Here is a 282,912-nt window from a genome sequence, read left to right on the forward strand (position 1 = left end):
CAATAAGAGGGGATTTAAAGATACAGCCATGTACTCAGTCATACCAGATAAGATATAAAGTAGTAGATATAAAGTAGTAAAGTTATATATAAATGATAAGATGCAAGAAGTACAACATATTTTAGAAAGACATAAATGTCACAACTGTGTGTGCCACATTGTGTCTTTGTTCGGTATCCTAAAGTTTAGCTGACTGCATGTCCTCAAAGACAGCAAAACGCGTCATCTCCTTGACATTTTGCATCATACACAGTGTGAAGGGAAGCTTTAACTTTACTATTAATTCTAACTTTTTACAGGTAAACGTTTTTCTTTTTTTTCATTACCGATGCAACATGTTTTGAGGACATCCAAGAGAAAAGAGAAAATCTACATGTCTGGCCATTTCAAGCAGGACCCAGCCAGAACCGGTCATGTGGGCTACCGAAGGACTGTAAGTTCAAGTACCTTCCCTTTATATATACAGTGTTACTCGTCTATCATCTATCGTATATACTATTCTACGCTATCATACACGTATGATAATATCACATCCCTCTCATCCAGCATACCTCAGAGGATCTTTTTTGCAACCCTTCATCGTTTACACCTGATGACACACATCTGCCCAGCTGTCTTGACCCCATAGTTACCACAGATATAGTTAAATGACTATCCAGTCCATCAAAAACTTTTCCCACACGTCTTTTTAAGGAGGGGGGGATTTTAAAATTGCCATCAACTAAATTGATTTTCAAGTCTGAATTCTAACATTACTTGTTCTTGTTAGTCGAAGGCCTGGAAAAGATGTATGCTCAGTTCTGTTTGTTTGTGTAATGCACGTGTTCACGGTTGTTCAACATTGGATTTATAAAAAAAAAAAAAAAAAGTTGAAACAAGTGTTAAGTCTCACATTTCAATCTTGAATAACCTTAATCTAAACTAAACATCTGCAGACAAACAGACGCATAATATATGTCTATTAAACATATTTTCACCATCAAATTGCTCGGTGGGTTGTCTTGATACATTTACTAAAAAACAGTTGGAGTATGACTTATTGTTGTAGGATAAACTAACACATAATTAGAAGGAATTAAGGAAAATGGTGGTCACCTTGCTGTGTGGTATACCAATGCCAGAGTTTTACATGTGCAGCAGCTCAGAGGGTTGAATGTCTAACATTAGTAATCTAGAAGGTACTGCAAATTCATTCATTTGGATTTTCTTTTAGTGATATTAGTTCCAGATCTGGTAACATTTTCATTTAAAAGAGAATAATCAAATGTTGCCCTGCTTATGCATGTTGTTGGGGTATTTTTTGCACCTACTGATTTGTGTAAAGTATAGGTACCGAGAAATTTTACTTAATTGTACAACATTTGCTTGAGTAAATGTCCTCATTTGCTATTGTTCATAGCAATCAGGCTGCTGAGTGATGAGGCAGAAAGCTGTCATGACTGTACTGCAGTTCCTTGAATGGTGACTGGGATAGATGAAAGTCATGACTATGGGTGATCCTAATTGTTCCGTAGGAAACCAAAGCTATTCAACCTCAATAATATACTGTAATTTAAAATAAATCCAGGTTACAAGACACTGGATGATAATTTGACTTTTATATTCACTATCATCACACACACACGACAGGTTTCACATCAGTTCCTGCTGTTTTTCGTTAGACATATGTTTTGTCCCTGTCCAACTCCTTTCTGTCGCTATAATTAATTGATTCCAAGCTGTTCGTTTGATTGAGTAATTTATTCCGTCTTAATTAAAATTCCTGAATGAAGACAATTGTTAATTGACTTTCCGAATGATGGGTTGTTAAGCGGTCTGCTTCTGATCTTTCTAGTATTTTTGTAATAAAGAAATGTCTTGTGTGTTCGCTGGTCCGCAAGGTTTCAACTGGAGTTTAAAGCATTTTCTGACAAAACTGCCAGAACAGAGACTCATTTTAAAGAAGATTTATTTTGTTTTTGAGGATATAAAAACAGAGATGGTTAATCCTCTGACTTCATTTATTCACTTAATTTTAATTTGAGAATTATCTGTTACTCCCAGAGGTGCAAAAGAGAAATAAAAAAAACAATAGGAGAAACAAAAAGTTGCCTCACATACATAGTCATACCATATTATAGTGATTCCCTCTCATCATATATTCAAATTACAGTGATCTTAATCTATTACCAGTGGTGAAAGAAGACCTTTTACTAAAGTAAAAGTAGCAATACCACAGGGTATGGATCTTTCAATTAACAGTCATGCTCTCAAAATTTTACTCAAGTAAAAGTACAAGTGTTAGCATCAATATATACTTAGTTACAATCTCAAAGATCTCTGTTCGTTCTCTTTAGCGGCACCTATGGCGATAAGCGGTAATTGCTGGTCTTTTGGATCTTACTTCCCAGAGATCACCTCTTGTGATTTTTCCAGGGAATGTCGTCACAGACAGCCAGTTAGTAATACTGCAAATCCAAAGGCTCTCATCAGTGGGCCATAGACTCAGTCACTATTCTGTTACCTCATTCAGCGATAGATAATGACTTAACACAGTGGTTTTCAAAGTGGGGTCAGGGGATCCCCAGGGGTCCTTGAGGGGGTTCCAGGAAGACCCCAGCAAAAAGGGGAAAATGTATTAACACTATAATTCCATCCATAAGTAACACAATGACAGAATGTATGACTATTTTGATCTTGGGTTTCAAACATTTTCTGTAATAAAACATCTAACAGCAAAAATGATGGGGGATTCTGTAACAAAATCTTATCAATTGGGGGTCTGTGGTCTTTGAAAAGGTTTGGGAACCACTGACTTAACAGACATTTATTTAAATGAAAATCTTCCAGATTATTACTTTACCAAAAATAAAAGTACTCATTATGCAGAATGGTCCATTTCAGAATAATAATATTGAATTATAATTATTGATGAACTAATGTGTAAACATCATTGTGATGATGCAGCTGGTAAAAGTGGGGCAAATGTTGATCATTAATTCAAACTTATTTCAGACACACAAGAGGGTCCATAGCAATAAAAGAAAAAGAAACAAAAAACATACAAGATAAGACCACAGCAGTTCATCATTCAATTCATATGTAGGCTAAATCAAAGATATTCCATGTTTAAAGTGATCAGCTTGTTTAAGGTGAGACAGCTCAGTCTGTGTTCAACTTTAATGATATATTTAGTTGTAACAGTTTGACTCTGATCAATACATGTCAGGTTGTCCTGTATAATGTTAATAATGAATATCAGTGAGGTGTTTCTTCAGCTGATAATCATAATTCAGATTCATACTCTCTGATCAGCATCACTGTGTTCAATTACAGTTTTTCTCAATTGTTTACACACAAATACTGGTACTTGACACACAATGACCACAACATGTAACTCATGCACCAACCCCCTGAACCAATTCTGCTAAACTACAAGCACAATTCCTGCTTTACACTCAAATTGCAGTTCTAAAACACACTTTTTTCAAAACACTGCACACAATTCTCTGCATTTGGCACAATTTTCATGAAGAAAATCTCGTTTTCACAAGGAACACACTGTCATTCAAAATTATAAAGTCAATTGCCCTACTATGCACACTGACTCGTCACATGGGCAAACACCTGTCACACAGTGTTACAATTAGCAATCAGTTGATGCTTTTCATGGCTGGATTTGACATGCTAAGCGATATTTCCCCCGCTGCTTGGCCAGGGCAAACATTGCTTGTGATGTGGATGAGGTGCTGTGGCCAGACTGAAACAGAAGAGAGGATGCAGCATAGTTTTTTTTTTCATTTTTTTTTACTGTAACTGTATACAGTAAATTCTTCTGTTGTTTTGTATGTAGACCACTGTATGTGCAACTTTGTGTTGGTTGGGATGTACACTGTGTACATTGTTTTTGTGGGGAAAATAAAATATATTTGTTACCGTGTATTTGTGTGTTCTGAGTATAAAAACAATATTCTAAAATATTTTACAACACACTTATGTATGTACTGTCTGTAGTAAGTGTAACACTGAACAAAAAAAAGGCCTAAGTCATCATGATGAATGGAGAAGAAGTGTTTTCCATTCATCATAGTGTTTTACATTGAGCACATCAGTGTTCAACTGGTTCTTATAAATGTCTATTCATATGATGGTTTGTGTGTGTCATTTGAAAACAAAATACCATTTTGAGAAGAAATAACATTGTTTTGAGTGTAAAGTTTCATTTTGCAGGAGAATTGAGGGGTTTTGCCCATTGTGTGTGTGTGTTTTGATTTGTGTGTAGAGTTCTGAGAGTATGAGGCATGCTTTCAGAAAATGTGTGTAAACAATCGAGAAAAACTGTAAATGTACTGGGTTAGGCTACTTTCAATTACTGTCTTATTCCTCACTTTGCTGGGGGACCTCTTTACAGTTTTTCTCGATTGTTTACACACATTTTCTGAAAGCATGCCTCATACTCTCAGAACTCTACACACAAATCCAAAAACACACACACAATGGGCAAAACCCCTCAATTCTCCTGCAAAATGAAACTTTACATTCAAAACAATGTTATTTCTTCTCAAAATGGTATTTTGTTTTCAAATGACACACACACACCATCATATGAATAGACATTTATAAGAACCAGTTGAACACTGATGTGCTCAATGTAAAACACTATGATGAATGGAAAACACTTCTTCTCTATTCATCATAATGACTCAGGTCTTTTTTTTGTTCGGTGTTACACTTACTACAGACAGTACATACATAAGTGTGTTGTAAAATATTTTAGAATATTGTTTTTATACTCAGAACACACAAATACACGGTAACAAATATATTTTATTTTCCCCACAAAAACAATGTACACAGTGTACATCCCAACCAACACAAAGTTGCACATACAGTGGTCTACATACAAAACAACAGAAGAATTTACTGTATACAGTTACAGTAAAAAAAATGAAAAAAAAACTATGCTGCATCCTCTCTTCTGTTTCGGTCTGGCCACAGCACCTCATCCACATCACAAGCAATGTTTTCCCTGGCCAAGCAGTGGGGGAAATATCGCTTAGCATGTCGAATCCAGCCATGAAAAGCATCAACTGATTGCTAATTGTAACACTGTGTGACAGGTGTTTGCCCATGTGATGAGTCAGTGTGCATAGTAGGGCAATTGACTTTAGAATTTTGAATAACAGTGTGTTCCTTTTGAAAACGAGATTTTCTTCATGAAAATTGTGCCAAATGCAGAGAATTGTGTGTAGTGTTTTGAAAAATGTGTGTTTTAGAACTGCAATTTGAGTGTAAAGCAGGAATTGTGCTTGTAGTTTAGCAGAATTGGTTCAGGGGGTTGGTGCATGAGTTACATGTTGTGGTCATTGTGTGTCAAGTACCAGTATTTGTGTGTAAACAATTGAGAAAAACTGTAATAAAAAGGCCCCTTTCTGGGTCCCCGGACCCTAGCTTGGGATACCCTACCCGGAAGTTGGTGGTGGAGTCACCGTCACCCAAACTGGTCACACCACCGTCGACATAGCCTACTGCCTGCTGGGATGAAGCTCGACACCGGAGAACTACAGAGATTGTTACAAATCTGAGATCACTCGCACCCAAATCTCAGCGATAAAACGCGTCTCAACGAGCCGAAATCAGCACTTCATTACCGGGGAGACGGGAGGAGAGAGAGAGGCGCGCTGCCAACATGATGGAAGAAATAGACAGATTTCAAGTGCCGAGCGCCGTGCAGGAGGCGGAGATGCAGGCTGAGATGCAGCCGCTGGTAAGTCACATTTGTAGGCTTGTTATCTATTAGAGATAATCCATGTTTTACCTTTTGTTTTCTAGTTTAACGTCGTTGTTATTCCAGGATGTTTGAGGCCTTCCATTCATAATGTTATGCGCTCTGGGATCCATCACATCCATCACCTTGCCATGCGTAATATTGGCTATACCATTTAGCCAAATGGCAAGTTGTTTTTTTTTTTGCTACAGTAACATTTTAAAATGAGTGTAAACGTGTCAGGGAATAATTGATTTGCTCATTTTCTAGTTTCTATGTGTGTAATGCAAGCAGCGTCCGGTGGTCTGCTGCGTAGTGAGCAGCATCCGTCATGTCTGGTGGCGAAAACAAGCATCCCATCCTCCTAATGCTGCTGCTGCTGCTGCTGCTACATCCTCAGCATCAGCATCCATGCAGCAAGTTGCTCCCACCAAACGCCACTTGTGTCGTCTTGGTGTGATTAGTGCGCTGTCCTTTAATCGCAAATATGTGCTTGCATGTGTCTTTTAATAAAACAAATCAGTGTAAATGATTTGGCGGTGCGCTCCGTGGCCCGCAGCGGGGCTCTGGGTTACTGCAGCCTGCAGGGCGGCCTCTTCTGGCGGCCTCTTCTGCCCACCACGGCCGGGGCTGCTAGAGAGCCAGACTATAGACCCAAAGTATTTTTTATTTATTTATTTAACCAGGAGGTCCCTTGAGATTAAAATATCTTTTTTCGAGGGAGACCTGGCCAAGATGGCACACCATTACAAAGTTACAACAATTATACAGTGGAGCATGTTAAAAAAGACAACAGATGCATAATACCAAATGCAGTTTAGGAATAGCAATTGCATTCAAAAGTAGTCTGACTTTTCTGTCTCCAGCCGTCCCCTATACCTGCATTCATTCATCCATCCCCTGTGCATCATGTGGGGGTCACTGAGGGGTCCTTACTTTTGTTCTGTAGATATAAGATGTGATTAGTATTTTTTTTTTTTTTTTTTGGAAATGTTTCCCAAGCTTGGATAATAAAGGGACTTCCAGGAGTCCTCCAAAGGGTCAACCTGAACAAATCACTTTAACTCAATATTTAGCATTCACTTCAAATGTGTTCAAATGAGTTAGTGTAATAGCTATTTTAAGTCAGCATTTCAATCTCTACATTATCAGTTGGAGGTAGCTATGACAAAATCTAGTTTGATTATAAAGGAATACTTTATCCAGGTCTCGAGAAGTACAGTAGATAGATAGATACTAGATAGTAACTTTATTGATCCCGAGGGAAATTCAAGTGTCCAGCATCACAGTTCCGTAGCGCAAAACATGTTAGTAAAAAGGCAGTAAAAAAGTTAGTAGTGCAAAGTACAAAAGAATATACCAGATATAAAACTACAAGGAAATGAGTCTAAATAGAATAAGCTATCGGTATAACGCTTTATACATTCATTAGATAGATGGGGACTCCTTCTCACTCGTTTTATCTATTTATGAACGGTTTTATTCACATTGTCTGGGCATAGTAGGGTGTATTATGCATGACAAAAAGACATTAATTATTCATTAATGCCTCAGTAATGCACATTTCTGCTCATCTTGCCGTCCTCCCGTTTGTCTCTCCAGGACCCAGCCTCGTCCACGGCCTCAGAGGCGGACTCGGACCACAGAGAGGGGGAACCTGTCACTATCAACTACAAGCCCTCGCCCCTTCAGATGAAAATAGGTGAGTGAGAGCTACAGTATTTGTAGGCCATCATATCCTGTAATCAACTAAAGTCCTGGAAAGAGAAACCTAGTGTTATGTGCTGATGTGGCATCATCTCTAGACAATAAATAGACTGTGTTGCAGCATTTTGTTACCTAGAATGATGGTATCTGAACAGTGAGGATCAATTTTCAGAGAACCTTCAAAAGCAAACGAAGGATGTGGTGATATGTTGTGTTTTAATCATCCTTGTTATGCTGCTAGACTCTTGGTAAAAAGTAGCATATTTATCCATTTTAGGATATCTATATATGGAAAACACCTGTCACCAAGTTCCCAGAGCTCACGGTTATGCCCTCAAATTGCCCCTCAAAATCTTCACATTTTATAAGCTGGAACTAGCAAAGGTTTGGCATTTTTGCTTGAAAAGTAACTTAAACAATGAATCGATTCTCACAGTTGACTAATCAATTAATAAAAGACTAGTTGTTCCAGCTTTAATCCATTTTATTGTTTGGCCTGTTTAATGTTTGGAAATTTGAGTGTCTAGTGTTTATAAAAGCCACAGTCCTTAAAGGCTCATTTCAGCACCTTGGACAGAGTCCAGTGGTGAGCAGCAGCGCCTCTTTCTTTTTTTACTCCTACTGTAACACATCCCTAGCCAAAGCCTTGAAGAACCAAGAATATTCAGAAGGAGTAAACTATGCAGTGACATAAATGCACGAAAAAGGTCTTATTTAAAATGTAACTCTGGCGTCCACGTTATACGTCAGCCGCTGTAGTTAATTTCATTCTACATCAACCCTGTATGATGAAAGTGAGCCCACAATGATGGCTACAATTGCATTTCATATTATTCTGCTTAATTTCATTAGTTGTTCAGCCTTTTTACAACACGTAAACACCGTTATCAAATTTCCTGTCTATAAAATACAATCTGAGCATATTCCTTTCATCACACATGCCTGTTTAACAAGCCACTTTGCCGTAGTGACCTTGAGCTGGAAAAGGCTCTCGTCTACATTTGATGGCCTTTTTAAAACTGTTTTCTGGATTAAAAGTGTAATGCCATTAATTGGTGGCACAATATGAATTAAAAACAACATTTTGTACGGTCACTGGTTTATTCTACTTTAGTTCAGCGCCCTCAGAGTAGACTAATATCATTAGTTTAGTTATTTGTCATCTGATCAGTGACGAGACTCAAAAAAGAGAGAAAGGGGAGGCGACAGCCTGCTGTTTCTGAATGTATTGTCTCATGCTTTGTGGATTTTGTATTGTATTGTATTATGTTAATTAAACAACTCCCTCAGCCCCAACAGCAGTGACTTCCTGTTCAGCTGACCACTGAAGAAAATCCCTCCCTAAAACAGAAACTGATCTGCCCTGATGTCACATCTTGTACTGTGCTGCAAAGCCTATAGTTTGTCATCATGTTCGGAAAGAAGACATTTCTCAGTCAATTCCCCTGCCTGGTCATCACACTTACCGATGACTGTGTGTTTGAATTCCACTGATTTATTCATGTCAAATCTGGGGCCCTGTTTGTCAAGTAAATTTGACAACCTGAGTAGACTTCCAGATCCATCCTATGCCATGCTTTACATCAGCAAATCACAAAAGTTCCCTGGTTTATTTAGGACTCTTATAATAAGTAGATTGCAACATTTCATTGAAGGTGTTTTGTAAGTCTACAAATAGATGACACTGACATTAGCTCAAACTAACTCCATCACTTTTATTGTGCAGTTTGTGTATCATTTGAAGCTAACCTGGTGGGTGCGTGTGTGTTTCTTGTGCAGAGAAACAGAGAGAGCTGGCTAGGAAGGGCTCATTGAAGAACGGCAACGCTGTAGGTAGTCCAGTCAACCAGCAGCCCAAGAAGAACAACGTCATGGCCAGAACACGGTAAGAAGTGAGCGCTGCAGTCTCGGTATAGTATAGAAAAGGAGGTGGTGGCTGGTGTCTCTCTGAGCGATTACAGTCATTAAAATGTCTTTTGTTTTAGTGATAAACTCAATTTAAGCCCTTATTCTGGTGTGCTATTGGACTATATTGATTAACTACCAACAGCAGACCACATACAGGCAGATTTACTAAAATAATGTCAAACTGAAGTTGTTGTCCAAGTCTGTACTAGATGCAGTGCTTCAGGTGGAAAAAAAACAAGTGACAGTACTCCCCTTATTCACGTGTTGGCGTGTGTATCGGCAATCTCTTGCAATTTATTCTTATTTATTCATTGTTTGTTAAAGCATGTTATACTGTGTCAGTCATAATCAGCTATGATTTTATTGCTAAATTATTATACTTGGGCTATGCATCTTTTATAGTAGGTCTATAATATTTCAGCTGACACATTATAGGGTTAAGGTGGTGTGTTTGTAGGCTATATTAACCCATAGTGGGAATACCGTAGTTAAAGTGCTTTCCTGTGTTATTTGTAGCCTATAGTAGGGTATCATTCAGGTTGTAGGAGCAGTGTTAGTCAGGATGCTCCTACATATTATGCAGAAGAATAAAGAGATCCATTCTGAATATCTACAGTGAATAAAAGGTACTAGGAGATATTGTATTTGAGGGTCCTCCCCCAAGAAAATGTGAAGGTTTTTGACTTGAAACTGCATTTTTGCATCATTTGGACCATTATTTTTACTAGGTAAATGGTTATTTTATTATTTATCACAGCCCTCGTCTGAACATTTAATTCTTCTGGAAAGGTTTGTCCTGTAAAACCATATTCTTTAAATCAAAAGAGCAGATTCAGAAAACTTTTAAATAATGTTACATTAATTCTGTTTGTTCACAAATAAAAGAAAAAGACAAAAACAGTTCACTAATTATTTTACAATAAGGACATGGCCATCGTACCAATAAATTACAGCACCCTTGTTCTCACCCACCCTCCCTTGTGCCGTGCGTCCACTAGTCCTGTTGCTCTACACATCGTTTTTTTGTTCTTACGGCTTATGAAGCGCGGTGCAAAAATGCTGGCGCTGCGGCATTTTGAATCACCAGATGAATCTCCCAGAGAACCTGATATGGCAGAAGAGAGTACCGGCAGCTTGAGAGAAGTGCCGGTGCACAAGAAAAAGTCACGGTACGCCAAAGAATCAAATGTAGAAGTACCGGTGAAAACCGGCCCACTTTAAGCACTGACTAGATGTAAGTGTACAAATACTGTTGAGTAAGTAATGATGTATTTTGAGGAGCAACATAAACAAGCCACGAAACTATACAAATTAAAATCAAGTCTATTTTAAATCCAGCATTTGCTTCACACACATACAGTAATCCCCAATAAATTGTCCACTACTTCTATTCAGTGTACATCACAGTGTACTGTATGTGGTAGATTATGTGTGTAAAATCAGAAACGTGTTTTCATGCTTGACAAGATGATTTTATTCTCCATTATCTCTGTCTGTCAGTGGGGCTGGCAAGAGCATAGTTTTATTGATTTAGGGTTTGTAAGATGTACGAGCTACAAATTAGACCTCTTTCAAGCTTCTGCTGTTACTGTAGTTCAGCTGTGATGTCGCCTCCAGGCTTTTCTTTCAGCGTCTCCGTCAGTCTTACTCACCTCTTCCTGTTTGTGAATCTATTTTCCCTCCTCCACCTTTTCCTGTCATATTCTGTTACACCCGTTTTCTGCTCCTCTGATCATTTCTCCTCTGTCCTCTCTCTCTGTTCCCTCCCTGCAGGTTGGTAGTGCCCAATAAAGGCTATTCCTCTTTAGACCAGAGCCCAGATGAGAAGCCCTTGGTGGCCCTAGACACAGACAGGTGAACACACACACACAAACACATTAATACACTTTTTGCCACATAAACACAGAAATGACAAGCTAACTTGTGTTTTTTTGTTTGTTTCAGTGATGACGATTTTGACATGTCTAGATACTCATCGTCGGGATACTCCTCTGCGGAGGTGAGATGCGTGATAGAGCAGACATCTGCTTCTTTGCCTCACATTTACTCTCTCATTCACTCCCTCCCTCTCCTTCCTCCCTCCATTTTCCTATGATTGTCAAGAGGCCAAGAGGCAGGCATTTATAAGCGTGTCTCAAAGCAAACCCATTTATATCCATCCTGCTCATCCATGTTAATTCTGTAGGCGTGTGTGCTCTCGCTACGAGCGCATCATTACATTGCAGACACACCTGCACACAAATGTGCATGAGACACAAAGCGGGAGACAAATGAAATGTCCTCTCCGGGTGTCTGCTCCTGTAAATCCTGTTTTCAACGCTGCTGCCAATTTAAGTGCAAATCACAGACACCTCATTATATTTATTCCCCAGAGGAATCCTCGTTCCAACCCTCTACATCCATTTTCTGTTTGACAAATCAAGGCTTGTGGATATATTGTTATATGAACAAGCCCACAAGTGTTCAGATCTTAAGTCAATGTTGTAACTTGGTTTAGCCATTTTCTCCTCTTTCTTAGTATTAGCTAACAACAGCAAGTTGTGAGCAAGCAATACATCGTGGCAACAGTATGATTGTACTGTAGCTAACAAAGTATGGAATTGTGGTTGTTTATGCAGTACAGTACAGGTTATCTACAGTAGACTAGACAGTTAATACATAAAAAGGTAAATGCTGGGATTTTGAATGAAGACTTTGCTTCTGCTTTGCATGCAAACAAAGGCGTAGTTGCTAAAATAAAATTCACAGCAGGACAGTAGTCATCAAAGCTCCATGTAATGATCCCTACCACCATCTGTGAAAGTGCCCTAATTCAGTTTGCCATGGTTACCACTGTAAATTTAATTTTCTCCAGCTTACGTCACAAGCTCGAAAACACTTGAGATTTGTAAATTGTCTAAATCTGATTAAGTCAGAGGAAACCCCCCGTAAAACGTTGAATTAATACTCCTCTGTTTTTATGGATTAAGCAAAACAAGATATAATGGGTCAATTAGCGCGTTTTAGAGGTGTTGGAAGGGAAAAATGTTTTACCGTTTTTTACCGCCACCGTGACATCATCCCTTGGTTTGTGGACCACGGTTTTGAAGTTCAGCATTTTGGCTGTCACCATCCTGGTTTTTGGTCATCTCTGTCTTGTTTTTTTGCAACCAGAAGTGACACAAGAGGGTGGAGCTAAGTACAACCGAACGCTGAATAAGACATTTTTTGTCGACCAAAAAGGTTATAATTAACTTTAGTGACCTGAAAAACACACTGTGAAAGGGTTAAAGTTCTATGACGAAAACACGGACAACTCCAAGACCGGACAACGCCATTTTCTCATAGACTTCTATACAATTGGACTTAGAAAGGATGCAAGTTTAAGGCACTCACGCTTTGGCTTCACTTTTTAGAACCGGACGCTGCCACCCGGTTATAACAGTAGCTGGAACACACTACTAGAGTTCAGACTTAAAACTGAGAACCAACTTGATTAAACCCGGCTGAGATCCGAATTTGAACTGAAACCCAAATTTGTATTATTAAAGTGGCAGTAGGCAGTATATTTTTGGCATCATTGGGAAAAAATTCCATAATAACCTTTCAGCATATTGTAATTCAAGTGCTGTGAGAGAAATAGACTTCTGCACCTCCTCATGGCTCTGTTATCAGGCTTTAAAAAATCTAGCCCGTGACAGGAGACTTTGGCCAATCACAGGTCATTTCAGAGAGTGAGTGTTCCTATTGTGAAGTCCTGCAGATGCTGTCTGGAGCTCCAGAGGACACTGGAGGACACAGAGGCACATGATATTTTTCAGATTTCCTGTCTCGTGCACTACTGTCAGGATATAGTGACCGTTTCATAAAAAATAACTTTTTTATAACTGACTGCTAGTTAGCTCGCCAGGCTAATTAAAAAAATTAGTGGGCATTGTGTATCTACTTACAGCATATCGCAGACATGGAAGCAGACAATCATTCACAGAGAAATTTCTTAATAAATTTCATTTGAAATTTGAAAATGAGCAAACCCGAACCAAGCCCAAATCTTCATGCAACAAAATGTCTGGACTTATCGGGTTCAGATCTTGCAGAAGAACTCTACACACTACATGCAGGTAGAGTAGCTAATGATGGATTGATTCATATACTGATGATCTACTTTTGAAATCAGTGTTATTGTGGGAGTAACAGGGAGTGGCCCAGTAGCAAATGATGCTCTGTAGCCCGGTACTGAAACGCTGCTCAAACCCATCAACCTCCTCTGTCTGTCCTCCCCTTCTCCAGCAAATCAATCAGGATCTGAACATACAGCTGCTGAAAGATGGTTACCGCCTAGACGAGATCCCGGACGACGAGGACCTGGATCTGATCCCGCCCAAATCAGTCAACCCCACCTGCATGTGCTGCCAGGCAACCTCCTCCACCACCTGTCAAATACAGTAACCCCACCTCTCTGACCTTTTGCCCCTAACCCCTTTCCACACAATATAACCCCCAATCTTCATCTGCTGTGAGTTTACTTCGCCGCCACAGTGGTGACAGTGAAGCATTGGTAGAGTATTGTAATGACAGTTAAGTGCTATGATGATAATGACAATGAGAAATAATCAAATTAATGTATAGAGTATTTGGTTTAACATGTAGGAGAAGGAACACATTTGAAAATATTTAATATGTATTTAAAATATGAGTAAAAGTAGTGGTTTCCTCCTATGGTAGGACGTGCACTTGTGTTTGAGAAACCCCTCTCCTGGTGAACATGACGTAACACGCCGATATTAGTGGACAGAAAACAGAAGGTCAATTGATGCTATAAAGTGAATTACATTTCCCTGAAGAATAAGAACCATCATAACTGCTGACTCAACTGTTCTGCTTACCTTTCTGAATTCCTGGTTGCATTTTTCTAGGTTTTTTTATTATTTGGTAGTTTTTATTTAAATGCTTACTTTTTTAAACTTGAAGGATAAGTATGATTTTATGTGTTGACGTGGGGATATTTTTAGAAGCGTGGACTGCGGTCTTGGTATCCCTTAAATAGATCTGGTACCGTATTCATTGTACTGTACAGGGTTGTAATGTAGCACAGGCCAGGTCGTTGCACTCATTCACACCACCCTCGACACTTTTGCGTTCTTTGCCCTACTGGCTTGAGATGTTCCGGTACAGAGTTTTAGGGATGAATGTATGAACATGAATGGCTGAGGAACAAAATTGCATGAAGAGCACTGGACTGAATAATTAAATGGAAAATAATAAGGAAGTAGCTTGTTGCACATTTGATTTTGTTGCCCTATTTCTATTGTGCAATCACATGCTACTGTTGTGACACTAGCTTGACTTGTATTGTTTTGAATTTGCACATTTTTTATTAGTATTATTTTTTTGGGGCCCATATCTGTGTACTCTTTCCTGCATAGCAGTGACAGTGTCTTATCTGAAATGAACTGTGTCAAAAGGGAAGATTACATATCATTACAATAACCCTCTAACACGTGATCACATGATTTATATATTATCATGGCCAAAGGGACCTTTAGGTAGAGAGGGAGGGGGGGTCTTTAGATAGATTTTCTGTGCCCCCACTATATCTTTTCTCAATCTCTGGACACTCCTTCCTTCACATTTCTGTTTTCACACCACAGATCATCAAGTGGCGAACACACAGGTTCATACAGCAGAAAGATTTACCCTTTCTCGTCTTTCTCACACACACACACACACGCGCGCATATGCATGCATACAGACATATAATGCCAACGAAAAGAGTGAGATGGCATCTTTTTGTCTCTTTTGACTAATGGGTTGGAAATCGTTTTGTAATTGCAACCTTGAGGATCATTGACTAGGAGCACTAATACCCTTCATTTGACTCTCTCCCTCCCTTAAATCAGTTGATAATTTGCAATTAGAGTATGCCTTAAGTACAGAGAAATTTAAAATACGTGTGTATTTATTGCCATGTTGATCATTTAGTTTATTTCAAGAGCATTTGCTGTCTATGAAGTTATGCTTCTTTCTTTTTTTTTTAAATAGACACGGGTGTAATTGTTTTTCTTTGGTTTTCCTTTTTTTTTTTAAATGATTTTCTTGTAATGTAAACACTTCCATTACAGTATTTAACAATGTTATTGTTATGTGCGGTGTATGAAAACAATAAATAAACACGAAGCTAATGGAGCACTCCCTGTTCTACCTTACTGTTTTAGTTGTTACACCTTCTTTACACTATTTCATCAGCAGTAAAGAAGAGCACCTTTTTCATTTATAAAAGGTGTGAAGAACCGTGTGTGTGATGTGGGACAGAAATAATGAGCAAATATTTAGAAAGAAAAAATAATTTTAATGTTAAAACTTTTGAGCAGTAATCATTACACAGCTATGTATATTGCGATAACATGGGGCCTGCGTTGACAGTCCCTGATTACAGTACAGTAGCATCAGAAATAAGAGATTCAACCTGAAAGGCACCGACATCTAATCACAGTTGTCATAATGCCAGAAAAGAAAAACAACATTTCACTTTACAAATGTATGTAGTTTGTGTTCTATTAGCTTAACTCCATCTTATTTTATTGGATGTTTTAATGCATTATGTGGCAAGTATAAAAAGAAAACTAATGACATCAAGAATGTTTCTAGTTCCTGTAGTGGACGGATAAGACCTCTCACCCCATTAGTGATATTATAAAAGATTACCAGACAAATAAAAAAATACATTGTACCAAACAAATGAATACAATCATGCTACATGGAATTCATTGATTCACAATCAAACTAAGCAACAGAGCCTGCTTCAAAATGCTACAACAGAAAATAAAAAAGGTTTTATGACTTTCTGTTGTGAGAATTGTTGTGCTTCCATGTCACCACCAGGGGGTGTAATGATGTTTGAAATGACCATGCATCACATTATTCCCTGATAAAATGCAGTCCAGACACAGAGTAAACAAAAGTTAGTTTCAGTGTATAGCAACTGGCACTGTTGGCATAAGAGACGGTCGTTGATATTCAAAGTATTTTGAATATCAACATAAAGAATCTGAAGATGTTCATTCAGGTAGTAGATTATTTCCGAAGGTTGAAAATGTAGAAATTCATCTCTGCTACAAAACCCTTCAAAAAGGCACAGACCTCCTTGTTTACAGTTTACAAACTTTTAACTAAACATGAATAATTATGGTCTTTGACATTGAATAGTCTGTCAGCTGCAAGTGAAAAAGTAACCTTTTAAAGGCTTTACCCTGTTGTGTTTTTACCCCTGCACTATGGACATAATTCAAGCCTGAAAGAGCAACTGTTATAATGAATTTCCCCCCCGAGGTTTGCTTATTTGTTATTGTCAATTATTTATCACGATGTGATACCATTTATGTTTCAACATAGGAAGCAAACTGTGCGAACACACTATACCTACAAGCTCACAGTATACCTCATTTACTAAGTCCATAGCCAAATATATGCATTTAAATACCCAAGCTCTGTAATTCTAGTATAGCTTTGTCTTTTTACTCTCTAATAACACTTAACTACAGTATACTGAGTATATCATCCATCTGAAAGTTAATCTGTTAATCTATTTACATGATAAATTGCTATACTGTACATTCGCCTTGTCCTGGACTGGAGAGTAATTGTACAAGTATATGAGTGTATATAATATTTACTAAAAAACTATTCCCAAAACTTCTTAACCCACTAAGAATATCTCAGTAATGATTTGTTCTCTTGTTGTCTTCACCTGCAAATTAAGTCTGTGTTGCAAAGTGAACGCATGTAGTGTTAATGACAACTAAATATGTACATGAATGCCTCTTGGATTGCAGATTCTTCCAGGAAAAAAAAAAAAACCTCACACAACACAAAGTAATATAATTACAAATAGCAAAGCAACTAGAACCTGTGTGACAAACCCTAAATAACCCTTAATAAATACCAATCCCCTCAGGGAATAATAGGGGTGTAGTTCTAGTTTGATTACAGTCAGGTTCAAACATACAGTATGTTTCTGTTTTGCTGTTGCACAACGCTACATGCATAGAAAACCTTTTTAAATAGTGGTCTGGCTGGTTGAATTTGATTGATCGGACAGGATTTGTGTAAAGGTGCACACAACCTGTGTGTTTATGTCTACTGCATGTACCTTTCTGTGATATATATACTGTATACAGTAATGTGGGTGTGTCTCACACTCCAACAGGGCTTTGGTCTCCAGAGTCAGATGAGGACACGGACACGGAGCAGCGGCGTCTCTTGGCCGCACTGGAGCCCTGAAGCATGCTGGGATGGAAGCCTGCATGTCGCCGGGCATGTTTGGTCAGGTGGTCGCTCCTGATGAAGCACTTGTCACACATTGGACAGTTGAAGCGCTTCTCGCCTGTGTGTGTGCGGTAGTGACGCGTCAGCTCGTCTGATCTGGAGAACTTCTTGCCACAGTCTGGCCAGGTACACTCGAAGGGACGCTCACCTGAGGACACACACACACGTTTTGGATTACTACCTTTGCCTGCATTTATTTCCAACCTTAAAGGGGATCTGTTATGCTTCTGTGCTTTTTCCCTTTCCTTTAGTGTGTTGTATAGGTTTTTGTGCATGTAAAAGGTCTGAAAAGTTACGAAGCACAAAGTCCACGCCGAAAGCTCAAACAGAGTGTTTCAGACAGAGGGTGAAAAGAGGTGCTTCGGCACAGCCGGTATGAGAAAAGTAAAGCATTTTTTGAACATTAATGCATGTAAACATGTTCTAGTAGAAACCCAAAATACACGTATGCACCTAAAAATAAGCATAATAGGTCCTCTTTAACCCCTGTGGTTTGCTGGTATTGGCTTTTTTTCCCCTCATTGTTTGGGGACCCACAGACCCCACTGCTGGGTGTGTAAAAAGTAATTCATTGCAAAATCAATAATTCATTTTCTTCAAATGTTAATCCATTGTATTTTAACCATGTTTTCACAGCAGGGTCAGAAGTAATGCATCTTTTTTTCTGAAAGTCAGAATGATAAATGTGAATCATGTCATCAGTTCAAAAGTATCAAGGTGGTAAAACAAAACGTTGGGTATGGTTTTCGAGCTGATAAAAAAAGAGTCTGGGGTCTATAGCCTTTACACTAAAACCAGGGGTTGTCAAAGTCAGAGACTGTGTGCTTCTACTCAGACAAAGCTTGGAAAAAGCCTCCAACTTTGAAAACCTCTTCTCTAAACAAATCCTAATTCTCATTTCTATTAAAAAAAACAAAACATCATTTTGATTCTTAATCATTGCAATAAATTAAAAAACCACAGACACTTATACATAATAAATCAAGTGAGATGAGGAGGAGGAGGAGGACAAAGTACAGAGGGCAATTTCACCCAAAAAAAATTGTTTCTCAATTTTTGGGAAGTCCTGAATAAACAAGGTTTTCCAGGAACAATAACAGAACATATTGATTCAGAAATGAGTCATGATAAGAGCCTCGTGAAAAAAAGAAAAGAAAAAAGAAAACAACTATGGCTGCCCCCTTCTTCTCCTCCTCCTCCTCCAACATGTGCTCCATTGAACCACATGTCTGCCCTTGTTTACAACCCGACCTGAGAGGGGGGAGTGGAGGAAGAGGGTGACGTATGAGGAAATAGTGGTGCAGGGAGGTTATATGCGGACAAGAACATGAGGAGGCAACAGTGTCGCAGTGACCTGCATGTGAATCAGAAGCCAAGATGTCGACATATTTAGCTGTTATTCGCCTATTATTATTACAACACTTGTAATAATGCATAGGCTATAAACACACATTAAAAACACATTCATAACAGTGATGATGATTTTGATTTTTTTGGAAAAAAACATCATGTGACATTGTGGTCCAGGATGATTTGTCACACCTGAACAAATCTAGTGTGCTTTCACAGATATGGGCGTGCGGCACGCGGTGTTCCCAAATCGCAATCTGCATGAGTGACACCACGCACGAGCCTCTAACCCTCCTCCTCCTCTCCTCTGTGAGCCAGCCTCTCTGGCCTGCTATGGGCCGGTCAGTCACACACCCCCCCCCCCCCCCCCCCACCAACATGGGGCTAGTTCATGTAGTTCATAGGAACACCTTTTCCTATAATGTGTTATCCATTTGCAGGAACATGTTGTCTTACACTCCCTCTCCTCATGACACATTAGGCTGATAAGGCTACAACATAAGCTATAAGCCTATACAAGTCTACTTTATAATGACATCATTATATTTTTCTCTTACAGTAATTCTACATTGTCATCTATTCCTGCAATCTTGGCTTCATAGAAATAGAGTTTTTTTTAACAGTGATGTCAACATGCGTCTGAAATAAATAAATAAATAACAAATAAAATAAAAAATAATAATAAATAAATAAATAAATAAAAAAGATAGCAGAAGAAGTGACGCAGAGCGGTTTCGCTGTCGTCAACAGAATCGAGCCCACTTTGGCCCACGTTGTGTCAGCGTCAGCCTCCACAGCAGATGATCGAGCCTCTTACCGGTGTGCACCCTCAGGTGGGCTTTGAGGTGGGACGACTTTCCGTACATCTTCCCACAGCCAGTAAAAGGACAGCAGTGTCTCTTCTCGGGAGACTCCTGTGTCCTCGCCTGTCTCGCCGCCGTCGTCTTCTTGCTCCGGGACTGTTTGGGTGCAGCAGAGCCCCGGTTGTCTCCGGCATTCAACCGGCAACTCCCCCTCTGCTGCTGCTCCACCACCTTCTCCTCCTCCTCCTGCTGCTGCTGCTGTCTTCTGCTGTCTCCGGGGCTGATCATAGCGTTATTAGGGTTGTTCAAGTCCAACAAAATCATTGCCACCATCAGTAAAGTCCTGTTCTCCTGGTTCTCTTTCAACATGTCCTCTGTGCATGGTGGTGGTCGGCTGGGGTCACAGTCTGCAGAGACACCAACCTCTGACATCACTACAGCAGATAGTCCGGATGGAGAGAAGAAAAAAAAGAATGTAATGTAGCTATATAGTCAAAAAGAATCCGACAATGTGGATACAAAGTATCACACCGCAGTCATCAAAGGATACATGTGGTTAAGCATCCACACGTGTCGTCTCCAATGTGACTATTACGCACAAAGACTGCGCTTTTCTTGTTGAGGTTTTTTGCAGGGCGGATGAATAAACACCCCTACAGGAAAGATAGCAGCTTGAATCTCTTCTTCCTCTCTCCTTCTCAGGCTATATCCTTTTTTATATATATATATATATATAAATGATCAATAGTGATGAGCTATAGCGTCTGCGTTTATTCCTGCCTGTCTGTGTGCGCTCCCTCTCACAACACATGCGTCAACTTGTCCTATTTCTACTGAGAACTGCACTTCTTCTCTCAACTCCAAGAAACAATTTCGCGGAATCCCACGGTGTCATCACAGAACGGCGCTGTGATTGGCTGAGAGGAAACATGACTCGTTTTTTGGAATTGTCCATTCACAGTGAGTGAGTGACGGAATAGTGGAGCCAATCAGAGGCTTGGGATCGATGAAAAGAGGGCGGGACCAGACTGATGTTGCGTTCAGGGACTTTCAGGTGACTGGGGAAATATGGGAACCAATTGTCCAAAATAGTACTTAGAAATGAGAATACGTCTGTCTAAAACACAAATGGTCTGCAGGACAGATAATAGTGCATACAGTGCACTTTCATAGACTAAGCTACTGGAGTTACCCTGCACTATACTCATTTTTAACAGTCTCTTCTGCACTTTCTAATAGTCCTGTATCACAGCTGTTACTCTGCACTATATTCAGTTTTAACAGTTTTCTTCATCTCCTTGTATTTTTATATCTGGTATAATTTTTTTTGCACTACTAACTTGTTTACTGCCTTTTTACTAACATGTTTTGCACTATGGAACTGGGATGATGGAAACTTGAATTTCCCTCGGGATCAATAAAGTTACTAACTATATCTATCTATCTATCAAATCAAATACATTTAGAAATATTTACTACAAAATCTTATAGAATATATGCGATTATGATTGAAAACTATTATTGAAACTATGCAGCATCAGCATTTTATATGTCTACTGTGCACATTTTGTCCTGTTCATTCTCCCATAGCAACTCAAAGCATATATGTTTGTTGACTCATAGAAACTCCTGTCACCAGTATCGTTCTGCCGTTTTCCTATCAAACATAAACTCATATGTAAGACATAAGCTATGAAGAGGCACTTGAATGCAACATCACAACAGGGTATAGCTGAGTACACGACCTCCTCACGGCACGCCCCCAGGGAGCTGTTTAATGCAAAACGACCTTTTATTTGATATTTTTACAAGTATGCATTTGTCATATTTGTAAAGCAGCTTGCTGGGGGATGAATCAATGGTTTTATATTTATGTTTGATCCAACATAGGCAAGATCATGTTGATTTGCACGAAATGGGCATGCACTGTGTGTGAGAAAAAAAGAAAAAAAGAAACATATTTTTGGTTAAAAAAGTTGTTAAAGAGCAGGTCCACACATGCAGGTCGAGCACCAGTTGCCACAATTTTCATTTTTTCTGAGGAGGATGCATTGCAACATCATAGCACAGGCCACACTGTCTATAAGAGGTATTGTTGCTTAGTATATAGAAACTGCAGCTCGATGTTTGGCTGATAGATTCCTGAAGAAGCCAGTGGTTGCTGGTGTTGTTGAATGTCCCGCCTACAGCTGCAAAACTATTTGCTCTACTGTTATCAATCAGTGAAGGTCAAACCATGCAAGCAGTCTAGAGAAGAGGGAAGGCATACAATAAGGCAGCTGTTACACCAGTCCTTCCATGTATGGTGTTTATTGTTACGTTACCATAGGCTACTGTATGCCTGTATTTGGAAAAAAGGAACTGTGTGGTAAATGTTGATGACAGATCATGCTTGGGTAATATCCACTTATTAGCAGCTGCATTGGCATCTAACCAGAGCTCAGGGGATGACACATAAATCATGTAGTCTAGCCCAGACATTGTGGCCCTTAATGTTATAGCTGTGGACAGGTCTCACATTGTGTCCCAGTTCGACAACCATGGTCTGATCTTAAATTAGTGCAGTCCTCAACTGCCCTCAAGGCTATACGCTTGAACTATTCAATGCCAGTGTAATACTCACTTGACACTGTGCATGAGGTCAGGTTATGCTGTCAGTGTATAATATAGTTTTTGTCTTTCTTGAAAGCTCAACAAGAGAAACAGTTATGAGAAAATCAAATGTAAAATTAGATAACAGTCAGCTGGTATTGTAAGAAATGCCTTCCCCCCATTTCTCTCACAAAGACACACAATGTCAATTTGTGTTTGTGTGAAGTTTCCTGGGTCACACAGTCAAATTAATGTCTAAAATAAGAGTAAATGAAAAATACATTTTATTATTACACGGCTTTGTTGAATACTCGATTCTGGCGATCTACGGTCTGTTATTTCTTTATAGCACACCGTTGCTATGTATAAGAAACTGTTGCTATGGGCACAGTTCTGATGTCGGACTCTGGCGGACAGATTTTGTGTCAAATTATTGCTTTCTTAAGTAAGTAGCTGTGAAATAAGCGGAATAATGTACAGCTAGGTTATTGTTGTAAAATAAACTCCAACAGGGTGATGCGGTGGACACCGACAATGTGGTGGACCCCGACTTACTTAGCACTTTCTACATAATGTGCAAAAATGTAAAATGTAGATACCTGCATAAACACTATCACCTCGTTGTTAGAGGTTTTGGTTAATGCATTATTATGTTTAACAACAACAGTCATAAAGCCTTACAAGTATGAACAGATTATTATAATATCATGTATCACAATTACTGACAGTTGCTCTACCTGTTACGCATGAAAGGTTATGAGGATTTATAAACATCATAGTAGTTTATGTACTGGTGGAAAAAGTGTGGTTAAGGCTTGCCATGGCGCCTTTATGACTGCTCTGTGTCTGCTTCAAGTAAAATAACATGTTTACAAGTTCCGTTTCATAGGATTTAAATATTTAGAAATTGATGTTTGCTTCGTGAAAGATTGCAGATTTTCTTCATGATTTTAGTGTATAGCGACACATCAAAATATCTTCATGGATATACTTTCCATTTTTCATATAGTTTGATTGGAGCAGAAAGGTATGAGGAGTTCTGCAATGTCTCTATAACACTTTTTGTGTTTCGTGTTGTATGATCCATCCAAGCATGCTGGGTTTCTTTATCCTGCCAAGTCAGCATTCCTAGTTTTTAATTAGAGATGTTCTTTCAATAAGTCTGCAGTTTCCTCTCTTCCTCAGCACTTCCAGTCTGGATGGACTTCTGCATTCTCCCTCAAGGTTTTATAGTGGAGTCTGGTGTCAGGACCAACTAATAGTATGATGGTCATATCCTGCTTCTGCCTGCACCTTGTGTTTAGTATAACCTTACTTGACTTAAAGCAGACAGTGTGTTGTGTCAATAAAAAACATAGAATAAGGTCTGCACACTGTAGCTCCTTTTTAAGTGCAATTTATTGGCACATTTTAGTTAGTGACGTTTCGAGTAGATGCTCTTCTTCAGACTTAATAAATCTGCACAGACGCCATCTTAAAAAGGTAAACGCTCTGGTCACATGATAGCCACATGACCCAAATATCCCACATATAATCACAGGGAATGTATATTAAGAAAAACACATACATACATAATATACAACAATATAGACAAAAATACATATACAAACATTTATCAATCAATAGGTAAGTACCTCACAGCTCATAAGATTAACATCATACCCAATGGCTGTCATACTTTCTGTATGGCTGGACATTAATAGAGGCACCTCTATATAAAAAAATAGGATGTACCTCAAACATATAGGAACAGGAACCTCCTGAGCCCATAAAACGGGGGAGGGAACATGGCGTCTCTGTGCAGATTTATTGAGTCTGAAGAAAAGCTGGTGCTCGAAACGTCACTAACTAAGATGTCCCAATAAACTGCACTTAAAGGGAGCTACAGTGTGCAGACCTTCTTCTACTGGTCCAGCACCGGCCTACTACGGTTTTGGACGTGTTGTGTCAAGCCATAACCAAACTGTCCCTTCAATATGGTTACAAGAAACAAATGTGTGCTCATAATAACTTATAGCCTTACATGGTATAACAGGTTCATATAAATAGATACTGTGGATCAACTTTTATGCTGCAGTTGCATGTGTTGTGATGCATTATCGTAGTTTATAATGCATTATACATGTGGGGATTTATAGGAAGTGCTCTTGGTGTTTTATCTGCATTCTTAAAAAAAAAAGTTTGATATGGACATTTGCCAAGGCAGAAATGTCTACAGCTAAAGACACATTGCAGACTAGTGAGAAGTGTTAAGTGTTTTATATATATATACTCTGCAAGAGAGACTATAATGTAGCGGTGTGTAACAAGACCCTCAGTCTCTGCAGCTTTAAAAAAAGAAGGAGGAAAAGAGTGCTTTCAATGCTGTGGGTGGTTCATTCATGGGTAAAGTTCCTAGAATATCACACTGAGCTCTGGGGTTGCTGGGATTGAGCAATGCTGTCTCTGAAAAAATGTTTCCTTGGCATGAACTGTGTAGACATTATTTGGATACATGATCTTCCCTGGGGCTGTTATGATGAGAATAAAGTGACTCAGACAAAGTCATGACAGGCACACACACAGAGGTGTTTTGTTGTACTTGTCCTCATATGCCTCTCTGTGCTCCCCTCAAAGATACATCATGTGGATATGGCTTTATTGTAGCCTATACATGTATATGCATAAACAGTGGGAATGTCACAATGTAGCAACATTTCAAAACAGGAAAAGTGCCACACCTCTCTTCAACAACACCCCTCTTCAGTTGAGGCTAAAACATCCTGTCTGCACTGCAGCAGTGACTCATTGCCTAAAAGCTTAATTTATATGATGTCCAATGCTCGCACGATATGAGAAGCAACATGTGAAGGAGGAAAAGTTCAGGAAGACTGCAGGAGTCATAACACAAAGTCCCTATTTGAGCAACAGCCGATGCTGTGTAACCCTTTTCCCGGGTCGTCCCGTATTGAACTCCGCCTCCACTTTGCTGATTGGCAGAACATCCAGATTTCCAGGAAAAAAATGTGTCCGCCAAAAACTGATTGCCGCTCGCGGGAGCGCGCACAGCCTGTTAAAGCTATATCACCCAGTTTATAAAGGCCACGTCTCTAAAGCTCATTTGATCTGGATCAAACAGTCAGGACGTGCAAATGCACATATGGTAATATCAAAGGTATGTCTTTGTGAAACTTTAACGTTTCTTGTTACCCAATAATCATAATTGTGGCCAAACAAGTGTTTGCAGTTTAGTAATGCATGGCATTTATGTGATGCATGGTTACTAAACTGCAAACACTTGTTTGAGGTTTACTAAACTGCTAAACTAACTAAACTGCAAAACAAGTGTTTGCAGTTTAGTAATCATGCAACACATAAATTTCATGCATGATTACTAAACTGCAAAAACTTGTTACAAGAAACGTTAAAGTTTCACAAAGACATGCCTTTGATATTACCATATGTGCATTTGCACGTCCTGACTGTTTGCATGGCATTTATGCATTTATGTTTCCGACAATATGTGTTTGGTATGTCTATTATCCTTGTTTACTTTCTGAAACTAGACTAAAATGATTTACGGATGTATATGTTATATAGAAATGATCTCTTTTGCATTATGACTGCATTATTTTACCTTCTCTGTGCTGTAGACTATAACCACCCAGTACTTTTTACTAGTTTAAGGCCTACAGTACAACCCATAAAATACAGTTTTCCAGTTGCCAAAAAGTGATTACAGCTCCTACCGTGTGACTGAAAGGCTATTTATGTCTACAAATGACTTGATTTCATTCATGAGGGTTATATATTTGACAGATTTATAGCCCACTTATAGTCGTTTTAACCTGTTGAAATGCCTCTAAAGGGCCAATACAACCCATAAAATTCCATTTTCCACTTGCCAAGAAGTGATTACAGCTCCTACTGTGTCACTGAAAGGTTATTTATGTCTCAAAATGACTTTTGATTTTTTTCATGTTATATTTGACAAATTATAGCATACTCAGCCCTTTTTACCTGTTGAAATACCTTTAAAGGGGCAAAATCCTATAATCTGTCAAATCTGTTCTAACTGTGATATTAGGCTACTTGTTTTTTTATCTTTGAAATTCAACCGCTAGTCTTGACGTACTGTTTACGAGTGCAAACAGCTGCTGACATCAAATTACTATATGTTTAAGAACATTCGCTTGCATTCATCACTAATTTGTTGTATTTCATGTTGTCATATAGATGCACATACAGGACTGTGTTTGTGTGTGTATAACATATATCACTCAATCATATATGCAATATATATGTCAGTGTCACTCTTTGTTTGTATAGTACTTTTCATACAAATATTCATTCACAAACATCTGAGCAAAATATAAAGGATAAAAATAAGTGTTGATATATATATAAATATATATATATATATATTTATATATATAACTTGCAATATATATACATATAAATATATATATACTTATATATAACTTAACACTTCTCACTAGTCTGCTATGTCTTAAACATTATAGGATATAATGCATTACAACACATGCAACTGCACCATACAAGTATACCGTATATACAGATAGATAGATAAATAGATAGATAGATAGATAGTAACTTTATTGATCCTGATGGACATTCAAGTTTCCAGCATCACAGTTCCATAGTGCAAACATGTTAGTAAAAAGGCACAAGTTAGTAGTACAAAGTACAAAAAAATATATCAGATATAAAAATACCAGGAGATGAAGAAAACTGTCAAAACTGAATATAGTGCAGGGTAACAGCTGTGATACAGGACTATTAAAAAAGTGAATATAGTGCAGAAGAAACTGTTAAACTGCATATAGTGCAGGGTAACAACTAAGATACGGGACTATCAAAAATGTGAATATAGTGCAAAAAGTGATATAATGCTGGATAATAAAATATAGGAGATATACAGTAAAGACCAGGGGATTTAGAAATGTCAAATATAATATACTATAATGCGGGATGAGAACTGAGGTAGAGTTTTTTTCTTAAAAAATAGACTAAAGTGCAGAATAAGCTGTACATTATTGGTAGAATACAGTAAAAAACAGTCTAGTATGTATACGGTATGTGTGTGTGTTAAATAAAAAATATAAATGTATGACATCCACACATTCTTGTCACATAATGTCACGTTGTGAACTGAGTTATATAAGTTATCATGAACAATTATGATCATCTGACAGAGAGATCATACAAACAATGACAACAAAACAATGGACAGCTGGTGCAGGTTATAGGGGGCAGCAAGTCTCGCGAGAGCTTTCGCAGCTTGTGGGTTACCTTCTAGACACGACCCCGAGTTGAAATTTCTAACTTCCTTCCTCCAGGTGTGCACTTCACTAAACGTCAATAACAACCATGGTTGACCGTGACAAACTGATGTGTCTTTGGTAAGTCAACATATGGCAGCATATTTTGACACCAATTTACAATCAGATAGTAGCGTTATATTACAGGCAAATATACTTTGCGTTGCCTTTTAGTTGATGATTTACCATTTACACCTGTCCTGTTATAATCTGAGGTAATCAACGCACACCTGTGGATGAGCACTAGCGAAAACGACAATCATACAGACTCACGTTCAACATCAGGAGGTAAGAAAAATATATAATGGTTGACAGCTGATAATAAAACACAATAGTCACAATTAGATTGTAGAGTTTAAGAAACGAATTTATTTAAATAATATAGCTGCTTCCTGTAAATGGCTTATGTGTGTAACTAATAGTAGTTGTAATGTAAGTTACTGCACAGACTTCTAAATCATTCTGTTGATATAAACTCTGAATTTTCTTTTGGGGAAATCTGTGTTTGGTCGATTATTTCTCTGTTGTTACAATTTCTAATTGACATTGTATTTTACATCGTTGGAAAGCCTATTTACCTTCACAATGATGTCCAACTTGTAAGGATCATGTATTTGTGGGGTGAGCAGCACAGCTGATTATGTGGGTAGCGCCCAAGAACAAATTGCCAAAATGCTCTGCCAATGGTAAACAGTGTATTCTCCTGTTGGTGTTGACTCTTGTTTTGAGTTGTTTGGTGGATTGGATGATTGAACTCTTGTTCAGTAACAAGGAACAAACAAGACATATTGGCAATGTTGGTGGATTTTGTTTGCCGAATTACAGGAGATGCTTGGACAGATTCAGGAAAGTTGGTGAATCTAATTTTATCCCTACAGCCACGCTGTTATTTTCTTTATTTTTTTGAAGGGAGTTCTGCTGCTACAGACACCAGCTCAGAGAGATTCATGACCTGCTTCAATCTTCCTTTCAACCTCATTTGCAACCCCATCCTTCTGGTTCACAACAGTTTAATGTTTGACTGCTTGCTCCCACCAGCTATAACTGCCTGCTCCTGTGGGATCCGAATCCTAATGCTGTCCTCGAAAGCAGAGCGCTGCACACACACACTGCCCTGCTGTTGCACATTGACGCAACTCATGGCTCGTATTAAAACACTGTCATTCTTATCGGTACTAAAAAAAATGGGGTATCGTACCCTTTAAATGGCAGGGTATTGTGATAACTTTCTAGTATCTGTATACCATGCAACACTACCATCTGTACTCAGCTGAAAATGGCAACAGTCAAATGACATGATTTTTATATTTGAATGATTGTGTTTGTAATGTGTTTTTTTTTTTTTTTGTGTCTCCGTCCTCCAGAAAATGCTGGAGGAGCAGCTGGAGAACCACAGGGGGGCTCATCAGAAGCAACTCAGCTGCCTCCGAGACGAGATCGATGCTGGACAAACTCAGAGTAAGGAAACCCCAGTAAAGCAAAATAAAATGTGAAAAAAAAATCATGGTATAGTATGTCATAAAAAAGTCATAGTATAACTCTAGTATAATATGTAATAGAAAAATCATAAAAAATATCATAGTATAGTATGCCATAAAAATGTTATAGTTTAATATGCCATAAAATTAATAATATAGTAAGTCATAAAAAATATAGTATGCTGTAAAAAAGTCATAAAAATGTCATAGTATTGTATGTCATGAAAAAGAAGATAAGAATATCAAAGTATGGTATGTCATTAAAAATGTATATAGTATGTTCAAAATGTCATAAAAAGTAAAAAATAATCTAATGCTATGAAAAAGTTATAGTAGTATGCCATAAAAAATGTCATAGCATATATGCCATAAATATACCATAAAAAATGTCATAGTATAATATGCCATAAAAAGTCATATAAAATGTTATGATATAGTATGCCATAAAAATAAAGTAATAAAAAGTCATAGTATAGTATGTCGAAATAAGTCCTAAAAAAGCCATAGTATAGTATGTTGAAAAAAAGTATTTTTCCACAACAGATTTGAAACAGTAAAAACAAAACTGAAGGTGCTTAATTATGCAGATTGATTGTTTATTTTTTTAATCTGTTATGTGCAGTCAAATCTGTCATGCTGAAAGGTTGTGCAGATGTTTATTTTTTTATTTTTATTAATTAAAAATGCAGCATCATTTTCTGAGACCCAACATGGCATGGGGAAGACGAGGACGAATTGAAGAAAATCAGTCGTCTTCAGTTTTGGTCCAGAACTCTGCACTCATCGAGGGAAGAAAAGTAAGACAACATAAAGATTTGCATCACATTCACATACAACTGCTGCAACTAATGCTACTACAGTAGGCTTTCTCAAATACTATGACATTTTCTCATGACATACTTTACTATGACTTTTTCCTTTTTTCGACATACTATACTATGACTTTTCTTTAAGACATTCCATGCTATGCCTTTCTTATTTTTTCGACATACTGTACTAGGATGTTTTTTCTTTTTTCGACATACTATAGTATGACTTTTTTTATTTTTAAGACACTATATATTATGACTTTTTTTTATTTTTAAAAAATATTTTGACTTTTTTTTTGACATACTTATTTATTTTTAACACATACTATATTATGACTTTTTTCCAACATACTATGACTTTTTTATTTTTTTGACATACTGTACTTTGACTTTTTTATTTTTTAGACGTACTATACTGTGACTTATTTTCGACATACTACACTATGACATTTATTGTTTCGACATGATATACTATGACTTTTTTATTTTTAAGACATTCTATACTATTACTTAATTTTTTAGACATACTACTACTTTTTTTCAACATACGACACTGACTTTTTTTTCAATGCACTATGCTGTTACTTTTTGATTGCTATTCTTTCGACATACTATACCATGACTTTTTTTATTTTGAAGACGTACTATTTTTTTTCAACATGCTACACTACTGTTTTCGACACACTATACTAGGACTTTTATTTTTTGTACATACTATTCTACGACTTTTTATTTTTTCGACATGCTACACCATGACTTATTTTTTCAACATACTATGACTTTATTATTTTTTCGACATACTATACTATGACTTTTTTTATATTCAAGAAACATTATACAGATTTTTTTTATTTAAGTCATACTATGACTTTTTTTTTTTTCTAACATTCTATAATATGACTTTTTTTCGACGTACGACCCTGACTTTTTTGTGACATACTATACTATGACATTTTTTAAATTTTTTTTAAATACTATAATGTGACTTTTTTTTCGACATACTACACCATGACTTTTTTATTTTTTCGACATACTATGACTTTGTTTTATTTTTTTGACATACTACACTATGCCTTTTTTACTTTTATTTTTTCAACATAATACACTATGAATCTTTTTAATTTTTTTGACATACTCTGCTATGACTTTTTTTGACAGACTACTATGACCTTTTTTGTTTTTTCAACATACTATATTATGACTTTTTTATTTTTTTTAGAAATACTATGTGCCTTTTTTCAACATACTATGACTTTTTTCAACATACTACACCATGACTTTTATTTTTTCAACATACTATACTATGACTTCTTTTTTTTCGACATCCTATACTATGACTTTTTTTAACTTTTTTATTTCTAAGACAAACTATACTGACATTTTTTTATTTTTAAGACATACTATACTATGACTTTTTTTCGAAATACTATACATAACGTTTTTTCGACATATTATACTTTGACTTGTTTTTCGTCATACTATACTATTACTGTTTGTCAACGTACAGCACTGTCTTTTTTTAACATACTATACTATGACTTTTTTTCAATGTATGACCCTGACTTTTTTGCGACATACTATAATATTACTTTTTTTTTGTCATGGCATACTATGGATTTTTAATTACTTTTTTAGACATACTTTCCCTCTATGGTATGGTGTTGCCGTCAGGCAATACACTACATTTTTGGACCTCACACAATTCCTTAATTTTTTTTTAATTTAAAACAATTTATATAATATAACCTGACAGGTCTGTGTCCAATGAAAGGAGGGGCTGAAGTGGTTATGACCTTTTGTCTGGGGGTGGAGCAGTCCCTTCAGGAGGCAAAGCTGCATGAGACACAGTGCCAACAATTGGTAAGATAAATATCACTTAACATGTAAAGAAGTGTTTGATTATTTCATTTTAAATTACTATATTACAATACTAAAACTGAGTTTTTTTGTTTGTTGCCTCAGGGCAACATTGTACAATTAGACCACTTTTGTTCAGGCAGTATCATGCAAGTGTGGAGATGTGCTCGGATGCGTAACTATGGCCATAGTTAGTGTTTTTACTTTACCACCTACTAATAGTTACAGGTATGGACAGAGGAACATTGTATGGGTGGAAGGAACAGAATCGGGCAGTAAGGGTTGTGCCCTCTGACAGTGTGGACAGTGAACTTCAAGAGAATGGATCCCTGAATCAGGTTTGAGAGACAAAGCACATATTTCCTATTCTGTGTGGAACAGCTTCACTTGTTCCTTCTTTCTCATGTCAGTATCTCCTCAAATGAAGCTGTATACCTTCAAGTCATACATCGCTGAATGCCTATGCCACTGGACCCGCTGCTCCAATGCCATTCTCTGATGTGCGCCTGGATGTCACAGACCACTGGATGATTATGGCTGAAAAGAAGGGGAGATGCAATGTACCAGGTTGCAAATGTACACCAAAAGCCAAGTGCCAAAAATGTGATGTCCCACCCACACAAGCTAACCCCTCCATGCCCACACACACTCACAGACATCTGAATGTTGGTTTACTTGTACACACGTTGGTTTATAGGTCTTAGTCATTTGTAGTAGTTTGTTTATTTGATTCATGTTTTCTAATTGTGATTGGTTGGAACCATTTGTGGTTGATATTTGTTGAAATAAATCTTTTTCTAAATGCATATATTGCTTGTTTTCCTTATTCCACTTATCAAATGTACTATAAAAAAACTTGGTGTTTCAGTACCCTTGTAGCACATGAAAAAATTCATGCCATAGAGGGCTATACTATGACTTTTCTTTCGACAATTTTTTAGGACTTGTTTCGACCTACTATACTATGACTTTTTTGACATGCTATACCATGGGTAAGAAAGTAATATGTTGAAAAGAAGACCATAGTTCAGTATGTAAAAAAAATTCCTGAAAAATGCCATAGTGTAGTATGTCGAAAAGTCAGTATAGCATGTCGAATAAATTAAAAAATTTTTTTTTTATAAAATAGTATGTTGAAAAAAGTCACTAAAAATAAAAACCATAGTATGTTGAAAAAAAAGATAATATAGTATGTAGAAAAAAAGTAATATATTATAGGATTTTCGAAAATTTCATGAAAAAAAATCATAGTATATTATGTGGTAAAATTTTATGAAAAAAAGTCATAGTATAGTATGTTGAAAAATTTCATGAAAAAAGTCATAGGATAGGATGTTGCAAAATTTCATGAAAAAAAGTCATAGTATAGTATGTCGTAAATTTTGATGAAAAAAAGTCATACTATTGTATGTGGAAAAATGTCATTAAAAAATGTCATAATATAGTATGTTGTACACTTTCATGAAAAAAAAGTCATAGTATATTATGTGGAAAGATTTAATGAATAAAGGTCATAGTATGTCAAAAAATGAAATGAAAAAAGTCTTAGTATAGTATGTCGCAAAATGTGATAAAAAAAAAGTCAGTATAGTATGTCGAAAATTTTCATGATAAAAGTCAGAGTAAAGTAATGTCGAAAAATTTTATGAAAAAAGGTCATAGTATAGTATGTGGAAAAATTTCATGAAAAAAAGTCATAATATAGTATACAGAAACATTTGATTAGAAAAAGTCATAGTATAGTATGTCAAAAAATTTCATGAAAAAAAGTAATTGTATAGTATGTCGAACATTTTCATGAAAAAAGTCATAGTATTGTATGTGGAAAAAATGTATTAAAAATGTATGTAAAAGTCATATAGGATTTTAAAAAATGTCATGAAAAAAAGTAATAGTATAGCATGTCGAAATAAAAAAAAAGTAATATATTGTATGTCTAAAGAAAATACTTTTAGTATCAATACAATAGTTTGCTTTACTGGCGTTTCCTTACTCTGATAGGCATCCTCTGCTTGTCTTAGACCTCGTCTCAGAGGCAGCTGAGCTGCTTATTAATGTAAAGCACTTTGTGATTTTGTATCTGTGAAAGGTGCTATACAAATATACTTTACTTACTTACTTCTGAAGAGCTTCCCTGTAGTTTTTTATTTGCTCCTCCAGCGTTTTCTGGAGGATGGAGATGAAAAAAAAACACATTACACACAATCATTCAAATATAAAAATCATGTCATTTGACTTTTGCAGTTTCCAGTTGTGTACAGGCGGTAGCGTTTTTCAGGTCCACCTCTCCTCACTTTGAGGTCTGCTGCTGATCCCCCAACACCTTGTGCATTTTCTCTGAGAACCAACAAAGAAGACAAATGAGCTCCTTCAATGGAGCTGTAATTTTCTGCTTTAGGTATTATGAAGTTCTGGACATCAGAGACAATGATATGCTCAGTTCCAAATGTGTATATATATATATATATATATATATATAAAACTATAATATTAGTGAAAATGCAAAGAAGTTAAACTCCTAATCCAGACTAAAAGCAAGACAGCTGAAGATGGCAAAAGAAAAAATAGCAGATGTGTGAATGCGTGAATTAACAGAATTACTGTGATTTTGCAAAACAGAACCTTTTGTAAAATGAATACACTTACCCATCTTCATAGATCCCCATTATCTTGGTAATCATCTTCAATTTGAAGAATAAAACCTTCAGGCTCTGAAGCTCCGTTATCCTCGTCGCTGCTTTGCAAAACCGCTGACAGTGTTGCCATCTTTCAACACTCTGCTGTGGACTGAATGAAAACTGCAGCTGGTTGGTAGGTCCTTGGTGATTTCCTGAATGTCCATTGGTTAGTTTCTCACAAAATGGAGATGGACAGACGAATCCACCACCCAAGGCCTATGGAAAGGAGGCTGGGTCACGGGCGAACATGGGTCTTGGGGTATGGGGTATAACGCATGCGCGGTGTAACTGAAGCTGCGGTCGTGCGTTGCGATTAAAAAAAGTTATTTTTATAAAACGGTCACTATATCGTGACAGTAGTACATGAAACAGGTAACCTGAAAAAAATCACGTGCCTCTGTGTCCTCCGGTGCTCCAAACGGCATCTGCACGATTTCACATAACGGAGGAAAACAAGCAGTAAGAGCTGATCTGAGGTCCGCTGTCCATCTGCCGTCTATGAGAGCCGGCTGTCAGTCACTCGCAAACTCTGACCAAACGGTCAAACTAGGCAGCGCTGATCAAATATGAATCAATATTATGTTACGCTAATGCCTATTTCTCGCCTCAGATGTTAACAGAATCATCTTGTAGTGCACGGTTTAGCTGTAAAATGAGAAAGTTTGTGACGCTGTCGCCATTGTGAATAATCTGGTGAAGCAACGCCAAACTACCGGTCACATGACCGGAGGACAGCCAATAGGAACGGTCTCTCAATGAAATGACCTGTGATTGGTCAAAGTCTCCCGTCACGGGCTAGATTTCCTAAAGCCTGAAAACAGAGCCTTGAGGAGGTGCAGAAGTCTAGTTTTCTCTCAGAACAATTACAATTACAATATGCTGAAAGGTTAATATGGAATTTTTGCCCAATGATGCCAAAAATATACTGCCTACTGCCACTTTAAAGTTACATAAAGACATGCCCTTATATTACCATGGACATGCAGTTGTGTATTTGCACATCATGACTATGTGATCCTGATAAAAGCAGTTTTAGGGACGTATATAATAGTGATGTGTCGGTCGCGAACGAGCCAGCTCTATAAAATGAATGATAAGAGCCGGCTCCCGTCCGAGAGCCGTTTTTTTTTTTTCAATTAATTCAAGGCAGAATGATGATAGGACGATCTTCTCCGCGCCATGGGTACTCCATGCACTGACTGTGAGTGAATGTTGTGTTAATGACGTCCGTGCGACCAATCAGGTGATGACAGACAAGGATCATACAATCAAGCAGGGAGGGGCGGGGGTGCGCGGCGCGCTGACGGTCTACAGGTACAGAGCAGGAGGAGGAGAGGAGGAGAGAAAGAGAGAGAGGAGTGCGATGCGCGAATAGCAGACAAGATGAGTGACAGTCGGAAACAAAGCAGCATGTAAAATTATGGTATTCTGGAAATTATAAGGTTTAGTATAATTGAATTGAATAATTCAAGTGATATATGCGCACACATACTAATCATAGGTCAAAACAGCTAAAGCTAAATTTGGCTGAATTATAAAAGGCAGAAGTGGTAAAAATGAAGAGCCGTTTGGGAGCCGAAAGAGCCGGCTCTTCTTGGTGAGCTGAGCCAAATGATCTGGCTCACAAAAAAGAGCCCGAATTCCCATCACTAATATATAAACTGGGTGATACAGCTTTAACAGGCAAATCACTTTTTGGCACGACACCGGACACACAGCCTGCAGCCATATCCTCCTCCAGCTCCTCCTCCTCCAGCAGAGCTGTCAACATTTCCCTGGAAGAGGTGGTCCCTCTGGAAGAGGAGGTCTCTCTGGAAGAGGTGGTCCCTCTGGAAGAGGAGGTCTCTCTGGAAGAGGAGGTCCCTCTGGAAGAGGAGGTCCCTCTGCTGCTGCTGCTGCTTCACTCCTCACTAGAGTGCGAGAGTTCATTCAAGGAGTGCACGCCGCCGACGCCACGGCGCATGATGTAGGTCATGTTGTTGACGTGTTGACACGATTGTGTCAAAAGCTGAGGTTGTCATGTTGAGTGCGCGTGCGTGTGATGTAACAGAGAGAGGAAGGAGGGGGGATGCACGTGCAGTACAGGATGTTCCCTTCCACGTGCGGAGTATGTGCTGCTGACGCACCAGCGCTGACCTGCTCCTCCTTTACATGAACACACTCAGTTAGCCCACAGGAGGACGGACTGGTTCAGTTTCCTCCTCTGTCAGTGTCACTGAGTCAGTCTGCTGCTTCATGCAGAGAGGAAGCTGACACAGAGCTGCACACTATGACGACATAACAACCATGCAGCTGCTGCAAAGTCACTGAACAGAAAAAGGCAATAATAAATTAATAGAACAATATAAAACAGTGACTGTCCAGCTTACTTTGAAAAAAGAAGTCCTTGGTATCGGATGGCCATGTCTGGAAAACATCCGAGGATTGTGAATTAAAAGTCCTTTATTATTAAAGGGACTGTTTGTAACTTTTTAAGCGTATAAATGTACCGGGTCGGGATCTCATGCGCGCTCGTATATGCGCGCTTGCGTGTGGCCAGAGTCTCTCCTCCTCTGCCTGCCTGCCTTCACTCACACACCGCCCGTGTTCTTGCATTCTCGCGTTCTTGCTCCACCTCTAGACGTGAACGCGCGCTCACTACACACTGCAGAAGAGTTAGTTTAGCTCTGAGAATATCTAGTTCTAGTACAGCGGACGTTTGTGCAGAAATAAATGCTGCAGCTCCTCCAGACCGACAGAGCTTTCCCGTGTCTTGTGAAGTGGCGGGGCTCCGCAGAGAGAAACGCTATCATCTCCGACCGGGTACCGGTGTCTCCCTGCGAGCACAGTCGGAAGACGATAACGTTTCTCTTCCTGATTCAGCCTCAAAGCAAGAAAAGCCAACACTAAGATCAGCATTGATTCATGGAGAGACCTCCGTCTGGACCGGCTAACATTACTGCCAAGCAGGTGAAATATAGAGTGATATTGTAGTTTTAGCTGACGTGTGTCGCCTCACTGTTTTCAGCGATGCTCGTTCATGTCTATGTAGAACGAGCAAGCGCGAACCCGACACTGACTTTCGTTGACTTAACAGCCACAGGTGTCGCTGTTAACAAGCATTTCTGAAAGTTACAAATAGTCCCTTTAAGACGTGGATCACACCAACAAGTCTTCATCAGGGTGTGTGAGCATAGGTGTTGAAAATGTAATCAAGGGGTCATGTGACCTAAGTCACTATATTGCATTATTTTTTGAGTAGAGTATAGTGTTACACCTGTCCAAACAAGAATACCTTACTAATCAATTAAAACAACATTTTAAACAATGGCCTCAAAAATGACTTTAAACGTGAATCAACATCTTTTTGGCACAGTATCAACAAATCAATGGAGCAGTGTAATCTTTCCAATGGAAATATTCATGACAGAAGCCAGGGCTATTGCACAGATTGTATTGTAATACAGACATGGTACCAGTACAGGTGGTGCTGTTATTGTGTGTCCATAAAGCAGGATGAAACAAACATAAATGCAGAAGTGGTGATTTTCAGTTTGTGCACGTTTTTTCTTCTTTTTTTTTTAATCTAGCAAACTGATGCACAGATGGTTGTTTACTTACTTTAAAAGCCACTCAGCCAGCCAGAGCCATGAAGAAACATAAACTGCAAGAAAGATACAGTATGTGTTGTAAAATGTGACATGTGTATAAACAATCATTTCCAAATGATATACTGGAGTATAAAAAGTGGTAATTGTCTAGAAAAAAACATTTTATATATATGAATTATACAAACTGTTTGTTTTACAACACATCACATAAAGAGTTTTTCTCTTATAGGACTAATTCAAAGCTGTGGTTGTGCCTCATGGCAGCGGGACAAGTTTTAAAAGATGACAGACCACCATGCAGCACCTGTCACACTCATCTCAGCAGCAGTCTGATGTTCTACTGCAGAACAGATTATGTGATGAGTCTCGTTACTCGATGGTTGAGCACACTGTGTGCTTTTGATGTTTTATGAGTTCTATAACGCTGAGGTTGACACCTCTCGGCCGCAGTTTGTAGCTCACATAAAGGGAGTGAAAGAAATGCAGATGTTCCTGATGTTTAGTCCAATACGTTATAAGCAGCACGGTGAGTCTTTTTCTCTTTGCCTCGTCATCTGCTTGTCTTTTTACTGTGACCCAGTAGTTCCCGACCTTTTTTCTTAAGGGACCCCTTTTTCTATTATTGAGCAAACTGATGACCCCTGACTATGTGACATTTTATGGATATTTCATATTATATTCAATGCATAACAATAACAGTACAGAGCAACTGATAAACCGTACAATTAACACAAATAGTGAACACAAAAAAATGCAGGTAGTTTTATGTAAAACGAGAGATTTGGATGAATTTTGAGCAGATTATTTCTGGTGAATATTGCATCAGAGATGAGTTCTCCTGTTATTTTTTAGGAACTTTTAATACAATTCTCTGTATTTTTCTTTATTTTTAGCAATAATCCATACTTAATATGCTTCATTTTTGACAAAGTCAGTGTTTTCTTCTCCCTGACGCTTGGACATTGTTCTATTAGCTCTTCGGTTGTTTTCACGGCGTACTTTCCTAATTTTTAAGTTTATATATTAAATCAGTGGTTCCCAAACCTGTTCTGCAGGACCCCCTTTTGTAGATAAAACAATATTGAATGAAATGCTAAGATATACAGTAGGCTAACTGTATGTTGTTTTTCATCTTTCAGCTGGTCGCGTCATAGGGGTCGCCACAGCGGATCATCTGAGATCTGATTTTATGATCCGCATATTTGATTTGGCATGGGTTTTTATGCCCGATGTATAGACCAACTGTATGTATTTTTTTAAGTTGTCTTACACCCCTTAAAATCCAGAAGGCCTCGTGACCCCCAACGAAGCTTTGGCGACCCCCAGGTTAGGAAACAGTGCTGTAACCTGACATTACTGCACTACACATGCTTATCACTTTACATACATTTCTCACATCTGACCTACACACGATATGCAAGCGTGAGTCTTTTTTATCATCTGATTGGTTAAAGATCCTGGTGAAGTAAAAACAAGCGAGACACGGAGTACCAATCTATTTAATTTTTTATTTAACAATGCATGCCAGACATGATCCTATTCACATTGAAGAATACAGATTTGTATTTGCATCCAAATACTCACTACTTTGATTTCATAGTATAATCTCTCTTTATCTTTCTCTCTGCCAACTTAACAGGTCGTCTCTATACACTCTGAGTGGAAGAACTGCATGCATTTGAAGGACATTAAATAAAGTGTGACCAGCAGGGGGGATAAGTCCCTTTCAGTTGTTGTAGAAGCATATCAGCAATTATTGCAGAAAAAACGTGCGTGAAACTCTCTTTATCGTACGAGTCACAGGTCGTCGTAGGAGGGAAGCAGATCTGTTGATTACCATCATGTGCTCATGAGATACAGTATCGCAAAATATTGAAAAAATACTGTACACTGAGATTCTGTTGGGTTGTGTTGCATGCTTCCCTGTTACTGGTGTCGTCTATATGTCCGGATTCACACGTGTGCTCTCACACACATACACACACACATACGCACACCTCCTATCAGTACCTCCCAGCCTCGTCAACATACCACAAAACCATTTATAGAATCATGTACTCACGAGTTTAGAAGTGCCACGGACACGTATGTTATCTCATATTCCTTACTGTAAGGATAAATAAAATTTATAAAGACTATTTTGATTTCCTATCACAGTAGGTCAAATAGGAGGGCCTAAACTTTCAGTCACAGTCATCTGTTTTCATAGTTAGCCATGCATAACTGAGTTGAGCTGTATGACCTTTGCTTGGTTAACCCCCAGCCTGCCGCAGCTGTGTAGACAGCAGGTCAGTAGAGCACGACTCAGCTCGTTTCCATTTGGTTTGGCAAAGTTTGGTTTGGTTTGTGAGGGATCAACGCCCTCTCTAACTATACGCAGTTCTTGCTGTTAACAACTTAAACTCCTGCGGGTGAACAAAGTCAGTCGATCAAGTATGAAGACATTCATTCATATTGTATTGCCATTTCTGAAGACGTAAGACACAAAAATATATATATAGATGTCCCTACGATCCCCGAAGACTCTGGGTTAGACTTGTAAAGCACAGTGATTATATTGGAAACCTTCTGCTGCAGACAAATCCAAATCCCTCAATAATTCCATCCCTCTTTCGACCATGATAAACTTGCTACCTTCCATCACTGGGGTAACGTCGTCCCTGAGCATCGACTTGGGGTCAACCTTTCCGATCTTAAACATGAACTACATATTTGTTGAGGAAACTGCAAACCTGATCCTTAGTGTGTACCGACGGGCTACAACATCCCATTTGTCATCTTATAGGTATTTTAAGTGTGTTGCTCCCTGATCTGTCCACATGATCCATACTGAGCATGTGTCCACAAAGCAATTTGTGTTGTAACTGCTGGGCTAAAGGGGCACTCCATCATTTTTTACAAGTTAACTGGTCACGCAGGGTACAATTCAGCCACAGTTGTATGTCTTTTGTAGCTCTGGAGGGGGCTTTCTGAAGTCTAAGAAAATAACCCTGATGATGTTATCGGGGGTTGTGATGCCTTCAAATGGGGTCGTGTTTACCGCGTTCACGAAAAGAATCCGTATGAACGCCCCCGTCTTGTGGTATTCACGACCTCGTAAGTGGAAAGTTTCTGAAAGCTCTGAGTTCACGAGGTGTAACGTGTTTGTTGTCGTTGTCAGAAATAATAAGTGAATATATTGTAATTTTAGTTGTATATTGTTTTTCTTTGTAATTTTATAATATGTCTGAGGAAAATGTTGATATTCCCAACGGCCTCATCTTTTTCCTCTGTCATTATGCATTTGCATTTACTGCATTATGTTACCCGCTTGCTAAATTGTGAGCCTCTGTGGCTGCTAGACGCCGTTGTTTAGCAGCGGTGTTCTCACGACTTTACCACTTGAGCACCAAGCATATCGTGTACAGGACTTCTCATGTTGTAAACACAAGATCACGAGTTTCATTTGAAGGCACCATTAGGCTTAAGACTTGAGACAACCTGCGTTGTTAACCGGGGCCAATGGTTTTGAAAGATGAGATGATTTAACAGTCAGTAAAGGTCTATCAAAAGATGTTATTGAGTTGCACCATGGGAACTGTAGGATCCAGAGTTTTTGAAGCTTGATCCATACTGGGGACTAAAATTCTGTCTCTAGAAAGTCCCCCAACTGTAAGCAGGCACAGTACTAAATCACTGGAGTACCCCTTTAATGTTTAGGGTTTGGGTCAGTAGGCGTATGAACAGTTTGGATCATCAACCAGATTGGGTTGTGATACAGAGAGAAGTCAAATTATATAAATCCATGCTATATCCTCACCCTTGTGTCTCAGTTTCATGTGCAAATAGATTTTTTTTTCTTCTTTATATGTGTTTCGGTGGATCTATATGTCCACACAAGCAATGATACAGTCTACCAATAACAACACTCCCCCCACTCTGTACATCAGATGTGTTTAAAGAGAACAACAAAGGTCTATGAGTGTTTGCAAAAGCCACATGTTGAAAATAATCACAGATATTTGGGGCTCTATGATTAGGAAAAAAAAAGAAAAGGAGAAATTTCACAGATTTCTGAATCACTTCAGTCCCCACATACTCCGTCCATGCCCAAAAGGCACCCTAAGTTTGGTATACTGGCAACTGTGTATTGCCGTGTCAACTTTACATTAGAAAATTCTCATAAGCTGCTTGATAAAACATACAATAAAAACTACTTTAAATACTTTAAATATGATTGAAATGTACAGTATATCAGACAGTTCTATATTTAATAAATAATATAATACATCAGCATTTAGTGCATGTCGATGGTCATCTTTTTATTAAATTTAAAAGCTTAATTAGAAAATACTTAAAATTCGACAAAAATATCACTGAGAAGATATAAATATTGATTTCGTAATTCAAACAGGCATTTACTGTAATCATCGATAATGAGCAAGAAAAAATGTCAATAAATAGAACCAATCTCAAAATAAATGCAACATGATTAAACTGAATCGTAATAGTGAGGAAATATAAAACAAACATAAAAAAATCTGTAAGAATTCTATTAATTTCGTCTATCTTATGTTTACAAAGCCATCAGAGGAGGGCATCTTACTCCTCCGAGACTTTTTCCATTAGAATAAAAAAACTTTTTAAAACACTGATCTGGCTTTCATCTTTTAATAATAACCCCATGTCCCCTCCTCCATGTCACTTCTTATATCTCAGCTAGAATGCATATACTTGACAGCTTATTACAAGCTTTTTTTTAAAGATAAATTCATAAAATTGCTCTTTCTTTAGGAACTCTTCTTGACCTGAATATGATTAACAATGGGCTTAGTCATCAGACAATTGCTTTCTATTACAGTCTCCTTTTGCAGTGTCTGGCTTTGAATGCAATCAATAAAATAAAGGAGAAAAGCAAAAATGAATGACAGTTATTATGGAGTACATGAAGGACGGATCCATTAAGTGGAGGTGGATGTAAAAACCATTGCAACATAATGCCACTGTCGAAACCTGAAGGAGCAGGGCTGGGCTACAAGAGAGCAACGGTTTCGTTGAGTGTAAGGATATTTGGTGTCAGGTGCAGGCAGAGAAGGTTCACATCAGGTTCACCCAGCAAGCATTGCTTCTGAAATAGGCTCGCAGCGCCCTCTTGTCCCCATTTATTTTGCAATTGCACTTGTTAAAGCTCTCAGGGATCAGGTCTGAACTAGAGTTTATTTTCACTGACAGTGTGTGGATGTGTCGACATGTAAATATGCACGTGAATGTCAACATGCTCTTGATTACACTCTCTCCTTTCCTTCATTTTCCTGATACAGATTCATCAGTTGTAAAACACTGGATGCTGCTAATCTCAGCCTTCATGTCACATTCTTTCTCACTTTTTCCTGATAACTTTTTTTTACTCTTAATCACGTGGCTAATTAATTTTACTGCAGATACAGACTGCTGACACTTGACAGCCATGACCGGAGACGTGCGATTGAGTAATGACCCTTTTTTGACTGGAGTATGTTCAAACACTGCTTTCTTTTTCTAGCTGGACTGACAAAAGAAAGAGTTTGGTAGATAAATTATGCTACAAAACGTGAGACAACGAAAGGCAAATTTGATATATACCTTTGAAAAAAAATAAGAGATAAATATATTGATTATTTGAAAAGTGTATTTGTGTATCTAGAGGTAAGTTGTTGCTATGTTACAGCAATCATCGCCAGTGCAACCAAGAGAGGAAATAGTTCCCGATGGTTTCCAAAACACTTCACTGATTCCTTTATGAAACAGCTAGAAACGTCAGCTTCTTTCTGTTTGCTAGTGCTGGGGTCTTACAGAGTGGAGTTAGGATTATATGAAGAGAGGATAATGCGTTTAAAGCGAAAGTTTTGCGACTCTATGCTAAGACAAAATGAGGTGGCTGTTTTGTCTTTCTTTCTCCTCTCTGTCTCTCAGACTTGACAGTTTCTACCGTATAATGCAGCTAGGAGTAACAGTATACTTTCTCTGACTTACGTGATTGATATGTGATGTAACACAGTGACATGATGTCTACTTGACGTAAAGGTGGTGGGTGGAAGACATACAGTACAAATACACCTTCCATTGCCATAACACCCCATAGAGAGTTACTTAGCTACAAGAGGAGGTAAAAACTACTCTAGATTCATAGCTCTTTGTTTTTGACTGGTGTACAGTAGGACCCCTACATCTCCCATCCTGTTCCTCCTGACACCCGAGCCAGGGTAAAGTTGCCCCCCAGCACTGACTATGATTAAACTGTTACCACCTTTTCTATTCTAAAACGTAAGTGAAAAAACTGTAGATCTGGTCCAGATCAGCATCTATGGGCAACTTCACCCTGCGTTCACTTTTGCCCTGGGCCCTTTCAGTTTTCCTCCCTGGTCCTATCAGTGTGTGAGAGTGCCGACCAGTGTTCTTGTCACGTGTAGTTTTGTCTATCAAAGCTGCGGAAAGCTGACGGAGTGGCCAGCTTCCTCATGGAGAGGCTGTCAGTCTTGGCTGTGTCAGGCCGTGCTCCAGACTTGCTCCTGAGGAAGGGGTTTCTGGTTCCTGCCAGACCCCGGCCCCCCGGCCCAGGCCCCCTGTCTGCCCCCAGACCCGGTCCCCTCTCCATCCTCTCACTCACCGACAGGCTCTTCCGGTGCGGAGGGGCCAGCGTGAGGGAAGGATGGGAGTCGTCTGAGGAGCAGCTGTTTGCTCGCTCCAGCCTGGAGAAGGGGGAGCAGAGAGGGGCACCACTGGGCCCGCCAAGGCCCCCTAGACGAGGGGTATCAGGGGCAGGAATCAGGTCCTCTGGGTCCTCTGGATCAGACTCTGTGTGGCTAAGCTCTGCCTCTCTCTCTGGGTGAGAGGAAGCAATGTCTGACGGCTTATCAAAGGGGAATGAGGTGGATCCTCCGGGGGAGGAGGAGCGTTCTGCGGGAGTGTATGGAGATGAGACACAGCGTGTATCGATGCAGTCAGTGATGCTGGTGTACTCTGCAGCTTTTACCTGGACTCCTGCCCCCAGTCCGCTGTAGCAGCCTCGTGGTGTGAACATGAGGCTGTGTGACTTGACCAGAGGGGGCTCGTCCAGGAATGATGTGCCTGTTGTAGAAAGGTAGCGGGTGCTCTTGGAGCGCTCGAGCAGCCCTGCTGAGGGAGGTGGGGATGGTTCCATGTCCCAAGGAGGTAACGTGGTGTCTGGTAAGAGGTGGGCTGAGCACAATGACAAATCAGCAGCTGCACTGTCGTCAAACATGGCTCCAGCTGTTCCGCTGCTGCCTACTCCGCCCTCCGAGTGCCTATCGCCCATACCGCTGGTGGCGGCGCTGCCGAAGTCCCGGCCTCCCGGCAGCACCGTCTCCATGATATCTGACTGCAGCGAGCAGTCTCTCTGGAGCGGCGGGACCACTCGGAGAGGATCCAGAAAGACTTCCGCGGGCCCTACCTCCTCAGAAGTTGAGACATAGATATCAATGCATGATGATGGACGGTGTTGCTGGGAGACTGACAGCGTCGCCAGGGGGAGGGGCTTAGACTCCTTGAGGGCGGCACCTGAGGACACTGATTGTGAGCTGTTGGCTCGATGGAGGCTGAGCGAGCGCTCTTTGAAGAAGCTCTCGGCTCGTTCAGCTCCACTTGAACGATCGCCACCGCGACCGACATAGAACGAGTGGCTCCTTGTCCGTGCAGCCATGCTGGTAGGAGACGGAGGGGACATGGAGCCCTCGGCTGTTCCCTCCAGTGCCTCCTGCAGGCGGTAGGCATTCCCTTCTGTGCTGTTAAAGCTGCTTTGACGGAGGATGTATGCTGCGTCTGGGCACTCACCCTGGCGGAGTACGTATGCAGAGTCTGTGCAGTCAGATGAAGTCCGGGAACGTACTTTGTTGACCTCCCCACGCTCAACACCCGTCACCCGCTCCAGTGCTACGGCGATTCTTCCAATCAGCTCCTCCATTTGGGCCAGACGAATGTCAACGGTCTGCAGCGAGGCCTTCATGAAGTGTTCCCTTTCATTGACTTCCTCCAGACGCATTGCCATATTCTCCACCCTGATGGAGTAGAGAAGAAAGAAAAAGACATTAACAGCAGTGGAGAATGGAGGAGGAAAAAGGTGTCATTTCAGCTGTGTTTTTTTATCTTAGTTCTGTTGCAGCATTTGCTTCTGTTTGAAATGTGCACTATAACACCTAAAGGCTAGGTTTCTATTCTTTCACATCCTCTATCTAGCTGGTAGACAGAACACTGGACTTATTTATATACCAATTTTCCATTGGCTGAAAGTTTTAGGTAGCATGCAGGCAGAAGTTTTTGTCCGACCTTTCAGAAGTGACTCTGATCCTCTCATCGTTAGAGGAGTGGAATCGGTCATCTTTCTCTCTGAAGTACTCCTCTATGCATTGCTCCTCAAAGTCATGGACTTTCTTCAGCTCGTCCTCTGTGATGAAAAGTTCTGTGGATGAAAGAGTTTGATGAAAGTTTGATTCGTAGTATAATAATAGCTAAAGTTCAAATCCAATATATATATATAGCACTGTTACAGTGCTAAAAACAGAATATTGAAAATAATGATGTGAAGAAATTCCAACTCTGAAAACATTTCTGTTCACACTGTTTATCAGGCTAGTTAATGTTAATGTCTGCCACTCACTCAGCCCGTAGTCCCTCTCGTCGTCGTCATGCTTTCGCCAGCGACAACACAGATGCTTGAGGACCATCGTTATGTGACTGAAGATGATGAGGGGTGGAGGAAGGACTGGGCGCTCATGGAAGGTCATGATGAGCTGGTAGCGCTGGAACTTCCAAACCTGGTTGGAGATGGACTTCACTTCGAAGAAAGTGTTGCTATTATGACGGACAACGACAGACAGAAACGCCACACCGACCAAGAATTATTACATCCACTGAAACCTAAAATAAACTGAATCAAGTCATCAGTGGCACAACAAAGATCACAACCGCTTCAGATAGTATACAGATCGATTAGTTGATGAACTGACAGGGGTGGATGTAAATTACAACTACTCATGTTGCTGTAATTAAGTTATTTTTTCAGGTACTTGTATTTTTATGAGTATTTTTTTTAAGTCTGTAATTTTACTGTTAAGTTAGTTCATAAGTAATTTACTTCGGTCTTTTTAAAATCATAATTCGCTACTGAGTAGGCCTATAATTTGAATTATTTATATCCAAACGTTGATCTGCATTTTAGGGCTATTCGATCACAAACAAGCCAATGAGTGACTTGGAATTTTACATGTGCTCTGTGGGTTCAAAAGCATTTCTAATATTCTTTGTTTTAACAAAAAACTAATTCCCTTAGTTTGATACCTTTGATCATTTATCAGAGCAGAGAAATTCAAATGTATTTTGTTGAAAGTATATGTTTTCTACATCTCCCCTTTGAGTGCCTGCTATTGATAATACATTAAACAAAAGTAACTAATACTCTGAGTCGTTTTTGGGAAGAATACTTTGTACTTTTACCTAAGTATTTTCTTAGCACCAGTAGTTTTACTTGTAGTTGAGTAATGTTACAGTACTTCTACATGAGTACAGATTTCCAGTACTCTTTCCACCTCTAGTGAACACTAGAGGTGGAAAGAGTACTGGAAATCTGGAAATCTGATTCCTTCACTTAGCATGCTGCTGCACTGCAGGAGCCAAGCTTGGATACAGATACTATATGGAGACACAATAAATGGTCGCTTTAATGTGTAATGAGATTAAACCTTCAATTTAACTATTTTCCCATTGTGCACTTTTTGGTAATAACCCCGACAAACGTGGAGGAGAGGATAATCATTCTTGCTACATGGATTATTCAGAGGCACAATAACAGATCATTAGCATGATAATGTCTCTGCCGACGAAGCACCATCCCATTCTGTTAATACAATTTGCTTACCAGCCTCTAATGAGGGTGGCTTAACAGAAGCCCAAACACAAACTACTGTCTTTTTCTCTCACACATACACACATTAAGCTCAAATAAAGGCTAAAAGGCACTTATGCCATAAATTATTTCTATCATCATGCTGCCATAATGAGTGTGTTTCAGGTCCTGAGGTGCTTTTAAAGCAGAGCGGAGTCTGTAGTTAGTTAAAGGTGGAAAAGCTACTATTAATAGAGAGTTTACGTACTTGAACACAGCTATGAGTAGGTTGACCAGCAGTATGTTGGCCACCAGCAGGTAGCAGGCCATGATGGCTGGGACAATCCAGGCACCCGTCTTACAAGGAGGCAGGGCCACCGACCCCCCATCCTCCGTAGTGATGTTCTGCCCACAGGGGGCTGCACGCCACCACAAAAAAAAATACAAGTTAATACATGGTAAACTGTCTGTATATAGAGACATGAAACCATCATGGATATTTTAGTAGAAAGTTGTAGATGCACAACAAATTAGAGAGACATGCAGACACATGACATAAACAGAAGTCAAATATATAGTAAAAAACACACCTTATAATAAAACCTTAGCAAATTAAAATAAAGAAAACATAAAACATTCAAGCACATCCTGTACACAAGACAACAATAACAAAACAAAGAGACAAGCAGACCTGAAAATACCAAACAAAATGCATAACTACATATTTTGCAAACAAACAAGAAGCATAATGTGTCTTTATGCTTCTTAGCGAGGGGACTGGAAAGAGTGGACACTATAATGATCGGGACTCATGTTCAGAAATGTGCATCTGAAAACAAACAAAAAAAGACATTCATCATGTCTCATCACAATTCGTGTTCCCAATATATTTAAACATGCAGTCGATGTTTAAAATATATTGTCACATATGTGTGCCATAGCTTCATTCAGCAATGGTTGATTGCTTGGAATCGTTTGAGATGTATTTAGGATACATAGTATGTTTTTTCCATCTGTGATGGTTCAGTTGCTGCGGCTTATCTGGGGAACATTCAGCATTTGTTCTTGGTTTGTTTGCCTTTTTTTGAGATTCATTCTAGACATGCTCATCATTGCTTGATGTTCAATTGCTTCACACAATGCAGCCCAAAGACAGAGAACTGAAGTAATTTTTTTTTTTCTATTTTCAAATTTTTACCTTCAAAAAATTTGGATTGAAAACTCTGACAACTGAACCACGTGAAAAAACAGATTACAGATGATGGAAGGTGGCTGATAATTATATTTTGGTGTGGATGTGTGTGTTTTTATGTATGTGCAATGCTTACTTATATTAAATGTTGCCTATATTGGTTGAAATATTTTGGCAATGTTGCAATGGCTCCAGTGAGAAGCTGAGCCGGCGTAAAAAAAGGGATATGGTGATATGGTTTATGTGACAGACGGTGTTAACATGGCAGGGTCACTTCTTCAAATGAAACTAATTGAAAGTCGAGGAACAAAATGAGTGGAGGAAACATCAAGGGAATATCAAACTTTACAACTTTGATAATTTCTCTTGATGTGACAACTGACCAAAAACAAAGAGAGTAAAAATATTAGAACACATTTGAAAAGTGCTACTGCCACGTAACAGTGCCATTTGTCAGGCAGTGCCAAAATTAGTCAGGGTAAAGTTGCTTACAAAATATAGCCTTGGGTCAAGATACTAGTTGGTCAATCAAAGATTTGGAGAAGCTTCATTCAATCACGCTGTCACACACTTTAAATTATCTTAAACAAGCTTCTGTTTAGATACAGTAGCTGACCCAAGATACCAAACACATGAAGGCAACTTTAACCTTACAGCGCGTGGAGCCGCATGCACACTTTAGTCTCAAGTGGCCTCTAGTGGTAGGAGTGGGCATGACATGGTGAGGATGATGAAGGAGAGGTGGGATAGGTAGATGTGATTAAATTGAGGTCTGTATCTATTGATTTACTGGGGGTTTGACTGCACTGGGCATTGTGGGATGGACCACTACTACGCCAGGTTCCGTAAGTTCGCAAGTAATTGTCAGCCAGCCAGAGTTTTCCACTCAGCCTTTGCTGTAACTTCCTACTATGCATATCTGAAACAAAGAATGAAAACATTATTTCAGATCTCTTCTCTTTGGGCCACTCCTGACATTCTGTACACAACCATCATCTATACAACCATACAAAAAGACAACAGAACAGCACACAAACGCTCAGCTCTCACACTCAAGACATTTTCTCACAAACACTTTATTTGAGTCAAATTTCCCTTTGTCTGTGTGATATCAAATAACGTAGAGACAAAAAAGATCAGGACAAGCTGACAGTTAAAAATAATGTCCTCATGTAAGAAGCTGAATAACTTTATGGTGGTGTAAAAGCAAAAATTTGTCAAGAATCTCCTTATTATCAACATGATGCAATCTGTCTTGTTGGTATGTGTTATAAAAGGGTATCTCCCGGTAATATGTTAACCTGTGAAGGAGTGACTGATCATTTAATGATGAGATAGGTGTGTACTCAGTCACATTGCTTTCATCTCTCTTCAGAGTCAGGAACTCCCCCGAATTAACAAAAATTAAGTTTATTCAAAAGCACTGACACTCTGGCCCCGAACTTACGGTCAATCTGGTCGGCAAACACCTCTCCGTAGATCATCCAGTAAGGCATGAAGAAGATGTTCCTAGCTAGCATCCAGGACGCGTCTTCATTAGGGTTGAGGATGGCCTGACGCGCCACCCCAAAACTCATCAGCACCACCAACATGATGATCACAAAATACATCATGTCGATCATCTGACAGGGGGAAGGGGGGTAGAGGAGGATCGCCAGAGAGAGAAGGGAAAGGGTGAGTGGTTTAAGAAGAGAAAAAAATGAGGAGCAGTTGGTAACATTTTTTATAGAAAGGAACGATGATAAAACAAAAAGAAGGAATGGATAAAGTGAAGAAAGCAGTCCACTAGCCTCTGTTTATTTGCTTTTTTTATTTGCGTACTGTGAGCTCGTATGAGTGTGCCAAGTCAGATTCAGCAAACGCGCCTAACTTCAGATAACTAAATGACCCCTATAAACATGATGAATGTCACCTGTGTAAATGAGCACGCGTTCATGAGAATTGTAAATTAGCATAATTATCATAACATCCCCATAACATCCTGCCCCATTCATCTGTCTCTGCCAATTAATCAACAGGCTGTCTAAAGACACGCTCTCTTCCATCTCTTTAAGTCGTTTTGCAGTTTGAGATGCTCATATTGATATTGTGGTGTTATACAATAGCATCAATGGCCAATTTAAATTAATGATGACATCGCTAGGTTTTATGAATACATTTACAATGATATCATAATTCGAATTGCAGAGTCAAACAGGATAATGTCAACATAAGTATGAAGTGTAATGTCTTTATGATTTTCAAACTCAAAATTGCCTCACAGTGATGGAATATACAATCCATTATTGAAAAACGTAGGTTCGGATAACAGCAGACTAATTTGCACGAGTCCTTCGACAGGTCTGGATCACTCGAAAATTGTGTTCGTACCCAAGAGAAAATTAGAAATACGAGAAAATTTGTGAATGCGACAAGTTCTCCTAATCACTCGTACAAGCCACTTAAGGACAAATCTGTTCATACGAGTGGTTCTTGCACGAGGCCCAATGACTTTTTAGAAAGCTGGGACATATCTAAGAAACACATTTGAAGAACAAATTGCAGCTACAGTCATTGTAATCATTATCACTTTGTTAAAATCCCGAGGTGCATACTAATTTGGCAGAAAAAAGCATTATAATGTTTCAGTTTTTTCATAAAGACTTTGTAAAACTGAACTGTGTAACAAATGCTAGTGGAACAGAAGATGGCCTTAAGGCATGGTGGTGCTTCAGCTTTCTGCTGTTATTTACATTGCAGTATTGTTTTTTTTATCACTTCTCTGAATGGCTACAACTTCAAATCTGCTGCAACATCATATATGCAAATTATCTGACTAAGCCATTGAATCCAAATTTAACCCCCTCCCCAGCCACCTCTAACTAATTGCTGATTTTCATATCAAAAAGGCGTTTGTGTCCTCAGAGGTACACAGCCCATGTCAAAGACAGTCGAACATCTGACAGATACAAATTTGAGCCTTTGATCCCCTTCTCTAGTTTTGTCTTCATGTATGAATCAGAGGCTCTGATGTAGTGCTCTTAGAGATCAAACAGTGAGGTTTGGAGGCACAGAAGCTCTATTCGACGCAAGCCTGCACACCACATACAGATTAAACCTCTGTAATCATGGGACTCTGTGAACTCTTGTAATCAGTATGGATCATGCTGAGTAGAAGTCAGAAGGTAGAAAAAGTCAGACATAAATGAAGAATACATAATTGGGGAGAGGGACTATGAGAGATGCTGTAGATAAAAAAGACACACACATACACACGCACACACACACACACGCACGCACACACATCACCACCCCTGCCTCCTCTCACCATCTTGCCAATCATCATCACATAGGGACCCAGGTACTTGTTGACCCCAAAGATGTCCAGGAGCCGGATGTACCAATAGATGATGTTGACGCAATAGATGACGCGCCCGTAGCTCATGAGCGGCGGCTCCTGGAGACGCAGAACCATGCCGACGGAGAATATGAGGATGGCCATGAGGTCTGTGATGTTCCAGTACTCCTGAAGCCACACCTTCACCTTCTGTAACAATTTCCCCGGCTCTGACATCAGGATCTGGAAGAGGGGATGGAGGGAAATCAGTAGAGGAAGATGAGGATGCAGGAATGATGGAAAGATGTGTCCATAAATGCAGTAATTGGAAGGAAACATTTAAATGCAATACATCATGACCACCATGAGAGGGCAGTATGAGTTTGCCAATCAGGGCATCTAGCAGATGTCTGAGGAGCCACTGTTGTGTAGCTGAGAATGATGTGCCATAATGATTAATGCATTTCATACACTTACAGTACAAACACAGCCACAGAGTGATGCTGAACTAGTCTCATAAGGCCACATAACCTGTATTTTCGATTTACTCTTTCTCTTTATTTGTTTTGTTTGTGTCTGGCCTTCATTTCCACCCCCTTTCCTTTCTTTTCCACCTTGACTCTTTCGTTTGCTTCCCCTTTAATAATTGCATCACAGTTTCCCCTATTTATCCTGAGCTGTTTGATGATATGGGCATGATGCTAAACCTCCAGTGCCATAGATGACATTACAGTCAGTCGATTAAAATATTGAATCATGATTAATCACGATTAATAGCAAATGAATCACACATTTTTTTATCTGTTCAAAATGTATCTTAAAAGGGACATATGTCAAGTATTTAATACTCTTATCAACATGGGAGTGGGAAAATATGATTGCTTTATGCAAATTTATGTATATATTTATTATTGGAAATCAATTAACAACAACAGCTGTCAGTGTGTCAGTAGGCTGACTTGACTATGACTTAACCAAAACTGCATGTGATTTTCATAAAGTGGGCATGTCTGTAAAGGGGAGACTCGTGGGTACCATAGAACCCATTTTCATTCACACATCTTGAGGTCAGAGGTCAAGGGACCCCTTTGAAATTGGCCATGCCAGTTTTTCCTCGCCAAAATTTAGCATAGGTTTGGAGTGTTATTTAGCCTCCTTCACGACAACCTAGTATGACATGGTTGGTACCAATGGATTCTTTAGGTTTCCTAGTTTCATACTGTATGATACCACTGTCTTTACTGCTTTAAAACTGAGCCCGCTACAACCTAAAAATTACAAGTTGCATTAATGTAAAATAAAGAAATTAGTGACGTTAAAACAAATTTGCGTTAATGCATTATTATCGCGTTAACTTTGACAGCCCTAGTCTTTAGTTCACTGGGTAGTGGTGAAGCATTGATTATTGTGAGTACAAAATAGTGTGCATGTAGCCACTGCTAGAATCTGTTGTACCTCTCTCATCTTCTCAATGCCGTTGGTGAAGATGTAAGCGATGACGATCCACTCTTGAGTAGAGGGCCACAGGTCCATCTTGACTAGGACAATGTAGTTGAACAACATCAGGTAGCCCACGTATGCCATCTACATAAAAACACCACAGCAGAGGGAAATCAGCAGAGACACATTTATGATTATATGCTAGTGTTTGTGTGCTTTTCCCACAATAGAAAAGCTGCACACCAATAAAGTTCAGACAAACAGAGGGCTTTTGTGTGCAACTGCTCAAATTAAACGGTTTAGTGAATGATTGACCCTCATTACACCTCCCGCTAATGCGTTTTTTCAGATCTGATGACAGAGATTTGATGTCAAGACACTTGATTGCTGTACCTCCACACTTGGCCTGAAAACGTCCATTATATGTCTCCTGTGGCTGTATCTATTTAAATCCATGTCAGCTGCCCACTTTCATTTTTCCTGCACTTATTTGCACACCGTGGCTTATCATGATCCAGACTAGATAAAAATTCCGATCACAACGCAAGCCTAAGCATCTAAAGAAACAGGCCTGGACGACCTGACAAATGTATTCAGAATCCATTTTTATACATTTAACTCATGCACAGGTCCTGACATAACTGGATTTCAATCAGATATTTGACATTTCTCATTCAGCGATTGGTGATCTAGTATCCTCCGAGACCATTTAAACTGCATGAATATATTCGACAGTGATTTGGACAGCTATGCAAAACTGTTTCCACTTTTAAATTACGAACAAAATCTTTGACATATTTAAATTATAGATTAAAGTAACTACAAACAAACTGGAGATGGTGTCTCCTCCAGTCCATGCTTGAATCAAGTATTCCAGTGAAGTACGCGGGTAAAGATATTTTAATAATTCGCGACCGGGACTGTCAATCTCTCCCACATGCACAGTTGGTTTGTGTGATAAGTTTGACTAATATGCCTTTAAACGGGGCAGCCCTCTACAGCGTAATCTAGTAATGAGGTAAATTTTGACCCTGAGAAAACACCCAGCATCTGTTCTACGAGTGCAGCCGCAGTAATGAAATTCACAGTAGAATATTATTCTTTAACCTGAAGGGCGAGGAGGAGAAGTGAAGGGGGGACAAAGAGGAGGGGAGTAAATAGCCAGGGAAGACAAAATGGGATGAAACAAAAGGCAGTCGAAATATTTTCTGAGCATTAATAAACAGTGAAATCCCTGCTGGTGATGTTGAGAGATGTTTTCACTGGGCGAGCAAATTGAAGGAGCCCAAGACGGTGTAGGGGAGACAAAAGATCAGCTTGTATCAAACATTATGCTCACAGGCAGATACTGTAGAAAACACAAGCTGTACCAGACTTCAAAGACGTCTTACAGAATCCAGATGAACAATGCTGTACGGAAAGATGTGAAGACACACATGAAAACACTCTAAAACTTCAAATTAAATAATATTTACTTATTGTAATACTTAATCCAGTGGCAAAATGCCATGGCTGAGAGGTTTCAGTGCATGTTTACACTATTAATACAAAACCTCCTTGTTTGATCCCTTTCACTCCCTCACTCGCCTCACTACTTTTTCTCGCTGTGCTGCTTCCATCTCCCATCTCTCTCGCGCAAAACATTACCACCCCAGTAAAGCTGTGCAATGACAGGGTGGAACAGAAGGATAATGACAATACAGGCACTGTTGCAGTAGAAGCTAACGGCAGGGAACCAGGAATTGATGCTGTTGCAGAAATACAATGAGCTCTGACAGTGCCAACAGGAAGCTGAGCACGTAGGTGGTGTTGCAGAAGCCGACACTGACCGTATGGAACCAGAACTTGACAATTGGAGCGTTGTAGAACTCGTATATCTTGCGTCCCAAGGGGATGAGGCGGTGGCGTTTCTGAACCTCCTCGACATCCTTCTTTCTGGATGTCTCTGTGGTTACTTTACCCAGCATAGCCTGGGGGGAATGCAAACCCCACATGGAGCGAGGGAGGAAGGAGTGAAAGGTGTGAGGGATAAAAGGAATCAAGAGTGTGGGAAGAGGGACGTGTGATGGATTGGAGAGACGGAGGAGGACGAGTGGATGGAGATGAGGACAAGTACGTGGACAGGAAGAGGTGGGATGGGAAGAGTTGAATAACAAAGAAAAAAGGAAGAAGGGGGAGAGGGTTACATTATGGCTACTGCACAGTTTTAATATCATAATCAAAGAAGCAAGCACAGGCAATGTCATCATTCCAAAATGTGAAATGTGTGTTTTTGAGGTGGAGTGTTGGGTGAAGGCTGGTAACACAGTATGACGCAGACACAGACACTCATGGATTGTGTCTCAGACAACAATTAAGAGACAGAAGAGAGACAAGATAAAGACAGAGAGAAGACAGAAAAAAGAAAAAAAGATAAGACATAGATATCTCATTTCAATCTGTGACACATTTCCTTATCCATGAGAGAGGGTTCGGACGGAGCCCACTGTTTTTATGGGTCATGGTCTTAATGTCAAAGCAACACCAGACCTCTGAGGGAGTTCATACATGGGATTGTATTGTATAAGTAAGTAAGTATAAGTAAGTATACAGCCCTACAAAGGCAAAACGCATTAACTACATATTAGGTCAAAATTGAGTTTCAGACTTTCTGACATCTGTTTTACGAGGCTATATACAAATAATATTATGCCATAGAAATGTGCAATTTATCTGTAAACAGCTTTTCAGAATAGCAGAAAAAAAACACAGCATCTGCACTTTGGCTGACGGCTCAAGTAATCGGCCTATGCCACAGCTCACCATAGCTAAAACTAAAGCTAAGTTTAGTTTTTGATTTTCCCTAAGTTGTTATCTGAAAATGAAAAAAATCCTTTTTGATGAACTGACATTTTGGTTATTTGGTTTGTTATTCCACATAATTAAAGCTACAGTGTGTAGGATTTGGTGATATCTAGTGGTGTGGTTGCAGATTGCAACCAACTGAGTACCCCTCACCTCACCCCTCCCTTTCCAAGACTGCGGTAACACGAGCCGACGAGTGCAAAACTGTGGTAATGCCATTCGCCTCACTCAGAGGCCATCCTGACCATAATGACACTACTTTAGGAGCAATGGAAGTCAGACGGCGGCTGGCGGTACTCCCTATGTAGATATGAAGAGCTCATTCTATGCTAATGAAAACACAATTCTTAGTTTCAGGTGATTATACACTAATGAATATTATATTCCATTTCTGCTAACAGATCCCCCCGAAACACACTGTTCCTTTAAACACACTAGTTCAACTGGATAAGAAAGCTGAGAGAACACATGTTGTTGGTAGATACTTCAGTTTCTCTGAGCATCCTGTGAAGAGTGCAGTATCTGTATTTTTTAGGTATTGTGTGGGTTCTATGTCAATATTTTTTGGGGTAAAATGATCAACCTTAAAAGACGTAAAATGAAAGCATTTCAACCTTTCTATGTGTTTCACAGTTTGCTGTCCAGTCTGAAAATGTAAAACCTTTTCTCAATTTCGCTGTTTAGTTACTGCACTCCGCCTTTGTAGGGCAGCTGTAGACCTGGGCGAAGATAAAACGTTTGAAAGTCGGCTAAAATATTTGAACTATACGATGAGGAGTTGGTTTAAGTTCCCAGGCCGCTGCACTGAATAGGTACAATAGTGATAAAGCCATCACTAAGAAATCAAAGATGAAATCACCATCAGTAATTAATCAAGGGATTTCTACTTTTTTCCAAATACGTGAAACATATACAGCTACAAGTTTTGTCCAAGGCACACACAGACAGGGCCTTCAGGGTGAACAGATTCAGATGCCAGTGTGTTAAATCACACCATGCCTTTACTGTACCGAACATGCACATTATCTGATCAGCAAGTGGACACAAGCTACATCACACAAGCTAGAACATTCATCACAGTGTGGTTTATCTAGAGCATCTGAGGATAAAACAATACAATCTCCCTCTGTGGTGTAGCAGTCTGTGTGTCTCTGTATGAATCTTTGTGTGATTCATAAGTATCTGAAGGTGCATTTGTACAGTCAGTAGCCAGGGCAATAGGAAAGGGCTCATTGCAAATGCATCCTCTGGCAGCAGGGTTCTTTGTTTAACACCACAGCGCCTCAAGGACTGCATGAGTAAAATGGCCCATTTGCACTGGCTGGCTGGCTGTGCTCAATGCAGATGGAGAGTATGTACAGTGGTGCTGAGGGGCGTTCGACTGCAGTTCAATCATTTAATGGAACAACCTTAGATCCAGTTTATGTCTTAAAATTGCCTTTTCAAATTCCAGTCTTGCTTTCAACACACAAATAGGATCTTGGTATCGTCTCCAGAATTGATTGGATTGAAATGGAACGCGTCCTAATCCTGCTGTACATCCATGTCTATGCAGATGGACCAACTCTTCCACTGTGAGCCGGGAGAAGGTGCTCAGACTCTGCATGATTTAAGCTCTGCAGCAGCAGGCGGACACGGTTATATAATGCAAAAGCCTGGGCCTCCCATGCTCAGCAGCCGACATGCTGAGTGGTATGCTGCAGCAAGCCATCATCATGATGGGAGAGAGTGAGGGGCAGCAATCGGCTAGCACACAGTACTGTACCTCAATCAGAACTGAGCTTGGAGAGAGGGAGAAAGAGAGAAAGAGCTAGAGAGAGAGAGAGGGAGGGAGCTGAGAGCAAAAGAAATAAAGAAACAAAAGGAGCAAAGAGGGAGAGCTGGGCAGAGAACAAGAGGGACCACAGGAAAGGCAGAGAGAAATAGAGGAGATAGATGGAGAAGGAAACATACACGAGGGAACCCACAAGCGGCGACAGACTGAGACGCTACAACTCCACGACCATGTCTTTGCTGAGACGACGAGAAACAGGAAAGGCCAATTTGGCTGGAAGAGTCCAGTTGGCCAGAATAGGGAAACAGGTATGTGTGTGGAGAATTGTGTGCGTATGTGTGAGTGCGTATCGACATCTCATTGTGGATGGAAACAACATAAAACTGGTCCACGAGAGATATTTACACAGAATCTGGTCTATGTGTTCAATGATGAGTTTTATAATCTGAACAAAGCATGTGTCTAAAGTTTGAATAAGAGTATAGATTCTGAGATGCAGGGCTGAGGTGGGTTCTCTCACCACGGAGTTGTACTGCGCCTCACAGTAAGATCTTACTGTGAACTCCATGTCTTCCTCCTCCTTCTCCTTGACTGGTTTCTCCGGCTCCTCCTCCTCCTTTTCCTGCAGGTAGGTCTCCTGATCCTGGGGCATGTACGACATCTCGTCCTTGTTCTTGAACTCCAGGCTCAGGATGGACGGCGGCAGAAGCAGCCCTAAGATTACCTGGGTGATTAGGAAAACAGGAAGTGGAGGTTGAGGAGGAGGAAAGTTAGGGAGAGGAGCTGGAAGCGACAAAACACAGATGTGATAAAGGTGTTTCATGAGCAGCGCTGCGGAAATTAGGACACACACAGAGTCTGGAACAAACCAACCTTCATAATCGGTCTGCGACAACACACATGTGAAACTCAGATAATAAAGATTTACCCTCGTGAACACCTCGCCATCATGCCCCGGCCTGCGCGCGGCCAAATGACAAAGCTTTGGTATTTACGATAGCCAAGCAAGGGTTCTCATCGTTAAAGTCAATTACAAAAGCATTAGTCCAGACAGGCAGCGAGGGTGCTGCGCTGCCGCGATGGATGAGAGGGACACACAAACAGCAGATAAAGGAGGCAGGCAAGCTGTAAACACTTCAGATACATAGCAGTCAAACAAGAAATGAAAGAGCGAGGCTTATAACACAGTGGGAAGGTGAACGGAAAGAGAAGACGATAGAGAGCAGTGTAATTGAGTGACTGTTTATCTCTGGAAGCAGCTGTCTTTAAATAATGTAAGAGAGAAATTCAGCTTGCATTGCATTGACTATTGACTCAAAATTTCTGAGCTCTGAAAATTGAGACAATTCATGTCACAATTTAATTACAAAGCTGTCAGTGAACTCAGATGACAAAATGAATGAAAGAATATATGAAAAGGATGGTTTCAGGGTGAAGAAATGGGGTTAGTGACCAGTGAGAAATACAATTATAACCACAGCACAGAAAGTGATGTCTCGGCTTCTCTTCTCAACAGTCGTGTCACGGGAGAGGTCAGAAGCAAAGATGTCAGTAGTTTGTCATACTTATTGATGTGTGAAGAAATCAATGTACTCATTTTTGCAATTCATAATCCCTTTGTAGCCTCCAGTAACCATGTTCTGATGTGAGTTAGCATGTCGGAGAGTAGAAGATGACCGCCCTCACAACTACAGCAACTCGGAAATGTGCACACATATTATCTTGACAACATTTTGACAATGTTATTTGCTGTATATCATAAACTCCTGGGGGCACCGAATCTTGTTTGTTCCACTTGTGGTTTCCTTTCTGTCTTTCTGCTCCAATGAGCTTCTTTAGCGGTGCACTCCCTCCCTCCCTCCTGCAAAGGCCAAACCATACTTAAAGCACTAGTAGTCTGCCCTGCTCGGAGAAGCTAGCCACCCAGACCCATCATCCTGTCTCAATCTGTGTATGAATGAGTGTGAACCCAGCCGTCCCCTCAGCAACTCCCAGGGCAACTCTTCATCATAAATAACTCTAACCTCTCTGATCTGAGCAGCTGCGTCATATCACCCACCTGCCAGACGTCTGGAAGACCCACATGAGCAAAATTGCTCAAAATCAACCACCAGTCTTCACTGAAACCTCTCCCCTCGACTCAAAGGGAGGTTTACCACACCAGCCTCCATTTAAAATATGTCGGTCACAATTTCAAGGTTTTTTTGGTAATTAAGGTCAGTTCTTCTGTCCCCTCTGGCTCAAGAGAGTACTCTGTAGGCTTATAAATGAAGCTGTGGTGGAAGTTCAACCAGGAGGGTTACCTCGCCTGACACACTCCTGATGTTTTTCTTTCCTCTGGCAGATCCTCCTCTTCCCTGTCGTCACAAGCGACCTTGACTGGCTTCAGGGTATCACAGTCTGTCTGAAAGTACATCATTTCACCTGCATAAACTCATCTGTAATATTAATATGTTATGTTGAACTGAACGGTGTACCATGTACTGGTTCAAAATACTGCTGCCAGGCTTTTAATGGGAATTAACTGTTCCCATTAATGTTATGTGACTGTTACATTTATGTGCATATGTGTGGTGAAGCATGTGTACAGAGTATGTGTGTGTACACACTTTGCAGTAGATGGCTAATCTGAATTGAAGGACATTCTTTCAGCACTACTGTTGGTGCTTGTGATTCAACAAGGACATGACTATTGTACTGTATATCTACCTTTAATGCTACCCCTAGTTCCCACCACACCATTCTGTATAATTTCTACTTAGACCCTGACTGATACTGGATTTCTGGGGCTGATACTGGTATTCAAGGTACTGGTGTATATTCCAAGAGTTACGACCAAGATATACACTGATTTTACATACTGTATCACGGTTGAAAAAATAGAAAGGTGCACTCAGTAGAGTGCATATCTCCGCCAGGTGTGTCTGCAACGACCACTGCTGCAATGTTTGATTGAATGAATACAACCTAAAATTGTGCTAACCACCCATTTAGACTGCAAGTGTATCCCATGTCCCAACCAACAGATACACTCATTTTAATCTATGCAGATGTCAGCACTCTGTGCAGGTGTGCGTCTCAGCTTTGTAGCTTCATCTCGCGTGTGTAACCACGGCTTGAAGCGTTAAGCGGGTTAAGAGAAGTGAGTAAGGAGCAGTCAACCAATGGCAGTATCAAACAGGCAATAAAAGGGGTTTTAAGAAAGTGTGAGTCACTTCAACCATGAGAGGTCTTTGAGCATGCAGCCATAAATGAGCACCCAAAAAATGATGCAGGTTGGTGCAGCAGTATGCAAGATTAGCCGTGGACAGACACAGACATGCTCTCTAACTCACACACTCGACCAATCTCATTATCTCCTGGCAAAGATAATAAACTTGTCAGTGCCCTCTGATGGGCAAGCCATGCAATGGCAACATTGTTTCTAAATTGCCTACATTTACTGCAATTTGTTGTTACTAATCTGCCAACATACACGACGATACTGTATATGTACTGATACATTTGTAGTAAGCGAATACTGGGTGGCTTCTGCTTCTAATATGGGCTTATTATGTCCAAAGCAATGCACAATTTTTCATAAATGCTCTACAGACAGAACGGTAATCATCAATTCTCTCATCACGCTTCACATCCCTACATTTCCACACATCACACCTGGTAGTTGTCATGTACAACCACTCTCCACTTTTCTGTAAGCCGCTCAGCAGATCCGCAGGAGTGATTTGGGCCACCTCTACGATAGTTTCTCAGGGAGTTGAGAGGGTTTCTCATTACCTTTCCTGCCCAACTTTTCTCAAGCAGTCAGAGGGGATTGAAGCATTTCAATACAACTCTGCCTCTGTAACACCAAAGCCTGAAATCACCGTAAAATGCACAGACGATTTTGTTAATGCTAGTGTACGTTTCTTTACCCCCAGGTTATCCCAAACATCTGGATCCCTTCTATTACCTTCAAGCCTGAGTTCTTGCGCATCCGCAGGCGTCCCATCCACATGTCGGTCAGCAGCATCTGACTGCAGGTGTGAGCGATGAAATCTCGGTGTTTGGCCGCTACCGCCAGCTGCAGGCAGGTGGCGTTGCTCCAGTTCTTCAGCTCGTACGTCAGCAGCTTCATTGCCATCTGCTCGTCCTGTTTATAGGACTGGTCTAGGAGTTCCACTGCCAGCTGGGCAAACTCTCTGGGAAATTATATGCGGGACATATACGGGCACACTGAGACATGAACAGAGACAGTGACACACTTTGTCCAAACATGTAAAAATGTAATTAAACTGGTCAAGGAATCAGTGACCATCTGGCCAAATTCTGAATGAGATTAGATTTGCATACAAACACTTCAACACACACGCCAACACAACATTTTGCATATCAGCACATGGGCATAGTCAAGGACTTACACGACAAGCATATCTAATTTCTTTAGTAGATGCGGACACATGTTTACAGCAAAGAGGGGCCCAAATTCTCACTGGTAATTACGCCTGTATCTTTTCCAAGGTGAAGGGGATTGTTCAGGTTTATAATACTGCATGCTGAACAAGAAATGATGTCATGAATATGGGGCTGTAATATGGCTATCACACACACACACACACACACACACACACACACACACACACACACACACAAACATAGCCTCGAACTAACAGCAAACAAACATAAAGCACCATCCCCTACGCCAGCATTTTAATACGTCTGTTTTCAGACAATAAAAGCATAAATCAATTCTCTGAGATCAAGTTTCACCCTAATTTCAGCCTCTGAAAGGACATTCTTCTACACAGACACACACGCCCAAATACACAGCAAGATATTGCACACTACACTGGAAAGCAATCTGTCCTGTGTATTTTAATGTGTATAAAAAGGCACCATCATGGCTGGGGTTTGGAAGGTTTATAAAACAAGGGCTCACAATGTCATGATGCAGAGCACATGACACAGTTCGACAGTGTTGAATGGATGTTTCTGTTTCTATCAGGGGCTTGTATGATATTTCATGAAATATAAAAGGTGAATATTCCAAATGTATTTACAGTTTGTTTAGAAGTGCCTTGGAAAGTAAAAAGAACTCCCTGCAGAATGTAGTAATTACTGTATGTACTTCCACACAAGTATCCCTTGAGTTTATACTTACACACACAAAAAAGCAATCACAAACACCGCATATGTAAAGATTACATGAAGATATAAAAATGTATGTTGTTAAATGAGCTCTTCGAAGGAAGCCAGCCAAATTCTCTGTGGAAAGCAAACTCAAAATAAGCCAGCTCTAAGGCTGTTCTTTGAAACTGTGTGGGAAAGTGTGTGTGTGTGTTGCGTGGGGGGTTTTGGTTGGTGTGGCTGTGCTTCATTTGTAGTATCTGAACGATTTCCCCCTAATTAAAAGTCTTTTCCATTGCCAGCATTTTCCTCTCTAGGTGGTTACCTTCATCTCAAATGCATATCCTTAAGTAACGAAGATGCATGTTACCAGTTTTCTGTATCTATGTCACTTATGTCCCATAAGAGCCTGGAGTAGTCTGAAACAGGTCAGTTTGCAGGGAAGAAGTTAGTGTATTTGGGTGTGTATCTGCCCATAGGTGTGTTTGAGTGTGAAGGTAGACGTTCCCGTCTAGGCTAGCCACTAAACTTTGTCATTTAGTGCAGAAATGTTGTGAGATAAGTGCTCAGGACTACACAATCACACTGTATTGAAATATCGTGAGAGATGGCTGTATGTGTGCGTGCGCATATGTCGTGTCACCCACCTGGAGTTGTGGTTTAGTTCCTGGGAGATGTCATCCACCATGTCATTCTCGGAGGCTTCGTGTGCCATGGCTTTGCAAAGCTTACATGCTACCAAGGCCTTGGCCATGGCCTCTTCGCCATGCTGCCAAAAGAACAGCGCCATCTTCTGACGTTTCATAAGCACGGCCCACACCATGAGCTCATGGAAGGGGAAAGGGAAGTGGTTGATTTCGGGGTCGTCCAGATCGATGTCCACTTCCTCCTCTCGTTTGCGTGTCGTCTTCTGGCGGCCTCTGCGGATGGGCATGTCATCCTGGTGGAGATCCATAACAAGTGAGTGGGGTGGAAACAGAAAGAGACAGCTATGTAGATACTGTATACATATTTTGGGGTGACTTGTTACGGATTATATTTATTCCCAGGAAAATGTTAGAGTGTTTTAAGATTTTTGATGCTGAACTATTTATGAATGTATTCAGTCAAAGCTTGGGTTCTGAATTATATCATACCCATGACTTTATCTCTGAAGGACTGGCCCTGTGTTTGGCCACATTAGTCACATGTCTAGAGGGGTTGTATCATCCAGCAAACATTTTCATATCGTATTTTATAAAATTGCTCACCCTCCACATGATGAAAGTTAGTTGAATGCAGAAGCAAAATCAGACTTTGGAGGACACAGGTGGAAGGACAAAGTGCTACACACAAAATACATATAACTGGCATGGTCTTATACGCTTAAAATAAAATCTTCTCATAGGATCTTTTACATTTTTTTCTCTCTTTTTTAACCTTTCCCTTCGAGTGAAAAAATAACTCAACCAAAGGTGAGCTCCTCTGTGTCTCCAGGTTGACTCCCTGTCTCTGGAGAGACTGACACTGCCAGTTAGTGTCTAAATGGCATGTCAGCAGGGCGGCATTGATCTCCAATAATTTCACATTTTAAGAGCTGAGGACTTCTGACAGGTGATCAATTACAGGGATCTGAGAAATGACGTTCAGCGGTTCTTCAATTGCTGCTTGTTTTTTTCGACAGATTATCTGGATATGATAATAGTACGGCATTAAATTACACAGTAAAATTAGAAAGTGATATTCAATTTAATAAAAGAGTAAGTTTGTGATTTTATGGATATTTAGAAATGATTGCGTATGGCCGAGTTGCCATACGGATTGAATGATAAACTGGATTAGTAAAAGAGAGCAAGGCATTAAGGTAAAGACTTTGAGAGACACAAACAAAGAGAGAACACACACACTAACTGGGAGACAGATTTCAAACAGGCAGACATACAAAGGAATGGACAGCCATGCACATTAGATATAAATACCTCTGAGACACATGCTGTGATAAAAGCTTTATGATGTGGATACTTCATGGTGTGTACACCATGGATACATGTGAGTACACAAATCCTGTAGTATGTAATCCTGTTAGGTCAGTCATTACCTATTCACCTAAATGTAACTGGGCTGCTCTGACATGTATAATACGAGTTATATACATTTGTACTGTCTGGAGCCAATAAACAGTTATGTAGTCATGTTGTTTAGTTTTTTTTCATTTCGTAAATCTGATAAAAATGTAAATTGTAAATAACTTTGGACAAGGTAGTGTGAAATGTATGAATAATGTCATCTGAGAACAAGCCTTCAACTGGCTCAAACGTGTATACAGATTGCCAGCAAACTAAATTAAATACGCCTCAAGGTCTTCCTTTCAAAGACTGCAGAGCACACAGCACATACTTAACGACTGTTTAGCTGAAAAGATTCTGCAGACTGACTGTACACTCAACACGTTGTGAGGGAGAAGAGTGTGCTTTACACGAGGGAGAGGAACAGTGAAGGAATGACTGAATAACAATCTTGATGGGATCAACACTCACCTCCATCCCCAGCAGTTTCAGGGCTTTGGGCTAGAAAAGCAACAAAAACATAAACAAGCAGAACAAGACCTTGTCGAATGTATTTTATAGAGTAATTTACTCTATAAGCACAACACAGCACAGACTGACAGACAGACTCGCTCACATGAGACCAGAAATCTTCTTTAATATGGTTAAGCCACTCACTTTCAGTTTAATGGTTTTCTTTAAAATTCAAATCTTGTGCCGTTGTGATTCACAGTATGCCATACATACAGCAACAATCTGTTACGGTTGCATGTTTGTATGTATTAAAGCGGAGTGTATTTGTGCATTTGGTACAGTACTGTGTATCTCTATTAAAGCAGGGCATGTATGAATTATGCATTCATGAGCCATCATCTGAGTTGGTAAAAATAGCTCAGGTCTCCTGTGGGGATTTTGATATCTGCATCTATTTCAAGGCTTTGTTCTTAGTTAACATGTTTGTGTGTGTGTGTGCGTGCACGTGACTATGTGATCGCACGTTCATTTCATCTACCAAATCACAGTAAATTGGAACTGACTCTCTCTCTCTCTCTCTCATTTTGCCTCTTTGCTCAGTCTCTGTCCCGTTTCTTTGCTTTCGCTTTATCTGCGTCTTTCCAGCTGCTTTGTTGCTACCACGGCAGACATACAATGAGATAAACAGGCACATGAAGACTCACATACACACACTCACAAACACACACACACACTCAAACATACAAACACAAAGATGCACCATCGAGCAGACATATGGTGTTTCAGACACAGCTGTGTATACTTCTATTTTCATCACACCTGTGGCAGTGTGTGTGAGGTATTGAGGCAGAATGAGAGCGTTATACACCAGAACATGAACATGGACCATATGATGTGCAGTTATGTGTGGTGTAAAACACACAACCGCCAAACACTACAGCAGCACATGATTTCAATGATCAGTTCCTCCACTTTGGCTGGAGGTGTGCTAATCAGTGAGATGAGTCTCTGTAGTGGTTGGAATGAAGTGTGTATATTATTTGGGTTATGATGGCACATGATGAAGAGCCACTGCTATAGATGGAGGATTTGTGTGTCAAGCTAATAATAGCCTGTGTCTACTTGATGTGGAGAAGGAGAATAACGGCAGGACAACTCTTATGTTTGACCTCTGCTGATGAACATCACCTTGATTGTAGGAGATCGCGATTTGTGTGGGTTTAGTGACAATAAATTCTCTAACACCACATTTTTTGGGTGTTGTGTACTCTTGGGCTGTCAGGCTGATATGTAAGGGATAATGTACAGCGAGTCGGTCATTGTTGTGAAAGAAACCCAGACAGAGCGATGACGCACCCCGACGCGGAGCAGTCTCTCATCGCCCTGAAGGGGATTCTTTCACAACAATGACCCGCTAGCTGTACATTATCCCGCTTATTACACGGCTACTTACTTCAGAAATCAATAATTTGACAAAAAAAAAACGTTTTTTTTGCGCCCATAGCAACGGTCTGCTATACATAGCACTATAAAGAAATAGCAGACCGTAGAACGCCGTGATTGACCAATCAGAATCGAGTATTCAGCAACGCCGTGTAATAAAGGAAGATTAATATTCCATCCTAGTACTACATTAGCTAGCAGTTGCTAACCAAAGTAGTGGTCAGTTGATGTCCATTTGTTCCTAGAGAAACAATTTCTGTTCATTGCCATTCATGCCACAATAGCCGTGTTTCCATTCTATCGTCAAGCGAATTTTAAGCAAACTTTTGAAATGTCGCAAAAAAAATGAAATGCGATTTAGGACTGTTTCCATTAACTGGTTTGGGGCAAATAAACTCAGCTACAGTGTAGTGTCATCAGAAGTTATAGGCTATAGGTTACTCATGGCTGTAATCCGACAGTAAACAGATCTTAGAAGAAGTGGAGAAACAAAACAAGTCGGCTTGGCCATCTTACCAACTATGAGAGAATAATGGAGAAAGGTCTTTAGGAATTTGTTTCAATTGGGCAAGTTTTAAATGTTCTTTATATCAGCTAGTATTGGCCATGTTTCATGCTGTCCGGAGACAAAGACAGGCATTCGCACGTTGGGAATATCCAAGAAGAGGGCAACAGCTGATCAGTCATGTGAGTTAAATGTTTTCTCCATCCAAATTTATTGGGCGAAGGCGTTTCCATAATCATTTAGTGCATCAACTCTTTTTCCGACAAAGGCAAAAAACACTTCAAGCGAGTGTAAAAACGTTTTTCCGCAACTGAGGAAGTTTTATCAAATTTTGCCATTTCCATACAGCGATACTTGAAAATGCAAATAAAAACATGTGAATGGAAACACGGCTAATGTCTTGCCATTTCAGTCAAACAGTTTGTTGATATTTATAAAAACTTAATCTTCTAAGCAAAGCAAAGATCAGAATCCACTTGCAGTATTAAAAAACAACACACATTACAGTATGTAGTTAGCTAATTTCTGTCATCCCTGCTCCAAACACCAAGTATCACACTTGCTATGGTCTCAAGTATTTCCTGCTCATTAAATCATGTCACAACTAACGTGCCCATGCTAATTTACTACTTACATCAGCAAGGTAAAGTCTGCCCTTGAGTACACAATCCCTGATTAATATTTCATTATAAAACCTAATTTGCCCGTATTATTCATCTTGTCCTTATCAGGGCTAATTTGATCATGAGGCTCATTTCACTGCTACTGGTCCTTTGATTAATTACATTAAAAACATTAGTGCTGAAATGCATTAAATGGTGGGATGAGAATCATTCACTCACCCTCTTGGGTCCAAAGAGGTTGTGGTACAGAGTCCTGAATCTCTTTCTGGTGTAGTTACACCGATACGCCCCGCCCATGAGGTATTCAATGACCAGTCCAATGTCGATGAGGCTGATGCGGTAGTCCGGGGGCAGGTTTCCCTAGAAAAGCACACAGTGTTAACAGGCAACAACCCACTTGAGCCACCTGATTAATAAACAAGAGGGAAACAAGAGTACAAAACATACACACTCACTTCACAAAATCCATATCAAAGTGTTTTTGGCTATGAAAGAAAACGTGATTATCTGATTCACCTTGAAGTAGATCCAACTGAACCCTGGATATTCTCGCTTGGAAAGAACACACAATGTCAGTGAGCAAGAGCAGGGGAAATGAGACACACAGAAACTCTCAGGCAAGATCTCTCTTCCAGCCTCTTCAATAAATTGTTATCTCAACCAGACTGTGATTCAGTTTTTATTTTTGTATTTTGAATTCTTCGAAAAAAACAATGCAGATCTTGCTTTGAATCTAGAAATCTGGAGCTAATATGATCTCGTAATTAGTTGAACCAAAAACTGGGTACAGTTTCAGTTGTGTTATTACTCCTTAAAGCTCTCTAGAGAGCATGACTCTTTAAAGCCCCAAGCTGTAACCTGTTATATTACAGAGGAGCAGAAAATTAGAAGAAAATGAAAACTCAGGTACAAAGAGAGAATTTAAGGTCTGAGGACAATTACAAAGGACGTTAAAAAAAAGAAATTATGATTTGTCATGATTGGCATTTAGGGAAATAATGAGATCTTCTCAGTGAGGTTCAATGCAGTCTTGAAAAGAGGAAAAGAAAGAGAAAGCGGTAATGTCTCATTAGCCTGGAAGAGAGGGGCAATAGCTTGGAAAGACAGACAGCTATTAACGCTGGAGGCCAGAATCATTATTGAAAAAGGAAGTCCTTTCACGTGAGGACTCTCACTATATCAACTCTCACTGCTCCTCCTCGTGCCCTCAACATCAACCCCATATCCTGCAGCCATTATCCTGACCCCCCACTGTTCCTTTGAGATACACCAATTACCTTTCATTTACACCTTCCTTGATGGTATTTCCTCTCCAATCAGATGTGAGATCCTAGAAATCCTCTCTGTCCTACTCATCCCTATGCCATGTCCTCATATCCAAAGATTCAGGTTCATTGATGGTAAAGCCCGGCAAACCCCTGTAGGCCATCTGATACACTTTGAAGTGAAGAGAGCCAAAGATACTGTTTGTCTTTTCATACATCCGCGGTTCAAAGAGAGCACACAAAGCTTCACCTCCTCATCTTACTGATATATATAGTTCAAAAGCACCAGTCCGCGGTCAGCCGAGCCCTCTGTTAATTCCCTGTGGTGGTGAAGCTCAAGCTAATAACTGTTTGTTTACACCTCGTGTGAATGCACTTTGAGAGCTTAGAGCGCCGCAGTTTTTAATTCTGCAGTGTTAGTTAGTGAACTTTGATTCCTGGTTGACTTATTAATGAGGAAGTTGCTCTCCTGAAAATGTCTTTACACCATAGCCATGACATTAACGGCAACTAGTTAAAGGTGCTCAATACGGAATTCAGAGCATATCTATTGCCTCCACACGGCTCTCCACATGGAAACTGCTGAGATGGCGACTAGCAGCTAACAGGGCTAACAGCATGAACAGTGCAAACAATGGCAACAGTGCTGACAGAGCTAACAGTGTTAACATGGGGGGAACCGGAGGGTGGATGCTATGCTTTTGCGATGACGCCGTAGGTCGGGGCGGCGTTATCAGCGGTAACCGGCGTATAAACGTAGTGCAGAGCGGCGGCCGTTAGATAGCCAGTGGGGCACAACAGAGTGACTCACATTTAACTGTAAAGCGAGGAATCTCTGTCTGTGTGTCCTTCGCATATCTCAAGAACCATTCATCTGACTGACTTCACACTTGGCGGGTGTATTGCTGGGGACCCAAGGACATGCAATGTCGAATTTGGTGCAATTTGGACATGTGACACATTCAATATGAATAAACTTTGAACAAACATGCACACCGTGCTCTGGGCAGCAGTGGGGGCGAGGGTTCAGGGCTCTGCATAATGAGATCAGCATGTCTTCTGCAGCGGGCAGACCGCGGCTCATTGACTGCAGTTCATTTTAGCTGCTGGATCCTGGATATAGCCTGCTGACGTTACACGGATGCCGGATACTGGTAACTTTTCTTCACTTCCCTGGAGTCAACGAGCGGATAGCCTACAAGAACAGCACCACTCTGCCATTGCAACTCAAAGCCCAACAATTTATAACAATACCATAGGCAAATACCTCAACTCATTAAATCCATGCTCTACTTTATAACTGCAGTGGTTATGTCAAAGCAAGCGACTAATACGCCTATTTGGAAATGACCTCCGCTAAGTATATTTCACCGTGTTCACACTACAAATCAACTTTCATTCTACTTTCAATTAGCACAGAAAGCTAACAAGTAAAACCACCCGACCGTTACATTTGGATTTTCTCCTAACCATTCCTGATATCTGAGACACAAGGTGTATTGCTACCAACCTCTGGCCACAAAACTGCATTGTTCATTTACTCTGTAGGAAAACCAATTTCTCCTTTGACAGCTGTAGTCTACAAGCCAATCTCTGTGTTTCTCTGTTTTCTGACTCAGCTTTCACACGATCTAATGAACTAGATTAAACCTGAGAGCAACCTTCACCGGCCCTTACAGCTGTTTTTAGCACAACATCTGCATCTGAATCCAAATAAAACCTGCAAACAGTACGACCGAACAATCCACAGAGAAGAATGAGAAAGAGAGAAAGAAAACAGCAATGACATGGTGACTCAACCCGAGGGATGGCAGTTAGATCTAATTAGCATCATACTATGATACAGCAACTACACACAAGCACTCAGCTACACTATGGAAATTACACACAGCGCTGCAAAATGATGGGGATGTTATGCCATGCACTACGGTGTGTGTGTGTGTGTGTGTGTGTGTGTGTGTGTGTTTGGCATGTGTGCAAAGTGGCGTTGTGGGGTGTCGTGGAATATAAACTGCATATTCTCTCTGCACCAACTTGAGATCAGAGGTGTGTCTAAAGACAGGGAGGAGGTAAAGGAGGAGTGATTACAATATCAAGCCTCTTCAGCGACTCCCAGAGGAGCATGCGGCATTACTGTAATCAGTAACATTTTAATTAATGAACATCTCTCAATGTTGATGGTGGTGTTGCTGACCTCTCAATCATCTCTCAACAGTGGGATCACTCCTAATTGGCCTGCAGACATGTGCTGAATATAAGGTTCTAGCTTGATTGCAGTAATCATCAATGCGCTATAGGGGGTATGCAGCAAAAAACACTCTTTAGCGTTGAAGGTTTTTGGCAGTGGAGCCAAAACCTATAGGAGAGATAGGATTCCACCATTTCATTGCCTTAAACATGTAAATAACACAGTCCTGATGCAAAATAAAGTCTAATTTATGTAAGGGAATGTGCAATATCACTTTTCAAAGAATCAGATGATACTGCATATAAAAAAGGGACACTTAAATTTGAATGGTTAAAAAATCGTCAAATATATAAAACAAATAGTTTTAAAAATCGTAAAAAAATAAGCAGTATTCTCTGCTCTGAAACGCTTAGGGCGTGTCTGCTGAAGGCGCTGAAACCACGCCCAATCACAGGTGAGGGTGGATTACATAAGTACATGACGTGATATCTTCCAAAAGGTTATTCCTAATTTTTTGTATGTTTTTCTACAAATGTCCAGCAACACGTGACGAACGTGTCAATTTCCGCTCCAGTCTTTTCAAAATAATCTTCCGTCTTCACAGGAAACACATTGGTTATGTTTAGGAAACAAAACTACTTGGTTAGGTTTAGGAAAAGATCATGGTTTTGGTTCAAAAAACTGTGTACGTGGTGTAACTTAAGTATGGAAGTTACGTGACGAATAAATCAACGTTGACTTCTGGTTTTAATCGGAGTATGAACAACAGTCTCCTTGGCGAAAGTTCTGTTTTTTTTGACCCAGCCATCCACTCTGTCCTCCTTCCATTTGTCGCTCTTTATACTTGTTGGTTCACAATTACGTGGATTACATACAAATTGATTTCATGTGATATATACAGTACAAATTACGAACGGTGTATGAGAACAGTCCGTACAGTTACAGTATATACGACACTTCTTGTTGGCCATCTTACTGATGCGTGCTACTTTTGCAGAATGTTGCTCTATGGGCAGGACATGCACACCAGAGAGCTAACTTCCGGTTTAGCCCTACACAAACTTTATTGAAGATAAAATAAATCAATCGTGCGGCTCTTCTAGACTTTCCAAATGTTATCGGACTGAATTAATCAAATACTAATAGTGAAACAAGTCATTTTGCGGGGGTTGTGATGCTCAAAACATTTTATCCACCGTGTTATAACCGCAACAGTAGCGACAGAGTAGGCTATGGCGTGCCAATGACGTAAGCACAAGTTAACTAACCTTGTTGTGATTGGTCAGTGAGCCCAGTGAGTGGAACACGCACGCAGCACGTTCTCATGCGCACCCAGAACGTCAGGCACACAGAGGGGGCCAATGAGAGAAAGACGGTACCGGACGGCAGGTAAAAACTTTATGGATTTTTTGACGGCCCACTGGGATTTGATCCAGTATGCCAGATGGCCAGTACACCACTGCTAGCAAACTGTAGGCTCGCGATTGAATGGGAGAACCACTGATGCTATGTGCTTATATAGTGTTAGGGGAGGGGTTATGCTAAGGATGGCTCCAGTGCGTCACCGAGCCATGATTTCAGGCCCACTCAAAAAATCCTTAATGCAAAAATGGAGAAAAACAGTTCAATGGTCTAACTCCACAATTCAGTAGTATAAAATTCACAGTCTTTTCACGCGTTTTCAGCAATTATTTTCAAACAAATCTCAGATTTTACTATACCCGTACTTTAATGGTGTTATTAATAATACAAATAAAAACAGATTAATAAATTGTGAGTGTCTACTGAGTTCTTCCTTCTCAGCCTCACAGCGGTTCCACTGCGGCCTCAGTTTGCTCAAACTCAAGTTCTGTGGATAAAGCAGTGTTTAATAAATGTAGTGTTTGTTTACCGTGGAAGTGTGTGCCTTAGAGAAAGCACAGAGTAAATTGCTAAAAAGTCATGAGAGGGATGAGAGTCGTGCATAGCTCTACACAGCCACTGCAGCCTGCAACTCCAGCTGAAAGAGAAAAGCCGGCCTCTATTTGCAGTAACAGCAGCTAGGGCTAACAAAATGTACACACACTAATTGATGCAAATAGAGTAACAGCACAGAACGCAAAAAAAAAGCAACTGAAACTCTATGTAGTCAAATGTGTCTTCTTTAGTATACACATTCAAGCCAACATTCCCATACAGTGTGCCTGAACAGCCACAGAGCTAAAGGGACGGCGGTGATGGTCATACCTTTTTGACATCTCTGACGAGGTGGTACAGCGTGTTGGACGGTCCATGTCTCTGTTGAAAACAAACAAAGACAACACATACGGATATTTTTACCATCACTGACAGCATCTACAGTTCACTCATTCATCTACATGCCATTCCTATCACAATGTGAAATTAAATGAATAGAAAAGGGATAACAAAAAGAGAACAGAAATGAAAGATAGAGCAACAGAGGTAGTCGACAGAATACATGAGTGATATGTGTAAATAGGGAAAATAATAGGGTGCTGCAGGGATGACGTATTTTTGTAGGCCAACCAGGATGTTAGCATCGCCCTGGGTTCCCTCGGCAAAAAAACAATGGGACTTTCCTTTGGGTTTTTGGATTATTGCAGAAAATGCATTCTGTGGCCAACAAATCTTTATGATACTTCAGCCGGATCACAAATGAAAACCCTTTATATGATTTTTGAAGTGTGAATGCAATCACCAGAAGTAAAAACCTAACACTAGGCTATAAACGAACCACACCACGGATTCATGAGCGCAAGTATACACAACGAGGCTGTAAAGGTGGACGTGTCGGTGTGATGACGTTTTGTAGCCTCATTTAGCCACTTGTTAGCAACCACCTTCTTAAGACATATGAAAGCTTCAATATTCACAAGTGGGATATTTACATAATAAAAACAATCTCTTAAATCTCTTAAGTTTGTGTTAACCACAGACCTTATTTCAGGCATCTAAAACCCCTTCAAAAAACCCATTGACTTCGAGACGAGGGAACCGAAAGTGCAAAAATACTAAATCATTTGCAGGTTTTAGGACTCATTCCTGCATCACTCTATAGGCTAAGCATCTGAGACAGAGATCAGGGAGTGATGCGTGGGCCAAAGAAATCATGCATCTTGACTGCTACACATAAATTATGTAAAACACATTTCTCTGTCACTCTTTCCTACTCCAAACTCCACTTGTTTAGTCTCTGTGGAATGAAATGTTCTTCTTAGGAACGATTCCTCTGATAGTCAATCATATAAATGTACATGAGTTCCAACAGTTCCTTAGGATAAAACTGACCCTGCCTGCTACACTGTTCACTACCAGCACCATGTACTTTTTTTTTTTTGTTGCGCAAGTAACATTTCAATCAACAAACTCATTGAAACTCACTATCACAGTTACTTGAAAAGGAGGCTGTTCCCTGATGTGTTGCATTTATGTGCACTTGTTATTACCGTGTTGTAGAGCTCCTCCAGTCTGGAAAGCGTGAGGAAGCGGTGCATACTGACTCCATTTTCAATCAGCAGCTTGACAAAGTCCACTCTGTCCAGAACTAAGGCATCCAGCATCGCCTGCTCCAAGGAACCGACCTAAAGCACATCAGATGGAGAATACATATACTAACAATACCATTCATACGCTGCATACCACAAACTACGCAGGAACACTGAATGTAAATAAATAAAGATCGAGCACCATCATTTACTAAAACAGGATTATTATGATAGAATAGGATTTCACATAACATGTGAGTTGGTTAATATATATTTGAATACTCATATGTGGTTATTCTTATGATTTACTTGTTATAACTCTCTTCCATAGACCACACATCCAAAATAAAGTTGACATAAATTACACATTTTAAGTCAAACTATACATGAAAACCGCAAGGAATTCATACTTCTCAATTATGTTCACAGATACCAGAAACCATTTGGCAGTTGCTGAACCTTTCATCCACAACTGATCCTGAGCTGCCTCATGCATCCAAATTGCATTTTAAATTTGAAAGCATCCTTTTATCTGACATTTAAGTTATCATCTTTTTCCTTCTCATCACTTTTGAAAGTTATTTTGTGTGAATGTAAAGCATCCTGAACGGCATTTATTGTATGCAATATCAATTGTTATTAATATTATCATCTGTTGAGGACAGTTTCTGTAAACAAATGTCAGGTACGGGACAATTCAAGACTGAGGTACAATGCCAAAGACTGTTTTAGGAGGTGTAGCATACCATAAAGTTAATATCAGTGAGAATGCACCTAGAACAATCAGGCCATGTGAATACACACAACATTTCTGCTTCACTATGCATATTCTTGTTTATGCTGTTTATGGTTCTTTCTTACAGGCCACTGCTGTCCGTAGATGAAGATTTGACTGCGGGCGATGTCCACTCTGTTCCAGGCCAGAGCCAAACTCAGCTGGTCAGGAGCTGAAGCGTTGGCACCTACGAGAGAGGATACAAGTAAGTTGAGAGACGATAAAGATCTGCCTTTAGTGCTTATTTTATATTCTCTTTATGTGCTTATATTGTCATTTCCACCTGCTGGATGCTAAAACTTTTGTTGTTTAAAATTCATAGGTATTGATAAAAGCTTATATTAACAGAGACAGCATATTTTGTGCTAAGTTATACAGTATTTCACAATGATCATCTCTGTATTTATGGTAGACAGAATCAATATAGATTCAATATTCAAGATGGAATACTTTATTACCATTTCAACATAGCTGATAGGAATTTGGTTTGGCGAGCTCACACAAAACAAAAACCTCACATCATATACAGTAACGACCTTGGGGGGACATGAAACCAGCACCACCGCATAAAACAAGCGTTTCCATGGAGATGCTATTAGCACCACAAACCATACCCTTACAGTGTCTTATAGACAGGGATAATAGCAGCACATTGGTGATTTAGGAGTTAAGGGCACAAACTCCCTCTGGGTAACCTGGCTGTCCTGGTTCTAATACTTTGCAGTCTTTTAAAAGATGGGAGGAAGTTATAAATGGTATATGGTGAGCAAGGTGAAAAAAAAGTCTTGGAGAATCTTATGTGCCTTTTTCTATAGTCTAGTGGGACGGTAGCTCCTCGTCAGTGATTTTTGATGCCGTGCGTAACACTTTGTCCTGATGTTTCTTGTCTTGTGCTGAGGCGTTTCCATAGCAAGTTCTGAAGGTGACGATGTATTGATATATAGATAAACCAATACTTCTTTTGTTTTGAAATATACCTCTGGGTGTGTGATATATGATGGTGATTTGGTTGCAGCTTCTCCAATTGTATAGCATTATTTCAAGTCTTGTTCATTCATTGATTTGCAGCTTTTGCTGGTTTTAATCAGATTGCGCTGTAGAGCTGTGGAGCCATTGCTGCCGACTAACAATAGCTAGCTCCTTTGTTGAAGTGCTGGGGTTAAGGGCATCTTTTGTGAGTTGCAGGGGCTTCATCTAACTTCAGTCTTTGTAGATCTTTCCTTTACTTTACAATGTGTCAGCTCTGTAACTGCCTTTTTCTTTGTGTGTTTGTAGAAAGATGTCTTCCCATCCGAGAATGACAGCTTGGTGTATCTGACGTATCGCTTAATTTAACGCTCCACCTCATCCCTGTATAGAATGTGAAATACAACTGTGTTCCTTTGATTTGCCGTGTCCGTGAACATCATTTACAATGATCTGGTCCTCCAGCAACATCAACATGACATAATGAGTAGAATAAGAACTACAGTACATAGACACACACACACACACAAAGAAAAAAGATTAAAACAAAAAAGGACATTGTGGGCAGATCTGATTTGCTTAATGTAATATTAAGATTCAAGGGCACGCTGACAAATACGGATAAATGAAAAGAATGAACGAATGCCTTCTTCATCATATTCCCTCATCTTCACTTCTCTCATCACTGTGATAGCTTTGCTGTATGTCATGGCTGTTTGGTAAAGGACAGATTGTCGGATGTAAATCTGCCGAGATACTCACAATGCAGGGCTGGTGTGTTTGTTTGGTGTTTTACTTTAAAACTTTACTTTTTAACCTGTAATTATGTTTGCACACAACTTTAGTTCAATTTAGACAACCAGCAAATGTGAGAAAATGGCTATGATGGGGTTTATGATCATCTTAGCCTTACACCTCGTTTCCACAGAGTTTTGTGTCCGTAAATCCATATAGTATTACGGTCCCTGGTGTTCAATGCAAGGAAATGCCAAGAAACACCACCGCAGATATGCAGTCTAGATGAGTCACACTTAAAAAAAATGTTCTCAGTGAAAAGTTTGACGGCATATTAAGCAAACATTGGTAGCATGCTAGCTGTGTAACATAGAGTGCATTTAAAGGTTCATATGTCTTTTAACAAAATAGCTCATAAACTGCTAAATATGATGTCCGATTTAAAAAAAAAGTATAAATAGAGCTGTATTACATTCAAGAATTAGTTATTAATTTGCAAAAAGCATGTTATGCTAACTTCCTGTGGCACACAGTGCATAAGGTTTGTCTGTAATCTGCCGCAAAAGTTTAATTTTTTCAAAAGAAAATTTCAATATCACCCCCCCCCCCCAAAAAAAAAACGGAGGACATCGCAAACACATCGGAGATCCCAGAGGTTACCATAGGAATAAATGAACTTCCGGTTGATTTGCATACGTACACAGAGCGATGTGGAAATGAGGCGTAAAGACACTTGAAATGAGGCCCCAGTATGTACAGTAATACCTCCTACTATAGGTATTTGCAAAAGGAGCGTAGACAACAGTGGATACAGTATTTATTGGAGGTGATACGTCTTCAACACACAAAAAACTCAGAGGCAGCATAAAATTAAACAGAGACAGAGAGGGACAGTAACTGTAAAACCAAACGTCTCTTTTCAGAACTGATTAGCTCTGTATGATCCAATATAAAATAGCTTCACTGTAAAAGTGCGATAGAATATGCTGCAAAAAAGTGCTAGTAGCTGTTCCCTGTTTTAGTGGCACTTGACCAATGAGACTGAACACAAAACCGCAGTCTGCTGTTCTCATTAATAATTCACCCGCACACTGGGAGGAGTTAACCGAAATGAGAAAGATAAGGCGACAATTCATCTCAGCCTCTGGAGAAATCCACTGTAATATAAAGCATAATAATAATCCCCTGTGTGTAGACAAGACAGAGTCATTTTTAATAAGCACAGAAGTATCATCACTTTACAACGTGCTCTCTCTCTGTCTTAAAGGCCTGTTCAGCATTACTGGAGCTTAATGGTGTGAGTTCAGACAGAGCCCTGCTAATAAGATGCAGAGCCTACTAATGCCAGCTTTAGTGGAGATATGTGTATGTGTAGAAGCAGGGTGGCCTTGCTTCATCAAAGGCCTGCGGTTTCACTCAGTCTGCCTGCAGGGAATACGAACTGTAGCCAACTGGCTTTATGGACCCAATCTTCAGGATATTGACTACTTCAGACAGCAGACCATCAATTACTCTAAACGTCCCTCTGTTACACCATGTGTCTTTAACTGCAGATTCCTTCCTGTTCCCACTTCTCGAAATCTCTCTCTCTCACACACACTCTCTCCTTTTATGCTTTTTTTCCCTCTTGCTCTTTCTCTGTTCTCCCCTCACCGTGTTTTCCTGACAGTGCTGTGCCTTGTTGAGCTTCAGGCAGTAGCTTAGTTCTTCAGCGAAGGAGTCTAATCCAGTGTTTTAAAAAGCTCTCAGGCAGGATGTGACTGATTTCATTTTACACTAAAAGCCTTAACGCGTCTCATTCACTCAGCCGCAGAATGAGACTTGCATGTAGAATGACCCTCATGCTGTTTATCATAAAGCATTTCCCCCCCTCTTGTGTCAGTGTTCCCCTCTCGTCCTTTCACTTCTATGATCTCCTGCTTTTCATTTCCTTTTTCCTATTTCATCTTTTCTTTCTTTGAATTCAATTCCTCTCTTCACTCATTCATCCGCATGCCATTCCTATCACAATGTGAAATGAAATGAATAGAAACGAAATGAAAGATAGAGCAACAGATGGAGTTGACAGGATACATGAGCGAGACGTGTGTACATAGGGAAAGTGAGAAGATGAGAATGTGATGCATGGGCCACAGAAATCATGCATCTTGACTGCTACACATCAATTATGTAAAACACGTTCCTCTGTCACGCTCTCCCTCTCCAAACTCAACTTGTTTAGTCTCTGTGGAATGAAATGTTCTTCTGAGGAACGATTCCTCTGATAAGTTATTGATATTAATCTGCATGAGTGTGAACCTCATGTGTTCACATGTATAGGTGTGTGTTTGAGAGAGAGAGAGGGCATGCGTGCAAACTTCAGTGGGAGGCGTTAGCGTCAAATCCTTAAAGAGACAAGAGCTACAGTGATCAATATAAGCTACTGAAAAACTAATCGAAAGTATGGATCCTGTTTGTGTGTGTAGCGGGGCGGGGGCATGGGAAACACTGAAGTGGGAAATAGGGTAGAGGATGAGGTGGCTGGGTTTAATTGCTGTGTTTGCACTTGAGGAATTTTCAATTTTGTAACTCAATTTGGTCCAAGTCCTGGCCCTTACTGGTAAATGCATAACAACTAGTTAAAGTGGAAGGATTGCAGCTTGCAGAGGCTGTGTAGCTCTCTCTATATGTTACTGTGTCATGCTTTAGGTCAGTGCTGCTGTTACCATGCTGACTGATTATTCTATGTATTGCAGTGTGATAAGTGGAGGGAGAAACCAAGATAGATACGAGCCTTTAAATCCCTACTTGTTTGTCTGCAGCTACTCTAACGCCCCTTGGTGGCTGTATAACATGACCTGCAACTGCATGTAAAGATCATAAGCTTGAACTTTGGGATGCTGGCCACACTATAAGCATCAGTGTAGTTCTGAGAAATGAGGAGCTGATGTTGCATAATAGCATGTAGTAAGGTCATGTGTCCCTTTCAAAAAGTGATTATTGACCTCAAGGGCAATTCATTTGATAAATGCAAATTAAATTCAACGAAACATATACTTCAAAAGAGATGAATTAAAAGACACAATGCCTTTTACAATTCATTGGTGCCGGTAAGTGTCCTCCTGTAATTACTTGTCTCTGGCCACACAGTTAATGAGCAGCTGTGTTCATGCTAATTGATTATTCTGCAGGTGTTGTTGGGATATCGGGATTTATTAGCATATAAAGTAGGAAAGCTGAGCTCGGTGCGAGCTTGTCTGAGACGGCTTTGATAGCTGGTAGGCCACTAGAGCCACGAACTCCTCAGGTTTAAAGGAATAGTTCGATATTTAGTGAAATACACTGAATAAGATGGCTTTATAATAAATATGCAGCTAGCGCCAGCAAAATCTGCCAAAAAGCACCTCTAAAGTTCACAAACTAAAACATAATATCTTATGTAACCAAAAACTGAGGAAAAAGTTAAACTCCTGCCAAGGGCACCAATTTGGTCAGGGCCAGCACTTGACTTATATTGGACAGGCAGTGGTAAGAGGACCATGCCCATGGCACTCTGTTTCTGCTAAAACTGCAAGAAAGCAGTTGTTTGATAAGCTATTATAACACCAAAACTTAATGCTGCAAGTTTGCTTTGTTGTCTTCCTACCCCGCAGTGCTCAAAAATTGCTTAATGGAGCTTTAAGAGAGAAAAAAATAAGCACAGATGTTTATGTTTTATTCCTGAGCAATGAACTGCAAAACTAAAAACATACTTGTGTGCTTCGAACATACGCCTAAACTGGGACAGTGAGAGGAATGCTTTCTGAAACGATATCATCCTCCTTTTATGTACAGAAACTTCCAAATAACAACATCCCTGGAGGGAGACAAGTGAAATGGAAGCCACTTACTGTACACTCATGCTCCAGCACACACACACATAAATACACACACCCACCTTTGAGTAATGCAGTGAGGATGGCGAGGTCAATGTCCTGATGACCCTCCGACCCCATCCGGAAAACTGTTATCTGAAAGACAATGAGAGAAAGAGAGACAGACACAGAGAGAACGAGTGAGAAAAAAGAGCATTTATTGAAAGTTAACTCTATTACTTCTATTGTTGTTTGATTGAATGCATCAAGGCTTATAGCATCAAAAATCCAGTCACATCTTGAGAGGGCTCTTATTTGCTGGATTAAACAGCTTCACTAAAACCGCTGAGGTGCAGGAGGAGAGGAGAGGAGAGGAGAGGAGAGGAGAGGAGAGGAGAGGAGAGGAATTGCTCTGATGTAATGTACTGTATCTCCTCTCCAGACTCTCTTCATTCCTCTCTTGTCTCTTGTGCAGAGAACAACACAAAACTCTCACATACAGCTTGTTCACTGCACGGAAGGAATGAAGGGATTCGCCGAGAAAGGCAACCGAGGGGAACCAGAGTGAAAACATAACAGAGAGAGATCAAACGAATATATGACCTAATAATGCTCTCTGTTACCAAAGCTCATTTTGTTCTTTTTCTGTTGCTGTGTCAAACATTTTTTTGGATTAGGCTTTCAGGAAAATATTGTACTCTAAGGCTACTTTGGGTCTGCGTCTGTGTCGTCTGGCTTGTCTTTTAGCTGCATTTTTTATATCCTGCGTGAGATGAACTAATGGCGCGATGGATGAGAGCCAAAGTCCGCTGAGAGGGAAATCTGAGAAATGGAGCAGCTTTTCCAGCTTTTTTTTTTTTTCTCTGTGAAATGTAGCAAGCGCGTGTACACATATCCCGCGTTAACGTGTGTGGGCATACATGCTCGCATGTGTGCATGCGTGAAGGGCACCTTGTGGGAGTCGTGTACGGCAGAATGCGTGTTCTGAATGCCCGACGAGCTATTCCTCTAATCCTTCCATCCGCCCATCCATCTCCTCCCACCTCCCTCTCCTCCCTGCAGCCCATCTCCCTTCCCATCTCCCCCCTCTAAATGGCTTCATTTCGTGGAGCTCCGGGAATCTGCGGGCTTTGCTGCTGCTGCTGCTGCTTTCCCTTGGGCGATGCTGCAATGTTGTGGGCTAACCCTCCTCCTTTCTCCCTCTATCTCCCTTTCTCTTTTCACACAAATCTAAATGCACAAAACTAATTCAATCCACGTTGATGATTTACAGTATCTATTATGTCGGCTCATTCATCATTCGTATGATCAATGTATGTTATATGCTGATGACATGCTGGCTCCCTCCTGAGAGAGAAATGCGGAGTGTGATATCATGCATATCCTTAGACCTGAGTCATGCATCGAAACTGTCAACCCTAATAACGGGAGCATCTAAGTGTGTGTGCGCGTATGTGTGTGTGACGGTCACTATCGGCCCGTGCAATCAAAAGGTCTTTCTCCAGGTGAAATGGGAGTGCAATGGGATGTGAAGGTATCGATTGAGGACTTCATGAGCGGGGACACCAATGAGTCCCTGGCCCGGTGTGTTCATGCGCTTCTCTGAGTTAAGTTATAGTGTCTGTGTGTGTGGTTGTGTGTGTGTGTGTGTGTATGTGTGGTTGTGTGTGTGTGTGTGTTTGAATGGTGGCCAGTGGCTAGATTATTATGTGCTAGAATGCATCTTTGCCTTCACTCTAATAGATGTTAACAACACATTTAGAGAGCCATCTGCTGAACACACATGCAATACTGTGATCTAACCAAGTGTGTGTGTGTGTGTGTGTTAAAGAGAGTGAGTTGTCCCATGTGTGCTCTTACGTAGAAAAGGTTAAATTATCACAAGGGTGTGATTTTCTAACAAGATCATAACCGATCTATACATTTTAAGGGCGTGCTCATGTGCGAGCCTAATTATTTCACCTCATTAGTACAGAATCCTAATCTGGCCACTTGTTCATTAAACCCTGTAGTTATCGTTATAGCAGAATAGAGAGTTACACACACACACACACAAAGGTGCAGACACAGGCACAGATGTACATACAGGTCTTGGCTGCCTTCGGGACTGAAGATGGATGACAGTGTGATAAAGGAAAGATGATGTTTATAGAAGACGTTCACCATTGTTTCTATTTTCCCGTCTCTCAAGGCTCTACCTCCACTTCCTTTTTCTTCCACCCATCATCTTTCAGCCCCCCCCACCTGTAACCATTAATCTCACAACAACCTCCCACTAGCATGCTACTCCCCTCCACCACCACCACCCTCATCCTTGCCTGCTTCCTCCTACTTCTTCCTCCCTCGTCCCTTCCCCCAATCACACCTCCAAGGTGACCCTGTGGATATGCGCTACCCGTCATCATGAAGGCTCTACAATACCGAGGCTAAGCAACACGACCTCTATGACAACACAAGGTTTAATCGCGATGATCACACAGAGAGTCGTCAATAAGTGTGTGCAAAGATAAACAGACCGCTTCTCCCTCATCTATTTTCATTGTCTTGTACAAGCAAAGGTGCTCTCAAGTACTTACTGTGAGCAAACAAGTTTATCGAACAGGTAGACCCAGCTTCATTGTATTTTTTTACTCATGGCATAAACCCGTCCATCTGTTGTACATTACGTTTCCGATGTGCTTGGCTAATACTGTATCTCAAAATATCTTAAAATGCTGAATGTATTTTGGCCTCCACACTGACAATCATCACCTCAGGGGTAAACAAGCGAGGGACAGGGCACTGACTCGTGTCTGTCACACTCCATCTCTCTGTTGACAAGAATAGAGGAGAGAGTAAAAGAGCGGGAACGATAAGGAGAGGGAGACGAGTATGGAGGTGGGGGGTCTGGAGGATAGACGTGAGACGGCAGGAAAGCATGTGTAATGCAGAGGAAGACAGAAGGAGGGAGATTTAGTGTTGACAAATTCAAGACGGATATAAGAAATGAAAAAGGACGAGGCAGAGCAATCTGTCTCAGTGTGACTGGGATCTGTCGAAGGATTCCCGCATCTTCAGAGACGCTAAGCTACAAGCTTAGAGGAGGATCAGAAAACTGCACTTCACGCTGCAGTGAGCCAAGCTGATTGGAATACATTCATCTTCATTTAGCAGGCAAGACCCTGCTGATGCTGCTGCATGTGCATACTGTACAAGACACATGGCAAACCTCACACACACACACACACTCATACAGTCCACAGAGGTTTCCGAAGCATCCTCTGCATACCATACATTAACAATGGTTAGCAGTTCAGATCTGACAAAGCTCTGCTAATGGTTTCAACTGTGGGAATTTGAGCATAAAATATTTAGATGCGTATTTATTACTTTCCTGGATAAACCATTAACCAACAGGCTTTTACAACGACAGCCAAAGTAGAGGAAAGAGAGACATAAGTTTCTCTATTCATGAAATTTTAAACTGATAAACTGCCCTGTTGATAATCACCCAAGGAATTGTCGCTCTTCTAGCTCTTTCTTTCTCTGTTTTGTGGCTCAAACTCGCTACTGTACCTCATTTTCACATATTTTCTCCACCCAAGCCACATTTGTTTCCCTTCTTTTACTTCTTCTCTTGTCTCATTTCCTCCCACCTTCCCCCTCTATCCCTCCATCTGTCCCTCCCTCTCTTTCTCTCTCATGGTCCATTTAAGTCACTCTTTCGCTCTCCTCATCTTCCTCCTACTCGCTCTTAGTTTCTCTTGTCAGGGAGGCGGGGGAACATCGCGTATAGGTCGTTCCTCCTCAATATTTAATCCGAATTAAACATATAAGGACTATTCTACACTCAATTATTCATACCAAGCAGGGAGATACCAGGACAATCATCTTGCCACCCCCCACCACCACAGATGAAGAGTGAGGGGCCGAGAGAGAGGGAGGGAAGGTAGAATGAGGCTCCTCTGTTTTAATTAGACCTAGAATTGGATTCACACATTTCTAGCAAGAAAAAAAAAAAAAAAAAAGCGATGTGACAACAGGCCTTGATGATATTTAAAAGCACTGGTTCACAGGCAGCCTGTAGTCTTTTCAGTGTGATTGCTTGCCATTTATATGAAATTGTTCCACCTTTATGTTGAAGAGATAAAAGAAACAAGATAAGTGATGTGAATACTCAAAGAAGATAATTACCCTTATCATCCAGACAAATTGTTACAGATGTGGCCTATGCTTTAGTATTCCCTTTCATTGCACTTGTATAAGACACCATCTATGTACTTTACATCTGTTCCCCCTATGTATAACTCAAGAGCTTACGCATTATTCATTCGCAATTATTTCCCTTCCCTACCCCCCGCCGACTTGGACCCTCTATCATCTATCAGAAGACATTTTTTTCACTGGGAGATGAGCCAGCGCACTCCTAAATTAGACCAAATGAAAGCATAAAGCAGATAAGTGGCACTATTGTTTGTAGCTGCAAAGAGCACTTCTCAGTTTTATAATTTACTGCCTAACCGACTTCACAGCAACATATTCATGATAAAATTCATCACGTGGCCTCTTGAAATGACAATATTAAGGAAAAAATGGCTATGAGGCTTGAATACAACCAGCTGTTCCCCTTTTGGCAAAAACAAAGATCAAAACATAAAACACAGAGGTACAGATGTATGTATACATTTCAGTATGCACGCATAACGATTATTGCCTCTTGATATATCACATAAAGAGCCCCCAGTATGATAAACAAAGCCCAGGCAACAGGGAAATAACTGAAGCACAAAGTGTTTTCATGAATAAACCAACATGCTGAGACACAAGCAAGACACATCCTTTCTTTAGTCTTCCTACTCTTCACTTGCCCTCCTATGCCTACCATACACTTGACGACTATGAAAAGACTGAAGTCTGACACCCTCTTACATCTAAAGACAATGCATCATAAAGTCACATCATAGTCATCATCAGTCATCATAAAGTCACTGAGTTTTTATGCCGTTTTAAGCGACTTTTCAATCGATTTCACTGTGGGAGACAAATTTCCAATTTTGGAATGAAATCATGAAGGTTTTGCTTTAGTTGTGGTTATGCTCCCGAGACGTAGATTGTTTGGTTTAAGGTCGTCATAAAACTCAGTACCGATCTGTTCTATGGTGTGCTCACATCAAACATGAAGCACATTTTTTGCACGGCGCGATTACATACAAAGTCAATGCAAAGACGCAAATTCGCACCAGGCGACGCAAGTGAAGTGTATGACTAGAACTCTGTGACTTATGACACATTGTCTTTAGATGTGAGAGGGTGTCAGACATTATCTTTTCAAATTCTTTTCAAAGTCTTCTAATGTATGAAGGGCAGTTACTCACAGACTATAAGATTTTGCAAAGACTGGGGATCTTGCCGGGTCACCATTTGAAAAATTACTACTAGATTCCTTTTGTGATTATTTCCCATCGTGCTCCAGGTGGAAATTTACAAGAAAAACTGACGAGTCAAGACTGTCGAGAAAAAAGTGGACAGAAAAATGCTTTCCGCAAGGACGGCCGCACGAACATGAGCTGATGTGGATTTGTGACAAGGAAACAGTTGGATCTTTTATACTCCATGCGGATTTCTCCTTGTGGCAAGCAGACATTCTCAAAGCCCCTCAAAGTTCTTCATTTCCTCCACCCATCTTCGTCCACATAGTTAAAAAAAATAGTATCTGCACGGACAGGCAAAAACCTGCCACAGGGAACCCCCGCGAAGGGCCGTTTCTGATGGTGTGACGTCACTTTGGCCATGCGGATACTCGCGACCCTCGCGGATGCGGCAAGCATAAATCACGCTTTAGCCTGCGAGCTAACCGTACATTTCAGATTGATTGCTGGCTTCAATCATATACTAATCGACACACACACACGTGTATGTATGAAAGAAAGGGAGAGAGGGAGCACTGCAGCCAGATTTATATGATAGAAGCTAGCAATATTGTTTGCTGCTGGAGAAATCACACCTATTGGTTGTTGAGAATGTTCATTGGTCATTGAACTTATGATAATATTAAACGTTTGATTTGATTTGATTAAAAGAGTGATTTAAGGCAGCTCAGACTGAGTTTCATGACCACCTTACACCAAACTATCAACTCTAGCAAACCTCTCGTGATTTTATTCCGACATTGGAAATTTGTCTGCGATCACTTGAAATCGTTTGAAAAGTATGTTGGTGTAAGTCCAGCATTAAACAGACACACTCTCCCTGTCTCATACATTATCCAGGCAGTCACCTTTAGTCTGTCTCTTTTCCTCCTACTCTTGGGCTTTCCTGCAGCAGAGCCAGAAAAATTAAAGTGCCAGCCAACTGGCACACAGACAAGCACACACTCTCATTGTCTCTCTCTCACACACACACACTTACCCCCTTACGGACCGCTGCACTGACCCAGGATAAGCCCACATTTGCTGCCAGTGTGAATGATTCAACGCAACAGTTTTGTGACCCTGCTCCTGACCTGGGTGTTAACATGGGGTGACGCTACTTGCCTTTGGTACACAAGGGTAAACACAGGTTTCTATAACTGCTATGGGACTGCATCACTGCATCCCTATAGTCGGTTAGCTGCGACATCTAGAGCCTCTCAAGTCTTAAGTTACACTCTTGTCATCTCTTGAGATACTTGAACATGATTGTAGAATGAGAGTGTTGAATAAACTTTTCATAGGTGACAGAATAAATAAAAGTACTTCACCAATTCTCCTGCAATGTTTGTCTTTTTAAGTCTCCAGTGTAAATATTGAAAATCATCAATCCTGCACAGCTACTGCCAGCACATGTAGGTATGAGTACATACAGCAGTACAACACAGAAGACCATTTACATAGTAGTTAGTTTACCGGTAGATATGAACAGTTTGTTCACCATGCAGAACCATGTTTTGAAGTGGGGGTAACAAACAAGTTTCAAAATTTGGTCCTGCAGAGCCCATATGGTGAATTACTGCAGTGGGAAGGAGCCAGAAAACCCTATGATCACATAATGGGAGATTTGTTTTGGCCTCATCTCAAAAGAGATGTATCACTTTTTAGGGCTGTCCCGAAATAGTTGAACAGCTGAAGCTTCATTCATAACGTTGAAAGTCAAATTCAAAATCAACATTTGAATGTTGCCTAGCTTTTTTCTTTTTGCATGTCTATTCATTCTGTTTAAACCCGGGATTGTTTCTGCACGGTTGCAGATAAAGATCAGGTTACACTAATATTATTATAGTATTATACTAGAATTAAATTCTGGTGGTGGATTGTTTCCGACTTGTGTGATTTAAATATTCCTAATAACTTCAGAGTGGTGTAAAGTCAAACTTTGTTGAAAAAAGAAAGATGCAATCATTTCCAAAAAGCACACCATGTTTTTATCTAAAGAAATATTCTGCTTCCGTTCATATTTGTTGGTTTTTAGCCTTTCAAAAACAACATTTTCACAGCGGTCAAAAAACTGTGCTCTCCTGCTTGCTGCACAAAAAGGGATGCACACACTGACGAGTTATATTCATTAAAGAAACCTGATTTGATTTCTTTTCTCCCTTCCTCCCTTACAGTTACTCCCCTCCAATCACAAATGCATACACACTCCTATCCGTGGCTTTCTGAGTGCGATCAGGAGGGAACCCTGATGCCTATCAGCCTGATAAATAGGAGGCTGGTGAAATTACCTCAGTGAGACAGAGAGAGAGGTGCCAGACTGCACACAGATGACATCTATCTCTCTCTCTTCCTCCAGCCATAATCAACATTAGCTTTTTGAGACTGCATGGTGTATGGGCACTAATGATTGCAGAGAAAAGCCAGAATTGTTTTTGGAAGACATACAAGGAAGAGGAGTGCTTCCAGTGAATACATTACCACAGAGTATGCTATCATAGTTTTATATCATTGGTAAATGTATTATGGCATTGTTAAGGTTATAAGCCACAAATGACTATTTATTTTCATATTCATACATACTATATGAAGTACAGCATCCTGGATATGAACACCTAACCCACTGTTTACCTGCTCCAGCACTCTGTGATCATACAGACATATTAATTAGAGATGTAACTGTATAGCCCTTTTGTCACATGAAGAGTAGTGTAGCCCCAAATGTCTGCATTTGAACTGTGGATGGCATACAGTAAAGAACATTTTCTTTCTTCCTTCCTCAGAAAAATACCTAATTGGCCTGTAAAACACAGGAATATTACCACAGGGGTGAAGCAGGGTTGTGGGACTTTTATAATACTGCCAAAATACACTTTTGGTGCTCCGTTTCAGTTTGGCAGCGTTAACAGTTTTTTTAAGTTCAGAGTGAGGCAGCATCAGATTATCTGGCCTGTACAGCTGCTCCTGCTGAATGATTCACACATTGTTCTGCTCTGGTGTATTGTATTCAGAAGAACCATCAGTGTGAGCATCAGTCAGCCACTGGAACCCCACTGACAACACAATCAATCCACTTACACGCTGCACAACCATGACCAATGCTGGGCTGCCTGCAAAATACTATGTGTGCTATGTGTGTGCATGTTTCTGTGTGTGCGCGCTTCGCTTGTGCACACGCTTTTGATTTTTTTTTTCTGTGACTCAGTGTGTTACAATTGTTATTTAAATTGGGCTGCACGATGTTGGAAAACTGACAGTGCAATATTTTTTTTATCTACAATACATATTGCAATATGAAAAAATACAGGGATTTTCAGCCTTAATTTAGTACAAGTTAAATGCATCAAACTGATGCACTTTGAGAGCAAAATTATGAGGCTAGATAAACAAGTTTGCGCTCTTGTAAACAAATGTGTGCTCTAGTACAAAATTTAATTTTAAACGCATTTGTTTTATAGATATGAATGGCGCTGCCACGGAAAAAAAATCACACCAACAATGGATGGTTAACGAGACAGGGTCCGTGTTTCAAGACAGGTCGGTTGAGTTGCCGACATCGTCGCAGCCCCTCGCACTGGGGACAGTCCGCCCCTGTTGACAGTCATTCCAGGAGCCCCGTCTATCCTTGCAGAAAGATAGGGCGTAGCAAGTCCAAGCCTGGAAAGCAGTGAGGTCCGAGGGGTGCTGTAAAACTCACGGCTGGAGCTGCGAGCCACATTCACCTGGGCCTTAACAAGCTGACCTATTGGAACAGGGAACGGCGCACCGGCATGGAGGAAATGCGCCCGGCGAGGGCTAGCCAGCACCGGGGAAAGGATCCTCTAACACCAAGCGGCTGTCTCTGACCCGCCATATGAAATCCCAGACTGCGCTAACCCCAACCGTTGAGAAGTGTAAAAATATATACGATGCGAGTTTTCCTTTTGTATCAAGCAGCAAAAAAGTTGAAGCATGACATGTTTGAGTTAATTTGCTGACATCTCACGTCCTGGGATGTGACTATAGCGCATGTGCACATTGCAGATGTTGAAACGATATATATCGTGCACGGGTATTATTATAAACAGTGAAGACTATTTAAGGGATAATGTACAGTGAGACGGTCTTTGTTGTGAAATAAACCCCAACAGGGCGATGCAAGACTTAAGAAATCAATAATTTGATACAAAAATGCTCCTCCAGAGTCTGAGGTAAGAACTGCATCCAAAGCAACAGTTTTTTATACATAGCAGCGGCCTGCTATAAAGAAATAACCGACCATAGAACACCATGATCATCTTGTGAATGAGTGTAAGGTTGTCTGTGGGTGTTTGCATGCACTGCTGTGGTGCACACTTTCAATCACAATGTGTGTGCCTGTGGCAAGAAAACATCAAGCCCCCTGCTACTGTGATCAAATGTACCACGATAAACGCATACACACGCAGACATAAATACACACCACCTCTACAGTTATAGCTTTCAACAGCATTAATAAGAGGTTGGTTTCATGTGACTGACAGTGCTCTAAAAGGACTGGGAATTAAACACTGCCAAAGGGGTATAGACTCTCAAGGTGGAGGCCATTTGGTCCCAAACGTCATCTGAATACATTTACATCCACTTAACATTACATGTCATGCATAAAAGATGGGTTAATAATTGCTTCAATAAACGTTTCATGGTGAGCAAGCTCCAACTGACAAATCCATTTGTTCCTCCTTCACATATTTTTCATTTTTGGGCTTCTTTATACAGCAGAGACATGAAAGCTTAAATGAATGGCGATATTACACTGTTATTAGTAGTTTCATGGTGTGTGTGTGTATGTATGTGTGAGCGTCTGTCTATGTGTCAGTGCTTTAATGTTGTGTGTATATACTGCTCATATATTTGCTTTTCCTGCATCTGCAAATATACTCATGCATGTGCAAATATGTACATGTGTGTCAGCTGGCATGTGCATGTGCACATCTATGAAAGTGACACTCACCAGCTCCTTCTTCTTCATGCACTCCATGAGAATGATGAACAGATGTTGGGCCTGCGTGCGGCTGTAGGTGAAAGTCTTCTGGATGGTCACCAGCAACTGGTCTCTTAGAGACTCGTTAATTATGCTGCAGAGGTGTGGAGAGGAAAAAAAAGAGTGTGTCAAGAAGGAGGTCAGCTAGAAGTAAGGAGAATAAAACAGTTAGGGGGGGAAGCAGGAAAAAATTAAATCTGTTTGTCAGAAAGTGAAACCAAGGTTGACTGGGGCTCTCAGCACTACTGTCTCTGTGTCCTTGGTGAGATGTGATTCTGCAGGTTTACCTTCATCTGTAACTGGATATATGAAGCTGTAAAAATAACTCTGAATTCATACGAGGAATATAACCAAAAATGTTCAGTTTTTTTTTTAAGTAACACATCAGCACATTTCAGTAAATGTATACATACTTGCAAGTTCTTGCATCAACTTTACCATATATATACACAGCATAAATGTGCATATGTGAGTGCCTACCCTCCCTCCTCAGAGTATTTGTGTCCGAAGGCCAAGATGTCTGAGGCCCTGCCGCTGCCGTCACACACCACCACCGGGACGGGGGGTGTGTCCCTGAGGTACTCCAGCACGATGGAGATCACATTAGGGCCGCCTTCTACGATCAGAGCCACCACCGGCACGCCCTGACCAATACCTGCACAAGAATGCAGAAATGTGAAGAAGGAAGAGGGAAGTTAAGGATAGAAAAATAAGACTCGGTCAAAAGCAAGTATATGGCTGGACTGTGTATGGTCAGTCTGTGAATCTATGGCTAAATTGTTACATAAATAGTGAGTGGTTATGTTTATAATATTAAATCCAGCACTACACGTCCACCAAGTGAGGCGAGGACACTAGGGGACGCGCTGCTCCACTCAACTGGCTGTTCAATCAGTGACGTACCCTCTCGTGGAATGCACATGATTTGTCCCTGGTTTTCTCCTTGCCGTTTCAAACAGGAAACAACATGGCGGCCTGCTTGTAAACTTTCTGTTATTCCTTCATAACAATCCACCAAAATCTTCTGAAAACATTTTAAGTGAGAAATAGACGATGCCACTGCTGAATCTCGTTTCATTGTAGAACAACATCGCCTAGTTTCACAGCTTGGTCCAAGTTTTGTGAGCCAGATGCGACTTGATGGACGGGCTCATTTGCATAAAGGACTGTTACCTGCCTTTTCATGTGACAGAGCAAAGGCCAACTCATTGGCCGAGCAATCATGTAACTCGTGTAACACTCAGTCGCTCAGTCAGTCAATCACTCACTCAGTGACAGACTTTTGCGTTTGTAGGGCTGGCCCTCTGCGGTCCAGCCAAAAAACAAAAGGATAGTCAATAAATAAGTTTCATTACATCAGCAATACTTGATCTATAAATAGAAAAGCTATATCCAAATGTGTTAAAAAAGGTGCAAATGTGACACCTGTGATGTCTCATGACTCACTGTAAGACTGTCAAGACACTGTACGCTTTCTAATTATGGTAGAAAGGTTTTTAAAAAAAGCACCGGTACCAAAAATAACCAGCCCACTTTGTGCTTTGTGCTCTGTTCCTGTGGCATGGTGTGTGTGTGTGTGTGAATGAGTTTCACTGAAAACCCCCCCACTGTTCCACACAAAAATGTCTCCTTGCCTGCTAATCTCTCTAATCTTTAGAGTAATTATGTATAATTAGCAGTTGTTTTTTTTACACACGGTGAGACGATGTACAGGAGAAGGTACTGTAGATAAGAAAGTTACTGCCAAACTCTCCTCTCTCAACACTTAAATTTGCTTGTAATGCTCTTCTTGTCTCCTTTCTGACTCTATTTCTCATTACTCCAGTGAACATCACCTTTAAGACACCATAAACCCAAGAGTCCTTTTTCTATCTTACCACCCTTAGTTCTTTCCCCCATTTAGAGGTCTCAGTCCAATCCATTTCCTAAACCCTCCTCCCCTCATCCTGCCCTCTGTCTCACTTCCTGTCTCTCCAGTCTTTCTTTCTACAGACCCTCCGTTCTCCTCCTCCTCTCCCTCCCATTCTGTTTCATGAGGTTGTGTTTTCTGCCGGGTGTTTTGACTCTTCTAATTCAAAAGCTGTGTAACTGCCGGATCTTCCCCGCCCTGCACCCTCATCACGGTCTGCATAATTCACAGAGGAGAAAGCATGGTCTGTCTCTCAAACACGCAGGCAGACGAGCGCATACAGATGCGCGCTTCCATACTGTATGCGCATACGCACACACAAGCGCACGCACGCACGCCGAAGCATACCCACCACCATTACGCTTTGCCTCACACAGCCTCGTGCGGCCTTGCAACAGGGACAGTTACATAAGGAGAATATTTTAGGGGCCTTGCCTACTTCAAAGAGGTAAAACGTCACCGTGCCACAACACATCACACGACCATATATCAACAGAGCCGGATGTGAGGGAGACGCAGACTAATAACTTGTATTTTGTATCCGATTCTTCCTTTTCCTTTGGATGTCTATTTTTTGCCGTTACCTGCATGTGTGTGAGCTTGCAGTTGTGTCGGATCAAGCATTGATATTGATGACTACTGAGCTTTGGAGGCAGCGCGACAGTATCTAAAGCAGATTATTGTTCAACTGAAACCCACCAAGGAGCAGATGAGGAGGGGAAAGCACAGCTGTGTCATGGCTAATTGGTAGAACGCACAACACACACACACACACTCACACAAACACACATACAGATAGAGGCACACACACGTAAACAAACCACAAATGAAATAAAATTCTCTTTTGCCTGACTACCCCAAAACAGCGAGCACATTTTAGAATGGCTTTTGACCTCCCATTTACAGTTTTTCTATTTACCAGATGAGGGCTTTGATTACTGTATTTAATCCTGTGGGAACTTCGATGTATGAACATGGCAGCCCATTAATTCAAATTAAAGCTGTCCACCCAGTGCAAACGCCGACAAAGTTTCTCCTGTTTCCACCTAAAAAAATATTTTGATACTACATTATGATTAATTCTCATTGCCTTTCAATTTTACTGAACCTTATAATTGAGATATGCGTAATCTCTCTATGTGGGAAGCCAAGGAAACAGTCTTTTTTAGTTTTACACACATTTGTAGTATAATGTATTAATGGGAAGTTTTTCTGGATCCATAGACATGACCTGAATTTCAATTGGGGTCGCAACTAAATAACTGTCTGGGAATTTAATGCCCTAAACATAGTGTGAACACTCTGCTGCTTCTACTGAACTTGCAATTTTATACTTTTTATATTTTTAATCCTGTGATTGTTAGAAAGCTGAGAGTCCTTTGAATTATTATATCTGTGGAGGCGGATTATGTGGTCTGAATTCTCCCTTTAGGTCAAATGAAATACTAAATAGTTGAACACATGCAGGGTGGGTTACATGAGTCGGCATTTTCAGAAGAATACCCATAGTTCTAGATGGAAATGTGAACCCAAAGCTGGAGAGCTAATCTGTTGGCGTATTTATTGAAGATGCTATATTTCTTACTGGAGTTCATCAAGTGTTTCCTCTGCCAAAGTGCAACACTGTTGTGGACTGTCCATACAGTGTGTTTTCTTCTCCTCATTTCTCCCAATACTTTTACATTCCATCACTGTTTCTTTATGTTTGCTAATCCAGAAGTGAGGTGGTACTCTACAAATGAAGGAGGAACATGTCCTCTAGTGATAAATGCACTTAATTAAAGTGGAACAACTGTTGTATCTTCCAAAAACAGTTGCAGAGGCGTACTCCAGGGTGTGTCAGTACACTATGAATCATTGTTGGGTACAGGTGCACACTTCTGACCACATCCAACTACACCAAGCAGTGATGCTGATTGAACACTTTCAAACAGATACATATTCAATATTTATGCCTAACTGACAGTTACATTGAGAGAAGGATAAACTATTTTTTCCTATTCTTTAAAAAAATATATTTTAAGTCTCTGTGGAAATCAGGATGCGGGTGGTAGGGAGATGCTGTTATTCGTTGTTATGTCTCCCATCTGTTGTTCACCATAAAATGCCATGCAACATAGTGAAAGCCGCGCTCCAACTGTTTCCTGACCTTGAGATTCTCCTTGCCCGTCTGTGTGTTATTTTGGTGCACAGCGCACAGGTGGGAGGAGAGGCGCAAACAGGTGGGAGGTTCATTCAGATGAAACAGTGCAAAGTGAGTTATTGATATTTTGGTGGAAAATGGGTTTAAGACTTTGCGCTGAGAATATTCGTCTCTGAAAGACGTCTCTTTCTGTCCATCTGCTGCCACTTCGGTGATTTATCAACAAGAGCTGTTGGTCTTTGAATTATTTAAACAATCTGTTATGTTATATTAACTGTATTAAGTTTTGAGTCCCAACTTTGGGCTGGAGATAATGATAAATATACTGATTTATACAGTGAAATAGTGTATAGTATATTCTGTGGATACGTGATTTCATAAAATACACACTCTACACAAAATACTAGGTGTGGGAATCACCAGAGGCCCCACGATACGATATCATCACAATACTTAAGTCACGATATTGCGATGTTAAACATTTTATTGCTATATATTGTGATTTATTAACTTTTTTTAACTGCAAATTATTGTATATGTTTTATCTAATAAGATACAGTTTTCTCTCCATTCATCTCAGTGTTTTCATTCATATATCCTGAGGTCAGAGGTCAAGGGATCCCTTTGAAAATGGCAGTGCCAGTTTTTCCTCGCCAAAATTCAGCGTAACTTCGGAGCATTATTTATAACTCTTCTCTCCTGTTAAGAGGTTAATTGTTTATATAATAAAAGATCGATGCTTGACATCCGTGTATCGTTACAATATTGCCACGCAAAATAACGGAAACTTTGCTGTATCGGTTTTATCCCCCGCCCCTACAAAATACCCTACACAGTCTATACTGTCTCCCTCAACACATTCAGCCTTTCCAACCCGTATTCTTGTAATGACTGTATCCATGCACCATTCACACACTCCAACGCATCAGATAACACAATGTGCAAACCCCTACTCTCTCCCTCGTCTCTCTCTGTCTCATACATGGTTTTAACCCAGTGCCCACACCTTATCTCTCAGGAGGAGAAACTACCGTGAAACTGTGTGAAACTGTGTGAAACTGTGTGAAACAGCAGAAGCAGAAGAGAAGGAGAGAGGTGGTCGATGAGACTTCGCGGCCATAACTTTCTATATTTATCCAGCCTGGTAGACGAGGAAGCGACGAGGAGAAGAAGGAATTAGGAGGAAACGAGGAGCGTGTAAGCGAGACACACATAACATGCTTAAATGGTCCTAATTAAGGATCCAGCAATGACTCATCCTTTGCGCGTGTGTGTCTCTGTGCGTGCGTGGGTGTGTGCGAGTGTCTGCGAGTTTGTCCTTGTATGTGTCAAATTAGTATCAGCATGACTGGAGGAGGTGTGCTACAGTATGTGGGTCGTTGTCTTCGCACCCCTCAACACCAGAACCAAAAAAAATAAAACACACACACACACAAACATCATTATCCTGGCAACAACTAAAGCAGACAGGAAACATCCGATCTGTGAAGGCAACATGACTCGACAGGCAACAGAACAAAAGGTCAGGGGGTACATCAAAAGGGCAAAGCCTCTCTCAAACTTTACTTTTTCAGTCGTGTTGTGACATCAACATATCTTGTCATTTTTTTTTTTAACATACTCAAAGGAATTCAGAGTAAATCAGATGGTCTGTGCCACCTTTTAAAAGTCATTTTAGTCGAGTTGTAGTGTTACCAAGAACCGTGAGCCAGAGAGAATCAATCATGAATGGTGTTATTGTTCAGGAAAATACATTTACAACTGGGAAATTGGGGTTAAAGGAATTTTACCCCATTGATTTGTGTGGTGGCGAGTATGTGAGCCTGTATGTGCTTCTTTGAGAGCCCTGTCTATGAAAAAATCATGTATGGAAGCCTTATTTTGTAAGTGCTGAAGCTTACATAGTGTTGTATATGTGTTTGTGGGTTCAAAACTTGTACCGAAGACAATGTATCCTCTCCCAAAGTCAAATCAAGTTTAAATGAAAGTGTATTAAATGTCATCTGGACTTTATTCCGATACAAGACACTTGAAATGACAAGTATAAATAGGGTTTTAGATGATTTGACTTGTCCTTGCCAAAACACTTTAGTATCTGCTCAGACAACTTTGTATCAGCAACTAATGAGATACAATACGTACCTCTACTCTGTACTTTAAATGATCCATAAAAGCAACAGTAAACATGTCATCACGTCACAAGCGCTACAGTCCCCCTCTGAGTAGTCGTAGATATGTCACCTTGTTTTGACTCTCACTCTAGCCTATCAGTGAATTATTGGAAATGCTGGAATGCAGTAACTCAGGTTTCTTGTTTAGCCCATAATCATAGATAAGATGGTGGTTTGTAACACATATGAAGAAACAATTGAATCTTGAAGCTTAGCCAAAGTTCAGTCAGGGAGACTCCTTTTTTCTTATTCATTCACAAATCTCTGTCTATCACTCTCCGACTTCTACTCCATCAGCTGACTATGGTCATTCACTCTAAGTTAACCAATCAGATTTTGTCACGATCTCCCTAAGTCAATCATGTCGTTGCCGTTAAATTCTAAATTATAGACTGTTTCTCCTCTCTGCTGTCAGTGTCATTTTAAAAAGAACAAACCATAGACTGTATATAAAGATGTACGACATGACAGCTCCCCAAAAGTGAAGCCAAAACATTTTGATCGCCCCCTGGTGGCTGGCTGCAGTATAGGTCATAAATCCCACCTCCTCCATGTTAGCGGATGGGGCAAACTAAGAAGTCGAAATACACGTCAAATACGTTTTTTCCCAAAGATGGTCTCTGTCATTTTAGGTAGTTTTTATCATGCTGATATACTCTATGTCCAAGTGTTCATTTTTCTAATGAGTTTGGTTTTAATTGGTTATTTGATGCTATAAAAAAGGGGTGAGACGTCATGATGGACAGCTGTGAGTCTCTAATTACTAACAAGCTACGGCGGTGCTCGGCTCGCGATAGGTTCGGGCAGGTGTTCGATACCACGGCTCCAGCTCCCCGATCACTACTGCGCAGACTCTGGCTCCAAATGACGTCAAAATCTCAAGATGTCAACTCCCGTATCTGAGATATTTTGGTTTCACTTTTGGACGGTGGATGTAAGTGAACATGCGTCATCCATCTACAGTCTAAGTAACGGACGTGACCCTCCTCCACCCCATTCACCTCCAGTCTTCATCACATTCACCACCACTACTAGTGTCTAGACTCCATCTGGGAATCTTCCTTTACGAACCATGGCATCACTACCCCTCTGAATATGTCTTGATGGGGTCTAATTGCCAAAGACTCCCCACAATTTTTAATTTGATTGTTCACCGTGTAATTAATCTATTTGTTCACTCTACATGAAGTCTCTCCTGATTCAACTTTAATTGTTTATTTTTTCCACAGTTCACACTACTGATCATGCAATCAAATTCTTTCCACACCACATAACATGTTGTCATCCATACACTCTGCACATCCTCAACCTGGAACCATACCTGGATCAAGTCTTGCATCCAACCAACACCCTCTACTGGCTTTGTTATCTCTCCACCACAGGGTTGAACACTCTGGCGCTTCATGTTTATCTTTTTGACGTGTTTTTTTGTGTATCCATTCGTGCACGTACACACCTTTCCCCCAATGACTTTTACTGTCCCTATGCTGTCTCTGTACACTTTATTCTCTCACGTGCCCGCAACTATTTTATCTACTGATCCACTCCCACAGAGCCAGCTCAGCAAAGCTCCACTGATTTAACCAGTCATCAATGCAGCACCACCGCTGGGACCAAAACCATCGACTAGAGGGCTCATGAAAAACTAATATCAATTTACACGACTCATAGTATTAATTGTCTCGAGACTTGAATTAACTTGTAAACATCTAAATGGCTTTTGAATATTAATTTTTGCACGGCACAATTTACAAGCTTTAGTACATAATATTTTCCTGCTGGTAGTGCTTTATTGGATACATTCAGCAGAGGGTGACATTTCTAAGCCAGACTCAAACTGTGAAACTGCAGCTGTGTGATATATGTGTCAAAGAACAAGAGCCACCAAGTAATCCAGTTGGTCACACAGTTGGAGAGTGTAAGAAAGGGGCAATATCATAAGCTATATTTGAAAATTCAAGAGTTTGTCCAGGCACTTATAGTGCTTGAAAGAACAGCATTACTACCCTCTTGGCTTCCCATGTACCATAGCTTAGCCATAATCTCTTCTGTATGGACTGCTCCACGGTGGAGGTCACAATGTCACAGCTACAGTAATCTGCAACGCAAGACCTTATGGCTTCTGGATTCAATTACCAGAGCTACTTCATCTTTTACCTATGCCGTGATTAATGAAAGCACTGCTATAGGAGGGTCAGTGAAGGTTACACAGTTGACTCGGAGTTAAAATGCACCCATGCCTACACTGACGCACTCATTCAATATACAAAGTACTTATGTGCCCTTTTTTAATATTCCAAGTAATTTAAGTAAAATGGAAGAGGGTACACTCAAGGTGCCTCATTCATTCTTGCAGACTTTATCTAAACTAGCACAAATTAATAACTTGTCTTTGGGCCTGGCGTGTGCATCCAATTTAATATTTTCACATGTGCAAAAAAGTGTGAGTGACTAAGATGCAGGGTTTTTCTTATTTTTTTCTTGTTCAGAGGAGAGTAAGTAAGAAAACACTCATGAATCAATGTCCTTACTCTTTCTGCCTTTTCACTTCTTTCATCCTGCTTTTTCAGTGAAGACACCTCAAGGTAATATCCCGTCTCACCTCCTGCATCCTCAACAGCTGCATCACACTTTCTTTGTGCTTTATATAATTCTCTCCCCTCTCTGCTCGCCCTCAATCCCTTTTCCGTGTCTTCATTTTCTCACTCTCCTTTCTCCCTCTTTTACTTGTCATCTCTCTGAGGCAGGTGTGTGATTAAAAAAGCATTATAGCCACATGGAGACGTGTCAAAAGAGCTGTGCGGTGGCTGAGTGAGCTGTGCTGAATGGTGCCAATCATTTTATTGATTTTCTTCATCTTTCAGTTTGACAATGTCTGTTACCTTCAGGAGACAGTAAGGAGGAGTTAAAAATGAAATATGTCACTGTGTGTGTGTGTCCTCAAAGTCCATAATTGAGAGTGAGTCAAATCAACAATTTGAATATTATGCAATGTTCGGGATCACTGGTTATAAGCTCTGTCCCTCTGTTTGCATGTGAAGCGTCCTGCGCTGCCTAAGCTGAATCCTTGTCACGGTCATCCAGGCTCATTGGCATCTGCATCTCCGTCCATGTTGTACCAAGCTAGACCACGTCGGGCCGAACAAGTCACGAGAGAGCCATGCATGTACGGTGGGGCACAGTGCTGAGCATTTACTCAAGCGTGTGAATGTGCTGGCTCCAGTCCACTCACCATATTTTACAGCCTCCCAACCCCAGTTGCCTGTCTCAAGCCATTTATTTTGTTTACCCCCAACAAGAGCTGTCCCTTCCATATTCTTGTCCACTTTCCACTGAAGAGGGCACAAAACCACAGGAGGCGACACCTTCCGCAACACCAAACATACAGTAGAGACTGGAGGTATGCAGGGGGAATACACAAGTCTTGTCACCAAGGGTGGTGTTAAGAGGTTTAGGAACTGCCCAACTATCCTCCAATGATGAGTTCTGATAGGTGCCAGTGGTGCTGCCATAACTTGCGATAGAAATGCGCAATGTGCAAAATGACCACAAATATATTTTGGGGACAGGGAATCAAAATGTAACAAGTCAAATTATCGTGACCTAGAAGATTTTTTAAAAACATTGTTTGCAATATCCAAACTATATCTAGAGCGCAGCCAGACCGAAACACACTCCTATTAGTTATATAGAATCGATTCCCATATTTAAAAGTTGTGTTATAATATTGTGGAGCAAATTTGATTGCTACAGCATTTCCGACACTCACATGGTGATAGCCGTTGCATGGAAAATCGCACACAGGCACAGTAGGATTGCCCAGACATCACAAAAAACACCACAGGGGGAGATTACACATATCTATCCACCACACTTCTTTCATCTTGTGTTTGTGTGCAGCGTGCGTGACTACTGTGTGTTAAGAGAAAAAAAGAGCTTGTGGTTGCGTGTGGTCCACAACCCACATGTTTGGCCATTCAGACTAAACTGCGTTTTTCCTTTTTACTTTCTTTATCCTCCGTTCCTTGACAGGACCTCAGGCTACTCTTGGATCCCACGGGAGCCCCGCTGTGGGGAAAATTGATGCACTCCTCGATTGACCGTGGACAGGTAATCAAATCAAGAAATGGTCCTTGTCTGCCAGCCCTTCAGAGGTGAATGAGGAAGTGAAGGATACACGTGTGGTACGAGGTACATTACATTTACACAGACCCACACACACTGAGGCTGCACATTTACCTGACAATCTGTGCAATATAAATTGTAGCAACATTCAAACTATACGAAAATGGATATGTGGCTGGTTTGTCAGATCGTGTGTTTAACTCCTTTGATGTATGTTAACCTCTTTTGGGAGTAAAATTGTCCCTTTGCTATTATGCAGAGCTTCAGGATTGCAGCTGTTCTAGTGGAGTTTTTTTTTCTCATGTTAAGAAGCTTAAAATTAGCCTAAAATTTCACAGCCATGCAGAAATGAATTATTACTTATTAAATTGCTTTGATTTCAACATCACCTCTTATTACTGAGTGTGCGTATGTGCAGCTGCCACACCTGTATTTTTTATTGGTCTATACCACAGACAACCCATCCATCCATCCATCCATCCATCCATCCATCCATTATCTGTAACCGCTTATCCCAGTCAGGGTCGCGGGAGGGCTGGAACCAATCCCATCTGACATTGGGCGAAGGCGGGGTACACCCTGGACCAAAGACCATTATTATTATTTATTTATTTTGTAACACTTTTCGAACAATTTGCCTTGGCTATACTCAACAGGTGGTTATAGCCAGTAGGGTGATCTTAAATTAGCTTTATGATAATGTTTAGATTTTGTAAATTTACCAACTACAACATTCTGAAATTCCTAACAACAATAGCTAGATTTATCAGTGCCCAGACAAAAGAAGGTGAACTTGCTTTGATTATGCAAACAATGTTCTTCATGTGAATCACAGATACAAAATCACGTCATACTACGTAACAATAGTTATTAGAACAATTCTGATCAGGGCTATGGATCCATTTTGGCTGATACAGCACTTCACCTCAAGAGGCAACAGTTGCCAAGCTGAGTGGCAGGTTATAAAACTGAAGCTGGTTATCAATGTAACCTCAGACACTGCTGAGGTTAAGGTTAGTGTCAGAGTGATAGCTCTGTGTTATGGATGGCCAGCAGCAGATATACAGCACACATGGTCACCTATCAACTTGTTTCATTAGTAGATCCCAGGCAGTGGGGGTGGGGGGAAAAATACAGAATAGTGACGTAATATTTTGCGTGGCAATATTGTATCGATACCCTGACATCAAGTATCGACCTTTTATTAGATAAACTATTAACATCTTAACAATCTGACGCAATTCTGTCTTTCAGAGGTTATAACGGGTTCAGTCTCAAATCTAGAATGAAGATACTGGTATCATATGAAACTAGACAGGACGAAGGAATTGATTGGTACCATGTCATGCTAGCTTGTTGGGAAGAATGCTAAATAACGCTCCAGTTACACAAAACTTGGTGAGGAAAAGCTGGCATGGCCATTTTCAAAGGGATCCCTTGACCTCGGACCTCAAGATACTGTATGTGAATAAAAACTCTTGAGATGAACAGAGTGAAAACTGGATCTTATCAGATAAAACAGATGTTGAAAAACTTCATAATTTCCAGTTGAAAATAAAAAATTGCAATATATCACAATACATCTTATCACAATACTTGGCATATTGCAATAAGATCATACTGTGACGTAAGTATCGTGATAATATCGTATCATGGGGGTCTGGTGATTTCCACCCCTACCAGGCAGTATCAGTGCTCGATCCGAATATATGTTCAGATGATGGATAAATTAGGGATGGCGCACTACATTCCCATCATATGGATGGTCAGATGCTTGTATGACGACTGGGCGTCCCTTTGCCTTCCCAGCCCCTTTTGTATGAGTCCAGGCATAGGATGACAAAGGGAAGTCCATAGGTCACATGACTGGATGATGAACAAGGAAGAAGTACATTTGTGTATCCTGTCAACCCCAGGGACGTTTCTTAAATCTCTGAAGGCAAGAGGTTAGGAGGAATATAGTAATGGTTAGTGGAAAAAGAAGGCCAGTTTCATTCTGAGTGGCATTTAACACACCGTTATAAAGTCCCTATCAGTGAACATCAGTGATAGGTCTGACAGCAAATGGAAATGGTGTTGACAAAGGTAAGATTCCATTTGGTGACATCTATTTCCTGACACTCTCAGTTTTTAAAGAAGCATTGATGTTAAAATGTGTGCATTTATGTCTCACAAACCCTGAGGAACGTATTATATAATGGCTTTATGTTGGCAACAAAAGAAGGTAATAACAAATACATCATGGCTGCAAACCAAATTTCTTTGACTCAGGTTTGTTCTCGGCTCTGACACGTTCTCCACAATGCTGTGAGAGGCTATAGAGAAATGTATTTAAAGGCTATCAGGGAGGTTTGCGTGTGCGTGTGTGTCGTTGTTTGTGGCCTGTGTGAGAGAGAGAGAGAGAGAGAGAGAATAAGAGAAAAGAAAAAGAAAAAAAGACAGAAATGCATTTTGTATTCATGCAAATCCCTTTGGTTTCCAGCTAAAGTAAATTGTGGAAATTGAAAACAGAGAAATGCAATGTGACAAGGGCTGAACGGTGGATGAACACTCCATACAAAGGCAAATATGTGCACGTGAAGACGCAAATACACATTAATATACACGCAGGACATAAACACCTGCGTCTCGCACAAACAAGGATTCAAATGTACTCTTGCTGCCCTTGTTATGAGCATTATATGCTTTTGATGCAGCAAATTTAAAAATGAAGGGATGGAGGGCTGCAAAGAAATACAGAATAGAGCAATATTCTGTTGAGTTTCAACAGCAGTCTGTAATAATACCCTGTTATTTGTGTGTCTGTCAAAATATACAAAAATACACAAAGAAATGAGGCCATCTTGACGTCTGTGATGTTGACCCAGTGGTTTAAAATACTTGCGATTGGCTTGCACTATCAAGTGTCAAATAAAGATAAAAAAAACATCTGATGCACCTTTCATTCCTTTAAGTGTGTGTACATAAGTACAACTTAATGTATTTGTCGTATTTACACTACAGCATACTGTATATGTGTGTATGTACATGTACAGAGGTCGTGTGCTGGTCATTATGTCTGTGTTTGATGGCTCGTTTGGTATCTTTGTGGAGGAACAAGGAGACAATGATTATCAAGAGGTTCATTTGAGGAAAAGGTTCATCGGAGCTGTCAGGAAGCTTTGAAAGAAAAAAAATAAACCCCTCCTGAAGGGAGAGACGGTTTCAAAGGCTCATCGAGTTATATCAGAGCTGGCTAAAAATACGCTGTCTGACAGCATGTGTTCAGTACGAAGCAGGTAGTGATAATTTTAGTCTGGTTGCAGCTATAAAATAGATTTTGAACCCAATTAACCCACGGTGGTGTCGTCAATAAAATGAGGATTACAGTTTCATTATGCTATTATCACTCGCCGTGTCATTCGAAAAACACCTTCGCTAATTTAGGGTAAGTAGGTCAGTAGCCAATGACAGGCAGATACGGTGAATTCCACTCACGTGTGTTGATCTTCTGCAGGGAGATGTGTTTCTCTAGCTGACGTCGCAGTTTGACCTCAGCGCCGTACTTTCCCGTGGTGCCATTGTCTGCCAGGATGAAGTGGGAGTGAAGACTGTTTAGAACCGTCAACTTGCTCATGGGATTGGACATGGTCTGGTATGGACGCACCACCTGTCCAAGAGAAGATTTAACAGTTACACAAACATCTGAGAAGCCCACAGCTGACAGGTTACTTGACAAAGTAAAAATGTACCATTAATGTAACCCAAGTATTGGCAAAAAAAAAATCATTTAGCAAACGTTATAGAATATTTTCATTTTCAAGGGTTTAAATTAAAGGAGCACTTTTAATGGCAAGCCAATGTTACAAACTGGGCACAGTTTGAAAGGCGTAAGAGAGCAGCTAACGAGGAGACGGTACTGGTTGCATCATGGGTGATGTGGGATCCATCATTTCTGGGCTTGACCCATACTCACTACTAAAAGTCAGGATATCTCTGCCTCTGCTGCACCAATTGTGCAACACATTCTCATCCCAACGTTTACTGTTGCCGCTGTTGTCGCCGATAGATTTACATTGTAGTTAATGGAAAGCCCTGTGCGTCGCATACCGATGCTAAAGGGTGCCTTGTGCTGTGGAATTGAACAGCCATGACAAAGCGCCACTATTTGACGCCCTTGGAATGAGAACGGGCTGGATTTTGACATCTGTTTTTAAAATCTGTCTCTTGTGAGTCCTCCAGCTTTATGGAGGTTCAGTACTAAATCACAGGGGGGCCCCTCTAAGATATCAATGTTTAAACATAGAGCTTTTGTCATGGTGATAAAAGATGTTTATTTGGTTCTTAACAATAAAAAATTAAAAGACTCTGTATTCACTCATGTATTTTAAATAGCTACCGCACATTTATTTTACTGTTATTAAAGTTACACTAAAAACTGGATGAATATTTATGCGAGATTAATTCATCAGTTTCTCAGAAGCTTGGATTTGGTCGAGTGGAGAAGCACCTGACAACCTGAGGTAAACTCATCTGGTCATTAGGAGTACAGTTGAGACCAATCAAGCATGGGAAAAGAGCCTCAGCACTTAATTATCTCATTTCAGCTACCAACATTAATCTGCTCTGCTTGACTTGGTTCAGTAGGACATTCTGATAAAATTTTAACTATAACATAACATTGATTCCAGAGATTTCAATGAGTCAGCATGTGCTCCACAGTCTCATGTGGTTCCGCCAGCTGTCCAACTCACTTTGAAGGAGTGTTTATCACAGATTGGATTGGCTTACTCAGCATCTCAATTAATAAACTGTCAAGTGCCATTTACACGTTGTGGCAACTGTGGGCTGCACGTGATGTTTTTCACATATACACTCAAGCAAACGAGGGCTAAAGCACGCAAGCGCCCGCTCTGAAACGGTTTCATATTGTTCTGTTTGTTTGTTCTCAGAGACTTACATCTTTGCCAACAAGATCCTCCTGATTTTCTACGATGCCCCACGGAGCGATGCCAATGGTGCAGATCTTCCCCCTTGACTTGGAGGCGTGGTCTTTCAATGCATCACCCACATGGCGAATCACTCCTGTGTGTTTGTGTGTGTGTGTGTGTGTGTGAGAGAGAGAAGGACAGAGGAACAGATAACAAAATCAGATTCGTCACGATTAATACACAGTGTAAACTTAGATAATGATACACTCGGCTGTGAAAGATAAACAGGATCTATGAAGCGCACGGTTAGCGCAGCCGGTTAGCGTGGAAGCCAATCTGAATGCGCACACACACACACACACGCACACACACTCGCACACAGAGCTTCAAACACAGACAGGTCGTAGCTCCAGGCCTCTCGTTGTTGTCCTCAGGGGAGCAGCAGTCAGACCTGGAGGCCATCTTATCCCATCCCTCCTGCTGTCATTCATTCTTTCTCAACCTCCACTGTCCCTCCAATTCATCCCTCCATCCATTATTCAGGCCTCTCTCTTCCTCTTTTCTTGCCTTTGCACCCATTGTGTCACTAAATCTCACTTTCTGTTCCTTCCTGTATTGAAGTGTGAGCCCGCTACAGCATCCAACGCTGTATCATTTCCTTCCAACTGTTCTTATCTCTCCTCCCATCGTTGTTCTTATTTAAAGGGGACTGTATGTACGTTTTTACACATATAAACGTCTTTTTAATCGTTTTTTATTGCCATGCAATATAAAAATCATATAAATTGATATTTTAGAGTATACCAAAAGAAAAAAAGATGACTTTTCCTGCAGGATTTGGTCATCTTTTGTTTCAAAAAGCTGACAAAACACTGTCAAAATAAACTACAGTGTGCAAATGTCTGATAATCATATAAACAGAGTTCTGCCTCATATTGGGTTGGTTGGGATGCCTCCTACTGCCAAATCACGTTACCTTGCGAGGCAGCTGGATTTGCGAGATTGTCAGATCTCGCCATATCTTGCAATATCATGAGACTGCTCGTGAATCATGCGAGAATAGCTACCGCGGTGGACATGGTATAGAGTGGTAAAGGGATGATGTATTTTTATGGGCAAACTAGGGAGGTAGAATCGCCATGGTTCCCTCGACAAAAAGCCAATAGGATTTTTTTGAGGGGGCGTTGGTTTGGATTATTGCAGAAAATAAACTGTGGCAAACATACATTTATGATACTTACACGTTTTGTTCAGCAAGATAATCTCCACAAATGAACACCACTTTTATGATTTTTGAAGTATGAATGCAATCGCCAGAAGTAAAAAGCTAACGTTAGGCTATAAACGAACTACACCACGGTCACATGAGCACAAGTGTACACGACGAGGCTGTAAAGGCGGATGAGTTGGCGTGATGACGTTAAGTAGTTTAATTTAGCCACTTGTTAGGTCTTTTTTAAGACATATAAAACCTTCAAAATTCATGAGTGGGATATTTACTGATGTATTTTATGTCATAGAACAAAACGGTAAAATCTCTTAAGCTTGTGTTAACGACAGACCTTATTTAAGGCATCTAACTAAAAACCCATTCAAAAATCGATTGACACATTTCTACCGTTGCACGGTAATATATACCGTTATATTGCCCAACCCTATGCATGATAACGACATATTTATACATAATCCATGTGCTGTCGACCTTTCTTTTTCCCTATATTCTTTTCTACCAATGGTATTTTGCCCAATCACCTTGCTGCTGTCAGACTTAGACACTCTTTCCTTCTGGACTGCCTTCACATTTCCATCCCTCCGCCTCCTATGCTCAAGATCCCATCCACTGAGCTCCTCATTAATCCTGCTCGAGGCCATATTCATCCAGCTACTCAGTATCTCTGAAAAGAGATCTCCTTATTCATGAAAGACTTAAGCCGATCTTCTCCACAACCTCGATTCTTCAAGACTCTAACAGGGAAACCCCTATATTGCTCTCAATGGAATATCACTCCTTGAAAAGTGTATGTTCATGATAGGCCCTAATTGCCTCCTCAGTCATTTCTGTCACGCAACTAATAAAATGAGAACTCTTTCCCTGATTTAAATACCGTTTAAGTAATAAAATACACCTTTTCGTCTCAATGTCATTGACTTCTAGCAATAAAAATAAGCAGTCTAGACTCCTTGAGAGTTATTTTCACCTGTCTGGTTTAACTATGAGTTTCCGTAAGTATAGTTGAGTGCTCGTAATATGCTTAAAAGAACCCTTTGGCAGTGATTCAGTGGTTCAACATCTTTACAGCCCTGAGGGGCTTGACAAATGGTTATTTAATAGCTGATATCTTATGGAGAACATTTGAATACACTCATCATACTCCTAGCACAGGTCCACTTATTTTTATATAAAAAGAAAGGAGTTTTTTTTACACTGCACAGAAATATTTAAACTAACATTCTAGCAAATGTAGCAAAATGTTTCAGTATAGTAAAGATTGTTTTACAGAAAATAAGCAGCGTGTCTGTACTGTACTTCACCTGTGTTAACCCCGCCTGTGAAGATCCAGGCTCCTGTTGTCATGGCAGCCTTGATGAGCCCTTTGCCAAAGACCTGTTTGAGTTTGGGCTGTAATTCAAAGTTCTGCAGGCCCCCGTGGACTGAGATGAGCAGCTTGGGCAGTTCCAGCTGCCACTCCTTGGTCATCAGGTGGAGCAGCAGGTCAGGCTTGGTGTCATAAGACACCCGCACGTACTGAAAACAGTGGGGCATGTGTCAGTGATGTACAGATTAGCACACCGGCATCACCCTCAGGCACATGGTGACTCGAAGTCTGCATGTGCCTAAGACTTAAACACAAACAGGAACACACACATACACATACATTATAAAAGCATTCAGTGTGAAGCAAATCTGTGAAGGCAAAATTATGAAGTGGAGAATATATCACATGGATTGGGGCTGCAGACCTGCCCGAGTGTATGGCTTTCATTTTTGGAGCTACAACAGTATTGAACAGATGTTTGCCGTGATTGGAGAACCACATGCATTATAGAGCATCTGCTTATCTATCTAATTCACCCTCAGACACCCAACCTGACATGTGTCTGGATGAATTATTTAACACTGGGAATAAATCAGACATAATTCAGCGGCCTTAATCATCTGAATTCCCTGAATGCTATAGTATGTGTGCTGTGATTCCATCACCGTGGTTATCATAGGCGGTGATTGCGTGAATAGCATGTATAATCAAACTACTTTTGAGATGGATCTATTAGTCAGGCAAAATCTTATCTGCTGCAGTCTCTAGACACTTAAGTCTTTAAAATCAATAATTATATGTAATTACCTAATAATTACACCCATTTGATTGATTTTGCTCCATCCTGATGTGATGAATTTTCGTTGCATATGTGTTTAAATTTGATTATCTAGCCAGTTACAGTGTAATTGGAAGGGAAGCTAGATTTATGAAGGTACAGAAAGACTGTAGATGAGTCCTCATTACATTTGCATTTAGACTATGTATGAAATGTATTAATTGACAAAAAAAGAATTGGCAGTCATCGGCATATTCAACCAATTTCACAGCGCTGGTATAACTGTGACATCCAGACCAAGAGTGGAATTCAATTCAGTAAGCCAAGCATCTAACACTTCCCTCCTCTGAACCTGTGTGCTGTCAGACTGCATCAGTTTACAGCAGTGGAGGAAAATATCTGCAAATCACATTCGATTATTGTGCACTTTCAGCTTTCGCTACTGCCTTTATCGACGTTGCAATGATTGCAATCCTCTTTTTACAGTGTATTCAGCGAGGACCACTCTCTCTTTGACAACTGATACGTCTCACTACAATGTACCATTTTCAAAACCACACCTCTCAACACAAGGGACCACTTCCATCAGAGGTCAAGTTTACCGTGACACCTGGTTGTTTGGATGGGTATTTTTGGACTTCCAAAACCGTCAAGTTGCTCTGTTTTTGTTTGCCTTGGGGCTATCTCGAGAAGCAAGGTTTCAGCAGGGACACTGACAAAAAGCTACACAGCAGAGTTAGTAGTTATGAGAGTCACCATGGCTTTGTTGGAGTGTCCTCCTCCCTGGAACTCAATGGTGCCGAAGGCATCAGTGGGGCTGAGCTGTGTGTGTTTGCTGATCGACCACTTCTCCGACAGGCTGTCATTCTTGGCCAAACGCTCTGCCTTATCATTCTGACTGGATGAGATGCCCGGGGGCAAGCCCACATGCTGACCTATCAGACGACCACAACAGCACCTGGATGAGAGGAGAAAGTAAAAGTTAATGTAAGGCTACGTTCACATTACAAGCAAATGAACCCATATCTGTTAAATTGAGCAATATGTAAACAGAGTTTGTCAGTCGCTGAATTCCAACAACTCCAGGTTGTATTTTCAGGCCAATGGGCAGTCCCCCATGTGTGTGTGACGTTATTGGTTACATGTGAGGCGTTTCAGGGCAGAGATCTGTTCACACAGATATGGGTCACTTCAAACATGAATGTGAACAGTCTAGGCAGAAAGATCGGAGTTGAGCATTAAGCCCTGTAATGTGAACGTAGCCTAAGATTGGCATATAAACACAGTCCTTTATAGAGGAAAGTTGAAATCATGAGAAGCCAGAGCCACAAGAGAAGCTACTGTAGCATCGAGAAGGAAAAAGAAGAGAGAGATTGTGTGTGACTGAAGGGAGAGGGAGAGAAAAAGCGTGAGAGCTGCCATAGTCATGAGCCTAGCAGTAAGAGGTGGGCAAGGATGAAGTGACAGCTTGTCATTGGACTTTCATCTCCTGATTGGGAGGAGAGGAGGGGAAGGATCTGTAGGCCCCTTGCAATCTTTTATTAGCTGTCTCTTTTTGTTTTCTGCTCCCCTATGTTCTCCTCTCCTTCTTCCTCTCAGCAGCAACTACAGGAGTTAGCAGAATGACAGTTATATGGATTGTAGTATTCCTACACAAGTACATGCTTATTCAGATGTATTGAATGCAGCTTTCACATTTAGTGTTTTAACCTTACAGGATGGAGTGGGAGCCCTGGGAGGGAAGGGAGTCAGGAGGCTTTGATTATCACTTCATGTTTCCGTCATCTCTTACCAAAGGTGCTTTGCCTATTTCTGCCTTATGCATCAACACAAGTGTCTCTGACTACAAAGAGAAAAGCTGATTTGATCTTGAGGAACATCTCTTTCCCCTCCTCCTGACTCCTGGCTTGCACCGGCTTTCCTCCAGTTATGCTAATTCTGTTTACCTAACAAACAGTGCCATTTCCTGTGTGTATGTGAGTGTGTGTGTGCGGGTGTGTGTGTGAGTGAGGGCCAGTACGGCAGGAATTAGACTTGCCTCTCTGAGTTTGTCACCCAAAGCAACAACATCAGCTGTAGTAAAGATTTCGATAACGGATTTTGCAGAGCAAAATGAGAGGAATATTGCGCAGAAGTGTCTCTCTGAAAACTACATTACATTTTGTTGAAGTGTTCTTATCATTACAATTCATGTTACAGTATTAGAATTAGACAAGGCCCTAACTACTTTCACAGTTACACTTTGCTATACTGATAAGCAGTACGCACCTGTGGAGTTGTTCTTGAGTGTTGCTTATATGAATAACCTTTTTAAAATGATGAATAAATGAACTTGCCTGGCACTGAGTTGCACATTTGTGGTTTTAAAATGTATTATGTCAGTTGTTTTGGCTCATTAGTGCAGAGCATCTAACTGTGATGCAAATAGAGGCCAGCGTGGTATTACTCTGAGGCATGTTTTAAAAGGTCAGTAGTGAAACGGGCTCTTAATATGCTATATGTGAGGCGGGCTATCACATTAACTAACTCACTCACTGAGGTCTCGTAGCTTTTATGGCAAATAATGAAGCAGCTGAATCTTAAATAGATAGAGTTATTTATATACACTCTTTGTCCTTTGCATCTTCTACAATTCAAAACAAAAATGACTAGCTGGAACTAAGAATAATGTACTTTACATGTATACTAGAGCTTTCAAAGTTAACACGATAACGCGTTAACGCAAATTTGTTTTAACGCCACTAATTTCTTTAACACAATAACGCAACTTGCAATTTTTAGGTTGTAGCGAGCTCAGTTTTTAAGCTAGACTGCAGATACTAAGGAATCCATTGATACCAACCATGCTAGCTTGTTGCTCAAAATTTGGGCAAGGAAAAACGATCATGGCCATTTTCAAAGAGGTATCTTGACCTCTGACCTCAAGGTATGTGAATGAAAATGGGTTCTATGGGTACCCACGAGTCTCCCCTTTACAGACATGTCCACTTTATGATAATCACATGCAGTTTGGGGCAAATCATAGTCAAGTCATCACACTGACACACTGACAGCTGTTGTTGCCTGTTGGGCTTGAGGTTGCCATGTTATGATTCGTGCACATTTTTTTTATGCTAAATGCAGTACCTGTGAGGGTTTCTGGACAATATTTGTCATTGTTTTGTGTTGTTAATTGATTTCCAATAATAAATAAAGAGTGTTAAATACTTGACACATCTCCCTTTAAGGTACATTTTGAACAGATAAAAAATGAGCGATTAATTTGCTCAATTAATACACTAATATAAACACACAACAATGTAATGCATTGACATTTTTTTCCCATTTCCTTCACACACATTCTTACTCACCTATGGGGGTCTTTGGCGCTCACTATGATATGAACACATTCTCTCTTGCTGAACGCTCTTTCGATCCACGATTTCTGTGCCTGCAGAAATGAAGACAGAAGAACTCAGTCAGCCTTTGTCAGATAATGGAGCTGTGACCTGAGCAAGCAGTATTGACAGCAGACAGACAGCAAAAACAGCCTTGAATCATGAGCAGACGGTGTTAGGTCACCTGTAAAAAAGTGTTTCTTGTTCTTCCAGAAACAAGAAGGGTTCTGTTTGTTGTGTAAAATGACACGGTCTGAGCTTTGTTATATAGAGACTTATCTGTCTCTTTCTTTACAAGCAGCAGTCCATTTTTAGGGTGGCAAACCGAGCATATACTATGAAATGTTGGACTTCATGTCTTTTTTTAAGTACTAATTAAACATTTAAAGAAAAATCCGAAATTTCACATCCAAACCTGGTTTGAGAACAGAAATCACAGCACTTTGGAAATGGCATACATACACGAAGACAACACAGACACACACAGTAGAGGCACAGTCACGCATAATTCAAACGCTGAAGACACTCTGACAGAAATGTTTGATGTTATTCAGTGACTCCAGCCCAAACCGGATGAGATGAAGAGCTGGGAAAGAGAAAGCGGATGTAAAATGCAGTGAGGCAGTAAATTATGTCAGAGTTCCAGTCCTTAGATACTCTCATGTGCAGCCGGCTGAGTTCATATGATCAAAATGTGTGTATGTGATTCTATACTGTGTGTGTGTGCTTTTTGGCTCTTATATTGTGTACACTATAGAATAACTTCCTCAGCAGGATGCGGCTAGGGGAATGGTGTATTTGTGACACCGTGGTGCCCTGCAGTCGCAGCTGCTGCGGGTCTGAGTGACAGAGTGAGTGACTGGAGCCAATTATCCTGCTACAGACACAACGAGTAAGACACCGTAGCGCCACAGAGCTAGCCTGAGATATACATGCAGCACAGGATTAAAGACTAATACACATCGTGTATAGGTGTCTCCACAGATACATGCATGAACACTTGTTCCATATCAACAAGGATCAATGTATGACAAGAGGCAATATGTTGTATGTACTGTAGGAAACCCTTCTTGAAGCTAATAGGAAAGGAAACTGTATCCAGAGCATTAAGATAAAAGTAGGACAAATATTGGCTTGTTTTATTTAAAGGGGCACTGTGGCAGAAGACCTGGGAGCTTATGTGTCCCTTCTTTAGTTTGTTTGATGTATTTTAGTTGTGGAGTTGAAAATGGCAGCACACTAAAGGGCAGGAATAGGCATGGATTAGTACTGTGCTGTAAAGTGAGTTTTGAAATGTCAACGTTAAGAGAGGGTTCCTTTAGGTTTGACATGAACTACAGTTATTCCTATATAACATTTGAAGATCACAAATAGTTAAGGTACTGGTACACTAAAGCTAATGACTGTTTCCAGCTTTTTTTAGTCTTGGTAGCCAGAAAGGAGATCATACTAAACAAATGAGTAAATGAAGAGACCAAATACTGAGGATAGGTAGATTAGATTTGCGTCGATATGCAACCACCAAAATCCTGGAGAACACAAATTCTCACGTGTTAATTTGCCAAAATAGAAACAGATTAATCAAAAAAAGAGTTTGTTTTGGTCATTCATACTGCAATCAGTGCTTGACAGGGAAAGAAACACAGGAAATATTCTAAATTTGGACGAGATGGTGGATGGAGCTACTGCCAACAGACCCAGACTGGAACAGACTTGCTCCATCAATCATCAAATCGTTATGTGTCTCCCTGCTCAGAGGATCAATATCTCTCAGTTTTCCCCCTCTCTGTGATACATGCTTTTATTGCTTTTATTGTATGTTGATTAACTGTGGAAATAAAATCCAGTTCATCCAAAACAGCTGTGTACTGCATAATGTATAATGTACATTTTCTATTTCTGTGACTATGAGATTCCATTTACTACTTTCTACTCAGCGCTTTGTGGTTCAAAGGTTACACTTCCTGTGTTGACACCGCCATTCCAGGAAGTGGACTATGTCTGTGGCAGGTTTTGTGGCGACAGAGAGCACAACACAAGAGGTCCAGAATAGAACCCAATGTCACAACGGGACAGTCACCAGACAACCAGGAGGACACACAGACCAGACTCCCTAACCCACAGCAGAGGGAACACAACAGCCATGAAAACAAAAGGACAGAGCTTTTTTTCTGTTTTTTTTTTTTTTTCATTCTGGGAGAGCAGCCCCGGCTCTTCTCCCAGCCAGCAGAGCTGAGACCTGCTTGTACAGGGCTTTCCCCACCGCCACAGCTACAACAACACACGCCGCATCCGCCTGACTGGCCCTGTCACACCACGGCACGCCAAAACCCACCGCAACTGGCCACAAACTCGGCTGGGCCTACACACAGGCACACTTACCCTAACACCAGTCTTCCCACGATTAACCATTACTCTGGGGGGCAGGGGGGCTGCTTTTAGAGCTCACCCTGGCCACGATGACTCAGCGGGCCACAACAACGCCCCCAGCCCCATTCTTTCCCTGACATGCTAGAACTGTGTATTCATCCGCCAGCTCATCCTGGGACAAAACTAGATCCACACAATAGTAGCAACAGCAGAGTTTTTTTCTAAAATGTGATTAGTATTGACAGGGCTGATGGCAAAATCCCAAACAGTCACACAACACAAAAGCCTTTTATGTCCTCTAAGTGAACCCGTATAAAAGAGGGACCACAGTAGTTTCACCCTAGAGCATCCCAGACAAAGATTCACTTCCCTTTGCACCCCATCTTCTTCTCTACCTTTTCAATTCTGCTTTTCCTTCTTTTCTGTACAGAGCTCTTCCTCTCGCGCTCTCTAGTGCTGCTTATGAGATTTGACATGGTATGATGAGATGGCACATGGCCTGCACTCCATTGTGTAATTAAGATTTATCACCGGGGCGCACACACACACACACAAATACACACGCCAGCCGTGTGTTTGTGTGTGTGTGTGTGTAAGGAGTGACTGTGCAGCAAGTGAGCAGCATCTGACAGCCTGTTAGGGGTCTTGACTCCATTACAATCAAACTCCGCCACCTCCTCCCGGTCCTCCCGGTCCTCCCGGTCCTCCCTGTCCTCTCGTCCCCTTCCTTTACTATTGTGTCTCCTCTTTCTTATTGGCACTGGCAGGGAGCTGAATTGGGAACCATATCCAATCAACAGCCTAATCCCTTTGCTCTCGCCCTTTTTTTCTCATTTCCTTTTTATAAACATGAATGACTCATCTTTTATATGGACATATAGGGAGCTTGTAGCACTTTTACATAAAACATCTTTTACCATTAAATATTAGTTTTCTTGACAATAATCTATTAAAAACTGACATTTGACAAGAGCGATATACAGTATGTACTGTCAAGATACCCAAACACTCTCCATTTGATTTTCTGGTACATCTATTCCAAAAAAGTGATTAAAGCTAAATCCTCACCTGTCCCCTTGTGCTTTATCCTCCAACTCTTCAATTGCATTACATGAATATTGTGTTAGTGCTGCACGATTTTGAAAAAATAGTTAATTGCGATTATTTTGACTGATTTTGCGATATGATTTACGAGTAGAGGGAATGGTAGTTTTTACATCATTATTCTCATTTTTAGTGAAAAACGTATTAAAATGTTTATGGTGTGATTTTTGCAGGGATCTATACCAAACAGAGATGTTTTATTAAGTCTCTAGAATATGATGCATAGGCAAGAAACATCTCTGCAGCACCACAATATTTAATTTAAAATCCTATTTTGACACACATTTCATCTTTAAAAAATATTCTGATTTTCTCCTCATCATGTGATTTGAAAATTGCAGTAGGCCATATTGCGATTTTGATAAAAATGTAGTTTAATTGTGCAGCCCTGCTCTGTATGTGGTTTTACTGCCATTTCAAGAGACATGGCTGCTTCCCTTTCTGAAGTGCATCTTGATTTCTTCTTTTGGTTCACTTTGATGTTACACGCACCAATAATGATCTCATAACTCAGACAGCTATCACATTTTTAAACCGTCAATGTCAGTAGACAGTGAACACACTTAAGTTAATTAGGATGGTCCAAAATGAGGCCACTGTTTTGGGATGAGTTATGACACATTTGATACACCCTCAGGGTAAAAAACAAGAAGACAGTGCTGCCTTTTTGCTGTACTTTCATCAGTCATCTGAGAATAGACAAATAGATGAAATAAGATAAATGTAAAGACCAGAGATAATTATCTTAGAAAATAGACATTTTCTCAGATGGAGCCCCCACATACATACATGAGACTCTGAAGATACTAATATCTCTAATACAGAACACCGCATCTCATTGCATTTCTCTGCAAAAACAACTTTAGTAGCAAATAATAAGCAGTAAATAAAGAGATAGATTTCCACAAATGGAGAAATATTGAGTAAAATAAAATACCAATCAAACAACTACCAAAAATCAGCTGTGGCAAAAAATCTAGAAGTCGTCAAAAAGGTTTATCTAAGCAAAGCTGTGAGACACGCGTCTGGTTTTCATGACTCACCTGTATTATGTGCTGGACTGCATGGTTGTGGCCTTTCTTTCAAAAGCATGGTTGAATATTAGCGGCTTAAAATTAAGATCACTGAACAAAACTGATCAGAGCAAACTTGATCAGGCCACCTCTCAGTCCAGTGGCAACTGGTCTACTCTGGGACTATTAGCACTGCTGGTATGTAAGTCTGTGTGTGTGTGTGTGTGTGTGTGTGTGTGTGCGTGGGTGTGTGTGTGTTAGTGTGTGTGTTCATGGTGCTGAAGGTACACACTGAGAAAGCCCTGATACACCACTGATAGCTTTACCTACGTCTCAGTCTCCTCCCAGCTACAAACAGCTGGGAGCGTGCGTACGAGCCAAAAATGAAATAAAAATGTAAAAAGAAATCTCTCATCATGACACAGCTTGTTAACTAACTATATATATAAAGCACCAATAATGTCTGAGCCCTCCAAAAAATTCAAAAGGTAGTCGCCTTTTCCAGAAACAGTGTGCTTAGAGAATTACCTGCTGTGTTCCACTTCTCACAAGCACCTCACCTGATTTAGATTCAAATTAAAGGTGGACTGTCAGGCCGTGTGTGTGCGTGTGTGTGTGTGTGTGTGGGTGTGTAAGAGAAAGAGAGCAAGCGAGGGAGGCAGAGAGAGAGAGTGCTTCATCTCTCTCAGCCACATTTCTGTCAGAGATCAAGACCGAAGGGGGAGTCTGAATGGCAAGAGAGCCTATTAGGTGGAGCAATATGACATTCGCATAGCCTGCTCACCATCCTTTTTTTGTCCTAAATGACAATCACACACACACACACACACACACAAACACACAAACACGCACACACATTCGTGAAGGTGAGTTTTTGCCGTTGCATTTGCAGTTTCCCTGCTGTTTTTTTATAGTACAAGGGCAGTTTCCTACCTGATTTCATCAAAGGGATTAACGGACCTGTACATAATACGGACCGGGTTTAATTAGCAGGAGCAGTGGGGGAAACTGGCCACATAAGACTGTAATCTGATCTAAATGAAGTCTAACAATACACAAGCAGGAAAAACACAGAAAGGAAAGAGAATGCACTTTCCAAAAACTGTAATCCTTCTTAATGTAAAAACGCACACGCACCAACAGCAAAATGTGAATGAGAGCAAAGTCATCAGCAACAAAAATGCCCCAGATCCGGTGTGAATGAAAGCGTAATGTATTGTCATGACAGACTCAGAGTGCTTAGAGGAGTGCACCTGAGTCCAGACGGTCCAGATGCTACAAGGCACCAGAGCCAGGTGTGTGTGTGTGTGCACACATGATAAACCACTCACAGACAGACAGACACACACAAACACACAAACGCACACTATGAGCAAGAAGTGAGCACGGTAAGGTCATAACTCTCTGCTTATTCACTCGATTGTTGCCAGTGAGGGACACACACACACACACACACACACGCTTACATACAGTAAATGCACATGACCTTTATGCAAACTGTAGCTTTCTAAAAATAACAGCTAACACACTTTGTTGCACTTGTGGTAAAACACATATGCATTTATAGAGAAAACATACAAGCATCCTTATGTGGACAGGACTGCATTGTTTTGTTTATTTCACACCTACACTACACATTTGCCCTATAAAAATACCTTAATTTATGTCTGCCAAAACAAATGTGCACTATTATGTTAAAGCTGCAGTGGGTAGAATTGTAGCAAATATGATTAAAAAAAGTTATTTTTATAAAACAGTCACTGTATCCTGACAGTAGTGCATGAGACAAATTTTTTTCACTTTCTAATTTTATAGCTAAACAGTACACTACAAGATGTTTCTGAAAACATTTGAGGAGAAATATAGGCATTACAGTAACAGAATATTGATTCATATTTGATCAGCGCTGCCTAGTTTGACCGTTTGATCGGAGTTTGTGAGTGATTGACAGCTGCGTCCGTTGAATGAACAGCCAATAGGAACGCTCTCGCTCTGAAATGACCTGTGATTGGCCAAAGTCTCCCGTCACAGGCTAGATTTTCTAAAGCCTGAAAACAGAGCCTTGATGAGGTGCAGAAGTTTAGTTATCTCTGAGAACACTTGAATTACAATTTGCTGAAAAGTTATAATGGAATTTTTGCCCAGTGATGCCAAAATCATTCTGCCTACTGCCACTTTAACAGTTCAGGCAAATTAAGATCATGAAAGCGCAAAAGCATGTCAATTTTATTTTACAGTAACAAGATAACATAGACCAGGTATAATGTCTTTTGAGTAATTCAAAAAGTGTGGACAGTCCTGCTACAGGCCTCTAGTAGTAAATAGTAAATAGTTTAGTAGCATTGGTCTTGGTTGGCCAGAGCAGACTGAATTGCACTAAAGTTAAAACACATTCAGCTCAGCCATTTCACCTTCCATCTTTATTACACTCATCTTCTCCTAATGTCCCACTGAGTGCCTCCGTCCATCTTGTTTATCCCTGCTCTCTTCTTCGTCTGTCTCCTCTATCAAGTGCCTTTGTAACCCCGTACAACAGCAGCCAGGAGGAAACCATGCGCACCATATGTAACCCCAGAGATGGGCGATATAATATACAATGACCTTCACAAGATAGCCATGTTGGATAAGTCAGTGCATTGGTAAACAACACTAGATTGTGACTCAATGCTTGATCCATACTGGCGAAGGCCAATGCCAGTACCATGTAGTTACCGCTTTCATTAAGGATGAGGTCATTGCCTTTAAACGCAATCTTGTCAAGGAGAAGAACCACTTAGGCAAGTGAAATAGCATTCACTGACCTGAATGCACGCAAACAATGAGTTTACCTTCCTGGAGGGTAGCTGGCATGCATGAGTATGGGCCACACACACATTCAAACTCTCTCTCTCTCTCTCTCTCTCTCTCTTTCTCTGACACACATAAACACACAACATGAGTTTTCCACTTGTTTCAGCATTTTGCAGCTTACTGTCAGAGAGATTTATAGTATAAACCAAAAAAGGCTAACAGAGTAACAGAGCTGATTTACACGACTAACTTCATGTGCGTGTGTTTTTGTGTGTTCTAATGGTTCAAGATGGGCAAATGTGTTTATTTTGACCCCATTAGTCAGTAATTGATGTAATTTCTTACAAAATGGTCAACACGCAACTCAAAGGCAGATCTGGTGGTCTACTAGAACAAAGTTCAGACTGTAGGCTGAGCCTCAGTCCAAACTAGAGGTCTTCACAGATCCACCCAAAACCTAGAACCTAGGTTTGGGTCAGGTCCTGTTCTATTACTGCGGGTCCCAGGTTTGTCAAACATTACTGTATGTGTATACCCAAGTGGATCCGAGAAGACCCAGCCATGATCATGATAGTGCTGTGTGTATCAGGGTTGGAAATGAACTGGGGCTTGTGGATTCCCAAAACTACCAGCCACTCAATAGATTACCATTGTTTTTAATTGGCTGGTCAGTACAGCAAATCTAGCAGCCACTTGCATATTTCACCAGCATTTGGCTGGTGCTAATTTTCCAACCCTGGTGTGTATGTGTATGTGAGCATTGTTTAGTGCAACAGCAACTGCAAGCAAAATGCAAAGTGCATCTGTGATGACAAGGTGGTACCAAATGACCTGCCTGTCGCGGGTGCCCCTGCTCAGGACCTGAAGGGTCACAGAGCAGAGGTCAAACTCGGAGAGATGATAGAAAATTAGCAAGGCCAACGTTAGCAGCTGTGGCAACGAGCAATCGTTATTATAGTTCAAAAGGGTAAACAGTCAAAGTTATCTTTATTGTGCCAGATAAAACGAAACTGCAAAGCTGATTCTAAAAACGATCGTCATCCGTCACCATGACAGCAAGTGGACTTTTAAAATGAAATAAGGAGTGGATTAGCCATGCTGTTTCAATGAGCAAGAGAGGAAGAACAGAAAACCTGAATGTATTTGACAGACTTTCTTGGCAAGGAAGATGGATTGTATGCGTCACAGCCAGGCACAGGGGAGAAGGCTACTAACGTTACATTAGGTAGAACACAAAGTCTTGTTTTGCAATTTTGTAAATTAACATTAACTTGTTAATAGCAATCAGCAGTGAAATCTGCTCTGACCCGATGGGGTCTGTGTCTCCCGGCCAGGTTCAGGTCTGACATTTCTCAGTTCTGAATAGGTCCGGCTCCCAAATAATAGACAGGTCCGGTTCAGTTCTGGGTATTTTGTATTTCCAGGTCTCTTTTGGGTTCAATATTTGGACCCTTATAGCCCTTTAGTCCAAACCAACATTTCCCAGCTCCACTCAGCAGCCCTTCTCCGGTCTAGTAGACTGGAGGATAGTTGGAAAAGAAACACAAACGCACAACAAAAACAAGTATACACTGCTTCAGCCCAAACTAATCTTTTCCACCACTCTGTTGTGCAAAATGGCCAATACACAAGATAACCAAGTGCAGACTGAGGGTTCTCCTCTGGTGTGTTACACTGCAGAAAAGCCTCAATCCAAAATAACCTTTTCCACTTCTATTCAGCAGCTCTCCTTCAGTCTGGTGGACTGGAGGACAGCGGCAAATTGGTCAACACAAGATAACCCAGTGGAGCCTAAACCAATCTGTCTCATCTCTCTGTTCTCAATGTAGTGTCAAATAAATTCAAAGTAAGCAGCACTCTTGAAAACAAATACTAAGAATATTCATACTTTTCATAATACCAGTGACAGAAAGACGCATGAAAACAAGATTTTAGACTCTTGAGGCAATTGCCCACAATTTCATCATGCTCACTATGTCGTCCAATTAGAACCATGTAACAACCGCATTTCAAATATAGCTCAGTTAAATTCCAAACATTAATAAGCTCTAACGATACTCATGGAACATTTATTCAAATCCTGTAATTTGCTAAATGCCACTGGGATTCTATGTTTTAAACACAATACACAATTTCACCCCGTGCAAACTTAAGCTGCTGAATAACAAGCCTGTCAATGTGTGTCTTTAGAGCTTAACAGCACGTATTGTGTCATCCACCTGCCAAAAAACAGCAAACAAAGCACTTAACACTCAGAAGATTGGCTCTTCTCTTCTCCTTAGTGGTTACTTTCAATGGAATTCACGTGGCAGAGTTGAGGAGGCACAAGCGTATAAATATTGAACAAAGATTTACAACAATTTTAGGTTTGATAGATGGACACTTGGTAACATCGAATGCTATAAATCTGCTCCTCAATCTTAAATAGGCTTTCCAGGTTGCTGAATACACTCAATTCCATTTTACACAATGTAACTCAATGATTTATAATCATTCAAAACATCGATGACCAGATCAGTGACTACTTATTTGTGTCTGACCTTTCAACTCAATGGCCTTGAGAAGACCTTCACTTAAATTATCTGGAATGGGATTTCTGATAACCCGATGACAGTCTTTATGGCAGGTTGCACTCAGATTTATGGAGTGACTTATACTGTATATAATTTATGGATTTGACTGCAGCCATAAAATGTCCTGTAAAATAGAAGAGTGTCGATAGAGTAAAAAATCCTTGAAGCATTTCTACAGTATGTCACTCAGCTCTGTATGTACTACACTTGATTTATATGACCTTTAATTGGAATAGTATATATACCCCTGGAAAAAAAATAAATCAGCCTCTTCAACATTTCATATTATGATGGCTTTCTATAAAATAGACCTAAGTGCACTTCGTCGCTGTGAGTCACGTCCTCGGCAAGTAATTGTAAATCAGAGCGCAATATAAAACGGATAAATAGAGACTGGTAGGAATCCTGGGGTGAAGTTATGTGAGAATGGTGAATAGAAATGTAAAAGAAAGAAGAGAGAGAGGGGGAGAAAATGAACAGCATGGTTTTGTGCAGGAGTCGAAAAACTCAAGGTAAAAAAGAAGTGAAAAAAAGGTGACATAGAAAGGCATATAATCTTGCTTTTATCAGCTGTAGCTAGGGGATACACCGATTTGATCCAAAGGATCAGTATCCAAGCCGATGCTGATGTGACTGAGCCAGACGAGACAGATCCACAAAAAAATATACTTTACAGTTACATTCACTCAGATATGGCGGGACACCAACTGTCTTTAGTGCTAGTGCAATTAGGGATGCACCGATACCGATACTGACTCAAATAGCTGGATCGGATATCTGTGACAATGGGGCCGATTTATTAAATTAATTTCTATGTTTATATACTATATACATTACTGAAATTCTAACTCCTGTTAATTTTGAAAAAAAAATCTGCCAAGTTGTTGGTGTAAGATTTATTATTTTAAAAATATATAACATCTTTGTATTTATTTGTTACATTTTGTTTTACAATGTTAAGAAAACAATGTTTAAGTGAAGCCTGATGTTGCCTTACACATAAAAGAATGATCAGTCACCTCCACACAGTGAGGCTTACAGCTTATTAATTAAACACTGGTATCAGATCTGTACTCGGTATCGGCCGATACCCAAAAACCCGGGTATCGCTATCGATATCAGGACTGAAAAACTTGGATCGGTGCATCCCTAAGTGCAATCTCTGGCCTCAATTTGCCTTACTAAAATCCAATGAGTCCCACGCAGTGGGGTATACAGGCATTATATTTGACAAAATGAGCACTGGTATCGGTTCAGTATTCTGTATCAACAGGACCTCTGAGGTGAGGTATCAGGATCGGTTTTAGGATGAAAAAGTGACATCGGTGCATCCCTAGCTGTGTTTTGCAGAGGTCTTGTATCGCAACTGTGTACTTTGTGGAACAATTTCTTGCATGTAGAGAAATATTTAGTTGTTTGATACTAACTAACCCCTGGTTTCCTCCTGGCACCGCTGCGATGCTTTCCTGGTTTTGTTCCATCCTCAAAATGGTTCAAACCAGTCATTTGGCCTACCCGATTTTGTCGACTTGCATGTTTTGTTGATTTGGTCATTTATACATATATAAATGAAACTAGAAAACCTGAGGAATCCATTGGTACAAACCATGTCATACTAGCTTGTCATGAAAGAGGCTAAATAACGCTCCAAGCTTGCGCTAAATTTTTAAAAAACTGGCATGCCGATTTTCAAAGGGTCCCTTGACCTCTGACCTCAAGATATGTGAATGAAAATGGGTTCTATGGGTACCCACGAGTCTCCCCTTTACAGACATGCCCACTTTATGATAATCCCATGAAGTTTTGGGAAAGTCATAGTTATGTCAGCACACTGACACACTGACCTGTTGGAGGGGAGGTAGAAGGAGAAGGAACCAGTTTTGGGTGCATCCCCTCAACCAGTAAAGGAGACAACAAGGGGATTTTTTTCACCTGCCCAGCCAGCTCGAACTACTCTGTCAAGTCGCCGCAACGGCGTCAAAAAACAGACCAGGCACGTATTTTTAGTGGAGCAGAGCGAGGGAGCCACTTCTGGGATGCGATACGGCGCATCTGGTGAAATCACAAGCATTGTCTAGACTGGCCGCCGGAACGTGATGCAGCTGCACCCGGTGTCATCCAGGGGTAAAGCAGAATATTAAAGAACAATGGTGAAATATTGCAAAGACATTGCTAAAAAAAAACAAAAAACATTTTGCTCAGCTCCTGAAAGGACAAGTAAGATATTGAACTCCCTCGCATTACAGTGAACATGCATACCACACAGTGTATTGTTCTTCAAACAAAATCAATCCTCAGCAACAACCGCTGAGGATCCCACCATATAATTCAGCACACAACATTAAATGCAAAATGCCACATGAAGACAAGAATTGTCTTTTTACAAAGTGCTTGGGCATGCAGCTGTTTTCTGCTTGAGTAGACTGCTGTGTATTATACGTGCTTACTTGTGTACTAGTGCGCATGTGCGGGTGCGTTCAATGTGTGAGTGTAATGAGAGAATGCTTGCTTGTTTTAGCTCCCGTCGTTTTCAATCCATCTCCTGAGGCTAGAATAAGCAGCTCTCTTTCCCACAGGCCTCCGCTAAGCCTAGCTGAGCATCTGGCCATGCAGGCTCTAATCAACACTGGCATGGCCATTCTGTCTGTGACAGAGAGGGGAAAGGGGGGAAGTAGGTTCCCACTTTGGGGGGTTGGAGGTGGGCTGCTGGTGTCAGCATGATGAGAAGATGATGAGGAGGAAAGGGGTCAGGTAGAGAGTGGAGAAGATGGAGGCAGAGGTAGGTCGTGGGAGAGATAAGAGGCGAGGGAGAGGTGAAGGTGGGCGAGGTGGTGGTGAGAAGAAAGAAAGAAGTTGGACAGAGAGAGAAAGAAAGGAAAAAAGTGGGAAGATGTGGGTTGTATCAGTGAATTTGTGTGAGAGGCACGAGGGTCAAAATGCCACATGAGAGAGAAAGCGTGGAGGTGAGCAAAGGCAAAGAACGGTACAGAATTCAGAATTACAGTCTGTCTGTATAGACAGACTGTAATTCTGAAGTCAAGATGAAGTGGACACGACTGAACAGAGAAGAAAAGGGAGAAGAACCTATCTGTTGTAAATCAGGCACCAAACAGATTAAGAAAGCAGACAGTAATAGAAAAGAAGCAGAAACTGTGGACGTACAGGGAGAGAGAGGAGAGAGGAAAGAAAGAAATGGACTGACAGTGAGGACAGATAAGCTGTATCCATTTTGTCTGTGTCAAGACGAGGGCAGAGTAGTGAGAAACCTTACATCGGAAGAAATGAGGAGCCAGCAGAGAAAGAGTGATGAAAGAGAGAGTGAGAGGCAACTAGCCACAGTGAATGACAAGGAGAGCGACCAGCCAGTGAACCGCAGTCAGTAATGATCACTCGTCGTTTTAGTTGACCGCGGTTTGATTGACACCTTTCGAGTAGCCTGCAGTAAGTGACTTTTATGACAGTTGGGGGCCAGAGAAAGGAAGGAACTAGAGAGGTTGTGTTTTTAGTGGTAGTGTTCTTAGGTGTGTTAGCACTAAGCTGTGCAGTTTTGGTTAGTGTTGTTAGGCTGGCTTGTCATGTTGTATCATATTGTGTTTTCTGTTGTGTCATATTAATATCCATTGCGCTTTGTGATCTTCATATTGTGTTGTGACATGTTGTTTTGTTGAGTTTCATTATCTGCATAATGTGTAGCCCGCAGCCTGACAATCAGACTATAGTTCACATTTTGTTTGACATTAACCAAAATTATTTGAAAGCAGTTGCTAGGAGCGGTTAATTAAGTCATAAAGACCAAAAAAATATGTAGATTTAGGAGTTATTTCCATAAATTACAACTATGCAGCTGTGTTGATGTCATGTATATCATTTTTCTGACACATTTTCCATGGAGGTAGCTTGGTAGCTAAGAAGGAAGATGGCGTCACCATTCGTAATCCCGCCTGCGAAGCTGTGATTTGTCGACTGTTTCTCCATCCGGTGGAAACAGACAGACCAATTTAAAATCACTGAACAAATAGGAGATGTGGGCGACAATTCACACCAGGCTATATAACCAATTGTGCTCTTACAACATGTGCTTGTTATAATAATAATTTCTTTGTGTGTGTGTGTGCTTTTTAGCTTTAAACTGTATCTCCACCTGTCCAGCACTGTTACAGCCCCCATTACTCTGTTGCTTTGGCTGTTCCACAAAATGATTTGCTGTTTACCAGACTACTGGCAATATGACTGGGACACTGCATGTTACCACCATTATCATGAAGTGCCACATTCAAGGGCCACAACATGAGCTGTTGCACACTGTGTTGCGTTGTGTGTGTCTACATGTGTGCAGCAGACCAGCGATAGTGTACTGTAATGAAGTTGCAGGTGCTGAGGTGGTTCGGGCTAACGGCTGTGAAATTGCCTCTTGTGCAACCACCACAGTCCAGCTGATAGGGAGTTTGGATATACGCGTATACGGAAAAGACAGAAAGAGAGAAAAAGAGAAAAGAATATCATCATATAGGTTCATATTGACTGACTCTGGCCCGGTCTGTCCTCCCCAACCACATCTCACTCCTTGTCCTTCCAAGTTCTCACTCTTTCTTGACTCTCTCATCAATTTATGATGGATGCATTTCTCAGGTCAAGTGTACATGGCCTATGATTCATTTTTAATATCACAACCGCCACAGTGGTCATACAGTGATTCAGATGTGATCCGATTAGCGCGACTCACACTCTCGCTGTGAGGAAAGTCCAGTGTTCTTCATGCAGCAGCCAGATATGTCAAATGGTCTCTAAAGCATATCGTGAAGCACAAAATCCTTTTTTTCTACTTGGACAATGATAGCTGTTGAGATCTAATGGTGCATTGTCTCGTGATCAATACATCTGATGAAAGATTTTAATGTAATTGGACTAAATGAAGCCACTAAAGAGAAAGAAAAGATCTTCTGCTCTGAAATAAATGGAGGAAAATGACATCTCTTTAAGAGTAGCACAGTGTGTCTGTGTCTAACCATCCCTGAAAAAGATGACACATTATTTCCTCCATTCAACATCTCATTTTAGCAACACAAGTGGAATATAGACCTCAACATAACAGAACTTTTATTCGTGGTTACTGAGCTGAAGCAGAAATGAGCAGCTAAATCCATTTATCACAATCGCAGACAGGCTTACACAGTGTGGTCACACAAATATACAAGACCCACACATTCAATATCTGTCTCTATTTCTCTGTCTGTCTCCCCGTTGTTCCCATCACAGCGGGAACAGCTGACGAGTTTCCTCTACTGGCACGCCATCAGTATCATTTCACACCGCACAAACGAAACCTACACACAAATAGAAAAAGAACCTCTCTCGAAACTATAGCATACCCAGACCTTCCCGTTACACCAACATAAACACAACCCTCTGCAGTATTAGAATCAAATCATTAGGCCTGTATTGAATTGTAGATCTGCTCCTTCCCCTGCCTCTGGAACATTTTCTTGATCGATAAGCAGCTTGGCAAACTCAATCTGACTCCCACAATTGAGAGAGACAGAGAGACTGAATCCACAGATAGGTAGACAGGAAGAGAGGTGGGGAGAGGAAGGAAGTCACAGCTCGTCCCCTCTGGCCAATATGCTTAGTGCCAGTGTTGGCCCTGCTGCCACAGAGAGGGGTGTGTGTTGGTGGTGGGGGTCGGAGCACGTGGGTGGATGATGTAGGGATGTAAAAGGCATTACATCATTGTGCATTATGCCATGATCTGGGTGAATACTCGATTCTGATTGGCTGCAGAGTGTCCATTAATTTGTGATAATGGTAGTACCAGTGAAACTAAATTAATGCGCTGGCTACAAAAATAATCAGAATATCTTATTTACAACGCTGAGGTGGCGACTGTAACACACAAGATGATACTTTGTATCACATAAGCGATCAACTCACATCCCATTCGCTATTCTATTCGTTACTTCAGGCTGCGGCCGACAGTACACATGACCCCTCATTTGTTGGTGAAACTCTTCAAATTGATTTTGAGACAGTGACATAGTTGGATATCGAGCCAGTTGTGTTGTTAAACATACTGTCACAGATAGACCTCTGGTGGTGCTCAAGCACCTGCCGTTTTGGCCTCTGACTAGATAAGTGCCCCTTTTGAGAAACTTTTTTTTCCATTTCTTTTTCTAATTCTAGTTTTTCCAATTCAAAATTTTTGCTTTCAACTGCTTTCGAGCCTCTGCCCCTTCGACTTCCCTTGTTAACACACTCGAATCAAGCGCACTGCGGAGCAGGATCCTCGTCTCCTGACCTGCCAGTGTAACAATAGTGTTTGTTTATGGCCTGGATATTGGTCTTTTTTTTTACTGCCAAAATATGAATTATGAGCTCATACAACCACTGAGTCTTGTGTGAAAGTAATCTCTCCTTCTCCTCTCTCGCCACGCGCACTACGGCTGAATACTTTGAAGCTTCATTCATAATGTTGACATTCAAATTATTATTATTGATAACATACAGAAACATTGCTGCAATAGTCTTCCTTTACCTCTCTCTCTCTCTCACAGCGAGCGCTGCAACACTCATTCCTTGTCTCTGACATTGTCTCAGTCCAAAGTCCTAAAGTCTAAGTGTATTGAAAAAGAGATTATTTTCCAAATTCTTCACGTCTTTATCTAACAAAATATTCTGCCTCAATCAACATTTGTTTGCATTTAGCCTTGCAAAAAATAAACTCAATAGAAGCTTCGGAAAAAAATGATATGGGCATCAGCGTTTCGATTGTAGGCCTGAAGATGATTTCAAATGTAATACAATGTGAAGCTCATGTGTGTGAATGTGAGACAGTCCTCCCAACATAACAGCCTGTCAAAATGAATGTTTTGTTTTGTGTATATTTTCACATCACAAATTATAATTAATCTGGAAAGTAAACAACAGTTTTTTAATTGATTAGGACATACTTTGCATGTAAATAAGGTGCCAGAGTGCATAAAAAACATCAAAACTGAGCTTGGTATTGAAATAAATAAATATGTAAGTAAGTAAAATATACGTGCTACTGTGTGTAACTTTATTTTTTATAAATAATTATGTGAGGGGTGCCCTTTTTTTTCGCTTGAGCACCTGCCCCCAGAAATGTCTGTGCACGTCACTGTCAACTTTGACTTACTGTTTGTCAACCCTATGCAATGTTATTGTCTTTAAATAATGCTAGAATAACATTAGCTTTCTGGCTCGAAGCTGAGCCAAAGGGTTCTATGAGCTGAGCAGACTAGAAATATCTCCTGTTGCCAAGTCGTTTCTAAGATTCGTCCTATTTACTGGAGCAGTGAACAATGTTTCCATTGCATAAGATTCTTATGGGATGGTAATGAGTTTTCCAGGTATTGGCAAACCCTCAGGTGTTGCCAGGAAAAATTAAAGTTAAGTAAGAGTTATGGCTTGTGAAAAACTTTATATTTTGGTTGCAAAACGCATGAAAATATAAATTAATGTCCATAATCAGGAATTAATGAAGTTCTGCTGCGTGTCGGACGGTTATGGCTTCCCCGTCGTCCATTAATTCCTGATAATGGACACCTCGTTGGGCATTATATATGAACTAGCAGGTACAACTCAATTCACTGAACCCTGTCAGTTTTTCTTCTTCAATATCCCTCCCTCACTCCCACCTCTCTCTATTTATATGTCCATTTATCCGCTAACCATATTCACATGAACTCAATCTACCCCATGCCTCTTCATTTCCCTCCTTTTTAAGTATCCTTTCAATCCCCCTCATCCGCTTCACCTTCAGCCATGATTTTCTTTAAATTCTCCCACCCTTTCTTTTCTCTCCCTCCCTTCATCTCCTCCTGTGCCTCTCTGCAACCCATTTCAGCACCACTGACACAGATCCTGGCAGGGCAGGATGGTGTTACCATGGATACTAAAAACTAGGAGGAACCCCCTCCTTGCTTCCTGTGCCCCCCTCCCGTAGCCCCTCAGGCATAGCTGGGAACTGGAGTGGTGATCTCTGGAGCATGCCCATGTGCGTCAGCACACACTGATACAACAACAAGCACACACACACACACACACACACATAAACACACGCAGAGAAAAGGGTAACAAATAATAATTACATATTTGCCTAACAATATTTCCCTGACAGGCTTATGGAAACATATGAATGATATAGAAAAAGTGTGAATATTAATGAAAGGAAATGAGGGGCTGGGACAATGGATCAGGCCTCTTCTGTTTATCTGTTCTTCTGTCCATCAAACATGATTCTGTATGTCAGGTGATATCTGACAAGCCTGGGAGGGACAGCGCCCCATCACACTGTGTCCCAGCATTTATAGAATGACACTGATTGCTATCAAGGGAGCGGGCGCTAAAAGCAAAGGTTAAAACATGTAACTTGCATGTGATATCTCCGAAACCGTGGATTCTGATGATAGACAGACAGTTCATCTTGTTAATGACTGCATGGCACAAGAGGCGTCTTACACGTTTGTGGGAAACAACTTGGTACAAAAAAAGAGAGAAATTGATGTGGCACATAAAACTGTGTCAAACAATTGGTTGCATTTTTTTTTTAAAGTGTCTTTTGAGTTTCATGTTTACAGTTTATTTTCTTGTTTTTCTTCTGATTTCTAAGATACATCCTGGAGGCTTGAGCTGCTGAAGTTGTGAGAGGATTTGCGAACTTTACTGTACAAGTAGGACCTATAAAGAGTGTCTCCAACTATCTCATTTTTGTTTTTTGCTAATCTATATATGCTGCACAGTTACATATCACTGTATGTTGACATTTCTGAGACATGCTCTTTTCTACGGAAGTGGCACAGTACAGTGATTTGTTATCAGCCTGTTGGTTGAGCTGTCTGACCACTAACGATGCTGTCGGTCACAAGTGAACAGTTCAGAGTAAATATGGCTGTATGACGGCTTTATCAACTGTGACAAAGATGCTTTTTCAATTTGTACAATTTGTAACAAATGCAAATGTGTTTAACGTCATAGATCTCATGGGAGATGATCTTTACAAAAACCTTTCAAATGAATAAACAGTCTTGTGTCCATTTATTTGGCCTACATACTGTAAACTGATTAAATGTCAGGAATATTAAGGTCTCAAGAAAGTCCCTAAAACACACACATAAATCCACTTCTACAAGTATTCCCGATACATGCTTGGGAGATTGAGGAGTATAGAGAAGGACAGTGAAATATCTCAATTTCCCTGCAGAGGGCCTGTGGCCAGAAACTCATCCATGTGAATCAGATCTGCTTTGTCTGTTTGCAGAGATTCAGTAATGTATCTGCGGTCAAAGCTACTCTGACACAAAGCTCTTTACTGGGACCTGAGCCTTAATCCTATTGTCTCTCTCCCAATCTCTCTATGTCTCTCTGAGTGTACATTACCCCTTGTCTAACCCTGCATCTTGTTTTGTGTACAGGGTATTATAAACAAAATATGTATGGAGACAAAATGTACCCTTAGAGTGGTAGCAGGGGAGAGAGACACAAAGAGAGACACAAAGAGTGAGCCATTAAAAATATGAAAGACTTACACTGAGGCAGTTTAACAGCATGGTACATAATAATAAATTCTAAGTGTACAGTTCAGAACAGAAAGCCTTGTTCCATTAAAAGGTAAGAAATCAAGCACATAAAATGAGTATGAACTAAATAACTGTTTGCTAGTGCTATGCCCGCATCACAACCTCTGATAACGGTTGCTCAACTACATGGAAATTCTGCATAAGAGTCTCCAGGGCCCACTGAGAAAATATGTCAAGACACACTATTCACAGAGTTGGACATACTATATAAACATTATGCACACTCACACACACTCTCCCTACCTTTCTGTTTATCTGCCTCCTTGTGTACATGTCTCTTTTCCTATTTCCAGAAAATTGGACCACAGAAAGCTAAAAAAAAGACTGTGCTTCTAGCAGCCAAACATCGTTCACTTTCTAGGAACTTCTTGCTTCAAAACTTAATCAGGTGTAACTTTTTCTGCACGGGGGGAATCTGCCAAAAGGAAAGCTGATAACAACCGCTCTAAAATATCTTTCTCCCTCTCTGTCTTTCTACATCTTCATTAGCAGGTCTATTTTTCTGGGTCTGACATTGCAGGTCAGAATGACCTCTTAGTCGGGGGTGGGGGATTGGAGAAGTTGTCACTTTCCTATGAGCTGTTGTGTGCCTGGCAGCAGTGCTTCAGTGGAGGGTTATTTTGAAGTTTTGCCAGCAGGCAGGTTGTGAAAAGCTCTCTAGTCTTGCTCACAATAGGGGTCCTGGTCTCACCATCAGCTGCTAGTGACCAGAGTGTCACATATGCCTCACTCACATTAAATATGATGGTCTACCTATACTCTTCAGTTTCTCACTGCGCCAGTTCTCTGCAGAGACTCAAGGTGAAATCAAGTTTGTCATTCTGTAGACAGGTATTTATGTACGTGGCAGGAGCTGGTCAAACATGGTCAAAATAAGTCTGGCGACAGCTCCTGTGCACTTCATGCCATGACAGACAACTTGCACTGTTTTAAGAGGGGAAATCCTGACCGGGGGAAGAGACACCCTGAGGGGGTTGTCACTGTAAAGCAGATGGACCGGGGCAACAGGCACAGCAAAGGCTGAAAGAGGATAGCAAGATGACCAACTGAGGGATAACGATAACAAGGATGGAGGAGCAAGTGGTGAAGTAGTTTGTCAAGGTAAGACCACCTCAAAGGCCAGAGGCAGACGTGGAAATGTAAGGGGCTGAGGGGGGAGAGGAAAGTGTCTCCGGCATGGGCTCGATAGCAGTTATGTGACAACAGGGAGGAGGGATTTGTCAGAAGGAGTGGGAGTAGTAAGACTGGAGAGAGAAGGAAAGTAAAAGCTTGAGGAATACAAGGGAGGCTGGAGGTAAGATGGTTGCAGTGGGGAATACAGTCTAAAAGCCGTTTCACACCAAGCACAGATTTTCATCGGAAAGATTTGCACAAAAATGTATAAAAAATTATTTTGAGGGCTCTTATGAATGCTGGCATACCCCTGTGGATCATTTGTGAGGGAAATATATTTCAACGGACCTCAATTTCAGCAGATTTTCGCCTGCAGAAATATACAGTATGTTTAACCAATGAAATCCTTTGTTCCAACTGGTCGTCGTCATTCTGCATAATAATTAGCTATGCGCTTTAGGGAAGTTCATTCCAAGCAAAAATACTATTCGATAATCACTGAGAAATTTATTTTTTCTAAAATCGCTGCATGGAACAATGGGCGTTTGATTTAGAGGTAACAGAGAGTCGGAAAAATTGTCTTTTTTCGGTCCAAAGGGACAATTTTTGGACTCTTGGTGTTTCGGAATGACAATGGTCCATCCCCTTATCAACACCCAATAATGTGCGACGAACACTACTACCTCAATGACCAAATAAAGGACAATATACAGTATAGCTTGAGATCGCCCAACAGCTGGGATACAATGAAGATGCTATACCTGATATGCACTTGCTAATGTTATATGTTGGTCACAAAATGGGGCTAGACACAACAGCTAACATTAGCATTAACATCAAATTTGAGGCACGGGCACTATTTAGGAGGAAACTCATTTGCCCTCATTGATGAAAATGGAACACGGCAACGCAAATAATTTGCACCAGAACCGGTGTAAACGGATAATCTGCTTGCAAATTGTCCGCATTCCCGCACTGCATTTTTGCATCGCACTAGTGAGAAATGTCTTTTCGAAGCTGGATTTATACTTGATGCAAGGGGGTTAACATGAATCCTGCCGTAGATACCTACAGTGTACGTTGGATTTATAGTTCAGCATTGGATGTCACTCATTGATTTCACCACCACAACACTAGACTGTAGTATAATATGTGATTATGCTTTAGATATATTCCCCATGTTTACATTCTTTTATTCACTGTGTGATACGAGTGGCAAGCAAAGATTAAGTAGCACACAGTTGGCGATAAGGGCCTTACTTTTTGTACTTGATTTTTTTTTATCTTCCCAAACATGAAGGTCAAGCTTTCTGAAACCAGAGATGTATGTGATAAGAAGAAAGTAGCAAAGGAAGCACACAAGGTTTGCTAAAAACAGTGCTCTCTCTAGCTTTGAAGAATAATGTCCTTCCTACTAAAAGGGGCATGTAGAAGTTGAATAATATTTGTGCCATCAAATATTAGATAAAATCTAGTTTGTTTACTATATGCTCCAAACACAGATTTGGGAGGTTGAAACAGGTTAACCACACAAATTGGATCTAAATTCTGACCCTCCAGCATCCGATGAACAGTTGTAATGGCCGGAAAAAAAAAATGCCTGAGAACTGCCATGCAGTTATGGCTTTTATGTAATATGTCAAAATGTTGCATAACATTGTCTCATATTGGGACATGTGTATGGAGAGGGGGAGGGATGGTTTCAGGGAAAAGGCAGCTAGGGCTTTGACTTTACACCTGTGTCACCGCTGCTGTGTCTAATGAGGAGGAAGTTGGATGGGATAAGTGCAGCTGTGCTGAGGCTTGGATTGATGGGGTTATACTTGAGTTCAGAGAGACGGGTCTCTGGGCGGTGGAGGCTGTATCTTAGGCAACTGAGGCTAGATAGTCTGAGTGGAAGTGTCTGTTCTCTCAGCTGTCATACAGAGGAAGAGTGCTGATAATTAATGACTTGGTAGCTTTGTGCCTCTCATGTCTCTAGATGTTCTCTATCCGATGTTTTCATTTTTCTTTGTTTTATTTATTTGATTCTATCTGATTTTATTTCTTTGACTTTGAAGCACTTTGTGACCGGTGTCTGTGAAAGGTGTCATATAAATAAACTTTGCATTCTTGCTTGATACTAAACTCTCTGGCAGCTTTCTGGTACTAATCCAGAAGCAGGTGGACATCAAATGGCTAACCACAGTTATTGTCTGTAGCAATCACCAAGGCAGGAAAAGTGGCAATAACTTATATAATAATAATAATATCAGACGATCAGACAATCTATATGACACATTTTTCTATTAGTAGCGGTGTAATCTAATTTTAGGAATATTTGGAGTAATGCAATGTGTGCTGTGGGCTAATGTTAGGAGCTGCTCTCTCTACATTTCAGAAAGGCTAGACCATAATTCTGTAAATTCTGTTGGAGGCCTATGAGTTAGTGCTCCTGGCGTTTATTGGCAAAAACAATCTGCAATTTTTAAAAACTGCCAACCAGGCATACAGTATGTGCACAGGAACATCGTGTGCATTTTGACAAGCGGTGTCACAAACCAGCAAAGTCACAGTATTTGAGCAGCTGCAAGAGGTAATCCTTCAGGATGAATTTTAAAAATACCTGCCAGAAAAAAAAGTGGTGTATTTAAATGAGTTGAATGTGCCCAACACTTTTACAGGCTGCCAAACTGGTTGATGAGTTCTCTCTGACACACACACATGCATTTCCCTCCCTGGGACTGTGTGTCGTGAACAGCTTGTCTTAGCCTTAACCATAAAAAAACCCCTCAAATCTCCCAAAGAGCTTGACCCAGCTCTGGTGACATAAGTGTTATTCCATTAACCTGGCCACCTCCATGATGCTCGTTCATCCATCAAGTAAAAACAGCTGTCTAAAGATTCCCAGCCTGTCAACTGTTAGACTACAGATAGACACAAAATAATGTGCCTCCTTAGGGCGAGGTCCCCATTGAAATGTTAAATGATACTGGTGCAAACACTCATGATAGTGGTGGATTTGATATCATGGTGTGTTACAGCTATTTGGAATTAGGGAAAGCCATATAGCCATATCCAACTTTGCAAAACGTTCTTGCCACACCTTCCAGGTTTCTGGAAAACCCAGTCAAGTTATTCCTCAAGTCATTATAGCATCTTGCCAAGTCTGAACAACAATATGACCTCACTCTCATGTGCATCTTGCGTCTGCCAAATAAATATGCAGGCCTATAAAGACCTATAATTAGTCCTACAATAAATCCTAACGTTCTAAAGCCTAAGATGTTCATTTCTTTGGTGACACTTTGTCAGAGAAGTGCTGATTCAACTCTATGGTTATTTACAAGGCTGTGGTTAGTAGGGGTGGGGAAAAAAGTCAATTCACCTATGTATCGGGATTTATTTATTTATTTTTTACGATTTTGAAATCTATATATATGCTTCATTTGAATCTATGCGGAGGTAGAAGGAAGGTACCACTTTTATTGTAGTCTGAGTAATGTGACATCATATCCGTTACATATCAGTCAAAAACCAAAACAAACCACAACCGAACGCAGCGAGTTGAAACGACAAAGTAGAAAACAGTGGAGGGTCTGAGTGGCTACGACCTGCACCCTCACATTTTAAATCCAAAGTGGTAAACACTACACATACAGTAAAGTATGGAAACATTTTGGGTTTCACACATTGCAGGAAAAGTGGAGCTAGACATGATGGCTAAAGCTGCATGGTAACTCTGTCATCGAATCACAATACTTGCAGAATCGCAATATATATCGAATCGGCACCCAAGTATTGTGATAGTACTGAATCGGGAGATAGGTGTATCGTCCCAGCCCTTGTGGTTAGTGGTGTTCAACTAGACTGAATTATATTAAAGAGTGTATTTTATATTTTATCAACCCAATCTACATTCTCAGCTCTCCACTGCCCAAGACCTGTGGGAATCACTGGTGTGTGTATAAAAGTTAAAGAGCTTTCAGGGTTGTTTCAGTTTCTTTCTTCTCTGCTTTGCTGCAACATATGTTTCATTAAAGAACATCAGCAGTCAGAGTCTCTATTAGCAGGTTCACAAGCTCAGTCCAGAGTACACTGTAGAATCTGTAGGCGGATTTCCTCTTTCTCTGTGAATCAGCGAACCAATCGCTCTGTGCACAGCATTTCCCACACACACTCACGACAAGAGCCTGTCAGCTAAATCAAGATGAACCCTGGCCTTGAAAACAGGCATACAAGTGGGAGGAGGAACAACAGCAAGTCTCATTAAAATGATTGTTCCCTCCTACACTTTCAGCATAAAGCCATTTCAGGACGTTGACATGCAATATGTTTGGAAATTAGATAAAGGAGATGTTAACTAGAACTAGAGACCAGCGTGTGATGGGATCACACCAGCTGCAACGCCAAATCGGGCCAGGGGCATAAAGTGGGAGAGCCACTTCTTACACCCCTACGTCCGGCGCCCTTACTCGGACCACATCCATCTTCAAACTCAGCCCTTAATTTTGATCTCAACTACTGTTGTTCTCTTGTTGCTTCATCTCTTTCATGGCAGCAGGGTAAAATTGCTGTCCGCATGTTTTGCAAGTTATCCTTTTAACATTTAAGGTCAAAGCTCAAGTCCCCTCAGCCATGTCATGAGTAGTTGTGACATTAGACTTCAGTCCAAGTCACATGCCTGGAGTCCACAATTTTGTCTCCTAAAGACTATTAGACAGACTATAAGTAGCTGATAGTGAAGCTCCTTCCTCATTTCTTTTGTCCAGATTTAAAAAGTAAAATACCGTCGTCTAACATTTGCATAGTAGGTTTTAGAAGCAGATTGATTAATTGGTTTGGCCCATAAATTGGCGCCGATAGGACGTTTTACAAACTATCGTTATTGACGGAACTGGGCTCTGATAGTGGTCGATGCCTACTGTCACTTGGGGATGTACATCACCGTTTTGCAGGGAGGCTCCATACACAAAGTCAAGGTAGGGGGGGAGAAAAAAATGATCTCTCGAATATGTAACGCAACACTACCAGCTCTTTGTCCCAGATAGAAGACAGGCAGACAGTGAGAAATCATTCACTGTTACTTTAACTTGCTTATTCTAGCAATTTGGCGTTCTCTCTTCCAAATAATCCAGCCATGTAACCATCCATTCATGAAATTAAATCACACACTTTAGGATCCTCCTTACCCCGGGAATATGCTCCAACATTAATGGCCTGTAAGAGTGGCATTTACCAATGTACGAGACGGGTAACAGAAGTAATCCTGGCCAGTCATACTGTAAGAGTCATACTGTAAGTCAAGTCAAGTCAAGTCAGTGTTATTTGTAAAGCCCAGTATCACAAATCACAAATTTGCCTCATGGGGCTTTACAATCTGTACAGGATACGACACCCTCTGTCCTTTACAGTACGACCCTCTCATCAGATGAGGAAAAACGTAACCCAAAAAACCCTTTTAACAGGAAAGAAATGGAAGAAACCTCAGGAAGAGCAACAGAGGAGGGATCCCTCTTCCAGGACGGACAGACGTGCAATAAATGCTGTGTACACCAGAGTAAGCCACAGAACAGCGCATTGCAAATAAATAGAACATTTTCCAATCATGTAATCCTCCAAATCCCACTTTAAGATATTTTCTTAAGAATTATTAAATTCCGAGTGACAAAAAAAATTATTTATAAAAACAGCGTATGCAAAAGTTTCTGACTAGGAAGCTGCAGAAGTAAAGAAGACATCGGCTAATTAATCGGCTAACGGCCTTTTCCTGCTCCAAACTATTGTTATTATATCGGCCTTTAAAAATCCACTGTTGGTCGACCTCTAGTAGGTTTCACACATAATTAATACACTGACTCCATAACACACATGCACACACACACACAGGATAGACTTTTACATCTTCCCTCAAATCCAACTCATCAGATCCACAATCATCCTTCCACACTAATAGTAAATCTATTATAAAGCCACGTGTTTATCCATGAATACCAGTGTGCCGGACAGCAGCATCATGATTTGACTCATTTTAATACTGTAGGTGGAAACGTTAAAGGACACCAAATTGACACCAATATTAGGGGTCAGTCTTTTGAACTCTTCAACCAGACTTGTCACAACATCTTCAGCATCAGCCGCATCGAAGCAAATCACACAATTATAATTGCACTGGAAATAGAATTCATGATCTCTATTATGAATCACTACTGGCCGTTTGTGTGTGTATGTGAAAGAGAGACTGTGAAAGTGAGTGCATGTTTGTGTGCTGAAAGTATTGCTTCGCAGCTCCTGTAGGCTACTTATTATAAGCAAACACGAAAACCAATCAAGTGAGACTTGAAACATTATGTAAAACGCAGAGCAGGCCTCGGCCAAATCCTCGTGGTGATGTTCAGATCTCTGCTCTCAGCGGATTCACGACTTGATAAACTTTGTGTCTGCTAATGATGCCTTGAAAGGCAGCTTTTTGGAAAAAAGCTTTAGGAAGGACAAATGTCTATCCCTTCTCCTGTCTTGGCTCCCTCGACTCTATTATGGTTAATGGAGTGTGTTCGTGTGTCATGTGTGCTGTGGGTCTAATTGGATGGGCAGGGGCAATGGTTTGTTTAACCACAGACATGACAGAATAATGAGGACAAATACCCTGGCACAAAACGACTGTGTACCTCGTCTATGATACATACACAGAGAGAAATGCATGCATGAATATGATTCATTTTTTTCCCTCTTAAGTCTCATCATTGATGATTTCTGAGTCTTTATCTGACTCACAAACAGCCAACGGTGCCCTCTAGGAAATTTACCGCACAGGCAGATGTCTCACACACACACACATATTCACACACTGTACACACACTCCCATTTGCTGAGATCAGTTTGGGGATAAAGCAAAAAAGCTCAGGCTATATTGATTTTTAAGCACACGTCAGATTCTTGCATATCTTCCTCTTTATCTTGCTTTGACTCGAGCATGATCACCACATCTGTATGGCGTATGTTTGTGTGGAAGGCAGGGAGGGTGGAGGAGGGGGTCCGTGGTTTTTACATCTGCTGTCCGGGCTTATCACGATTTTCTTCAAACAATCACGATTTCTCAGCCATCAGCATTTTGCCTGCTTTCGCAGATAATTACCAGTTTGCGTGCTATTTGTCCTTGCTCAGCGGGGATTTGTGTCATGCCCTCTAATTGCACAAAGAGGAAGTGGATGGTACACTAAATGGCCTGCATTTACACATCATTACTTCAGCAAGAAAAATCTCCTGCAGTGAAAACATACAAATGCCTTTTAATTAGTGAGGCAAGGAGAACGGGAGGGAGGGGGAGCAAGAGAGAGAAAGAGAAAGTGAGAGAGAGATAACGCAGAGACATAAGTTGAAACAAGGACAGCTCCACAACTGAGAAACAGGTACTGAATATAATTTGTACTTTGATTCACACACTACAAAACAAATCTACAAAGATTCAATCTGGTGTTGCAACGTAATGATGTTAGGGAGCTTAAATGAGTATTGGTGCTGTCCAGTGGATGCAATGTTGAACAGGGAGTTAGCAGTGTAATGATACATCATTATGATGTTATATTATGTAATCAGTTATATAATAGCTACGGTTCTGGCTATACAGAGGTTGTATAGAGGCCTAATAACAAATTCAACAAGAATAACCATCATAGCTTTAGTAGCTAAAAGACCTTTTGAACAGAGCAGGGTAAAATAAACAGAGTTTATTATACAGCCCAGGTGGACTATTAGACCATGATTGTCAGGAATCGGTTGAAGTTGTAAATAGAAAGGTGCACTCAGTAGAGTGCAGATCTCTGCCAGTTGGGTCTGCAACGACCACTGATGTAATGTTTCATTGAATAAATACAACCCACAGTTGGCTACCCCCCCATCTACACTGCAAGTGTATCAGACATGATTTTCCCTCGCACATCTCACACAACAGATAAGCTCTCATTGTAATCTACGCAGATGTCTGCACTGGCTCTGTGCAGGCGCGCGTCTCAGCTCCATCTCACGGGCGGAACCGCGACTTGAAACGTTTATTTATGCTGCAAGTCTACTGAGCAAACTGGTATTTGAGGTACTCAGCTGTGCGTGTACTGGTAGTTCCGTTCGCTGTTAGCTAATAGACAAACACACCATCCAAAACATTAAAAGTGAGCAAACTGTGTTTCTGGGCGCAGAGCAGCGGCTGAGAGGTGGCGATGCACTCAGCTGTGTGATCACTTGTGGCAGGTTAAGAGTAGTGTGTGAGGAGTCAACAGTTAATCAATGGCAGTATCAAACAACCATGAGAGGTGCTTGAGCATACATCCATAAATGAGCACCTAAAATTAGAGTTGTTCTGATACAGACACCAGTATCGGAAATGCGTCCGATACTGCCTAAAATTCGGGATTGGGTATCCGCGAGTACGCCAGTCTATGCACTGATCCAATACCATCATTTAATAACCCCAAAAAAAATTAACTTGTTTAACTGGAAATCAATTCTTCTTCGCCACTCCGAAACAGTCGCCTTCATGTCGCCTATGATTTCTGTGATGTGGAAAACACGGACGGAATCGCGGAATCAGTTGATAAAAATGGAATCAGCTGTAAAACGCAGAATAGCGCGTAATTTGCCAAAATGTTGACGCAATTTATGAAAATTGGGGTTTCCCTGCCATTATAAGCATTTTTTGTTCACAGCACCTATGCTGATATGTTTTGGTTTCATTTACGGGCACGCTGCTGCTCTTCTTTGCTCTGTGTCTCACCGAGAGCGAGCTCAGCTGCCGCTCACACACACACACACGCACACAGTCATGTCAAAGAGGCTCTCTCAGACAACTAGCGTAGTTCACACTACACGACTTTAGCCCTGATTCTTCACTGGACAATAGTTTTTGGAGCTTCCCAACAAAAGCCCCAGATCAGAGGCAAATGGCGTTGGCTCGGTGCTCGCTGTTCAAAGTCGTGAGCCGAGAGGCTCGCCGATGCATCACCTAGCAGGCTTAATGTGTGACCTGTGGACGAGCCACAGCCAATGAGACACGGGTTGAGGGGAAACCTGGGGGAGGGGTCATCTGTTAGTCATCCAAAAACCTGAGGAATACGACACTAACAGCTAAATTTAGAGCACTTTATTTTACAAGAGGACAGAATGTTTTTGTTTTTTTATAGCTGTACTTTAGCAATTTCATCACTAAAAAAAAACAGTGCAATGTTGAACATCAAATTCATTGATATTCTTCACATTTTGAATATTTTCTTATGAATTGTTGACATTTTATTCATCCACCACATGATTAGACACTTTTTCTGATGACAAAATATGCTTCAATCCTAAAACACAGAATTCAGAAAAATTTAAACGGAAAACATGAAATTTGGGAAAAAATAAAACGGAATCTAGGGAAAAATGGCCACTGGCAATTATCTTTATTATAATAATATTAAAAAAATAACTATATCTATTTTTTATCACACTGGTATCGGATTGGGGTACTTAAAATAGTCTGCAGTTTGGTGCAGCAGTATCTAAGATTAGCCGTAGAAAGGCACAGATATGCACACTCACACACTGACACGCACTCAAGTGACCGATCTCATTATCTTCCTGACGGAGATAATGAATGGATCGGCAGGTCAGCACAGAATAAAAGTTGGTTTATTTTAATCTCTTAAGTGAGAAGTGGTACTGCTACCTGAATGCTTAAAATCAAATTAGTCAGATGAACTGTGGGCACCGTAGGCAACAGCGGGCTTTTGTTGGTTTTATATGTGTCATTTTTAAAAAGGTAATGGCTAAAAAAAAAAGAGGCATTCATTTTTTTACAGCGTGCAAGTGTTGATTTGCTGAGATTAATGGTGTCAAGTTAACACAGTGTCTGGTGAAATGAACTGTCAGACCAGCAGGGGTTTGGAGAACAGCACCATTACCTACATAATCAGACAATCAGCACTGCCCAATCACACATACACTCACACTGTCTACATAACAATCACAGCGCTCACGCTTTCACTCCCTTTACTCTCTCTTGCTGTCCAGTGAACCTTGTGTCAAAAAGCAGGTGCATGTCACAGTTTGATTTCATATTAAATAACTCGGCCTTACATTTTAGGTCAGCAAATCCATAATTATCAAAGCGTTCACACTCACAGTGGGAGCTAAATGTCAGTAGAGTTTACCTGCTTGCCTGTCAGCTGAGCTCCGTAGCACCACTCAACCTGAACACTGCACACACAGACACACATAAACACACTTAAATCCAGTCTCACATTATCTTATCTAAATATCTTCCACTGACAGCAGGTCTCTTTTTAGATAAAGCATCTCATTTTCAAGCAAGACTCACAATAATACCTTCACAACCACTCATGACATCTCACACAGATGGCTACATTCATTTTGAAAGTGATCTCACTACACCAGGGATTCTCAACCTGCTTTAGCCCGGGGCGGCCACTTTTACAAAACGACAGTAGGCCAGGGGCCAGTTAATAAACAAACATATATTTATCAGATAAAATAAACACTGAAAGACCTCTGTTTGGGGGACTGGGAATCCTCCCCTGGCACTATTGTTTATTTCTATTAATATTAACGAGCTCTATTAGTCTATTTTGATGCTTTATTTATGTACTCTGGCACCTTATTTACATTAAAAGTACAAAAGAAATCCCATTGTGAATCAATTTATTTTTCTTCTGAATTAGAAAATGGTCAGCGGGCTTTAACCTCTTCCACTCCTTGAGGGCGAGGACTTTACTTTTTTCAGAGGCTGTAGGAGGCTCAGCTTCAGTTTGCTAAATTTTGGATGAGGAAAAACTGACATGGCGAGTTCAAGCGGCCCCTTGACCTCTGACCTCAAGATATGTGAATGAAAATGGGTTCTATGGGTACCCACGAGTCTCCCCTTTACAGACATGCCCACTTTATGATAATCACATGCAGTTTGGGGCATAAACCATGCAGTGGTGTTATTTTCGCCTATTTTAAAATGATGCGTTTGATTATTTCTGTATACTGGGATCCCTTAACATTCATGGTATTACATAAATTAGGTATGACTGGAAAGCTGAAACGTTTGTGGATTCAATGAGCCCAACTGTATTCATGTGTGATGATGTTAGTCCCCATAGTAGCCATTTCATTGTAGTGAGACCATTTTTTGAAACTTGCCCTCACTTGACCTCACTGTGGTGACCTCTAAGATAATCACAGCCTCATGAAACTTTACAAACACAAACTAAAGACCTAGGGAATTCAGAGGACAGATGGCTTTTCCTAGGTAGATTGACAATAAGGGGGTTTCTGAGCAGTTTTCAGAACAGAAGTGCTCGCCATCCAATCGCCGAAAAATTTAATTCTTGCAGAAATCTCCAAATGTCAAACTCTTTTGATACCAAATCACAGCATGTTTTTTTCAAAGGTGTTCCTCAAGGTCTTGGTATCTTAATGGGATATTTTGAAGGGATTATTGGTCATTTTTTAATCAATTCTTGAAAGGTAAAAATGGTTAAATTCAGCACTAAATCTGTGTAACAAATGGTATCAACCCAAAAAGTGCTGCAACAACTTATGAGACATAATAGAGCATGGTAAGGGCCATCATATACTTCCATTATAATGTTCTAAGCCATTATACACTTTCACAATTTATTTGAATTAATTAATTAATTGATTATTTCTAATTATTTCTGTTTTATGACTAGAACAACTTGACACACAGTGCTGATCTGCATCTCAAATTAATCTTCAGGTTCCCAGCTTTCAGATGATGTACACTACTTCTATATGACAAGCTGCTGATCTGCTATCTCCCCCTAAATACCCCCTCTACCCCCCCTAAAAAAACACAAAAAAGGGGGGGTAGAAAAGGTTCATTTCTGGGAAAAAAATGAAATGCAATTACTAGTATTGGTCCTCTTTTGATGTCCAAAAATATAGAAGCAATATTAAATTGATAATATGTTCTACTGTACTTACTGCTAACAACAATAATATATAAAGACAATATTACTGATTGAATGCCTGTGAAGTTAAAAACGATTTATACACTTATTTCAGAAATTCATGCTTCAACCATGCATAATCATGTTATAATCAAATCATCAAATCATCAAAAGCTCGCCATTTGGTCCCTTACCCAAAGCGATTGGCATTTTGCCACGTTGTCTTGTCAGATTAGTTGAGGCTTTATGCATTTCAACCCAATCAGTCAAATGTTCAAGAAGTCAGAAACAAAACTATTGCTCCTGCAACTCCATAGAAGATAACATTAGGTCTCTGCACCATAAATAAGTCATACACAAGTCTCTTCAAAGTAGGCAGTGTACTAAATAAATGAAACAGTACTTTTTGGAGGAGTTTACAGATACCTGAAGTGCTGCTCTTCCTTTGAGCTTCCTGCAAAATCACCAGCCAATCACAATAAAATAGCCAATGAATGAATGTTATTGTAATTTTCAGTTTCTCCACGACTTAAACTCTGCTATTTTAGTTAGTCTAACTCTTATTTGTCACGTAGTGGTGTATCAAACAAGTGTGCGTCGGTCAGCTCCTTGGGAACACACAGTAACGTGTTTGGTAGGAATGACAGGTTAATCTACAACAGATGGACAGAAGCAACAGGACATAGAGAGCTTGCGTGCCACAAATACACACAATGTCACCCTGAACAAACACTTGGGCTGTCATCTGTCCTGACAAGTATAGATTTTCAATTATATGAAAGGTGAAACAAAGTATGTATACGTGGATAATGACAATGCAGAAGCAACGAGTCACGTTGCTCCTCTTGTCACTTTTGTATAACATTTATTTTACGTGTTGCGGATGTAGAAGCTCATCTCATCTCAATGTAATTTCCACGGGGGATTTTAAGACAGTGCATTCACACCCTTGCACACACAGTTCATAAGTCACTTTCTCGCTCCCCTCTCTCTCTCTCTCTCTCTCTCTCTCTCTCTGTCTTTTTCTCACTCTACCACCGTGCACAATATCTCATTTCGAATGGAAGAAGAATGATTCGAAAGGCTTTTATGTTGATTTTTCACGCCTGTGTCAAGTTGAAATGACATCACATAGTCCACTGGCTTTTACTCCTCTAAGGAAATGGCTTCGCAAGCTCATCAACCACCTCATCAATGTCTATCAGAGAGAGTCACACTTACTAAAGACATACCTTGAACCAACACAAAGGGCAATGTGCAATTGGGAGGAAACACTCGCGCACACACACACTGAGAGGCTCTCAGAAGTGACCTAAAACGGAAACTGCACGTCTGACTAGTCTCTAAATAGACATAAGGTAAGTGTGGACATTTCATTGTAAATTACATGTCACTAAACAAGCTCTGTGATAAATGTAGTGGCACTAAGTAATGTGTGCATTCAGACAGCAGCATACTCATCAGCATACCTCAATATTGCCAGAGGTTGTAGCTCAGTGCAGCTGAGTTTTTCGTTTTTTCAAAAGACATTTTGGCTGCATGGAAATCTCCAATTTCTCCTCTGGGGATACACTCTGTAGCGCTTCCTTTTTGCATGAAATTGATTTATGGAAAAAATATTACTGTGAAACAAAGGGGAAACTCGTTTATCAATGATTCACACACATCATTCAGACATCATCTTCATGTTTGGTCTGCATGTTCATGTACATTATTTGCAAATGTGTGTCTGTATTAGGGGTGAGAAAAAAATCGATTTACCTATGTATCGCATTTTTTTTAAATGCCAGAATCAATATATTTGCTTCATTTGAGTCTATGCGGAGGTAGAAGGAAATTACAGCTTTCATTGTTGTTGTCAGAGCAACGTGATGTCATATCCGTTTCAAAAACCAAAGCAAAGCCGCAACCGGCTGCAGCGAGCCAAACCGACTATGCAGAAAACGGCGGAGGGTGAACACTACACATACAGTAAAGTATGGAAACACTTTGGGTTTCACACATTGTCAGGAAAAGCAGAGCTAGACATCACGGCTAAAGCTGCATGCTAACTCTGTCATGAGCAGGAAACGTTATTGTATTGTGGTAAGTGAAGCCAAGCCAGTCGTCACTCGCATTTCCGTGGTCAAATCAGCCGACGCTACAACTGTAGCGCACCCATATACTGACATTTATGTTAAATGCATTCAAACGGCCCCGATGGAGCTGACCTTGGATGTATAACGGAGCTGACAGTAAGAGCTAGCGACGGACTTGGTAAAGTTAGCGGAAGTATACACGTGTGACTACGTCCGTTTTTCAAAATAAGTTATTAACAAAGGGAACTGTATATACAAAATACATATATGGAAATAAGATTGATTGGATTAGCCTCTGTAAAAGTCCCTAGAAGTGTATGATTCAACTTTTTCCCATGGTCTAGTGTTAAAAACTTGTAGAATTGCAATACTTAAAAATTGCAAAACATCGAATCGGCACCCAAATACCGTGATAGTATAGAATCTGGAGATAGGCTTATCATCCCAGCCCTAGTCTGTATGTCCTTGTATGTGTTGTGTTTATGCATATATGTATGTTTTGTTTGCCCGTGTCTCTTGCCTGACCTGCCAACTCAAGACAAAGATACAGACAGTGAAGTGACCTGGACTCGTCTTTGGAATGCCGATGGCGAATCCGGGGTAACAACACGTGTGTTTGTGTATGTTTGTGCTTTCCTATCTGCTGAGCTCTGCACATAAATCTTTCCCTAAATCCAGAGATGAAGAGCCGCTGGCACTGGCAGGCGACCTCTGAGCCGACAGGACGGGGGTTAGGGGTTCATTCCAGGCGGATGGACGAGAGCCACAGTGCATTGTGGGTACATGTTTTCCTCCCATGTCTGGACTAGCCTGATAAGGCGAAAAAGAGCTGGCTAAGGATCAGGGTGAAACCACTGTCTTTCCCTCTCTCTTTTTCGCAGCCTGTCTCTTTCACACCCTCATTCATCACCACGTTTCCACTCTCCATTTCTGACATGTCTCCCTCTCATAGTCGCTGTCCTCTCCTGCTCTCTTAATAATCATATTGTTCTATTCCTATTTTCTCTGCTTTGCATTGGACATCGTCGCTCCTTTCTCTTTCCTGATTTATTCCTGTCTCATTCTCTCAGCAATTCATTATTACCTTCAGTCTTCAACCTCTCTCTACTGTATTTCTCTTTTCTCACTGAAAATCTGATTTATTTCCCCTTTCTTTCCACTGTTGAAACACCTCATCACCTCTCAGCTCTCAACTCTTCCCTTTCCCTCTCTTTGGCTTTCTTTTTCCTCTCATCTCTTGCTGTCAGGCTGTCAGCCCTCAGACACGTTCCTGCAACACAAACACTAAGAAGTAGGGACATGTGAAAAATCTGGAGGGCTCGGAGGGTGGTGGTGGTGGTGGGTATGAACTAAGGCTGTAAATCTCTGGGAAACTCACAATTTGATTTCATTTAGATTCAGGATGCTATAATGTGATAATTTCTGAGGTATATCCTAATGATTTACGATAGAATAATCATTGACATCCATCATGAACCAATCCAATGTTTTTTTCATTTATCATCAATACACGATGAGTATGTCAACTATACTAAGGGAGACATTAGATGCTATTGCCAAACCAACTGCAGGGGATGGCAAGCAACCGTCACAACCGCACTGATCTTTTTTTTAACTCATTGCAATGGGGGCACTGTGAATTTTCACTATGCTACAAACTCCAGCAGCGTGACGAAGCGCTGAGCGCTGCACGTATGGTGTTTCTTTTGTCTGGTCGCAGAGGGTTGAATAATGTGAAACTTGGGTAAAACACTGAACTCATCACTGTCACTTTTTTACCCAGTTGTCCAAACCCAAATGGAGGAGGGGCAGGACAAATACCACAAAGACCAACCATCACATCCTACATGTTCAAGTGCCTGAACAACAACAACAACGGAGTAGAAATTAATACACATAGACCGGCGGGTCCGTCCTCTCGGTACGTGCTTCAGCCTTCCCTTCATCCAAAAAAAGTACTCTACCGTGTGCCGAAATTCCGTATCACAGCGACTAGACGCAACCAAAGCATCTCAGCTGAAGTACCTTTGTCATTTAAAAAGTAACAATATAGCCTCCGTAATAATAGTCTAACAATAAAGCTTATTTATATAGCACAAAAATCCAGATAAATTAAGTAATTTACAAAAACACAAAATGGCAATAATACCACATATGTGTTGAGCCAATTATTTCACTACAAATTATTGTCACTACTCGGGAAATTCCTTAACCGCGACAACCCTGACGCTGCATTTCATGTTCATGACACCATCTTGCGTACTGTAGCGCTTCTCTTTCCTGACTTCACCGCGGTATACAGTATACTGTAAAGGTATTCGGTCAGATAGAGGTGAGTTGTCAGCTATTTAGATTACAGCCTGCACCCAGGGAACACATTGAATTTACATATCAATGCGGACTTGTTCAACACAGAATCACTTATGTATCTAACGATCAAATATCTTTCCCACTCCTAGTACCGACAAAAGATAAGGGCAAAGGAGGTGACTTGAATTAATGAGAAATAGTGGATTTGAAGTGAGCATGGACCTGAATAGGAACAATCAAACACATCTTTAAAGAAGAAGCCATAAAACAATCTGGTCAAAGTTGAGTCCTTTATCTGAAAAAAGCTGCTAAAATTATCCTGTATTATCTTTGAGTCAGCTGTTCCTCATAAAGTCTGTCAGTCAGCACCTCACAGTGTGTGTTTATAAGTCTCCTCTCATTCAAAGACTTAGTAATCCCACCAAACATTTATAATCCTGACAGTTTTTCCTCCTTCCTCCCGATATCACAGGGGCGACAGTGGAGTCAGATCGCACATTAACATGAAGCCTGACCACATGTTCGTGCCTCCTCTGGTGTGTCGTGATGACACGTCTCGTGGCGAGGGCTAAGCATAATTAAGCCAGGGACCGACTCCATCCGATGCTCGGCTGCACCGCTACCATTTGACTGCCACTTTAATTGCTTTTCTTCCCCCTATTCCCACCTCGCTAACCTGCCCCGTTCTATCAATCTATTCAATTCCAGGGGGTGAAATGCCTCCATACAAACATGCAAATATGGAAGCGATGGAGAGATTGTGTGTGTGTGCCCATGCATGTTTAAGCCAGTGTGTGAATGCACCCGATTCTTACTTCACATATGCCATTCAAACCCATACGTACATTAATATTTTCACATGTCCCAGTGGATGTGTACTTTGCATCCTCATGCGTACTCATGAGCTGGTGTCTGCCCATGAAATGACTCATATGTGTTTCTCCCTGCACCTGTGGTGCAGAGCTGTGGAGAGTGAGGTTTCCCCAAATAGCTACTCTCATTTACAGCCTCTCTGTAGTCTCGGCTTTCTTTGTCTGCCTCTCTTGGCAGCAGCTACTGTGAAGCACCTGACCCTCTTTACCAGACGCACACAGACTCACACACATAATACATAAACATATGTAATACACTTCAGGACAGGAAAGATGGTTCTGCAGAGCTCGTAAACTTGTTCATGAAAACATACAATATGAATGTGCTCTCATGGGGCAATGCGTAGCCCAAGATAGAAGCATATGTGAAATGCCATATGAGACACCAGAAGATTGACCGACATAGTGCATTACCTTCTTTCCACATGCCTCAGTACGTTATGCTGAACCATATGTGACCCCTCCTGATCAGCAGCTAAAAGCGAGGGTTGTTTTGTCTGTTTCAACCCAGCTTCACTCAACCATGCAATGTTTGCCTGTCCTCCTGACCCCGTGACTTTGACCTGAGACAGGACTGTCAGGACTTGTGTAAGAATGGCGGTGAGCCTTCAAAAGAAACACGGAGGACAAAGCAACAAACGCAACAATAAAGAGAGAGCAAGCAGAAATGCTGAACTAACATGCCATTTAGGCACTGCTGTACACAATCTGGGTGTGTGAAGTGAGTGTGTTAAGCTAGAAAGAGCATCTCACAGCTTACACAGCTGTTTTGCACTGAACACAAAGTCAGTGTCTCATTAACTTTATAGTTCTTCAGTAAAGTTAATAGTTTTATTTAGTTAGTCAGATCAAGTCTTGATCTTTGTACAACTGGATTACCAACAGCTAAAATATTTGAAAGACAGAAAACAAGTCAATTTGGTAGAATTTTGTCTGTTTAGTACATGTTGTACTTTTTATTAGGGGTGTCATGATTCTCCAAATCCACAATTCGATTTGACTTTCTATATTAAGGTCACGATTTGATTTTCGATTTAAACATGTCATTGTTAAACTATGGAGTCTTGATTGGTAAAGACTGATTGGTTTTATGCCCTGACAACTGTCATTTACACTTTCAAATTCTTCTTTAAAAAAAGAGGCTATCAAGTGATATTTTTTTGGAATGTACCGCACTCAGGCTAGAGTTTCTCAGAGTTTACGAGGCACACCTGAATGCAACATGTAGTCCCTGTCAGCGCCTACATGCTTTACACTACGGCAAGCATAAACCCCAGTTTATCATACAAAGCAAAGTAGACAAACAATCAATTAAATTTTAAGTGAAGATAGCGCAACCACGGCTGAAATCGGCAAACAGTTCGATGAGCGCTGTTTTCTTTGGTTGATGCGGTCTCTAAATCCTCTGCAGCCTACAAACTGTAGTTTTTCTCTCAACGACAGGAAACGACGGGAAAGGCAAAAGGTCACCACACCAGTGACATCAGGGAAGCAGGTGGATTTTTCTATTCTGTTGTTGCTCCATCATCTCCAACTTTGGCAGTGGCCATGGTGACTCAGAGTGCAGCTGCAGGATACCGGTAAAAGACGCTGTGTCGTCTTTTAAGTTTTTTGTTTTCCTTCGGACGCACGAAAGTAGGCGGGGCAGAAAAAAGAAAAATCTGAGAGAATTGCTGATCCTGCTTTTAATTTTGATGGTCAAAATCGAAAGCTAATATCGATCGATTTCCGATTTAGAATCAAAATTGTGACACCCCTATTTTTTATGGCAAGTTGACATACAAAAAGGGATCAAAAATAAATAATTGTCTGGACAAAAAAAAAAAATGAGTAAAGGATTTCACATTTGTGATTTCACAGTTGGGCCTCCTGGGGGCCGCAGGGCCCTAAGCAGCATCCACCGGCACTGTACTATAAGTAAAGGTCAAGGACACCCAATTACATGATAAAATATATGAAATGTCTAATTCCATATCCAATCTGTTTTAAGTCCCGATGGTCAGTACTTTGCACTGATTAGCATATTAATGATTCAGCAACCTATCTGAAACAGAAACTGAAGCGACCTTTAAAGTCCAATACACAAGACCAATGTGACATTTGAACAAGCGTTTTTAAAGTGAACCAATTTTAACATAATTGATTAAGTCACAGCTTGAGATGTAATCTACTAAAAAGAGAAGCTGCTGAGCAAGCAAGTCCCATTCATGTTCTCCATTAATGATCCCCAGCTCGATATTTCTTTACGGCACTTGTGCAGGGGGAAGGCAATGTGCCGCTGCACCTCTCGCCCTCGTGGAGTGACAGGGATAAAGCTTCATTGCATAAGGTTGCTGGCAGGACTGGAGCTGGTTGCTCAGTGGCACAGAACCTGCCAACAATCCCACAGAGCACTGTGCACACATTCATCATCACATAGACTTCCTGCATCCTAATTTCTGCTCCTCTTTCCCGTCTGTTCATTCATTAATTTATCCTTGCTTAGCTAATTTCCTTTTTTTTTTCCTTTTATTATCCGCGCTTTTCCTTTCCTATTTTTCTCCCAGCCCTTTCATCCCCACCCACCCCCTTCCTCCTCTCTCGTTCTCTCTGGGAAAGTGGATGCATCCTACTCTCCTCCTGCCTTTTGGGATCAGGCTGAAAGGCATGCAGAGAGAGCAGTGCTGTCTAAGTCTCGGGTTGTCCTCACAGAGTGTATAATCCTCTTGATGTTCTGCCACTGTTGTTACACACTCTAGAGGGAGGCACACTACTAGAACATCCCTACTGCATGCATGTCTTGCGCAAAGCATCTCAGAACTGGAAGAAGCAGCGTGGATGTATTTACAAAGTAACGTAGAGGTATATATGATGTTTAGGTCACACATGGTACCACTATTCACAAAAATTAATGCTGAAATACCAACAAGCTGGACTGTGAAACATTTATTTATCCTTTAGTAAACACACGTCATTCAGTAACTGCTTCTACAAATGACCTTCTGACTATATTTGTTCATTCATATCCAATAAACCCCGACCTGCAACCTATCTGGTCAGCCACAGCGACCCTCATTTCTCCTCCTATGAAAATCATCTCTTACTGTAGCTGAGGCAGAAATTGAATTTTTATAGATACGGATTAATGTAGCGTAGCTGAGCCGTCTACTGTAGAACTGGGTGAGGAAAAGATGAAAAGGAGTGGAGGTAAATCCTGCATAACTATTGCAGAGAAAGAATTCCCCTCAGGAGCACAACAACAGGGCTGCCTCAGTGCAGCGCCAATATGTAAAAAAAAAAAATCAGACTACATAACTAAATATTATGCAATAACTATGGGAAAGACTGAACATCTGACTATTGGATGCAGACTTTTAAAGGCTGTGTGTGGAAATGATTTATGAGAGGATTGCGGAGATAATTTTAGACTGTTGTAAAAATTGCACTTTAGCAGCCAAAGTGGAGCACTGCTGTAATAGCCTCTTAAGATGAGAAATGACAGCCGTCCCTTCAGGGTGTAGGGGCTGTGTACCCACAGTCTAAAATGGAAGTGTGACTGGTCTAGAAGAGATGGGATATTGAGAGGCTAGACTGGTTTGACTGGGCTGATATGGACACTGTTATATCAGATATATTGGACAGGAGGAGAAAGGGAGAGGAAAAAAAAGGGAGGAGGAAAGTTGGGGAGAAGGAGGCGGGGGGAGGAATCCAGAACTGAGAGAGCGTGAGAAGGACTGAGAGATTGATGGAAGGACAAAAATAGCCCTGTGTGGCCATGCTGTTCACTTTCATTTTCCATGTCCCAATATCCAATTTACAGCCACACACACGCGGGCGCATATGCACACATACGCACACATCTCCCCATAATGTTTCTCACATACTCAACGCTACTCCAAATTACACTCACACACACCAATGCACAAATGTACATATGAGAGCATCTAATTTACCTTTGTGATAAAACTGGTCTATTCTCACATTCTTTTACACCTCCACACTCACTCTTTTTATCAGAACGAGGGAGTATTAGGGCCACATTGAGGGGAAAAAAAATCGGAGATTTCGAGAATAAAGTCATAATATTACGAGAAAAAAGTCATAATTTAATGAGAATAAAGTCATACTATTTTAAGAAAACAAAGGCCTAATATTACAAGAATAAACTCACAACCTTATGAGAAAAAAAGTCTTAATATTACGAGAAAAAAGTAATTTCCTACTCCACAAGAGAGGCAATTTCCCATAGGTCCTTGTGGTTCGTTCCTCGGAATAAACGCAGTTTCTTGCATAATCTTTTCAAGGTCCTAATAATTATGATAATGTGGTGCTGATGTGCCAAAACATTAAGTATTTTGTTATTTGTGAAACCTATACTAAAGTATAACTTCACAAGATGCACGCTGCTCTATTTCCCCTCTAAAATAACACGTAAAGCTACTACTTTATAGTATAATATTATGACTTTTTTCTCATAAACCTATGACTTTATTCTCGAAATCTCTGATTTATTTATTTTTCCTCAATGTGGCCCTAATACTCCGTCGTATCTCAATCCTGTTCCCACATCTATACTGTATATTTCTAACAGACGTTACCTACCATTGGGAACAAATTTATACTGAAACTTAGGCAGACTTATGCATACACATGCACACACTCTGACTGCAGCTGGTAGAACTCCCCGGGGTGCTGTCCCATAGCTGTGCCATAAGATTTAGAGCTGCTCATCCCATTTAAAGGGGGCCAGAGTTAGAGTGATAGATGGTAAGAGGTTGGGAGGAGATGTAGAGTTCAAGAGGCAGAAGCATTGATATGCAGGGAAGGAAAGATGGAGATGGAACCAGAAATGGAGAGGACAATTTGCATACATGTGGTCTTAATTCCTATGAATAGCAACACATGGGTATCCATCCTATTTCTCACCAGATTTAAAAAATGAGGCTTAATGTTACAGCTGATCTTCAAAGACCCTTCATGCTCTTCATTTAGCACATGCATGTATGCGTGTGCGAGCGCACATGAGTGCATGTATGTTTCATTTCTGCTGAGGAAAAAGCCCTAATGCGTCCACTGGGTACAGACTCCTTATCCATTTTGCAAGCGAGGGAATTCACTTCTATTAAAAGTATCATTACAGCTATAAGCTGGAGAGGAAGCAGGCTAATCACACACGCACAATGAAACAGCAGTATCTCTGTGGTTTACCTGTTTTAGATGCCTGCATGTGTGTGTGTGTATGTGTGTGCATGATAATTGGCTGAATGTGTGATTTAGTTTTAGGGTTCTGGTGTGTCTGTGTGTTGATCCATGAGTGCAAGCACAGGGAAACATTTTAGAGGAGGCATGCGGGGGAGCTAAAACTGCCCCTGCATGATTTAAGATGCCAGCACTCACAGCTAATGACCTGAGTGAGATCACTGACACTGAAACAACACACTGTGTGAGCTGCAGCAAATAGTATTGGTAGGGACATGGATACAGAGGGGAAGAAAGAGATCAATGACTGTACAGAAACAGTGGGAAGCGATGGAGGAAAAAGTTGAACAAAATCTTTATCGAGAGAAAACATACACGGCCATACAGGTGGGATTTCCTCCCGAGAATACTGTACATCAGAAGAAAAGCACAGGGCAGAGTGAAGAAATTCTCCCCTTCCTGAGAGCATTTTTGGATGGTTGAAGGCTTCCAAACTCTTATTTAAGACCACATATTGATTATCAATAAAAAACGCGTTAAAGGCCTTAAATAAATAAGTGAATATGGAGACAGGAGATCATTAGGGTATTGACGAAAATATGTGTAAGTGTGTGTGGCATAAAACATGACCGATAACCTGTTGGGCTGCATAATCAATGACAACAGCGGAGATGCGTCGACATTAATATTTTATACCCCCGCATGTTTTTGTTCTTGTAGCTGCTAAATACACTCATAAAGCCATTCCTACCTTACTACCGTAGATATTACATAAATAAGTGTTTGAAGGGAAACTTTGCAGATTTTCAACTAGCTCTGTGTCACTGCAGTGTGAGCAGTAGTCTTCATGCAGATGAATGACACCCGGTCTCCCTCCATGCCACAGCACATGGAGCTCACCCCAGTCCCTCGCTCAGAATACACCGGCAAAGTCCATGGACTATTGCCGGCGGTCAACCGAGAGAAATGAGAAAGTTGAAAACAGTCGAACCAAAACCAAGCACCGCCCACCGGCCGGAGCAAGCTTTCTCATTTTACAGCTAAACAGGATGTTTCTGAAAACATTTGAGGTGAGAAATAGACGTTACAGTTACAAATTCTTCATTCATATTCGATCAGCGTTGCCTAGTTTGACAGTTTGATTGGAGTTTGCTAGTTTCTCGAGCAGTGATTGACAGCTGCCCAGAGACTACTCGGCTCTGATTGTTTTTTTTCTTTTGGGCGCGGTGAAATATTGCAAAGGCCATTAGGAGCATTCGGAGGACACAGGTGAAGTTGATTGATTATCTGTCTCGTGCACTACTGTCAGGATATAGTGACAGTAATCTTATTTGCTCAAAGTTACCAACTGCAGCTTTACCACAAACTGATATTTGAAAACAATCAGTTGTGATTTTACAGGGAGTTACGTGCTGGAACTATTTGTTGGCGGCCAGCGGCTTGTCATCACCGTGAGGTTGCCGGGCAACCATCTGAGACTTTATGCTAACTAAGTTAATCTAATCAAGCCCTTTTTCTCCTCCTTGGTATTGCTCTTATCAAGGGTATTTCCCAAAACGATTCATTTAAATATAGCAACTGCTCTCAAACAGGAGCTCTAGATGATGGCTAATGTGACTGAGTAAAGATGAAAACAGTCTTTTGTATGAGTAGTGTAGTTTTTCTTGATCAATAGAGAGGATATGAGACAGAGTTGGTACTTATCAATATTGATAGTCCCGGATACTGAAGCAGGGAAGGAAACATTGAGAGAGGACAGATACAAAGGTACAGATCGAGAGATGATGAAATGAGACATTACATAAGGCAGGACAGGCAGAGAGAGAGCGCTGTTTCAATGCTCTCTCAGATCAAAGCATTTTGTTAAAAGACTCTTCCTGTCATAAAGAATCTTATTCTCTTTCAACACACTTATATTAAAAAAAAAAACATCTTTTATTCATTCCTCTTCATTTGGCTGTCACACCGTAGCATCAGCCCTCCAACACAACAGACAAGCTGCAATATATGCTATCTTTTCATGGAGGATGCGTCATTAGCAACCAACCACAAAGCTCACGATGCATCTTTTTGCAAAGAAACTTAACAAGTTTTTCTTCAGTGTGCTGTTGAAATTCAATATAAATCCTAACAATGATAAATGCATACTCCGCAAAACTGTGAGGTGGAAACAACCTTATGTGCAGGCAACCCTAAAATGAAGGAATACAAACTAATAAAAAAACACTTTGTTTTTATTTGATGCCTTAAAATGATAAAGGCCAAACTACAGTAACTGCTTATACAACAGATACCACTGTCTGCACCTCCAAACGTTTGATCTCCTTCAGCACTGAGGAAAAATATTAAATCAGCAATATGCGGAGAGTGAAAACAATATTAAATTCTCTCGGTCTGTCTCCTTTTTTGTGATAAATGGCACTTCAATTTCAGCAACCAGGCAGGTTATGTGTGAGAAATAAGAATTCCTCTACCAAGTTTTTGGGACGTTGAACTGGGTCATCAAACAGCGCAGGCTAATATACTGCATTCAACCAGAAGCTTGCACGGCGTTTATAATAGGTTAGACTCTGGAGAAGTTATATCATGACTCAGCCTTTCATACACGCACACACACAGACACAGACACACAAAGACACACACCACAATTACCAAGGCCATATCAATTATTTACACTACCACATGCTCAGACATCCACAGACGGGCATGCCTACGCGTCCATTGAGTCCCATGAGTTTGTCTGAGGTTTAAACAGGGGACTGTATATCAGTACAGATTCCAGTAAGTAATGTCATGTCACATACACCGAAACACACACACACACACACACACACACACACACACACACGCACACACACACACGCACACACACACACACACACACACATTCTCTGCTGTAGCCGGTCAAAGTCCCATCTTCTAGGTAATGTGTGTTATTCTACTTCATTCTAAGGCCACTGTATCATAGCTATCAACTACGTTTTCTAAAAATAATATCTAAGCAAAGGAACAAAGATTATTCTCAAAGAGTCAAAATCTACACATTTGGTCTTGCCAGCACATTTTACTGTTAGTGAATCTCTGAACCCATCGGTTATCTGTCTGACGACGGATAAGCCTCTGGGGGCATGGGGCTGTATTTCTGGGGTTCTGGTGCAGCCAGCGGATGCCCGGGCCAAGACTTCCTCTTTCATGTTCTGCTCATAGTTTACAGTCCGATTAGCAACTTGAGAAGTGAGACTGGAGTTGGAGTTGAGAGACGACGTGTACGACCGGATTGTTTCACAAGTAGTCAGTTTACAAGCTAATCTTAAACAAATAAAAAGCTAAATCATCGTCAGACGTTAGCCAGTGGGTTCCCAGATTGCATTTCGGCCAATGCGTTCCGCCTCTTTTGCTCTCCACACGGACTGTTTACCTGCATTCAACCAAACCCTGCTCGAACGTGATTGGTCAATATTACTCGGACAACAAACCAGAACGCTTCCTGATGCCAAAATCTTGTCCCGTTGACAACAGATTCTACATGTGAATGTGAATGCAGAATCTGTTTGTGAAACACCATGGGAAGTGCCATAATAGAAAATAATATTGCTATAAATTACACCATTTGTCACTCAAGCTTTTCCAATCTGAATAGTTAAGTTGAGTAATTTTTTAAGCAAAAGTTAAGCAAAACATTGCGTTGTAAAATAAGAGGAACTGCATCTTTCTTATATGACAATAAACTGAATATCTTTGTTGGTTGGACAAAAACTTCTGGTAAATTGTGAAGAGCATTTTTCCCTTCTTTCCAAGATTTTATAAACAAAACGATTAATCGAGAAAATGACTGGTAGATTAACTGATAATGGACATAATTGTTAGTTGTAGCCGTAATGAGTAACACTGGCTGTAGTGAATAAAACGTAATAAAATAAAATCTCAGGCTGGGGTTTGGACGGTCACTGTGTCCTCAGTATTGGAGCTTTGAGTCTGAGATGCTGTGCAGTCGCTGTCCATGGTGCTGATTTTGAAACGTCTGACTGCATTTCACCACACTGTCAAGTACCACTGATTTGGTGGCTTCAGTTCAACATGAACAACAGCTTGATTGATTACACACGCCTCAGTAACAATATGGCTTCAGATCGCAGATTATTAGAGAGACTCTAATTTTAGTCTCCTGAGCCCGGGATGCAATTTCAATACTTTTCCCATCCCCCAATCCTTCCCTCACACCTCAGCAAGCCATTTCATTATCTTAACAGCCTTGCCAATTATATGTGAGTGTGATTAAATGGAAATGTATTGATTAGTGGATTTCTGATTTATTGTTGACCTATTGATTAGCTGTAAATTACCTACCAAGGATCCATGCATATATGAATATGCCATAATGCGAAAGTCAACTACAACCAGTCAATCCGTATACACATACAGACCCACACACAGTCCAACATCCTTTATGAAATAACCTCATTCCCCAGGACAGTACCACATAGCTATAATTAAAGAGATTCATTAAGTTGGCTCTGCATCTGAACCACTTCTATACTTAGTTCATGGAGCATTAAAGGAATGACTCAACATTTTGGCATATAAGCTTTGTGGCACCCATTGCAGGGTGCGTACCAGGGTTGGGCGATATGCCCATATGCCCATATGGCAAAATTTCCAACCAGCTATTGTCCGGCCAACAATCACTGATTGCCGATATATTCGTGCAGGTGTGTGTGTGTGTGTGTGCGCCCTTCCTCCTCCCCCTCTTCCACTGCTGTAGTTTCACCTGAGCAATCAGCTGTTCTAGCAGCGCACCATCATAAAACATTCAAACTCAACAGAAACAGAATAAAGCAGCAGCTGAGCGCCTCTTGTTCTTTGGAGCCAGACCCTTAAATTAGCAAAATAAAAGGACAAACATCACCCAAAACACTATAAAAAAAAAACGGCGATGTAGTCAGCCAATTGCCAATAGCCAATATATTTGTCCAACCCTAGTGGGTACTATAAATTTGGACAGAGCCAGACTAGCTGTTTCCCCGTTTGCAGTCTTTATTCTAAGCTAAGCTAAACTAATGGCTCTGGCTCCATACTGATCTGACAGAAATGAGAATTGTATTGATCTTCTCATCTAACTCTTGGCAAAAAAAGCGAATAAGACTATTTTCAATTACGCTTATTCCTGCTCTAATGGCTTCCTCATGATGTAGTTACTACGAGGTTATTACGGGCGGCTGTGGCTCAGAGGGAGAGCAGGTCGTCCACCAATCAGAAGGTCGGCGGTTCAATCCCCGGCCCGTCCAGTCACATGTCAAAGTGTCAAAGTGTCCTTGAGGAAGATACTTAACCCCAAACTGCTACCGAAGGCTGTGCCATCAGTGTGTGAATGAGTATTTAGATTAGGTCCCGATGGGCAGGTTGGCCTCTGCCATCAGTGTATGAATGGGTGTGTGAATGGATGAATGCTGACATGTAGTGTAAAGCGCTTTGAGTGGTCGGAAGAATAGAAAAGCGCTCTATAAATGCAAGTCCATTTAACATTTACCATTTACTAACAGTGAATACAAATTATCACTAATAGAAACATCATTTCTCCCTTGTATGCTTATAAACCATGGCTACATGCTGAGGAATGGTGATGGTGAAATACTCGAACCAAATGTAACATGTGGGTTTAAAGAAAGATGCAACAGCATAACCCTGCACATAAAATCCAACAGCTACAAAAACTACATGCACAAACCATTGCACATGCATAAAACCCAAGCAACGAATACACAAATGCACACTATAAATTCTCCAAATACGAGTGTCACACTTTCTACACCAGTTTATAGTGTTCATAAAGACTGTCCTTGTACATTATTAAATAGCCCTCCATCACCAGCATCCAATTTCCCCTGACAGTTTCAAGGTCAAATGTCAGCATTCTGAGTTCATAACTCTACCGCTAGTGTCATGTATGCTGCTGCTCTGACTACAAGGTGGGAGCTGTGGGTGGATGGATATTGAATATCCATTCGTGTGTGTGTGTGTGCCACGGATGCTTGTACACTATATGTGAGAAATTTCCACAGTGAAAGCTAGAAGTGGTTCACCAAATTATACATTTATTCTGAAACTGCAGGTCCTTTATGCATGGATTCTCATAAATGATTCAGCAGCCGACTGGTAGGTAGAGCCATTCTGTACTATCTGTAGCATTAACTCAGGATAAATGCATTAAGGAAAAAAGAGTACAAACAGCATGACGACACATTGTTTCCTCGAGCTGGTTTCTTGTTTAAAGATCCAGATATTTTAGAAAGCATAAAGGACAAATATGGAAGCAGCTTGTTTCACTTCCCATAATGTTGAATGGAAGCGCGCCAAATAGGAAATATAAAGTCTTTGTGTGCCTGAATAAAGAAATGAGGTGTTAATTGGCAGCTTATGTTCTCGTTGTGGCTCATTAGTGAGATACTGTGTTAATTGAAATCTCATAAATGCGGTATTTGCTGGTTAATTGAGACACAAACAAGCAAGCTTTGAGACGTACTCTGACTTTGAGGTTTGGTGACACCCAAAAGAAGAGAGAGGAAGAGTGAAAGAAAGGGAAAAGGACCCTCCCTTAGGCGTGACGACGTGTTGTTTCTTCCAGATTCATTCAACACTCATGTAGCATTTGTTCGCGACACGTTGGGATCTGTCAGTAAGTGTGGATGTAACACAGAAAAAGAGTGTGGGGATTTTGGGATATACAAGACTGACCTTGAATTCACTATAAAACATAAGCGAACAGCATGCAGAAATATTGAACGAGCAGCTGGTTCTCTTTGTGCGTGTACTGTACACATGCTGAATTCCCTTTCACATAATGTTTTCTGTTTGTAGATGCAAATTCACAGTTTTTGTTAAATGTAGTTTTTCCAATTGGGTTTGTAATTCATTGTTTTATTTGTGGCCCCTTTGTTTGTTGTAATGTTAAGAGTAACATGTTATGTAACTATGCTTTTATGTTTACATGTACAGACTGCACATAGTATAGGATTACTAGGGATGCACCGATTGAAACATTCTGGGCTGACCGAAGTTTAAAATAACAATTTGGCAGATAGACGATACCGATGTTTTGGTTTATTTTGTTTTTGCTGTTATTTATTCCCCTTTTGTGCCAGGGAAACAAAGATCTCTTCATAATGAAAAAAATAGCTGAGTTGTTTTAAAGTCATTCAGCATTTCATTACACTGCCTTTGAATGAGCACAAATTCAAATTCAGTTGTTTATATACTGTATATATTTATTCTGAAATGGAACAACTGTGATTTCCCCCGGGGATCAATAAAGTATTTCTGATTCTCACAAACCTCACCTCAGCGAGTCTGCAACTTGCCGCAAGTCGGTTTAGTTTATAGGGAAGTCACAACGCTACAACGGTCGCTATGGCAATGGCACACATAAAAATGTCCTCCGCTCTAACCATCCTGCTACATTGATTTGAATCGGCCCTTGGCATCCTCGCTGCCCTCTCTCACCTCATAATTCTCATCCCATCATAAAACAACAGCACTTACACACTAAGAGGGTTAGGGGTAAGGGGTTAGGGGTTAGGATTACTCCTTAGTGTATATAAAATAAATTAAAATAATATAAATATATGGCCATGTTGAAACTTTAAATAATGTTGACATGGCGAATTTAATCAGATAATCAGTGGCTTCCAAGAGCTTGGTAACTGGAACAATCCCTGCTGTCCCAATCTTAATGATTTATCAGAGAGTGTAAATGACGTACAGCATACAGAGGGAGTCTAATGCAAAGACCCAGCTCAGCCTGAAAAAGTAACACTTACACTGCTCCAACAATCACATTACATAAAACATGCAATTCAAAACTGCATGTTTTATGCACAGTATCCTATCTCTCATCGCCCTGAAGGGGTTTCTTTCACAACAATGACCCACTAGCTGTACATTATCCCACTTATTACACGGCTACTTACTTAAGGCATCAATAATTTCACACAAAACAGGTCCGCCAGAGTCCGACAACAGAACTGCGCCCATAGCAATGTCCTGCTATACACAGCAACGGTCTGCTATAAATAAATAACAAACCTCAGAACGCAGCGATTAACCAATCAGAATCGAGTATTCAACAAAGCTGTGTAATAATAATTGTTATCAACCCAGTGGTTACAACATAGGGATGTATTACACTCTTTAGTCAGTGAAAACAAAGCTATGCTGTTGGCTGGTGCAATGTCTTCATTTGAAGGACCCCACCCCCATTCCCTAAAATAGATCACATACATAGAGAAAACACAGATCAGTTTTGTGTTACAAAAAGTTCTGTTCTCATGTAATATAAATATGCTGCTTAATATATATGATATATACTAAAGGAGTACACATGTTTGAGTACAAGCAACCTTTATCAACCTCTAAACTGCCACAGCTATTAAGGTTAGTTAGTTTCACAAAACAATTTGTGCTGAGATCCACTGTATCTATCTTCTTTACTATATCTACTGTAGATACAAAAATGGGTGGTGCCACCTACGGGTGACAGATTGTACTTTGCTCCTCGGTTATACTGTGTATTGTAGATGTCAGAATTCACATTAAGAATACAAATATCATTATGTTGGATTGCAGTGTAGGATGAACTCCCATGCACATCCACTCCTCGTCGCAGCTAAACTAGATGATATAAAGCACTGCAACAGTGTATCTTTTTATGTAACACACATTTATTTTTAGCATTAGAGAGATATATTTATTTTTTTAGCAGCAACATCCCGTCCCCCATGTATTTTGCATAAGATGGAGTGTTATCCATGCTTTATGATTATGGGGAGCAATGGAATAAAAAAAGGAAGCGAGGCAGACAAAAAGAGAGAAGAGAGAAAGAGGCAAAAGACAAAAGAGAGAGAGAGACAGACAGCAAGGACACGACAGAGAAAAATGCAAGGTGGAGACAAGAGAGGGAGGGCAGAAAATGAACGACTTTGTGAAGAGAACCAAAGAAAGGATTATTACTGCATTCACTGTATGCAGCATTTTCTTTACACAATTACTGAACAGCACTGCAGAGGTATTAACACCTCTGTGTAAGGAGATGTGTAATAGCATTCCCTTGAAACTGATAGAGAAAAGGCAGTTAAGACAACTTAATGTTGATGATCAAAAGTAAGATTAATAAAAAGCACAAAATCAAAATGTGAAATATTAGAGAAAAGTCAAAAAAAAAAAGACAGAGGTGTTGTTGAATATATTCATATAAAGAAGTGAAGTTGCCAAGAGAGAAGAAGACAGACTTTCCATTTCCAATTCTCTGTCCAAAAATGTTTCCCTGTTTCACACTTTATCCCGTTAAGTCTTCACAAAACCCCGGGCTTAAACTTGTAAAAATCTCAGCTGTCAAAGTTGCAAATATATAATTATTTCAGGAGCAAGAATCAAGCTCTGGCAGAGAGAAAATTTTTATTAAATCTACACCGTCGACCATATCCAGCAAAGAGCTCTTTTATAAAGGTCCGGATAAAAGAGCACAAGGTTACAAAGCGGGGACAATGAACTACAAACTGTATGACTCTGTGACTGTTTCTGGGTGGCCTTCTGGCTAGACACACACAGGATGAGATCACGAGGACCATGAGTGAAACTCCAGGTGTGCTTTCTCCTCTTTTTAGGTGTCCTAGTTCAGGGAATACCCCCATGTCTAATAGCGGTATTAGTCTTCTGTGAAGTGGCATTTTAAAGGTCAATAGGAAGCTGTTGTAATGAATTCAATTACTTGTTGAACAGTCATATCAGTACGAACCTGATTCATTGTCAGTTTGGGACCATTTACAAAACTGAGTTAGTGAAGCGCTACTACCTGTGCAGACCAAGTATTTTGGGAATATCTTCATTTAAACAAATCTGCATTCTGAATAACTAGACAGGAAGTCATCCTCACTAAACACCCAGACACACCAAACCGACATCAAAAGAACTAGCGGCGACTAGGCTTGCCAAGGCAGTGTGTGTTACACGGTGTTTGGACATACACCGATTACATTACTTGCTCACCGCCCCCACCGTCATTTAGATTTTTTTTATTGCAATAAAACCCATTTAGTTCATTTTCATATATCAGCAACGTGTTATCAATACGTAGTCAGAGGACGGACGCCACAAACTGAGAGAGAAAGTGTCTCCGTACGGAGTCTCAGCTCAGAGTAGAAGGAGTCAGATTTCAAACACACGGGATGAGAGAGAGTTTACAGACAACGATGGCGGAGGATTTGGTGTCAAAGTGAAAGCAAAAGCGCCTATTTCGAAACATTTCGGATTTAATGCCAATGCTAAAGTATAAGGGAACAATAATGTTACGAAACGGTCATAGTCGATGTGCGTAGCGCAGTGCCGACAGGTGGAAACCTGCGGCCCCGCAGCGAAAGCTCGACGGAGAGGCCAGACACACAGCCATCCAACGTTAAGGATCAAAGTAAGTGCTCTACATATATTGAGTGCCATCTTCTCTTGTAAAATGTCCGGTGTAATCGGTAACACCAGTGTTGTCACAAGATTATTAACAGGGGGGGAAATTTCCTCACCATGACATCCCTAGCACACCTCACATCGCCTGTGTGTTGGCCAAAAAGTTGCACTCGAATGCACCGCAAAGACTACAACCAGCGGCCAACTACCACATACGTTCTGCGCCTGCGTGAGATGAAATAACTCTCCATACCAGCAGGTGGCGGTAGTCTGTAATCGTCATTCAAAAAGGGAAACCGGAAGACTGAGGACCAGATGTTGGAATGACCAGATGAGATGAAAACGAAAAAATGAAAAGAGCCTTCTGTGTGTGCCCTATTGATTTTACTCGTTGGTTGACTTTACCCGTTCTCTCACCGACGGGCTCCGCTACCGATACAACATGCTGAATCGGCCAAAAAGCCTCAGACACGGGAAAACTACGACAGATGCTCACCGACGGCTCGAAACTGTCCGATGGCCGACCATCAGCTTGGTATGTCAGGGTCTTAAAGGTAATTTGTAAATCCACTAAGACTAAAGTCCATTCACACCAACACAAAACTCGACAATATTTATCTTGGAGCTGAACTGAACGACACGCAGGCACATAACCACAGACAGAAACGCACATATGAATCAACATCTTCAAGGACATTTGCACACACACATACACACACACCCTTTTACACATTTTAAGCCACGGCTCTCTAATGGATAAGACATCAAACAGAGTCAATTCCACCATCAATGCCATGAGCTCCTGGGTCTCACCACTGTGAAATTATATCTTCAAATGATCAATATCTGAGCATGCTTCAGGTCTGGCTCATACGCACACATATGTACACATGTACACCACCACTCTTTACAAGGTCAGATAATGGAGGAGGGTGAAGAAGATGGTGAAGGTGGTGGTAGGTTTTTGATTAACTGCATCTAATCATTAAAGACACACTGGCTGGGGGCATCAGCAGGTTAGATTGGTTGTGTGTTTGTATAAGACGTGAGATTGCATTACTGGTTAGCCTTGAGGAGACACATATGGTGGTAGTGACAGATGCATTTCTTGGTGTGTTATCCATACTTGCAAATTCAGATATAACATTAAAAATAAAAGGTTTCAGTTCTTAATAAATGAACTTGAACTATTTCTGCCACTCTGCGCAGACCACAGGGTTCAAATCAAATGCTCACACACCAGCGCTTGCAGGGTACATATTTGCTGCAACGTCAACTGCACCCGTAGCACTGCATTAGAAATGCACATACTGGAACGTAGAAAAGCATGTGCACAGACACAAGCACACACCCACACACACACACACAATCTGTCAGACATATTTTTCTGCCCAAGGAAGACACAAAACATCATTGACAGCCTATAAATTGTAGTCACACTCAGGTGCACACACAAGCATAAGTATGCAGTTGGCAGCAGCGGGCTGGTAATAAGTTAGAGGGACATGGGAGGAAAGTGCTTGTCGTGCAGAATTTTCCAACAATAATGACAGGCCTATTACGTTAATTTCACACTGACAGCCTGATGTCTCCCTAGGAGGATTCACATACAGCAGGCACAGTCTCAGGGACCGTAATCCCCTGTGGCTTCATCGATGGTGTAAACGCAAGCAAGGCTACAGGTTCAGCTGCTCCTGCTGGCGTTAAAACTTCAGCAGTGACAGTTAAAATAGCTATTCTGAAGCTATTTTTGAATGATAATTATTTTTTACAATAATTTAAAACTCATTTTTAATTAATTTGAACAAGTATCTCCTGAGCTAAACAGTAGAGACAACACTGTGGTAATGATGTTGTTAATTCTGGAGCTGCTGCGTAAATCGTCCCTGGACACAGAGTGAATGTGGGATGGGAACATTTTCTGTTTCACAGCTGGAAGCCCTAAATTCAAATAAAACTTATTTTTAGTGTAGTAGTCCCACAGAGGGAATCATTTATTCAGTGTTAATGCACTAAATCCAAAAGGTCTCACTTGATGACATCATCTCTTCAAGTCTTGGGGAGCTTAGGGAACTGAAAAAAATCAGTTCATCAACACTTTTGAAGGTGTTTTGGAGTGGATTTACTAAGTAAAATGTTTATTTCTGGGAATAAAATCACCTATGATTTAGAAATGTTGACTGGTGCAATTTATGAACCTTTTTTCTAAAAGCAATACTGTATATGGCACTACTTTTACAGCACCTTGGGGTGCTCTGAATACACTAAACCAGGGCTGCCCAGGCGATCCTGACAACTTTACTGTCTTTCAGAGGCTGTACCAGGCTCAGTTTTAGAGTTAGAGTGAAGGTATCACATGGTATCATATGAAACTATAAAAAACCTAAGGAATCCATCGGTATGTCATGCTAGCTTGTCGGGAAGGAAGCCAAATTACACTCCAAAGTTAGTCAACATTTTGGCAAGGAAAAACTGGCATGGCCATTTTCAAAGATGTCCCTTGACCTCTGACCTCAAGATATGTGAATGAAAATGGGTTCTATGGGTACCCACGAGTCTCCCCTTTTCAGACATGCCCACTTTACAGTAATCCCGTGTGGTTTTGGGCAAAAACATGCAGCATTTTGAATGCAGTATAAACGTGTTATTTTCCCCTTTTCTAAAATGGTGTATTTGAATATTTCTGCACACTGGGGTCCCTAAACAGTCTTGTAAATGCAAATTGGGTATGACTGGAAATGAGCCCAACTGTTTTCAGCAGGTGGGTTTTAAGGGGTTAACTATGTAAAAGCTAAAATAATATTGGGGGAATATTGGGGGAACTTGGGATCCTAGTACCATTTGGCATCTTAACAATACAATAGGTGTTTACTTTTGGCCTGTGGCCCAGCAATGAGTTCCAGTTTTGGCCCTCCCAAGGGAAAAAGCCCGGGAACACCTGCTCTAAACGCACACATGCATAGAGACAACACTAACAAAACTGCATCCTCTTGTAAAGTTCCACAGTAAAGCATGTGTTAACAAGCACACCATGTACGTCCTCAGACACATACACAAAAACAGACCCTATGCACATTCGATCAAGGATTACAACGATATTCATTTAACCAGGCTATACAAATGCAAATGGGTGACATGTGAGCCCAGGCATTCTAGTTGTGTGCTTCAACATCACAGCGACACTGCTCTGTGAGCCACTTTGATAAAGCCAGATCAAAGGAGTGGAGAAGAGGCATTCAAGACCTCCAACAATAGCCCTCCTTAAAACAGGGCCTGTAACTGGAAAAGCACATGAATGAATAAAGATGAGGTTTTAGGCTACAAATGTCTGTAAATAAGCCCCATAAAGGTGTGGTTTACCAACTTAACCTGGCTAATTCCAACAAAATACACCAGTCCAACACAAGGTCTTCCATTGAGGTGCATTACTGAATTCAATTTAACACCCGTCTACTGGGATTTGATGTTGCACATCCACTTCTTTCCTAAATGTCCTCAGTCCCTGTCTGTCACCTCCAATTCAACATTTCTTGCTCACCCATCCCTACAAAGGCTCTCTTCCCTTATATCCTGCCTCTTTCATTCACCATCCACCTTTCCCTTCGCCTTCTCGCATTCCTTTCGCTTGGTCTCTTCACCTTCCCCCTATGTGCCATCCTCTTGCTATTTCCAACACTGGACCCCTGTAATCAACCCTCATCCTCTGATTTCTTTCCATCTCTTGCTGTCAATGTCTTGTCCTTTTCTGTCCTTTTCCGCTCTCAATCATTTATAAATCTTAGCTTTTTCTCATTCAACACACTTTCTTTGTCACTGCTTCCTCCATTTCTCTGTCTCACTCTCTGTGCTCCCGCTTTTTCCCGTCTCCATTTTTATCCTCCTCTCTCTGCGCATCCCCTTACTTCCAAAGCTTAGTGTTATGCTGGCAGTTTTGCCACACTTCTCTTCATTTTCATCTTCATCCTTCCCTCTATCCCCCCTTAAAGCCTGCCTTAAATCCACTGGGTTATACATTAAGTACACCTGAAGGAAGCCAGGGATGTGGCATAGCAGCTTTTCCAGCATTCATTTTGTATCCTCTCACCTCTTTCTACTTATCTTCCTTTGGAAAGTGGCAGGATAGCAGAAGGGCTGCCTGACATATTTTACTATACATCTCCCTGGGTATCTATTTTTTTTTTTTAGTTCATATCCCACTCTCCATTCCCCTGTGTTCTTTTACCTTGAGCAGGCGTACAGATGGCAGGAAGGCTGCATGGCACAGTTTTCTGATGGTCCAGTTGAGTGGCCGTGGTGCATCCAGCTGGTTCATGGTCCCGCCAGCAAACATGGTTCACGGTGCAGCCGCTGGTGCCCGGCGGCTTTTCCCGGGACCAGGATCAAAGCTGCCCCACTAGGGAGGCAAAAATAGGAGAGGGTCTCCAACTCCGACTGCCGAAAAGCTCGCAAGTCCCAGGGCATGACCCTCGACGGACAACCATCAACCACTACTGCCACTACCTTGAAGCCTTTACTCCCCCAAGCAGATGAAGCTCTCACCTGGTCAGCTCTCTGCCCCCCCTCCCCTCCCTCCCTGCCCTCTCCTCCTCTCCGGCCCACACAGATCCAAAAAGTCCGAGGCAAGCCCAACCTGGAGCACCAGGAACATCTGATTCCTCTTCCGCCAGTAGCCCAAGTGCACTCAGCTCTGGCGCGAAAAAACCCCCCAGAGTGTACAGTATTCCCCCAAATGGAGCAGAGCGCAGCAATGCACAACAGAGATAAGAGCGTGTGGTGTGAGAGGGATGCAGGTAGAGAAAGAGAAAGAAGAGAGAAAGAGATGGAGGAGAGATGGAGATGTGAGGAGAGGAGAGACGAGCAGTGCAGTGCAGTGCAGTATAGCGCAGAGGGGAGAGGAGAGAAAAGGAGAGTAGCGCAGAGCGCATAAACGGAGCAGCCTGACAGGCAGCGGCTTAGATTTGAGGCTGCAGGCACACTACTGTCTCTAAGATGAGAGGAGGAGAGAGAGAGGAAGAATGGAAGAGAGGGAGACAGAGAAATGGAGGGAGAGAGTGAATGGGGAGACATAAAATAAGATCCAACACAACTGATGAACAAGCTGAAATTGAAACTATGGGGATAGGATGCAAGAGAAAAAGATTGCTCCTGCGCGTGGGAAAAAAAGATGAGCGATGGGGAGAGAGAGAGAGAGAGAGAGAAAGAGAGAGAGAGAGAGAGAGAAAGAGAAAGAGGGGGCAAGATGGAGAGAATGGAAGGGAAGAGATGCAGGCACTGTGCGGTGGTCAAAAGGGAAATGGGTGAAGTGGAGTCAAAGCTCTGTCTAATAGAATGAATTTAGATGGAGCTTGAGGATGGAAGCACATGAAACAACTTGGTAATTTGGCAGCGCAGAGGAGTACGACCTACTTACGGATTTGCACGTGTGACATTATATTTATGCATAAAAGCTCTGAAGAGGTTACACAAGAAGACTAAAAACGGGGCTGTTGATGTGATTGTCATATTGCACCTCCCCCCAATTCCCATTTCATGCAATTCAGTTTGCTGCATTGGCATGAATGTTAAGCTGCAATTATAGAGTTAAGAGAAAAGACAATTAAGTTTTTTCTTTTTCTAGGATTTCCTTTGACCTTTAAACCCCAATTTGCAATTTTTGAACTGAGTACATTTCAGTACAGGTGTATATAACTGAAAAGTTTGACTTCAAAAATAAGCTTTTCTTTCTCGACGAATCAAACTGAAAATATAGGCCTGCTTTACCCATGTTCACAAATAAATAATTAACAGCATTAGACGACATTAATCAATTAACTATTGGAGCATTAGTCCTAATAGAGACTTCTCAATTTGATCTGTCTTTAAAATCAAGTGTGGATGAACAGAATAAACAACATGTGTGTATATGTATTTTACATTATCTACCTCAAGCAAATAAACTACATCTAATCAGGCTCCTTACACTAAATGCCCTTTTTAACAAGTGTAAGAACCAAATATTTTTAGTTTAATGATGTACTTCCTTCCAGCACCTCAGGAACAAAAGCCTGCAGTCATTTCACTTTATGTTAACTTTAAGTATACACCAGTATGTAGAATGCTATCTACTTCTATAAAAGCCTGAGATTATCAGGTTTGATTAAAGGCTAAATGATTATTATCCCTGTATTAGTTGCATTAGAAAATTGCATTTTCTAAATATTACTGGTGCGCATACACTATAACCATCCATAGAGCTGTGCTGCAGGAACCTGGAGCATATCAACAATGGCAAACCTTATCAGTGAAGAACAGCTCTCAAAGACTTGAATGCTTGATTTTTGAAGCACACTAACAAAGAAAAGTAAAAATAGCCAGCTATTGTTGCTTCATCTTTGTTGGTGTTTGGTGGGCCTTTATTTCTATAATTAGACAGCTATTGTTGCTTCATCTTTATCGGTGTTTGGTGTGCCTTTATTTCTATTTCTAGTCATTCAGACTGTTTGTCTCCAGCCAGTTACTGATTCATAACATTCAAACACCCAAAGACTTGTCAAAACAAAGGATATGACAAACACAAATTAACTAGAGACCAATGTGATGGGATCACAACAGCTGTGAAGCCAAATCGGGCCAGGGACGTAAAGTGTTCATTCTGATCTCAACTACACTGATCTAGACTTCATCTTGCACGGTTGTGATGCCACTGCGTTGCCAAAATCTGTCCACAGACAGACATATAAACACCTGGCAATACTCAAAACTGCCTCTGTGGTAGTTCCCGCTAAAGTACATGTCTCCAGGACCACATTTCGCCATGATGACACACACATGACTCACAAGGTGAAAACAAAACCAGCCACACGCTGGGGATGGTAACCACTCTCTTTGTGATAGATTTGGCATGTTTGGACTGGTTGAGGAGTGATTCAGTGCGATTTGATTCTCTGGTGAAGGAATAAAGGCACTGAGGGTTTAGAGGTGTTGATAACAACACATGATGCCTCCTGTTAGATGCACGACTCATTGTCACTGTAAAAAACAATTGTTCAAATTAAAGGTCAATATATCTATCATATATAAATATCTGAATATACCTGTACAATACATGCTCTATTTTAGCTGGGGCATTAAATCTGTGCAAATACAAGGTGAGCTTATAATACAAGAATACAAAGATAGCAGTTTGTCATAAGTTTGAGCTTTCATAAAAGGGAACATTAAGCGCAGACATAGTTAAAGCGCCCTATTCAAGGAAGCAAGATAGACAGTCAGAGTTATCCTGGAAGCAGAATAAAAGAACAAAGAGTAATACGTAATGAACTGAAATTAAAGTTAAAACAATAGCTGCTGCAATGCAACAATAAAATGACGAAACATGAATTTGCCATATTGCTGGAATGATATTCTAATACATCAATGATAGTATAGAGTATCTTTCTGTATTTGTAAATGTCCTAATTACTCTCTTGAATCACCACCTCACACACTGTAAGTAGGTGTTTTGTCATGACAGCCAGGGACTGACATTAAGAATATCCACCTCACTGACCACCGGCTCCCCTGGGGACCTCAAAGACCTCTGGGAGATCTGCCTGTCAACCGTAGAGCTAGTCACTCCGGAGATGGGGTGTGTGTATGTGAGGGATGAGGGGGTTGTAGGAGGAGAGTAGCACAAGTGTGTGCCTTTTCCCCCCCCGAACCCTTTCGCCTCACACTTCTCCATCTCACCCCATGAAATGGTTCAGCAAACACAGCTCAGTGCATCACTCTGCACTGTCTGCATCATGACTCTAGATGGCAACCTTCTAATGCACAATACCATCTCAGCCTAGGCTCCATCATTCAAACCTGACTCCTATATAATGCTACAATAAAAAATATGAATCTTTATCAAACTACCAGTTACTTTACTACAATAGAACCAGAGAGACTGCCTTTTTTTATTACTAAATGCATCCAGATACTGAACAGACAAAGTCAAGTCTGCATTATTTCACTGCCAAACACGCAACGTACACACTGCAACCACCAGGGGGCACCAGTTCAACACACCTGCTGCAGACACAGTGTTCGGTTTGTTTTATCCTCTCACTCTTCTTGGCTCCACTCATTATCGCAACGTTAAAAGGTATTAAAGCACTGGCTAAGAACAAGACCAGACAAGATGAGATTTAATTCTCTCACAGTGATTCATTCCTCCCAATGGGAGCTTAACTTGGCAGAAGAGGGGGGCAATTTACTGTGAATTACTTGCACAGCTTGTATCAGATGGTGAAGGCAAAACAATACTTATCCAGAAATGTTTTATCACTCACGTTTTCAGATGGAGTGGGGAAATGAGTGTTACATGGTAATTTGTCTTGGAGCAAATTGAGATTGAGGTGAATGACATTTTTACACAAGAATCACAGAATATACTATCAACTTTAACAGATACTGCCCTGTATGAATAATGTGCATGAATACTGTGTGCCACCTAAAGTCGCTTTGCTCTACCACCTATAGATTTATTATGTAAATGTGAGAATGTGTAAGTGTTCGTGTCTGTGTGTCGGTGTATGTCTGAATAATTTACTCACGACCAACAAGTAGTCATGAGGAAACATACACTTGTACATACAGCAGATGATGAAACTGTACGTTTCATCATCTGCTGTATGTACAAGTGAGCGTGTGTGTGTGTGTGTGAGCACATTCATGTGTAATGACCCTGAGTGGGTGTTCCCTGTATCCCAATTATACTCTGAGACATTTCTGTTACAGATAGACCTTGTGACATCGCCTATCTGCACTGTGACAGCAGTGAGAAAGTAGCCCATTTCCACCTGTCATTCAAACAAAGCCAGGAGCTCCAGAGAAGCTGCTCGCTCACTGAAAATGTGAATGTCTCTGTTGGTGTTTATGTGAAAAAAGCTTGTGAAAGAGTGGATATCAGTGAGTGTCTGTCTGAGTGAAAGGAATCAATTTGAGGAATGTAATTGTTATATTTTATACACAACCTTTTGTTTGGAGCCCTGTGAAAAAATGTACTGAATTAAACTGAACAAGAGAGGGGGATTCTAATTACATATTTTCACAGCCTTATACTTCAATTTTACAACAAACTGAAACTTTCTTGAGTTGCAAAATTATCTTTTAAATTGACAAACATAATATGTGTGATTCATGGCGCAATTCAAACGGGATCGAAAAATGATTTGCCTCTCTCCGTTAACTGCCATTCATATTTTTTTTTCCGATTTAAGGTGCCATGGTGTTCCACCGGAAGGGGAGGGACTTCGCCTCTCTGTGACACTGTCAGTTTTTCAGTAAAACAGGTGACTGAAGGTTTGGGATAACAAAGTTGTCTGTTGTAGATTGATGGTGCCAAAAGCCTCTATCTAATTTGGCCTCCTCTCCCTCTGCTCTGTGTGAGGCTAATCCCCTGGAGGTTTCTAGATAAGTGACAGTTCAATACCTCCCTCCATATGCACTCAAACACTATGCGCACGCACTCACTCTCACACACACACACACTACTACCCCCTACTTGCTTTGCCCTGAGGAAGCAGGAAGACCTCTGCTGAGTCGGGTACACTCTTCCATCTGGAGAGAGGCAATGATTATTAGCCTGCGGGATGGAACCACACGCAACGCACACACACTTATCTCACACACACGCTATAGCTCTCAAAATGTGTTGTTTTATACGCTTTTTTTGTTACTCACCATCACTCACTATCGGCCAAAAATCATAGTTGTGCCAATGCCCTATTGCAGTTGACGCTTCCTAAAATGTCCGTAACAAGCTTTTAACCTTATAAACTCAAATTTGTAACCCATTTCCCACAAGTTGGCACATATGGTCTGTCTTCACATCCCTGAAATCAGGTCCACATTTTTCCGCTCTGACATTTAGGCCTCTAGCAGTTCTGCTAAATGTTATCGGCAGGTGCAAACAACTGTTGACAAGCAGCAGCGTTATCAGTTAAGACAGAGGTAACAGACTGAGAAGATGGCACTAATTAAACATAATGGCCTGCAGGGGTTGCCCGTGTGTCCATGCCTTATCACAGTTTGACATAATATTATTTCAGATGAGTAAAGTTGAGTTTACTATTTAGATTCATCAGTCTCCAGACACCACAAGATTTACCTGAGGATCAGAGGGTCTAATATCTTCCTAAAACATAATGGAAAATGTCTCCAAGACCTTCATTTTGGCACATTGTGTTGTTGTTGGTATTATTAGAGATAATGAGATCGGTTGTGTGTGTGTGTGCATGAGTGTATGAATGAGTGTGTGTGCATCTCTGTCCACAGCTAATCTCACATACTGCTGCACCAAACTGCGTAATATTTTGGGTGCTCATTTATGGCTGCATGCTCAAGGACCTCATGGTTGCAGTGACTCACACTTCACACTTTCTTAAAACACCTTGTTTGGCTATCAACCATCAGCTAACAGCTAACCGACCTACACTCACTGCTGACTGCATGGCCGCCGCACACCCGCTGCTCTGCGGCCAGAGACACAGTTATTCCGAGCCTTTTTATTGGGCATCAACCTCACATTTATGCCCCAAATTACGGGACTTTTGGACATTAGTTCATGATTGTATCCAAAGAATTGCAGAGAAATCCCTTTTTGAATTCACTTATTTTTGTTGGGGGACCAGTCCACACAATTCCCTCTATCTATACTGAATGGGTCCAGACCATTATTATGTTGGCTAGGAGACTGATTGTCCAACAGTAGAAGTCAGCTCATGCAAAAAAAAATCGCGTTTACAAGCGTATTGTCAAAATTGTTTTACTTGAAGCCTAAATAAGCGCTTAAAGTCGCGGTTACGCCTGTGAGACTGAGCCTGCACAGGGCCGGTGCAGACAGCATAGTTTAAAATGAGAGCATATCTGTTGTGTGAGACATGGGAGTGAAAACCGCGTCTGATACACTTTACACTCTAGACAGGGGGTTAGCCAATTGTGGGATGTATTCATTCTGGGGATGCTCCCAACGACTAATTTCTCTTACATTCAAACAGAAGTTTAAACGAAGACTAGTAAACTAGCCTACAAGTAATAAAACACTTTGAAAAGTTGATCAGCATTTAATCTATAAGGTAAAGCATTGTGTATATGAGCCATTTGAAATTGTTAATTACATTTTTCAGTAAACAAATCATATTTTGAAATCAATATATCCCCAACGCTCTGATAAAATTTCACCGGGGACTGTTGTCTAAGAGGAGTCATGGTTTGGCATTGCTTATACAGTAGGCTATCATTAGTATCTTAGTGTGCAAGTTTTATTACCTTCCACCTCCTCTTCCTCTCTTATTTCTCTTAAACACACACACACACACAGCGAGCGACTTGGCGCTCAGCCCTTGATCATCTCTGTAACATTAATTGTTCTCAGTCCTCAGTCCAAAAGTCAAAATTAAAAAAAAGATAGATGTAATAATTTCCAAAATTCACAACACGATTTTATCAAATTAAATATTCTGCTTCAATCCATGTTTGTTGGCGTTTAGCTTTTCAAAAACAACTTTTTCACTGTGGTCAAAAACCTGTTTACTTTCCCACACACACCTGTATTAACGGGGCAGTCTAGCATAACATCACCATAAATTACATTTATATTATCACAGTAACACAAAATCATATTTTCCCCATTTGACGACAGACGTTCGAAAACTTCATTTGATACAGCCCTATCTCCTGGCCTATCCAGTTGATCAGGAGAGAACCAGACTGACCGCTGAACCCAGCCGCTATTTCAGAAAGAGGAGGAGGTGTCAGGCGGGTGCCGGGAGAACGCGGTGGGGTGGAAGTGAGTCAGTTCAGAACGGAGAGCTGCCGCTGCTCCAGGAAGAGCAGCAGAGAGCAGCTGAGACAGCATATGTCTTCATGTAACTAAAATGTGTACATTAATAAAATCATACGTTTAACCGACTAGTATTTCTGGTGCTGACTAACCGTGCACATCCCTGATTCATTCAATCAAACATTACAGTAGTCGTTGCGTTGCAGATGCACCTGGCGGAGATCTGCACTCTACTGAGTGCACCTTTCAAGTTCAAATTTGAAATCAATCAATTCCAATAATAACAAGTTAAATTTGCCATAGATACTGTTCTATAATACTGGAGGATTGTACACATCCAATATGGCATTATAGTAATATACAGCGTTATCAGGAAATTGTGTTACGGCCTCAGTGAAAATGTTCCTCTGTGTCATTTCACCACTCTCCAGCTAGCAGCCCTTATAGCCCATACCAACAAACATGCATGCTCTTGCTGAAGGAGAACTTCCTTCCATTTTCCCTCCAGATGAATTCAACCTTTTAGTTTAGCAGGTATTATTTCATGCTGTGAGGTAGCCTGACAAAGGAACAGCGAGAGCCGATCCTCTATTCTCTGCAGTAGAAATTATTTATGTGGCATTTGGCATCCCCCATAATAGGAAGTAGTAAAACCACAAGTATCTCACGACTACATAATTGCAGTAGAACAAGGACAAGCACCATTAGATTCATGGTTTAGATACTGGATCTTTCCCTCACCATAACCACATGAAATGCATCCCTTAAATTAGATCTCTCTGACTTAAAGATATTTGTTCCTGCAGACAAGATTGAACATAGTGACTTTGTAACAACGCCCCTAAGTCGTATCTTTTTATCCTAAGACGAACATCAGACATACTAACAGATGAATACATTCATTAAATGCTCAGTATGAGCACTAATATGAAAACTATGAGGAAAAAGGTGACACCACCCACCCAGAAAGCCCTGCTCTGTGCTTAAAAGCATATCATACACCAAATGGGAGTAAACTAATCTCTTTTAGCAACGCAACCATTTCAAATGTGTGAAGGTCAGAATAGAGTTCACAAGAGATAAGGCAATTACAGTAGGTGCACAGTATGTACAGTGTGTGTGTTGTTTTTTAGGCATAAACAGCACACAGCGTGGCGCAATTATGGGAACTCTGTCCATGTAATCACCATTAATAATGAATAATATACAAGGTCTATTGCTGGTCCCTGGAGAAGGAATCATTTTGTAGTAATATGCCACCCGGCCTGTGAACTGTGCACATGGATTAAAATAAAACATCTACTAACAATTCACTTTCTGATACTGTCTGTAGTGCAGTAGTAATGTTGTAAGCACTGAGGGTGCACTGGCACACTATTGTTTTTTACACTTTAATTATCGCACAGTTTTTATCTGTTCAAAATGTACCTTTAGAGGGAGATTTGTCAAGTATTTAATACTCTTATCAACATGGGAGTGGGCAAATATGCTTGCTTTATGCAAAAATGTACATATTTATCATTGGAAATCAATTAACACAAAACAATGACAAATATTGTCCAGAAACCCTCCCAGGTACTGCATTTAGCATACAAAATATGCTCAAATCATAACATGGCAAACTGCAGCCCAACAGGCAACAACAGCTGTCAGTGTGTCAGTGTGCTGACTTGACTATGACTTGCCCCAAACTGCATGTGATTATCATAAAGTGGGCATGTCTGTAAAGGGGAGACTTGTGGGTACACATAGAACCCATTTTCATTCACATATCTTGAGGTCAGAGGTCAAGGGAACCCTTTGAAAATGGCCATGGCAGTTTTTCCTCGCCAAAATTTAGCGTAGCTTTGGAGCGTTATTTAGCCTCCTTCACAACAAGCTAGTATGACATGGTTGGTACAACCTAAAAATCGCAAGTTGCATTAAAGAAACTGATGGCGTTAAAACGAATTTGCGTTGACGTGTTATTATCACGTTAACTTTGACAGCTCTACTTCCCAGTAAAAACAATTTCCATTATTTATATTATCAATGATGGGAAACCATAAGCTTTATAATGACTATAGCATATCAACGAGTCCCTCTCCAAGTCAGTGATTTGAGGTTTTTGATGGTGGCCATCCAACAATTCTTGATAACAAAGCTTTGTCAAACATCATTTAATTAGGAAAAACAAGTTCAGAGCAAACTTCCCTGCAAATTGTCCTTCTGACTGTGCTGTATAGAAATAATAGTTAAGCTACAAGTTTCTCACAAAGTACAGTTTGGGAAGAGTTTTTAGTGTTTCCATCTTCTGTGCGATGAAGCAGAGAAGTGTGACAACGAACCATGGCAAGAGATCATCCCTGCAGTCCCTCTGAGACACACCACTGTGATACTGACTGAAAGGGCAGAATTAGAGAGAAGAAGAGAATGAAAGCTGAGAGTGAACAAGATGGGGGGAAGATGGCATAGCAGAGGGGGAAATGAAGGGACACAACCATTTAAGACAAACACTGTGCGGTACACTCATTTCATGCATATCATTGTGGGACGCCTGCACTGAATTGCTCTTTTGCATAATGTGGCTGCATTAAAGCAGCTGAAGCGATTCGAGCCCTCGCATTAAGTTTTGTGAATCTCTCAGCAGAAATGAGGCTTGAGAGAGATTGTGTTGTGTTTTGTTTTGTGTTTAACAACAACAACATTAACTGTCTACCAGGAACCAATGATATGAACATTATGAATTTAGTTTTTGTCTTAAAACATTTTGGGACATTCAGTGTTTCACATCTACAGTACTAGACATTTAACTAAAGATGACAGATGAGTGAGGTTGCTGGGCTTGGCAGGAAGGGTTGACTTCTTCACGATGGAAGATAATGCAATGTCTAAATATGATGTGCCTCAGGGGAAAATAAGATTGGCTCAAAAAATTGAAACCTGCTGCACTCCACAGGTTATATGGCCTATGTGCGGAGTCATTGTTGCCAGTGGAGATATAATTCTTGCTGGGAAGAAATAAAAACCATTGGAGAGCTGTCAACTACAGTATGTCAACCAACTGCTGCACTTTGCTTATCAGAATATCACTGTCAAGCTGTGTCAAAAGCTGCTCTTGAAGTTAAGATTCACGGGACACAATGCTTGCATTTACTGAAGGTGATGCACGAGACAAAAGCCAGCGCATTTGTATTTGCATACGCAAAGCATGCTGAAGACAACATTTGATTTAGATATGTACCAATTGCAATTTGCAAGTCTGACCTGACGATTACAATTTTCTTTCTCAGAACTGTAATTGACAGCGAGGCTACAGGTTAACCTTTCTTACAACTGTCCCAAAAAAAAATTTAAACCATCTCGAAGTCAGTGTAAAACGTCAAAAAATCCTTATTTTACCCTTTTACTTTGATATTGTCATCTATAGTGGTTATTTACATGAAAACACACACAATGATTAGGAAATAAACAATTGCATTTTGATTGAAATACTTGCTTTGATAAAAAAAAAATCTTGTCATTAATATTTTAATGATGTATTATAAGCTGCTTGGAGCTAGTATTAGGAAGTTAAACAGGTCATAATTCTCTCTCTAATATCTATTTTATATTGCTGTGAAAACATCTCCTTCAAACAACTGGATTTATTCAAGTTTCTCGCCAAAAACTACATTTTACAAGATTACATTTGAACACATCATGATAGCCTTATAATTTGCCTTCGCCCAATACTCATTTTTACCTAGTAGAGATTGAACGTATCATAATGTATGAACCTCTGTTGACGTTAGCTGTGTAGCTCCATGCTGTCGGCAGATGGGCCCGTCACAGCGATTACTCTGAGCAGCATGGGTGCATGTGTGTGTGGCTGTGACCTTACTGTCTGTGCCACTGTGTACCAACCTAAAAGTATCATGCGGTGGCGGCACACTAGGGCTGTCCCAAATACCATTTTTTGGGCTTCAAAGCTTGGGTGAGAAACATTCGAAGGTATTCAAAGCTTCGCGGCGCAGCACATCTCAGCAGGCTGATATGTTCTTCTCTCTGTCTCCGTCTCCCGTTTCAGTGTCCAGGACAGTGCCGATGCCGCACTTACTCTACACACACGCACCTCTACACATAACAACAGCGATATCTGTCTGAGAATAATTAATAATAATGTTGAATATGAGTAATGAATAATGTGGAATTATTCCTTATTTCATGGGCTATTTTGAGATTTATACAATATTATTACATAAAAACAAATCATTTGAATACATAGCAACGGTCGAAGCTTCGAATTCGGGTCGGCCATACGGCACACGTGTGTAAATATGAGTGGCAAAAGATTGAAAGTATGAGACAGATCTGCCTGTCACCGTCATGGCCGATCAGCTGAAAACCGTCCGGTTTCGATCAGCAGCTGATCGATTGATGCATCTCTAATTTGATCATTAATTCAATTTATTTATTGTTTGTTGTATTTGTTTGATCACATCTGTCCACAATCTTCACTTGCGGCCACAGCCCAATCTATGACACATCAGTATGTTTTCATGTCCTGCGGGGTCGGGAGAGGTCCACAGTCTACATTTGCAACTTGGTTATCATAGTAGTTGAGACAATTTCAATCTCTTATAAAATACAGAAAAAAAACACAGCTGAAAAAAATAGTTGTATTTTTGTTGAAATCAGAGAGGAGGATGATCCATCTGCACAGTCATTTGGTACAAAAGGTAATGTGGCGGCGCCTCCCTCTCTTTAGAATCACTCCCTCTCTCTCGATCGACAGGAGATCAGTGCAGTGCCCATCTGGTAATACCTGAAGCCCCCCCAAGTCCTTGTCAGTCCAGTGCTCAATGGAGAAATAGCAGCAAACACACAGTCACACTAACACACACAGAAATCTATAAATGCCAGATTAGCTTTAGTGCTTGCCGATCTAATCTTCTGAGTCAACAGAGCAATGCAGACATGGCTCAGTGTCACAAGCCACTATAATGAACAGTCACTCATTTCACCCCAATACTGCAGAGCAGACTGCCGCCTTAAAACCTAAAGCCTCATTCTTCAGCACTCTGTGTGGTTTTACTAGACTTTTAATTCATTAATTCAATCCAGGATCAAGTTGAGAAACTTTTAGTGAAACTATCACAGCCTGAAAGATTCTCAAAGGCTTGGGTAAAGAGTATTGTAATTTTATTCATCACATTTCTACCTTTAGAAAAAAGGCCAAATTCAAACAAACTAATTTTACACATGCCAATATTAGCTTGTATGAGACAAGCACAAGCCATACGGCTCCTGCGATTTTGATGAGATAGTTTGCCTCTGGCCAAGAAGGCAGAGCTTGGATCAGTCTAGTTGTGTCTAAAAGCTCCTGGCTACAGAGTGTTTGACGTAGCGTGTGTTTAGGAGTGTTTCCAGGTTGTCCTCAAAACCAGGCCTCAGTGCTCAGCTGAGTGGATGGAACCAGTGAGGTGAAATAGTGGATGGTACAACTAATGGGTCAACCTCTATTTTGTCCCTGCGTCTTTGAAATGAGCCCCCACTGAGAAGGCGTCACACATATGTACAGCTACAAAAAACTGACGCACACACATACCGCATGCCTGCCTGCAATAGCGCGTATGAAAACAAAATGCCAAACTCCCCTGACATAAATTCTGCATTAGCCGTTGGGAACCTCCATGTTGCTGTAGCAACGTGGACATAGTGTAATTACCATCTCGCGGGTCAGTGTAATAAAGCTAGACCCACAGCCCAGTGGCCCCGGGGCCCACGGTAATGGTTTTTATGGCGATCATTATTGCCACACCGCTACACCAGGAAATACATACGAGGATGCGCTTCACCTTAAAGCCCAGAGCTCATGGCGTCAGACAGAAGAGCTTCAAAGCCGCTGTTCAAAGACAGGCGGCAACACGGGTTTCAGATCAGCGGATCTCTATTCAAAGACGTCTAAATTTACTTACATTTACATAAGAAAGACAGAGCTCCCCTCTTTAGGGTTTCCTAGTTCTAGGATGGGCAACAGGTATGAGGAGGGTAAACACAGACTGGATCACACCTGACTGCTTTCTACTAATGAAATATTGATAATTTCGACATACTAAAAATACCAGGACTTCCCACAGCATACTCCTGCGGAGGCAAGACGCCTTATCTGAATAAAAAATAAAGAATAGAGCTCAGGTTTGAAAAAGTTAGTGCAGCCAGTAGAGATCTTATAGTCAAGCCTTGTTCATGACATCAACACATAGCACAAAAATCTGCAAAAAAAGAAAGCTGCAGATTTTTCTGAGAGCAGTGAGGTAACGTATCATTTCTTTCTGCATACAAAACAGCCGTAATCTAATGTGAACTGTCTAATGGAAGCCGTTTTGGTTGAGGCATGACTGAGCATCTCTGAAACGTCTCTGTCTGTGTCTCTCCCTCCATTTGTGTTCCTCTCCTCCTCTGTCTGAGTGAGGATAAATTAGCGGAAGGAATTCAGAGCAAGGCTGCTTAGAGGAGGGTTTAAAAAAGCTTTGATCAGGACCCATGCCATAATCTGACAAATCCATAAGGGGAGCAACTCAAATTATGTTCTTTTCTAAGAAGCGGTGTAGCAAGTCACCATGCCCTGTGTTTATACGTATGTGTTTACTCCTTGCTTCCTGGTGATAATGAACACAAGTGAACACTTCTGGTCATTTATGATTTCAATATTTGGTTTCCTCTACATGTACAGTACATGTGTGTGTATCATTCAAATAGCTGTGGAGTAGATAAGAAACCCACACTAGTTTTTAATCCTGCACTCCAGGTAGAGCGGATTTCACTGTTTCTTTCACCGTGGCACGAAAACGTGCGCAAACAAGTGCTTTGACTTCTATATCCCTGCCACTCAGTGTTAGTGCACTGGCCTGGAAGCCAAGGAGCACAGTGTGGACAAAGCTAACTTAGGGACAATAGCACACTTCAATCAGAGGGATATAATGAAAAAGAGCTTCTTGATTTAATTCATTAGCCCCTCACAGTGCTTCTCTTACAGTTCACTTCAACAAATGATCCAAAAGCCTCGCAGAGAGAAAGGATTATAGAGCTGTCATAATACCTCTGCCTCTCTTAAATCTCGAGGAGAGAAAAGAGAGGGGGATGAATGGATCTGCAGATTGGTAAAAAAATGAAACGGAGAGAAAGAAGAGGCGATAAATAAAAGCCAAATTAAATCTAGAATTTTTGACGGTGACATATTTTCTGACACCCGTGCATGTGTTCTTGTCTGTGTGGCATTTTCAAGACTACAAGAAAAACGAGGAGCTCCTGGTGGAGTAGGATGTGGTATTTCATCTACAAAAAAATGTGTCAGCTCCTTTTATCTATTTTCAGTCATTTAGGCAGACAGTGCAGGCAAACTCACGAATAGTTCAGTGGAACTTGGCGGGCTGTAGCATCAGAGAGTCAACTGGAGTCAAACTGCAGCGATGCTGATGAGTGGTTTTAAGGTCAGGATACGCCTTCCATCGGGCAGTCCACGTTTCCACACACATAATCACACCACACACACACACGGGCAATGTCTGTCAGGTCAACTGTGGTCATTACCTCAGCAAGGTGAGTGGGGGAATCATTGCCACAGCAACAAAAGTTTGCCATGCAACCTTATCAAACCCGGTCCTATTGCTTTCCTTTTCCCTCCCTTTTCCTTTTCATGGCCAGAGATCATTTTGCCCTTTCTATCCCCCTCTGAAAAGTTCACCATCCACATCCTCTCTCTGAATAGTATCTAGGGAGAAGATCTCCTTAGTTAGGCTTCAACAAAAAAGTGTTTGTGAGTGAGAGAGATATAGAGAGAAAGAGATAGATAAAATGCACCACTTTAATTTGTAACACCTAACACCCTTAGACGTCTTAAAATTACCCTGCCTACTCAATCCTCTCACCCTTAAAGCTCCATCTCTGACACATTCACTCTCCTCTGTGTCATACACACACACAGACACACACAATCACATACAAATAAGTCCTTTCATCCTCCCAAAAGATGCTCCGTCTCCTCAGCACGTTCTCCCACTATCTAACACCTCCCACTGCGTTCACTGCTTAAGCAAACTCTACATGATACTTCGGGCTGTTTCCAAGCTACTGTTGCTACGGATGTCAGTCAACACCCTCCACACACACACGCACACACACACACACACACTCACGCACTAACTCACACCATCACTGCCATTAAATAACCAGCTTATTTGTACTACCGGTCTGACACTGAAAACGTGTGTTAAGCAGATTAAACATGTTGAGGACTTGGCTGTGTTGGCATGCCAGCAGCCCAGCCTCAGGTTTGTTATGACTCAGCCCCACCGGAAGAGAAATGAAAGTGTCAGGAGTGACATGACGGTTACGGTGAGATTCCAATTACGACTACTAATACTATTAGCCTTAAATGAAAGAAAAAATAACTTTTTGGCATTCTGGCTTTTTCTTTTGCTGCTTTATTTGGTGTTACAAAACACCGTCTCTGACCTTTTCTCCAGATGGCTCAGTCATTCGTCTGCTGCCCTTCCCTTCCCTTCCCTACTTCATTTCTCTTTAATTAGAATGAGGTGTAATTACAATAGGCTAATGATTTACAATAGGCCGTGAATCCTTTCCACCCACGCAGTTGACTGTGTACTACGATCAAGGTTGTCTTCAAGAAAATAATGTGAATGAATGTAAAAGTATGAATTCAAATTTACTTAGCTAGACAAAATGCAATACATAATTGTCACGGTCTAATTTAGTATAGTAATAATTTACAGATACAGGGGATAATGTTAGGGATGTTCCGATAAAATTTTCATGAGCTAATTCCTGGTTCAAAACTATTAAGTTGACCATCTTAAATCATTGATATTATATGAACGGAAGTTTAACTGGGAGGTTGCGATTCCTGAAACTGACGTGACGCGATCCGCTAGAGAGAAGACGAATCAGTCTGTTGGAACATCAGAAACACTCAGTCCACTCATAATTGAACAGCGGTGTGAAAGTTGTTCCCTCACAAATAATCTTTGGCTGAGTACAGACACACAAACCCGACCACAGCCAAGTTTAACTCTTATTAAGTTACTCATGGAATTAAGGTTAATTAGCGACAGCTGACATGATTGTTGATGATCGAACTGAATTGGCTATATTTTAGCTGATACCGATTCTTTAATATATGCCCAGATGGGCAAAGATATGAATCCTTAGGATCGGCTTAGGACATGACGTCTAATCATCATGAGGCAAAATCACGAGACGTCATTTTACTGTGTTGCAGCAAGGGTATATTTCTATTTACATGGATAAAATATTTGATGGAATTTTTATTTTACTTTGCAGCAACATCATTTTTATGTAAGAATGAGAATATCTTCTTTGTCTTATACCTAGTTCACACTACAAGACTTTGAGCCCTGATTTCCCACTCACCAACAGTTTTTGGAGCTCCCGGACAAAAGCCCCAGATCAGAGACAAACCCGCGTTGGCTCGGCGCTCACACATTGGCGAGTTATGTGTGAACTTTTCAAAGACAAGAGTCGAGAGGCTCGCCGGTGTCTTGCAGACATATTCCAGATATGTAGTGTGCTAAATATCTGGACCTGTCGGGGAGCTACAGTCAATGAGAGCGCAAAACAAGGGTTGAGGGGAAACTGAACACTGGTCGAGGGGCCGCTTGTAACAATAGGAACTTTACTGTATGTGTTGCATTTGCAACTTGGACCAAAGTTGTTGTTGGATGTTTGCATGAATAAACAAACTCATAATACGGTGACTGATCAATATAGGAGAAATGGTAAAAATGTGTGCCGACGACAACATCAACAAGCATGACTACGCCGTCACTTCTCGAATGTATTTTCGTGACAAAACGTAGTTTGGAGACCTCATCGGGGATTCCTCCCAGTGAAACATCTTGAAGTGTGTGACCTCCTGTCGCCGGTCAGTCATGTAGTGTGAAAACCACAACAACTTCAAGACTCCCGATTACAAGTCAGCAAGTTGTGTAGTGTGAACAGTACAGAGATCTGACGACTTTTAATGTTGTGTAGTGTGAACTTGGCTTAGGTAACAAAGTCAGACTGCAGGATGGAGAATAATGTACCATTTTCAGTAATAGGAATGCATAAATTCATACTATTTGTGCATAAGTGAGTACATTTTAGGGCATGGACACATATCTCGTCACAGGAAGAGAGAAATCACAACTTACCAAGTACAAACTGACTACTACACCTTAGTGAACAAACACTTTGTCCACAGATAAGTAGACTCATTGACGCCAATGATTTATGTGCAATGAAGTTAATACATTTTTTAATAGTAAGGTTGTTTTGAGACGGACATTAACACTGCTTGAAAAACACAGTCTCCCTCATTAATTTCAATGAGAGCATTGGATCTGATAAGACTTTAAACCTAATGGACACTCAGACATATTTCATCTCCTCCCGATACTGTACCTTTGTAGCCGCCTCGAGCCCTTCAAAGCAGTGCTATTTTTCAGTCCGAATACACACTAAGTCTCATGTACTTATCACACACTCACACTACACTTCATATTCCTTATAATTTTTTTTCATTTTATAGATGCATACCGAGACAGATTCTGTAGTCTGTAGTTGTCTAGGAGTGAGCTGTCACCTTTCTGCGTACTGTATAATTATATGCATTGTCTGTTGTGAGAGCCAACAGACAGGCCAAAGTAGCAAGTTAGATAGAGGTGTAAATGTGTTGTTGTTGATTCTACTACTGGGAGTTGCCAAAGTCAGAAATTTTCACATTCTACACATAATGGATTTGGAGAGCATTAGATTGTGCTTGGCCAAAGATAATAATGATTATATTTTATTTACAGTGTGAATCGACCATCAATGGATGTTGATTGTCAATGGGATTTTTGGTGTAATTTTACCACAATGAAAGTATAAAATGTTTGTTAGCAAACCACAAAACTTCAAAAGCAAAACAACACATTTCTTCTTTTCCCACGTTTTTCTGAGACAATAACAGTGTTAGTAAAATTCAAGCAAACACCATTACCAGACCATCTGTACAGTCCACCTTTCTTCACACTTGGTTTGACACTACCTTGCAGTAGCTTGCCACATCACCCACGTATATCGGTAAACTAACTATTGTTAGTCTCTCTTTCCAACACAATTTCTTGCTCATGTTGATGTATTAATTGTGTGTCTTTCACAGTAGGAGCCACAAGGGGGAACTAGAAGCTCTGTGTCAGAATAGCAGCAAGAATTTGTAAAATGAAATTGTTCATATTTCTATACTTGGCGTTAGATTGTATTTGCACTAAGATAGATAGTATCTGAAATAGGGATGTCACGAGAACCTGAACAAGAAGAGAAAAACTGAACTGAACAAAGTGATTAGAGATCCTTTATTGATTTGTTCGAGAAGAGGATTCACTTGTGGGGGAAAACAATTAACTGAACTGAACAAACTGAGTTTCTATCTTTTGTTGCTTATTGCTAAATCTCTGAAAAGTGTTGTTTTGTTTTTTTATTGAACTCTGGACTCCTCATTTCCGGTGAATGTTATTGGGACTTGCATTTGATTATCTTACACTTAAATCCCCAGATCCACTTTGTTTGAACCAATCCAACAACATCAAATAAAGTTTCAGGAGAAAACCACGAAGAACTAGAATGTCACTCGAAGAGTGCAGACCTCCGCCAAGGTGCCTGAAAAACGGATCACAGCTCACAGCTGGCGGTACCATGAGGTGGTCGGCTTATTATTAACATGGTGTGTTTCCGTGTAACGTATCAGCGGATGCCTCTCTAATTTAGCGGCCTTGTTATGTCTGTATAACGTTACACAACGTTGTCTCTCATCCCGTCATCTACCGTTTTTTTCTTTCTCACCGCAGACGGCCAGCAGCTCCCGCACCTCAAAGTATCGCCACACATCTACACATGTATCTCTCCGCTCTCAGAAGGAAGGAGGCTGGGTCACGCGTCATTAACGCGTCATCAGTTACACTGCGCATGTGTTATACCCTGTGGTCTTAATGCTCAGGCTGATCGGAATCCTTAAAAAAATTCCTGAATACGGATCATGATCCGGATCGCCACCAAAATCTAATGGATTGTTCATTGTGCTACACCCCACCCCTGATTCATTCAAATCCATTGCGAACTTTTGGAGTAATCCTTCTAACAGACAGGTAACCGGTAACTAACATTATGTTACTGAGCACCAGTTGGATCCAGTTACTCTGCTGTTAAAATTACGTTACATTTGGTGAAGAGCGCATATGGCTTGTTTAGAACTCGAGACCTGAGTTGGGACTTGACTTGGGACATGAGTCACATACTTGAGACTTACTTGTGACTTGCAAAACAATGACTTGACTTTTTTTTTTTTACCGTGGTATCGAATTTGGTATGGAGAATCGTGGAAATTCATTGGTATTGGTATCGACTACTAGATTTCTGGTATCGTGACATACCTAATCTGAAAAAACAGCTGCAAAATGCACAAGCAAAGCAGCTAAAAAATTCCCAATTATGAATCCAGTGACTTTACATCAAGTATAACTTCATCACAACACAGAAAAAGCAGAGCTACAGGGGAAAGACCTAACCTCACCGACTCATTCATCAGCATTCAGGCAGCAAAGTGAGCCATGTGGGGACATTTTTCATCCTTATATCATCCTGTCTTTGCAAACGACCCACACTGCCATATTCTATGTGCTGCCAAAGACACAACCTGGAGAACTCTGCGTGATGAAGCTGCTGGGAAAGTTGGTACTATACCACTATTCAATTTCCACTTCGGAGCAGGTGAGAGACAGACCTGGATGAAACTGGATGAAAGCGCAGATGCAGCCGAAGCTTTGCTGCTGTTTATATTTGGTTTGGCAGTGCAGCAAAGAGAAATACAGTATGTGGAGAACATACTGGTTTGGAAACGCTCAAAGATTTCTCTTTTTTTTTCTTTCAGTCTCTCACTCGCATACTGGACGTTACAGTATTCATGAGATAATGAGTTGAATAGCTTACTGTAAACTGAAGGCAGTATCTAAGTGAGCACTGACTATAGTAAAGAGACAGCAGTGCTTTGTCACAGTTAATCAAATGTATATGCACTTCAGAAAACAGAAGAAAAATAAGCTAAATAATCCTGTGAAATTATGCCTATACTCAAAGGTATACAGAGGACACTGAATAATAAATGTAAATTGAATCCTTCCAAGAATAATAAATTCAATAAACAAAACACAATGAAGGGAAATAAGGAGACTGCATCTTATTTGAAACCATTACTACCCAATTCAGATTGTGCTATACTTTTCACCATGGGTAGAGGCTACTGTGTGCCCCAGTATAAAGCATTTTACATGGCAGGTGTTGAGACATTTTTATCATAAGATGTTTTTATCGTAAGATGCTCTGCCTTCGTTGAGTACCTCTGCTCTGTGTGAGAGCATCTGTAAGTGTTGCTTGAGGAGTAAGACAAAGGGGGACTCATTATTGTGAAAGAATATGAAATACTATTTTATTAGTCTTCTTTTCACAGTAACAAACTTACTGTAATCTTGTGTAATTATAGCAGTTTTCATTTCCAATGCAAATTTTTAGAAAGTTAATCTTTATTTCATAGTGGTGTTTTTCATAATCAATTAAATATTGTCAGTGTTTGGGAGTGAGTCCTTGTTCGTCTTTCTCTGTCCACTGTGAACACAACATCGGAGCTACAGCCTCACTTGTTGCACACTCATGGTTCGCCCCGCTGGTTGGCTCATTTCCTCGAAGATATTTGACTGATTGCGCTGAACCCACAAAAATAAATGGACGCAAAGAGCTTATTCTGAAAGCAGGGACACCAACTACAACTGCACCACCAGGAATAATGCAAGGCAGACAGGAAACTAACAATTAGCAGAGCAACTAGTATTCATTCCTGACAGCTACAGCCCTATCTCTAAACTCTCCTTTATCACGAATGAGTTGACCCAGGTCAACCTCTCTTGTGAAGTAACTCTTACAGACTGAGAATGTTGGTTTATTGTTTATCAGTATCTTCATAACAAAATAGAAAGCACCAGGCCAAGACAGAGTCTCACTCTCCTGTCCGCACACAGTCCACAATCACTCTAAAATCGTACTGGTCCCCAAAAAACACTCTATACAAACGGATCAATAGACAAGGCAGTAAACGTGAAACAACACTACATGCTGCAACACCTCAACTGATCAAGGACTGCAAGACACTGCCGGACTTCACCTGTCATTGAAACCCTAACTTCTTGACAGACCAGAAGCAGTATGAGGTTGGGGAAACCTCGGGAATATGTGCTCTTCTCACTACTCTCCCTCTCCACCAATGACTGCAATGATGATTGGCTGCATCTGAGGTTGCATTTTTAATATATTCTTTAAACTAAAATGTGTTATACAAGCAGCGAACTGCTTTAAGGAACAACTCAGTGCATGGGTTGTGTGCGTAACGTTATAGCTGTGAACGTAGCAGTGGAGTGTGTACAGTTTAGGCCCAGGGCAGGTTCCCGTGTCTTGCTTGTTACCTGTTGATTAAAGTGAAGGGAGTTAGCCCCAGAGTTAGCGACAACTTCGGCTCAGGCTCACTCGCTTATGGCGAGGGCTGACCTTTAAGGTGGACCAGCTATTTTCATATTCGTGACCAGCCGCTCCTCCGACTTTTCTGGCGGAAACCCTGTAATAGCTATATGTTTGAATATATTTCTGCATGTTTTTTTTTGGCACTGCATGTACATGACAACTGGACTGCTGACCAACTACTAACCAACTTGAGTTAAATTCTTTGTTTATTATGTCGCTGCCGTGATCAAATGGCATAAATTCGAGCTTTGCAGTGGGAGAGATAGTTTCCAGAAACCCAACAGGGCTCTGAACCTTTATTCGTATTTCAGAACTAAAATGTGTTGAAAAGTTGTCATTTGGATGAATGTGCTGCCAAGCAGCAAAAAGAACAAATGCCAGATGTGCTCCTATAACTCACAGAAGACACTTTTAAATGTGTGAGCCACTGATCTTTGTTCTAAAGGCATCCCTTTTGAAAACAACACAAATCACTGAACCATGCACCGTTTCCATAGGAACCGTCAAAAATCTTCGCTTCTTTCCGACCTCTGCCTCATGAAGTAATATCACACTTGGGTTCATTGTAATGACAATCCAGAACAAGCATTCACACATGTTCAGTTTCGATTCCCCCGGGTGCAGGAGATACGAAAAGAACAAATTGACTTTTCAATTTGATAAAACAAACCTTTTTCTTGCAATGAAGCATTGAAAATCAATAATACTTAGTGTCCTTTTTATATAGGTATGCATATCTGTATAGTGCATGAAGAGAGATCAGTTGTTAGATGGAGAGTTTGTTATGTTTGTACTCTAATTATAAGACATAATGATATGGTAACAGAGTAACAAAGTGTCCATACTATGTTAGGATCTTTAAATCTGCATTAACTGATTGAAGTTCACACATGCTGTGGGACATAATAACTGATGCAAAGATGACGATGTTAAGTGGGCATGTTTAAGTGGTTAGATGGATGCATGAATCCAACTCAGAAGCAATGTTCTTTAGTCACCCAGAACAACATCATTACCCACAGCACAGTAGTTCAGACAAAAGCATAATAAATAAGCAAAAAAGGACTATTTCGATATGTTATTGATAATGACACCAATATTGTGACATGTTCTCCTGTAATACTGGAGCACAGCCACATCCTCCCTTTACTTGAGCCTTTTTAGCTTGGTATCTGCCCTTCTATATGACGGATCATCATTTTGCCATTTTGATGTTATGTTTTACATTTGATTGATGGCACATGTATACAAGTTGCTGTTTCAGTTAAAAAGACTATGCAGTTTGGAGCAACTTTTAATTGGTTATTTCTTTCTCTCAACATGAGAGACAACACATAGTGACAAACACCACCAATGAGCCCTAATCAGTGCAACTAAAGACCACTGAGGGAAGGAGACAAATGGGCATTTTTAAGTCATGCTCTGAAGCCAGGGGTGATCAGTGGGCAAAATGTCTGTTTTCAAAACCATTGTGGTCCCAGAATGAGACTCATTACAGCCAAAAGCATCAGGGTGATGGTGTGAGCTGCAAGGCTTTGAGACCACCATCCAATCTCAAATTGCCATACTCTCCAAGGGAAATTCCATATGACATACTGGTTCACACATTAAAATACACGCACAGTCAAGCACACAAAACCCTCACAAACAAACATCACGCACACACACACACAATTTAAACCCTAAAAAACATGTTCACCTCGCTGTAAAAGCGACAGGGGATTCCTCTAGCTACAGTATACTGAGCAGAAGGCCTCAGTGATCCACAGATGGCTGAACTGCAGGGCATTCATGTGACAATTAAGACACACGCTTTATCACACACTTGATCTCTACAGACTTTCGCAAAACTCACACATACGAAGAAGAGAAAGGTCCAGCAGGTGGAAAATACCGTACAGTAGGTGTGTAAAGATGAACTAAATACTGAAAAATAAATACAAAAGTCTGATAAATGGCTACACTGATTCAAAAACCAAATCAAATTTGGTTTTAATGTCATCAAAAACCTGTCAAATATTACGTAACAACTTTGTCTGCTACATCTCCACACCTCTTCCAGTTGCATACAGTACTTAATTTGAGCCACTCACAACAAATCCAGCACTTGAAAAACATCAGACTCTAATGTATTCAATGTAGCAGCCAGACTAGCTGTTAAAAGTTTGGAAGAAGTTCTATATCTTATTCTATTATTTGTTTGTCTTGCAGGTAAGTAAATGCAAATAGTTTTTGTTCTGAGAGGAATAGATCCATAACCCGACAGCAACATACAGACTTCCACTGTGGTTTCAAAGAGACACACTTAAATCCACAGTGTTGAATTTTCTTAAAACTCTTCTCTCTCACTCTCCCTATCTGACTCGGCCTCTAATTTTCCTCATCTTTCATTCAGCGCTATCACTGAGTATTGGATTTTTCAAAGCGCCCGTGGAGTAATTCTGTTGCTCAGTTTCTCTTCCAATTTCTATCCTTCACTCTTTGTCGCACTCATTCAGTCAGTCAGTCACACACACACACACACAGGATTGCTCACTAAGTAACACACACACACACACACACCTGGTCATTACTACTGACTAATGATTCAAAGTGTCTAATGATTTGAGACTTGAGGTGTTGTGGTAGTATCACTCTGCTTTTCATATCCAAGCAACACAAATCCCAGAGGATCAGGCTTAGCTTTGTGCACACAGACACACACACACACACACACACACACACACACATAAATGCAGCCAGAGAAGCAGACAGGAGAACACATACATTTGTTCTACTGTTATAAAATATACTGATTCAGTTTTTAAAAATCCACACGTCTTTGCATTTATATAGTCCCTATTCACATCTGTGAGAAAACTGTCTGACAGCCCACTACGTCATGGTAAGTGCTGCTGCCTAAAAAACACTTCATCTGATATTTTTATAGCAGAATATGTGTGCAATACAAAATAGCACTGGTTACTGGGGCATAGCTGAAAAACCAGAAATGGATCTCCAACCGACCGTGCATATCTCTGTCTCCCACACATCTCCCAGCTCAGATATCACTGCCAAATATCACCCCACAGATTGGCTAAGTATGATAGTCCATGAGCACCAGCTAACAGTCAGCTTTAGTTATTCTGACCTTGATCCATGAAACATCAGTGAAGTTCCACATTTCAAAAATAGAGTGGATGGGACCCCAGATCCATCAGATCCACATGGAGAATTTTTTTTTCCCCACTAGCCTGACAGATGCTGCCAAAAGACATAGAGTATACATCGATTTTGAAACACTACAAGCACCACAGCACCTTGACGCAGGTGCAGGAGACAAGGAAAAAAGATGGGAATGGAGTGAAATAACAATAGAGAAGAGAAGAGATATCAAGACAGAGTCTGGGTGTGTGGGTGTGTGAGTGTGTGCAACCAGTTTCCAAAATAGTACGTGGTTCCTCTTTCACAATTCTCTCAATATCTACAAACTGTTTTTTGACGACAAATCTTAAACAAATACTAACAGTTGTACTGTGTCTCCAGGTATATCATTCACAAGTTTGACAACTGGAATGTTTCTCTTCCAGTCTTTCAAGTTTTACTCAAACTACTACTACTACTACTACACTACAATACTACTACAAATGTGACTTTGCACCATGAACAATAGCTTCACTGGAGAAATTAGCCCAAGTCATTGAAAGCCTCCCAGCTGTCAGTTGTTCTATTGATATTCTTAATGTTACTTGACAAATATTAAGGGTGCTCCGGTCAAATCGGCCGCCGATCGTTATCGGCCGATAATCGTCTCTATAAAGGAAGATCAGAAGAATCCAATAAAGCATCGATTCTGAATTGAAACGCACGTGCAGGCCCGGCGCCGCAGAGCTCCGTGGCCGGCTCGCCATCTGTAGCTGTGATTGGTGATCGGATCGGCTGATCCTGCTTACGGCAATCGGTGATCAAACCTAAAAATCTTGGTCGGAGCACCCTTAATTAATGCTTATTTGACTATAATAATCCTCAAGAATCATCGCATTTCTTGATATAGGCAGCAACTTTATTGAGCCATCACTGCTCATCATCATGCCCCCTTTTACTTAAACAAGAGCATGTTTTATAAATACTGCGGCAGAATATTAGCTGATCCCCAAGCGTCTATAAAGATGGTAATATCTAAGCTACTCAAACACTGTTCATTATGCATGGATTATAAAGCCATAAAACAGATAGTTGCCTTTCAAAAGATGACTAACTTGCAAATGTTGATGGCACACATTTCTCCTCAGTGCTGTCTCATCTTTGGTTCATACACCCAGTAGGTATTTCATAAGGAATCACTACTGCATGCTACAGCTGTGCCTTCTTCTTTTCCCCATTAAATATCAACTGGGTGCTGAGGGTTTTTCGACCTTCTAGCCCTTTGGTCAGTTCACTCATTATGTACGGGGAGCACGGACACCATAACCACCAAAAATCTAATGTGTTGATAATGTGTTGTGGTGCTCCAGAAGGTGACTACCGTCGATTACCTTACTTGATCTCAAAAGCCGAGAACGTGTAGTGACTTTAAATCTAAACACACTTATGTAGTATATGAGTATATGTATAAAACAAACCTAAATATAAATACAATATTGTCTGACTGCAGTACCTGGTTTCCAAGGTAACAGGGGGTGGAAGACTGTGTAAGGCTAAAAACAACTGCACAGAAGCAAAAACAGAGTCTTACTTTGGGTTAATGCTACATGACTTTTATCACTCAAGTGTAAGCAAGAGGCACCACAGAGGGAATAATCTACTGAAGATTTTTATGTTTTAAACTAAACTAGTAAATTAACCAACTAGTTAGTCTTTCAAATTCTTCCACTCCATTTACCTCCTGATCCCTCACTGCCGCTTAACTCCCCTCCCAGGCAAGGTGCTATCCTGACAGCAGCCTTTCCTGTCCCATTTCCCTCCCAGCACCCAGGTCATTGATTAATCTTTGGGGGAACATGTGGAGAGGGCCTGTGTATCCCCGAAACATCTTACCGGTGGCTGCTGAGAGTTGAGCGCCCCCCTCTTGGTGGACCCCCCTCTGGAGCTGATCCTCTTCCACGACTCCGAGAAGCGCCCCCTGCTGGTGGGACGCCCTGGCCCAGATGTCCCGGACGCAACAGATGAATCATCCCGGGTGGAGAACGGACGATCCCTGCGCAGTTCTCTCCGCTCAGCTGCCCACTTCTTCTTGGAAGCCATTGGCGTTAAAAAATTTGGTCAAAAAAGATGTGGGAAGTGAGGCAGCCACGCTGAGTCGAGGAGGCTAATCAAACTAGAGCCACAGGTGGCATCTTCAATTCATTCTCAACTCTGCTGCCTACTGAACAAGCCTGACTCGCTTCAGTCTCTGTCCTCTTTCTTTCTCACTTTGAGAGATTGTGCGAGAGAAATTTCCAACTCCTTTCTCCCCCGTTTCTTTTACTTTTTCCCCTCCTCTGATCTTTTGATCAAAAAGTAGTGGGGCAACAGATCTTCACCTGCTCAGCCGCACTCCTGTGCTCTTCTTTTCTTCCCCTGTAAGCCTTCCTCTGGGAGGGACGAGAGTCAAGAGAGGAGAGGTGGCGAAGCAGAAGGTGCTGTCTGCACCCTGTTGCATGTGCTGTTACTGCGGCTCGGCCGTTGATGCTGTTTTCCCTCCTCACGGGGAGAGAGAGCGAGAGAGAGAAACCGGGAAACAAGGCAAGGGAAATAGAGAGGGAGGGAGGAGGGAAGGGAGGGGAGGGGAGGGAGGTTGGAGGGTACGATGTTCAGATCCGGGTGAAAGGGGTTTCAAGACAGAGAGAGAAGAGCAAATGACAGCGAGACAGGTGGAGAGAGGAAAAAAGAAAAGGCTACCAGACAAGGAAAACGAAGAGACAAGAAAAGAGTCTCTGGAGGTGCAGGGTTCCTGTTGAGAATAGTGCAGAGCTGATTTAAGCTGACTGAGAGGCACAGAGACAGACACCCTGTTCAGTAAGTCACTCTCTCACTAGAAACAGTGCGCTTTGAATACCCATAGCTACTAAACCTCCATCTCCTCCCTCTCCTCTTCCTCTTGTTCCCTGAGCTTCCATTCACAATCTCACTCCTCTTTTCTGTGCGGGGTACATGTCTCACGTGTCTCTTTTTTTTTTTTTCTCTCTTCGTCCTCTTTGATGTACATGGTTCACAGTTCATGAGTTAAGCCACCTGAGCCTCGGTTTCTCTGTTGCAATTGAAGAGTAAAGGGACGATATCAAATGAAACTGGCGGTTGTGATGTTCTCTGCTTTTTCCAATTTCGTGCTGCAGTACTGGTCATCATCTTCTTTCGCTCTCAAAGTATTTCAGCTGTGCTAAAAGGGGATGCCATGCTGTGGAGTTGTGGAGTTGACAAAAGGTGAGAATTTTAGTAATTTCTTCAGGTGCAGTTGTGAGGGAAAAATTACTTGTAATTCTATGAGAATCTAAAAAATGCTTTTTGGTTCTATTTTGGCCAAAGAATATGATTGAAATATTCTGGGACACGAGAACAAGATGAGAGAGACAGAGTGAGAGACACACACAGAGCGAGAGAGAGCAAGTGAAATAGCGGGATAGAGACAGGGAGACAGAGTAAGGAGAGGTGACAGTGTCTGAACACCAGGGACATTGCCGTCGTCGCTCCCAGCAACCATTTACCACCTGGGAATAACTCCAGTGTGTATTTATGTACGTGCGTGCGTAAGAGAGAGAGAGAGAGAGAGTGTGAGAGAGAGAGAAATATGTGTATTCCTGCGCTGACCAATGATTTGCACTGTAATCTCTGTAGACTAACTGTACATACACAGAACACATACCTTTAAATACATTTCTTTAAAATAAATGTTGCAGTGTTTACACAGTTCTCACTTAATTTTATTTATATAATATATAAATAAATATATTTATTTATATTTTTTAACTGCAATGTCTACATTTTTCTATTTTTATCTTAACTTATCTGTATATACTGTATATATATGAGCAAAATCAAATTAAGTTAAACTTTAGCTATTTACCTATTTTTATCTATACATTTTTATCACAATGTTACAACATTACACTGCTCTGTATACACATTTCTATATTCTAGTAGATCTTTACTTATTGTATGCACATTTTTGTATTTATTTCACACTTGTTTTGGCAATGTAAACATATGTTTCCCCTGCTCATAAAACCCTTTTGAATTTGAATTTTAGATTGAGAGAGAAAGTGAAAGTGAGAGATGGAGAAAAGTGAAAAACAAGACAGATATTCCCTGAAGGATGAGAGTAGTGAGAGTGAACAAGTGTGTGAGCAGGAGAAGGAGGGAGAAGGAGGGAGAAAGAGAGACCCATAATCACAACTTTTGATCAAACATACACCACCATGGGGACTTCAAAGTCAGCTCTCATTATTACTGTACTGAATCACTGACACAATAATTCATCTTTGGCCAATTATAATGTATTTCGTAAGAAAAGCTGAATGGAAATAGCAAAACTCAAAGTGCTGCACTACAGTTGGAAAATGTTTAAGCAATTTGCAAAATGCATTTACTGAGTAATGAAGAGAGTTTTGGCATTTACAATATGCTCAGATAAATCAAGAAAGCAACGTTGGCTAGTCTACTGACATCTAGCACCACAGTACAAATTAGTCCCTTAATTAAGCTAGATAAAACTATTATTATAAACACTTATTATAATTAACTATGATGAATTCATTGCGTAAAATAACTACAGTGTGTAAGTAGGTTACTTTAGTGTTGACTTTATCTTACCTGACTGTAAATGACTGTAAATGTGCGGACCAGACGACGACCAGCTCAGTGTTGCCAGATCAGATTGTCAGTTTTCCGCCCAATCAATCACAACTTAAAATCCGCCCAATTCAATTAAAACAAAAACCCCAAATCATAGCCTTGCCAGACACCTGTGTAAAACCATTACATGCGCAATAGAAAACACACCTTAAGCATACAAAGCTTCATATGTACATTAAATAACCAAAGATAACATTTTAGATGAATAGGCTATATGGCAACCCACAGAGACTGCAACCAGATAAACAAAGGCCCATGTCAATGATGATGATGATGATCAAGGTAAGGAGGTCGTTATCTCAATTGAAACTCATGTCAATCAAAAATGTCTCAATTTAAATGAGTCAATGATATGAGTGAGTGGACACAATCAAGTTTACTGAATTATGTATATGTGTTTTTGATCATAAGATGACAGCTTGTTAGGTAATTTGGTTTTCACAATATTTTCAAAACTCTGCCAAATTTGACAAAAACAGTCCAAATTTCATTCTACCAGTCCAATGCTATTTTCCCCAGCCCAACTTTATCAAAAGTAGCCCAATCTGGCAACACTGGCTGATGTCAGGGGCAGTCTTTTTAGACACATACTACCACTAGGAGTGGCCAAACTCAAACATTTTCAAATTCTTGCTATACTTGAGCCGAAATATTTTAACCCCTTGAGCTGAAACCGAGCTACACATCGATTTCTGTCCACATATGGTCAACAATAATCCCATATTCACTCTTATTTTAGCTCTGGTTTGGTCTCCACCAACTCCCGAGAAAGATGTCCAAAGACTACTGTAGCTGTTAGATGGTCGGCTTTCTTCAGGAGCAATAGTGTCTTTGTCTACTGTTTGGTCCTGGACAGGTAGGAGGATACAGTTGGTTTATCAGAGCCTGTTACCTTAATTAGAATGCAAAACTCAATTAATGTTAACATATTGGTTAATGTAAAAAAAAAAAATACTGATTAATGGCCATTTTGTTGGTGATTAATGGGAAAATTAATTCAGTGAAGGCTTTTGATTAGACTATAAAACATGATATGTGTTGTGTGTGATGTGGAAGAGAGAGAGAGAGAGAGAGAGAGAATTGCATGGTAGTTTTTCCAACTTTTCAAAAGTGAATGCAAAATAAATGTGTTTGTCAAATTTGACAATGAGACTATAGCAATTATAGAAATGACACAGGATATCAACACGGAGAGGGATGCAAGAGATAAAACTGATGTATTGATTTCTAAAATAGATTTCAACAAAAAGATAGAGGTTATCCCCAATCGTAGTTTCTATAAAAACATTTTGGGGCTAGCTCTTGAAGACCGAAAACCAAATGTCATGCTAAAGTCACGTTTACAGTAGCCAATATCACTTACAACTTACTGGGTTCATGAGGAAAATGGGGACTCAGGGCAAAAAGGTTGCAGAAGGGGAAATAATAAGACTTGTAGATTTCACCCATGGGGGCTTTCAGGAAATCTGCCGCGGTGTGTTTAGAGTTTGGACTCGTCGGTCTGTACGAAGCTGACATGTGCCTTCCTCCTGTCCCCCAGTACCACCCCCTTTCTTTAACATCAAAGATGTACCCACAGGGCTGTGCGGTTACCATGGTTACTAAGCCGAAAACTTTGAGTTGCATCATCAGTGCTTCATTATAATCCTCCCATGTATCCCCACGTGCCCTCATGTACAATTTCACACCATTTACATCCATGAAAACACACCAGCAGCCGACACACAACCAATCACTCGCAAAAAATATGAATGTTTTTCCGTCTCTTACAAATACACACACATATAGACGTGCACAATAATATGCAACCGTCTTACAGGATCACTGATCTCCTGAATTGCCAGAACTGTGTCGAACAAATAGCAGATAACAACATTATTTCACACGCATGCATGGAAAGGAATAAATTGCAAAAAACGATAAGAGGACATCTTGTTCAGTTTCATAGTGTGAGGCTGACATGTAAACGGCCACCAATTATTTTAAAGGATAAATATGATTAAAAACACACACAGAGTTGCTCGTCTGACCAAAGTGTACCCGTTAATCTCAGTTCACTTCATCAAACTTCAATCCCTAAGTAACTTTTCTCGGCGAGGCTTTTTAATTGGCTGTCTGATTAGTGGAATGCTCTTTCTGGGGTTGGGTAGTGTCAAGCTCTAACAAGTTACAGAAAAAGGAAAGAAAAGAGCAAAGCATGCCCCGGCAAAAGGAGATGCCATTAGCTAAAGGAATAACAGAATGCTTGAGAAAATTGCTCAGTTAGTTTGTAATCTCCAAAACAAATATTCATTGTCAGACCTTCATAACAAGACATTACTTTTTCATCTGGAAGTTTATTGATGATCAAAGTGCATCTCTTCTCCAAAGCCATGAGAAAACATTAAGAAATGTTTTGATTTTTTTAACCCTGAGGTGCCATGTATCACCACCATCACCACCAAGTCGGGATGTTATTGTTTCAATCATTTTTAAAACGAACAAATTGATCTTGCGGAATAAATTATTCATCTCATTCTGAACGCCAATTTATCCAACTTTCATATAACCAGAGCTTAGGTTCTTTTCTAAGTCTGAGATTTCAAATCAGTGCACATAAAATCTTCTCCACAGTATGTGTCACCACTTCTCTGACAGTCAGAAAGTACCCAGCTTTGACCGAACATGAATATCAGAGTGAAACATCTTTGCACTCCAAAATGTAGGCACAACTGTGAGCCACGAGTTAAATACAGAGAATTATTTAATGTTTTCAGACTAAAAGCCTGATTGCAATCACTTTAATTTTACAAGTATTTGATTACAGAGTGTTTATATGTACTGTATAAAATTTGAAGAAGCTTAGCTTTCACATTTCGTTGACCTCAATACACTTGTATTAAAATTCAAGGGTGAACAAATTCTGCAATGTTGTAAACCTTTTGTCACCTTGAAATGTTGGTAATTAATTGCAAGACAAAGCATCCATCTGAAATTAATCAGCAGCAGTAAAAGCAGCTGCTCAGACAATTTTGCAGATGAGCTTTTAAAATAATTTCAGATCCTAATCAGCTTATATTGTGATTATAAATAAATAAATGTGAATCTAAATATATACAGTCAACACATGCATAATTATGAACTCATTCTTTTTCGTGATCTATTGTCTGTCTCTTATTTTGAAGATCCTGGAGGAACAGGAAGTGTGTTTCCTACCTTCAATTCTATGCAGAGCGGGGCCAGAACTCTTCTAGTGTGCGATTTCCTCGTCATTTTCCTCTGGAGGGCAAAATCAGAGAGAGAGAGAAGAAAGTAAGAAAATATCTGATGTACTTCGTAATGATGTCAATGGGTTTCAGATCTTTGACATAATACATCAAGTAAAACAAAGTTTGAGTCTAATTTCATAATTCCCTTACATTTGTGACATTTCTAACAAAATAGTATTATAACAAAAATGTTAATAATGTTTGAATTTCTAAATTTGTGTTTTTACGCCTCTAGTCGATTTGTCACGTACTTCCTGTACAAAGGACCTGTTGATTCCACATCTTCATACTGTAAGCATGATGCAATATGTAGAATGGACACATTAACACACACACACACACACACACATTCAGTCTGTTTCTTTTCTAAGAGGAAATCCAGGTGATATGAAGTTAAGAATTATTGCACACAATGTTTTCGAGGTTAAAGTGAAGGTTTGCTTAATTGTCTGCCAGCAGGATTTTAATGATTTGACTAATTCTCATCCTGAACTTTGCCCCAGTGTTTTTCTCTCAAACTGCTTTGACAGATGTTTTTTGTTCAGGGGTTATGAAAATATTCCAACTAGGGCTGTCCCGAATACCATTTTTTGGGCAACAAAGCATTCAAATAGGGATTTGGACGTTGATTGCCGTGGTAATGGTCGAAGCTTCAAAATCAAGTCAGTCCTAATTCAAACCTCAGTAATTCAAAATGTTACCAAGACACACTGAATTAATGTTTCCAATTACGAGGAAAGATGTCAAATAGGCCACAAAGATACGCATATTGTAATTAGGTTTGTCACAATATACCGGTGTTGACGATAACCGTGATATTCAAAAATGAAATATTGATATCATGTTACACATATGATAGTATTATGATATTAAGATAATATCATAATCCAGAGCCTCTTAAATCATTTAGTATATATAGATATGGTTAAAGACTCTCTCCACCTCCTTACACTCGTATTTTGAGTGTAATTCATTTGCCAAAAAATAGACAAAACACACAATAAACAAAGTTAGAGATGAATTTGACTGATAACATTATTATTCTTCATTTCAAATCTTCGATAGATATCGTTATTGTGAATTTTTTTGGCCACGATAACCTTGTAGTGAGAATCTGACAATGTGACAGCCCTAATTGTAAAGACAAAATACATTTCTTTATTTAAAACATTTTTGAGTTTTAATTAATTGAACACTGTCATGACCAGATGCTATGGTGCCAACGGACCAAAAAATCAGAGACAATCTTTGGCATGCAACGCTTTACTTTACTTTACCTTTCTTAATCTGATTTCATGGTGATTTTTATTCATTTCTGTGGTGCTGATGATCTGATTTCTGCAGCCATAAGTCTCTTTTCTCATCGGTATACTGGCCATATACAGTATATACTGACAGCACAGTGGGGAATATCCTGATTTCCAACTGCAAATATGTCAGTGTTCACTAAAGTGAAATGAAACAAAATATTAATTCAATTAATATATTAATGTGTGTTTTGAAATTGGGTTCTAGTCTTTGTATGTTAGACTTTACATTTCCTGAAGAAAGATACCACTCACTGTTCAGAGAAAGAGAGAGAGAGAGCTCCATACTAAGTAATCATTGGTATTAATGGCAGTAGGCAGGTGTGACAGACTCCAGCACAGTTCCAGCTCTCACCTGTCACACCCGATTCCTTCACAAGATCTGACCGTCATCAGCTTCTCGAGCTTCATTGCAACCAGCTAGACTCGAGCAGGCGGAGCTGTTCTTTGCTCCTCTGACTTCGCTTTCTCCTCCTACTCGTCATTTTCTCCCATCTGCAGTGGTTCCCACTCCCCACCCCATCTGTCCATTCCTACTTTTTTTTAAATTTATTCAGCTGTGAGTGCCATGCTCCGAGTCTGGCATGTAGCCACCTCACTTAAATGAGCAAATCAATGTAGGAAATTGGAGTAATGAATTCTGGATCTGGTCTCGTCCTCGAAAGTGGAATGCTCTGCTGAGTGGCTCATCCGAGTCTTTCCTCCGACTCTGAATTTACATTTTCACAATCAGACATCACCCCCATCTTTTTTTTTTCACTTTGTTATACATTAATGCAAAAGGAAAAGACAGCTTCCCTCATTCTCATACCCTTTCACTCCCTCGAAACCAAACCAGCTGGATCCTGTGATGAAACTAATTAACAATATAGCATTTTTGTCAAATTTATATATACCTGCAGAATCTGTCGAAAATAAAAAAGACAGTTTATTCCAAAACAAAGTGTACGAGGGCTGCAGTGATTACCTCACTGATAATTAGCCTCTGTCGCCTCTCATATCCGAACACTAATTACTGCTTCCTCTCTCTGTGCGACAGAAAGGTTGGGGATGCATTTTTAAGCAGGCTGACGCCATCAATAATTCACGCATCGCATCCACAGACAATATGTGTGTTTCTGTTTGCCCAAATTTGTGAATTTGGGCCTAATACGCCTGCGTTGTGCACCAGGTACATATTTACAGATAATACTGGTGGAGTGGAGTATGACTGGCCCAAAGAGAGACAGAGATATCTACAAAATCAACACTTGTGATCATCCTGCAACTACACAAATCCATAAACCCATGATTAGATTAGAACCGTATTCCTTATTCTGTCGTTTCAACCTTTCCGCAGCTGTCTGTAATTCAGCTGGGAAAGACTCAACTAGCTGACAAGCTTTAATAGCAGATGAGCCAAAAAGCGAACGCAGCCTCCTGTAGAGAGGTGTCACCAAAACTGTCTATAGTGCCGCTGAAACTCCTACACATCTCACAGGCTGTTTGACAACAGTCTAAATGGCAGGCAGCAAACCCATGATATTCTCAATATGCTCACGCGATGATGCACTTGTAATTTTGTGTGTATATGCATGTGTGGGTTTGACTGACTCACTAGTGCTGGCTCTCTGTCTGAGCCACACATATACACACACTAATGAGGGATAGCTCATCTGTGTCTGAACGACAGAAACAGACCGGCTAGAAGACAAGTCACTGATCACTGAATCATGGAGAAGAGACCAAAGCATGTGCACGTCCACATGTAAAATACACACACAAAAAATTCAATCTGTAATGAGAACTCTCCGCTAAGGGGAGAACTGCAGGTCGTGCACGAATCTTCCGTCTTCAGCCACTTTTGCAACATAGAGATAAAACTCTTTTATAAAACTATGCTTGGCCCTCAGCTGTGGCAGGTAATGCTGTTACGTTGTAGCTGTTAAAGGTGTGATGGAGAAAACTAAACATCCCATAGGACAGTTGATTACATTAATCTGCTCTCAAAGTCCAAAGAAAAGCAAAGATTTAAGAAAAGACTGAAGCATCGAGATCACTGTGTTTAGGGGGCAGAGAATCCCTCTAAGGCTTGTTCTGGGGAAATGTGCTGAATCCATGTTTTATCAGACCAACAGGGATCAGGCTATTGTGTATGATTTATACATAGAGAGCATATGGTTGCTTCAGTGTCCAACGGCCAACAGATGGAGGCGCAAAATCAAGAATCAGAGGGAATATGGGGAGACGCCTATCATTTATTTAGCACCCCAGCAGCCTAACCATTTCGCAGCATTGATCTGTTACTACGGCTCACATAATGCATTTTTTATCATCACCCAATAAAAAATCAACACATGAAAAATCCCAAAAGTAACACTTTAGTTATTTGCCAAATCACTATGTCCTCGATTCCACTACTTTTTCCGCCTCTCAACTACAATTTTTATCAAACTTTCTGTGTACGTGTAAAATCATCATTCGTCAGTTTTTTACACAGTCAGGTCAAGCTTCGGCTCCAAGAGAGCATTCAAATTCAAAAGGGCCGATGTCTTACCACTCTGAAGGTCTCTGAGGCTCCTTTGGGAATCGCTTTCCTTCTCGCCCCCACCTTGGGTCTTGAACTTCTGAATCCTCTTCTGAGCAAAAGTCCTTCTTTCCTTTTTTTAAAAAAAAAAAAACTTTAACCAGAAAAGTGCAAAGCTTTCACAACCAGGTGAGGAAAGAGAGAAAAAAAGCCAGATGATTGGAAGGAGAGAGAAGTGATGGCTGAGAGAGAAGATGGCTGGCTCCAGGAGTCAGGAGCCACAGGTGGGCAAGACGTCGCTCTGCTAGTGGAGGCGTGTTGGAGGACAGGGCATGACGTCGTCTGTGTACGTGTGCGAGTGTGTGTGTGTGACGCTGTCAGTCTCTATTAAAACACATCTGTAGGTCCAGGAGAAACGCTGGGCCGAGGACGAGGTTCCAGATATTCCACAATCATCTCGTTGCAGCCTCAACGCCAAAACAAGCCTCCGATTATTACCATCAGGTATAGTAATGATCTAAAACTCTTAGTTGCTGGTTTGTATAAGTGCTTGTTGTCTTGGTTTGAGCCTGAAAAGTCAGAAAGAGGAAGAAGGTGAAGAAGAAATAGAGGATTTCTTCTTGTGTTGCACCTCTACGCAAAACATCTCTCATCTGGCAGCCATGAAGGTTAAATCAATTCTCCAAGGTGATGAAGACGAAGCAATGGTGTCCCTTTTCCCTCAGTGACGTGGCACGTCTCTTCTGCTCTTCCTCATTGGCTGATCAGTCTGCGTCTTCTTCCCTGTAATAAGCTGGCAAGGCCTTGTGTTTCAGCAGAGTGAAAGAGTGTGAAATAGAATGAAAACGGGGGTGTTTGGGGAAGACCTGTTCCTGCAGATCCGGCAGCCGTCTGGGCCTGACGAGCATCTGGCAGGTGGATCGTCATCAACAAAACCACCTGAGTCACAGTTACTCTGAGGGGCTGCCGGGTGGGAGACTCAGTGTGTGTGTCACCCCCAGTGATCTGGACCCTTTGAGCATCTCGCCGGGGCAGGTTGCTAGGTGAGGCTGTTATGATGCCCCCCCACGAACACACATGACCACACACACGCTGCACAGTTTGAAGGGAGGAGGGTTAATGATAGCAAATAAAGAAAAGCAAACAGTGGGTGGCTAACGAGTGCTAATTTAGTTCGGCGCTCTGTTATGAATTAATGAAGAGATCACTTGGATGCCACAGCAACAGAGGGTGGGAGCGCTCTTGTTGGACGGCAGTGAGGGGCCCCTGTCAAGCGGCTGATCATTTTAGGGCCCTGAGATGCCTCTCTGTTGTCTGGAAACATGGGCATGACATAACGTCTCATTTGGCCCACTGGTATCCATCCATTACAAATCGACTCTCCTTTTCTTTCACTCGTCAATAGCTTTCTTCTTCCGTCTTGTTTTTCAAAATCAGTTTCTTTCTTCTTTTTTTCCCCCTCTCTTCCTGCCATACCTAGTCTCCCTCCTCCTCTCCTCGTCCTCCATCTCTTTGTCTCTTCTCCCGTCATGGCCTGTCTACGCTGATGCAGCTGTGAGATTGCAAAGTGGCTCATCCAATCGTGGGCTGTCACATCAGGTAGAAACTGGTACTGATCAGAGCTTCATTCATTTCCACACCGCCCCATCATGTAACCGTGTACATCTGCTGCATACACACACATACTGTACACACACACACACCATAAACCTGCTCGAACTTAAATTAAACTTCTACAATCACACAGGAGAAATTGGTCCTAGAAAAGAAAAGAGTGTGTGAACAAGATAAAGCAATTAAGAGAGGCGTATAGCATCTTAGACAATAGGTCCACATAAAAGCGAGGCAATTAGTAATCAATTACCTTCGTGTGAGTAGCAGCGAGTGGGTGGTTCTCTTCAACAAACTTGTTATTGCAAATACTCCATGTACTGTAGGGCAGAAATAAGAAGAGACAATAATTGTGGGAAAGGATGATGAGGAGGAGGCTGAGGGGGAGGATGAATAGCGTGCACATAAAAGTGAAGCAATAAAAGCTTGTGACCTTAAGTTGTAAAACTAAGGATTGAATGTTTTACATTAGTTAAAAGGTGGAAAGGAATTTTAACTTTAATGGGAAACAATGTCACTAAAACCTCAGCGAAGGACAAAAAGCCATTTCATCTCATTTTACCTGTGCAGACAAAGACTGCCTAATTAACACAAAAAGAGCAAGGAAAAGTACAAAGCACTAGATAATAGAGAACCTTTCTGAGCAGTAGATTTGTACTCTCATATGTATTTCCATGCTTCGTATCTTGTACACAAACAGCATCACACAAGGCAAAATAGGGGACAAAACACAAACACATTCAGTCTTTCCATATCATGGTTTAATAGAAGTTTAGAGTTTCATATGCGATTAAAGGGCAAGGACATTAAAGACAATCGATCAACACTGTGCAAAAGCAGAAAAATGTTAAGGCCTTTCGCACCTAAAGAAACACAAAATCTATATCTAATCAGAAAAGTGTGGTGGCGCTTTCGGGTCTGGCTGATGGCACAGTTTGCCCTCCTAAATACCGAGATCACACAATCATAAATACAAAAAACTGTGTAAGGTTATTAGGGGACGCACACAAGTATTGAGCAATTGTATTACACATTGAGCCGGCCAATTGAAAAATGTTATCAATAGGTTTAAAGTAACTAACTGTATGTCTTCTGGCTAAATACTGAGCAAGCGTCTCAGAGGATTTACCCTGTGATCCCTCACAGGGTAAATCCTGGTCTCTCTGGAGCTGACTTAATGTTGGTTTTAGCTCGGTTGACGGTTCAGATTCATCAGTGACAGCCTGAAGCGGTAGCTCTCAGGCCCTGATGTTTGGTCAGTCACAGCAGACACAACTGCTTCTCTAGGGGAAGATGATTATCTTGGTTTGGTAACCACACTTCATGTCTCAACTTGATTTGCCTCAACAGCCAATTGGTTTCACAGCGAAAATTAGTTTATTTGGAGATCGAGGCTGGCATCATCCGGCGTGATTGTTGCCACCATCATTATCATAGTCATCAGCATCATCATGATTGCCAAATACTAATGGCCTCATACTTCCATGAACATTTCGGTGGCCTCATAAGAGCAGATTTTATTCAAGCCAATGAATAGCAGTAGCAAAAGACTTCGGTAATTCCTCGGTAATGACAAAAAACTGTGAATCTGTTCAAAGCAACACATTTAGCCTCAACGGCCTCCACAAGGTCCCTTTACAGTGCACAAAACAGTTGAGACGCACTGGAAGTTGGGCTTTAGAAATCCCATGCTGGGTTTCAGCATTTAAACATCTCACAGCCCCTTTCGAATCACCAAACACAACACGTAGCCACATATTAATTTAGTGAATGATTAAAATACAGAATAAGCACTTTTGACGATAAATAGCGGCATCATAATCCTTTTTTTATTGCATTTTTTGGGGCCTGATTAGCCAGTGTCGTGCTGCGTGGAAAGTACATGGCATATTTTCTGGGAATAGCTCTGACTGGGACAAGCCTATAAACGTCACACCCATACCTCTTCATCTACAGGTAGATAAGGTTAATTCACTGTCTGAAGGGCTGGGGAGCTGATGAGCCATTTGATGTTAAAGGGTAATTGACTATGTCTGAGCAGTGTTGTGTGTAAGGGGGGAGATCAGGAGACTTCAGGTGTGTGTGTCAACACACTGTCAGAAAAGATTACGGACATCATTAAAATATTCCCTGTGTGACCTTAAAGCGATCCCACCCACCTCTGCACTGACTCATCAGTTCATAAAGAAGCCGATTGTGGTCAATTTGCCTTGGTCATGTTGGAGGAAGCCAAACAAAAAAATTAATTTGGCTTCCTCCAGCTGTATTATAAACACAGCATACTGTATGATTGTGTTACATCTCGTCCCACCTGGCCCCAGAAAGCCACTCTCTGAGTCATGATAACACAGGAACCCTCTTCCTCATGTGGTCACAGGTGGTCCGCCACACCTTCCCTGCGTGACGACACTGAGCAGAGAGGAAACCGATGCCGGACACGCGATCAAAAGCTGCCACTGACCCCAACCTGTGTGTCTTTGTATGCCACTTTGCTGCTGTTACTGTGACATTAAGCAGACAGGAGATTTACATTACTCCTCAGGGCAGCGAGGACACCAGGAGAGGGGCTGTCATGGAAACGGACCCCTACACGGCTGTCAGAATTGTTTAATTATTCAGGACCACCATCGCCGAGCATCAGCGGGGAATCAACTGGAACCGTTGAACCGATTGAATGGTGAGATTAAAAAATTATACCATGTGGCAACCTTTGGGGAATCCAGATAAACTTACCTTGAATATACTAAACTGTTGGGCTACAAAGCTGCTGGGTGGACTCAGCTAATGAGTATTTGCTGCTTTGCACACACACACAATTCATTTATATGCAAATATGCACACACCGGTAAACCACTAATCGAATTCAGACAGGATGCTATTCTTTCTAATATCACTGGTCATGTTGTTTTTTGCTACAGGTGTATATTGCTTCGGATATAATTTTAGTTAATTATAGCAAAGTAAAACTGAAACTAAAACAAAAATAAGCAGTGAAGAATATTTTTAGTAAACTGAAACTACACTGTATCCTTTAAGAAAAACTAAAACTAAACTGAAACGATTTTGCTAGATAAAAAAATAATAAATATAAAATAAGAATGAACGTAAATTTTTCTTTTTTTTAGCTATATCACTACCAAAAAAAGGAGACAGCATGAATTTCTGTCAACTCACGTGACATTGAACCACAGAAATTAAAACATTATGGCCATTACAGTTCTCCAACTATGTATTTTGTACGCCTATGTATATGTAGCTACATACTTCTGAGACGTTACAGCTGGCCCTAACAAAAACAAACTAAAACTACTGTAAAAGTAAAACTAAATATATAAAAACTAAACCTTTCTGAAAAACTAAAACGAGCAAACACTCTGAAAACTAACTAAAACTAAACTAAAATGAAATCGAAAAGTCAAAACAAAAATAAAATAAAAACGAATTGAAAATTCAAAACGTTTATAACCTTGATTCATTGACATTTGTTTTAATATATAATTTGTTTTTCCTGCTCTAAAAATGTAGGCTAATTTCAATGAAAACAGCAGGTCTAAAAAATTGCAGCTACTACAAAAAACAGCTACAAACCAATAATTTATTATAATGGTTTCAAGGTAACTGGTAAAATAGGTCATGAGAATAGGTTTCTCAAAGGTAGTTTTTATGACTTGTCTACGGTCTATGTCTTTGTGTTAGTCTACTCTACGTGATATTCTGCTGTAAAATAATAAATCAGTCCAAAAAAACATCAAATGAAGGCATTACATCGCATCCACGTGTTACACAGTTTACCCAGTCAACCAGAAAAGCCTTATTATTCTCAACTTCAGCCTTTGTAGGGCAGATTTGTTTCCCATTTCTCATTTAACCATTTGAAGAAACAAAAAAAGAAAAAACACATACTACTGAAGTGTCACATTGTAGAGTGTGTTATAACCTTCTCATGAAAACAACATACAGTACATCGCTTAAGGCTACCGCCCACACTCCAGCACACACACGACACGAGTCTACAGTGTCATATTTTTAGCTTTGGCATTTCTCTAATTGTATTTGCACAGTTCAAACGCCTGAGTATTACATAATTAAAACTCAGCTGTAAAGAACGCTCAGTCCACCCATGCAATATAGAAACATAGCCTAACCATCAATGGATAAAAAAAATAAAAAAGGCACAAATATCACCCAATAAAAAGCTTTTGAAATATGCTGTGGCAGATCTGATGGAAATATTCAATAACAAAACAATGAGGAAGATGCAGTGTGTGTTTGTGTGTGTTTTTTCTCCTTATGGCAGATGCCTGGGTGTCAGAGGGAGCTGCTGTCCTCATGTGCATCATTTTGCCTGCAAACTGTGTCACACCAATCTGTCCTCTCTCATTTCCAGAATGGTGTGAAGTGTGTGGGAGCACTCAGTCTTCATGGTGGTCAGAGACCATTTTATGGAGAACTAAATTCACTATCTGAGCCATATGGTGGGCTGTGGGCTGTTAGTACTGCGCCATATTTCTTTAGACAGTGAGTTTTTATACCCTTTTCTTGTCAAGGATCTTCACACACTGGCACACACAGAAACGATCAGTCTCACTAGGCTATCGGCAGCAGTAGTACGTCACGTGTTTGTCTGGTTTGATGAGGCAGGTCACAGAATCTATAAACTTTTATCCACCCATTTACCTTGAATATGTTAATTGACTGCTGACTTTAGAACAAGTTGCCTCTATGGATGATAAATTCATACATTACTTACCGTAACTCATCCATAATATATAGCAGTAAAAGCAACTGCTGCACTCCAGTGTGCCATATGTGATTACTGCACATCTAATACTTTTACATGTTTAATAGAAGATGTTTATTTTGATCTCCAAAGGCTCATTAAAACTCCCTCTTTCCACTTCCCTCCGTGTTGGCAGCTGGTGTGGTGAAATAAACAATGATGGTTATTTTCAGGCTACAGTTTGATGGCGATTATTGTACTAAAAGCTATCCTCGCTGGAAAAAAATGACAATTTTAATATTATTACAGAAGTTACATACATTTACAAGTCTTACACTTTTTTTTAATACACTGTCACTTGGATACAATGTATTGTACTGACTTAATTTCAGCATCTCAGATATGAAAATGTGGATTTGTGCTAAGATAAATTTCAGAGTAGAAGAATTCCTCAAGCACACTTGGCTGCCCCCAGGTGGTGAAGTTGTATAACTGATGCAACGAAGCATTGAATATAAAGACTAATTTGCATTTGTCAGACCTATAACTCAGGAGAGGCCGCTCTCTTCTCGCTACTGCTGTAATCAAAAGATTAAAATCAGATTTTATCACAAAGCATACATGTTTATTTAATTGGCAATTTCATATCAAATGCTGAGTTTCCACGTTGAAAGAATCGGCTTAAATTTGTTCAAATGACAAACGTAAATACAGTAAATACACACACTATTGACAACCTTTTTGACATTCCCATTACATATACAGTTTGAGTTATAATATTAAACCCCATATATACAACACTCACTTCTAATTAAAACATTAACAACTCTATGGTTGTACATCTTTAAAGCATCAGTTGAACAAAAGGCAAGGGCTGGAAACGTTTTTCTCTCTCTCGTTCTTTTGCTCTTTTTAACAGTAGAGTGGTTAAAAGGCAACAAGGTCATTGTCCTCCAGAGGATGTCTCTATCTCGGTCATATACTCACACAGTCACACACACACAGTCGCACACATACACAATCACAGATAGGTACTTATCATTGCTCAGTGGGGGAGCCCTGCTCACATCCAAACACCCTTTTAAAAGATTACATATTGTTAGTCTCAACATAAAGCCGTATACCTTACAGCTGGTATATGATCTGTATGCATTTTTACTGCTCACTACTGTACAGTCAGGGTACCAACTCCAAAAAGGCACCCCTGTATTCTATATAAACATAGTTTTGGTAATAATGCACATAAAAGATCATGACTGAGGCAGATGAAAGTCAAAACATTCAATTCTGTTTGAGAAAACAACCAAAAAAAGAAAAGTATTATATATGTATATTTGTGCTGCACATGTGGCCAGCACTTGAGACACCATCACTGTGAAGAGATAAATAATAATATGAGATAAAAGCTCCAGTAAGTCCGTGTAGGAATCCATATAAAAAGGTGCTTAAAGTCTAGTTGTACAGCTGCACGATGATCAGAGGAGGTTTTCCAGTTAAAGATTCAGTTGTAACAGACATCAACTAAAAAGCTAAAAGATGTGAGGACTGGTGGAAAGAGAGGAATGGCCTACATAGTAGTAACTTATCTATTTAATGCCATTTTTGTATGTTATAAAAACAAGATAGACAGATTCATTTTAACTACCATATGTCTACCATTTAAATATGAATATGGCTTGTTATAAAGAATAGAGGTGTTTTGCATCAAATACTAACACACCTAACCCGCTGGTTCTGTTTTACACTACATGTTAATTTTTGGCTTAATATTGCTGTTTAATTTTCTAATGCAATGGCATTCATTTCCATTATTTCCCTTTGACCTGAGCTCGTCTAATCCATCTTGTTTAATTTTCTGTTCCAATCGAACATGGTCTCATTTCAGGCAATTTGTTTTCATAATTTCCTCCTGGCCTGTGTGTATCTAATGCATTGTGTTCCGTTCTCAGACTCAATCCAATTCATTGAGTTTTCATTTACTACATAATAAATAATAAGATCGGTAGGTAAATGTTAAAAGGTTGCTTTGGGTTTGTTTTTTTTCTGTTCCAAGATAAACAACTGAGTTATTGAAAAGCTCCATGTGATCACTTTGGCTGATAAGGCAAGTTGTGTCTATAAAAGGAAAAGTGCATCGACTCAACGGCCCCAAGGCATACTTAAACGCGCGCATACATAATTCACAAAAAAATACTCACCCCGCTCATAATAAAATACCTTCTCGCCACTTGGAAACGGTAAACATCTTTACCATTGTTAATAAATTAAAGGTTCAGCAGTTCACATTCATCAGCTGGTTGTGTCTGTTTGTGTATCTGTGTGCAACAGTGTTCTGGGTAGTTAAGTTGTATAATTCACATTGGTCATTGTAGTCCCGTGGCTATTTTGAGTAGCTCCAGGTCTTTGCGCGTTTGAGCAGCAGGTGGCGTACAGCCGTATGCCTCCAAACCCAGAGGCAAATACCGCTCCTGCAGCCCCAGGAACTCATCCCCCTGCCCGGTTTGTAGCGAGACCCACGGAGGGGGTGAAGAACCACCCTGGTACCCCCAGAGTGCCAGACTCTCTGCGGTGAGAGGTAGTAATAAGAGTGTATGAGAAAAAGTGATTTGCTCCAAAGTACAGTAACTAGACAGACAAATAAAGGGAAACCATTTTTAAGCGTGTTACTAACCTTTACTGTGCAGCTCAGCAGCTTTGGCCATGCCAAAGGAGACCAGATATGGTGCTACACCAACCAGGCCTTCTGGTTGACCTCGTGTTGCCATGAGCACTATAGACCTGTTGAAGGAACAAACATGTCTGTAAACTAAGCAAGAATGTGCATTATTCTGCTATACTAAGCTGCTGTATATTCAAACTGAACAGGAGAGTTTGTCTCAGATGTTGATACCACTGTATATGTTCCCTGGCTCACCTCGTTGGCATTCCAGTTTTTAGGTACTGTTCCATCTTTGCGTCCATCTTGGCAAATGAGGTTTTCTTGGTGACCTTCCCAGAGCAGGCATCCACTGAGACCAGGAAATACCCAGGCCGAGAAAAGGGCATGACCACCTCATTCACCTGGCAGGCGACAGGGAAAAAAACATCGGTTACATAAACCCTGATTATAGTCATACAGATAGGTAATGTGTTTGGATTTGTTTTTGTTCTCAAGGCCTGGCATGCTCACAGTGATAAAGGAGCTGTTATCTCCTCTCTGCTGCTCTTTGTTGCTGAGAGACTTGACTTGTGTCTGGAGGTAGGAGGTCCATGGCTCACTGGAGAAGACAAGCTGAGACAGAGACAAATTGGTCAGCAGTGGTGGCTTGTGTTTTAAGCGGACGAACGGATGTCATCTTAATTGCAGCAACTAAGGCTGTCAATCGATTCAAATATTTAATCGCGACTAAATCGCATGATTGTCCATGATTAATCACGATTAATCGAAAATTAATCACACATTTTTCTTCTGTTCAAAATGTATTTTAAAGGGAGATTTGTCAAGTATTTAATACTCTTATCAAAATGGGAGTGGGCAAATATGCTTGCTGTATGCAAATGTATGTATATATGTATTATTGGAAATCCATTAACAACACAAAACAATGACAAATATTGTCCAGAAACCCTCACAGGTACTGCATACTAGCATAAAAGAAATATGCTCAAATCATAACATGGCAACCTCAAACCCAACAGGCAACAACAGCTGTCAGTGTGTCAGTGTGCTGACTTGACGATGACTTGCCCCAAACTGCATGCTATTATCATAAAGTGGGCATGTCTGTAAAGGGGAGACTTGTGGGTACCCATAGAACCCATTTTCATTCACATATCTTGAGGTCAGATGTCAAGGGACCCCTTTGAAAATGGTCATACCCGTTTTTTTCCTTGCCAAAATGTAGTGTAAGTTTGGACTGTTGTTTAGCCTCCTTCCTGACAAGCTAGTATGACATGGTTGGTACCGATGGATTCCTTAGCTTTTCTAGTTTCATATGATGCCTGTACATCCACTAGCTAGTTGTGTTAATGCATTAAAGAAATTAGTGGCATTAAAACTACTTTGCATTAATGCGTTATTATTCGTTAACTTTGACAGCCCTAGTAGCAACACATACCTGTTTAGCACCACAGCCTTTGCAGGGTTGTGTATTGAGGGCCGGCATAGGCACCGCTGCTGAGGGTGTCTTGGAGTACTTGGGGTAGGCCTTGGCTGTGCAGTTACAGATCTGTTTGGAGGACGTGGTGGCCATGACTTTCACTCTTTCGCAGCCTTTTGCTGAACAGTAGCTATGACCGTCACGGTCGTGCCGGGCCCGAAGGTAGAGCCACAACAAGCTAGGTGTGATGGGAGGAGAACAGGAGAGATAGACAGATTTAATAAACTTCAACAAAAAGAAAATTAGGGAGTCTCAAAGAGACGAAAAGGGATGAAAGATCTGCTCAGCCGTCAAGTGTGAGAAGGTTGACCTTTGCAGGTCAATGCAAGTCAAGATTAAAAAACAAGTCAAACTCTCAAAGCTTAACACACTCCTTCTTTTTCAGCATACTGTAATAGAGAGGATTGTATTTAGCTTGTTCTCACCCAACAGTTCGGTCAAAGAAGTATTTCCTCTCCATCGGCCTCTTCTCCAGCTCTGCAAGAGATGACACAGTGCCGTAGTCTGCCATGTCATCAAAGGTGTTGCTCTGTCTATCATTGATGTCGGACATAATCTGAAATGTGGCGTCTGATGGGTAACAGAGTCCCACCAGCACCCAGTCATCTCTGAGTGGGAGAAAGAGAAAGAGAGAGAGAGATCACAAAGGGCTTCCCTCAAGACCATTTACAACTAGTAAAAAATGTTATGACACTGGTTTGTTAAATTTTCAGCTCAGAATAGTTCTAATGTGATCAACACAATACACAAAAACTGCTGAAAAACACAACTTAATGCAGCGATGGTTTTGTCGTTCCATGGCTTTCTCAGAGAGAAAAATATATCCTCATTTTCCTATCAACACCGCGAGATATTACAGAAATCCCATGACTTGCATCAGGCGTGGTCACACACATACACGCTGCTGACTCGTGTTGCTCACTTGTCAAAGTTGATGAGAGAGAGGACCACCTCTCTGGGCGCAGGTCCACTCCAGTGCAGAGTGTAGCTCTTGCTCATCATCAGGATGGGCTGGTACTGCTGAGACGGCGCCCCCTGGCTGTTAATCCCCTTCAGCACCAGAGGAGAATCAGGGTATTCATCTCTGCTGATGGATAAACTGAGGCCGGGAGCTGCCTGGGTCTGGATGTACACCTGAAGGAGAAGAGGATGTGGTGGAATGCAAGGGTCAGGAAGAATGCACATTTTACATTAGAAGGACAGAACGACAAAGATTGAGGTGTAGACCTTGACATGCTGTACCTGAGAGTAGCGGCCGCTGCAGATCACTCCACTCCACTGGGACATATTCACACAGCCAGGATGTCGGATCAGGTAATTGTCTGCTCTGCCGACGTAGGTGTCTGTGTAACCTGTGACTGACCCGTCCACATCGTGGAAGATGGAGTTTTTGTCGCCATCCAGGTCGTTTTCTTCAAACCACTGCCCCGGGCGACCAAAGAAAGTCCGCAGACCCACCTGAGGATGTTATTTGCAAAGAGTATTGTAAATACCACCATGTTCATTTTAACCCTATGTATCAATTCAGAGTTTATTGCTTTGCTTAAGTGCCACCTCTGGTAAATGTTTTTTAAGGGGTGCTCTCTCCACTGCAGCTGCTGTTTACTGGAACTGGAAATGTTTACTGTATGTTTAGGATGAATTTAACAATGGCATTATGGTTTAAGACACCAGATGTGATGATACATCACATGGTGGAAGATACACAAAAAATATACATATATTTTTTTTTAATTAGTCATATTTAAGTAAAGGCAGTGCACTTTTCTATACCACCACAAGATGGCATTAGTGATTTACAATGGTCTCTCCACAGGCCTGACTTTGAAAGGGGACCCCTTCTTCTGTCCTATAACTGCCAACTCCATTACCGATCGGAGTTGTGATCTAATCAATATGAGAGGACGGTTACAGGGGTGAAGAACAACTAGGAGAAAACTACCAAAGAGGAAACAGTCAGACCAAGTGCACCAAGAGTATGGACACATAAAGCGAAGAAGAAATGGTAAAAAGTAATATAAATACAAAAAAATCTGTCAATTCACAACTGCTGTATCCCAACAACAATGAACCTGCAGACCAAAGAAACACACAACGAAGTAAGAAGCATAGATAAAGAGGAAGGAAGAGAGAATGAAAAAGAGCTGACCAAAATGCAAAGTTTGAAAACAGCTGGAGGACACACTGGACCCATGAACAGTGCGTGACCGCTACCTCGCTGAACTGCTTCGTCTCTCACGAGTGTGGTGTCCACACCGGCAGCATTTCTGCTGCTGGGCTGCTACTGCCAGCTCTTTCTTTCTATATAGAGTTTGCCTTTCATAATGGACATTTTATTTTACTATGAATGTCATTTATATCTTTTAGACAGAAAAAGGTTAACAAGCATGTGCTCATTTGTAAATAATTGTAATAATCTACAATTAAAAACCGGTTCAATATTCATTTATGGAGCTGTGCAAGTCACTGCATTTTCCCCAACACTGTCCTTCAAATATTTCAGAATAAAAGCCTTGTGTTAACAAATGAAGGAATTCTGTCCACAGCAGAAACGCCAGAGGGCTATAATTTTGAAACGGAAACAGGAAGAAAATACATATTAACTTTTTTTCATGTCTGTGATATATTCTACACATACAGACTTTGAAACTGTAGTAATGTTGCTGGTATGTCATTATACGGTCAAAAGATCATTTTTACAGTCTATTTTTGCTGTGAGCTGCACACCCCACGCAGAGAAAATAGGTGAGACCTCGAATCTCTAGAAGAGACGTAGCTGACACGCAGCTGACACATTTCCTGTCCATCACATGATGCCATTGGGCCCAAAAATACATCAGCGGAACTTTTTTTTTTTGGTAAATCAACTTCCCAGTATGAACACTAATAACCCTTATTTAAATCCTTCCTCCGTTCATGTGAATAAGACCTAAACTGAGGGCTGGACCGAGGGCTGGGAGGCAGGGTTAAAGGAAACTCTACTCTATGGGCCCAATGAATGCGGAAGATCACGCGCCACTGAACAACTCTCTTAGGACTGATCAAGGCCCCGCATCCAACACTGTATCCAGTTCTCTTTATACATCCAAGGGATCCAAGCGTAGGGTTGGAATGCTTCCAATGGACAGCTAGGTGATGACCCTCAGTCTCAGTGTTAGCAGGTTCATATGTCACTGCCAGAAATAGATTTGTACTCACAGTGGAGTGGAAGTTGAGCTGTGACAGATTGTTTCGTGGGGTGAGCTGCCAGGTGTTCTTCAGGGTGAAACCCACTGCGCTGGTATAACGCTCTGGTGTGGGGATGAATCCCCGAAATGTACTCTGAGTAAGCCGCACAGGACCATCATAGATCTGGAAACCTCGGATTGGGAACGTCCTACAGTGGAGAGGGAACAAGACAAATGACAGCAATAAATAAATGGGAGAGAGAACACAGATGGAAGTAAACAGCGTAAAGGGACCATTATTCAAATGAATGACCACAGGTTTTAGTCATGGACTAGTTTCAGAGGGAGACGTTGATAAAAACTCCAGCACATTTCAGCCAGGCCATGAGCTCACAAGGGAGCAGGACATCAATCGCCTCTGACATGACATGCTCCATAAGTCTTGGTCATATGGGCCTTGAGTCAATTTAACTTGTTCCAAGGGTTCCCCCCAAAAATAGCATTAGTAATGTAGACAGTGCTTCCCTATGATTAATTCCACTTTTTGTGGTATATGTTTTGATTTTAATTGGACATAATGTATTTGTGCAGACTAATAGACTCATGGCATATGAGATGTATTTCTCTGCATCAGCTAAAATGTATGTATTAATTTGTCTATTTGTAAATGGTGCTTTGTACTTGATGTCACTGAGCTTGGTACTTATGAGACGACGGAACATGCTTATTAAGCGTATTTTATCTGTAGTTTGAGATTTATCCTATACTATCCTTATTACTGTCAATGTGTACTTTATTTATTATTATTTGTTTTATTTATATTTTTTTTTTCATCTTATCTTTTTTTCTTCTTGTCTTTAATTCAATTTTGCTTTTTGTTCTTTAAAGCTTTTTGCATTGGCAATGGGTGAGAGATGAGTACGAGGGGGCATCATTTACATTTGTGCTTTATTTGTATGTTTCTGTGCACCTGATGTTACTTCAAAAAAATCATTACGAAAAAATCAATAATGTAGAACAGTGGTAAATATTATTTTATCATATGTTTATAAAAAAGAAACCATAAGAAAAACTGACCACACACACTTAGTAAAGAGAATCATAGTCTAAAATTATACCTTTTCAAGTGCACCTAATGTGTCACAAATAACAATAATTGTATATATGTAAAAAGTTAGGTTGGTTAAGTTAATAAGAATGATGCTCTTGGAGAAGAATTTACCAATGTTTTCCTACATCACTCTGTTTTTTGTATTTTTCCTTCCCCTTAGACAAGGATCTAAATCTTGCGTAATTGCTGTTTATGAAACCTCACGGAACTTAAATTAAAGGATCAAATTATTCATCCATTTTAGTGGAACTATCTTCTCTCTGGCAAGAAAAATTAGTGTGTCAGCGGCTCTAGCAGTAACCACAATGACGACAGACAAACTGCCAGAGCCAGATGTCACAGTGCGGTTAGCAAGCCTGTAAAATGACTGTAAAGTTGTACACAGTGGTGACAGTGGTCACAAACTGACATAAAACCTAGTTCTTGAGACTAAAAAAGGCAGCTAATTGCCAGTCTCTTGTTTATGTTGCTCTCCTCTTGTATAAGCATCTCTGTAATGAGAGAGATAAACCCAAAGAAGAGAGATCGTGAGGGGAAATAAAGCTCAAAACTCTACTCTCATTAGGACTGTCCACTTAGTCCGACCTGGCAGATTACAACATGGAAAGTCTCCATTAAACTTCCTCATAATGGAAGCCCTATCTAAAGTATTGTTAGTGAGGCACAAGTAGAGCAACATAATTTTGGTCTTGTCAAACATTGGTCTGGTTTACCTGTCAATAGGAGCACTATTAGTGAGATCGTCATATGTTCCCTTCCAAAGATGATCAAAAACTCAAAATGATAGGAACAATAGAAACAAAGGAAGGGAACAGTGACATCTAGCTGAAATTAATGGGAGCTCTGTGTCAAAAAAAAGCCTGAAAAAAGCCTCTCCTTACTCTTAAGCAATCAAATGCTACAATGAGTAATCCCTTTCTACGAAACCACCAAGTGTAGCCACCACAGTTTTTCATAAACAGCCTAAAATATCACTAGAGGGAAGTCAAAACAGACTTCCTTTCACAAGTCCACCTACGGCTTAAAGCAGCTGTAGCAGCCTCAGCTGTCCATCTGTCCAACAACCTGATTGCCTTGCTGGCTCTCTCCTCCGTGTTTGTTTTTCCCAGCATATTTTTCTACGCCAACTCCTCCAACACCATCCCCTGCAATTCCTGAGAAAACTCAGTCTGATTTGGATTTTTCCTCAATTCCTCACATATATATTCCCTCTTTTCATCAACTCATCCCTCCCTCTGTTTGCTCCCCCTCACCTGTTTCTAGGCAGTGTCCTCATCTTTGCATCAGCCCCTCCTAAGCCCCAGTATTTATTCTGTCCTCCATTGGTCCCTCTGTTTCGACTTTCACCCACAAACAGAGACTGCGTCACCTCCTGGCTGGAGCCTTCGTCCTTCGGGTAGCTGCCATCACTGGAAGACAAGAAGGAGATAAGGGCATATAGAAATAAAATAAAAACACCATACACATTAGGGGTGTAAATAACAAGTTTCATCACAATATAATATTATATTGATATCACAAAGTCTGCCACGACACAATTTTGATTTGATTCAATTCAGGGGCCTGTGATCTATTTGTATTACTCATCCAGACATTTAAATGAAAAACAAAGGTGCGCTTGGACGGATATGGTGACACAAACGTGCCATGGGAATTTCAAAATAAAAGGTGTAACTTAAAGATGACGATATATAATCGATGTTTTCACTCTGCATCGATGATATTGAATCGTTGATCATTGAATCAATACATCGATCCATATCGATGCATCGTCACACCCCTAATAAACATATGTAAACATTTGACAACTTAACAAAAGGCCTATAATACTAGACAAATAAAAGTTAATACTTTTTTGTTTTAGGGATAAAAGAAGTGGAGAAAAAAGTGTGTGTCACTATATTAATCAGGAAAGAGATGTTGTGACACAGGAAAGTTAAAGTGCCTGCTCTTTGCCCAGTATCTATCAATCACACATGGTTTTTGGCAAGTTCTTCTGGCCGGGAAATGAAAAGGGCAAATATGGCTGAATGAAAAATGCTAGGAGCAGAGTGATTTAGAAGTACACACCTGGCAAAGGACAATCCCACTCCATTGTCTGCAAATCTGTTCAGAGAAAGATAAAATAAATAGTTGTTATTCTTACAAAATTCTGTTATTGAAATACCATGAGCCTGTCCAGATAAAAAAAAAAAAAAGCAGTGAGAGAAGTCATTGTTATTTTGCTGCTGATACAGTATTCAGGAAATTAATTAAAAAATACAAGACGTGATAAAAGTGTCTATCAGACAGAGTGGAGTCATCAGGTATTAAAAGAATAAATTCCAAATTATAGACCAGTTATGGACATCATTGATAGGAGTGCATAAACTGGGTAGTTTGTTTGTTTTTTTATTGGTGACCTAACTGTAGGTACTTCTAACCCGGGTCTTTTCTTACAATTTGTTTCCTATACTGTTGGATGAGCGTGCTCAAAATTATGGCATGTACTTAACTAAAAACTGAAGTGTCAATCAATAGTTACCATTTTAAAATCTATGGGAATCAAGCCAACGTTGAACATAAAGTTGGGTCAAATGGTAAGTGTGTGGAAAAAAACCTAATTCATTACAAACAGTGGATGACTGTCATCAGAGAAATTTGCAGTGGGAGTACATCGTATTGCCAGAATTCATTTTCATCAAGGCAGTTTAGGTTTTTGCGATGACATCATTTTAAAATTTTTATCAGAAGCTTCCCAGACATTACATGAATCACATCTAAGCCTATGAGTCGTCTCACCCAGAGTCCTGAATGACGATGTCACCTCCCCGTATCCATGCTCCTAAGTCGTTGTTCTTGAAGGAGATCAGAGTGTCAATGACTGCCGCCACCCGTGGACGGCTAGGGTCAGCATTTTGGTGTGGTCGGAATCTGACAAACACATATGTAAACACATGCGCGTTTCTATTATTATCCTTGTGGCATTGACTACATTCATTACCTCTCAAGCTTTCACCCTTACCACAATGTCAAACCTCATTTTTCCCCCTACGGTTTCTGCACATGTGGTCCTCGTGAAGGCCAATGCACAAGACAAGACACACACACACACGCAAGATAAATTTAACCAATTTAAGTTTTGGAGGGGTTCTGAGTGACTAATGGACCTGATAATCATAACGTCATCATACTATAAATCTGTGCAGACATGATTTATAACTACACTAAAAGTCTAAAGCCCCACTGTTGCTCTAGAGACTGCAGGCTTCAATGCTCATTGCCTCCCACAATGCACATTATGGGTGGTATTGCAGAGGAGGACATGGTGTCATTAAATACAAAAGGGTTTTATCCCCCTTTGGGAGCATGACTGTGCCTGGAAAAGTGTATATTCATCTTCCCATTAAATTAGGAAATAGCTTATGTACAAACTGAAAAGGAGATGTGTAGCTCCAAAACTGGACATCCTCTTTTTTCAGCCCAATAATGGCACTCAATTCAGATCAGAGCTCTCCTTCAACATCAGTATTTATGCTCTGGATACCATGAATATCCACAAATGTTATGGAATTTGTAATGTTGGTCAAGGGGAAAAATTAACCTGAATGTGGCGAGAGAAAAAAAGGTCAGAGGGTCACATAAATCAGAAGTCTTTGGGAACTATCAATATCCAATCCCTCTTTCTCTCACATGAAATAGTTATAGTACACATTTTAAGATTTAAAATCCTCCCCCACATTCCTCTGCACACATGCATACGCTCCCACACACACGCACAGAGCGTGGCCAGCAGTCTCAGTGGACACGCAAGATTTTTTCCGTCTAGTTGAGGGCTGTATTTGGGTAGGGAGAGTGGAAACTCTATCTGTGAAGCCTTGTTTTCTCTGTCAACACAAACCTGACAGACCTTCCACTAAAATGCAGTAACAGAGTGTAAAGCCATCTATCTATCCCAGTCCATGGCCATAACCTAGAAGATATCCAGCAGGGGAATATAAATAACTTCATTCACAAACAGTTATTGACAGTGGCATTAAACAAACACATTAGTAAACCACAAATAACATAACATTTACATAGTGTAACTTTACACCATGGTGCATGTGATCGCCCACTATAGACCCCCTGATAGTGCACAGTTAGACACTTTGTGCAAAAACGTGTAGAGTTATAGAGTACAGTATAGTATACAAGTCAGTTGTAAGTCACTAATTATTTACATACAGTGACAACTAACTACTTGAGATGTCCACAATAATAAAAAAAACTCTTGAGATTAATTAATATCTCTTCACACATTATAAGTGACAGACTGTATACTTCCTCAAAATGTAAAATGCTATTGCACACCTGGCATTGTTATCTAGACACAGGTATTCCCGGGGGTCAGCAGCGCTAGCTTTGGTGGTCTTCACTCCTTTATCAATGAACAGCCCAGCCTAGGAAAATGAAAATATGATTAAAAAGACAAATATTCAAGATGGGTCATACTGTATATCTATTTCTGTTGGACTGACATAAACAAGACTACTAGCATATTTTACAGTGTGGGACCTGAGGCAAAAATAAATGTACTAAATTTAAATCCTGAGCCAACAGAGTTATAGAGTCAATGCTGTACACGGTACTGCGGAAAGTACGAGACGTGGTAAACAGAATTCCTGCGAATAATTTATAATGTGTATGAAAACGTAATGTATATTTACATAGTCCATGACATATGGATTAGTTTTGTATGTTTAGAAAACGAATTGTAAAATAAATTATAGGAAAAAATGTTATATATGTCTGTGAGTCTTATGTATATGGAAACCTATGCTCTGAGTTGGCCCCTGTGGTATAAGCGAGGTATACTCTTAAACCTCTGGGCTCCTTCCTCTATAAGAGAGGCTGCTGTGGTCAGACTGAACAAAGAACTTACAGTTCACCTGCCCGACTTCTGTCATTACACAACAGAGCGCTATTGTGGAGCCTACTCGTGTGTGTGTGTGTGTGTGTGTGTGTAAGTGTGTGTGTCCATGTCTCTTTTTGCCAAATGAATAAGCAGAGAATTATGTGCAATGCTTTTTAACAAGTTATAAATACTGTATTTATCTTGTCTCTATAAAACACAGAAGCAGACAACAACACTGAGAGGTTTGGCACAACCTGGTATTCTGGTCTGTACGTGGGAGAGAAAGCACACAGTGACTACACCAATAATAATAATAAAAAAAAAAGCTCAAAGATAAGCTATAGCGATGATACCTTAAAATTGGAGTGTACGCGGTTGTTGTAGAAAATCCCCAGGGGAGTGAGCTCTGCCTTGGTCTCTGGTACCAGCCCATGAGAGACTCCGGTGGAAGAGCTGTGGAACACAAACCATATGCCAGCATCCTGGAACAGGAAGGAAGAGAAGAGAGATGAGGTGATAAATCCTGTTCGTGGTACAGTTGGGCAACAGTAGGAATTTCATTATCATGGGCTCATACGCACATCATCCCTAGGTGGAACGTTGAAGTAACATACAAAACCAATATGCAGAACCGGGTACGATGTCATACTACATGTGGGTCAAGCCACACCGAAAGAATAAACCTCATATGAGCGCAATAGTTCATTCGAGTTTATGTTTAAATAGATATAGAAAGTCAACCTATGTATCACAAGCATACCCCCTACCAATATTTAGTACACAGCCCTCTCCAGTGGACCTCTACGCTCTTTGTGCCAAAATGAAAAAGAGACGGGATGAGTCTTCTACTTCTACGAGGTCTCACTATGTTATTGCACCCCTCGATCAGACACTAAAGCCTGTTAAATCCCATTTTATTGACGGATCAATTTGTTATGAGCATCTTCAATTTTCATTATGTAAAGTTCAGGAACACCAAAGCCATGGCAGCGTCACACAATATACTACATACCATAAAGGAAGAAGGGGCTCTCCTTGTTGATAATTCATTTTTCTTTTATTAATCACCTCTAAAAAGCTGAAGCTGTTTTCTTACGTAACCCTGATGTTATTACCTGAGAACCAGCGGCTGCATTGCTGATGAGATTGTTGTTGGGGTTGGCGATCCAGAACGTTGAAACTGCCCTGGAAAAAACACCCCCACCACCACACAGACAAAGACATAATACACACAGACATGAGTGCAGGGAAAGATATTAAAAAAGGCAGTACCTTGGCATAACCGAGACTATGACTTAAGAAGCAGAAGACCGAGATCAAAGAGTCCTGTGATCTTTTAAAATCCCCTCAATAATCTACCTCTCCAACGTAAACCCTGGACAGGGACAGCTCTGCCAACACACGCACACACACACACACACACACACACACTCCTGGAAACAGGCCTTGTTGCTTCTCTCACGGAGGCACTTTTCTTGTTCTTGCTTCAACATAAAAACATCCCGTGGAGAGTAACGGTTGTTATTGCATGGATAAAACCACCCTGCCAATATCTCTCGCGCATACTAATACTAACTACAGTATCTCTTTCACATGGACATGGACACTCCGTCTTCTCTCAGAGTATATCTGCACTATCACCAGGTTTCCCTCACAGACACTGACTCAGAGTCAAAGACTTTAAGGTCAGTGTGGGAGATTAAAAAGTGACAAAAATCATTTCCTGGTCAGTGTTTTCAAAGATAAGGCAGCTGCTCAGTATCTACTATATTTCCCTCCCTAAATATCAAGCTGCTTTACAGTCAAGATGTTGGCTTATTCGCAGCTCTCAGGGCTTGGCAAGTGCCTTTGCAGTGTCCCCACTATTATCTGTCATTACAATTATCTTCAGTCTTATGCTTAACAAAACTCCAGGGTCTCTGAATGGCAGCAGCAAAAGAAATAGCCTCTTTCTCCTTAAGTGTAATAAATGATCCTTCATGTGTACATGATGGTTCAGAAAGTCTGCACAGTCCACATTGTGTTTCTGTTTTCTAAACCTGTGTGTTTACTTACAGTTATGGATCTGTGGCCAATGTTAAAAACTGTCAAGACTACTAATTCACTCTGATGGGTGTGTGAACATATATTCAGTACATACACTGGTAAATAGTTGATTATTACACCCATTCTTCGTTACACACCAATGATATAACTGTTCAGTATTGTAAAGTAAGAAAGCACAAGTCATTATCCTAAGTTCTTGACTTGCAGTGGTTGTTGAGCAATGCACTGTAATTACTCATAGAAACTCAAGTTGTCTTTTATGAGTTCACTCTGCACTCCTATCTCCAAACAAAAACACACAATGTCACTATCCTAATCTCTTACTTGCACTCCGTGCTGGGCGAGGGAGTGTAGCCCTTGTAGACTTTGTCCTTGATGCTGGTGCAGAGGGTGTCATTGCGGTCAGTGGGCAGCAGAGTCCCGGGTCGGGTCAGCAGGCCGAGGTTGTGGAAGAAAGTGTTGCGCTCCTCGATCCCATCCTCGAGGAAGAAACAGTGACCCAAGGTGTCATAGCCTATGGTGTTCTTCACCTGGGTCAAAGAAAGAAGACCGCCAGATATTAAAGACGAGAAAGAGACTTTTTCAGTCCCGATACTGATACCTGGGCTTTGGGTATCAGCTGATACAGAGTACTGATCTGATACCAGTGTTTAATTAATAAGCTGTATGCCTCACTGTGTGGAAGTAACTGGGATCATTCTTTTATGTGTAAGGCACCATCAGGCCTGACTTGAACATTGTTTTCCAAACTTTGTAAAACAAAGTGTTAACAAATAACAAATTTATCTATAATATAATCTATAACATAGATTTAAATTTACTCAATTGTTATTTATTATTGAAATAATAAATCGTACACCAGCAACTTGGTAAAAAATCTTCAAAATTAACAGGAATTACAACTCAAGTGTGAACCGTTTTAAAGTAGCAACAATTTGGTCAAAACTTAAACAGGAATGTATATTCCAGTATATGATGTATATAGTATATAAACATAGAATTGAATTGATTAGATCGGCCCCATTGTCACTGACAACCGATCCAGCTATTTGAGTCAGTATCGGCCCGATATCTGATCCATTATCGGTGCATCCTTAGCTAAGACAACATGTGCATCTTGGAATCATCAACAACCCACAGGAAAATACAGTATGTTCCAACTGCTAGATATGCCTGGCTCCATAAATACTTAGATTCCTGAAATGGTCCTAATTTTTTTTTTTCTTAAACCCATCTGAAGCTATGTAAAGATTATTGGTATCAAGACAGTTGTCGAAGAAGATACACAACAAGAGAATATTCACATGGCCATTGTGGCAGATGGGAAACAGGAAAAACAGCAAACAATGTTATCCAAAACTTTGTAAATTCCATTTCCTCGAGGCAGACAGGAAGAATGCTTTCAAATCCTATGGCCTCGAGGACACAAGCCAACCCATCATTGTTTGACGTCAAGAGGGAGCATAACACACACACACACACACACACACACTTTGATTCTGCAGTTGACAGAGATACTTGTGTGAACATGTAATGTGATTTCATTTATCCAGCAAAATTATAAAAACATTTGCATTTGTCCAAAGAAAGGGACTAATTGTAAACTATTATGTCTCTTTCCAAAGAGAGTACTAGACAGATCACTCTGTAATGGAGAAAGGTATGGGACAGGAGGGTTTAAAGAGAGATTAAGGACAAGAAGGAGAGGGAGAGGAAGAAAAAGAAAGGAGGAAACAAGCCATTAAAGTAATCCAGCAATGGAGGCTGTAATTGATGAGTATTCAACAGCTAACATCATATGGTACACATCCTCCAAATAAACAGATGATTTCATGCATCTACAGCTGTCTTTTGTTCGTCCTCACATATATAATAGACTTGCTCATCACACACACGTTACTAACCAGTAAACCGTTGGTGGCGTGGATGGTGAGGCAGCGGGAGAAGGAGTGGTGTATGGAGAGTCCGTCCACATAGGTGGGTTCCCGGTAGCCTCCCCTCTGGTCCACATCACCGCACATGTGGAAGTGGAGGGGGTAGCGGCCTTGCTCGCCCTGCTGGCCCATGTTCTTCAGCTCCACGTGGGACAGATGCACTGATGAGAAGTTACTGAGAATCTTCCGGTGCGGGAGAGAGAAAACAAAGAAGGGCCAGAGTGGAGGGTAAGTCACAAAGGAGAGAGTGATTTTAAAATCGATAAAGCAAGAACAATGAGCTAAAGCAAATCATACTGGCCTTGTGGAGGGCAACACAAGGTTCATATTATGCCACAAAAGTAGGCCAACTGTCTACCCACTCTGGTCCAATTAAAGGTTTAGGTACAATTCTCTATGTTTGTCTATGATCCCACTGGGATATGAACTGTAGCTCTGTTGGCATTGTGCTCCAGTGAGTCAAATTGCGCCAAAACCACCGATGTTCCTCTCGATGAATAAGTGAATTATAGAAACAAAGCACACATGCAAAACACAAATGAATTGAAGAGCAAATAAAGTTAAACATGAATTAATAAATACAAATATGCTGTATGATTCTCCCTAGGAGGTCTTTTTGCAGGCATGGCATAATCCACACAGTCTGGTTCCTGTTAAGGAGGTATTGGCCAATCCTTCCAGCTAACTGTAACTCCCCCCCCTCCACACACACAAGCAGACTTTGATAATCTCATTGTTTCTACAGTATATACGCTGCACACGATGCCTCAAGATATAAATACCTGCTGTATGTACATGTATGCAAAGATACGCATATGCATGAGTTCTTTCATGCATATATAGTGTACATACATATTCACAGAACAGACTAATGAATATGCAATGGTGAGTGCTATGTGTGTGATGGCTCTGTTGTTGAGGTCTGCTGGTTTGGGTGGTGGGGGTCAATCATTGTGTAATATTAGTCAGTGTGTTTTTCTTGGAGACAGTAACATGTGGTAAAAAAAAAAACTGATGGAAAGAAAAAAGAAAAGTGTTTATTTTGTTTAGCACAAGGGGGATCAGTTACATAGAGCTTAAGGAATGTTATTGTGTATTTGCCACCAAAGTGAATGAAGTCGGACCATCATTAAACAAATTACAGTGAACTCATTGTCTATACAGAGACCCATGTAGGTTAGGGAGGATATGATGTTCCAGTTATGGTCGTGTTTGACCCTAAGCTGTTTTATGTTTTCAGTGTTTGTTCCGTTTTATAGACTGTGTGTCTTTTACATAAAAATAAAAGTTTGACATGTAGAGGCGGAAAGGAGAAAAACAGAGAGGATGGGAGGGAGAGAAGTAGTATGGAAGTATGGAAACTGTCATGCAGATAACTGCAGCCACAGAGACATTTAAAGGGAATGTAAAGTCAAGCTGAAACACGCAGACACACATACACATAAGACACACCTTGATGTGGCCTCCATAGGTGTCGTGGCTGTAGAACTGGCACACGTTTCCGTAGCACAAGTTTTCCATTTCTCCGTAGATGAGAATGTTTCTGGAGAGCAGACCCACTTCAGCACGCATGTCGACCCCATCTATGATCTCTCCAACATGGTTATACTGAGGCTTCCCTGGGCAGAACACACAGGGAGATTCTTGGCTATTAGCTACAACAAGGTGACAATTCTAACCTTTTTCACTCCCCCCCTTTTCATAGACACATTTTTGTCTTTTTTTAAGGGGGGCACATGGGGTCTTTAGGGGGAGATAGCAGGTCAACAGTAGATGTCACATAGAAGTGGTGTACATCATCTGAAAGCTGGGAACCTGAAGATGAATTTGAGATGCAGCTCAGCATTGTGTGTCAAATTGTTCTACTCATAAATCAGAAATAAAAAAAAGAATTAATTAATTATTCAAATAAATTTGTGTATAAGGGCTAAGAACATTATGATAGAAGATGATGGGCATTGCCATGCTCACTTATGTCTCATTAGTTGTTGCAGCAATTTTTGGGTTGATACCATTTGTTACACAGATTTGGTGCTGAATTTAACCACTTTTTACCACTCGAGAATTGATCAAATATGATCAATAATCCCTCCAAAATACCACATTAAGACACCAAGACCTTGAGGAACACCATATAAAAATCCATGCTGTGTTTTAGTGTCAAAAACGTTTGACATTTGGAAATTTCTACGAGAATTGCATTTTTCGGCGACTGTATGGTGAGCACTTCTGCTCTGGAAACTGCTCAGAAACCCCCTTATTGTCAGTCTACCTAGCAAAGCCATCCATCCTCTGAATGCTCTAGATCTCTTGTTTGTGGCTGTAAAGTTTAATGAGGCTGTGATTATCCTAGAGGTCACCACAGGTCATTTTATACAGTGAGGTCAAGTTTCAAAAAATGATCTCACTACAATGAAGTGGCTACTATGGGGACTAACATCATCACACATGAATACAACTGGGCTCATTGAATCCACAAGAGTCTCAGCTTTCCAGTTATACCTAATTTGTGCAATTCCAAGACTGTTCAGGGACTCCTCTATGCAGAAACCATTTTAGAATAGGCAAAAATGACACATACTGCATGCAAAAATTGCATTGTTTTTGGCCAAAACTGCATGTGATTATCATAAGGTGGACATGTCTGTAAAGGGAAGACTTGTGGGTATCCATAGAACCCATTTTCATTCACGTATCTTGAGGTCAGAGGTCAAGGGACCCCTTTGAAAATTGCCATGCCAGTTTTTCCTCGCCAAAATTTAGCCTAAATTCTGAGCATTATTTAGCTTCCTTCCCGACATGCTAGCATGACATGATAGCTCTAAAACCTGAGCCTGCTACAGCCTCTGATAGACAGTAAAGTCGGCCGAGGGGCGCCGGAGTGGAAGAGGTTAAAGATTAAATCTGGTGCACAATTGGACAAAACCTGGAAAAAGTGCAAGTCATTATTTTGTATGATTACAAATGTCAACCGCTGCATTCCATGTCATCCAATTAAAGCAGAAGAAGAACATGAACACTCATTTAATTTAGCTGAATAGCATGACACAATTTCCCTTCAGATTTTTGTGGAACCTTTCTGAGGTCATACAGAGACCCAAACCTTTTCACTAAAATACCAGCTTAATATAAAATGTGGAAACAAATAGGAAGTGGCTTTTAAACTAAACTAAGGTAATTTATTTCTGGAAATGGTGGGCTTCCAATTGTCAACCACAGGAAGTATGCCTAAGCAGCGCACACTTAAACATAAACAACTACCCACACCCCAAAACCAACCAACCAAAATAATAGACATGTAAAAGCAAAAGTGATCAAATACATATGAAACAAAACATTATCAGCTCTTTGGAAAGTACCCGTGCCCACAGGGTGCAGCTGCCAACGATAACGCACAGCAGTACTCCAGCTGCTCAGCCCTTCCTCAAAAACTAGGCACGCACACATTCACACTAATACACCCTTCTCTTCAGGAAGGGAGTTGGCATTTGTTGACAACAGAGGAATGGGATCAGGAAATATATCAGATAGAGAGATAGACAAAAAGCAACAAACAGATTGTAAGAAAACAACATTAGAGGAGCAGATGAATGTAGGAGGATGTGAAGCAGAGGCGATGTCTCTAAATCCATACAACCACTGGTTATTATAAGATGAGGTTACTATAAAAACATAAGCTGACAGTCTCTTTTTAGCTTCCTCCACTAATCTAATCTTACATCACTATAACAGCTGGACAGGAAATTAGATCTCTCTGGATGTCAGGATTAGTAGCACATCTGCTAATCACATTTATTGACTATAATGTCTTCTTTTGCTGCTGGCACAACATTGGTCATGAGTCTTCATTTTACAAGAACTGTATAGCTCAAAATGGCACAGGCAGTACAAAGCTGGAGTCAGACTAGAAGCCGCACACATGAAAGGAGTGGGCCCTCAAAGGACAAACACTGACACATACAAAGACAGTTTTAGTTTGCAGCCAGGGCAACAACCCTATTCTCTCAATACACACACACACACACACACCACTGGCCTCTCTCTCACCTTGTAGCCTGACCTGCCTGCTGCTGCAGTGAGAGCAGGGCAATAAAGTAAACTCTTCAGCCTGGTGCATGGAGTAGTCCGTGCTGGCGACTACAATCTGATCACCGGGTTGCCAGGTCTGCTGCACTTCGTCCTGCAGGTTCAGCACCACCTGGTCCACAGCATCCATCTGGAAGCCTGAGATGGGGAAACCTGGGGGGGAAGGGGCGGCATAGCACTTCATTTAAAAGAAACAGGAAGGACTAGAAACTAAAATAGTATACATATGTATTATCTCTAGCAATAAAGGATCTTTTCAAGTAAGAACAAAAATAAATATCCTTACGTGAACTTAAATGTTTCCATAACAACTGTAGTAAAAATAATATTACACTAAGATTAGTCCATCTATTTGTAATACCTGTCAAATAAGGAGGAAAGACACGAGGATAACAGAGAACAAAAGATACTAAATAGCAGGCTAATTTGTTGTTCTTCTACAGTACTGAATAGTAAAGTAATGTATCACTAAGTCACAATTTAGATCCTGGCTTATAAATATCTCAATAACCATTGAGATATTGTGAAGCAAAGAAAATAAATTACATTTTTGTGTACAGAAGTTATTAATATTGTTCTGTTGTGGGTAATATCAACCAAAATAACTATGTAAAGACAGTTAGATAACCCCAGGAAACCATCATTTTTCACCTTATGTTCCAAGTTGAGTCACTGTCAAAATGTATTTTACAAGGTGTGGGTATGCACAATCGCATAAAGAAAGACAGCGGGTGTATTAGTGCCTCACCCAAACCACACACATATACAGTTACATCTGTATGAAGATCTGTCATAACGGTATGGTCACAAAACCAATGTCACCAACTCAGGCACAAGAATGTCTTTCATGTTCAGATGATTGATCTGTAAAGCAGTTGGCATGTGGTAAACCTCATTCCTCAACCTGTCACCTCTCTCCTAACTGTTTACCACTTCAAAGCAAGAGAAACCTGTCCATTTCACCTGGACTGCTTCCATGCTACTGAAGCCTGTTATTGTGAATAACTACAGACAAATAGCGTCAAACTTAGAAGACCTACACAAAATGACAGAAGGCATAAACTAAGCACTAAAATAACTGTCCAATTGCTATATAATGTCTAATTGCTGCCAACACTGAACCATGTAGTTCAAGCTGGTTTTGAAATTGATACCGTCATAAGCCGCTTCTCACCATTCTTCCACTCGCTGTAGGCGGTGACCGAGAAGCGCACTCCGTCCACGGTGGTGAAGTTCCGGCTTACCAGAGCTCTCCCTCCTGTGTCATGGTTTTCATGTTCCCTAACGTCCTCTGTGCATGACGTGTTACCACCACCTACGACCGAGACCAAAGCCCACGCCTGTCTGGAGAGACCAGAGGGATGAAGAGAAAAGACAGAAAGGAGAGGGAGACATTTTCAGACATCACAGTACATAGACAAGTTTCACACAAGCTTGTCATAGTCTTGCAGTTTTATGTGAAATGCTATTTATGAGAATATAATGCACCAAACATGACCCATTATTTGTGACAGATGACCCTAATCATCATGTTAAGCCACTGAAAGGTGATGGTAGCTGCAGTAGCTTGAGGAAGCACCAGAATTAGTGGACCAGTCTCAGCGATATTGTCAAAAGGACATTCAAATCAGGTTTACGTAATATCTCACAGATGCGAGAGCTAGTCATATAAAGGGTGGGACCTGAACTGCATAATAAAGTTTCTGTGTTTGAGTCATCATGAGGCATCAGGATGAAGATGTGTCGATCACACACCCAAACCTCTTCTACTGAGACTATGGATACTACAGATGATAACAAACACTTAGAGACGTACGTGGTGTATCTGAAAAAGAGATTAAACTAGTCATCACTAGTGTAATGCCCTGAAGGCAGAGCCTGAAGCAGCTGAAAATCAGAGTGAATATCATGTGATAATACAAAGACAATGAGAAGTAGAAGGATATCAGAAACGTTGAGATAATTATAAAAATGACAACAGGGGATTCCAGGAAGGGTGTTCATATGGCTCAGAGGAATAATGGGCGTACTTGCCACATCCCAAACTTCATTCAAATCCAACTTTTTAACTTTTGCTCCAAATCCTCCCATCTCACTCCGTTGCTTTCTGTATTATAAAGCAGGAATGTCAAGAAAATCATTTTTGAATGAGATTACACTGATTAAATAAGAAAGATTGGCCAAAATCATTTGAGCTTGAGGGCGTGGATGACAAAAGGGATTGGGCGTGCTTTTGAGGGCGTATGACCTAAAATAAGGCAGTGTAACGAGACTTGCAGCCTTGGTTGTTTCAAATGTCATGTCCTTAGCATCTTAAGAATGACTTTTTACTCTTTTTTTTGTCTAGCATTAGTTGAATGAGTTCAAACAAGTTTAAAGCCTTTTCGCTATTCATGAATATAATAATATTTTAACACCATTGTTCTAAACTATGGCATGACCTTTAAACACTTGACCTTTAAACTGACCCTGCCTTCTCACATAATTTAACCTATTTTTAAAACTATGGAATCATATCTGGGTAGGCAATTTCAGTAGGTTACACTAGGATGATCTGCAGTCAACTCACTGCACATTTGAACACAATACAAAAGCAGTTAAACGCTCAATCTACTCCTTGGAGAACTATCTTTGGAATAATTAAATCACAAAAAACAACAACAGAGTGAGTTCTGAATCCTAATAATCACACCTAAAAGATGTAGATGAAAGACCCCCTGCAGTATGTCAATGCACACCCCACTGATCCGCAAACAGGATCCATCTGGGGATCCACACTGTCATTACAGCCCCAGTGTGTGGCTTTCTCCGTTCAGAAGGAGTGGTTGTTTCCCTTTTTCCTTTTGCCACATCCTTGATACACCTTTTTAACAACCTCATTGTTTTACGGGAAATAGCAAACGCGTGGAGGCAAGAGGTGAATTCACTAAAGGCCGGCATGAACGCGTGTTTGAGTGCTCTCCTGAGAGATAAAGATTAAAGACAGTGGGGTTAACAGGCACGAGGCAGGAGCCAATACATTCATGGATCTGTGGAAGGAAGGATGGTTGACGCCCCTGAGATCAAACTATTATTCAAAGGTGTTGTTGTAATGCGCTAGTTTATTATTGTTTATATTAAATCAAGCATAAGTTGGAGATCACGAGGGGTTAAAGAGGTTGATGAAACATGCCCTTTGGCACACAGGTATGCATGGTGTTACAGCACTGATGCAAAATAAGAAAAGCAAACAAAAAACAAGCACCAAAATTAGTTTCCAAGTATGTTCCCGCTATATTCCCTGCTGTTTGTCTGCAACACGCCATAACAGGTCATAAACAGATCTACACTTCATCATTACGCTCAATCCTATAGGTCAGACGCCTTTACTCTTTCAGCCTAGAATCACTCAGCCAAACATTATGTGACTTTAACGAGACATTAAACTGCATGCTCTCTCATAAATGTGTGCTATGTGTTTCCTCCTCCTACAAGCAAATCCATAGAAAGCTAAGATAAAACTCAACACTCCAATAAATGGTGACAGGATAAGAAGAGAGTGTACACCGTTAACTTATTGGTACACACACACACACATACACACAACGCAGGGCTCTATCGTCTGATCTATTTGAGGGGGATTTGTTTGCAGACTTGGCACCCACCCCCTTAGACGAAATGTGACACTGGAGAATCTGGCGTAGCACTTGGCTTTTCAGTCAACCAAGGACCAAAACAGGCCGAGCTACAAATAACTCGGAGTGAAATGCTGCACTTTGACTTTCCATTGAAAGAACCTTGTGTGCATAGATGTGGTTGAGTGGTGGTAACATAAGATCTAATGTCATGTAAAGTTAAAATCCAATTATCTCACTTTATGAGCTTAAAGAAAACATTAGCCCATGTGGACAGGACAAACCTCAAACCTCCAGTAACTGTCCTTTTGCATGACACACATAAAATCGCCTGAATCGCCACATTTTGCACAAATACTGGAAACTCTCTGACCATAACCCCATTATCCTGTACGTGCTTCCTTTTCTGGCAGAGCGTGATATAGCGGAAACACAGGGGAGACAGGAAGAGGAATAACTAGGAACAATTCAAGGGAACATCACAAACGAAAAGAAAGATACATGAAAGAGGACTTTTCCCAAGGAGGGTGAAGATGGAACACAATGCTGGTATTGTCAGTCCAACTAAGTGAGGGGTCTCCTTTTAGTGGTTAAACAAAAACACATTAACCGTCTTTATCAGCCCCAGGAGACCGAGAATAAACAAAACACTCCCAAAGACTTGCGCAGACAACGCACCATGGAGAACCAACACAAACTCTCCAAGAGCTGGCACATTCTGCAACACAGCTGGAACACAAACCCCACTCACGCATACTTTGACACAGTTTGACAACAGACACACTCGTCAGGGCAACATCAACAAACAATCCTTGAGTATTTTCATTATTTGATTTGAAAAACAAATAATTTAGAAGTCTGTACAACATTTCCCATATTCATAATTTGGCATTATTTACCTGTATTTGAGATCATTGACAAAGCTGCTGCCAAGCTTCTCTTCAATGGCCTTCTTAGTTTCATCCAGAAGACTTTTGACAGCTGAGTCTCCTACAGCCAGTGTGACAATGCGGCCCGCCGGCAGGGTCCGCAGCAGCTGGGTGAGCTGCCGACTGTCATTACGAGACTCGTGTGTGTCGTAGCGTTCAGACACCAGCACAGCGGCTGTGTCTTGGTCCAACACGCGTAAGTTGATCCCCCGGCTGAAGTTCCGCTGGAAGGAATAATCCCCTGTGGCCAGACCGGAGGCCGGGACACTTCGGGTCAGCAGGGACCAGGAAACTCTCTCAGTACCGTGTAGCTCCAGAGTCCCGCCGCTCATGACGCCTATGAACTTGCGGCCCATTTCAGGCACTTCAGGGACTGCCTTGTCGTCAGAGCGGCCCACGAGTGCAATGGTGGCTCGAGAACGGTAGCGACATTTGGGAGCACCGATGTGCAGGGCTCCACCGTCTTCTATAAGGATGTGACGTGTTCTCAAGGTTATGTTTTTGGAGCCGTCAGCGTTGTCTGCAAACACTACCTGACCTGTGAAGAGGCAACGAAAATCACAAGTTATTTTGTGCTGTATGTTACATCCTCACATCCACAAGCTGAACTTGACCTGCTGAACGATGTCACTTCTCATATATTAAATATATACAATCAATGTTACAACTCAAAATGCTACAAATAATGCACCCTGGTGTGCTTACCTCCTGACTGGATGGTTAGTGTATGGAAGGTAGCAGAAGCATCCAATCTAAACAAATGTCCCCTCCTGACGATAACAGCCTTCTCTGGATGGTGGCCTGGGTTCCAGCTACTAAGGGATAGGTTGTGGTCCGGACAATTCTCTGCAAACATGACCAATCAGTGATAAATTACAGAACCTCATGCTTATTAGACAGGGATATATACACAGACGGAGCAGGGAGCACATGCAGCAAGTTGAGAAGCCATGGGTTACATAAAGAGACATATATTTAAAAAAGAAAAACCTAAACATTTGAATTAGTAATTCATAATACTGACCGTCCAACACATCTCCACTTGTGAGACTAAGGACCAGGATGAGGGTGAGGAAGAAAGCCCCCATCGACACTCCGAAACAGATCAATGTGTTCTTTCTTTGTCGGAGGCTCTGAGCGAGCACCCTACGCTGGTTCTCCTCTGACAGGTTGAAAGTGGCTCTACGCTCAGGCGGGGGGCCGTGAGGTTTTATCGGAGGAGGCGGTGGAGCTTTGGCAGGTGGTGGCGAACGGACTGGAGCCACCCGCCCGGGGACATAACCTGGAGACCTCTGGTGGGTGACGTGGGACGGAGCCACAAAGACCGGGAAGCGGCTGGGCCCATCGCTCGTCGGCATGGTATACGTGTCTGCTACCTGAGAGGAGAAAAATGACTGTGGATTAACCCTTGTGTGGTGTTCATGTTTTTGTTACTCAGCCAATGTCCGCCGGTCTGTTGGACCCACCCCATTATTGGGTTTTTAAATCAATACAGCCATAACAATTTATGTAAAAATACTTAACAGATGTTTACTTTATCCCAATTACAAGCAATATAGACAGCATATGGTTAATATTTGCCATTTACTTCTGTAGGATATTATTTATGAACAAAAGTGCTATTTGTTTTTTGTGATAAAAATGTAATAAAAAATAAAAATCAATTATAATGAAGATATGGGTGGAAAAAAACATTTATCTTGAACAAATATAAATGAAACAATGTTTTTATTGATGTTTATTTCTTTGAACTTAATTAGAAATTCATGTCAGTCTACACAACACGAACCCCATTGAACACATAGCCTATTCATGCCAGCTTATACAACACATGAGGGGCAGGAGGAGTTTTACTGTGTGTGTGTTGCATCTTTTGACATCCATGTTTCTCCACTTGCTGGCTGCTGAGGGGCTCGTTTTTGAGCTGCTTGATGGACAGTCTCATCCTCTTCATCATACTCATTGTCAGACTCTGAATTGACAGAAATGTGATCCTAATATTCTGAAAACTCTTCCTCTTCATCTTCATCTTCCAAAAGTTCTCTCTCTTCTAAAATCATTTCTAAAGCCCTGTGAGCAGAGTCTTTTTGCCATCTTGCTCGATTGCGATAAAGAGCCACACAGCCAATTTGCAGCTGGGATATAGTGTAAGAAAATATAGACTAGTTCCCGCAAGACAGAGGGTAAAATGTGCGGGAATGTGGGAGCAGACAGGTGTCTGTGCTTGAAATGAAACAACCTCATGCGGGAACAGCAGGAGCAGAAAGACAAAACTCAGTACAATGTGCAGTCATTGAAAAATGTTCTCTTTTATATGTTCTTCATAGAAAATGAGCCAAGGCCAATGAGTCTGGGGTCCCACAGACCTCAAACACCACACAAGGGTTAACTGAGGATGTTTTTTGGCATACTCAGAAAAGTGGCATTGGGACTACTGTCAAAGACTAACAACAAATAGATTTACTTTCGCACTGTCTCTCACATCCAATGTTGTATTAACTTAAAAAACAAAATGTTACTTTGATGGCAGCTTGATTCTTTTCAAACTGAAGTCACTGGTTTGTTGTCAGCAAAACTATTTGAATAACACACAGTTTAAAGCATAAATTGTAGGCAGAAGTTGGTAAAATAGTAAAATGATGTGTTAAGGGGTGAGACATAAAAGGGGGGAAAAAGAGGTCAGGCAGAAGAGGTCAAGAGGGAGGAAGAAGACACTAAAAGAGCACATAAAGTGAGAGTAAAAACAGTAGGAGGTGAAGGAAGAAAAAAGGGCTGATTCTTGGGAAACAGGCAATAACCCTTAGAGCATCTCATTCGTGGTGGGTAAAGATCCAGGGTGTGGGTCTTAAAAAGAAATTAATCTATTACTCAACAATGGTGGCTGGTTTGGCTAGGACAGACTGACATTGGCTGCTCTTGTCCACGGCAACGAAGGAGGTTGTGAATAATGGATCGCAACATTCCTCTGACTATGTTAACACTGCAAAAACAGATGGCACCAATTACAGTAGGAAAGGAGGAGAGTGCCAGCTCGTGTCTGCGCTGACTTTATTTCACACAACTGGAGGAGGTAGCACAAAATGAACTGAAGCCACGGACATACACGGACATACATACATACACACACACACATGCACACGCGGAAAAGGTCATATGGACACACACCTGTACACACAAACACGCAGGGGTACAGGAAATGACACTGCAGAGAAAAAGGCTTCAATAGCACTTTTCTCTAACACAAACACCCTGTACCACTGTAATGACATTACTTCTTGCTACTACAGGTCTAATCTTCCCTTACATAAAGTCAGCAAGTTGAAATGTTCACACGTTGAGATTCTTCAGTCTTTTTAAGAGGTTGTTAAAAGTTCAAAAGTGCAACAACTGTCCGATACTGGATCGGATATTGGGCTGATACTGACTCAAATAGTTGGATCAGATATCGGTGACAATGGGGACGATCTATTCAATTTCTATGTTTATATACTATATACATTATAGACTTGAATTGTAATTCCTGTTCCAGGTGTACGAATTATTATTCTAATGATAAATAACAATTCTGTAAATTTCTATATGTATTCATTTGTCATATTTAGTTTGACAAAATTAGGAAAGCCATGTTTAGGTCAAGCCTGATGTTGCTTAACAAACAAGGCAAAAGTGAGCATGGCTCACATACCGTCGCTCACTGCTTGACCCCTACTAAAGTAGGGCCAAAGGTTTTCCCCTTTTGGAACTAATGGCATTTGTCTATTGAGCACAATCTAGCTTGTTATTATCAAAAATGTAGGGCACCCTGGACTTCTTACCCCCAAAAGGAAGAACTACAGCACACTGTCAACCATCATACCAAATTTGAAGTTCCTAAGTGAAATACTTTCCGAGTTCTTCTCCGGAAACGAAATTGAAGTCGAAAAAATCACAGCTTTTGGCCGAAATTTAAAAAATGTTGGGCACCTGGACTTCTTACCCCCAAAAGGCAGAACTAGACCACACTGTCAACCATCATACCAAATGTGAAGTTCCTAAGTGAAATAGTTTCCGAGTTATGCTCCGGACACGAGGGCGGACGGAAGGACGGACACACGGAGGGCTATATACCCCCGACTACGCTGTTGCGGGGGTATAATAAATTAATGATCCCAGTCACTTCCACACAGTGAGTCATACAGCTTATTAATTAAACACTGGTATCAGATCGGTAGTCTGTATCGGCCGATACCCAAAGCCCAGGTATCACTATTGTATCGGGACTGAAACAGTTGGATGGGTGCATCCCTTAAACCAAAGAGAGCCTGAAAGGGATGACTTTCAGACTGTAAATCATCAGAATGTGTATCAGTACTTCACACACAAATATGTGGACAGACTCACGTACACTCCCGTGCCAATCCACAGACACACACACAACCGACCATTGTCTTGCCAAGCCAATTAGTCATCATTTTAGCCCAGAGCACAACAAACCTCTTCAACTCATAAACAAAGCAATGTACAATCAAGGGCTGCTCAACAAGGGCTCAGTCATTTAGTTAGGCCACAATATAAGCTGAGCCCAACAGCAGCCGTTTCACCCACTTCAACCTGAATCATCCCATTATAGTGTCTCTGAACCATTCCTCTTAAGACTGATAATTCTCCAAACCTAAACTGGAATGTAATCAAGAAAGACATGCTCATTACACTTTCTTTTAGATGTTCATATTCTCACGGTCTGTGCCCTGCATCAGACGGACTCAGTGGGAGCCCTGTGATGGGATGATCCCCAGGCATCAGTCTTTTTTACAACCCTATCTCAGGCTATGTTTTTATTCACATTCCTCACCATAAAAAAAGGGCCAAGCTGGTCCTGCTCCCCTGCTACTAACTGACCTGTCAGAGCACAAAGAGATGTGGACTTACGCACCTTGGGGCTATTCAACAACTTCTGGAAAATACACTCATTACAAGGCTGCGTGGCTTCTCATGGACCTCATGTATTTCCTAAAAACTAGGGACTCACTCATGGCCTCCTTCACGCTCATATTTTCCTGATTTCAGAGCTACTGAATATCAAACAGATGTCTGGGGGAAACACTGGACTGGAGTCAAAGCGGGACAGACCATCACACATTCCTCAGCTGTAAAATCATCCTGGACTTTGGAAATCGACATTGGCAGTGTAACAAACAGTACCCACGTGTTGTGTATATTAACCTTCTGAGACCCACAATAGACACATTTTTGTCTTTTTAAGGGGGGGACAGGGGGTGTTTAACAGGTCAACAGTAGATGTCACATAGAAGTGGTGTACATCATCTGAAAGCTGGGAACCTGAAGATGAATTTGAGATGCAGCTCAGCATTGTGTGTCAAATTGTTCTACTCATAAATCAGAAATAAAAAAAAAATAATTAATTAATTATTAAAATACATTTTGAAAGTGTATAAGGGCTAAGAACATTATGATAGAAGATGATGGCCATTGCCATGCTCACTTTGGTGTCATTAGTTGTTGCAGCAATTTTTGGGTTGATACCATTTGTTACACAGATTTGGTGCTGAATTTAACCACTTTTTACCACTCGAGAATTGATCAAATATGATCAATAATCGCTCCAAAATACCACAATAAGACACCAAGACCTTGAGGAACACCATAGAAAAATCCATGCTGTGATTTAGTGTCAAAAACGTTTGACATTTGGAGATTTCTGCGAGAATTGCATTTTTCCGCATTTGGATGGCGAGCACTTCTGTTCTGGAAACTGCTCAGAAACCCCCTTATTGTCAATCTAGCTAGGGAAGCCATCCATCCTCTGAATGCTCTAGCACTCTAGTTTGTAGCTGTAAAGTTTCATGAGGCTGTGATTATCCTAGAGGTCACCACAGGTCATTTTATACAGCAGTGAGGTCAAGTTTAAAAAAAAGGTCTCACTACAATGAATTGGCTACTATGGGGACTAACATCATCGCACATGAATACAGTTGGGCTCATTGGATCCACAAGAGTCTCAGCTTTACAGTGATACACAATTTATGTAATTCAAAGACTGTTTGCAGTATGCAGAAATATTCAAACATCATTTTAGAATAGGCGAAAATAACACATTTATATTGCATTCAAAAAACTGCATGGTGTTTGCCCCAAACTGCATGTAATTATCACAAAGTGGGCATGTCTGTAAAGGGGAGACTCGTGAGTACCTATAGAACCCATTTCCATTCACATATCTTGAGGTCAGAGGTCAAGGGATCCCTTTGAAAATGTCCATGCCAGTTTTTCCTCGCCAAAATTTACCCCAACTTTAGAGCATTATTTATCCACCAGTGGATTCCTTAAGTTTTCTAGTTTCATATGATATAAGTAACTTCACCCTAGCTCTAAAACTGAGCCACTGCTACAGCCTCTGAAATACAGTAAAATTGGTCGGGATTGACACATGATTTTTTTTTCAGATTACCTGTCTCATGCACTACTGTCAGGATAAAGTGACCGTTTTATAAAAATAACTCTTCTTTAAATCACATTTGCTCCGTTTCTACCCACTGCAGCTTTAATAACGAGGTGAAATAAGGTGTGTTAAAGGGGAGGATTTCATTACTTGTGTTGATTTACGGGCTTGTTGTGGCCCGAAGTGATTTCCACACAGCTTCCACACAACACCTTTCTTCACGGTTCAAGAAGCATAACGTTACTAGCTAGCTAGGTTAATACTATATATTTTAAAGGGTAACTAGTTACTGGATAGTATATCATCGACATATCCCCGCAAAATAGAAAAACTAAAGGATAACACATGGTACAAGTCACACAGTATATGTTAACTTAGAAATATTAAAACACAGTTTCGTTATTAGTGGCTTTTCTCCACTTTGACAGTTAAAGGTCCCATATTATAAAAAAGTGAGATTTTCATGTTTTTTTTATTATAAAGCAGGTTTAAGTGCCATATAAATACTGTGAAAGTATCAAAACACTCAATCCACAGGGAAATACACAGCCCGTATTCAGAAACTCTGCAATTGAAACAAGCTGTCAGGATTTCTGTCCATTTGTGATGTCACAAATATACAATATTTAGACCCCTTTACGCAGTTTTAAACATAAAAATTGTAAATGTGTCCCAGTTTATTTCTGGTTGCAGTGTATGTTAATGACATCAGCTAACAGGAAGTACACATGGACCCAAGCTGTTGCCTCAAATTCCATTGAAATGTGCTAAAACCGAGCGTTTCAGACAGAGGGTAAATACAGGCATATTCAGGCAGACAGTATGAGGAAAATAAAGTTGTTTTTTTAACATTACAGCATGTAAACATGTTCTAGTAGAAACACAAAATACAAGTATGAACCTGAAAATGAGCACAATATGGGACCTTTAAGGTAACGTTAACTTGCGGATGGAACACGTATCGTTAGACGCACACCCTTAAAAGCACGTTTTACTAGCTTATTAAACCCTCACGAGGAGCCTCTTCACAAGACAATAAATCAAAGTTTCCCTCGGTGAATCCTCTACCAACCCCACCGGTTGACAGACAGACAGACACGGAGACAATGTGACCGGTGGGTCGGTGAGCTCGGACCTACCGGTGGTGAGACTGTCCTGCTGCTCTCCCGCTCTGTCCATCCGCCGTTTAAAGCGCTGACCCGGTGCTGCTCGTGCTGCTGCTGGTGCTGCTGGTGGTGGTGGTGGTGGTGAATAAGTTCTCAGCCTTGCAAAGTTTGCTTTCCCGTGTCCCCTTTTTATATACTTTTTCTTTACATGGTGTTTTTTTCTGCTGGTGGGCTGTCGTCCCGTCCGTCGGTCAGCCCCCCCTGTCCTGTCCCTGTCCGGTCCCACCGAGAGGCAGAACGAGGCGCGGCTTCACGAAGAGAGGAAGTGATGATGCGTTCAGCGTTCGTCGGACAAAACAACGCTAACAACCAGACCCTCAGAGATACATGATTAGATGAGATTATGGGATACAATTATATAGTTTAAAAGATTCCATTTATACTTTTAAAGATACTGATTTAAAAAAAACTGACAATAACTTGATTTTTTTTTTTTATATACTTGATTTATTCCTTTTTTCAAGGCTGTTTTCATATATATGCAATCCACTGTTTGTAATAACAACAGTCTATAAACCAACTTTTAAGAAGATGAGCTTACAGACAAACCCATCAAGTACACTAGAGAAAACAACTTCAACATTCAAAACCGAAACAAAACCAAGAAAAAGAAATAACAATAATAATAATGACAAAAAGAAAGAGTAGAGTTAAAAAAAAAAAAAAAAGCAAACAAAACAAAACAAAAAAAAACACAAACAAATAATAATACAAAAATACGAGAGCAATAATAAATTAAATCAACAAATAAGTTAATAGAAAATAAAAAGGGGGGAGGGGAGGGAGGGAGCGCAAATATATAGTTATATCATTTACATGGACAATAACCTGATATTTTCAGGTGGAATTTCATTCATTCATTCATTCATTCATTCTCACTGTGCAATATCATTTTCCACCTGTGCAATTTTGTTAATAGTCTGTTTATTGTCAATACTGTATATACTGCTCCTATTTTTATACTTCCTTCTATTTAAATGGTTCATATTTTGTTTAGTTCTTTTTTACTGTGTTAGCTGATGCATCTTGTTTTTTGCACTATCCCCTTTGCTGCTGTACACTGCAAATTTCCCCAATGCGGGACTAATAAAGGAATATCTTATCTTATCTTATCTTATCTTTAAAACATATTTGACTATGATTGAAAAATTCTAAATTGGCAAAAACTTATTTTGACATTTAAAATGTATTCCAATTGTCTAACAGACCCTGATTGTTTTTTTTTTGATGTTGTTATTTTTTGTTCATCTTTTCCTTTCCTTACATTTTATTTGTTGTTTATTCTATTTTTATATTATTTTAATACTGTGAAATATATTTGCTGAATATTTTGTAATGAAAAATCTGAGCATGTTTATGTTACTACTGTATTGAACTTTCTAAATAAAGTTTGGTGATGGAGAAGAACACATAACGTGATAAAGATTAGATGTGATGATGATGCGGTGGTAGTAGTAGTGGGAGAAGTAGTAGTGATTATATTATCATTATTGGTGGGAGTAGTAGTAGTAACGTTAGTTCAGGGCCATAGCATATTAAAAATACTATGGTCATGTTTTTTTATCATAATGTATTATTAATTTAATTAGCCGTTCAGTTATATATTTTGTACATTTTATTTCCCTCAATGAAAGTCTAAATGCTGTTTGAAAGCATTCTCCATAAAATATAACATAACATAAAAATTTATATTTATGTTATTAAATTATCTAATTTGTTCTGTTTTTAAAAGCAGTCAAAAAATAAGCATATTGAGTGTAAGAATACAGGAATCAGCCTATTTTAATTGTAGAGAGTAACTCACCCCAGGTTTCTAAAACGCAACAAATTCCCAGAATCAAATACTGAGGACATATCCTCAGGGTCTTAGTAGCTACAACCTTGATAGTAAGAATACGTTGACATTGTTGTAGTTATGATATATGCTGATGTGTATATAGGAAACCCAGCATGACTGAATCCTACCAAAAGCTGTACAGGACATGTGGTGACTTTAGTGCAGTTTGCACACCACCAGCAATACTACTACATTCCCCTGTTGCCAGAAATGAGATGACTCCTATGTGTCCTGTGACAATATGCTAGTATGGAGCTTTTGTTACCACATCTTTATAGATTGACAGTTTGACAGTGATCTACCTCTGCTGGAGTGAGCTATTGATACCCTGTTCACAGGACACTTCAAAAGGAAAATGACTTGAAATGAACAGCAAAGAGTGACAACACTGTAACAGAAACAGTATATGCCTAGATAAGCACACTTGTAATTCTGCAGTTGAAGCACAACCCTCCTATTCCCAACATAAGGTATCTGAAAGTGGGACAGGTTCCCCAATTTAAGACTTAATGAAAGCAAAAAGGGGGTTTCCGAGGAGTCATTGAATGTGTCACCAGGAGCATGAACTGAGGGGAGGGGCTTAAACCTGGGTCACACTGCCTCCTGCTGGTATCAAAGAGAAACTACTCTGTAACCTCCCATGTTGGAGGCAGACAGGAGGACACACCTTTATCTTGATGCTCCAAATGATGAATTCTAAAATATTAAACACTGATAATAACACAGATGCAGTAAGAGTTTGCCCATAAATTTTACATTTCTCATTTCATTGCAGTCACACTCTGCCACAACCTTTCAATCATCTCCTCATCCGTTTACTGTCACTGTCCCGGAGTCTGAGCAGCTGAGTTGACCTCTTGACCTCCAGCAGTATCAAGTTCACGTTTTCCTTTCAGTGGAGTCTGCTTTGAAATATCATCTCGTCGAACTGGACGTGGGGAAAGTACCAAAGTTTGTGACTCAAACACACTGTACTGAACATAACACACAAGCTCAACTATATTTTCTAAACAAAGATGGTTTAGTACAGTAATACCACAATATACACCCTCAAATATTAACTGCCTCTGACCCACAAAGATGATATATTATGCAGGAGTGTTGTGTTGGATTTCATAAATTGTGCAGGTGTTTAATAATCCCCCTTTAGAGTCTCACAATTCAAAGTTATGATTTGCTCACTGGCTCTGTTTAAAAACACAAGGGAAAACCAGCTTTTACACATTTGAAAATATCCATATGACCAGGGAATTTTAAGTTTCCTGAAAGCATGAGACCCCAAACACATCGTAATCCCTGTGAAATTGGTTGTTTAGTCCTGACAATGATCCTGACAGAGGGAGTGTGCTATTGACAGTAAATATCAGCCTGCTTTATTGTGGTGCAGCCAAAATACATCTCTGCCATAACAGAGGCACTCTCTTGTCCTGAGAACATGAGCACCCGTCATCGACTTATTGTACGATATATGGCTATGATCTCAATCATTTTTGCTGACCTGAATATTGCCCTTTGTGTTTACATGCGTGTTTGTTTACATAAGAATGTCGCCAACATTTTAGCCAACATAATGCCAGAATAAACAGCAGGGTTTTCCCGACTATTATAAGACTTGAGCATCGCGCAGACATTGCGCATTTTTGTTAACAGAGCCCGAGAGTCCATTCTATTTATTGTTTTGGTTGTGTGGTTTTAGTTTATGTTTTATTTATTTAGGATTTTTCAATATTTTTTTCACATTCAAATTCCAATGTCTGACTACCATTAAGAACAAGGCAAAAGTGAGCATGGCTCACACAGCCCCGCTCACTGCTTGACCCCTGCTAAAGTAGGGCCAAAGGTTTTGCCCTTTTGTAAAAATTTCAAAAATGTTGGCCACCCTGGACTTCTAACACCCAAAAGGCACAACTAGACCACACTGTCAACCATCATACCAAATTTGAAGTTTCTAAGTTAAATAGTTTCTGAGTTCTACTTCGGAAACGCAAGTGTGACACGTGAATGGACAACCTGAAATTAAGAAAGATAAAATGTTTCCCCCAGAAAAATCAACAGTTCAGTCACAATTCGAGTTGCTTCTCAAATACCATTTTATTTGCTCTATCCATGTTAGAATTACTTTATTAATATTGTTATTACATATAAGTTCCTTCTGTATTGAAATCTGCTATACAAAATTAATCTAAATCAAATCAGAGATGACAATAGTCAAAGTGACCGGTACAAAGGTCAACTGAAAGCCAACATAATGGCCTAACTTGGTCTAATAGTTGTCATATCAAGAGTTAGAGAAGTTAGAAGAACGACAGTTGAGAGATGATGACAAAAGCTTGTGAAAGAAAAGAAAAGAAAAGAAAAAAAAAAAAAAAAAGTGACAACATGTCGGGTACAAATAGTATTTACAAAGTGGAAATGAAAGAAAGTATAACCGTGTTTATAAGACAAATGAGTTGTGAAAAAAGTAGTAGACCATCACTGACAAACAACAGTTACCAATCCTGATCTGGATCTTGGTCAATCCGACAAAAAGCTAGCCTTGCTTCCTCTCAACCTGTAAGTAATCAGACCTGAAGGTTTACAGTAGCACCTATTGGCTTATTGGTTTATTGTCACTTACCAACAGTATTTGACCCCTTTTGTGAACACAGGCTAAAAAAAAAGGTATTTAAAAATACCCATAAAAAAATGATTCATTGAGATCTCTTATGCAAACCAAAAACTAGCCATTCATGGCATGCAGTCGCACCTACAGTGCCTTAATGGAGTCATCAGCTGGCTGAGGCTTGGTTTGGCCTCACTCAGCATTAAAGGGCAAATCAGCAGACGACAATGGATCCAGAAATACCATGCAGACAAGAAGATAAAGTTAAGACAAAAAGCAAAACATTCAGTCCATGACGGAGGCCTTTAATGCTGAGCCACTTACGCTGATATAAGTTAACCCATTGTCCATTCATTTTTAAGCTCAGATGATGTAAATAACTTAAAAAAACACAACATTTTTAACAACTTCCTGAACTGAAAAGGAATCAACACCAGCTGTAATAGCGTTCACCATTCAGTCCTGATTGGCATTAGTGGTATTAAGTGTTGATCAGAGCACACAGACCGTTAACTGCTGTCACAGTAGTTAACATAGTTGTTATGTTATCATATAAAAAGACACATCTAGAAAGATCTGATTCAGGTACATACGTAAGATCTGTAATAATAACTACATACAATTTGATATCTTCACACCCAAAGACAGAAAAAACACTGTCAACACTGGGTTTAATAATAGTTACTATATCAAGGCGAATACTTGTCATTTCCAAAGAGGGGTCAGATATCTAGTCCAGCACTAAATTGTTCTGAAAACATCCAGCTCATCGACTACAGCGTAGTGATACTCATACTTCCGAGTTGACCTTCAAGTAAGAACTGTGTTTTCAAAAGACAGAGTGTGAGGAAATAACCCACACTTAATTGGTCAACGATAAACAGACCCAGCCTTTTAACTGGCTACATGAACTGCTGACGGAGCCCCATCTTGCATTATATTCTTGAATGTAGCATCAAATTGTACCATTTTAAGACTAAATGGAAAAGTAGAGACAGCTAACAGAGCTTTGGAGATGTTTTCTAGATGTATTCTGTAGTACAAAGTTCTTTGTGTGTCCAACTCTCTGCTATATATTATACTAAACATTTGGCAACACTGGCACAGCTAGATAACGTCAGTTTGTCTTGTACAGTTCTTCAGTGACAGTTGATACGTGCAAATATAATGTATAATATAAAAAAATATAATAAAACAGTAATCCAAAAAAAAAGAAGAAATTCACGGTGGCTGCAGAGTGTAGGACCGAACCTGACCTCAGATGGAGTTCAGTTGGATTAGAGAGAGTCTGGCCCAGTCCAGTTTGCAGCAAGGCTGTTTCTCAAAACCGCTCCATTAAGAACAGTGGACCATGTCCTTCTCAAAAAGGCAGCAAAAATGTGACACACACACACACACTCTCATACACTGCATGTACACATGGTATGTTGTCTGTGCACGTCTACTTCCTCTTTCATTCTCACACTTTCACAATGTGCAATTTTCAACATAACAAAAAGAAAATCTAAAAGCGAAACAAAATGATGGGTACTTGGGAGTTCACAGCTGCAGTGTGTGGAGTGGACGGTACTGACTGGGCCTTGGCAAACTGGAGCTCCAAGGGGGGGAGAGGTGCTCGATAATGAGAGAAGACTGCCACCAAAACTTCAGTACTACACAGACAAACACCACTTCTACCCGCAACACTTCACAAAAAAGTTGTAGCCTTCACAAACAAAAGGAAAAGTTGTACCCCTTCTCCGTCATCCAACCTCTCCTGAAAACCATCGCTTTCTTCTCTTCCTTCCTCTTCACCCCTTTTTTTCTCCCCCCAGCTCCTCTACAAGTTGACCAGCTCAGTTGCAACGAACTGTTTAAGTCTCTCCAGGTATTGTCCGTAGAGCTCCACGTCATTGTGTCCGGCCCCCTCCACCCAGAGCGGCTCCACGGGGCGCTGACAGCGTTCGTACAGCGCCAGGCCATGGGAGAAGTCGATGACCTCGTCCTCCGTGCCGTGGATCACCAGTACTGGTGAAGTTACCTTCGAAATCTTGTCGATGCTAGAAAACAGACAGGAAGACCTGGGTTTAGTTACTGTAATCATAAGCACTATAAAAAATTAAAATAAATCAGGGCTGTCAAAGTTAATGTGATAATAACTTGTTAATGCAAATTTGTTTCAACGCCACTAATTTCTTTAACAAATTAACGCAAATCAATATTTCTGTAGCAGGTTTTAAAGCTAGAGGGAAGATACTGGCATCATATGAAACTAGAAAACCTAAGGAATCCATTGGTGCCAACCATGTCATACTAGCTTGTCTAGTAGCGAAGGAGGCTAAACAGCGCCACGAAGTTACGCTAAATTTTGGCGAGGAGAAACTGTCACGGCCATTTTCAAAGGGGTCCTTTGAAAACATGCAGTTTGGGGCAAATCATAGTCGAGTCAGCACACTGATACACTGACAGCTGTTGTTGCCTGTTGAGCTTGAGTTTGCCATATTATGACTTGAGCAAATTTGTTAAAGCTAAATGCAGTACCTGTGAGGGTTTCTGGACAATATTTGTTATTGTTTTGTGTTGGTAATTGATTTCTAGAAATTAATATATACATACATTTGCATAAAGCAAGCATAATTGCCCACTCCCATGTTGATAAGAGTATTAAATACTTGACAAATCTCCTTTTAAGGTATATTTTGAACAGATACAAAAAAAATGTGTGATTAATTTGTGATTAATCAGGATTAACTATGGACAATCATGTGATTAATCGCGAGTAAATATTTGAATCAATTGACAGCCCTAAATTAAATGTTTAAAATTCACCAAAAAAAAGAGGAAATGAAACAGATCTAGTTCGCCAGCTGACCACCAGAGGGAGCTATTGAGAATATTTTTAAGCGCTGTGGCTCATTAAGAAGAAAAACACTCCCCGTATTGATTTAACACACATCTAAATATATAAGTCTATGTTTGCGAGGTTGTGTGTCTTCCTGATGCAAAAATTCATTCATATAGTGCTGTGTTTTAAAAATGCATGTGTGCTTTTGTTATGAATATCTGTGCAGGGAGGTTTGTGTGCCTTTCTGTGGATGTTTGGGCCAGATGGCTCCTGTGAAAGCCAGGCTAAATGTATCACATACAGTGCACTCACTTTGGGAAGGCATCGAAGCAGTAGGTCTTCTTGGTGTCGGGGAAGGCCACTCTCATGCCAGAGGTGAGTGGGGAGTGGAGGACGACTGCAGCGCTCTCATAGCGAGAAGCCAGGTCCACAGAGGGCACAGTGCCAATGCTCTGGCCGTACACGATCACGTTCTCTGGCCGGATGCCATACCTGCGAGAAGGACACAGAATATATGAGCATCACGCTTTCGCTAGTCACGAACAGGATATTTACACTACTAGTAGATGCTGGCAGGCGTTCAGTTAGGCCTTTTGTTAATTGTGAAAAGCAGCTTGGCTGGCATGTGTTGTATTTTGGAATCCACCAGTTGGTTAAAGTTGATTTTCTTTACGTGCTTCTCAAGGTAAAAGGGTAACTTTTGTAATCACGATAAGGACTGCTTTTTACCCATCACATGGTAAATATACTCCGACTGCCAATTAGTTTCCCATCGTCCTCTCATTTCCCCCACATGCTGCTCCATGCAAACACACACCTGTGTGCTAACTGAGACTTACTCATGCTCTATTATCGGCTGAAACGTCACGCTACAGTGACTCAGTGATTATACGGCCTCCTAAAACAAGCAGACAAAGATGGGACGCAGCCATGGTTCAGTGGCTGTCTGCTGCTTTTCAAAGCAGCTGAACAGAGAGGACCACCGCTGTAGTCTCGTGATTCAGAGGGAAGGAGGAGGGATAAGGGCAAAACAAGCAGAAAGGGAGCAAAAAAAGAAAAGACGCTAATACTGGATTGAGGGTGAAGGAGGGAAAAAACGGAAGAGAAGACATTCCACAGCTGATTATGGAGAACGTGACCCACTCTAGCAAGCAAGCAGTCAGCTGACAACCTGAAACCTAGTCGGAGAACACTGCATCACTGTCTGCACGGCTGCACTGCACAGCCACAACCAGCCTGACAAAAATCACTGCTCTACTCTATTATTAAAATTAAGAACACTAAACATTACAGGCTTAACGGTACAGCCTACGCCACTGCAGTCCTATAATACACAGTGATGAACAACGCATGAACACCAAAGTCTGACATCGCTCTACACTGCTGTGATGGATTATTATAATTAGGACCTCCACAAGAACACAACCTTTGCAAAGGAACAATCTGCAGTAATGTAGCCCTACTGTAATAAAGTGCAGGCTCATCCACTTCGGACAGAACATGGAAATGTGCATACACAGACGGTCATTAATATATGAATGGTTTATCTTTGGTGTATCAGCTGGCCTTCACAGAGTATAAATATGGGAGAAAATACTGTCACAGCATGGGAAAGCTACGGCCGGCTGTTGGGTGCTGTGGGGTTAACGGCACCATTAACTTTCAAGGTTGGCTGACGATACCATACACAATTCATGGACTGAAAGCTTATCTCAATTATACAACATAATGTGGCTGTTAAAGGGAGGTGCGGGGCAATGAGAAGGAGGCCAAAATCTCATGTCTTTTTACAAAATGTATCATAAAATGACTGCCCTTTCTAGTGTGTCCGATTTGGGACTAACAGCTTCTAAAAGATCTGCCACACAAACGGCTTTGTTTTACAATTTGCAAGTAAATGCCATCTTGCTTTTATAACCTACCAGGTTCAGTAAAATAAAAAAGCTTAAATCACTCTTAATGATAATCCACTTTGTCCAGTTTGAAAGGTTGTTTCTCTGCACCTTAACAAGGGTCTGAAGTGAAGTTTTGATCATAATCATCTTAAAAAAAAAAAAAGAGTCATCACTGAAAGCAAAATTTTACTTTTTAAATTTGCATACATCATTTAATTTTTATTTAAAAACAAAACATTGTAATTTGCACTCTTTACTAGATTTTTTATGCTAGTTGTAGTAGTCGGGTATATTTATAGTGTATTGTAATATTATTTATGTTGTGTAATCTATAGATATATTTCTCTAGTGTTGATATGTACATTTTATTTACTGTTCCGGTGCATCTTTATACACAGTCTATGTGTGTGACCTGTTCACTAAAAGTTAAAGGTTCGGCTCACGTGTCACAACAGTGTTATTTGTTTACTGTAATGAACAGCTTTATCAGCATTGCCCTCAAGTTTATCTGTTATCACATATTACTTGTGCTTATCGCCTTTGTTTATGCTCATCTAATCAATGTTCTTTGCCGTATCAGGCCACTAAATCCTGGCCAATCCTAACGCACATAAACACTCACCACATGTCGATAACAACATACAGCTTGTGCAATGTCAACACAGAGAGGGTAAACTGAAACCATGTGACAGCTTATATTAGTCATCAGGTGAAGGGACATTGTATACTGCTGCAAAGCTTTCCCTAATCATAACTTGGAATGTTTACACTTAACCCAACAATGTGCTAGTAGGAGTGTTTTGCTCGAGGACAATGAATAATGCAAGGCTTGGACCTGTGACCCTCCATTTACAACAAGGTCATTCTAACCTCTAACCTGCTATCTTGGCACTGTTAGATGGACTGCTGTGGCTTCTGTTCACACATTCAGGAAAGAAGAGGAGAGTGCAGATCTGCAGCTGCACTCGTGTTAAGACGGCACTATGACAGGCTTTGACCAACCCAGTTCCACACAAGATGCAACCCCCCCGGACCGGCCAACACAAGCCTGCAATTCTCTCCATTGCATTTCAGCTTGAATAGACCTCACCGAGCCATTGCCAGCCATGCTCCATGGTTACGTCCCTCCCCCAAACCTTCATCAATTTAGTCTCCTGACACAAATCCAATCTATTATGCATCACATCCTCCTGCGTTCCCCTATTCTGTCTCTCGCTCCCTCTTGGCTGCCCACCTCTTCCTCCCTGAAGACCAAAAATATTCTCATCCCATAGCAGTCACAATGACTAATAGATATTTTTAGGACATCCTGAACATATGCACAGGCATTTTTAACAGATTAGTGTACCATCTGCACTACAGCAGGGGGATCCTTCACTGAGGCGCTGCAATGATCTGTTATTATGCTTAGCACCTTTTTACTCATGTCCTTCCACTGTATACTTGCTTACACAGATTTGTAGGGTTGCAACTAATGATTATTTTCATTGTCGATTAATCTGTCGAGTATTTCCTCGATTAATAGATTGGTTGTTTGGTCAATAAAATGTCAGAAAATGGTGAAAAATGTCAATCAGTGCTTCCCAAATCCCAAGATGACATCCTCAATTATTACAGGGCTGTGTTGAATACTCGATTCTGACTGGTCAATCACTGCGTTCTACTATTCTTTCTATGTATAACAGACCGTTGCTATGGGTGCAGTTCTGATGTCAGACACTGGAGGACCATTTTTGTGTAAATTATTGATGTCTTAAGTAAGTAGCCGTGTAATAAGCAGGATAATGTACAGCTAGTGGGGATTATTTCACAACAATGACCAGCTCGCTGTACATTATCCCTTACATGTCTTGTTTTGTCCACAACTCAAAGATATTCAGTTTACTGTCATAGAGGAGTAAAGAAACCAGAAAATATTCACATTTAAGAAGCTGGAATTAGAGAATTTTGAAAAATTACTCAAAACGATTAATCGATTATCAAAATAGTTGGCAATAAATGTAATAGTTGACAACTGATTGATTAATAGCTCTACAAATTTGTCCCGCGAATAAATACATGTTGAGATCTGAATAGGGCTGACCCGAAGGCTTCGACCGTTGCCATGGTAATTGACCTCCAAATCAGTATTTGAATGCTTCGTTTTTAGTTTTTTTATATATACAAGTAGGTAATAATAATGTATAAATCCCAAAATAGGCCATGAAATAAGGAATGGTCACACATTATTCATTATTAATATTCAACATTAGTTATTACTTATTCTAAGACGGATATCACTCTTTGTTGTGTGTAGAGGTGTGTGGGTGTCCAGTAGTACAGCACTGTCCCAAAGCTTCAAATACCTTCAAATATTTGTCACCGAAGCTTCAACACCAAAAAAATGGTATTTAGAACAGCCCTAGATCTCAATGACTCCACATTTAAAAAAATAAATAAATCAGTAAGAGTAAACTAAATATTAAGATGCCAATAAGTACATATTATGCAAGTACCGGCATCACTAATCTCAGGTCCTGTTGCTCTGTGCTAAGCCCAGTCAGGTGAGCGATCGCACTCCACCCAACTGACTAACAGACACAGCAGCGTTTGTCTAACTTTGCCTGATCGCCAATGATATGTCAAGTAGAGTAAACAATGCATAGACACAATGGGTCGCCTTTCTGTGTCCATGTTTGTGAGAACTTCTCCCCACTATTGAACGCCTGAGAAGACGGATGGCGTTTTGATTTCGATCAATATGATGATTGACCAGGAAGTGAGTTTGTTTTTATTGGCCATAGTGTGGGAAGACCTCCGTCTGAAAGCTCATTGGTAATGGGTTGCTAAGCTACCGCTCAATATTAGGCTAGCAGGATTGACTGCTGGCCCGCCTCCATCTCATCCCAAGGAAAAGAAAATTATACAGTGCCATTCTGTAGTGGAAAACACACACGCATACAGAATTTTAGTCAATAATCTACTTTTTTCGCAAGCTCGATTTCTTCTAATGCCGAACAACAAATAGGACACCTGACTCACTCTTCTATTAGTTTGCGTAATCGTAATTGTGAGTGTATAAACATGCCGACTCATACAATTGCTGAATCATCCGATACACTCCCTGCTCAGGTGAAGGGAGTGCCTCATCTGCCATGGCTGAACAAAAGAACACAGGAGAATATCCTGTGTGCCTGGCTGAGCAGCTGTGACCGACTACTGTTTGCAAAGTGACAGGTGGCTGCCCTCTGTCATATGACTGAGGAGTAAAGCGTGTCAACACTCAGAGAGAAGGGGAATTTGCTTACTGTTGAATCATAAGGAGAAAACGATTGGAAGCAAAAAGCAGAAGCAGAGAAAGACTGAATCTGTTCAAAATGTCAAATGAGTAAAAGAAGACACAGTACAACAAGCGGAGAAACTGACAGAGATCTGAGTGCCGCTCTCTTCTTCAGGCTGTGCGTCTGATCTAACATGAGAGACATGCACGAGGGTCGAGGCAGCCGACTAATGCAAGGCCATGCAGAGAGGTCTTTTGATGTGATCAACACAATCTAGTTGATTCATGCTTGGCAGGGTCAAAAGGCTGGGTTGTACCCTCTTTCTATCACAGAGTCAATTATGAATCTGGCACAGCATTCAAACCATCAGACACAGACAGCGGAGCCAATAAGGCAGATAATACATGATACTAAGGGCCTTATTACACACATTTTTTATCCTTTCAAAATATACCTTAAATGGAGATTTGTCAAGTTTTTAATACACTTACCAACATGGGAGTGGGCAAATATGTTTGCTTTATGCAAATGTATGTATATATTTATTATTGGGACTCAATTAACAACACAAAATAATGACAAATATTGTCCAGAAACCCTCACAGGTACTGCATTTAGCATAAAACAATATGCTCAAATCATAACATGGCAAACTCAAGCCCAACAGACAACAACAGCTGTCAGTGTGTCAGTGTGCTGACTTGACTATGACTTGCCCCAAACTGCATGTGATTATCATAAAGTGGGCGTGTCTGTAAAGGGGAGACTCGTGGGTACCCATAGAACCCATTTTCATCCACATATCTTGAGGTCAGAGGTCAACGGACCCAAAAAATTTGCCAAAATTTACCGCAAGTTTGGAGTGTTATTTAGCCTCCATGTCATACAAGCTAGTATGACATGGTTGGTACTAATTGATTCCTCTAGTTTCATATGATACAAGTATCTTCACTCTAGCTTTAAAACTGAGCCCGGTACAAAACTGAGCGCGGTACAACCTCCGAAAGAAAAACTAGTGGCATTAAAACAAATTTGCCTTAATATATCGTCTTAACTTTGACAGCCCTAATAAAGATACAATATTTCCATCATATTTTCTGTTAATAAATCCCCTCTTAACTTGTAATTTGTGCCCATGAATGAGACTTGAAGTTCCATTTTATAATTCAAGTGATTAGCAAGCAATTAGCTCTGAGTGGTTGTGAAATGTCCTTGAAACTGTCATCGTTTCATTCTCTTTGTGTAAGAAAATGGCAAACCGTATCAATGTTAAACTCAAGTGCCTGTTGAGCTGATATAATGTCATGGGTTTGGAGGCCTTAGCGGAGTATCACCAACCAAAAAAAGTCTGATGCGTGGCAACATAAGCAGTTTAGTGTTGACAATCCTGACAGCGGGACCATGAACATGATATATACACTGCAACTGGAGAGGCAGAAAGAGTGATACTGACATGCCAATAAAAGGCAGAAGAAATTGTTGCCAGTGATCAGGCATCCTAGCCACAAATTTTACATGAGCGCTTGTCATTTGGTTAAGCCAAATATAGCATATGTATATTTAGTATGCAAAATGGACTTGGGGAACTGACTTATGGTCTTATTTCAATTGTTGATTTCTTTGGCTATAAAAAGAAAACAGTAGTACGTCATGAGCGAGATGTCTCTGTGCCCAACCCTATCATGACAAGTGCATTCTGTGTGCCACATCACATCACATTACATAATGGTGCTCTCCTTTTTTAACCCTTTGATAGTCTGCCAGTCCATTTTGTAGTGTTCATAAAGTCCCAAATGTAAAAAGGTATATTCTAACATCTAGCCTTATTCTTATCTTTGCATGAAAAGTGGCATCTGCATTTTATGCAAATATTAACAAATATTTTATGATGTCTTTATGATGCTCATGGTTTATGTTATATTATGTGCTGTCATATATGGTTGTTGATGTCTCTTTGTGCAAAGCAAATTCCCCTAAGGGCAATAAAAGTTTTGTTCATTCATTCAAATGGGGACATTGCCATAATGCCATTATTCAGACAGACATATTTTGTTTTACGCTCTCTTACTGTGGCATTAGTAGAACGGACATCCATAAAAGAAATGTCATGACAAGCTGGCATTCAGACTTGGTTTTTGAGAGTGTTGTACAGTATACACGCAAGTTGAGGCTTCTTAAATTTCAAGTCATTTCCTTGTTTCAGAAAGTGTCTCATGTGATCTTGAAGAGTCTTCTTTCCTGATTAAACTACAAAGCCATGTGATACAGTGTCTGAGTCTGATGCTGGGTGACGCCGATACCTGCTCTGCCCTTTTTTTTGAATAGCGCTGATTAACATCATGTACAGAAACAGGTAGTTTGTTACAGCTATTATTACAACCAGTAACACAGGTAGGCAAATAGCCAGCCCAACTTACAAGTTTATTTGGCCTAGGCAAATTATATAATAAGTCATGCTGTTATTCAAGGCGCACACAAGGTACTTGTCATGATAGGGTTGGGCACAGAGACATCTGGCTCATGACGTACTACTGTTTTCTTTTTATAGCCAAAGAAATCAACAAATAAAATAAGACCATATGTCAGTTCCCCACAGATTTGACTTCATCAGACAATCAGCTAATATTTTGCCAACTTGAGTCACATGTGACCATATGCAGGATGCACTGAGCATCACAACTCATCATACATGCGTGTTCAGACTTTTGAAATTGATGACATATGTATGTCAATTTTGGTGATTTTACAATGTCTATATGGTCAATAGGGTTTATTTATTTTATGTATTTTTATTAATTAAATTTATTTGTATTTATTTATTTTAAAGTATTTATTTAGTATTTTTCTGTTGAGATTTATAAAATGTTATTTATTTATTTACTTACTTATTATTATTATTATGTATATTTTTTTTATCTCTGTCTTTCTTTTTTATTGATATTATTATTATTCCCACGGGGGTGGGTTATTCTATTGGGTTATTGTTTTTTTCCCTTTCTTTGTCATTCTCAAAATCCCTTGGTGTTGTGTACTTTTCCACTATTGATTGTGGTGCCCTTTCTGCATTACACACTCACGCATCAATAAAAATGTTGAAACTAACAACTCTTCAAACTTAAAAAATAGCTATTAATAAAGCAATGCTTTTTAGACATCCACATACTGTTACTGTTACAGCTACAGTATGAATTACTCCACGCAAATAAGTTCACTAGTGGAAACTAGATGTGTTGTACAATAAAATGAAAAGGACTATAGAAAAACATTTCAACATCATGCACCTCTGGCCACACAGTGTGGAGAAGACAGACAGGGAAAATAAGTTGCTCCATGCAAACTTTTATCTAGACTATATAACTGAGCTTGAATAAAAAAAGAGTAGCCAACAAGTTGTGCATTGATGTCAAGAATTGCTCACACCACCTCCTGCCCCACGCACAAATCACCAAGCGTCATTTGATATTATTTGAAGCATGTGTTTTGCTTCGCTCAGAGTAAATGAAATTTCAAAGCAAATTTCAGTGCTGGTCACGACTATGTGTGGGAGTGGGAGATTCCTTGCTGTATCAACAAAAATAAGTAAGTGAGCTGGAAAACAAGAAAACATGAAAAAGCAGAACAACACAGCAGCCTTAAGTGCTCCTTTCTCTTTCAAGCTGTGTGTTGTGAATAGAAAGGAAAAAGAAAGAATAGGTTTCAGACGGTCCAGACTGCCTTCATCTCTTTTCCTTTCTATCAAATTTGACATTGTAATTAAAGCTTTGGTGAAACTGTTTGTGAGGCATTCATGGCAATGAAGCGTACTTAATTGAAAACACAAGTGACAGAAAGGTTTTCTTTAAAGCAAAGGAATGCATTTGTTCACACACACGTACGCAGACACAGAAGTGTCAGGCTGGCCACCAGAAAAGCAGGTTCTTCTTCACAGCAGTGGCCTGTTTCCTGTATGCACAACCTTTATGATCAACAGTTTCCTGTTTAACTTGCCAGCTTCCTTACTTAAACGGTCCTTATTTACAGAAGACCACTCAGTATATTCTGTGATATGGTAGATTGTGTAAAATGTAAAAGAAGTGCAGAGAGAGAGTCAGTAGCTAAGAAACAGTAACATCAGTTCTCTTTTAAATCTCTGCAGCGCCAACACTTTCGTAAACCACAGAAAGAACATACACCCACATAAGCATTGACTCGGGAGTGGCACTCCACACTGGAGTCCTACTTTTTCTCTTTGTGGTTAATTTACACTGCTTTGGCTCTTGAGCCGACGTTCCCCATCTCCTCTCTAAATAGTCATTTGTTTGTCTTCCAGCAGGAAGTATACAAAAACAACCAGGCCTACTGGATGAACTTTTATTCCCCCCTCATCCACATAAACAAAAAAGGCACAAATATGATGGACATATTATTTTCACTTACACAAACACAAACACTGTACACTGCCTCTTCCCTCATATCCTACTCTGTTTATGTAAAGAAAGAGCATCTACGCATGTGTATAGGGCTGCAGCTAACAGTTATTTTCACTATCAATTAATCCGTCAACTATTTCCTCGATGAAATCCATTTATTGCATATAATATCATTTCCCAACAATTTCCCAAAACCCAAGGTGTCCTCTTCAAATTGCTTGCTCTGTCCCATTAACAGTCAAACCCCCAAATATATTTAGTTTAAAATCATAGAAAATATTTGAGACATTGGAACCAGAAAATGTCGCACAAATTTGCTAAGAAAAATGACTCAAATAAATTATTTTGCCAATTACTATCCAGGACTCAACAATAAGGCTTGCCTGGGCAAGTAAAATGCCACTTTGGGCAAATAAATCTAGCATCTCACTTGCCCGATTGGGTAAGTGGCTAAAAAGAAGTAAACTGGAGCTGATGATAGGAGTAGCTAAGGAGTGAGCCTTCTTATATATTGTATTGTTGTATTGTTTTACCACTTCACAGCACTTCTGTTCAACTTTTGCTGTTTTTAAATGTGCTCTATAAATAAACTAAACTTGCCATCTCATTTCCTTCTCATCTCTGTTGAGAGTTGCACATGCACAGTACCGATCAGGCACTCACTCTGACAGCGGGTAAAGACAAAGTTTATGGGGAAACGTAAGTTTAGTTGGGTGACATAAGAGGATGTGGGTTGCGCAGTTTGCCGTAATAGAAAAAAATATTTTGGGCATGTAGATTTCTGACCCTCTTGCCCGACTCAGCAAGATGAAAATAAACATTAACCCTGATATCTATCGACAAATCGATTCCTCAACTAATTGTTTCAGCTCTACATATGTGTGTGTATTGAATGCTTGTGAGACCCCTGCTAACCCCAGCCCCAAAGACATGGAGTACAATGCCTATGGTGTTACAAAAAGACAAAAGGAGGAGATGACGAGAGGGTTAAACATGGATGGAAGGAAGTGAGGGGACACAAACAGACTGCTCAGGTAGAGAGGCGTTATCAGTCCATGCCTGCAGTAAGTAGTGATAGACCATATAGGATTTTGGACAGATATAAATTATTCAGAGTTAAAGTATATATCCGCATAGTGTCTTCTTTTGTTGTCATTTCATTAAGAATTTATTCAGTATTGAGCTTCGTGAAAAGAGAAAGAAAACAGCATGATGAAATTAAGAAAAATTGTTTTCCAGGAGTAAATCTATTTTTAAAAACTACATGAACTAATATACTGTAATAGAGCAGGAATTAAACACTGAATTCCTCTAGACCATCTGCAATATGAAACCACAAAGAGTCCAGGGGGGATCCTTGCTTGTTTCGTTATCATCACAAAGCTGTGATACATCAACAACAAGAAGCACAGAATAAGTACATTTTATCAGCTGCAAAATCAGTAGAAGTCGATATCGACCGATAAATATCAGTCTATTCATAGCCCACAGAGCAAAAAGATGCAGCAGAGCACCCACTCACACCTACATAAGGCTGTCCAGCATAATCATAGAAAAACACGCTCCTATAATATTACTGCCCAGAAGAACATCATGTCATCCCTACTGAACCATTCCTGTCATCTCCACCCATGATTTTATCAGGTCCAGGCTAATCATCCCTCCACCAAGACTCTTCACATCTTCAACTTTCTCTCTATTCCAGCTGTTTTAGTCGTCTCTTCATGTCTCTGTGATTTTCCATATCAAACTACATCAGCGCAGTTTCTTCAGATTTTACTTTACATCAGCTTTTATTCTAGTTGTCCCCATTTACTACACTCACCTGTAGACATCCACAGCATGAGAAAACCAGGAAAGGTTACGATTGTTGATATACACAACATTATCTCTCGTTACCATTACAAAGCTGTCAAACGAGAATGACATGAATAGACATGAATAGAGTTGCTATTAATATGACTCTTTCCTCACGGTTTATACAGCTGCCAGCTTCATTTGTGACTTATTATATGCAGAGCAACCATTACATAAACTATTTAGGGCATGCACTATATGGGAATGTTACTTCCCTTTCCACTTAAGATCTGGGACACCATTTACTGCATGCAGGTTTACATCATGCAGTGCATTTCAGGTGTTCATCCACTTGTGGGAATGCGATTCACCCCCTAAAAGTTCATGGGGCTTAACTCACCAGTCTCTAGTGTTTGATCTACGTTGCCATTTAAGTTCTATTTTGCAACTACCTTGTGAGAAACAAAGTTTAGGGTCTGCGTGCTATTCAATTACTCTAATGTTGATGCATTCATCACTACTAATCAATCACTGCATCCTTTCTCTACAGGCTGCGCCAACATCTGTGTACAGGTTCTCCCATCTCCCCTCCTTCCATCATCACCTCTCCTTACCGTGACCGGAGTGCCTGCCAGGCGGCGTCTACATCAGCATACAGGTTCTTCTCCGAGGGTTTCCCGGAACTCGCCCCATAACCCGAGTAGTCGTAGGAGAAGACGTTGCAGTTGATCCGTGAACCCAGGCCGATGTAGAAGCTGCTCATCTGGCCCAAGTCCACTGCGTTTCCGTGGGAGAATAATAGCGTGTATCGGGCGCTGGGTGAGCAGCGGACAAACATGCAGGCGATGCGGTTCCCTCTCGAGGTGCGAGTCATGAAGCACTCGATGGCGTCCTTCTCGCGGGACGAGTACTGCCAGTCGGCGCGCTCGGAGAGGTTCAGCGTCCATTTGCTGCCGCTGTCATCGGACATGAGGCTGTAGGTGGGCTCTGGGGGCAGGAAGGCCAGCTTGGAGGCGATCTTGCTGGGGCACGGTGGACAGCAAAACAGGCAACATAGCTCGCTGATGGATAAGTGGTTCATCCTCAAAACACTGCGACAGGGAGAATGAGAATGGTTAAAATACTGTAGCATTTTGCATACTTGCCAACCCTCCCGATTTTTCCAGAAGACTCCAGTTTTTCATGGCCCTCTCCTAGCATCACAATTTTCCTGTTTTTTCACAATTTTTTTTTTTCTTTTCGTTATCACAACCTGTTTCTGGCTCTGTACAGCGTGTATAATCCCTACTGTTTCCACTCGGACGACAATAGAGCTACACCAAATGTCGTTTCCCGGCGAAAGAGAGCTGTTCGCGACACAACAAGTTTGACCTGCGCTCGCCACACATCACAGCATGCAGCACCCAAAGTTGGGCTTTGCTCAACAAAGCAAAATGCCGTCATGGTGCGACGCAAGCCATTGGTAATAATGGGTTTTAGAGTGCAGTGGTCAATGAATCAATGAATGAATACTGATGAATATTAGTTTACGCTAGAGATTCCCACAAGTTCATGCCAGAGGAACGAATTATTCAGTTTCCTTTTCCTGAGAATGAAAAGTAAAATTAAAAGTAGACCTATTTGACATAAAAATGCTCTTGCAGTGTACTTATTATTTTGTTATTTTCATTCTTTAGAAGTCACCAGGAGGCAGGAAACAAAGTCTCTGAAACTCAAAATTTCCCAGACCCCCCGCGCTTTTGTTTAGAAATCCGCCCTATTTTTGAGGTCTCAAGTATGGCATTTCATTAGTAGATTAAATGTAAGAATTGCCTTTGAGAACTATGAATGAGAGAGAAAACTGATATAATCTCATCAAACAAGAGCATCTGCATCTTCTGCAGGGTGATCACAAGGAAAACACCACAAGAGCAATTTTTCCCACAGAACTCTTGAATGACGCTCTCTCCAAAAACATAAATACTTGTCTTTGTTAAGTGGAAAAAGCAGGGGGTTTCCAGGACTGGGGGGCTAAAGCCAGGCTGCTGTCCTCTCTTTTTATACACTATCAAGTCCCCTCTCCAGAACGCATAGCTCTCTTCAGCCAGGATTATAAAAGAGATATCTGACCCTGATTGAGTGTTTGTTTTCCGTCTGCCTCGAGGCTCCACAACCACTCAGACCGTATTGACTTAAAAGACTTTCTTGCTTCACCCTGCACCTGAACCTCCACCTAAGGCTACCTTTTTTTTTTTAGATATTCCAGGTGCTTTTGAATTGCAGTGGCCATCAGCCGGCACTAGTCATGTCTGCGGCAGAGTTCATTTGTGGTGACACTGAAGCTTGTCAACCTGATCAAATGTCCTCCAGGAAATGCCTTGTACAAGTTAGTAATTTTACTCTGCATAACTACTCGTGCAACACATCACTGTCAGGTTATGACAGTGTGCTGTGGATTGTATTTCCATGAAGGTGCTTGAAGTAAGACATTACACCCTGCTATTACATCTTTGCATCATTGAAACTATGCAAATATGCAATCCTCTAACAGTCTGCGGAAGCTTTTTTGACAGGATACACCAGCATGTTGCTAATTTCTTTTATGGTAGCAGAAAAGCATCCCAGCAGCATAATGTATAATGCTTTGTTTTTTTTCTTTTAACACTGATTTACTCCTGTAAAAACTGTGAATCCTGAAACACATCATTCATGCCTCTTGGTGGCTCTTCCTCGCCAGTTCTTCCACACTTACTGTCCTAAACTGCACCTAGCAGATATACAACATGCTTTACTCTGAGGGATATTCAGAGCCTTGGAAATTGTCTTGTGCATCATTCTCCTGATTTTTTTTGCCTTGTAATTGTTTGGGATGATCTTCATTTCATAGTCTTGCAAGAAACTAAACTGTTGTATCTCCCTGTGTTAAACCTAAAAAAAAGTCACCTTGATTTTGAGAGGGGAGGATGAGGAGGAAGCTGGATGATATCCTGGAGAACCCCTCCCACCCCCTACATGATGAGCTAGTCATGATGAGGAGCACCTTCAGTCATAGACTCATCCCCCCTCGGCACAACACAAAGCTTCTGGGTCAATCCTTCTTGCTGGTAGCCGTCAGGCTCCACAACCAAGGCTGACCCCAGATGACAACTGCACTATCTGGACTATCTGCATCACCTGCACTACCTTAAACTTAAACACGCACTATCTGGACTATCTGCATCACCTGCACTACCTTAAACTTAAACACGCACTATCTGGACTATCTGCATCACCTGCACTATCTGGACTATCTGCATCTATCTGCACTACCTGCAACCACCTCTTCTAACCACTGGTGCACTTTAAACTTTAAACTTACTTTACATTACATCCAATATACCATTTCATAGACTGCACATATTACATCTATTTATTGTACACTACATTTTTTTATTGACCGACGGTACACGCTATGTCCATTCACTATGTCCATTCTGTATTTCTATTTATTGTTTAATAATCTTTTTGTACACCTGTACCTCTGTATCTGTGCTTTGCTGCTTTGACACCTGAATTTCCCCCCGGGGATTAATAAAGGTTCATCTTATCTTATCTTACCTTGATTGACTTCAATACCACTTAGATGTACCACCTGTGTGCACACTTCTATAGGCTAAACAAATGGCTGTACCATGAGCCACCTCTGAATACTATACTTCTGCAAGATGCTGTGACATTTGCAGGCAGCAGAGAAATAGTGAGAGGCTATTTGCTACTATTGTCTTGTGCATCATTCTCCTGATTCATATTTTGTTTGCCTTGTAAATGTTTGGGATGATCTTCATTTCATAGTCTTGCAAGAAACTAAACTGTTGTACCTTCCTGTGTTAAACCTAAAACAATCACCTTGATTGACTTTAATACCACTTAAGATACCTGTGTGCGACTTCTATAGGCTAAACAAATGGCTGTACCATGAGCCACCTCTGAATACTATACTTCTGTAAGATGCTGTGACATTTGCAGGCAGCAGAGAAATAGTGAGAGGCTTTTTGCTACTATTGTCTTGTGCATCATTCTCCTGATTCATATTTTGTTTGCCTTGTAAATGTTTGGGATGATCTTCATTTCATAGTCTTGCAAGAAACTAAACTGTTGTACCTTCCTGTGTTAAACCTAAAACAATGATGCTGTGACATTTGCATAGTGAGATCACATAATAGTGAGAGGCTATTTGCTTCCTATATTCCCCCAAAATAGTCCATAATCTCCAAACTGAAGCCTAAACTGCACCTGGCAGATATACAACATGCTTTACTCTGAGGGATATTCAGAGCCTTGGATCACCTTGCTTGACTTCAATAGATTCCTGAGTGCCAGAGCCACTTCTGAATACTATAATTCTGCAAGATGCTGTGACATTTGCACGCAGCAGCAAAATAGTGAGAGGCTTTTTTCTTCCTATATTCCCCCCAAATAGTCCCATAATCTCCCATAAATTGAGGAGAGAATGAAGCCCCACACTGTGAAATGGTGGTGGAGGCAGAAATGTGTTCATATAGAGATTACTACTATGACTCTAGGCTGGTTTATGGAGGTTTAATATCCAGTGGCTAGACACACTTATTGCCAAGTGTGTTGGGGCCAATTAGCCATCAACACAGAGTTGAAATATGATCGCAACTATTAATTACCTGGACGTTGACTGGACGCTTGTTTCTTCTTCTCTGTGTTGAGGTGACAGTGTTGGCGACCGTCGCTAGTAGTGAGCTGTTATCTTCGCACCAAGCCAACTAATTTATCTTCTTCTCGACGCCAGGAGATTGAGCAGGTTATCCTCAGGGCCAGATTATCCTCTGTTCCGTGTCCTATTAGTTGGCAGTGTCACTTTGAGTGTGTATTATCTCCTCTTCTTGGCAGCACAGCTGTGTAGTTACTATTAGGCTCGGGTTTTCTCAACATATGGTCCTGAATGATAACGAAGTCGACTCATTCAAAACGTCCAAGTGTGTACAGTTCAGCGGAGACATCGGGTAAAATTAATAAAAGGTCCAATAACAACAAAAATGCTTGTCAGTCAGTCGCGTCTGAAACATCCCCGCTTTCGTTTCGTTGTGAAAAATCACTCTGCTTGTTATCTTCAGCTCCGTGAGAGGACGTTGGGGATTGTGATTGACAGCTTGTATGGACCAATAGGAAAGAGGCTGAAGAAACGAGCTGACCAATGGGTGCAAAGTGTGGCCGTCTATGGGCGGGGCCTGCCCATAGATTGCCGCCCAAAATTTGATTGACGTTTAGTAGAACCAACCGTAGATTACTATGGTGACGCACAGTCCAATCAGCACCCAGTCGAAGGGGGTTCTATCTATTCAATCGGGTGACGTCATTGGTCTATAACTGCTGGGTCCGCATCATTACGACGCCGGCGTACGCCGATGGTGACGTCATGTGTTTTAAAAACGGCCTGGTGGTGCTTACACAACTTTTATTTATTTATTTTTAAATATTTTATTCATTTATTTTTCTGGATGGACAAAGAGGCACATGATTGTTATAGCTGTGTACAACTGTTTAATGACTGTGCAATATCATTATCATTATTACTACTAAAAAATCGTAATATGAGAATAAAGTCATAGGTTTAAAAGAAAAAAAGTCGTAATAATATGAGAATAAAGTCATAGGTTTAAGAGAAAAAAAGTAATATTATGAGAATAAAGTCATAGGTTTAAAAGAAAAAAAGTCGTAATAATATGAGAATAAAGTCATAGGTTTAAGAGAAAAAAAGTAATATTATGAGAATAAAGTCATAGGTTTAAAAGAAAAAAAGTCGTAATATTATGAGAATAAAGTCATAGGTTTAAAAGAAAAAAAGTCGTAATAATATGAGAATAAAGTCATAGGTTTAAGAGAAAAAAAGTAATATTATGAGAATAAAGTCATAGGTTTAAAAGAAAAAAAGTCGTAATATTATGAGAATAAAGTCATAGGTTTAAAAGAAAAAAAGTCGTAATAATATGAGAATAAAGTCATAGGTTTAAGAGAAAAAAAGTCGTAATAATATGAGAATAAAGTCATAGGTTTAAGAGAAAAAAAGTCGTAATAATATGAGAATAAAGTCATAGGTTTAAAAGAAAAAAAGTCGTAATAATATGAGAATAAAGTCATAGGTTTAAGAGAAAAAAGTCGTAATATTATGAGAATAAAGTCATAGATTTAAGAGAAAAAAAATCGTAATAATATGAGAATAAAGTTATAGGTTTAAGAGAAAAAAAGTCGTAATAATATGAGAATAAAGTTATAGGTTTAAGAGAAAAAAAGTCGTAATAATATGAGAATAAAGTCATAGGTTTAAGAGAAAAAAAAATTCGTAATATTATGAAAATAAAGTCCTAGATTTAAGAGAAAAAAAATCGTAATATTATGAGAATAAAGTCATAAATTTAAGAGAAAATAGTCGTAGTAGTATGAGAATAAATTCATAATATCATAGAGTAGTAATTTTACGTGTTATTTTAGAGGGGAAATAGAGCTGGAAATAGTATGACTTTATTGACATTAAATCATTTCTCGTAGTATTATGACTTTATTCTCATACATGTATAATGACTGTGCAATTATCTATACTGTATAATGACTGTGCAATATCATTATCATTATCAGTACTCAGGTGTAATTCATACTGTGCAATATTTTCAGGTGGAATTTCATTTCATTTTCACTGTGTAATATCATTTTCCACTTGTGCAATTTTGTTAATAGTCTGTTTATTGTCAATACTGTATATACTGCTCCTATTTTTATACCTCCTTCTATCTAAATGGTTCATATTTTGTTACACTTGTTTAGCTGTTTTTTTTTTTACTGTGTTAGCTGATGCATCTTGTTTTTTGCACTATCCCCTTTACTGCTAACCAGAGGCGAAAAGACCAAAAAATTATCTAAAAAAAAAAATGAGTTAAGTGGCTCGTGTTTTGACCTCAATGACGTTTCATGACGTACTCGTACTTCTTCCGGGTTAGTGTGAAGGCGTGTGAAAAGAGGAGAGACCACGCGTCATATTATCGGGTACTGCACATGCGCAGTAGAATCTGGTCTACACTCACCAGCCAGTAGCAACGCAGCTCCAGTTACACTGCGCATGCGTCATAATACGGAGCTCAAAACCATGTCCACACCTCTTTCAATAAGCCTTGGTTAAGTGTTTTCTCCCCAGCATGGTTTTCCTCACATAACATGTGTAACTAAAAACTGGTAAATAAATAAGATGAGCTCTCAGAAAGGTAATGTGTCTCGGTCGCGGAGCCAGAAGCATCAAAACAACTTTGCCTTCAGAAACGACAAATACGGAGCGACTGTACAAGTGAAGGTGAGTGATAAGCTTTAATATAATATGCTAACATTAGCTAGCCTGCATAGCCTGAGTACTGAGCTCAACTAGACACTTTAAAGTGTTGAATTATGTGCATTGATATAGAGTTAACTATGTGCCTGAAACTATATTGTGGTAGCATTACAGATCCTGTATAAAAGTAAAATTATTATTATTATTATTATAACATCTCCACCATGTCTCTGCTTGATGTGATCTTCATTGTAGTTGGCAAACTCAAAGATCCACGATGGGCTCTGTCAACACTGCAAGGGTGTTCTTGAGTGGAAAGTGAAGTACAATAAATACAAGACACTGACACAGCCCAAAAAATGGTGAGTACACTTTGACACTAATTTCACTACAGAAAAGTATTGGCACTGCTACATCTGCTCCTGACTGCACACATCTCAACTAATCTCATCTGTTACAGTAAATAAGCAAGTAATTGTTGCTGAAGCAATAAGTGAAACAGAGCAAAGCAAGAGAAACAACATGGATTATACTTATCAGTTAATCAGTGCATTCATTTATCAGCCAAACACTTTCAAGTTACAGGTTCACGACAACTAATTTACTTATTTTCCCCCATTTCTTTTTTTTGTAATTTACTTTTTATTTTGGAAAAGCATTCATTTCACATTACATAATCAGTATTACTGCCAACAGATTAACATAACATTGTGCACATTTAAAACAAGACTTTATACAGTACAATTGAAAACCTTTTAAAAGCCTGGCTCCTCCAGAAGTTTTCTTAAGTAATAATTATTAACAGTTGAACAATTTCACCTTAGATATTATAAAAAATAAAATTGTGTATATATATATATATACACACACTGTACATACGCATACACACATATAGTTCTTTTCCCCATTTCATATCATTATGAAATTATTAGAGCAGGTTTTGTTTGTTTAGCTTCTGGTCAGGCTACATAAGAAATGTGAAATCATCGTTTTGAGCTCCCAGAATCTGACACTGAGAGGCAGACATTGATTAAGTAGGAGCCTCTTGAAATTTAAATTAGACTTATTGGATGAATTTGTCTGCCACATACAGTACATGCTTGTAGCAAACCAGGTGGCATGTTAAATATGTCCAGTTATCTCCTGCTAGGTTGGCAAACATATGCTTTACCAATTGAGTTCAGCGATACAACAGTTAGACTCGTACAGCCTTTGCAGGTGTGTCATACTGTTGTATCTGTGCAGTAAAGTGTTGAGTTTTGGATTTTTTATTTATGTTGTAGTTGGTTTCAATGTGAAAACCGATGACATTTGTGCATGCATGTGTTCTTCTTTCAGTGTCAAGTGTTCTCAGAGGACAGTGAAGGATGCGTATCACATCATTTGTAAGCCCTGCTCTCTTGAGCTGGACATCTGCTGCAAGTGTGGGAAGAAAGAGGACATTGTTATTCCGTGAGTGGTCCTGTATTACTAGTGTGTGCATGTTTGTGTGTGCAAATTCATACATACAAAGGATCAATGACTGTGAAGTAATTTTGTGTTCTGACCTTAAGTAAATTATCAATTTTTCTGTTTACTATTGAGAAAATCCATCTCTATTTAGTGTAGCTAATGTTATGTTTTTCCTGCCCACATTGCCATCAGTGACTCCTAAAGGAGCCATTCCTATCACATGTCACATTTTATATGACGACTGTAAGAAAAGAATAACATTTTACGTTTTTTGTTTAAATCATATTGCTTTTATGAAGTCAATCTTAATATTTTTTATCATTAAGCACATTCAGTAAATTGTACTGCAAGTCTGCCATCTTGTGGACAATGAGATCCATTACAACTGATTCTTAAAGCAACTACTTAAAGCTGCAGTTGGTAGAAATGGAGCAAATATGATTAAAAAGTTATTTTTAAAACGGTCACTATATCCTGACAATAGTGCATGAGACAGGTTATTTGAAAAAAGATCATGTGCCTCTGTGTCCTCCGGTGTCGTCCGGTGTCCTCCGGTGCTCCTAATGGCATCTGCACGATTTCACAGACCGGAGGAAAACAACCAGTCAGAGCTGATCTGGAGTCTGCCGTCCAGCTGCTGTCTATGAGAGCCACGAGTCAATCACTCACAAACTTCGATCAAACGGTCAAACTAGGCAGCGCTGATCAAATATGAATCAATATTCTGTTACTGTAATGCCAATTTCTCGCCTCAAATGTTTTCAGTACAGGCTTCCTGTCTGTTGGCTGTGGCTCAGAGCTGCTCTTATCAAACTACAAACACACACCGATCATACCTGCACTCACAGCACAGAGAGGAGCAGGGGGATCACTGGAACACATGCACATAACACATCCCGTTCTCATCCGTGAAATACGGCCGCTTTATATCTGACTGTTGTGCTTCGGTATCAGAAGCCAAGGGGCGTGACACAGCGGCGGCATTTGACCACCTGAATGGGCTGGACGCTGTTATTGGTTGAGGGTAACACCCCCATGTGGGGCCCAAAGGCTGCGTCCAGCAGCGTCACGAGTAAATCAAAATCAGAAGAAAGAGAAAATACGAGGGCTGCAGGTTCTTTGCAGAAACAGTCACCACCACACACATCTAGTGGGGCATAAGTGATGATTGAGAGGGATTCTTTTTGTATCAGTCAATACATTGTTTTTTAATTAATACTTGCATATTATACCTTTAACAACTCATCGACAGCATTTTAGCTTCAGTCTTTACATGTCCATTTAATGCCCCTATGTCTTTTGTTACATTGAAAACAAAGCCCTGAGGGATTTTTCCTTTGCTCTTGAAAGGGTACAAGTCAACATGAAAGCTGCTGACACTACCTCAACTTGTTTTTCTCTCACTGTGTAGAATAAACTCACAAGGGGACAAGAAAGAGGAAGAAGAAGAAGAAGAAGAAGAAGAAGAAGAAGAAGAAGAAAAAGAAGACGTTGAACAGAAAAAGAAAGGACGTGGACGAGGGAAGAAGGACTTGGATGACTTGGACAGTGATGATGATATGATGATGATGACTTAAGTGACCTCGGAGATGATGATGATGATGTGAGAGAGGATTTTGATAGGGACTTAGAGACAAAGAAAACACAGAACAAGTCTGATGTGCTCCCAGATGTATCCAGAGTCAACGTTAAAGACTGAAGACAGTGAGACGGTTCTTATTTTACCAAGTGGACCTTTTTTTTCATATTTACAAAACAAGTTTTCAAATCAAAGTACAGTATGATGTTTGAGATGTGATCATACTCAAATTAACTAATTCAAAATAACAAATGTTGCTGGTTTGATGCAGAGCCTGGATGATGAGTTACTGGTCAACACTGGGGCAGTTGAACAGACAAAAGTTATCGGATGATTCAGATGGTTTATCAATATTTAGTGCTGTAGATTAAGAAGAATGTGCTGTACGATGTACTGTACATTCGCAAACCCATTCTCAAACAATGCCAGCTGGATGTATACATGTGAGTGTACTGTAATAAAAATCTGTACATTGTGTACATTCATATCAAATTCATGTATCCAAGCTGCCAATTTTTCTCACAATAACTGAAGTAATCAATAACTTGAAGTATCACTAAAAGCAGAAATATAGGCTATGCCAATACTGACCCTGTCATGCATACTCATATTTTATATTTACACTCAGTCACTAGTTTATTAGGTCCACCTAATGCAATCTAATACAGCAATCCTACCTTTATGAAGGTTATAATGTTCAGGTTATTGTAACTGTTTTAAATCGCTGTTAATTGAACTTTATGATAATTATGGAGGCAGTAGTTTGTGATGCTGTTGAATTGTATTGTGTTATAATGAATGCTTCTGATATTTTGTCCACTGCTATTATATGACTGATGGTTGACTAAATATAAGAAACACATCTCAGTATAACAAAAAAAAAACTATAGTTAGACATTTTAAGTGTGTTGAAATATGTGCCAGAAGATCACTGTTTGGGCTTGTCCCCTTCCCTAGAATAAAAATGTTTAACTATAAAAATAAAAATATCAAATTGATCAATATCAAATTCCTCAGAATGTTTTAAAAATATGCAGTTTGCACATTTTAAATGTTCTTTATATGATAGCCAGGGCAATAATATAGCAGCAAACAGCTATTTACTATGTAAAGATATAGAGGAGTAATGTCTACCTGAGCAGAGAATGAAGTCTCTCTCCCTCTGTGTGTGTTGTAATCAGAGGCTCTCTACGTTTTGTTGACATCGCCGGGCCGGCCGCGCATGCTTTTAGCGCATGTTTGTGCATGTGAGCGTGCCCCACTGGCTAGCTCACGGCCGCCGCTCTGCATTGTTCTCATATGGCAGTTACAGCTGATAACGCCGTCGCCATGTTGAGAGCCGTGCAGAGGCAATAGAAATGCTCCCAATCTTGCATTTAGTACAAGGTTATCCCTAATGCCTTCCTTCTTTTTAATTTAACCTGCAGCACAATTTTTGTAAGGATCCACTTCACCTCTACAGTTTTTCAACTTTCCCCAAAAACGTGTATGTAGGCAGGGTCTGAAATTAACTTTTTTCACTGCCTGCCACTGTGGCAGGCAAGTATTTTTTTTGTCTGCCACTTTTGAAATCTCTGCGCTAAATGAAGGAATAACATTTGAGATCTGATGTCATTCAATGTTCGATATATTTTACACAAAAAACATTATATGCATGGTAAATTACAGCGTTCGAATTACACCGTAGCTTCTGGGGGAGCCCTTTTTTTCAGGGTAGGGAGGGTACTGTAGACTACACAGTACTGTACTTTGTTATCGTCATCTATAGTGGTTGCATAAAAACACAATTCAAATGATTATTTAAATATTTGCTTTGATTAAAAAAATCTTGGCAAGCTGCTTAGAGCTAGTGTTAGGAAGTTAAACAGGTCATAATTCTCCCTCTAATATCTATTTTATTTTGCTGTAACTGTATTTATTCAAGTTTCTCGCCAAAAACTTAATTTTACGAGATTACATTTGAACACATCATGATAACGTTGTAATTTACCTTCGTCCAATAGTCATTTTTCTTGAGCAGCGTTTGAACGCCTCATAATAATAACTTAATGACACCTCCATTTGTATTGACAGTGTGTGGACAGATTGCGATGTAACTTCAAAACTGAGACCATCTCCAACTTTATCGGTTGCCTATAACAGCCTGTGGACTGATTTCTATAAAAAGGACTCAGGAAGGTTTTGCTTTGTAATGTTAGTTGATGAAGTAATTTGCAAATGGAGTATCATGGAGATTGGATTTGTAATCCAATATTGGACATTAGAGATCGTAACGTAATTCTATGATATATGATTGTAATGTAATGTCCTGCCGCTTTTTTGGCTGATGCCCAGGATGATCGCTCACGCCTACGGAGTGCAAGCAACAGGATTGTGACTGCAGTTCACTTAATGGCCACCGGTGTCGTTAATTACAAGGATTCTCTGAAAGTTACATATAGTATCTTTAACTTTAGTAGCTCTGTTATTTAACCAAGCAGGACTGTGCTGCCCACCTGCTTCTAACAGGTAACATTAGTAATTCTACTCCTGATGATTTCAACACAGATTTGTTGTTCACAGTGTTGCATTATCAGGGAAACAACAGGTTGTGTCCTCTCAGGCTTAGTAGCGTCATGCTGTTGGGCGCTGTTTTTCTGAACAAACTGAAACATGATTCTGCCTATGTATGCGTCATTGGGCATGCCTAACTGTCGGACAGCATCAATACAGAGGGAACAATGGTCACGGAGGAATGAGATGTCAAGAAATCAGATAACTAAGAACCCGTTCTTAACAGGAACCGGTTCTCTATTCTCATCCCTAGCATCTTCCCTGTCTGCCAAAGTGGCGGATGGCCTGACGATTTTACCCGCCACTGCCAACAATTTAACCGCAGTTGGCGGGTGGCGGATGCTAATTTCAGACCCTGTATGTATGTCAACACAGGGTCAATGGTACAATGAAATGTGAAGGATGAGAGAACGGGTCAGCTTAGCAATAAAAACATGTAAGTTGTAAGATAAAAAGTGATGACATAAATAAAATATAGTACTATATACACATGAAAATGAGGATTGTTTGTAAAAGTAAGTGACAGTATCTCCAACAGTATTGCACAAATGTAATGAGAAAGAGAAACTAGATATGGGTTACGAGAATGGAATGAGATAAATAGATAACTAAATAAAAAATAGAGCACCGTAAACATAAAGTGGCTCAATAGCAGCAGTATGATGATGCAGTGCATCAGGCCTATATTGTTTTCTTAGCCTGTTTGGCTACTAGCTGAGAGTCCTTTCTGTAGGGTGCTGTAAAGAAGTGCAGTCATACACTTCTCTGGAAGAAAAAACCTCCTCAAGTTCTCATTTTTCTTTTTTATTTTCAGCTGACCTGTACACTTCCTGTCACTGAATAACCTGTAGTAACATGGTCATCTAAAGGGAGAGTGTGTTGTCATTCATCATGTGGGGTGGAAATATTTCAAACCTCACTTCCTCATTCGATGGAAGGGACATCATGACATATGGATGGATTCATCAATGAGCTCATAGGATGCAGAATTCATGAATGTCGCCTGATGGATTTATCACATGGCTTTGTTCTGCTTAAACACTCATGACTCTGAAGTCAGTTCCAACTAACAGGTTCACTGAACTAGAAGCTGCTCTCTGTGTTTTAAAAAAAGGAACATTTAAAATGGTAAAGGAGGAGAAATTTCAGCTGTGGTTGTAAAGGTATTATATCATCTTTTTATTACCAAATTGTACTGGCCTATTGTTACCACGCTATTACAACGCTGTACGTTCTGCCCAACTGTAAGATGTTTCTACTCTATTTTTGTTTTTACCCACTTACAAAAATTAAACCCTAATATTAACCACCCCATAATTACCTTGTTATTATGAAGATGTAGCCCATGAGAACTTGCCAAAACATGCCAACAAGTGCACCGACAAAGAGGAACAATTAATCACGCAAGACTGAACCCACACATATATGTGCTCACTGTCATGCACAGAAGTATAGCAGCGTTTGCAATATTTCAGTTTTTTTTTAAATTCAAGTTCCAGGAGGAAGTGTATCCTATGTTTGGACATAGATGTGCTTCCGTCTCTTGAAAGGCTGATGGTACATAATGTCCTCTTTCATAAAGCCTTCTCTCTCCGCAGCTTACTACCCAAAATGCAGTTTGATTTGCAGGGAATTGAGACCTACAGGATTTAAAGACCCGTGAATATAACAACAACTTCTCCAGCCTCTTGATTCATTCATTTCAGTGATACCATGACACTGCAACACTTTCCTATCCCAACTCATATACTGTAGCTTTGTCAGACCCCTCAGCGTCACTCTTTTCGGTCAGTAAACATGTGCTTAACGACCCCTCAGCATTACTTTTTGGTCGCAGTCAACACGTGCTTATTGTTGTGAAGTAAACAAAAACATTTGCATTGGTTCAGGCAATAAAACCACTATAGTTAGGTTTAGGAAAAAACAACATGGTTGAGCTTAAAACTACTACGTTTGTACAGTGAAAATGATGGGCCATGGTACACGAACGAACATCACTTGTCTTTTTGCTTTTAAAGCTATGTCTCCACACTTCCGGCACACTTTCCCTGAGCGTTTAATATTGACACGGATGGGTTTACATTGTAGTTATTGGAACTATTATAGGAAGGGTGCTTTAAGCGTCAGTATCTAACGCAGAGGGCCGTGACAATGCATCGGTATTTGACGCCCTGGGAATGGGAATGGGCTGCAATGTCACTGCACTCGTTCTTTGAGATAAAAAAAAAAGATCATTACATAAATTTGCGCAGGATTTTGCCACAGAGAATAGAATAGAATAGAAAGCTTTATTGTCATTGTAATAAATACAACGATATTCACAGTTGCCACTTCTGGTCAGTGCTTTAAAACAAATACTTGACAAGACTAAACGAGGCAGATAAAACATATAACAGGTAAAACACACACAGTTATAAAGCAAATAAAACAGGTAAAGTAGATGTAATAAATACATATAAACAGAAGTGTTACATAGAAGTATAAACTATAAAAATAAATGTAATGTAAACAGAGGTAATTGCACTTGTAAAATAGGTAGGGTAGATGTAATAAATAAAATGTAAACAAGGTTTCACTTGAGGTGTATATTGCATCAAGGATATATTGCACAGATAGA

At 40.5% G+C, this 282,912-nt stretch overlaps 6 protein-coding genes and 3 long non-coding RNA genes across 20 annotated transcripts; 3 read left to right on the forward strand and 6 right to left on the reverse strand.

Annotated features, from left to right (window-relative positions):
• The first annotated feature begins 5,456 nt into the window (after positions 1-5,456).
• Positions 5,457-14,835, forward strand: fam219ab (family with sequence similarity 219 member Ab). Its single transcript, XM_037778128.1, has 6 exons — positions 5,457-5,746; positions 7,349-7,448; positions 9,233-9,338; positions 11,135-11,215; positions 11,306-11,360; positions 13,631-14,835. The coding sequence occupies exons 1-6, from the start codon at positions 5,669-5,671 to the stop codon at positions 13,787-13,789; spliced, it is 579 nt and encodes a 192-aa protein (XP_037634056.1). The 5' UTR covers positions 5,457-5,668; the 3' UTR covers positions 13,790-14,835.
• An 833-nt stretch (positions 14,836-15,668) lies between these two features.
• Positions 15,669-20,673, reverse strand: klf9 (Kruppel-like factor 9). Its single transcript, XM_037778126.1, has 2 exons — positions 19,833-20,673; positions 15,669-17,813 (listed from the first exon to the last, which is right to left on the reverse strand). The coding sequence occupies exons 1-2, from the start codon at positions 20,248-20,250 to the stop codon at positions 17,533-17,535; spliced, it is 699 nt and encodes a 232-aa protein (XP_037634054.1). The 5' UTR covers positions 20,251-20,673; the 3' UTR covers positions 15,669-17,532.
• Positions 20,674-31,764: 11,091 nt separating this feature from the next.
• Positions 31,765-35,293, reverse strand: LOC119492314. Its single transcript, XR_005207753.1, has 5 exons — positions 34,522-35,293; positions 34,170-34,212; positions 33,991-34,041; positions 32,311-32,412; positions 31,765-31,851 (listed from the first exon to the last, which is right to left on the reverse strand). It is a non-coding gene; the product is annotated as an uncharacterized LOC119492314 (long non-coding RNA).
• A 4,338-nt stretch (positions 35,294-39,631) lies between these two features.
• Positions 39,632-199,336, reverse strand: trpm3 (transient receptor potential cation channel, subfamily M, member 3). Of its 11 annotated transcripts, none has more exons than XM_037777480.1 (26): positions 199,093-199,299; positions 114,300-114,379; positions 111,706-111,907; positions 110,167-110,380; positions 107,664-107,788; positions 106,202-106,373; positions 92,857-93,031; positions 92,347-92,470; positions 82,071-82,143; positions 76,540-76,640; positions 75,640-75,774; positions 74,420-74,470; positions 68,960-69,100; positions 66,188-66,217; positions 64,319-64,611; positions 62,518-62,746; positions 59,086-59,289; positions 55,777-55,917; positions 53,963-54,091; positions 52,499-52,750; positions 50,639-50,813; positions 49,982-50,110; positions 48,268-48,418; positions 46,776-46,969; positions 46,445-46,577; positions 39,632-46,176 (listed from the first exon to the last, which is right to left on the reverse strand). In XM_037777480.1, the coding sequence occupies exons 1-26, from the start codon at positions 199,297-199,299 to the stop codon at positions 44,562-44,564; spliced, it is 5,475 nt and encodes a 1,824-aa protein (XP_037633408.1). In that variant the 3' UTR covers positions 39,632-44,561. The 11 variants fall into 11 exon arrangements, with proteins under 11 accessions (XP_037633408.1, XP_037633410.1, XP_037633413.1 ...); XM_037777482.1 differs by having other exon boundaries at positions 44,562-46,176; positions 59,122-59,289; positions 199,093-199,336; XM_037777485.1 differs by lacking the exon at positions 199,093-199,299 and adding an exon at positions 171,922-172,229 and having other exon boundaries at positions 44,562-46,176; positions 59,122-59,289.
• On the reverse strand, positions 83,312-91,647 carry LOC119492768. The gene is made up of 3 exons (XR_005207853.1): positions 91,518-91,647; positions 88,491-88,499; positions 83,312-83,323 (listed from the first exon to the last, which is right to left on the reverse strand). It is a non-coding gene; the product is annotated as an uncharacterized LOC119492768 (long non-coding RNA).
• Positions 199,337-200,369: 1,033 nt separating the features above from the next.
• Positions 200,370-205,329, forward strand: LOC119492769. Its single transcript, XR_005207854.1, has 3 exons — positions 200,370-200,457; positions 202,625-202,741; positions 205,050-205,329. It is a non-coding gene; the product is annotated as an uncharacterized LOC119492769 (long non-coding RNA).
• A 10,551-nt stretch (positions 205,330-215,880) lies between these two features.
• cemip2 (cell migration inducing hyaluronidase 2) lies at positions 215,881-249,016 on the reverse strand. 2 transcript variants are annotated; one of them, XM_037778117.1, is made up of 25 exons: positions 248,860-249,015; positions 248,758-248,826; positions 242,204-242,555; positions 241,885-242,025; positions 241,150-241,717; positions 237,811-237,980; positions 236,598-236,789; positions 234,003-234,169; positions 232,521-232,733; positions 230,941-231,146; positions 229,686-229,755; positions 228,924-229,052; positions 228,027-228,115; positions 226,476-226,607; positions 225,765-225,800; positions 224,948-225,103; positions 222,615-222,792; positions 220,659-220,874; positions 220,339-220,550; positions 219,842-220,024; positions 219,375-219,594; positions 218,447-218,548; positions 218,192-218,337; positions 217,949-218,055; positions 215,881-217,840 (listed from the first exon to the last, which is right to left on the reverse strand). In XM_037778117.1, the coding sequence occupies exons 3-25, from the start codon at positions 242,535-242,537 to the stop codon at positions 217,641-217,643; spliced, it is 4,167 nt and encodes a 1,388-aa protein (XP_037634045.1). In that variant the 5' UTR covers positions 242,538-242,555; positions 248,758-248,826; positions 248,860-249,015; the 3' UTR covers positions 215,881-217,640. The 2 variants fall into 2 exon arrangements, with proteins under 2 accessions (XP_037634045.1, XP_037634046.1); XM_037778118.1 differs by lacking the exon at positions 215,881-217,840 and having other exon boundaries at positions 217,944-218,055; positions 248,860-249,016.
• Positions 249,017-252,687: 3,671 nt separating this feature from the next.
• On the reverse strand, positions 252,688-272,519 carry abhd17b (abhydrolase domain containing 17B, depalmitoylase). Its single transcript, XM_037778294.1, has 4 exons — positions 272,061-272,519; positions 268,023-268,499; positions 256,360-256,539; positions 252,688-255,262 (listed from the first exon to the last, which is right to left on the reverse strand). Exons 2-4 carry the CDS (start codon positions 268,487-268,489, stop codon positions 255,043-255,045), a joined length of 867 nt encoding a protein of 288 aa, XP_037634222.1. The 5' UTR covers positions 268,490-268,499; positions 272,061-272,519; the 3' UTR covers positions 252,688-255,042.
• Positions 272,520-274,534: 2,015 nt separating this feature from the next.
• c8h9orf85 (chromosome 8 C9orf85 homolog) lies at positions 274,535-278,746 on the forward strand. The gene is given in 5 exon segments (XM_037778977.1): positions 274,535-274,735; positions 274,967-275,073; positions 276,050-276,163; positions 277,575-277,722; positions 277,725-278,746. Coding segments are annotated over 5 exon segments (609 nt in total). The 5' UTR covers positions 274,535-274,633; the 3' UTR covers positions 277,863-278,746.
• The last annotated feature ends 4,166 nt before the right edge of the window (positions 278,747-282,912 follow it).

The sequence above is a fragment of the Sebastes umbrosus genome, chromosome 8 (assembly GCF_015220745.1).
Source record: "Sebastes umbrosus isolate fSebUmb1 chromosome 8, fSebUmb1.pri, whole genome shotgun sequence".
Classification (NCBI taxonomy): domain Eukaryota; kingdom Metazoa; phylum Chordata; class Actinopteri; order Perciformes; family Sebastidae; genus Sebastes; species Sebastes umbrosus.

What these genes read in the sequence shown, in the direction of transcription:
- klf9 (XM_037778126.1), bottom strand. Translation starts at nt 20,250, where the DNA reads ATGTCAGAGGTTGGTGTCTCTGCAGACTGTGACCCCAGCCGACCACCA. An exon ending in CCACCTGAGGGTGCACACCG is followed by an intron (nt 17,814 to 19,832) that starts GTAAGAGGCTCG and finishes GTGTGTCCTCAG; the next exon opens with GTGAGCGTCCCTTCGAGTGT.
- trpm3 (XM_037777480.1), bottom strand. Translation starts at nt 199,299, where the DNA reads ATGGCTTCCAAGAAGAAGTGGGCAGCTGAGCGGAGAGAACTGCGCAGG. An exon ending in GCATGAAGAAGAAGGAGCTG is followed by an intron (nt 82,144 to 92,346) that starts GTGAGTGTCACT and finishes ATTGTCTTTCAG; the next exon opens with ATAACAGTTTTCCGGATGGG. An exon ending in CTACTCATAGCTGTGTTCAA is followed by an intron (nt 46,970 to 48,267) that starts GTACGTAAACTC and finishes CCGTCATAATAG; the next exon opens with CAACACTTTCTTCGAAGTGA.
- abhd17b (XM_037778294.1), bottom strand. Translation starts at nt 268,489, where the DNA reads ATGAACCACTTATCCATCAGCGAGCTATGTTGCCTGTTTTGCTGTCCA. An exon ending in TGGCAGGCACTCCGGTCACG is followed by an intron (nt 256,540 to 268,022) that starts GTAAGGAGAGGT and finishes TCCTTCTCGCAG; the next exon opens with GTATGGCATCCGGCCAGAGA. An exon ending in TGCTTCGATGCCTTCCCAAA is followed by an intron (nt 255,263 to 256,359) that starts GTGAGTGCACTG and finishes TCTGTTTTCTAG; the next exon opens with CATCGACAAGATTTCGAAGG.
- cemip2 (XM_037778117.1), bottom strand. Translation starts at nt 242,537, where the DNA reads ATGCCGACGAGCGATGGGCCCAGCCGCTTCCCGGTCTTTGTGGCTCCG. An exon ending in AAGTGGAGATGTGTTGGACG is followed by an intron (nt 242,026 to 242,203) that starts GTCAGTATTATG and finishes TCATGTTTGCAG; the next exon opens with AGAATTGTCCGGACCACAAC. An exon ending in TCTCTCATCAACTTTGACAA is followed by an intron (nt 220,025 to 220,338) that starts GTGAGCAACACG and finishes TCTCCCACTCAG; the next exon opens with AGATGACTGGGTGCTGGTGG.
- fam219ab (XM_037778128.1), top strand. Translation starts at nt 5,669, where the DNA reads ATGATGGAAGAAATAGACAGATTTCAAGTGCCGAGCGCCGTGCAGGAG. An exon ending in GCCCCTTCAGATGAAAATAG is followed by an intron (nt 7,449 to 9,232) that starts GTGAGTGAGAGC and finishes TTTCTTGTGCAG; the next exon opens with AGAAACAGAGAGAGCTGGCT. An exon ending in CGGGATACTCCTCTGCGGAG is followed by an intron (nt 11,361 to 13,630) that starts GTGAGATGCGTG and finishes CCCCTTCTCCAG; the next exon opens with CAAATCAATCAGGATCTGAA.